This window comes from Gopherus evgoodei, chromosome 8, assembly GCF_007399415.2.
Source record: "Gopherus evgoodei ecotype Sinaloan lineage chromosome 8, rGopEvg1_v1.p, whole genome shotgun sequence".
Classification (NCBI taxonomy): domain Eukaryota; kingdom Metazoa; phylum Chordata; order Testudines; family Testudinidae; genus Gopherus; species Gopherus evgoodei.
In genome coordinates this window covers 18,810,130-19,098,487 of record NC_044329.1, presented here as the reverse complement: position 1 = coordinate 19,098,487, position 288,358 = coordinate 18,810,130, and the positions used below count along the sequence as shown (strand labels likewise).

Below are 288,358 nucleotides of genomic sequence, written 5' to 3'. Positions count from 1 at the left end.
CATCAGAATGTAACCAAGATTTTTTTTTCCTAATTAAAAAAAGAGCTGGAGTTCAATTTGGCAAGGTGCCCCTAGCCTGTTTGCCGGAAGTTGGGAATGGATCACTCGATGATTATCTGCGCTAGTCATTCCGTCTGGAGTACCTAAATTGGCCACTATCAGAGAACAGGTTACTGAGCTAGAGGGACCTTTGGTCAGACCCAGTATAGGTGGTCTCTTGTTCACTCATCTAGGATATGGCAACCTCAGGTTCTAGTCCCTAGTCTGCCTGATTCCTTGGTAGGATCATGGCTATTCTGGGGTGGTTAGTCTCAAGGGTGCCTCATTATTTTTGCTGATACAGACTAACATGGCTACCACTCTGAAACCTGTCAATGGTGCCTGTGGCAGCTGTTCCACTTTGAATAAATAATTAAATATTCACAAGGCTAGGGAGAGAGTGACTCTATAGCCTGGTAGCTAAGATATGTGCTTAGCATGTGGGAGTCCCAAGTTCCCTCCTTCTGTCCCCTTTTTTCTGATTCAGAGCAGGGACTCATAGCTAGGCTCCCATATGAGAGTGGCCCTTCCATTGGGCTAGTGGCTTGTTGGGGCTGGGCAATCTCTCTCTCTCTCATTTTGACCAGGAATTCCATTGGACCTAAGGAAGTTTACTCAAAACTGATATTTTTTCACAAGTTCTGCATTTGGCAAATCTGCATTTTCCAGTGAAAAACAATTTCATCAAACATTTCCTGACCCTCCCTAATGAGCATATGACTGATCAAACTTTAAGGAGGTTCATGTTTGAAGCCAAACCTTGATCTGAACTCCAGGGCCATGACCTATCTCTAATAATGATCAGTAGTATTATGGTTAAACAAGGTTTTTCTCCTCCCTAGTCCATCTTCCTTTTCTATTTGACTCCATTGCACGGTCATCTTACTGCCCATCCATATTTGTATGGCAAAGACCTTGCAGGCTGCAAACACCAATAACGACTTTGCCGCAGGACCAAACAGAATGATGTGATGCTGAGCTGAGCAGACATGAGTGGCCATTATTCCAACATGAATCCTGAAATACTAGCCAAGGGAATGCAGACACTGGAGAATACATTCCTTTTGATAATGGGGATGGCTAAAGCACAGGACTGGGCTGGGCACCAGGAAACCTGGGGAAACCCTCACTCTGCCACTGATTCTTTCTTTGCCTCTGGACATGTTACTTCACTTCTGTGCCTTAGTTTCCCCATCTATCAGATAGTGAGGTTTAATGCATTCATACTTTGACACTTAGAAGGGCAACAGTGAAAAATAAAAAGTCTCTTTCCTTAGGCTTGTTCACCATGAGAATATTAATCCTTGATGGCACGTGCTGGAGTTGTTGCGCCTTGTATTGTTCATGTCACAAGTAATATCTGTTACTGGCAACACAGTAACTCCAAAACACCGATATGACAAAGCTTCTAACTTCAAAGCACAATTGACACTTCAAAATGCGTCTCCTCCCACAAATTCCCAGGGCATGGCGTTCTCCTGAGATTCCACATACTTCATCTGCTCCAGTACACAAATTGGGCTTGTCAGGCTTTTGCTGCGATTTTCATTCCAAAGAGGAGAATCAGTCCCTTTCATGCTCCTACTGAGGGCAGCAGCGTAGTGATGCTTTCACTGCATTTGTTGTCAGAGAGACCAAATATTATTCTGTCTTTTGGGGAAGCCCATAATCCCATAGGCGGAAGGGCAGTGCAAACAGCATGCACCACAATAGAGCCCTTGTAGAGACTTGCCAGGGAAAGTCTTAGAGGAGCAATGGAAAACACATTTTTAAAGTGCACAGATATAGTTACTCATGCAATTTACAATCTTTCCACCCTTTTATACTCAATTCCACAGCAAACCTAGATTAAGTATATTCTATAGCTACAGCAGATCCTGAGGCAAGAATGTCCTGTTTACTTAAGCTGTTATTTTTTCCCATAAACCACTGGGAACTGGATCTTTAAAGTAAAAATGGTGTCTTTGTATAAAGATAACAAAATACATTAAATGGATCCAACCTGAACTATTCAGATCTGGGCCCAAATCCAAATTTCCACAAAGCTCAAAGGCATGTATTTCTAGCCCATCATAAAATACTTTTAAAATAAAGAATGGAACAAAAAGGTGACCTATGCACTTATCTTTGCCCTTGTTTATAATACCAGACCACAAGGGCACTCAACATCAAAAGGCAACAAATTTAGAATGGAATGAAAGGGAACCTTTATGCATATAATGTACAGTAGGACCTGTGGAACTCACAGCTATATGATTTTCCGGCCAAAAATGTAGTAATTGTTTTTAAAAGTACTATATGTGACATTTCTTATATGTGAGAAATGGATCTGAGCCACAGATTTAAGATGTGGTATCGGGAGCCAGATTTCAAATATTCCTAAAATATAAGAATGGGTGGGGTTATTCAGATCTGGGCCCATTCAAAGTTAACTGTTAAATTTGAATCTTGATCCTGGTGTGGGCTCTTCAAGGATATTCAAAGGTGTTTGGATCTAAGACTGCCTCTTCTTTATACATACATGAATAAGAATAGCCTTTGCAGCCAGGATATAGTATATTAATACTTTTGGTTCAGAGTATGAACTGATCACCAAATGTGGACAGAAATAAGTTCCCCCCATTGTACAGGTTATTTATTTATCTATCATCCAAACGTGTACTTTGTTCTAAAGAGTTTACATTTTAAGTGCCTAAACCCCCAATCCTTAATCTTGCAAGCAATCCTGCTGCAATGGATTACGCAGGTTAGGTGCAATATTGGGATATTGTAACCCTCTTCTGAAGCATCCATCTAGGAGTATTATTCAGTGACACGATACTGACCAGGATGGACCATTATTCTGTGTCAGCATAGCTAAACAGAGCATTGCTTTGTTCTGGTATGGTACTTTCTGTGTTCCAACTTGATGAAACTTGAAGCAACTCTCACTGAGAAGCATTGTTTTATCAAGAGCTTTTTGGAGTCATTTCTATGTAGTGAATATGAACACCTTGAATATTGGATGCATTGTGCTGCGGGCAGGAGCCAAAGGGCCGCATTCTGATTTCATGCCAGTTTCACATTTGGGTAACTCCACTGAGTTCATTGGAGTTATTTTTTATTTAATCTAATGTAAGTGAGACGAGAATTGGGCCCCTGATATTTTAAATGCATGTGATCTCCCTCTCTCCAAATCCTGGTGGACAAATATCTGCATAAGGGAAAGATCACAATAATCATTGTTACCCTTGCTGACAATTTTGGCAAGAAGATTTACGATTGGATGGGCCTGGAAAGTGAATGATCGTATAATCCCTCCACTTTATCCCTCCAGGTCACAGTAGAAACTCATTGGTGGTATACAGAGGCAGGATGTAAAGCAAACTCACACTGTTGTCCATGATGTACCTGTCTATGGAGAAAGAGAACCTCAGTCTACAGGACTGTAAATCTGGCCCCATTCCAGAGCACTGAATGTACTTTAAAAACATCTGAATATAAAAGAAACCAGAAAAGATAAGTTAAGAACTCTGAATTTTTAGAGATTCTGACTATGAAGCAACATGATGCTACCCTGATGATTACAGACTGCCTTGCTTTGCCAGTCTATTTCACTTAAAATCCAGCCATATGCTAAATTTATAAAAAGCAGCAGTTTTGGAACCTTGCCATGGATGCTGCAGAAGCACAGCGGACAAGTTCCTCCCCAGAGATCCAGTCAACAAGCTGCCAGTCAGTCATCATGCTACCACAGTAGTATGGGCTGCACAGAAGGCCTCAGCAGCGCCTTCCAAGAAAAGGCAGCAGACTCCAGATTCCAAGCCAACATTTACAGTGCCAAGGAACATCCAATCTGTTAGTTAAGTTATGGGCTAGGTTGTGCAGCTAACCAGACGCTTATCAGCCTATGATATCAATATACTTAAATGCATTTGCTCTTGTCATGTAGGATTGGTATGATAAAAACAGAAATATTTTTAGGGCAGAGTTCTCTTGCTCATGATCCACTCCCCGGCTGAGTGTAGCTATTATTCTAACTAAGGACCTGATTCTGAATGTTCATCAGTGTAAATAAGGAGTACGTCTACTGAAGTACAAAAAGTGACACTGATACAAAAATAACAGGAGTCAGATCAGAATCAAGTCCTAAAAATAGGCTTAAGCCCCAATATTTGCTATAGAGCCCAATTTTGAATTCCCCAAAGCTCGGAGGTGACAAGATCCAAAGATCTGCTTAGGGCCTTTACAGACACCGAGAACAACTATGAAATTCAGACCCAGTCAGGATCAGATTCTTAACCCTCTACTCGAGTTCAGAGATGTTTGGATTTAGGTATGTCCCTAATACTATTACAAGCAACAAGTCATTTCCAGGTCTTCTCCAGATACAGGAGGATTATAGCAAGGGTAAAGAAACCTGTAGCAAGCCTGAGAACAAGTCCTTAAATAGTTACGTTCTAGCCCAGTCACAACTAACCAAAGTGAATAGTGTGTCTGTCATGGATAGCGACAAGCAATATAAAGGGCTTGTGTAAAAAGAACCATAGTCACTCCTTATGTGTGATAAAAGGTTTCTCTGTGTTGCCTATCTGTAGAACTGATAAATGAAATTGTTTTCAATTGTTCACTTTATTAGTGTAACTTCTGTTCACCATTCACTACACTTGCCTATACTGTAACTTCTGTTCCATATTGTAATTCAACCCCCATTTTAAAACACTCACTCCATTTTGTAAAAGCTTCCTCCAACCTTCATTTTTGCAAACCCTGCTGTAATCTTATTAGTTTAGTTTAGATGTATGAATGAGGTATGTATGAATGATGGAATCAACCTCCAGCCCCAGCCTGTCCTGATGAGATAAAGTTCAAATAACAATGGCTGAAGACCTAGAGAACAGCCCTAAACAAAGTAAGAAGCATCCACCCTAAAAAAAAAAGGACAACAGAACAACAGAAGGAAGATCAAAGCCAGGTCCAAGGCTGAAAGTCACGCCTGCAATTGATGGGTGATCAATCTAAACCCAGAGGCAGCGTGACACAGCAAGACCTATAGACTTTGAATCCAAACTAAAAGCCTATAAAAAAGAAGGGTGAGATGAGAAACTCTGGGTAACATTCTGCTGCCAACATGGAAGAACATCGGTGCCTGCCCAACAGAGATCCAGCTCAGCCTTGTGCCCAGCTTTCCTGGCCAGTTAGCTGCCACAAGCTACAAACCCAAGCTGCAAAATCAAGCCATGAACTTAAGCTATCTTCAGGACTGGTAACTATGCAGCAGCTGCAGAACACCTGATGAATGTAGGTGTGTGTGTGTGAATGTGTGTATGTGTGTGTGTATAGGTATTAGGTATAGTGTGTGTGTGTGTGTGTGTGTGTGTGTGTGTGTGTATAGGTAATAGGTATAATGTGTGTGTATAAGAATTAAGATATTAGTTATTAGTCATAAATTGTTATCATAATAAATGTGGCATCTTTGCCTTGTCCCCTTTAATAAGATCCTGATGGTTTTTACTGGTCTAATATAATTGGTATAACATCTCCAGCTAACTTTGACTGCAATGGCTTTCCACTGTTTGGATGTTTATCTGAATATAATAAATGCCCTAAGGATTGTCAATGGGCCATCTGCTATTCATCTAGATTGGGCTGGAAGAACGTCCTTACACTGAAAATTAATGGATTTCCAAACCTTAGTAGCTTACTCGTGTTCAAATTAGAGAGTATCCATCAGTCTGTCTGTGAAAGTACTGATTGACACATGAAGAAATGGGTAAGAAAGAGGACTCTGTGAGAGAGTGGAGGCAAGACCCCGGCCCACATGCTACGTTCCAATAAGCTTAGGACATGAGAGGTGGAGCCTCCACCCCCAGTCCTCATTGGTGCTAGAAACATAGAAATCGCCTTCACTTCCAGAGGCAGGTTTCATTGTCACTCGACCATTTGTCCACATCCTCATACATGATAGTTGAGCAAAGCTGACCTCAAGTCTCAAAGTAGATGCTAGACCAGTTAGGAAACCCCTACTTGAGGTTGGTGAAGATGCTGTTGCACTAGTCCTCAACAGCAGAGCAGTTAAAACAAAAGTCAGTTCAGATCCTGGGTCTTGTTGGAACAATGATGCACTCAAAGGGCAAGAAGGTGCAGAGTCAATCACCCCAGGAGGTCTTAGATGGCGGCTTACGGAAGAGTATTGTCCTTCAAGCCATGAGGAAACCTGTGAAAGCTTTTCTAGCCACCCTGGAGATTCAGCAGCTGATATAGACAAAGAAGGAGCAAAGAGGAGCTGGTTGAAAAATGCAGTCAATTTTTCACCTAAAGTTCATGAAGCTTTCTTTAAAAATTTCAAAATGTTGACCACTCTACATGCTTGTCAAAAACAGTAAACCAAACGTTTTTCTTAAAGAATTTTTAAATATTTTTTTCAAAATAGTTTTAAAATTTGACCAGCTCTTACTGTTAAAAGAAATGCTTTGTCCTATTTTTAAAGTGAATTTCTCTGAATATTCATCTAGAACTGGACTCCTCACTTTTACCAGTTCATTAGTTATATTCAGTGTAATGCAACCACATAGCTAGATGAAGCCCTGGATTACACCATCATCTGACAGCATACTCCTGTGTGCAGGGTCTTGTCAGATACAGTCAAACTGAAGGGCTGGAGTTGTAAGGCATTTGCAACTTCCCCTCCAGTGATGGTCGAGCTTCCAGCTAGCACAGCCCTTGGGATGGGAGGATTGGACACTAACCAGTCTGGCAGATACAACAGGCCACTTTGCATGAACAATGAAATCCTCATAAGAACCAACGTGTACACTGGCATAACAGATGGGGGCTTTACAATTAACAATCAATAATCTAAGGATTAGATACTCTCTAATTACATAGATCCTTCAAACACATTACAGTCCTTATTGTTTCTGTGATACACTACATCCAAATGGAAGGTCCTGTGGCTCCACCACACTTCCTTAATACACAATGATTCACTGCTGTGACAGTTTGTTATGTGGCAATAATCCACAGATTAAGGACTCCCTGCATCTGCACTAATGTGGCTGTGTATCACATCTCCATGAAGGAGTCCATGTCCATGCCAGGACACAGCTGAAATCTCAGTGGAAGAACAGCAATGGTGCCAGTGCCACTGAAATCTTGTCTCGTTATCAAGGGAATCAGAATCTATTGCCTACTTGTGTGGGACTAATAGTACATGGTTTGCACATCTCTGACCTGGACTAAGCCCACTCGCTTCTGCCTCTGCTCCAGACCACAAATAGCCAAAGACCTTTTTGCTGGTAAAACGCCCAGTGCAGTTTATTTACAATATTAGTTTCTACTCCCCTTATATATTACATATCTTTCTAGTCTGAGGCAGCCTCCTGCAGCAAGCAGGAAAAAGTGAGCTTGCTTGCTCGCTTTCCTTCTCTCTTTCTGCTTCTTTTCCCATTTCCTTCCTGTGCCTTTTGTATTATCTGCCTAATGGCCTAATTAGCCTCTTAGATCTTGTCTACACTATCACTTACTTCAGTATAGCTTACATTGCTCAGTGGTGTGGATTATTCCTGAGCAACATAAATTACAGTGACCCTAAGTGCCAGTGTGGCCAGTGCTATGCTGGGGGAAGAACTTCTCCCACCAACACAGTTACAAGCTATGGAAGAAGTGGAGTTATTAAGCCAATGGGTAAGCTCTCTCCGGTCGGCACAGAGCGTCTTCACCAGACATGCTACAGCTGCACAGCTGCCTCAGTGCAGCTGCCCTGCTGTAGCACTTCTGGTGTAGACTGGTCCTTAGTTCTCTTCAACCCCTCAATTAGGCACAGCTCTTCTTAATAAACCACTCCAGAGTAATTAATTAGAGTTGCAATGACCAGAGTGCTGGCTCAACTGCTGTTGCCCGGCTCTCTGTCACAGTATGGAGCCAAGATGGCTTCAATGAAGCTAATAGTTTGTACATTTCCACTGAAAATCCAGTTGTCCTAAGCATCCATTAAGGATCTCCAAGGCAGACATAGAAGTCTGTAAACTAGTAAGGGCTACTGGTAAATATTGTGTTTGTTTATTGATATCATACCATTTATTTTAAAAATATCACTTGATGTATCTGTACATGTAGCTAATCTATGTAACTAATACGTTTCTGTTACAGTTAAATAAATAATAAAATTTGACTTGGTATTATACAATATGTTCTGAGGAGAAAGTCCAGGATATGCACCTTAACACACTCAAAACTGCCTTCACCAAATAAGGATACTCCACCAAAGAAGTAAACTGTATCATGGAAGGGACCACCCACGTATTCTCTTGGGATCTGTTTTAATCCATAAAACCGCCTCCAACTGCACACCCCTAGTTGTAACCATCTGATTCACACTGGAACCCAATCATCAAACAACTATAGTCATTACTCAGTTATCATCTGATTGTTGCTCAGCAGAGGTGAGAGAATAATTCATAAAGAATAGTTTAGATGACAAATTTTGCTTCTTTTACTGTTCATGAATTCTTCACATATGGATGTAGTCACTGTTTAAAATTAGTGTGAGTTTCTCCAACAAATAATTCTTGTCTTGCAGACTGTTCATGAACCATTCATTGCACATATTAGAAAATTGAAATTTGTGCAGGGTAGGTTAGTTACATAAATCACATGCATTTATTTCTGTTCCCTAACTGGAAACTTACATGATGAAATTTGAGCTGTTCAAGCCGCATATCTGAGATTTGCAATTCACATTTGAAGATTCACAGTCTTGTTAGTTACATCTAATATACAAAATCACTTTTGGTGACTATTTGAGCATTCAGACTTATATAAAAATGATACATAAAAAGACAAGTATTTGAAGTAGTAAAGTTCATTCTGCTGAGTATATGAGGAATGTAAATACAAATACATAACTGTTAGAAATTAAAAATAGGAACGAATGTTAATAAAAGTAATATTATGTGGTATTTGTCTACGTCTGTTCTATGTGAAGGGAGTTGGGGGGTCTCCAGCCAGTTCCCAATGGATAAACATCAATTAAGAAAATAACCAGCAAAATTGTCTCCACTGTCAGCCAAGGACTGTATGGGTTACCTATACTGCACTCCTCTCTTCCCCCCCTCCAAGATAGTCGCTGCAAGTCAGGGACAAAGCATATTGTTGGGATAGCATGTAGGACATGCTGTACCTGTTCTCTGGACTGAGAACATCAGCATTCAGGACTCTCAGCCCAGCACGAACACTAAATTTATACACGTTCATTGGTGCTGAAAGGACTCAAAGGGTATGTCTACACTGCAATTAAATACCTGCCACTGGCCTGTGCCAGCTGACTTGGGCTAAGGGGCTGCTTAATTGTGGTGTTGATGTTTAGGCTCATGCTGGAACCCGGGGTCTAGGACCTTGCAAGGTGGGAGGGTCCCAGAGCCTGAACATCTACATCACAAATAAACAGCCCCTAAATACAAGACCCACAAACTCTACTCAGCTGACCCTGGCTAGCTGCAGCCATGCTGCAGGTCTTTTATCTCAGTGTAGATGCACCCTAAGAGCAGTATATCATAAAACAAGGTGACTTGCATAAGAAATCTATGTTGCCTTGCTTCATCTGGTTTCCCTTAGATCCACAAAGCACAGCTGCTAAGTTATTGCATTCTTCTTTGATGTCTTACATGAAATCATATTATTAAGTCCAGAGACACAGCTGACTGTTCTCGGCTTCCTGGTTAGCATTTCCTGGTCACCATAGCAAGTACCATAAATAGTCTTGTTAGCCTCCAAGAACTGGCCTGCTCATAATCTTAACAATTTTCCCTCTCCAGATGGAAGAGAAAGCTTCCCTTCATAAAACAAGTGGCTTCTTCCTTGAGTTATTGTTGAGACAATTTAAACTGCCTTTGGACACTGACTCCTTGGGTGTTCTAAAACTTAGATTAAAGTCAGGAGAAGAAAGACAGGAGTGACGGTTCTGATGAAGAAAGTAGAAGCAGAAAGATTTTGCCTGTATTGGAAAGTTTCCATATAATCTAAGGTATGAACTTAAACTGAAATCGTTATACCAGAATAAAAGTATCCACATGGTATGTTATACTAGTATGAATACCTGTATAACTACACTGGTATAATTGGTAAAACTTTCCTGTGTAGACAAGGCCCAAGTTACACATCTGATTGTAGGGTTGCCAGGTGTCTGGTTTTCGACTGGAACACCTGGTCAAAAAGGGACCCTGGTGGCTCCAGTTGATACCGCCGACAGGGCTGTTAAATGTCCGGTAGGCGTTGCAGCAGGGGCCTGAGGTTAAGGCAGGCTCCCTGCCTGACCTAGCTCCACACAGCTCCCAGAAGCAACTGCCAGATCCTTGCAGTCCCTAGGCACATGGATGGCCAGGGAGGCTCCATGTGCTGCTCCTTCCCCGAGGGCCAGCCCCGCAGCTCCCATTGGCTGGGAACCGCGACCAATGGGAGCTGCAGGGGCGCCCCCTTTGGACATGAGGACAATGCGCAGAGCCTCCTTGGCTGCCCATTGCCTCTAGGAACTGCAGGGACCTGGCGGCCGCTTCCTGGGAGCCACGGTAAGCGCCACCAGGACCCAGTACCCCCTCCAGCCCTCTGCCCCACCTGGAGCCCCCTCCTACACTCCAAACCTCTCATCCCCGGCCACACCTCAGAGTCCATACTCCCATCTGGAGCCCATACCATCTCCCTCACTGCGAACCCCTCTGCCCCAGCCCAAAGCCCCCTTCTGCACCCCAAGCCCCTCATCCCCAGCCCCAGAGAGATTAATTTTTTTGAGTTAATCACGTGAGTTAACTGCGATTAATTGACAGCCCTAAAAATGATTATCAGAGGGGTAGCCGTGTTAGTCTGGATCTGTAAAAGCAGCAAAGAGTCCTTGTAGACTAACAGATGTATTGGAGCACGAGCTTTCGTGCAGGGGGGGCTCCAGGCACCAGCACGCCAAGCACGTGCCTGGGGCGGCAAGCCATGGGGGGCGCTCTGCCGGTCGACGCGAGGGCGGCAAGCAGGCTGTCTTCGGTGGCATGCCTGCGGAGGGTCTGCTGGTCCCGCGGCTTCAGTGGATCTCCCGCAGGCACGCCGCCGAAGGCAGCCTGCCTGCAGTGCTTGGGGCAGCAAAATACCGAGAGCCACCCCTGCTTTCGTGGGTCAATACCGACTTCGTCAGATGTGAAATACCCACTTCGTCGGATGACATGCTTCCAATGAAGTGGGTATTCACCCACAAAAGCTCATGCTCTAGTACATCTGTTAGTCTATAGGGTGCCACAGGACTCTTTGCTGCTAAAAATAATTGAATGTTCAAAACTGTGTTCATCTTGACAAGCCCAGTTAAGCCCCATTTAAAAATGCATAAAGTAATTATTTATTTTATTTTGATTCATATGTTATTGATTTACCCCCAAAAAATAAGAGAACAAGAAAGAGAATGGGATGGGAGGGGAGGGGAAGGAGAGGAAGGAACAGGGGCATGGGAGGAAAAAGAGAATGACATCTTGGCTTCCATCTGGCCTTTAGAGTGTAGTGCTAGGAGTCAAATAATTATATTTGTAGAAATCTCCCAAATTAGTGTTTTTGATTACGTTTTTTTGGCAAAAATTCAATTTTTTTATTAAAAGATAAACATATAAAAGCTGAAATTTTCCTATTTCCTCAAAAGACACTGGATTTTCCAGAGAGCTATAGATTTTGTTGAAACTTTATGACAACTGAAAAATGTTGATATTTTGACATTTTTGTACACTTTAAAATTTCAAAAAAATAAAGCAATAAAAATGGCAAAAAAAAAAAATCCCATGAAATTGTATTGAGTTTTCAACACTTTTTTTCCCTTAACTGTTCTCTTAACTCCTATGCTACAGCAAAGGAATCAAGTTAATGATGAGCCAGTTAACTCAAAGCCTTCTTAATTCAAAACATGAAACAAGAATGTAAAATGAGTCTAGGCCATGGCTACACTGGCGCTTTACAGCGCTGCAACTTTTGCGCTCAGGGGTGTGAAAAAAAAAACCCCGAGCGCTGCAAGATACAGCGCTGTAAAGCCTTAGTGTAAACAGTGCTGCAGCGCTGGGAGCACGGCTCCCAGCGCTGCAAGCTACACCCGTAGAGGATGTGGAGTACGTGCAGCGCTGGGAGAGCTCTCTCCCAGTGCTAGAGCTGCGACCACACTCGAAACTTCAAAGCGCTGCCACGGCAGCGCTGCCGCGGCAGCGCTTTGAAGTGCAAGTGTAGCCATACACCCTTATTAACCTCCTATCCCCTGTAATAGACAGGACAGGGCATCCTCTCATGCCAATAACATCTGGAGCCCTTGCAGTCTCTCTGATTTTCCAGCTGCCATCAAACTAACAATGATCTCCTAAATAGCTCACAGATTAGCCTGTAGCAGAGGAAATGACTTCATTACCACCATGCACACAAATTCCCTTCCTGCGGCCAGAACACACAGTGATGAGCTAACTGCTCTAGTACTTCTTTAAGCTACAAATGCACAGTCAGGGACTTACTCACAAAACACATAAATTCCAGTGAGTTCTTCTCTGGTGCAAGAGGCCAGTGGAATAGGACACAGAACTCCTGTGCCTCTACATTCTTTGCATAAAAAATAGAATTTCTTCGGCTATATCTTAGTCCGGCCCAATTTGTCCTTTCCAGTTGCTCCTGTCCCAACTTCTTCAGCTTCTTTCATTATTATTATTAATTTGTATTACTGTAATGCCTACGACCCCTAGTCATGGATCAGAATGCCTTTGTGCTAGGTGTTCTGCAAACACAGAACAAAAAGATGATACCTGCTCCAGAGAGTTTACAGTCTAAACTCTAATCATCTATGGAAACATGGGCCTACCTCTAGCTTCTGGATCCAAACACTCTGCCATCTCCAAGCACTGCGGAAGTTCAACTCCAAACTTTGTGGCTTAGGCACATCTGTAGTTCTGTGAAGAATCCCCCAAGTATCATTTACTGAATGCTTTGCAAGGACTGGCCTGCTGCATACATTTGGGAAAGGATTCAGAAAACACTGCATAGCAGTTGGGCAGTATGCTTTCTTCATTTCACTCTCTTCCTTCCTGTCACCTAATCAAATATCTCCAGTGCTAAATTAATGGTACATACTTAACAGATTGCATGCCTTCTTATTTATACCTTTTCAGCAGAAACTGGCCTCAAAATGAAAACTTGGATTGAAACATCACCAAACATTGCATCCAACTCTAACTCCAAAATCCTATCTCAGGCCCCTCTCCAGTTTTTGGAGGGGCTGTAATATCTCTATGTTTTCTACTAGTTTCCTCTACTATCTCAATGTTTTTAGTATTTTGTTCTTAAGTTTAGCCTACATATTCTGAACTATCCCTTCGCTGCCCATGGTCAAGGTTGAAACACACTGTCAACCAGTGGTGTGTATGGAAAGCTTGTATCTTTCTCTGAATTTTCTAGCTCTGCCCAGTCCCAGACACACAATACTGGATTATATGGGGCACTGGTCTGTTATGTGGCAATTCCTATGTTCCTAAACATAGGACTTCAGTTTCCAGAACTTTCAGAAACTAACCAGGTTCCATCTACTCTAAATTCTCCTGAGTATTTGAGCGAGAAATTTTTATTATTGTCCTCAGAGGAAATACTAACATCAATACAGTAAGTAATCCTCAGAAATGCTCTGCACAACAAGGGCTCATTGCAGGAATTTGGGTCAGTAGGTGAAAGATTTTGAAATTTTTGTGTAACTTTTTTGAAGGGCAGGCAAATTTTCCTCAATAGGCCACAGTTCAGCAAGGTATTTAGCATCTGCCTAACCTTAAGTATTTGAATAATCTCATTTGTGTTAGTGGACGTGCTCACAGACTTCAAGTGAGGTACGCTCTTAAGCACCTTGCTAAATCAGTACCTTAATTAGATTTTCTGAAAAGTGACCCAAATAAGAAGTCTTATGGGAGGCCAGCATGGGAATTCCATATCAGTTAAGCTAGAAATCAGGGTAATAATATACATACATACACCCCTCTCTCAGAGAGCTGGAAGGGGACCCTTAAAGGTAATTTAGTCTAGCCCCCTGCCTTTACTAGCAGAACCAAGTACTGATTTTTGCCCCACATCTCTAAGGGTCCCCCTTAAGAATTAAACTCACAACCTATGGTTTAACAGGTCAGTGCTCAAACCACTGAGCTATCCCTCCCTCAACATTAAGTCTGACTAAGAAGTGATATATCCTATCTAGATTATAACAAGTCACAGTCCATAACAACCAGAGAATAATTCCAGTGGTTAATAACCAAGGCTGGTCCAACACATGGTTATGTAAATATTTGAATGTAGGATGCAGACAAACACATAATAGCTTTAGTGGAGCCTGTATTCATCAGTTGAGAACACTTGAAGAGGCACTGGCTTTAAGAGAACTATACCAACAGGTTACTAAATCCTTTCAGTTTAGCAGCACATCTGGTCATTAGCAACTGCTGAATCCCAGATGCATTGATGGTTCATAATATAAACAAATAGCAAAACTAACTCAATAATGACCATATAACAGGGCTACATCCACTTCTATTTATTTATAATGCCCTAATTGAGTTATGGGCTGAGATGCATTTTGGTCCAGGAGCTTCCAGACAGAGGTGGTTTTTGTTTTCACAAGGCTTCCAGTCTTGGACCCACCACAGAAGTTCAATAATATTAACATAATACAAAATGCACATAGAAAGATACAAGTACTGATCTGCTTTGCAAGATTTGATGTGAGCAGACTGTAGCCTCAGAATAAGCTATGAAGAATGATGCAAAAGATCTGAAAGCAGGGTTGTCATAACTATAAAGGGAAGGGTAACAGTCCTCCCGTGTACAATACTATAAAATCCCTCCTGGCCAGAGACACCTTTTACCTGTAAAGGGTTAAGAAGCTCAGGTAACCTGGCTGACACCTGACCCGAAGGACCAATAAGGGGACAAGATACTTTCAAATCTTGGTGAGGGGAAGGCTTTTGTTTATGTGCTCTTTGTTTTGGGGGTTGTTTGCTCTTGGGACTAAGAGAGACTAGACATCAATCCATGCTCTCCAAATCTTTCTGAACAAGTCTCTCATATTTCAAACTTGTAAGTAACAGCCAGGCAAGATGTGTTAGTTTTATCTTTGTTTCCTCAACTTGTAAATGTTCCTTTTGCTAGAGGGTTTACTTCCGTTTGCTGTAACTTTGAAACTAAGGCTAGAGGGGGTTCCTCTGGGCTCTTTGAATCTGATTACCCTGCAAAGTTATTTTCCATCTTGATTTTACAGAGATGATTTTTACCTTTCTTTCTTTAATTAAAAGCCTCCTTTTTAAGAACCTGATTGATTTTTCCTTGTTTTAAGATCCAAGAGGGTTGGATCTGGACTCACCAGGAACTGGTGGGGGGGAAGGAGGAGGAATGGTTAATTTCTCCTTGTTTTAAGATCCAAGGGTTTGGATCAGTGTTCACCCGGAAATTGGTGGAGAAGTCTCTCAAGGCTCAGGGAAGGGTTATAGTACTTGGGAGGGAGATATTCTTGGGGGGAGGTAGACAGAGTTTCCCAAACGACTCATAAATAATTGGGTGGTGGCAGCAAAACCAGATCTAAGCTGGTAGTTAAACTTAGAGGTTTTCATGCAGGTCCCCACATCTGTACCTTAGAGTTCAGAGTGGAGAAGGAACCTTGACAAGAGTGCCACTCCACTACAGACCCTTTGCTAACTTTGCAAAAATATAACTGCCAATGGCCAAATTTTTCCAACTGGGCTGCCTAAAGTTAGACACCTAATCCCTATCCAGGCACCTAAATAAAATGGGGTGGCTTTTCGAGTACAGAAACACACACACATAACTCCATTAAAATCAAGGGGCCTGAAGGAAAATCAGGCCATTTTTATGTAGGTGCCTAAACAGGGGTTTAAATGCCTAACTTCAGACACCCCAGTGTGAACATTTGGCCAGAGGTAACATTGGTTGCATACACCTCTTAGGCCTCGATCCTGCAAGCACACACGCACATGCTTAACTTAAAGCATAGGCATACTCCTATTGATGTCAGTGAGAGTGCCTATGTGCTTAAACATATGCATAAGTGTTTGCAAGATCAGAGCCTTAGTCTCATAATTCTCTGAGCCACAACCACATCCCCCATTCCAGCAGCTTTTTGAACCAGACCTCTACCACACCTACTGCCACAACCTCCACTCTTACAGGACTACCTCCTGCTGAGGCCATGGAGAACTAATCCAGCTCTCTGTATCTCCACTTCCTGCTGACCCATCTTTGCAAAGTGCTTTGAGATCCTTAGATGGAAGGCACTACTGAAGTGTATGTTATTATCACTGTAAAAGTTTCTAGATATAGATACAAATAAACTGCAGTAACCAATGAGGGGTGTCATAAACGGATAGTTAAGGGTTAATGTCTCTTTTACCTGTAAAGGGTTAACAAACAGTGAACCTGAAACACCTGACCAGAGGACCAATCAGGAAACAAGATACTTTCACATCTCAGTGGAGGGAAGCCTTTGTTTGTGTTTTTTTGGGTTTTGCTTTGTTCTCTCGGGTTCCTGAAAGGGACCAGACGTGCAGCCAGGTTTCTTGGCAATCTCCCTGCTACAGTCTCTTATATATTCAGAATAGTGAGTATTAAGTAAAAAAGGCAGTTATAGTCTTTTGATTGTTTTATGTATTTGCAAATGTGAATTTTGCTGGACGGATTTTGATTGGTATTTGTGCTGGGGGGAGACTTCTTTCTAGTGTTTATAAGCTGAAAGACCCTGTAATATTCCATCTTGATTTTACAGAGATTTCTTACTTTTTTCTTTCTTTTATTAAAAGGTTTTCTTTTTAAAAGATTGGTTTAATTTTTTTCCCTTTTTAAGGCTCAAAGGAACTGAGTCTGTACTCACCAGGGAATTGGTGGGAGAAGGGAAGGAGGAGTGGGGGAGGAAAGGTGAATTTCCTCTGTGTTTTAGATTCACGGAGCTTGAATCTGTCTATCTCTCCAGGATAGCCCAGGAAGGGAAAGCCTGGGAGGGGGACAGAAGGGGGAGAAAAAACCTGATTTCTCTGTGTTGTGATTCAAGGAGTTTGAATCACGGTGATCTGCTAGTGTACCTAGGGTGGGAAAGATCTGGGAGGAAGAAAGGAGGGGGAAGGGAAATGGTTTATTCCCCTTTGTTGTGAGACTCAAGGAATTTGGGTCTTGGGGTCCCCAGAGTGCCCCAAAGAGTGCCCCAAAACACTATATTTTTGGGTAGTGGCAGCCTATCAGATCTAAGCTGGTAATTAAGCTTAGAGGAATTCATGCTGGTACCCCATCTTTTGGACTCTAAGGTTCAGATGGGGGAATTATACCATGACAAGGGGAAATACAGAAAATGTACATGGTCATTTAATGTGGTTTTGGTATAATATCACATGCTTTTAAAATGGGCCACAAGGAGAGCAATGATTAGTTATCTGAGATGGAATTCATATGTCTCTGAGATGTTATGATTTCCAGGATTAAAGTTCCCAAAGCTCTTCTCCAAAATCCCATCTTTCAGGGTCAAAACATTCTTTCAAACAACACTGTTGTTTTTAGACATAACTGGAAAGCATCGGTGTTTGCTTTCTTTATAACTATGGGGAATACAGATTTAACGAAGGAGATGAAAATCTTTGGAACATGTTGTTTAAGCTCCTAGGAATGGCAATATCTGCCAAATATTTATATTAAAAAAACCAACAACCTACAATAGTTAAATAGTTTGGATTCCTTTGTATATTACAGGGGAGAATCTTAAAACAACCAGCTCTCCTAAAATTCCTCTCTAAGCCTAAGGTTAACAGGCCAGCACACTTGCAGTTGTTTTACAGACATGGGTTGTGAAAAAGAATTCAGATATTCTAGCTTGGCAAGAAAGAAAAGTCTCTGTTCCACATTCTCCACATTCTGAATATAGAATCGCCGAAACATCCTAAATTCACTATGGTATCTCCACCAGGCTTCTAAGGAGTTGCCCTACCATGGGATGAAGGATTTGAATGGTTGAATGATTGACTCTCTAGTTCTAGGACCTGTAGAAGCGCACACACAGACACACACACAAAGAGATGGAAACGGACACACTGGCACCTATATATATATATATATGGTCATACATATGAGAAATAGTAAAAAGGCCAAAGAAAAACACAACTAGATACAAAGACCATTCCTGAAGCTTTTTACTCAGCTCTTGGCCAAGCAAATCTGAAACTGAAATCAATGGGCATTTTATGAGAGTAAGGACATTAGGGCTTCAGGACTGGTATGTACCTATCCCTAGTTACCACCAAGAGGTGTAAGCAATACTAGATCAAATATAAATGAAACAGTGATTTTAGCTTCATGTGATCGTGGTTCAGAAGACAGGGTTGCAAAATCAGATTCTTAATCATTCAAAATTATGGTTCTGATTCTTTTTGAAGAACTGCATGACTTATCGAATATCATATTACAAAGAACGATATGTCTGACTTCACCACTTCCAGGGTGCAGGCTGATTTCCAGCTTAGACAGAGGCAGGTACGATATGCTCACTTTGATTCCAGGATGGAGCTGAATGTTCGATTGTCCCTGCAGCCTAAGTGCAAATCTTGTAAGTTTTTCACTGCAGCTTTCATTGCTGCTGTCAATCTTACTGCTCTGGGCAAGGTTAAGTTCCCTTCAGCCACCATTCATCTTTGAATTCTCTCTCTGTTAATACAACAAATGAATCTGTCCTGCAGCATATTTTCTAAGGACATTTCCTAATTAGCAATATTAAGTTAATCTTTTTAGTACTCCCACATATATAAATAGAGTTTCATCTTGGGTCCTCATCCTACTATACAAGTTGGAAACATGCTACAGTAATCCTTGGCTTTGGCGCGTAATGCTCTGTTAAGATCATTTTCAGGTCTTCTAAACTTTTATGTCCTGGTTTCTGAGGGCTAGTCTACACTAGAAGTGCTACATCGGCATAGCTGCACTGATGCAGCTATGATGCTTTAGCGCATCCGGTGAAAACACTCTATGCCAACAGGAGAGAGCTCCCCCATCAGTATAATTACTCCAGTTCTACAAGAAGTAGAAGCTATGTTGGTAGGAGAGTGTCTCCTGCTGACATAGTGCTGGTGAGGACAGGGCTTAGGTCACTGTCACTTGCGTCACTCGGGGGGTGGCTTTTTCACACCTCTGAGTGACGTAAGTTATATGGACAGAAGCAGTAGTGTAGACCTGCCCTGAGATAGTAATAAGCTCCTTAAGAAGGCATGGATATTACTGGATATTACTGTCACTCTTTGTCCTTATCCATAATCTCATTTGCAAGAAAGTAGTGGCTGACAATCCTCATTTTCTTCATTAAACTTCTCAATTTTCCCATAAATTAACATTCTTATGTTTTCCTCACCAATTTTGTGAAGGGATCGCTCAGTGCAACAAGCATATGTCTACTCACAGGATTGCAAACTGAGAACCTGCTGCTTTATTCCATGAGAAGAGTGTGTGTGTGTGCATAGGGGGGATTCCCACTAACTAAACAGGTTAACCCCTCGATAATCACTTTACTACATGAACCAGAATTCTAGATCCACAACACCCCTCGCCTTACCACATATTTTCAAAGTCCAGATCCAGCTACACATTTGAAATTTGCAAGTTGCACACACTCTGTAATGAGCCCAAATCAAAATCCCAGCTCAGAACCCTTCCAATTTGGATATGGATCTAACCTTCACAGCAAGGGCTTGTCTCTTTATATCAGATCCCACACACAGGAACATTTCCAGAGAAATGGTGCTCAGCATAATGGTATTTTGTGGTGACCCGTGCAATCCACTACTAAATGGGGCCAGTTTTGTGGCATGGTAAATTAGGTTAGTTCCCTTCATGCAGCTTGCAGATGATAGTATAAAGATAAGCTATTTGGTTTAGGGATAAAAGCAGCTGTGATGACAATGTCAGGGAGGAATATATGAGGAGGCCCTTCAGCTGGAGAAGAAGGAAGGTATGGAGAGAGGCATGTAGTTTTAGGAGAGCACACAAAGGCAGCAAGAGCCTTTGTTTGTTATCTGATAAGGTAAGGGGATATGGAGATTCTGGAGGACCAGAGCCTGCCCTATGATTAACTCTACCTTACTGTAAGCTGAATTACCAGTACTGAAATTCATACTGATTCTCCTCAGCCTCCCACATGTGGGAGGAGGTTTGGCAGTCCATGGCTCTCACTGGCAGTGGTTCGCTGTCCCAGGCCAATGGAGGTGGCGGGAAGCTGCGGCAAGCACACCCTTGCCCGCGCCACTTCCCGCCGCCCCCATTGGCCTGGGACGGCAAACAACGGCCAGTGGGAGCTGCGGTCGGCCAAACCTGCCAACGCGGCAGGTAAACAAACTGGCCCGGCCCGCCAGGGTGCTTACCCTGGCGAGCCACGTACCAGAGGTTGCCGACCCCTGCACTAGTGCCATGTGGGAGTACACTGCAACTATTCTGATCTGAAGAACATTTTATACCCACTTGGCACCAGAGTAAATGACGGAATGGGAAGCTGCGGAGCATCAGGCCCACTAAACACAATCAACATCACCACTCATAGGTGGATAGGAAAGCGCATGTGGTGCCAGGCTCCAGGTGACATAAGCTCCCTATCTCTTCAAGGAAACCTGGTGTCATCTGAGGATGATTAGAGATAAAATGCTGGAGTGGATATTGCATCACAGGCGAAGCAATGAGTGACAGTTCCACTGAACAGAGACTGGTGAAAAGAAAAAAGAGAGACATCTGCCCGAAAATAATAATATATTGCTTCTTTCTGGCCCCTAAAACAACAGATCCTAGGCGTATGAGCATATGTGTATGTCCGACTTCTTTTCTAATGTACTGTGCAGATCTTATTTTCATACGCATTGGGCCAGATCTTTAGCCACTGTGAATGGCACAAAGCAGCTGGAAAGCTTTCGTAAAGAAACAGCTGAGGATTTCCCTGGCATGTGGGAATCCCCTGGTGGTATAAAGCTGGCAGAGCCTGCTCTAGTCCACCTGCTCCCAACACACATTGTTGATACTGGACTCACTTACCCTGGAGAAAATCTGCAGTGGCTCCATTGAATTCAGTAGAGTTAGTCCAGGTTTACTCCGCTGCCATTGAGACTAGAATTTGACCCTGTGACAGAGGCCTGAGTTTTGTGTGGGAAGTAGAAGGAACTGGGGGAACAAAATCCTTCCAGAAGGGACTCAAAAAGAAGAGACTGGGCAAGGCATGCTCTCACGAGGGGGGGTTTTGGCATCAGAGAGACACTATTTCCTGTGTTCCCCGAAAAGCAGACTCCACAAGTTGGATGGACGTGAGTTCACTTCTTTCCACTATCTGTCTGGCAGGTAAGGTAAGGCGAAGTCCTGATTTGAATGTCTCTGAAGGGATGACTGTCATAAACAGATTGTTAAGGGTTAATGTCTCTTGTACCTGTAAAGGGTTACAAGCAGGGAACGGGACACCTGACCAGAAGACCAATCAGAAGACAAGATACTTTTAAATTTGGGTGGAGGGAAGCTTTTGTGTGTGTTCTTTGTCCGTTGTGGGTTCTTCTCTCGGAGGCTCTGACAGAGACCAGACATTACTACAGGTTCTCTAAGTTTCTTTAAAATAGTAAGTAAAAACAGGTGGTTTAGGTTTTTGATTGTTTTTACTCTATTTGCAATTGTGGATCTGGCTGGTTAACTTTTATATGTGTAGTTGCTGGGAATATTCTGATTTGTATTGGTATTGGGGGAAAAGTCTCTTTCTGGTGTCTGTAAGCTATAGGACCCTGTAATATTTACATCTTGAAGTTACAGAGATAATTCTTTACTTTTTCCTCCTTTTATTAAAATATTTCTTTTTTTTAGAGAACCTGATTGATTTTTTCCCCCTTGTTTCCCTTGTGTTATTCCAGGGGATTGGGATAACTCACCAGGATGGGTGTGGGGGGGAGACAGGAGGGGGAGAGATAGAATCTCTCTTTGTTTTCCTTGAATCTGTTTGCCTCTTTGTGGAAGGGGAGGGAGATGCTTCTCTGTATGGTGATTTAGAGGTTAGATCAGTATCTCTCATGATAGCCCAGGGAGGGAAATTCTGAGAGGGGGAAAGGTGGGGGGAATGGTTTATTTCTCCTTGTTTTAAGAACCCAAGGGATCTGGGTTCTTGGGGTCCCCAGGGAAGGTTGGGGAGGTCAGAGTGCCCCAAAACACTATATTTTTGGATGGTGGCAGTGCTATCAAGCTAAGCTAGTAATTAAGCTTAGAGGATTCAGGAGCTAGTATCTCATTTTCTGAACTCTAAGGTTCAGATCTGAGAGGGAATGCTATGATAATGACCCACTGAGCTACATCCTTAGCACTCCTTTGGTGACCATTTCAAAAGAAGAAGCCAATGGAAAGAGAGTACAGAATAAATAAAAACATTAACAGAAGTACGAGGACAAATTTAACACAGAGCTGCTGCTTGCTGTGAATGGATCAGCTGGATGAACTCTTGTTTTTCAGCTTTATTTCTTTGCTTTTTATACTGTGTAAAATCTTTCAGACTTTTGTGCCCAGCATCGAGTGGTACAACACAAAGAGAGGACCCTAGATGCCCAGGAACCTTGAGCTCATTCACTTCTTCCCTGTGTGCTTTCTCACTGCATCTCAGAGCCTCCTTCCTGTGCTTCACTGATGAAGTCAGACAGCTTTCATCCACTGGTATAATCAGAAGCCAGTGAATGCTACCATAAAACAGAGTGGGGCTGATTGTGAGTTCACTCACTCACTCACTCATGCCCGTCACCCCAATCGGGGTATGGGCCGCCAACAACAGATCTCCAGAGTCCTCTATCCTGGGCCATTCGTACTAACTGGTTCCAGGTATAGCCCATTTTTTTGCTATCAGCTTGAAGGTCACATCGCCAGGTGTCTCTTGGACGGCCTCTTTTCCACTTGCTGCAACCTGCACCGTCTTTCCTGACTCGTACATGGTCCTCACATTCCATGTGCCTATGGTAATCCTCCTGGTTGCAAGAAGGGTAATCAGCTTAGTGGCTTCCTCACGGCTTTTACCACCCAGCGTCATGCATCTTTGAATTGAAGACCCTTCTTTTTCCAGGGTAAAAGTCTGTGTTGTCTCTATTTTTGGCATTTCTGTATCAGGTTGATTTTTTTTTTACGGGGTGGAGTTGCTAGCCCCACGCCCAACCTTCCTCCTTTATCCTGACTTGGGACAGGCAGATGGCCCTAAAGGACCTCTCTGGTGGAGTTATTGTGAGTTCATGTACACCAATTTTACGCTGGTGTAATTGCAGTGGGACAGATTCTGATCTCACTTTCTCTGGTATAAATCTGGAGTGATTCCTTGGAAAGGAATGAGCTAAATGAATGGGTCTTCCAAAGGGTTATTCCAGATTTACCCTAGTGAAAGTGAAATCAGATTCTTCCCTAAACTCTTATTTCATTCCAGTAGGTAAATAAGATCAGAATCTCCCCGCCAGGTCAGCAGAGCTATAAGATTGTCACTCTTCAACCCAGGCTGCATTCTGATTATGTATTGTTTTGACCATAAATAGTTAAGCTGCAGAATGGAAGTAAAACATCGGCTGAGGTAAGTCTTACAACTCAGCATGAATTTTAAAAGTCAGCTCCTCTAGAAATAGCATCTTCCAACCTGGTTCAGCCACAAGAGAAACAGAGGGCTAGTCACTGAGGGACTTCGTTAAGAAGCCATTAGGAAATGGTGGTAGCAGGAGTAAAAAACCACCACTATCCAATCAGAGTAAATCCAGCACTTGTTCTTTGGTTCTTTGTGTCCTGCTAACGAAATTAGGGCCATTGTTTTGTCAGACTACAGAACTGTCACCATTCTCAGGTAGAGATCACACCTATTAAACAGGGCAAATTGTTGTCCTGGTGCCTCAAAAGGAGACTGTCATTTCATTCTGGGAATCATCATCATTAGCTTCTGCAAGAGGGAGGCCCTTCTCCTGTGTTGTAATCTGCACAGCTGGACTCCTACTCCAGCACACATCCCACTGCAGGATTGGGACCCGAGACTGTAAACTCCCCAGGGCAGAGACAAGTCGTTTCTGTGGAGCACCAACTACATTTGTGAGTTTTCAAAAAACAAAAGCAGGAAATGATTTGGTTAAAGTGTAAAAGTCCACTTACATTTCCCAGTATCTACCTTTCTTTTAATAAAACCCCTTTTAAAATTTCAAAGTAAGGTTTTAAGTGAATTTAGTTTGGGGTGAAAAGTGTCAAAGGACCAGGATTTGAGAACTAGGTCTTGTATTTAATCAAGATGCAAATATAACATGGGCAGAAGCATGGCCGGTGCAACCTATTAGGCAACCTAGGCAGTCGCCGAGGGCACTAGGATTTGGGGGGTGGCATTTTCTTTGGTGGCGACCGCAGCAGCCAGATCTTCGGCTGCCCCGGTCACCGCCGACATTTAGGCAGAGGGAGCTGGGGCAGAGGGGCGCAGGGAGGGCCGCCTGTAGCAAGTGGGGGGGGCATGCAGGGGAACTCCCCGCCCCAGCTCAGCTTAGGTGCCACAAGCCTGGGAGGTGGGAGAAGTGAAGCAGCAACGGCCTGCTTGGGGAGGAGGCAGAGCAGGGGTGAGCTGCGAGGGGAGCTGCTGCACGGCTCCCTGGGCCGAGGGGGGAATTGCCATGTGGGGGGTCCTCAGGGTGGAGGGGGGATGGGGAGCTACTGCGGGGGAGGTGCCTCAGGACGGAGGGGGGCGTGGGGAGCTGCCGCAGGGCTCAGGGAGGGGGTTGAGCAGAGGTGAGCTGGGTTGGGGAGCTGTCACATGGCTCCCCGGGGGGAGGAGCTGCCACTGGGGGGGTGTGCCTCAGGGTGGAAGTTTCACCTAGGGCGTGAAACATCCTTGCACCAGCCCTGGGCAGAAGCAGTGACAACTGCCTCAGCACTGCACTCCTACAGCATTGTACCTCTGACTTGATCTGAAGGGACCATTCCTAAGAGCAAGTCTCCTCCAGGATTCAATAAATAACTGTCCCTTTTGGTCAGACTGACAAGAAAGGTGCCAAATGCAATGGTGGGCTCTCATATGAATACTTGCCCTCTAAGAACTGGACTAAGACCTATGGGCTCATTCCACACATTCCACCTACCAACCATCAGCATGAACAGATGTTGTTTAGGGTTTGTCTACACTGAAAACTCATGTTGGCATAGCAGTGTCTCTCACGGTGTGAAAAATCCACACCCCTCAGGGACATAGTTATGTGGACCTAACCCCCAGTGTAGACAATGCTAGGTTGATGGAAGAATTCTTCCATTCACCTGCCTACCACCTCTCAGGGAGGTGGATAAACTACAATGACAGGAGAGCCCCTCCCATCGCTGTCGTGACTGTCTACACTGAAGCCCTACAGAGGTGCAGCTGCAGCTCTGCAATTGTGCTATGTAGAGTTTTAGGTGGAGCTATGCCCTTACTGATCAAAGTTGGAGGCAGCATGTAAGTACTCCTGGATCCTTTTCTCAGCTCTGCCAGTGACTCATCATGTGACCTTGGACAAGTCACTTAGGGTATTGAGAAGTTTTCAACTAGCAATAATCACGCCTCGGATTAGCTATGATACTACCACTGCACAAAAAATCTACACTGCCATTAAACACCTGTGGCTGACCCAGACTGACTCGGGCTTGCAGAACTCAAGCTCAGGGCCAGTTTAATTGTCACATAGACAGCTGCAAACAGAGCTCTGGGATCCTCTCACCTCACAGGGTCCTAGAGCCTGAGCTCCAGCATGAGCCTGTATATCTACAAGACAATTAAACAGCCCCTTAGCCCAAGCCCCACACACCCCAGTCAGCTGGCATAGACCAACCACATGTTTTTAATTGCAGTGTAGACATAGTTTTAGCCACACTGACCCACTTCGTCAGAGCTATTTGGGCAACTAATTCCCATCTACAACAATGCGAATTAGTTACCTAAATACCTTTGAGGAACTGGCCCAGTGTGTCCTAGTTTCCAAATCCATAAAAAGGAAATAATACCTGCCACATCTGGGTCTTGTGAAGCTTAAAAAAACAACAAATGCAAAGGACTTCAAGATCTTCAGATGAGAGATACTCAGTAAATGAGTACAAATTATTTTTCTAGGGTCTTATAGTCATTACTGAGCTGGTGAGAGTTGAACCAGTGATATAAAGGTGAAAGCATTAGTATGTTATTACTAAGCCCTTCAGCCAGCTAGCTACCTGAAACAAAACACTATAGTAAAATTCTGTAGCACTTTCCACTGATCAGAGATTAACATTTCTGAGATTTAAGGCTCTAAAAGGAGAATCACTTTTGCTTTTTTCTCTTTTTCTTCTGCTTTTCTTAATGCATAAATCTCTCAAAGACTCTGCTTTAATTTAAAATAACAGCAGCAAAAAAGTTTTCTTTTCATGTCTGATGACTCTGTTCTGCAGTGTTTTATCTCAGCAAACAGCAATTTCAGCCAGTACTTAGGTTCATTCTCTGGCCAACCAAGTATAAACATCTCGTGTTTGCTTTTCTTTTTGCTTTCATATGGATGCAAGACAAAACCAGAGTACTAAGTATATGATTCCCTTGCAGGGTTTGGAAAGAGACTGAAGTACCTTAATTCTTGCCAGTTTGGATTCAGTAGTGAGTTTTAAAGCTGGGACAGGCTTTGCTTTTATTACCTCTGGTTGTATTGAATCCTTTACATCCCAGTCCTAAGGTAAGGGCCTCACATTGCATGTCACCTAGGGTTTTATATTGGTAATAATGCTGACACAACATGTTTTGAAAGTTCTAACTCAAGAGTTTGACATTTTTAAGAGCCCTGTGCTCATCTGAGGATAGCAGTGGACAAAGCTCTCCATACTAGCTTTGTGGGGTTTTGTAGCCATGAAAAACAAAAATTTGCATAGGGCTCGCAAGTTCATTGGAGCATTACATTTTGACACTACATGCAAAACTCAACTCACACAATGGTGGATAGGGTGCACTAGGGCTTGCTGACAAAATATTCCTCTGACGTGAACTCACAAATCCTATGAAAATCTTAGGTTTCTTTTAAAAACCAACCAGCCCTAAAATCAAGATGGAGACTTTTGTTTATGCCCCTGTGCCAAGTCCTGCCATGTCTTTGTTGCAGGGACCATTCCAAAAGGAAAAGTGGTGTAGCTGCGGCATTCCTATGCCAAGGCAATCCCTTGCAGCTAGGACACCTCTTGAAATAGTGGGCAACTAGTAAGAGCAGCATTTAAACTTCTCTATCTTTATCAGCTCCAGGATCAGGAGCCAGGAAGAGCCTTAAAGCCATCTTTGCTCCACTGTCTTCCATTCCTGACCAATACCAAGCATAGCTCGGACACAGCTCAGGACCTAACCCTAAGTCATTAGTAAAAACAAATAACCTGTAAAGAATATTTTGACCCTCATATACATAGTCAGACTGATGCAGGCATTGTCTTGCCCCCTTACAGTTTCTGCCTCACGGAATGCACACATATTATTGGTGCATCAGCTAATGTGATGTGACAGGGCCCAAATTTCTCATTTCCTTTTAATTTTCTTTCCCTCGCCCTGTAGTTTGTTCCACTAAGACAGAGAAAGGCTTATGGCCTGAGAAGTGGTGACTAGAGACGTAAAAGGCAATTGCCATAAGTGGCCTGCTATAGGGAATATTGCAGCTTGCTATTATCATTTAATTTGAAAAAGCAAATTAAAATAGAGGGCTGGGCATTTTGTTCGTTCCTGATACACTGCACAGTACTAGTGAGCAGTCATCATTGGAAATCATGGCCTTCACATTGCTATGTAGTGTTCCAGAGGTGTTGACTGAGCTCCTCCGCTGAGTTATCGCAGAGTTGAGACACAAGCTTAGATAACAGTATGGCAAATCAACATGTCACAATATAGTCCCTGATGGGGCAAGACTGGTTGTCTAGAGACAGCATAATATGTGTCATATGGATAAGTTCCAGTCTTGGGATAGAATGCTTACTGGCTGGGCCAGTGTGTAGCTGGCCCGTTTAGGAGGAGTGATTCACACTTGAGCTGTCCTTTTTGCTGGCTCTTGAAACAGCTGTCACCGACTCTCCTGAGCAGAACAGGGGTTTGATTATAATATGAAGCCTAAGAGAAAGAATGGAATAAAAAAATGGAGAATCCTGGAGGAACCCGCCCTTCAAAAAAGTTAATAATTTTCATAAATTAGTAATAAATTAATAGTTCAAGTTAATAATAACTCATCTTTACAAGTAATTACTTAAAGCTTACACCTCTCTGGCAAGGAAGGTAATTATAATTAATCCCATTTTAGAGATTGAGAAACTGAGGCACAGAGCGTTTGAGAGAATTGCACAAATTCACACAGTGGGTCAGCAGTAGAGCTAAAAATGCAGCCCAGTGATGAATTCAGGCCCCACTAAAGTCTACGGGAGTTTTGCCATAGACTCAAAAGATTCAGGATTTCACCTAAGTCCTGACTCCCAGTCCTATGCTTTAACCATTAAACACTCCCATATCCCATCCTTTATATGTGATTGAAATTCACCAGCACACTTTCTGTGGAATGCACTATGCAATCTGTTATGGCTTTGTCCTATATCAAACCCAGATTGCGAGGAACACTGCTTTCTCCTGCTACAAGAGTTTCCCTGATAACATGAACTCCTTTTAAGGCATAGGGCATTCACTGAAAGGAAGTGATATTGTATTGACATTCAAGAACTCTTCTGAGTCACTCCATTCAATAAAGAACTGGCTCTAATCTGCCGATTGTTCTGAAGAGAGTTGTTACTATGACAAGCCTGCTTGCTGCATGTGCTATGCCTACCGCTACCCATTCATTTATGTTTTCAATTAAAGTTAATCATAAAAATGCTGAGCATCGGGGAACAGCAGTGTGGACTGTTGCTCCTCTCCAATGGGATGGCTTTTCTCAGCTGCTGTCAGTGACTTCACATGTCCTGAAAACTAAGCCAGGCTGGAAGACTCCATGGCAGGCAGACTGTTGTCATTATTCCACCTTGAAGTTTATACTACTGCAATGCAGGCAAACAGTGGATTAATCTCTGTTGGCACAATGGGTACTGAGTTGTTAAGGAAGTGTAGTCTGGCTTTGCATGTTATCAGATAACATCCCTTTTATTTATTTCACATCCCAGTAATTTCTCATTTGAATTACTGGCAAATTAACAAGGAATCTTGTTCACTGCAGACACAGATTCTAACCCCATTGTGACATGTATCCTTCTATTTTATAGAAAATGGTTTTTCTCTAAACTATTTGGAAGTGAATTTAATGCAGGATTTACAGCCTGATCCTACATTCCTTTCACACCCTATATACCTGTTGAACTTTTAGTGGTAGTTTTCCCAGTGCCTGAGGAATGTAAGACTGGGCCAAAAATGCACACCAAAGGGAGTGGCATCGCAACCATCAACATGCTGCCCTGCATTAGTTCATTCATTGGCCACTCTGTTGAGACTGCCAGAGAGGGTGCCATTTGGGATTTTATTATGTAGATTGCCCATTGAGTCTACATAGGCCAGCAACTGGTAATGACTTCTGGATCACACTTGATATTAAGGCTCCATTTATAAACAATTTATAAAGGGTTACTATGTTATTAGCTAATGTGTTAAAAATGGATAATTGTTATAGATTATAGAATTCAACAGGTTGCTGATAACCATGTAAAGCACCCTATAACATGTGCTGCTTGTATCTGTAGCATGTTTATAAATACTTATTAATATTTTTATCCTTGATAAACTATTTGTTCGTGAAACCTTAATATATAGTCAATCACACTTTTGATTGTTACAGACTTGGGATGAATTCAAACCAAAAACCCAGGGGCGAAAGGTCCTGTAATCCATTACTAATCCTGAGTCATCTGGACCTTCTAGTTAATGTGACATAAAATGGTATTATTACAGACGGTGAATAACACTAGTGAAAAAAACTCTTAAAAACTAGCAAAATTAGAATTTAAAATGATTTTAGCTGTGTTGAATGAAATCAGTGTGACCCTAGGTTTTATAAACAGGTTTTAGTAGAGATCAAGGAGCATGAGCTTATCCTGCAAAATTTCAGGCGTATACTGAATGGAATGGAATGTTCCTAGATTGAAACAAGGCCATTTGCACCTTTCCCGCAGGAAATAAGACCTTATCAGTTTTGAATAACACAGTGTTTCATGGGTAAGTGGAAAAGAGCAAAGAGCTAGTTCTGAAAGCACTGAAACAGAAGCTCTTCTGTAGCTTGAAAGTTTGTCTCTTTCACCAACAGAAGTTCGTCCAATAAAAAATATTACCTCACCTTCCTTGTCTCTAGTGTTATTTAGATCATTTGAGGGTGTCCACCAGTACTTACTGAGTCCAGGACTAAATCCAGAGAGGGAAAGTTGTACACTTAGTTCCTGAGACTAGCTGGGGGAGGAAAGTTTAGTCCAGCCAAATTTAATACACAGAGGATCCAGTCCTACATCTTCAGCCACTTGCCTCACCTTGTGCCGGAGATTGCACCTGGCCACAGACTAAATATTAAAAGCCTGCCTGACGTAACAGTTAAGATTTTCCAGCTAATAATCCTTTAAAACATACAGAGCTGTAATCTGAAAGCCCTTGCAGCCTACATGAGAAATTAAAAAAACAGACTAACAACTTTTAAGTTTTAACATCTCATTTGAGTAATACAGTAAGGAACTTTTACATAAGTGGAGCTTGTTATTTCTGTTTACTACAATGAAAGCTGTAAATGAATGAAATGTAAAATGCTTCATAAAATGAATTTTGGTGGCATTGCAAGGCAATGTATGAAGCATAAAAGTGCACTCTGTTGTGATATAATCTGATTTCTTGCTCTCAGTGAATAGTAATAAAAGTAGAATTTAGTTAACACCATGGGCAAAGTCTTGAGTTCTCTATCTTAGGCTATACCGAATGCCAAATAACTTGGGCTTTTTTTATAGGAAAAATCAGCCTTCTGATTAAGCTTTACAAAAGTTTAGAGACTTTCTTCAGTTTGAATTCCAAGTGACTAACACCTCTCCATTATGACCCCTTAGCTTTATAAATTACTATTTGGCACTTAGAGTTAGTCCAGAATTTCCTGTTACAAAGATTTTCTGACATAAACTGCAGTTTCCACAAAATCAAAATTTTCCAAAATTTTGATTTTGCTGAAAATTTTTGACTGGGAAAATTAAAATTAAATATTTGGTAGGTTTGATCTGACACAGATTATTTCATTTGTTTTTAACTGACCCAAAGAGTTTTGTTTTGAATCAGCTCAAAAAAACAATTAAACTGCATTTACTTCACACATTATCTTATAGGAGTTGTAGTTCAGGTCCATATTTTCTCTTACGGGCTGGGCTCCCTGGAGACCAACAGCTCCAAGTAATGTGCTGATTTCCATTTGACTGAGCTCTGAGGAGTTACGTGCCTCTCAGTGCATTGTGGGAGATTTAGTCTAACCAGGAAGCCTGGCTCATAAAAGAGAAAGGGGGCCACAATATGAGTTCCGTAAGGCAATGCACCAGAGACTGGATGTTTTTCAAAAACATGCTCCAGGAATTATTTTGAGGAAGTTCTATGTCCTATATTATACAGGAGGTCAGACTAGATCAGGGATCGGCAACCTTTGGCACGCAGCTCGCCAGGGTAAGCCCTCTGGGGGGCCAGGCTGCTTTGTTTACTTGCTGCATCCACAGGTTCAGCCAACTGCGTCTCCCACTGGCCGTGGCTCACCATCTCAGGACAATGAGGGTGGTGGGAAGCAGCACGGATCGCGGGATGTGCTGGCTGCCGCTTCCCGCCACCATTGGCCTGGGATGGCGAACTGTGGCCAGTGGGAGCCGCAACTGGCCAAACCTGTGGACACAGCAGGTAAACAAACTGGCCCGGCCCGCCAGAGGGCTTACCCTGGCGAGCCACGTGCCAAAGGTTGCCAACCCCTGAACTAGATGCTGACAATGTCCATTTTTTGCCTTTAAATCTATATCTATTACATGTTTCAACATTTCCAAATGGAAAATTCTTCAAAATTTCCATTCCATAGAAAATTTCAACATTTCATACAGTTTGGGAACTGTCATAGTATAATTCCCAAATCTGAACCTTAGCGTCTAAAATATGGGTACTAGCATGAATTCCCCTAAGCTTAATTACCAGCTTAGATTCTGTAGCGCTGCCACCAATCAGGAATTTCAGGGCCTGATACCCTCTGGTCTCCCCAAAGCCTTCTCTAGGGACCCCCAAGACCCAGATTCCTTGAGTCTCAAAACAAAGGGGAATAAACCATTTCCCTTCCCCCTCCTTTCTTTCTCCCAGCTCCTTCCCACCCTGGGTACACTAGGAGACCACCATGATTCAATTCCTTGAATCCCCACCCGAAAGGAATGTTCCCTTCCCCCTCCCTTCTTCCCCGGAGAGAGATACAGAGATAAACGCAGAGAGTAGGTTTTTCTTCCCTCCTCCCTTTCCTTTCTCCCACCACTTCCCTGGTGAGTGCAGACTTCCTTCCCTGGAGTCTTACAAAAGATAACCCAAAAAAATCAATTAGGTTCTAAAAAAACAGGAAAACTTTAATAAAGAAGGAAAAAACATAAAAATTGTCTCTGTAATCAAGATGGTAAATATACAGGGTTTTTTAGCTTATAGACAATAGAAAGAAGCTTTCTCCAGCAGAAACACAATTTAAGCTACTTCCAACAAGTACACATCTGCAAATAAAGAAAAAACAAGTTAAAGGACTATGACCACCTTTGTACTTACTTACTATTCTGAATAGATAAGAGACTGTAGCAGGGAGATTGGCAGAAACCTGGTTGCACCTGCAGTCCCATCCAGGACCCCGAGAGAATAACGTACAAACCCAAAACCCACAAACAAAGGCTTCCCTCCACCCAGATTTGAAAGTATCTTGTTTCCTGATTGGTCCTCTGGTCAGGTGTTTGGGTCCCTGTTTGTTAACCCTTTATAGGTAAAAGAGACATTAACCCTTAACTATCTGTTTATGACAGGAACAAATGTTAAAATGACAGAATTTCCCATGGAAAAGAAGAAGAGTCATTGCTCCATTTCTGAAACACCAATAGAGTTTTCTTGGAACAACCTGTCAAAGGTCTAACTTACTGCCCATCAAGGCTGTATAATCTATGCAAATGTGTCAGCATTAAATATTCAAAGAGTACAATATGATAAAATAGAATTTAAGAAAAAAATGTTAGATGTGGCTAGCTCAGCAACATTTTGCAACATAAGCCAACATGCTAACAACTCACATTCCCATGTGGTTTTGACACTAGATACTGAATAAGGCATTTGACACAGTTGAATGGGAGTTTTTACGATTCTCCAGCATAAATCTGGAATAACTCCAAAAATCTTCCTCCAATGTAAAAAATTGTGATTTTTTTTTTGAACTGTTGAATGGCTGGCAGTAGAAAATTGAAATTTGGCATGGAAATACTCCTCACTGAGACTGCCTTTAAGCATTCCACTGGTTTTGATTTGAATGAATCATAAATATTTGAAAATCATGTGCTATACATATGCAATAGATTTTAGGTACATTTCTAACTATTTGCATAAAGTGCACAGATGTTGAATCAAATTCATCAAAGTCATGAGATAGCTCAATCCAGCAATCCTCAATTATGCAAATTGTTCTAACTCATGGGAACAATCCCACTGCAGGACTGGGGCCTCTGAACTGGAATCTGAAAAGCAAGGGAGATGCCTCTACTTTCTTCTCAAATCTAGTGTTCTCACCCCAAGATAAGTCTTTGTAATACCATATGGACTCTTTTAAAGTATTTTCAAACAAAACTTTAAAATGACATAAATTTGGCATATACCAATGCATGTGGTATCTGACTACAATAATGTACATAATATATTGACTCAGTTATTGAACTCTGTTAAGAAAGTAATAAATACTGATTCAGACTGAGGCAACCATCCTATAGCCTAGTGGTCCTTAATCTTTTTTCCCACTGTCATGGTATATTTCCCCACTCTGAACCTTAGCGTCCAAAAGATGGGGTACCAGCATGAATTCTTCTAAGCTTAATTACCAGCTTAGAATCTGTAGCGCTGCCACCAACTAGGAATTCCAGTGCCTGGTACACTCTGGTCCCCCCAAAACCTTGCCTGGGGTCCCCCAAGATCCAGACCCTCTGGATCTTAACACAAGGAAAGTAAACCCTTTCCCTCACCGTTGCCTCTCCCAGGCTTCCCCTCCCTGGGTTACCCTGGAAGATCACTGTGATTCAAACTCCTTGAATCTTAAACAGAGAGGAAAATGCACCTTCCCCCCTCCTTCTCTTTCCCCCTCTCAGACTCTCCCTGAGAGACAGTAATCCTAACACAGAGAGAAATTAGCCTCTCTCTCCCCCTTCCCTCCTTTCTCGCCACCAATTCCCTGGTGAATCCAGACTCCGTCCCCTGGGGTCTCACACCAGAATAAAAAAACAATCAGGTTCTTAAACAAGAAACTTTTAATTAAAGAAAGAAAAAAGGTAAAAATTATCTTTATAAATTTAAGATCAAATATGTTACAGGGTCTTTCAGCTATAGACACTGGAAATACCCTCCCAGCCTAAGTATTCAAGTACAAATTAAAATCCTTTCAGCAAAATATAAATTTGAACTCCTCCCAGCCAAATACACATTTGCAAATAAAGAAAACAACCATAAGCCTAACTCGCTTTACCTACCTAGTACTTACTATTCTAAACTTATAAGAGCCTGTATCGGAGAGATTGGAGAGAAACCTGGTTGCACGTCTGGTCCCTCTGAGCCCCCAGAGTGAACAACAACCAAAATCTAACAGCACACACACAAACTTCCCTCCCTCAAGATTTGAAAGTATCCTGTCCCCTAACTGGTCCTCTGGTCAGGTGACAGCCTGACTCACTGAACTTGTTAACCCTTTACAGGCAAAAGAGATATGAAGTACTTCTGTTCCATTAACTCTTAACTATCCGTTTATGACACTCACCTAACAGCAAAGAGTCCTGTGGCACCTTATAGACTAACAGACGTTTTGGAGCATGAACTTTCGTGGGTGAATACCCACTTCGTCGGATGCATGCATGTGGAAATTTCCACTACATGCATCTGACGAAGTGGGTGTTCACCCACGAAAGTTCATGTTCCAAAACGTCTGTTAATCTATAAGGTGCCACAGGACTCTTTGTTGCTTTTACAGATCCAGACTAACACGGCTACCCCTCTGATACTTTCCCACCTAGAAATCAGACACTGCTTACACCCCTCACAGCTGTGTTAATCCCAGTGAATTTGTTTCAAATATGTGTCCTAATGCTATAAAATAGCCTGAATTATGTTGCTGTACTACCAAATGACTCTGGCCATAATTTGAAGAAACTGACAGATATGGGTGACAGCTAGCAAAGAAGTTGTTCCAAAGGCCCATTTGATTTTCCATTAAAATTTTTGAATAAAAACAGTTCATTTTCACAAAAAAAAAGTTTTGAGAAATTTGATGAAAACAACAAAACTATTTTTTTTTCAGTTTTGAAAATGGGAACATTTGCAGGTACTGGATGTTGAAATTTCAGTTTGACGAAAAATTCCAAAGTTGATGTTTTTTCCCCACAAATTTCCATTTAATTTAAAAAGCCTTTTTTTTTTTTTTTTTTTGCCTAAAAAAAGTTAGAGGAGAATTTTTTACCACCTTTAGTTGGCAATCTCATCAAAAAGGCAGAAGGTTGGATGGACCATGGAGAACGAACTTCTCTTGTTATCTCAAAAAGAGGTTCCTTCAAGTCAGAAATGAAGTCTGGAGCATGCTGGAGAAAGCTTACACTGCTGCTTTTGCATGGACAAGGAGAGGGTTACTGTTTCTTGGGTTTTTACTCCATTGCCTTTTCTGAGCATAACATTTCTTAAGCGAGTAAAGCTAATCATGAAGCTAAGCCAAAGGTCAGCACACACTGGAAATGAAGCCCCCCCATATCCTTTAGTATTTGAGTTGAAGAGTTTTATTATTGGTTATTCAGAAGAGAACTGGTATGTATATAGCAAAGATGGTAGAGTCTCCTATTGGAATCAAACTGTTAATCATCTCATAATGATAATCCTAAAAATAACCATCTCATGTCTGCATTATAAGGGCCTGTGAATAGTCCCACTGAAGTCAATGATGAAACTCCTGTGTGTCAAAGCTTCAAAATTATCAGCCAGATCCTTAGCTACAAAGAATAGCCCCATTGAAGGCAGTGAAGTGATGCTGATTTACACTAGTTAAGGATCTGGCAGTGAAGTGATGCTGATTTACACTAGTTAAGGATCTGGCAAAAGGCCTTTAAGTAAGTGGCATTCCCACATTGCTCCTAACACAGGACAGATGGACCCACATATAGCCTGGATAGGGTCGAAATTTACCCCGTTCCAGGGATTTGCTTTACTTTTAACTTAAATAGCAGCAAACAGACTTCTTAGCTGCTTGTTGGTTGGTTGGTTGGTTGGTTTGGGGTTTTTTTTACAGCTCCCTACAGAACTCCTGTCTCTCTCCCCAGTTCTGACTTCTAAGACACACAAAACCCCTGCTGAAGGTCCTCCTAGTCTGGCTGCTAGAGTGAGGCAGCAGAACAGTTCTGTTGATCTATGCAGTTTCCTAGAACCTGACATCCTCCAGTTGCATATAATAATAATACGGTGAGGGATGTATCACTGCAAAGAAGTTTCCAAATTAGAATTGGATGAAATTATTCTATTTTTTATTATGGTTAATAGTTACACAGACAGGTAGGTTGCAGTTTTCCATGGCATTTTTTAGAAAGAGTCCCATACTAGTTATGGAAGAGAGATAGTTCTTCCTCCTATCCACCCCCAATTTATTTTTATTGCATTTTCAAATAAACTGCTGTAGCAAATGATCTATGAAGCCAGATGTATAACAATCATGCTAACAAGGTTATGCCATCATTATGTTCCTTCCATGCACAATTACAAAGGTCTGCTGTCTCCAGGCCTACAGGAATACCAGGGTAAAACCATTTTACATTGATCTGGCGGCAAGGAAAACATCCTCACTCAGGACATGACTTTCAGGAGCTCAGGCTTGGGGGACTGGGTGAGGGAGGGGTCAAATCTCAACTAATGTCAACAGCCTATTTCCCTTAAATAATACAAGCTTCTTTGAGTCAAATGATCACTGTGAAAAAACAGTTATGGTGCCTGTAAAGTGCATCCATGTAACTTCCTAACCCAGTGGTGGGCAACCCGCAGCTCCCATTGGCCAGGAACGGTGAACCGCAGCCACTGGGAGTTGCAGGGGGCCATGTCTGTGGATGATCAATGTCCACAAAATGTCTCACAGCCCACAATCAGCTTACCTTAACGTGCCGCAGGTTACCCACCACTGTCCTAACCCCTCTAAAGAAGGGAGTAACTGCAGAAAGACACTTAAAACTCAAAAATAAAGAGTTACATGTCACAGGCATGACTTTCTACCTGCCAAAACCTTTATATTTCTCATTTTGATGTAAAGGACAAGCTCAGCCGATGTTTTGTGGTAACAGGGAGACAGGAAATGCTAGGGTGGATCCAAATATTGCAAGCCAGCGTGAAACAACTTAGAAATAGCTAAAGCCAAGGATATGAAAATCATGGGATCATTGTAAAAATGAATCCTATGACAGCAGTTAGAAAAGGTCAGGCCTTAGTCACACAGCAGCTACTATTGGTAAGCTAAAGTTATTGTGTGTTGTCCATTGCAGCCACTGAAGTCAAAGGCAAAACTGTCATTGACTTCAGTTGCAGTTAAATGAGGCTCTTAGAGTATAAGATCTTTTGGCAGGGAAGGTCTACTATTTTCTATTTCGTATAGCCTGAGGACATTTTTGCCACAGCATAAGTGCTGAGTATTAGAAGAATAATAGTCAAAGGAATGACAATTATGGAACCTATATCCAGTGCCTGGGACTTCGAGGGAGTTTGGTTTGATGTGCAGTTCCAATCAGTATAACAAGCCTGAACTGGAATTCAAATATCCCCAAACTCTGGTTCAAAACAGATTTGGATCCAGTTCTGGATCCAAACTTCTCAGGTTCAGGGCACCTCAGGCTGTTCTGTAATAACAATATACTATAATGAGCACACCACTAGCAGGGTCTACTGCTGAAATCCATAGCATTAACTAACCTAATTTACAAATCAAGGGCCAGATCCTGCAGACTCACAATACGTGGGTAATACTTTTCACAGGAATAATTCATACTCATGCAGGAACTCCCTTTAACAGCAAAGTCTTGCAGAATTGAACCTTAATAACTGAGCAAGATATTACATTAAAAAAAAAAAAAAAGCACACCCAGCACAGTGTTCTACAGTAATGAACCAAAGCCTTGTAGTAACATCATTGAGGAACAGAGTTTGGGTCATTGCTTTCAAATACTGTAGCATTATTAACATCAAAGAACATTCATGCAGAAAATAATTTAGAGGATGATTGAGTCAGAATACATGCTGATATGATTCAGTGCAATAGTTACCAGCTAGCGGGTTCCACTACAGTGCTTTGCGCAGGTGTTGAATGACATAACAAAGATAAGCACTTATCTCTACACTGGCAAGCTGCTTCTGGCAGAGCTTCCCTAGTACTGAAGAGAAGAGACCTCTAACAGGTTCTGAGCCCCACTTTGACCAGCTCTGAAAGAGTATCAGACATAGCAAGGATGGTAAAAAGAAATGAGACATTCCTGATATAAACACAGGAACTAGATGAAAGCTCCTTGGAGCAGGGACCATTTTTCCATTCTGTGTGTACGATAGCTAGCCGTATTTGGCACATCTACAACAATATAAATAAACGATAATGGGCCTGCTCCTGCTCCCACTGAAGTCAATTCAGATTTTGGAGCCTGCAGTGAACGTGATCAGTGCAGTGTCTTTTTAGATGTCAGATCATATTGTAATCATTACAGTGGGGAAGTATTTCCTCCTCACTCATGCCTCTACAGCACAGCTGGAGAAGCAGCCTTTCCCATAGTTTATTGTCCTATCTCTTAGTAGCTTCTTCAATGCATATTTTCACACATTCCCAGAACGGGAGCCAAGGTGCTTCAAGTTCCTCTTAGAAAACCATGCCACTTTCTTGTGGGAGAGTTACTTCATGGCCCAGCTGCCTCACTTCCTTCTCCTCGCCAGAACAATTCAAAAATTACCATGAAAAAAAAAATGTTGCCTTGTAGTCGTTTAAATGGCCCTTGGGAGATGTGCACCTGCAAAGTGTCATACATATACATGTATGTAGTTTGTGATATGCAGTTGTGATATACACCTTATGCTCAGCATGGTAAGCTAATGCTTGTACCCACATTCCTTCCCCCTTGGGTACACACAACCCAGGGAAGAGTTTGTTGTGGGGAGGAGCAAGGGGAAGAGTCTGCGACTTGCTGAAGCCATGATGCTGTGGAAGGGAGCAATTTAGTGGACATTTTATTGAAAACCACTCCTCTTGTTAGAACCAGAAATATAGCAGTTTGAGCCGCAAGATATGTAGTTGATACAGGACTCGATTAATAATGAATTAAGGAGGGTAATAAAATTAATGCCAATCAACATGGGGGGAAACTATATTTTGTCAAAATAACTTTTTTTTTAATAAGATTTGGTGGCTAAAGATAATAATGATAATGTAATATACCTAAGACTTCAAAAGATATTTGACTTAATACCACACAACATTTTGATTAAGAAACTAGAATGATACAAAACCAACGTGATGCATACTAAAATGAATTAAAAACTGGCTAATTAATAGGTCTCTAAAGGTGGTTGTAAACAGGGAATTATCATCAAGTAAGTGTATTTTTAATGGGATTCCACAAGGTTAGGTTCTTGGCGTTACGTTATTTAATATTTTTACCAATGACCTTTATCGATTATTTTTTAAAAACTACAACATAAAATCATTACTGATGAAGTTTGTAAGTGACACAGACTGGAGAAGTAGTAAATAATGAAGACAACAGCAACTGTGACTCATCTTTGTCCCCTTCCTCCAGCAGCTGAGATCCCACCAGCTGTGACTCATCTTTAATTGGACTTGGCCCACCCTCCAGGTTCAACAAGGTGCCATAATTCAACTCTCCAGATCTAGGTAATTCTTTCAGAACCAGCATGGCACAGTGATGCTGTGGCTAAGAGGGCTTAATAGGAGCGCATCAAATAGAAGCAGGGAACTTATATTACCTTTGTACTTGGTGGTGCAATTGCCACTGGAATATTGTGTCCAGGTCTAGTATCCACACTTCAAAAAGGATGTTGATAAACTGGAGAAAGGTCAAAAAAGAACCACGAGAATGAGTAAAGGACTGAAAAACGTTTTGTAGTGAGAAACTCCAGGAGCACAATCCATTTAGCTTATCAAAGAGAAATATAAGGGGTGACTTGATCACAGTATAACAGAGAAAATCATCTCAATAAAGAACTACAGATGTTCTCATAGGTCATAAAATGACCCCTCCCTTTATAAAATCCAGCTATGGAGCTCAGCACTATAGTTTAATGGAGTGCTTTTGTTTCTCGGTACAGAAATGTGCTTCTACTTTAAAACAAGAACAAGGGCTGATATGCATTTCATTTTGTTAATGAGACAATGGAAAAGAAAATCAGCTCCTAACCTCCAGGTGCACTTAGCAATTTCCAATAGACAAGAGACCATGGTAATGGAAAGAGGAAGGTAATGATTTGGAAATATCTTTTTTTAAAACTCCATTCCATTTTTTTTATAGATGATTTCATTTCAATAGAGCATTTGGGAAAAAGGGCTACCAAAAAAATGTTTGTTGATTGATAGTGCACAGTTTAATGAATCGGCTAATCATCCAACAGCGTGAAACATTGAAAAATGGATTAGACAAAATATTAGAAAATATACAGCAGGTTCAGGGAACGAGTCTGTCTTGGCAGGCAGATGGACTAGATGACCTAATAAAACTTCTTTCTGAATAACTTTTAGTTTGTATGATTCACTAAGCAGCTGTATCCCCCTTTCAAATAGTTATTTAAAAGATTGCACTCTAAAAACAGAGTGACCTTTTCAGCATATTGGTTAGTAATCATTATGACTCAGTGATTTCCCTAACTAGGTACTAACTGCTGCTCTGACAGCAGAGGACAAGACCAACAAAGGGGCTCAGTGTGCAAAATTAGAAAATGTTCACACCAGGCAGGGTGACTATGTCCTATCTCATTAACTAATCCTGCATCAGAAAGGGATTTGCCTAAAGGGCATTTCTAAGAAGGCTGCACCTCATCCCCTCATTCATAATTATCGCTATTAGCCCTGTAACACAACTGGTGGCTAGTTTCCTTCTTTGAGTGTCTGGCTTAATGAAAATATTACTCTTACAGTTAAAAGGGCTACTTATTATCAATAATAAAATCATATATATGCATGTCAATACAGGGGATAATTTCCCATAAAATAATGTTGTTCCCTGCATTTATTTGTTTCAATGGATGACAAAAATGGCCCAACTAGCGGGCTGAGACCTAGACTCCTGTCCACTAGGACAAAGGCACTATTGTTCTAGGACCAAGCAATTGTTCAATTATTGGACTAAGAAACTATACTCTAGGACTAAGTTGCTTAGATTGTATGACCTTATGAACTCAAAGGGTACGTCTTCACTACCCGCCGTATCGGCGGGTTACAATAGATTGCTCGGGGATCGATATATCGTGTCGCTTATATCGATTCCGTAACTCCACCAACCCGAACGGAGTTGCGGAATCGACAGGGGGAGCCGTGGACATCGATCCCGCGCTGTGAAGACGGTGAGTAATTCGATCTTAGATACTTTGACTTCAGCTACGTTATTCACGTAGCTGAAGTTGCGTATCTAAGATTGATTTTCCCTCGTAGTGTAGACCAGCCCAAAGACAACTGAGATCACCTGAGTTGTCCTTCTTTGTCATGTCAAGATTCATTTGGGCTCAAGTTGGGAACAAGGCTTTTTCAGAGGAATTCCCTCCCTGTAGAAACTGGTAAGTATCTCCCCATGGCTGTTTTCAAAACATGTTGGGAATGGTCATAGATGACACAGGGGAGATAGGTTTGTGGTAGGGCTTTGTAGCCTGGCCACTGTGCCTGGCTCATGATTTTAACTATCCATTTCTGGCAATGAGCATGTAATACATGATTTAAATAAAATTAAATATATTTAATTAATTAATATGGTAATTTTACAATTGTGTAATTAAAAGCCTTTAACCAGGTCTGGAGTATGCATATACAGCATTTTAAACAGCGCTTTCTGCTGGGCTCAATAAAATGTGCCATGATGCACATATAATACTAAATATTATTCTTAATCAACTTTAATTTCCATGGCATCCTCTAATTAAAGGCCTCAGGGCATCTATTATCAATGTAACAGAAATACATCTTAAAAGTGAATGGCAACTTGAGCTAATCCTAAAGAAGATATAGAAACAAAACCAAGAATTGTCCCCCATATCCTATTGAGCAATACACAAGAGACATGTTTTGATGCCCTTTCTCTGACTGAATAGCACCTTACTCCATGGATGTCTCAGTGACTTCAGTGAGCTCATTCATAGAGTAAGGTACTACTCAACATATGTAAGAACATTAGAATCTGGACTAGATAGTTTTTAATTAATGTATGTACAAGAGTGAAAATGTGTCTGGCTCTGTTAAGACTCATAACATGAGCCTCACCACCCAGGGCTGAAGCTGAAGCCTGAGCAATGTAGCTTCGTGGGGGCCCATGGGGCATGGATCCCCAGGCAATTGCCCTGCTTGCTACCCCCCCAACACCAGCCCTGGCTTTTATATGCAGAAAACCAACTACTGTGGCACAGGTGGGCCATGGAGTTTTTATAGCATGTTGGGGGGAGGGGAGGGTTCAGAAAGAAAAAGGTTGCGAACCCCTTATGTGGACCACAGTGCCTTCCAAGGTCATGTGCTTGTTATGTCTATTAGCTATAAAGCAAACTCCTGAAGTTCTCCATGTTGCTTCCCAGGACCAATTCTTCATTCTCAGTCATGTGCAGACTTTTAGGCACTGTTGCTGTCACCATATCTATAATGTGATGGATAGCACAATATGTGCAAAACCACCACAGAACGCTTTTCCCAAGGAGCTGTTCCTGCCATCAAAAGAGCATGTATATGTTTAACCAAGCTGCATGGATTAAAGAGACATGGGTAACCTTCCACAGAGTTACAAAGCTAGGTGCGGCTTCATTTCAAAAGTAGCTACGATCAGGAGACAAATAAGACCAAATTCAACCTTCTATGGGGCTGTACTAGTGTAACTGAGGGTAGAATTGTGCTGATAGTGCGTTCTACTGAGTGATAAATGTGAACCTGAGAGCATAGCTCACCTAAACTCACCAAAATCCTTTGGCTTCATATTTGTTTTTAGCATCTCTTTGATCCTGTAGTATTTTGGATTTTCCCTAGCGATTTCACCCTGGGCTCTTGCATTACTGATCATGCAGGCACTATGGTTTTGCCGAGTTTTCCAGTAGCCTGTTCAACACTAGGAACTAAGAACATTCCCCCTCCTCCCCCACACTCTCCTAAGCATTTGTTGGAGCTGCAGACATCTGCATCAGGAAATGGCTATGCATTCAGTGAGCTCCTGACACCCCTGCTGGAACACAAGCCAGAGGGCTGTGTTATAAATTGCACTTCCATTAATGGGAACCGAACCACTGCACCTTAACATGTGTTCATACTCTAAGGAGGACAGGCCCTGTTTGTCCAGGGAAAGGTGTTATCAGGGAGGAAGGTGGATAACATAGGGAAGGATGCACAAGGGATGTGTTGAATCAACATTCCTCCCTGGCCCATTCTTAGGACTGTGTCATCAGTCCTGGGTCCTCCTCGAGGTGTATGTTTTGCTACTAAGGATCCTACGTCCTGGTCCTTGAGACCTGGGTCTGAATCAAGCCCTGAATTTATAGAGATAAAACTACTGCATGGTTTTTATGATGAAAAATTGGAGAAATGATAACTGGAAACACATATAGGTATAATTCTCAGTATGTCTGAAATCAGGGCAGCCCAGAGGAGGAGACAAGTGGGGCAATTTGCCCCGGGCCCCCATGAGAGTTTTTCAGGGCCCCTGGAGTGGGGTTCTTCACTCGTTCCCGGGCCTCCGGAGCTTCTTCCACTCCGGGTCTTCGATAGCAATTCGGCGGCAGGGTACTTCTGCCCCGGGACCCGTCGTCGAAGTGCCCCAAAGACCCGCGGTAGGGGGTCCTTACGCTCTGGGACCCGTCGCTGAAGTGCTGGGTCTTTGGCGGCAATTCAGTGGCGGGGATCCCACACCACCGAAGACCCCAGGCTCCCTGAATCCTCTGGGCGGCCCTGCCTGAAGTCAGTTGATCTGACATGAAGCCCTGGTACTGTGTATAGATATTAACATACCTGATGAAGTGATCACTGATCAGAAAAATAATGAAAAAAAAACAAACAAACCTACTATGATCACAATTGCTACAGTCTGACAGACTTGGCAGGTTATTGCTTTAATCTGTTAAATACTCTCCTGAAATATGTAAACTCCAATTCTGGCCATACAACTGTCCTTAAGGTCTATGCTTTTAAACAAAAGCCACAATGTGATTATCAAAATGCAATGTAAACAAGCATGTATGTGCCCATGCACAAGTGAGATAGTATGAATGGGCCTGACGGTGCGTTTATGAGCTTGTGTCTATGTGTAATTGTAGAGTGAATATGAGTCTATTGTAAGTATCTATTTAGCTGACGAGTTTAAAAGTGTTTTTATGTGCATGACTACGCCAGCGTATGTGTGACTATGGAATAGTATGACCAAGTGACTTGTGAGTGCGCAGGTATGATCATTATCTGGGTGAGTGCTTGTGAATGAGTGTACAAATGCACAGGACCACTTAATGAGTGTGCAAATGAGTGCTTATGCACAGCCCACTCAGTATGAAAACTAGTGGATTGCCCTAATCAAGGCCAGATTCTGCCACCTTAGGGGATAGAACACTGGATTGGGACTAAGGTCTGCCATTGGCCTTGCTGGGTGACATTTGGCAAATCACTTCACCTCATTGTGCCTCAGCTTTCAATCTGTAAAATGATGATAATGATACAGACCTCCTTTGTAAAGTGCTTTGAGATCTATGGATGAAAAGTTCAGTGTAAGATCTAAGTATTATTCCACACAGTGAGTATAGTCTATGAGTAGTGCCAATATTCATTCCAGTGAGGAATGTACATTAGCATTTCCTAGAGAGCAGGGGTGGGCTCTACTAGTATTCATCAGCAGAGATCTGCTAGAGCCTAATTTTAAAGCCCAACCTGGACCTGACCTGAGAGTACTGAGTCATTTTCATGACTGACCAGACCCAAACCCAACACCTTCCCCCTACTTCCTTGGAGCTCGGCCTAGTGGGACCTTCCCATTCCCCATGCCTGAGATCTGTCTCAAGGCGCCTCCTACCAGTGGGATCAGCATGGCGGTGGCCATCACCTGGCAGTGCTGAGTGTCCTTGGAGTGGGAAATCATCAGTACACTCATTCTGCCGCACACACGGAGTGCAGCAAGGTGGCAGTGACCACAGCCACCGCCCCGCTGACCCTGGCCTATGGACAGGAGGCAGTGACCAGAAACCATACCTGTAGTCGAGTTTGGGTCAGGTCTCTACTCACCAGTGTTAACGTTCAAGAAGGGAGAATCTGCACTAGCAATCTGTCACACAGGGTGCAGAGCTGGGCACTAGCATTCCCACTCACAGTGGTGGGGCAGTCCTCTAGCAATCCCCCGCAGCCACGCTGAGAAGGGGGGCTGTGCACTAGCACCGCCAGGGAACACAGCTGCCCACAAGCCCCCACACTCAGTGAGTGGGGCTGTACCCCTAACAGTGCAACCTAGGGGCACTAGCATTCACACTGAAAACCAGAGAACTGTCCTCTCAGTGAAATCACAGGACCCAGCCCCATTCCCCACGTGCATCCATGCTTCTTAATACGTGTGTTGTGTGCACAGAGGGCGGGTGCCCGCCCCGGGAGATCCGAGGGAGCGTGCAGCCCCTTGCTCCGTGCGAGGGAGTGTGTGCACAGAGCTGCTCTTTGCCAGAGCGAGCGCGGGGGAGTGCAAGTGCTCAGCCCTCCGCCCTGAGGGGCAGCACTTGTGAGCACTAGTGCCCGGCCTGCCTGCCGAGCGGGAGCCCCGGCCAGTGCTAGTGCCCAGAGCGCGCGAGGGGCCCGGCCGTAAGTGCTGTTGCCCAGCCCCGTGCCCAGCCCGCCAGGAGCGGCTCTGTCTGCCCGCGCCCTGCCCAGCCCCCTGCTGAGCCCGCGTGTCCCGCTCCCCGCCCGGGCGGAGGCGCCGCAGCAACAGCGCCCCCCCCCCTGCGGCCCCCCCGCTCCGCGCGCGCCGCTTGCTGCTGCCCCTGCCTCAGGACGCGGCGCTCGGCTCCCCGCTCCGGATCCCGGCCATGGCCTCGGGCGGCGGCGGCGGCCGGCGGGGCCGGGAGGAGGACGAGCTGCCCGTGTACCTGGCGCGGCCGGGCACCACGGCCCAGGTCCCCCGGCAGAAGTACGGCGGCATGTTCTGCAGCGTGGAGGGCGCCTTCGAGAGCAAGACGCTGGACTTCGGGGCCCTGAGCGTGGGGCAGCGCGGAGCCCGGGCCAACCGGCAACCGCAGCCGGCGGCGCCCGAGCCCGAGCCCCCGCGGGAGCCCCCAGCCGCCGCCGCCGCCGGGGTGGAGATCCGGAGCGGCTCGGACAAGGAGCGGCTGCAGAACCTCGGCCCCGAGCCGGACAAGGTAAAGGGGGGGGGCACAGGGGCTGTGGGGGGGGGGCACCCCGGAGCCAGCATGGAGGGGCCAGCTTGGGAGATGTGAAATGCTGAGTGTGAGGTGACCTCCCTGGGCTGGGTCCGCCCCTCTCTGCCGTGAAGGTGCCAGCAGCCATCGGGCGTCCGAAAGGCCGGGCATGGGGAGTGCTGCAGGCATCACGCGGCTGGCGCTGAGCTCTCCCTCCCGTCCCACAGCGGTGTCTCTGCCTGGAGCCTCTGACATTGCAATGCTGGGCTGCGAGGGCTGCAGGCATCACGGAGATGCAGGGAAGAGAGGCAGGACTCCATCCTCGTTACAGAAACGCTTCTATAAACACGCGAATGACCCTTTGCTAATTGTTAGCTAAAGGCACTTGATGGCTTTCATGCGATCTTAACTAAAGAGTGTGTGTTACATGCTGCAGTTATCCTGCCGGAATGAACTGTTGCTTAGAGTTGCTGCAAAGTGTTAAAACTTTTTACTTTTACTGAAAGACATACTCCCGTACTTGGCCCAAAATTTTACAGCTTACTCGAGTTACTGCAGGGCTTGGGTTCATTGCTGTAGTTACTATAATATTTTTAAAATAATAAAGAAAAGAAGCCATAGTTTACTTTTTAGCACAAGCTAAGCAGATCAGCTCTCCATTTGCTCTTTTCAGAAACTTCTGGCTTTTAAAAGACTGACAGAAGTTAAACACTGTTTTGTTTTGTGTTTCTGCTGGAGTCTTTATAGTTCTTGGAAGTCAGAAGGTTCAGAGTTCATAAAAGATGCTCAGACTGGGAGCTAAGAAGAGCAGTAGATAAATACTGTCGCTCATCAGACATTTGTTCCTCTCCAGGTCTTGATTGCAGAGACCAAATGGATACAGTATAATTATTATGCACCAATATGATGAATAATAATTGGCAATGGAAATCTCTTACTCAGAGGAACTGCAGACAGTGCATACTGTAACTTTAGTCTTTTTCATAGACTCTGTGGTTAACCAAGAGGAGGATCTACAGCATTCTCCTGTGTTTCTTTAAAGAGAGAGAGAAAGAAAAGCCTTTTCCTGTCAGTTTGTACCCTAAAAAGCTCCTGTCTAAGAAACAGGATGTCAGCATTTCTTGGAGTTACTGACTTAAAAGGTCCATTGAGTTACTAAGGATGGTAAAGCTGCACATCAGAAGAAAAGCTGCCAACTTTTACCAGGGCTGGTCATGAAAGGAAATCTCTTTCTTTTTCAAAAGGGATTACATTCAAATCTAAGCTTGAGTGTTGTCTAAACCAAAAGAGCTTCATTCTTCTCACTTGTACTGGTGTAACTGAGGAGTAATTCCACTCAAACTAGTGATGTAACACTGGTGTAAAAGAGCTGTCAATGAGATTGGCATCAGGCCCAAGGTTTCCAGACTGGGTCTAAACTCAAATATTGCCCTATATAGTATTAAATAGAAGTTCCCCTGGGCTCAGCAACATAGAGATTTTGTCAGAGTTTGAAAAATGTTCACTTCCTTGGCTTTGATCCTATTTACACCAATGTAAATTGGCAGTAAGATCACTGAACTTCAACAGTTCAACTTCACTAACTTCAATGGGTTTACTGATAATTTACACTTGATGCAAGTGTTATCACAATCAGGCTCCTCTTTTGTAAAGTGATTTGATCATGATACATGATTATTATTCCTGTAGGTCAGTGACAACACTTGGGTGAATCTTTTAATAAATTATTATATTAGTCAGAAGTGTTTCCCTTTTTATATTCTGGGCTAGGCCAGTCTGTAAGGATTCTTTGCAACATGGGCAGAAAAAGTGAAGTGTACTTTTAAAGAAAATGGGAAAAATTAATTTTGCTGCACAATAAATCTTTAAGAATTAAAAGTACAATTGGTATCTGTGAATTTTACATATGCTCAAGTTTGAACATGGATTGCCAGGCTTGATGTATGTTAAATACATTTGTGAATCAGAGAACTTAAGGTGACCAAAGTCTGACTGGGAAGTGAAAAGTTCCCCAACAAAATGAAAGGAGGGGCCTAGCCCTCCCCACAGCCCTAGCTGTTGGGGAGGTGCTGGGCCTCCTTTCAGGGGCACTATCCTGCTGATTGACTCAATTGTTCATATAAATCTCTTCCTAGCAAGTATTCAATACATTTGAACCACCTCTTCCTTTTTGCTGGAAAGGAGCATTTATCTCTTCTTCCTTTCCTGCAGAGAGTGCGTTCTGAGATAATCTCCAGTAATCTATCCCGAGTCCTTTAGCCTTTATTTTTTGGTTCCTCTGTTTCTTCCACTCTGTCTGCTGCAGCTGCTGCTCATAGCTTTATCAAGGGAAGAATAAAATTAACATTATTCTTGTCAGTTTCACAGTTGCCAATAAGATTCTGAATAGTGACAGTGAAACTGGCCAGTGTATTGTTATTTTCAATCTGCTGCTGCTCTGGGAAACTCTGAGCAGCAGTGGAGATACTGAAGCAGCCTGTCTGCAGACTTTTCTCTATTGTTTTCTTTATTAATATAGAAACAAAGATTCTGAAGAGCCACACTGTCCCTCAGGGTCTTGTCTAGGTCCTTGTCCCCAGGGATTTCCCACCCTCTCCAGCTGGCTCCTGCTCACAGCCGGTTTCTTCTTCTCAGGTGTTCTACCTGGCAGGCACACACAGTCAAGTCCCTTCCCTAAGCCTGGGTCTCTCCTGTCCGCATCTCTGCCTAAGGAGTCAGGACACCTTGTATACAGTTTCCTGTGGAGCACATGACTAGGAGCCAGCATGCAACCTACAACTACAGCTCCCACTTTTAAAGGGCACCAGTCGCAACATGGCCCCAGTCCTGTCTTCGGAGCCACAAGTGGTTGCTTGTGTGGAGCTCATTTCAGGATCAGGGCCTAAAATGGTTATTTCTCAGTACAAATTGATTTTTTTCTTATAATGATTTTACATGTAAGAAATCAGACAGAGAGAGGTTAAATGACTTGCTCAAGGCCATATAGGAAATCACCGACAGAATTGGGATTACAGAAGTTCTCAGTTCCTAGGCCTGGACACAACACACTAGGGCAAATTGCTTCTCCTAATCAGGGCCAGATAAAGAATTTTGGGGCTCTCCGCACTATGGAAATTGGGGGCCCCTGAAAAGAACTGCAAGCTGTCAGTTTTGTTTTGTTTTGTTTTATTTTTCCGGGTTGGGGGAGAGGACAGAGATGGGGACCCTGTGCAAGTGCACTGCTTTTAATGCTTGTTTCTCACTTATGTTTAGTTGTTATGAACAGATTCTTGGAAGCACAATGTCAACAAATTGCTGCTTTTCTTAACAACACACCATGAGAGCAGCTATGTTAAGCATTAGTAATACCACCACTTCAGTAGTGAAATAACTGCATTAGAACTGCATCATGAAATTACATGTTACTGCATATTACCTGTCTGTTACAGTTCTGGCTCCCAGGTAAATGTTTAACAAGAGGAACTCCTCTTCCTTCCCCATCACTTTGTAATAAAGTGTAGCTGAACCACAGGTCCTGAGAAATCTGCCACATTAAATTGCTGTTGTTATACTGTTGCCTACTTCATGAGCAATCCAAGCCAGAGAGGTGTGTTTAAGGCATATTATAAATATAGTGACCACACTCCTTGATGCAGGGACATGCCTCCATGGTCGAGCATGCAGAGCCCTCATAGAACATCTGTAGAATATAATGGGACTTGGGGAAGCCCGGATCAGGTCCATGGTTCCCCTCTTGGCTGAGAATTTTCAGATGTACATGCAGCTCGAAGGCCGCTGTTGGCTTTTTGTTTTCGATTGACAATAACTTTGAGCACACATTTTGCCCAACACTGGTCCTTATAAATAATGTCCCTTGAGATCAGAGCCTCCATAGTTTGTTCCAAGTTCAGCCATGCTTTTCAGCTAATAGAATTGTAATAAGCCACTTAATTTACCACAACAAAGTGAAATAGCATCTCTCTCTAACCCCTGTCTTTTCTGACAACGCTCTCTGAAATTATGTCCTGGTGATGCTCGCTGGGATTATTACCTTGTAAACTGGACTCTGCTTTAGCCAAAGGAAATAACAGTGATGCATCATATCCAGCCCTCACAAGGTACACTACTTCATTATTGACTTTCAGTTTTGCCTCTGCAGAGGCAGAGTTGCACTGGGGACGACAGGAAGGAGGGAAGAAGGAATGGAGAGATGCAATCGGAAGTGACATTCCATTTGTATGGCAGTGTGCTTCCCCCCTGCTCATGGGTTTTTAGGGGAGTCAACTCTTTCTTGTATCTCTTTCTTACCCAACACTGTGGCTCCACTAGTTTCTGTTCCCTGCTGTTAGAAGAAGTAGACAAGAAACATTTGGCCCAATTATATTTATTCCAGGATTCTCATCCCATCCTGCTACACGGTTCTGCAGTGAAGTCGTCATTTCCTTGGCAAGTGGTTGTAATGGCCATAAATGCAGGATAACAACTTCACTGCAGCCTCAGGCAGGAAGATCACTGAGGCTGCAAGGGAGAAGGCTCTCACTCAGGGGTAGGCAACCTATGGCAAACGTGCCAAAGGCGGCACGCTAGCTGACTTTCAGTGGCACTCACACTGCCCGGGTCCTGGCCACCAGTCCAGGGGGCTCTGCGTTTTAATTTAATTTTAAATTAAGCTTCTTAAACATTTTAAAAACCTTATTTACTTTACATACAACAATAGTTTAGTTATGTATTATAGACGTATAGAAAGAGACCTTCTAAAAACATTAAAATGTATCACCGGCACGCGAAACCTTAAATTAGAGTGAATAAATGAAGACTCGGCACACCACTTCTGAAAGGTTGCCGACCCCTGCTCTAACTCTGTAGTAGGGGCTAACAAATACTACCAACAAAGTAAAGTCTTGCTGTAATTATTCCTTTTAGAGAATCCAGTTGTGTGCCAGCACACATGTTTAATATGTGATAAAATCCCAAACTCAACTATAAGATAGAACCTAAGAGAGGAGGTAGCTTGAAAGAAAATGATTTTTTTTCTTTTTCTTTTGTCACAAGTATTTTATAAGTTCAGTTTCAAGTGTTTGTATTTCCAGTGTCAATAATTTACAAGAAGAATCACTGAGACCACAGCAGATTTTTACCTGTTGATTTAGCATCATAATCATGACATTTTTGCACTTACATATGGAGCTGGACAAAATTGTTAGACCAAAACTTTTTCTGGTGAAAAATGCAGATTTGCATACACTGAAACATTTTGTGAATTCATGTTGGTTTGGATGACTTGTTCATGTAGAAAAAACACAGAAAATTCTGTAAAAAGTTGAAATATTTTTTCAGCATTTTCTAGATGAAATTTTTCTGTTCAAAATGACTTCATTTTGAGATTTCCTTCAATTGTATTTTTTAAAAAATACAGAAACATAAAAAAGCTTGAAACCAAACCAAAACATTGTTTTATTTGACCCCAAACACATTTTTTTCTGACTTTAATTAATTGAAAAATTCCAAAAAATGAATTTTTGGTTTGACCTGAAATGAATTATTGTCTATGATTTTTCATAATTGCCAGTGAACTGAAAAATCTGTTATTTGCACATCTCTACTAATATAGCACCTTTTATTGGGGGATCTCAAAGCACTTTAATACCATTAATTAAATTAAACCCTGGCAACACCCTATACAGTAGGGAGTATTATTTTCTTCATTTTACAGAGGAGGTTGGGTTACAATATTATGAGAAATTGGTAGTCCTTTAGAGAAACCAGTTAGGGTCTTGTCAGCCTGAAGATAATGAGAGCAGAATCAGGCCCTTTCTCCTGCAGGAAGGTCATAGAAAAGGTTGCCTGTGTGACAGTAAAATCTAGGGCTTTGGAGCTTTACTCCAGCTCCAGGCAAACCCTGCAGCTCCACAGCTCCAGGCTCTGCTCCAAAGCCCTGGTAAAATCTGTCTTGTTAAATCATAAATTTTGATTGCAAAACAAAAGTTAATTTTCTGATTTTGCTGCAAACAGCCTGTGTTTGATTGCAGGATTCTCTGAGGCACATTCTAAAGAGAGCTAAAATCTGAAGCACAGTTATCAAAAACCAGTGCTTAAGCTATACATGCCAGGGTGCAAGTTCTTTCCAACAGTCCTATGTCCAGGATGAACACAAAGGCTGGTAAATCTCTCTCACTGGGCACTCAGATACCATAATGATGAGCCTGGTATAAATACTAGGGCTGATAGGAAATTTTTCATCAAAAATATATTGGTGGAAACTTGGATTTTAACTAAACAAAGTTTTTCTCAAAAAGTGTCTGATTTGCATAGAAAATTTTCTTTTCTCATCAAAAAAGTGAGATGCCCCAAAACCAAAACAGTTCAGCAGAAAACTGAAATATTTTGATTTTGATAGCTGCTGTGACACCTCATGAGAGTTGTAGTTCGCTCCCTCATGTCACCATTCTCCATTATGGACTGAGCTCCCTACTTGAACTACTTCTCCCAAGATACACCAGGGCCAGGAACTCCCATGATGCAACCATCTTCACTCACCCAAGCTGGTGGGGACCATTGTGCATCATAGGAGATGTAGTCCAATGTGGGAGCCCAGCGCCTAAACTATACCTCTCACACGGCATCACATCAGTATTTCTGAGTTGAACTATTTCATTTTCAGACAGTATGTGGTAGTTTTTGATTTTTTGCTGAAAAGTCAAGCATCTCTATGGAAAATTATATGAAAACATTTTTTTTCATTTTTGTCAACATTTTCAATGGGAAAAAAGCCAATTTTCTAACTAACTTTAATAAATACCTAGATTGGTCCAGGCAACCTGACACTCAGCAAATATAACTTTATCCTTGGTCCTCTTTATTTCACTAGTCATGGATGCCTCCTTGAAGGACTGGATCTGGCTGCCATAAGTAAGTGTAGGAAGGATTCTTTATTGCCGCTGGTGGTTTTTTTTTTTTAGATGATGTGACCCAAACTGAGCACAATGTTCTGGGTGAGGCCAACCCCTTAATTTATAGGCATTATATTTTTTGTATTATTCTCTATGCCCAGGAGATAGTCTAGCACCCCACTTGCCTTTGTGCGCAGACTTCTTCAAGGACTTGTATTCACAATGACCTGGTGATCTTTTTACTTAGAGCTTATAACTAATGCAGGGCTCAGCCTGACACATTAATTGTAGGCTGAACAACCATAGGGATGTCTGTGCAGACAGGCTTGGATGCAGCTTTAACCATACTATCAACAAGACAATGTAGAGGATACAGCTGCCATGTTACACCAGCAGTCTTACACTCACTTGGATGGTTTCTTGCACACAGTTCCTCACATATTCTCACTTTTTCTACAACTCAGATCTTTTCTGTGTCTTGTGAAGAGTTCTCTTCTCAATCTTATACGTAGGACATAGCAATTTTGGGGAGAATAATCCCATAGGGAGAGGCTGAGGACAGAGAAAGAATTGTCCATTTCCAATAACACCAGTTCCAGCTACGGAGTTAAAAGAATAGGAATAGCAAATGAGGTGACATTTATTTTCAAACAACAATTCCAATTGTAACAACATTTGTGTAGATTATTATAAAGTGCACCAATGTGCACATACATTATATGTGTGGCTGCTGCTTGAAGAAAGTTCTCCACGTTCTGCCAACAGTAGTTTACACACAGGGGCGGCTCTAGGCATCAGTACGCCAAGCGCGTGCTCGCGGCAGGGCGGCAAAATGCCTAGAGCTGCCCCTGTTTACACACCAGCCTGTGATTGTTCCTCTCTTGGCCTTGAAGCAGGTGTGATCTGAGTAAGTAGTTGGATGGAAGTTATCAGAAACCCAGCTACATCCAGAAGTGGCTTCTGTGAATTAATAGGTCTGCTGTTTCCTCTGAGTCAGTACTGAATCAGTATCCCAGGATGATGTTAGGGGGGGCTGTGCTGCTGCCAAGATGCTTGGTATTGGGTGAGCTGATAAACAAGGACTGACTCCTGACCATTCAAGATCTCGTGGTACATTTCAGCGATGATAATAATGGACGCCTAGCTCTTACGCAGTTCTTTTCATCAGAATTCAAAGCACTTTCCATAGGAGGTAGAACATAAGAACAGCTATCCTGGGTCAGACCAAAGGTCCATCTAGCCCAGTATCCTGTCTTCTGACAGTGGCCAATGCCAAGTGTCCCAGAGGGAATGAACAGAACAGGTAATCATCAAGTGTTCTATTCTTTATTGGTATCATTATCTCCTTTGTACAGATGGGGAAAGTGAGGCTGAGATTAAGTGACTCACCCAAAGACAATCAGCAGGGTAGTGGCAGAGCTGTGCCTAGAACTGAGGTCTCCTGAGTCCTAGTCCAGTGCTCTTTCCACTAGGAATTAGTCTTGGTGTCTGATGTTTGGGCTAAAGTCCAAATCAGATTAATTCACTCTTCCCACCTATATTCTCACTTGTAGTCTGAACTGGATAAATCATAATTCAGTTCCTGATCTTAATCATTGTGTTGTGTTGACACTGGTATCATTCCACTGCAGAGACAGTTGCATCTCTGAAAGAGTCCATCATCCCCCAATATATTGGTGTACATTACACAGTTTGTAAAGTATCTTGAAGTGCAATCCTTAGAGCTGAAAGATCAGATCCATGTAGGAACTTGGTGATTCATGATTTAGAACTTCACAGCAGCAGTAGATAAACTAAAATTCTCCTGCTCCAAAATTGCAGGCCCTAGCCACTTGAGCTAGAGGTGAGTCATGGTTAACAGTATAGGGTTATGACACATAGTTGAGCAATTCTGATTTCATCAAGTAGAGGACAGTGGTGCACATACATTTTGTTACTGAAAAATAATTGCTTGTAGTCAAAAGTATTTGCAAATGCTTGTTAAAGACAGGCTTTGAACTAAAACCCAGAATACTCTGAATACTCCAGAACTTTGTGGGTATTTGAAATCCAAACCCATTTATACATTCTGCCATCTCCCGTATTTATATCTTCCTTGATAAACATATACACATTTCTTGCTGTTTGTACTGATTTCACCAACTATAAAAAACCTGCAATTGACTATGCCCTTGCCCTGCAGTTACAAAGAAAGTGTCTGCAATTGTTGTCTCAGAGATTAGAATCAAGTGCAAACTATGGAGCTGGATTTCAAGCATCACAAAGTTTTGGGTGTATGTACATGAGTGCCTGAATATAAGACTTTGTTTTGGGTCCTGCTGTGATTTTATTGTATTCCCCTGGTTGTCCTAGAAGCAGCACAAGCATGAAGGCTCTTTATTTCTTCCAAAGAAGAGGCAGCTAGAAATACATGTTCTTTCAATTACATTTCCCCCAATAACAATGGTTTTAATTTAGGAGGAGAAGGCAGGGAGGGAGATATTCTGTGGAACTGTAAAAAGTTCCATGAAACCCAAAACATGACAAACAAATTCAACACCCGGGGAGGTGATCACTTTACAGAGGGCAGGAAGGGCATGGGTGCAAAGGAATGGTCTGCAAATGGATGGATTTTCAGTTGCTAGATGTGTCCCATGTGTCCATTAGGTTAAACATGAAGCAAATGTTTTTGGATGGGCAAATAGTGCTTCTTGACCTATAGCCTGGTCACAGAAATCTGCAAAGCTGCTTCAGGAACCAGCTACCACCCAGTTCAAGATTCCTCATCTGTGGGATCAGGATGATATCATCTTTCAGAAAAGCAGATGCATCCAAGGTTGGCCTTAGTTTTTGCTAAACATCCACTGAGGCAACCAGTCAATCTCTAAGCAAAACCATTCCACTATTTCAGTTTCATTGTGCCCAGATGGTTGAGGAATGAACTGAAGAGTCCCTTCTTAAGGCTGACTCCCTCCACTGCTGCATTTGGGATTCCCAGTCCCGGGCGTTTTTAATTAGAGATTGGAAAAATCCCACACATCCCATAGTTTCTTACTGAGCCCATTAATCTATAATCTATCACACAACACCGGGGAGCATTAGAAACAGCAAGAGGCAAGTGCGGGGAGAGCTGTTGGCAGGAGAGACTGGATGGGTTCTGATGTGACAGCTCTCTGCGCCCGCTGTCATTTTGCTTTACTAAAGGAAGATGGGATGTGTTGGGAAGCTGCAGTGCAAATCTCACAATGGAACCTTTCCCATGTACAAGGGGCAGTTCCTTAGGCTCATCTCTGGCCTCTCTCTCGCTGGGCTTACTGCTTGCAGGTGAAGTTACTGCACATGCAATATCATTCAGACAGACACCAGGATTGTCAAACTGCTTGGAGCATCAGGGATAGCACTTATGGCCCAGCGCGGGCTACCTAGTGAGCTTTCTGAGCAGCTCTCCTGATGCAACGAGTAGAGGGAACTCTCCTGTTTGTGGATAGCTGATACAGTCTGGCAGTGCTGGGGAGGGCTTACGTTCCCCCTGCACACTTGGTTTTGCTGGCAGGTAGGCATCTGTCAAGAGCCAGGCCTTGTTACAAGATATAGAGGAGCCCTAGTTAGTGGCTCAGGATCTTCCTTGCCCCATTGACTAACAACACTTCTCTCCTCTTGCAGAGTCAGTCCTATAATGGCTGCCTTCCTACCTATCCCATGTCAGCTCCACTCAGTCTGTCTCTTTCCACAAGGCAGTGTTTGGAGTGGTGTTCTGGCCTGTTTTCTGGGACAGTAAGAGTATGATTCCTTCTCCACAATGTCCATGTTCCTGTACAGCCTCCTATAAGAACATAAGAACGGCTGTACCGGGTCAGACCAAAGGTCCATCTAGCCCAGTATCTGTCTACCGACAATGACCAATGCCAGGTGCCCCAGAGGGAGTGAAGCTAACAGGCAATGATCAAGTGATCTCTCTCCTGCCATCCATCTCCATCCTCTGATGAACAAAGGCTAGGGACACCATTCTTTACCCTTCCTGGCTAATAGCTATTTATGGACTTAGCCACCATGAATTTATCCAGTTCCCTTTTAAACATTGAGGCAATGCAAATCCCACAACTGCAGGGCCTCTGATCAACAGTATTCCACTCTCCTCTCCGCACTGATACATGTGCTGCAGCCTGCAGGCAGGGCACTGATTAGATGTGTCACAGAGGCAGACCCAGCCTTGCAGAAGCAGAACTGAGTGTTTCATGGCCCTACACTGAGGATTCACAGATTGAGCATTGATTGGAGGATCACATGCAGCTTAGGTGAGCTGAGAGGAGAGTAAGAGCAAGACAGAATGGAGGGAACCAGCCCTCCATTAACTGTAAAGTCAGCTCCAGTCTGCCTCCAGTAGAGGTCAGTGTTGCACACAGAGACACCACCAAGTTGATTGCGTGGGGTGGGGGTTTGGTTTCCTGGAGAACTGGCCTTGGAGTTTGGCTCTTGTGTTTTTCCCATAAATGGAATTTCCCCTTTACTGTTTGGTCTCAATCCCACACCACCAAGAGAATCAGCTCCTCGAATACACCCCAAACCTCTTTGGAACCCACAGAGAGTTTCTGTGGCAGTTGCTATCCCCCCTGCATAATCACATCAGATCTAACAGGCGATGTTGAGATCTCCACTCACATACCCCATTCAGAAATATAACAGAGTTGGAAGGGATTTAATTTAGGGGAAGAGGCGAACACAAAAGGGGCATGGAGTGAGAAAACAGATTATAATATATGTTAGCACGTATAATTTCTAGCTCTCAACACTTACAAAGGTGCCATTATTGCCCATTTTACAGAAGGCTAAACTGAGGCATGGCTAGCTAAGGAAATTCCCCAAAATCACAGCAAGTAAGTGGCAGAGTCAGAATGGAACCCAATCTCCTGATTCCTAGTTCCAGGCACTACCCACTGTACAATGCTGCCATGACATTTTCTTTTGACTGGGACAAACACAAAACATAAAAAGGAAACATCCCTAATATTGCCTAGACTAGAATGGGGTGTCCTAGCTCCTGGGAGAAACTCCTGGCCCTTTGCTCCAACCCCACTGCCATGCTAAATTTCCATGTACCGTGGAAGTCTGTTGTCTTTCACATAATTTTAGTGTGGTTTGATTTACCTCAAGCGAAGGTCAGGAGAGGTGTGTGCAGAGCCTCAGGAAATCTTACTGGAAAAGTTGGATCATATTGGTTTGAATACGAGCACTGTGACATTGGCTTGGATATGTGCCTAAGTGAGAACTGGCTGAAAAGAATAATGACAACATGGTGATGTATTGAGCTGGGGGAGGTGTTCAGTGGGAAACTGCAGGCATCAGTGCTAGAGGCAGTTTTGTTTTAAACTGTTATTAATGAGCTGGAAGAAAGATAAATAGTACATTAATTACATTAGCAGATGACAGCAAACTGGGATGTGTTATGAACACCAGGGAAAAGAGGACAGTGATACAGAGGGATATAGAGAAGTGAAAAATATGGTCAAGAAACAGCAAAATGAGATTCAACTTGGAAAAATGCAAGGACAATGGGGGGAAATAATCCAAAATACAGATGTTGTGTATGTAGAAGACACTAATGCCAAGAAAATCCTATGGGTGATGGTGGAGAGCAAACTGCTTACAACCTTCCACAGTGATGTGGTATGCAAAAAGTCCAGTGAGAGTTTGGGCTTCAAGCCAAGGTGGGGATATGGTTTTCCTTTTGGTATGGCACTTTTGGGACTAAACCTACAACATGCATTCAATTGTAAGTGCTTCATTACCAAAGAGATATTGACAAATTGCAGAGAATTCCAAGAAGAGCAGCAAATGTGATTAAAGGGTTAGATATATTGATCTGAGAAAAGATTAAAAGAATGTAATGGGACAAATGTATCCCTGATGTCACTCCACACGTTTCAGTGGCGTGATAACACGCATGAATTCGTCTCAGTAGGTGGAGTGGACATAAATTGAGACATAAAAAGAAATAATTATCAGCATGATGGAAAAGATTTGTTTGGGCGTGGCAGATACAAGAAGATATAACAGAGTAGCAGAGTGAAACAGAATCCATGAAAATGTGGTCTGAGCTGGGAGTCAGTTTTTCTCCTTCCATACCCTGTTATAAATCAGGAACAACCCCACTGAAGTCAATGGAGTTCCAATGTGTAAGCGATTGAAGAATCAAGCCCTGAATAGGAGGGTTAATAGCTTAACAATGAAGTTGAGCTGTGGAATCATCTCCTAAAGAAAGAGGAGCAAACCTGATTGCCTGGGACAGACTAGTGCAGGGATTGGCAACCTTTGGCACACGGCTTGCCAGGGTAAGCACCCTGGCGGGTTGGGCCGGTTTGTTTACCTGCCGCGTCTGCAGGTTTGGCTGATCGTGGCTCCCACTGGCCGTGGTTCGCTGCTCCAGGCCAATGGAGATGGTGGGAAGCGGCGCGGGCCGAGAGATATGCTGGCCGCCGCTTCCCACCACCCCCATTGGCCTAGAGCAGCGAACCATGGCCAGTAGGAGCCATGATCAGCCGAACCCGCGGACGCAGCAGGTAAACAAACTAACCTGGCCTGCCAGGGTGCTTACGCTGGCAAGCCGCGTGCCAAAGGTTGCCGATCCCTGAACTAGACAAAGCACTTGAGAATACAGGTGTTTCCATCAAATCATGCCTGGGGGGATGTCAGTATGTATTTTGAAGTCTGAAGATAAAATGTTGTCCTGTCTGCCCTCCATTGCAGTTGGTTTATAAGAGAAGAGATTCTTCAGCCAGTGACAAGAGACTCCAATGCACGTATCAGAGGGCTAAAGGGAGACCTTACTGGTGTAAAATATTGAAGGAGACTGGCAAATTTTTCTTTAGAGTCTTATGCTATGCCCGTCAGCATGGCAAAGGGCTGCATATCTGAGCAGTCAGTGCACTGATGGATAGTATCAGATGAGAGAACGTGAAATTAAACTGTGCTTCATCTGCTTTGTAAAGGGTGATGCCGAATAGCATTGACTTATTCCTTTTTTAATTTTATGGGTGGGTTTGGTGTTTTTGTGGCAAGCTAAAAATGCTGGTTAGAGCCAGAAATGCTGCAAGGTGGTGCACTGCAAGCTTCGCACCTATAGTTCTGCCAATGCATCTCACTCCTGACCAGCAGCATTGCTCCTATTCTTATCCAGGGCCCACAGAACAACTTTGTTATCGCCACTCAGGCCTGACAACCCACCTGCTCTGCTAATTAGGGTGACCACACAGCAAGTGTGAAAAATCGGGACGAGGGGGGGGGGTAATAGGAGCTTATATAAGAAAAAGACCCAAAAATCAGGACTGTCCCTATAAAATCGGGACATCTGGTCACCCTACTGCCAATGCACCCCTCCACTGTTCCACCCTGGGCTCCGCTTGAGCAGAAATGTCTGATCATTACGAATTGTATCAAAGCACAAAAGGGTTTTGTGATGCAGACAAACACACAATAGGAATGGTATAAGACCTGGCAAACTCATTTCACTTATGGCCTAGCCAAGATTTTGCAGCTAAGTTTCCAGAAGTGAAAAGTCTAAGGCAGGAATCTATCTAGCCCCTGTACAGAATCAGCCTGACAAGGAAGGCTTAGTTCTTAACAGAATGCCATGTTCCTGCTCTGCAGCCTCAGAAGCACACTGTCTGACTTCTCAACCTGCGTGTCCTGAGTATGCGTTGCTAAGGGTGATGGCCTGTTGTGGATCTGGACAGAGTTTCTCCGCTGTTACCCCTTTCTAAGAGATGGGAGATGGAGCCTGTTAAACTTCCTCAGCTAGGAGCAGTTACTATGGATGGATGGAGGAAATGGGAGGAAGAAACAAAAACCAAACATCCAGGCTCCCTTCCTGGAGATAGGGCTGAGAGGCTGGAAAATATAACTGGAGAGCTTGGCTCTTAAGGCCAGGCTGGCTTGCTGCTGCGAGTCAGTGTCCAGCAGTGACTTTCCTATCCTTCAGTTGGGAAATAGCCATGATCCTTTTACACAGATAGATTTGCATCCAATAACATGTGTTTCCATTTAGCTGAAGGGGGAAAAAATATGACGCTGAGCAGAAAACTCAGCCTCTCTTTACATTCTCCACTGTGCGTGTAATTAAGGGGGAATGGACAGATGCCTCTGCTTTATGAGTTTAGTGTCACCCTTTAGCCCTGTGAGGGAGTTGAGCTATTGTAGTAGAAATCCAGAAGCACCCGTATTAGCCGAATGATACCCCATGTTTAGTTTGTTTAGTCATAGCAGCTGGCAGGACACCAGTCAGAAGTGAGCTGAGATCCGTCAGGCCCCTTATTGCACCACTTGCCTTACCAAAACATTAAGGGATTTTGCAACCTGTCCATCTATTGTGCCTCTAATTCTGATCATGGCTAAAGGCTGCAGAGAGAGATGTAAAAGCTCCAGAATGCATCTGGATGTGCTGAAAGGTATCATAGTGGGGGAATGTGGTGGTCGGCTTATGCCCTGGAACATCGGTAACCCAGTACTGCCAATTCTAAGCATTCAAAGAGCACGTGTCAGGCCCTAAAATCATGAGATTGGAATAAAAATAATGAGATTTTAAAAAATAATAAATGTTGAGTTCTATTTATTTGCCTTCTGGTTTCAGAACTTTTAAGGTTCATGTTTTCCAGTTTTTATTCATAATCTTGAACACTAGAAACGTACTTGTTTGTTTCTTTGTTAAATGAATGCTGAGGAGGTCCTCACGCAGTCACGTGACTCCAAGAGCTGCGGCTTTAAGGAAAAATATGGTGAGACCCTTATGAAATCACAAAAGTTCACAATACTAGGAATTGCCATCCCACCTGGGAAAGGCTTTTTCATACTCTGGATTAGCAGAGCTACACCTACCAATCTTCTCAGTGCAAGAAATACCTAGGAGGTGCTACTTGCTGAGCAGAATCAATCATTGAAATGTCTCCTTCCAGCACCATCTCTGACATACAACCCTCCCCCACTCCTCACAAGCGCACTTGCGTGTGCGCACACACACACAGAGTCCCATAGTACATGTACTGTCCTGGTCCTCCCACACCCACCTTCTGCTGTCCCATTGTACCAGCCCTGCTACATCCATCAACCCAACTCCTGCACTTTCAGCTGTACTCCTGCTCCCCTACCCATGTCTTGCGTCTGTGGAATCTTTCTCCTTCCCATCCCCTCAAGATCCTTGTTCCCCACACTTAACTCCTGATCCCGTGTATCACCAGCCCAGCTCCTGCTGCCCTAGCTTCTGCGCTCATGTAACCTTCTTCCAGCTCTTTTTATTACTACTGCCACCCTGGCCCGCCTCTGAAGTCTGCCTCTTTTACCACCCCCCTGAATGGCTGGAGGAAGCAAGCATCCATTGCAGCTCTTGATGGCTGGCTGGAGCCAATGCAGACTGCAGCCCTAGTTCTGAGCCAGTGCTTGCTTTCTCCCATCAGCTACTTCAGCTTCGTGACTGGTGCTAGGGGTAGTACATACTGATAAGACCCCTGGACCTGACCTGGAATACCGGTCTCAGAAGTAAGGGGATGAAACAGGAAACAACTGCTCCCTCCACATCTGCTGCAGATGGCTCAGAAAAAACAAGAGTATCAGGACTAGGGGTTGCTGTACTCAGCAGTAGAAAACGTAACAGCTTCCTCTAACTAGAGAAGGAAGGCAGATAGCATTACTGGCCAAAAATATAGTGAAAGAGCAGGCAAGTGAAGAATCAGCGCTGACCTCAGGGACGTCCCCGCAGAGCTATCTCAAATTGGAGAGCCTCTGGCAAGGTGCACGTTGGCAGAGTCTGCACCAAACGGGAGGAACCATCAGCAGTATTGAGTTGGCGCAGAGAACACAGGGCCTGGGCTGATTTTTGTCACAAACAAAACAAACAAACTCAGTGCTAGTGACATACATGGAATGCTTGGAAGAGGATGGGGGGTGAAAGGGGTCTGTACAGGCCCAGAAAGAACTGCCAGCAGCACATGCTAATGCAGGGGAAGTGTTTGGAGGGCGACAGCCAGAACAAGCTAATGGATTGGGCTTAGCATATAGGCCAGTGTTGCCATCTTTCATGGTCTTTGGTACTTTTCATAAAGCCTCAGCTAATGGAGTCATGTGATTACCTGAGAATTTCAGCTTAAAGAGTCATTCTCTTGTCCTTGGGTTTTTAGAGAAAAGTTTGAACGTAGGACATGAGCATTTCCTAAAGGCTCAGAAACCAGAAGGCAAAGAAGAACCCCAAAGGTTTTTATGCCAATCTTATGGTTTTTATGCCAATCTTATGGTTTTTGAGGCCTGACTCCTAGCATGCTGCATGCTAGTGGGAGGCATGGGGGGGTCCGAGCAGTGCAACAACCCTTCAGAAATGATCCAAAACAGAATGGAGAACTTTAGTGGACAAGATTGAGAAATCTATGTAAACTGTAATCTTCCTCAGAGCGCTGAGCTAACAGGACCTAGTGAAAAGCCTGGCTGTGAACATAAAACAATAAGGAAGCAATGGATGAACTGAATTTGGCATTAAATTTGCTAGTCGCATGGCAGAATTTTGATCCACTGATGATTTAACATGCAAGGAGCTCTAGTTTTTGGATGATGGTTTTTGGGGAATCAAAGCAGTCCACTGGCTAGAAGACTTTACAATCAAATGTTCACAAGTACCTCGCTAATTTGGGGTGCCCACCGCAAAGCACCCTATGGGGAGATTTGCAAAGGTACAAATAGCAGTTAGGCACCTGATCCCATTGATGGAGACCCGTGGACCAAAAATCTGCCCCCTACGGCCTAATTTACAGTGGCGTGGAGCACATACAACTCCAGCTGAAATAGGTGGGAGCTACAGCAGTTCAGCACCTTTGAAAATCAGGTCCTTGAATATCTTGGGCAGGCACCCAAAATTAATGAGGCATTATGAAAACATTGGCTCAGAACATACTTACTGCCAAAGTTGTTACATTTAACTTGTTGCATTTAAAAAAGACTTGCAAGGAAAAGGATACGGGCTTGTGCCCTGCTTTGTGATAGATGGGGACTTATTTTCCCAGAAGCAATTTTTTATTTTGCCTGGGATTTGTTTTTTGTATTGAAAAGTCTTGTCTTGTCTGCCTTGGGTTAACTCTGGTGGTTGGAGAATTGGTAGGGGAGTGGGGCCACAGTAGAGTGGGGCCAGGAGGATGAAACTGGAATATATTTTTCTGGGGTAGAAAGCAAGCAGAAGAAAGTTGTCGGGAGGGTTTTGCGATACCCTTTTCAGGTGACATTGTATGTTGTGGAGAGGCCAACAAAGTGGCACAAGGCCAATTTTTTGGCAATCCAAAAAAGTAGCACTGGTATCATTGTAATCTGTATCTTACTGTCACTGCTGATTCTGTTCTTATTCCTTACGCTGTGTCTTTTGTAAGCTATTTGCTATGATTATATATTATCCTGCAGCGAGTTCTGTGTTTTAACAATATGTTGTATCATTTTTTAAAGTGTTTCTTGTGATCTATTTTAAAGGAATTATCTTTCAGTTTAGCTAAGGCTACTTGTTTTCTAGTATTATGGGGAAAATCCTTCTCATGTCCAGCATAAGTCAGTTTGGCAGAATTCATTTTTTTATTTTTTGATAATTGACAGATACTTATAATGTTTATTTAAGTATTTTCTTAGATTTTTATTTATTTAAACTTTCACATTTGCAGAAACTTGAGAGGGGGTGAGAATTATTTAATGACAGTAGATGTTGCAATTCAAAAACTTAAAAGCTTTATAAAACATTAAAACACAAATTGTCAACATCACCTGTCAAAATATACAAAGTAAATGTCCTTAAATCAACAAATCATGCCTGTTTTTACAATTCCTTTGCTAGTCCATTCATAGCAAACCTAATTAATAAGTCTAAGTCATGAGACTTTGACTCTAATAAGTTATCAAGGAGCATGTTTCTTTCTTTGCGTGTCTGTAAATTTCGACTATCATCGATGGAAATATTTTTTTGTCAGTTTGTGAGTATGGTGACATAATTGATGTTTACTAACATTTACTGATAAAAATCTAATCCTTCCAAGCCTCGGTATAAATGAGTCCTGTCTCCTCTTTACTATGAAGGGTACTACAGAGGAGAGGGGAACTGAGAGACAGTTGGGGTTTGTGGTTGGGCCTAGGGACTGAGCCTGGGGAAACTGCTAGGTATTGACTAAAATAGAACAAGGGGCATGGGGAGGGAGAATTGTAGTGATGTCTTTACTCATTCACTAGTGCAGTGGTTTCATTGAGGGATCATGTGATAGCAACTTTATCTTTTGATTGGACAAGAGGTATCCTGGGTAGTCTAATTTTAAATGTGTAGGGATAGTGTGCATGCTCAAGCCCAGCTATTTAAAATGTAGGGTCTGATCCTGAGGGCCTGTGATCCCACAGCTATTAGTGAGAATTGTGAGTTCAGCTCCTCTCTGATTCAGGTCCAGTCACTACTGAATGGAATATTCCAGAAATAAGCCTTTAGTAAGAGTGAACCTGGGCTGTCTAATGGCACCACCATGTGGGGGTCATAAGATCAAATCCCATGGCGGGGGGACACGGGTTGGCAGCACTGCAGTCAGTATGCTCAACCTCTGGGGGAGTGGGAGATAGGGGTTCTCTCACTCTGCTCTCTAGTGACACCCACTGCCAGATGCATCAGCGTCTCCAGCTGAATACTGGTGATGCTTTGACATAGGGTGGGGTGGCTATTAAGGGTGTGAGAACTGAGTGATCCTAGAGGGGTCTCAGGAAGGGGAGGGAACAGCAGGTCCCCTCAAACTAAAGGAAATGTCAATATACGATCTTAGATTTTTCCATTTTTTGCCTGCCATGCTGACTGTGTCCTCCAGCTTCCTGCCCTTCCCTGAATCCCTGTGCTGGCTCTGGAGCCACTTCTGCATCAAATTCAAACTCTTAAATGCCATGCCACCTCTCCAATCTCTCCTCAACACCCTCCTGCAGGAAGGGTGTCTTTGCAGGAGGAACTCAGTCTTCTTCAATGGAATTTACCCCACAGGGCCAACCTGCTGCAGGGAAGCTGGGATTTGAATGCTGCAGCATTAGAAAAAATGAATAATACTAATTAGTAGGATGCATTAGTGATAGTTGTTCTCTTGTACTAATTTGGGTTGTGCTTGTGTTCCACCTGCATAGCCAAGCCCTTTCCAATGGGGACTTAGAGCAGGTCCCTACAACTGCAGGTTAATGTCAGCCCCCTGCTGTGATTAGACGCTGTGTCATGTCTGACAAGCTGGCCACCTGCTCTGGCAGAGGAGTGGGAATTCTGCTTCCTCTGAGCGTCTGCAGCGTCTCGCCATAAGCTGCTCCCCTGGGAATTTTGATGGATGTCCTCGGCTCGGTTTTAATCTTTAAACTGGATTGCCTTCTCTGTGGCTTGCCAGGCAAACAGCATATAGAAAAAAGAATCGGGAGGCGGGGGGAGGAAAAGGAAGCCAGGGAGCTTGAGGGGGAGGGGGAAAGGCAGGAATCATTAATATACATAGTCACTTATAAAATCAAGGCATATGTTCAGATCTACTGCACTGTCCTTGTTGCAAACTTGTTTTTAAAGGGAGGGGCTGGAGAAAGAGATGATGATTATTCTCCAAAGCCAGCAAGGGTGAAATTTCTCATCCAGAAGGTACTGAAATTAACAGTATCACTGAACAGTGAGAATGGCTTTCCGGAGCCCTAATGGTGACTTGTGTAAGTTGCTGCACCGGCTGGTGCCAGCTACCACTGCCTGCAAGAGCCGCTGAGGCGACAGAGCCATCCTTCTCACCCTTACCAGGCATTGTTCAACACAGAGCCCCAATCCTGAGAGAGATGACGAGCACTCCCCAACTGCCAGGGAAGTCAACAGGAGACAAGGGCACTTGGCACCTTGTAGGACTGAGCCCTACGTGAATTAAGCCTTTAAGCAGTGTTAGCTCATTCACACACAAGCTTGTTCCAGTTGTCACGTTCAGTTTCACCCTCATTTGTCTCTGGTGCAGGGAAAAAATATTCACAGTCAGGGATGATGGAGGGGGGAGGGTGACAGTTGTACTAGGTCCCCACCATCAGAGGCCTCCCCCAAAAACATCTGTAGCATCTGCGTAAATAAAGTGAAATGGACAGGGGTGGGGCCTCAACAAACGATGTACCAGAGCCCCAAATTTCTCTTGATGGATCTGTTCACTCCCATGTCCCTCTGTCCTCCCTGACAGTGCAGTGGATAAGCCCTTGCTTTTAGCAATTATCAAGTCTGTTATTTACTCCTGGGGGAATTCTGTGCCACTGCACATGCACAGAATTTATGCTCCACACAGATTTCTTTGCTTCTCCGTAGAAAAATGACTTTCTGATGGAGAAGCAAAGGGAAGCCACAAGAGTGGTCATGCAGCCCTCCCCAGCGGTATGTTTTGGGTGCCCAGGGCAGGCGCAGAGAGGTAAATCACTGTGGGGCAGGAGGCAGGACTGGAAAAGACCAGTGGCTCCTACCCCATGCTGGACTCAGCGGCTAACCTGGGCTGGGGAGGATGGGACTTCCTCTTCCCCTGCACAGCATCCAGGGCTGGGTCAAACCCACCTCCAGATTTCTCCCCAGCTGCAGGAAGTTCTGTGAACTCCCCGCCCCTGCTTCCTGCACCCATTGCTCCTCAGCTGCAGGGGGAGGGATCCCTGTACAAGGGAACTGTTCCCCCATGCGCCCAACCCCCATGCATTCAGACTTCCTCATACCTAGATCCTCCCACCAAGCCTCACCCACCCACACTCAGAACCCCCTCGATGAACCCCACTCCCTCTGCACCTGGACCACCCCAATGAGCCATCCACACCCAGATCCCCACGCCACTGACCCCCAACCAGTTGCACCTGGATCCCCAACCCACTGAGCCCCACTCCCCCAGCATCTGGACAGAGTCCCCCACACCCAGAACTCCCTGCTGAACTATATCCCCCCCCCATACCCAGATGTCCCCCGCAGAGTCCCAACCATCTTCACCTGGAGCCCCCTGCAGAGTCCAATTACCATTGTACCCAACCCCCCCCAACAAACCCCATGCATCCAGATCCCCTCCACACCCGCATCCCCCACTGAGCCTCCCACACCCAGATTGCCCCACACAGAACCCTCCCAACCCACACCTGAATCTACCCACACTAAACCCCTCCACACTTGGATCCTGCCTTGCTGAGCCTGCCTGCCCACACCTGGTGCACCTGGCATGGAGGGGCAGGCCTGGTCCTTGCACTGTGTCATGGTTGGGTGCAGCCTCACTGCTGAGTCTGTGTCCCAGGAGGGGAAGTGGGGGAGGGGGGCTGCACAGTGATCTCTTACCTCTGTGCAGTCAGTGGCCTGTGTTCCCCAATGCAATGCTGGAGGCTCCACATTTCTTTGACAAATAAAATTTGCAGAGTTTAAAAATACTGTGTGCAGAATTTTAATTTTTTTTTGTGCCAAATTTTAAATTTTTTGGAGCAGAATGCCCTCAGGAGTAGTTATTGCAGAGGAATGAATTTGGCAGTCAGGCAAAATCAACTTATATCTCCTGGCCTGAAAAATGCATTAATCCAGTTGGAGTTTAGCAGAGGTAAAGCCCTTGTGCTTTTAAATGGGTGATATTTCCTTTAAAACAGTAAATCCAACATAAGAGGAGAGGTTGCTCAAAGTATTACATTGGTTGCTCTTTCTCCTTGTTTTCACTACCAAAGCAAATACAAGTGTATTCCAGTCAGGAGAAAACTGTCCACCGAGGAAAACATTGGTCATTTTCCCCCTTTCCTGCCTACACTGCCCCTTCTTTCTTTTGGCAGAGTTCATGTGCATCGAGCATGAATGGCTGCTTCTCAAATTCCTCCCCATTCGCATTTGCTCTGGAGTCTGATCTGTAAAGGTTGTGATGCCTGTACATACTGTATGTTGCCTCTGGGAGATGGTGTGGAAGCCAGCCTGATCATTAGGCAGTCGTGTTATGAAGGCGGGACAAAAACGTCTCTCTCCCCCTTTCATACACTTCGTCAGGATCAGGCCCTAAATTTCAAAATGGCAGCAGAGAGATCTGAGGTTAGCTGCTGGCTTCAGTGGTCCCTAAATGATCAAAAACATTGGTGGGAACTGCTAATCATTTAGAGCTGGATTGTCCCCTCTGCTTCCACAAGCAGTTCCACAGAAATTCCTGACCCTGTGGATCTCTGCTGGGGGCTTCAAAAGAAGAGGCTTCACAGTTCTTTTGCATCAACCCTCGTCTCCAAGGTTTATGGATATTGGGGCTCCCGGAGGTGCTGGGAGCAGGGCACCAGCTGTTCCCCAGGGACCAGCTCTAGCAACCCCATGGATATCTCAGCAGAGATCCAATTGGGAACAAATGCGTCTTGAAGCAGCATTTATCCTTGCAGTGCTCTCCTTCTAAGGACTCCACTGCATGGCATTGAGGGGGCTCTGCCAATGGGAGCCTGTCTCCTGGCGGAGAGGTGGGAATAATTTTAAAGAATATGCATACAGCAAAAACGGAATGATGGGGAATATGCTCGTCTTTAGAGCAGCTGGCTGAGAGTTAGGTCTGACTCCTGGGTTCTATTTGTTGCTGTGCCACTGACTTGTTCTGTGTCCGCTTAAGTTCCCTGTGCCTTAGTGTTTGTAAGGATTCAAGGGTGCAGGTCTAGAGCCCATGGCTGTGTAGGTCCTGGATCTCTGACGCTCCCTTGTCACCACCAAGACATGGGCAAAGCAGCATCTCACATCCTAAATCTGGAAGCTCTGGCCCCACAGGAAGTTCTATTGGAGCACCCAAGACCTGTAGCACCCGCTCCTTAAGCCAGGAAGTGAGATGGGTGGGCTCTCTGAGCAACTGTGCAGCTTTCTACTGTGGTGACATTGGACCTCGCTCTTGCCTGCTTCCTGCAGTCCTAATCCCACCGAGTTCCTGATTCCTGTTGTGCTCCTGATGTGCTCGTCATTCCTAACTCCCATCTGGTTCTTGCTCATGCCTGATCCTGGCCTCTCTCCGGTTCCTGCCCTTTCACTTTGCTTCTGACCATCAGCTTCTAATCCTGACTCCGAAAATTTCTGACTCTGGCTCAATCCTTGGCTCTGGCATTTGGTACCTGAACCTGACTCAGATCCTCAGCTTCAATTCCTGGTCCTGACTCTGGCTAAACCCCAGTTGACACTGGCTCTGTCCCCTGCTTCTGTTCTCTGACGTGGACATTGGCTCTGACCACTAGACCTGACACCTGCTCTGACCACTGGGAAAGACCACCTGTGTCCTTCCTCCTAACAGGGCTGGCAAGAAAACAGAAATTCCATTTCACAAAACGTTTAGAGGTTTTGCAATGCGTCATTTCATTTTGATCTGAAATGACATGGAAACCTTTACAATTTTTTTGTGAAAAAACATGAGAGAAAGAGAGAGACACCCCCAGGGCACTCCTCTAGGATATTGGAGACCCAGGTTCAGGTCCCTGCTCCTGAGTCTCCTGCATCTCAGGTGAGAACCTTAATCACCGGGCTATTGGCTAAACTGGGGTGGAGGTGGGGGTATCTCTTCCCTGTCCCTGATGTCCAGAAATTGCATGCTGGACCAGAGGAAAATTTAATCAAAACCAATATGTTTCAGAAAAAAGAAAATCCGTTTCAGTGATTTTTCCAATCTCTACTCAGTGTACCTACCTGTCTAATACCTGCAGTTACTGGAATGGGTTGTGACTGACTTCTGAGCATAAAGTATACTAGATCAGAGTTGGGGTTTGTTTAGATTATAAACTCTTTGAGACAGAGGCTGTCTTTTGCTGTGTACTGATTGAGACCTTCGGGCATTGCCATTCTATTAACAATAGCAAAGGTTGTTCTCTGAGTGTCTAATGTGAATTAGATTTTTTAAAAGAAATTTTAAACTATAAAGATATCATAGTATTTATCAAAATCACTTGAGAGGGACACAGTTGACTTAAAATTACATTCTGCCTGAATATTTATTACATTGTACAAGTAAGTGCAAAGATGAAAGAGATTACAGGGAAAAAACCCTTCATTCTTTTCATATTGTTTACCCTGTGCACCATATTACAGCACTTTGTGCCTGTTGTTTGTGTGGGTGTCAAACATTTACAGGGAGAGAAAAAATATTGAAAATATGGAAACTTGCTAGTACAGCCACAATACTCCTCCACAGGATCTTAACATGGTAAACGAGGCTGCAGATACAGGTTAGGCCAGGGAGGCTGTTACAGAGATCTCTCTGATCATTTGTATGCCAATACCTAGAATGCTTTTTGGATGCACTCAGCTATTTTATAGTGGTTCCAGCTTTGAAAACAAAACAAAAGATGAGAGGGGGTAGGGTGGAGGGTGATGCCTATCTATGCAATGTATGTTCTATTCTCTGAGCTTTGAGCCTGAAATTTGCACTGGGCTTTCCCCACTTTTAGCTGTGTGGAAACTAATGGATGAAACACCCAGATGACACCTCTCTCTCACTCTCTCTTTAGATACCGCCTCATGTCATCAGGTGACATGAGCTATAGGAAATTGTCCTACACATCCGGAGCACTAGCAAAGGCAAGAATTATGCATTTGGCCAGACAGAGAGAAAAATTTTGGCTAGCTTTTGTTGGGATCATGAGCCCAGGATAGCTTATCTCAGATGTTTACCCTAGTGGTTGAATGCACAAACTGAATATTTTTCCAGTTGCACAGAGTTAAACCAGCCATCTTCCTTGGGGCAGGACTGCCTTTTTGTTCTGTGTTCGTACAGTGCCTAGCACAATGGGACTTCTAGCCACTACCATAATACAAATATTAAATAATAATAATAATAATTAATAATAATGAATAAACCAAGATCCTGCAGCCAGCTGGGAAAGTGTAAATGCTTTTGGTTCTGCCAGCTCTTGTGATATTTAGGTTTTTACATAAAGTCCCAGCTTCTGGAGGTGGGTGAATTTGAGAATCTCAGCTTTTGGAGTATTTTTAGACAAAGTACGTTTTTAGCCCTTGTGGCTTCACAGAAAATTTTGCAAATGTGACCCCAGCACACTCTAAAAACTGAAATTAAGTAAAAAGAACCCACATTTATTATTTTTTTAAATCTCAGGATTTTTAAGCCTACCTGAGGATTTTTAGAGGTCTGACTCATGAGTTTTGAATGTTTACAGTTGACAATACCTGTCTTGTGCTTGCATATATACAGTATACATAGGGAGGAGATGTGCTCAGCAGTGGGTTTTGAAATGCCTAGACTCTTTAGAGAACACTGAGTTTAAACCCTGGAGGGCTGGTTGATCTCTTTGTACTTGCTGATCATGGTTCTCATCATGTAAATAGGGTTAAGCTAGTTGTTCACTGTCTCTGTTCTCTTAGAATCTGTATACAGAATCTTTATTTGTTTTTACTTGCTCATCCCTTAGGGCGGGGGTTTCAAACTGGGGGTCGGGACCCCTCAGGGGGCTGAGAGGTTATTACGGGTTGGGGGGGTTGCAAACTGCCAGCCTCGACCCCAAACCCCACTTTGCCTCCAGCATTTATAATGGTGTTAAATATATAAAAAAGTGTTTTAAATGTATAAGTGGAGTTGCACTCAGAGGCTTGCTATGTGAAAGGGCTCACCAGTACAAAAGTTTGAGAACCACTGCCCTAGGGTTACACCTGGCTGGTATTTGACTGGCCTGCCTGGTTTTTCTATAGATTTGCAGAAAAATAATTTAATCTGCCCATGTTTTATGTGGGTCTAAAGATTTGCATTATCACCACAAGACACTGGGATATCTAATGTTAAAGTTTCTGTGCCTGGCTAAAGATGCTGCAGTGTTCCCGCTTCCACAGTTTAAGCGAAAACAGACCAAAACTGCTGAAAATACAATACTGTCTGCCCACCAACACTCAAGTGCACGGTGGGCAGTGTGAGATTGGGTTTGAGTCACATGAGAGTGAGGAGACCTGCAATGTTATCAATCTTATCTCTATGTGTTATCTGTCTAGATACTAGAAGTGGCCCTTGAAGAGAGTGGGTTGCCAGTTGCCTTGTGGTTGGAGTTGCAGTGGGCTTGCCTTGTGCTGGGAGCAGGTGCGGGGTTTTTTTTGCATTTTGAAGTTGATAACCTTACCATCCCCATGGTGGCTAGGCAAAAAATGAAGTGCAACAAAGTTTTTATAGGTCTGATCCTCTAAGCCTTCACCATTGCAATCAGTACAGTCAGAGTTCACCCCACAGAGAGCTTGCCAATATGGAACTGTCTGCAGTAGCCCCCACAAAAAGCCCTACAGCCTTTCCCTGTGCTGATCCAACCAATCATAACAAATATCCCAGTGACTGGCTAGGGCAGGGGTTCTCAAACTTCATTGCAATGTGACCCACTTCTGACAACGAAAATTACTTCATGACCCCAGATGGGGGGACCGAAGCCTGAGCCTGCCCAAGCCCCACTACCCTGCAGAGGGAGGAGGGCCAAAGCCTGAGCCCCATTGCTCCTGGTAGGGGGCCAAAGCTGAAGCTCAAGGGCTTCAGCCCCAGGCCAGGGACCAGCAACCTGAGTCCTGCTTCGGCCTGGGGGCCTAGGCTTCAGCCTCGGGCCCTAGCAAGTCTAAGCCAGCCCTGGCGACCTCAAAGGGGGTCGGGACCCAGTTTGAGAACTGCTGGGCTAGGTGTGATAAGCTGCACAGGTGGAACCTGAATTCTACAGGTGGAACCCTCCACAGGAAATGCCCTGCCTTGGGCAGCCCTCAGAGCACGGAGCTAGGGACTGTCAGCAAAGGGGAAAAATTTCAGGTATGATCCAAAGCCTGTTGAAGGTACAGTAGAACCTCAGAGTTTTGAACACGAGAGGTATGAACTGACCAGTGAAGCACACACCTCATTTGCAACTGAAAGTACACAATCAAGCAGCAGCCGAGACCAAAAAAAAAAAAAAGCAAATACAGGACAGTACTGTGTTAAATATAAAAGCAGCATTTTTCTTCTGCATAGTAAAGTTTCAAAGCTATATTAAGGTAATGTTCAGTTGTAAGCTTTTGAAAGAACAACTATAATGTTTCATTCAGCATTACGAAAAACCTCCATTCTGGAGATGTTCGTAACTCTGAGGGCTTGTCTACATCACAAAGTTGCAGCGCTGGTGAGGGGGTTACAGCGCTGCAACTTAGGAGGTGTACACATCTGCAGGGCATCACCAGCGCTGCAACTCCCTGTTTGCAGCGCTGGCCGTACTCCCGTTTTGTCTCGGGTGTAGAGGATCCAGCGCTGGTGATCCAGCGCTGGTAATCAAGTGTAGACACTTACCAGCGCTTTTCTTGACCTCCGTGGAATAAGCAGGTATCCCAGCATACCTGAGGAAGCCTCTGGTAATCAAGCTGGTCTCCTTCCCCGGTTTGCTCTCGCGTTCCCCGAACCCCGAGCAAGCAGGTCTCCTTCCCTGCGGTTTGCAGGGGGGTTCGGGGAACGCGAGAGCAAACCCCGGCGAAGCTGGTCTCCTTCCCCGGTTTGCTCTCGCATTCCCCGAACAAGCAGGTCTCCTTCCCTGCGGTTTGCAGAGTGGTTCGGGGAACGCGAGAGCAAACCGCGGCGAAGCTGGTCTCCTTCCCCGGTTTGCTCTCGCGTTCCCCGAACCCCTGTGCAAGCAGGTCTCCTTCCCTGCGGTTTGCAGGGGGGTTCGGGGAACGCGAGAGCAAACCGCGGCGAAGCTGGTCTCCTTCCCCGGTTTGCTCTCGCGTTCCCCGAACAAGCAGGTCTCCTTCCCTGCGGTTTGCAGGGGGGTTCGGGGAACGCGAGAGCAAACCGCGGCGAAGTTGGTCTCCTTCCCCGGTTTGCTCTCGCGTTCCCCGAACCCCCTTGAAGCCGCCCAACAGCGCTGTAGTATGGCCACATCTAACACCACTTGCAGCGCTGGTTGCTGTAAGTGTGGCCACTCTGCAGCGCTGGCCCTATACAGCTGTACTAATACAGCTGTAACAACCAGCGCTGCAAAATTTTAGATGTAGACATACCCTGAGGCTCTACTGTAAATGTGAGCCTTTCCATTGGCTTCAGTGGGCTTCGGACCAGGCCCTTAGGGAGTGTCTACACTGCAGCTGGGAGCGAGCCTGGCTCCACAGATTTGCGCTAAGGGGGCTTGCACTAAAAATAGCTGTGTAGAATTTGCTGTTCAGGCTGGAGATCCAGAATTGCGATGTCTACACAGCTATTTGTAGCCAGCTAGCATGCAAGCCCCATAGGGTGAGTCCACAGAAACAGGCTGCGAGGCTCGCTTTCAGATTCTGTGAAGACATGCCCTAATGTTCACTTAATAAATATATATTTGGGATGGCGCCTAAAGGACGGGATTAAATGCACAAGGGACAGAGATACTGGGGAGGAGGCTCTAGGCACCAGCAAAAATCAAGCACATGCATGGGGGGTGGCACAATTTGAGGGGAGGCATTCTGGACACTTTTTTTTTTTTTGCTTTGACAACGCTCCCTGAGGTTTTTTGGTTTTTTTTGCTTCGGGCAGCAAAAAGCCTAGAGCTGGCCCTGCCCACATCCTATAGATGCACACAGGGCCGGCTTTAGGCCGATTCGCCTGATTCCCTGGAATCAGGCCCTGCACCAGCGCCTTTTTAATTTTTACTCACCTGGCAGTGCTCCAGGTCTTCGTTGACATTTTGGCGGCAGGCCCTTCACTCGCTCCGGGTCTTCAGTGGCATTTTGGCGGTGGGTCCCTGAGTGCCGCCAAAGACCCAGAGTGAGTGAAGCACCTGCTGCCAAAGTGCCGCCGAAGACCCACAGTGCTGCCAGGAGAGTACGAATCAGGCCCCGCACTTGCTAAAGCTGTCCCTGGATGCACAGGCTTGTTAACAAATTGGGACAAAACAATTCCTGCTGCATTAATATCAAGGACATATGCCCCCCTCTTCTACATACCTTAATTTAGCATTGCAAATGGATTCAAATCCTGTGCATGGAGAGTCAAGGACCAGCAGAGAGGGTGCAGCCAGCCATCTGCTAATGGAACACAAGGGATTTTGCTAGGTCTAGGTGAGAGGGAAAGATGCAGCTTCCTCTGCAAAGGGAGGGGTGAGCATAACAGATGAGAATCCAGCCGCTACCGCTGCTCTTTGGTCTGTTTTATGCGTTGGTGTTTAGGGATTAGCGGGCTAGTTCTTTCTCTCTTTGCAGCTTCATCCCTGGGGATTTTGTGTGGACCCACCCTTCTGCCCCCGCCCTCCTTTGCAGCTCCGGGCTCAGGCCTCTCGCTGCTCCCCCTGGCGGGCGCCGCGCCTCACCGCAGCAGCTGCGCAAAGTGGGTGAGGCAAATGAAACAAGCAGAGAGAGGGAAACAAATCAATAGAGGGAGAGACTCAGGGAGGGAGGAGCCGCTTGATCAGCCATTCGTGTCTCACAGGGTCCCAGCTGGCACGGGGAAAAAGGGGTGTGTGTGAGGACTGACTATTGTGTAAAACAAGGGGGGGGGAGACAGAAGGAGAAAGAAAAGGGGGGAGAGGAAGGGGGGGACACGAAGCATCATTTGTTCCACCTGATCTTGGGCAAAGCACCGGTCTAGACAGACGCCAGCTTGCAAAAGGGGCTCAGGTTGGAGGGTAGGAGCCGGCTCTGTCCCTGCGGCAGGAGATCACCATGTCCTACCAAGGCAAGAAGAACATCCCCAGGATAACAGTGAGTGCCTTACTCCTCTTCACCCTACGCCTCCCCTGTTCCTCCTCTTGTATGTTTTGTATCAGCCCCGCACTGCTTCCCTCCCTGTCCCCGTATTGCTCGAAAGGATCCTGTGCAAAATGTGATCTTTACTTGTTGGGTATTCTTGGGGCAGTAAATCTTGCAGCTTGCAAAGAGTTGGGGAGAGAATTTTAAACCCTGCATTTTTTTATCGGGGGCAAACGATTTTCCTTGGTGTGAAACCCATTTGCGGTGCCCACCACTTCCCGTTGGTTGGACTAAATGCAGTTGTCATGCATGGCACAAACCGATGGTCGCTTTGCAAACTATGGTGCAGTCGACTCACCCCTGCGATTAGCAAAAGGGATTGTGCGTTTGTGCCTGGTTGTGCATCTGTGTGCGGTGGATTAACTGACGTTCAGTTTAATGGAACTTGTGTATGTCCCCCTTCTCACCCACCCACTCACTGCATAGCAGCAAGAGGCTTTTGCAGTGTTTTCCTTCCTCTTCGGACAGCCGTTGTCTTTTTGGACGAGGAACAAAATGAGCTGGGGGGAAATTGACCTTTCAATTCAGAGACTGGGCTGGATTTTTAAGTAAGGAAACAATTTGATCGCTATCTTGTGATTATGTCACTCCTTATCTTGAGCAGAGACAGGCTTTTCCCTCCTGCTCTTTTGCAGTTTCTTTTCATTACTGCATATATGGGTGCATCATGTGCTTTGCTGGTGCAAATGAGGTGAAAATAGGAACTGATTCATCTGCAGAAGCGAAAGTCAGGATTTAAAAATAAGGAAAGTCGCCAAACTGATCAAGAATAAAAGCAGCAATTTCCCCCCTCCTTTGCAACTAAACAGATGCACTACAAATCTTTTGTGTTGGGGGAGATGGGGTAGGTGTCAGATGGGCAAGGTGGGAGGAAAAATGCAATGAAATGTAATAATCAGACTCAGTAGCTGCATCCCTCTTGCTGTGCCCTGTAAGTGCCTTTCCAGTGTATAAATATCCCACCCTGATTTATTGTCTATGCAATGAAATGCATTGTGGTAAGGGTACTCTCTTGGTCTCCAGTAGGCCTTGGCTGGGGTTTATTGTTACTGGCTTAAATGCATGCAAGGAGTGCAGCTGTGCTTTGTCTCCAGTGAATTTAATTAAACCTTTGTGGTATGGGGGGTGTATTGGGGAAATGGGAGGTTACTCCATCTTTGTAAGGCAGACAAAGGAAGCATAAGCAAATGGAAAAAAAAGTCTTTGCAGATGCCTGGCCTTTAAATATACTTGTTTAAATAATTAATTCTCTAAACTACCTTTTTATTTGTTCATAAATTACATTGATTCAGAACATTTTATTGATCAGAGCCTTTTGTTTTGTTAGCCTACCTGAGAGATCCTTGGATTTAGAACATCTTCTTTATCTGTGTTGGTGTTCGTATATAAATTTTAATGACGTCTATGGCATGTGAGCAAGCACATTTTAGTACCTTTGAGCTTCTCAAAGGAGCAAGTCTTTATCGCTGCAAGCTTGTAAATTTCACTGGGAGAAACCCAACAATTTCACTAAGGTGTTATAGTCTCCAAAGCAGTTCCACTGAAAGGTACAGTTATAAACACAGTGACAGAATCGCATAGCATCAAGCCTCTCTATCTTTTTAAATGCCATCTATTATGAAACCTGTCCAGGGCTGCAGGGGATAATGATATGGAGACTTCATATAGAGATGATATCTGCTTGATACTCATAGCAGTATAGACTACGATTCCTGAGTGTTACAGAATAATTTAGATTATTTAATGTATTAAAACACTTTTGGTGTGTGTGTAAATGTCTTTGTATGTAATCTAATTCTTATTGTCTTCAAAGGGTTTTAAAAATCAATGCAATTAAGAGGTATGTATATTAGGCAAGTTCAAAACAACAGAGTGTGTTTTACAGTCACAGTAGCTTTTTTTCATCCAGAGACTGCAAGGTATTATCTAAATGTAAAACATTATCAGCTAAATTACTCGATATATACTGCTCCTTTATCTGCTGCATCAGGTGCAGCAGTTTCACTGTCTGAAGCTCTATGCAGTAGCACAGGGTGACCACACCTACTCTCAGAGTGCCTTCATCATGCCACTTCTCAGGAAAGAGAAAGAGGCTTGGACGACATGTTTTCTCTGAAGCCACAGGAAGCCTTCTGCATGGGTGTCCTGTCAACACTTCCAGATGCTGGGCTTTCTATGGGATTTTTCATGTTCTAATCTATCCTGCTACTTCCTCTTTGGGACACAGCCTCTATCTCTGTTGTGGGGTCATTTGTTTCTGGACTACAGGAAAATGGGAGGCTGTGTGCATGTTCTTCCTGTGAAGGTGATCCTGGGCTATACAGCTAGCCACCTCATTGATATTTTGTTTTCCTCCTGAATTGTGTATAACTCTGCTTTCCTACTGGGAGTGATTCAGGCTGTAAGATGAAAGAGGAGAATTCTATTTGAGAACTAAAATATTTTCTTTAACATCCAAATGCAAACAAAATCCTGTCTGAAAGATATTAAAAAGAACATGGCACAGAGGGAATTTGTCTTCAATTTAAAACAACTCTTTGCTCTTTTTCTGCAACCTTTTATATGAGGATCTCAGACTACTTTACATATGCTGGGCCTGCTCTTCCTGAATTCAATAGGAATTTTTGCTACTGAAAACAGGGTCTCACTCATTATTAATCTCACAGTGCCACATTTTTCTTTCCAATAAATCCTTACATCAAACTACTGAAGCTTTAAAGGCTATGGTCAATTGTGATTGCACCATTTGACTTTCTTTTCCTAGTAACCCTCTTGGCCACTTTTAAAGCTTTGCAATTACTGCAGTATTTTTGCTCTCCAGTACTCTGCTTTTCTGTCCTCTCTTGAAAGCCAATCCCAGCCTTTATTTGGGGTGGAAGGGAGTGAGGCACTATCTCTGAAGTTCTTGATTTCAGATGTCCTTGTACCAGGGAAAGTTCCTTGAGCTCTAAGGGTATGGCTACATTTGGAATTTCAAAGCGCTGCCCCGGCAGCGCTTTGAAGTGTGAGTGTAGTCAGAGCGGCAGCGCTGGGAGAGAGCTCTCCCAGCGCTGCATGTAAACCACATCCCTTACGGGTGTAGCGTGCAACGCTGGGAGTCGCGCTCCCAGCGCTGCTGCCCTGATTACACTGACGCTTTACAGCGCTGTATCTTGCAGCGCTCAGGGGGATGTTTTTTCACACCCCAGTTGCAGCGCTGTAAAGTGTGAGTGTAGCCAAGGCCTAGTAGAGGAAGCAATGAAGGAATGAATGTAGGCACATTTCTTATCTCTGGTTGGGAGTTCCACTCTCAACTGCTTCTGTTCTCAGGGAGAAATGAGCTTGTTCAATCATTCCATTAGCTGATGAGGGCTGCGGCCCACTATAGTCATGGTCACTGCTGCATATCATCTTTCAATAACTTTATAAGTTCCTTTTTTTTTAAGAATCCAAATTTGTCTCACCAGGGTGCATAGCAGCATCTATGGGTAAGTGGTCACCAGTGGAGTTACACATCTTATCAGAATAGAATTTGATGCTGTGTAACACCATTTGGAAATGAAGTAGCCCAAAGTATCTTCTATCATTACAGTTAAGATCACATGAATGCTGTGGCTATGAAGGCAAATGCAGCTGTTGGTCAGTACTCCAAGGTAGCTCACTTGGAGTCTTGGGCATGAGAAATGTGGTCTGTTGAGAGAGAGAATAATGTGCATAGCACAGTATCTCTCAAGAATGCAGTGGCTTGAGCTGTTCCCTCACTAATCACTAGCAACGGGCAGGAGGAAACTTGGTTTAGTGGCTTTTGTCCTGAAGGATGTGTTGGGATTTAGAGGCTATACAGTGCCTCGGAATTAGAAGCACTGGGAAATCAAAGGGATCTAGTTGTGGGACTCTGTGTACTTCCTCAGCCCTTTGGTTCCTCCCCCATGTCAAACAGCAAAATTGCAGCATAAACTGTCCCTTGGATTGACCATCTTATTATTGTTAGCGACTGTATAATTTTCTAGGAGGCCCAGAATTTTCCTGGTGAATCTGTTTCCAAGGGCTACTGGTGATAGGCAAGGAATCCAGTGCAATGGAGGAGTCAAGCGTTTGAGTGGTAGATGGTCAGTGAAGTGTATGTACAGTATTTATCTGCATGGGCTGGAAGGACTGCATAGAAATGGATTGTCGAGATGATAGAGATGGCTAAAGCGTGATACACATTGAAGGGGGACCACAGGGAGACCTGGAGCAGTTGATTTGGTTGGGCCCAGAATGTCTGTTGTATAGGATATGGGGACAAACACGGAGCAGCTGGAGAGGTATCAGATAATTCTTGGCTCATCCAGAAATATTACTTACTGTGTCAGGACTGTAAGTGCTGCAGCTTATACAGTGCCATAGAAGTTGAGGGCACTTTAGTGAATCATAAATGACATCCCTGCCATGAGGAGCTTATAGTTCATGTCAGTAACAAATCTTGGACCCCAGGTCAGGAGACAGTAATCTCAGCCCCTGAATTTCTATGAGCAGAGATGCTCCTGGTCACCTCCTTCCCCCATATTATCTTTAGATATTAGAGAAAGATAATTCACTCCTCTTTCCCTTAGGAGGTAGGTAAGCATTATTATCCCCATTTTGCTGAGTGAGAAACTGAGACCTAGAGAGGTGAAGTGACTTGTCTGAAATCATGCAGTAAGTATTTAGCAGAGTGATGGATAGAATCCAGATGTCGTGATTCTCAGTCTTGTGCTTTGACTGCTAGTTCCATCCTCCTCTCCAGATAGCATAGATTGGGGTTCTCAAACTTTTTCGTACTATGGACCAGGTTGTACTAGATAGCTTGTCTTGTGGCCAGTCCCATTCCATTCACAACTGCAAGTACCACCTGTCCCCCCATTCATGATTGCTTTAACACCTTTTATGGCAACTGCAACAATTGCATATGTGGAAAACCTGTGTTTAGCCTCTTTATTGTGATTTAGCATGCGAAACAAGCAAAAGGGCCACACCATGTGACCAGCCAGCTCTTTGCAGACTGCCAGCCGCTATGATTTACCCTATACCACCCATGTCCGGTAGAAAATAGCATGAGAATTATTGAGGTAGATAGGTATTTACCACCCCTACAGTTCCAAATCATGGCACTCATTGGGCTCTTGTATAAGTAGGAGGGGACAAAACTGGGATTCACTGGTATGAGAGGGGGACATCAAACCACTGGTGCAAGAACATCTTAGTTACCATTGTTGCTTTAATGAGAGGAGAATTTAAAGCCACACATCTGCTTCCATGGAATGCTTACCAATACTTTTGTGTCTTGTACACAGGGTGAGTGCTGCCATATCTGTCTAAAGGTAACATGCCTTTCTGAAATTGCTTCCTCTGGTCCATACAGCATCATGCTGTGAAGCATTACTTGCATACCCAATATTTTGGAACATCAGCTGAGTATGGACATGATAGAATGTAACTATTTTAAAAAAATAATGTATTACCTCAGTCAAAAATGCCAATGTCAAGAATGCAGGAAAAGGATAAAGGAATTGAGGAGTGAGATGTTTACTGTCTCACTAAGGATTTTGGCAAAGTTGCATTAGGAGGAAACTTTGAGCCAAGCTTAGATCCAACCAGGGTTGGGTGCATAGTCTGTGCCTGCAAAAGAAATGCACTTGGAACTTGTTGTGCAAAGCTTGTTATAGGATTAGTTTTCAGAGATTCTGTCACTGACTTTCAGTGGGATGTATGAGTGTGCAGCAGCTCCCGAAAATTAGGCCACATACTTGTGCCTGCAATCAGGTAGTGAGATGTGCAACAGTCTGTGACAAGAGGGCTGTGCCACTGACAAAATGACCTGCAGAGCCCTTACATCTGAGGATCTAATGGTGCCTTACAAATAGCAAGTCTTTCAACACCTCTCCACAGATCTATCCGTATCCCCATTTCACAGGGTACTAAACTAAGGTTACAGAGCGGAGAAGTGCATTTTTGTCCCAAGTCTAGCAGAGCCTGAAAGAGAGCCCAGGAATCCAGACTCTTGGTCTCTTCCATGTAACCCCATGACCATACTCTCTCCACAGTTCTTTGCATGTTGCAGATAAATGTCCCTTGGCCAACAATGGTTGGTGCTGCAGCCTGACGCTGGCTGGCATGGAGACTCGGTGGGTGTGGAAAAGCACAAATGAGCTTTGGCAGGGCGAACAGTGTCTTTATTGTAATCCGAGGCTGCTCTGAATGAACATGCTGCAGAAGCCCAGCCATTACTCAGGCCCATTTCCTCAAAAGTGTTTCAGTTTCTCCTCCTCCCCCCTACAAGTCCCCTTACATCTGGACATCTAAACAGATTCCAGAGCCCATAGACGTGAGGTCATTTCTAATGGATAGGAGGTAATGCAGATCTTCCTCTTTCTCATTTATATGGGGAGAGTGTCTGGCTCCAGCGCCCAGGACGAACCCCAGATAAAGCTGTATCCTTTTAATTGAGGCCTCATTCATCCTCTAGCATATAATATACAAATAAAGTCATTAGGGTCATTAGCAGTTATTAGCAATGAGCAGCCCTTCACATCTGCAACAAAATGGCCATTTAAATAAAAAAAAAAGTATCGTTCCTCAGATTATGTCATCATTTTATCCACTAATATTATAATAAAATCCCCCCTTAATGGCTTTAAGTTTTTTCATACCCTTATTTATGTAGCAGTCATTTGTCTCTCTTTATATTTTCAAGTCAGTGGAGTGAGGCATGTAGGAATCATTTTTCTTCCACCTGCAACTGCCTTGTCTTCCCCTCTCACTGATTGACTGTCCTTTCCCTTTCTAGAAGGAATGAATCCCAGGGGCCTGCTGGGAAAACAAGTCAGATTAAATTTATAAGGACATGGTTAAGATAAAAATCACAGATCCAGTCCTGCAATCTGATCTTGGCAGGCTTATCCTTATGTCATTGCAATGAAGTCCTCTAAGTGAGTGGGGTTCTGCATAGGTCTGCCTGTGTGGATCTGATTTCAGGATTGGGACAAGTGTTTGGGATTTTTTTTTTTTTAAATAATGTCCTTTCCTGTGTCATTTGCCCAGGTCCTTATTCTTCTGACACTTAGGAGTGAACATTTGGTAGGTTTGGTAGCAAGTGTTAGCAGGATTGACCCTTAGGTTGCAAATCTTGAGTTTTAAAATTCTAGTTCTTTCCCCACTTAACATTATTGTGTTTTGTAGGGATTCTTTTGTTACTGCTTAAAAAAGAAATGTTCAAAACTGGAGCCCAGACAGCTCAAGAGAATGATGCTGTCAGATGGTTGTTTTTAGTTCTTATTTTTCATTTACTGTCCTTTGTTTGAAGCGAAGATTAAACACTCTGTCCCTTTCCCATAACCCACATACTACTTACATGAGATGAATGTGTCCAGCAAGCACGTCAGTTCATGTAGCATATTTGTGCTGCAGTGATAAACTACCTGCACAGATTAAGAGAACAAGTAACTCTGCTTCTGCTCCTGTTGAAGTCATTGGGAGCATTGTTAATGGGCTCTGGAGCAGCTAATTGTGTGGTGTTAGTGAACTGCTGCAGGAGTAAGGGGGTGAGGATGGGGTGGTATTTTTGTATCTCACACACAAATGGTGGCCACCAAGCTTTTATTCAGTTTCTTAGCAGTGGACCTGACATTTATATTTCCCCATCAGATTCTAAATATAGATTAATCTTTGGCCCCAGCGAATCTGGACAGAGCCCCTTTTAGCTGGACAGGATAAACTCTGATAAGTTACTTGCCACAAAACTGAGTCTTGATGCTAACCAGATCTGTTAGTTTTAAATGATACATTCTCCTCTGGAGGAGGACTCATTAAGATGATGCCCCTAATCCGAATGAGAGGTATTTATTTTTATTTTTTATTGTTGGTTTTAAGGGTATGGATGAGAGAAGAGCAACTATACACTTAAGAATATGAAGTTCATGTAATAGATTTATTATCAGAGCAGGTTAGCAACTGCAAGTTCTCTGGAACAGAGACTGTGTCTGATGCTGACTCTTCTAAATCGTCACCCACATTTATTACAATGCTGTGTAAATGCTGTCATGCATTACAGAGTCACATCTCCACTTAGTTCTTAGCTCTGTGGTAGACCCATTGGCTTATCCCCTTCCCTGGCCTTGTCTCAATGTTCCGCTTGTCTTTCAGAAGACAGCACTTACAGCCAGATTGTCGCAAGAGCTCAGAATCGCAGTTGGAGACACGCTTTCAAAAGATCCCGTAGCACTTTGGCCGCTGAGCTATCTGGGAAATCTGGCTCTTAGCATCACAGCTCTGAGTGCTGCTGGGGGCAGAGCACTTTTGAGAACCTGGCCCTTAGTGTCTGTGACTGATCCAGTTGTCTGTGTTGGGGTGTCCCATTTTTGTCTGTCCTAAGACTTTTCCAGTTGCGGTTTCTCTCTTTTCAGTTGTGTCTCACTCGCTTCTTTCTCTTATTTTCTCTCTGGTACCCAGCACTATAGGATGAGTGCATTAGGCACAGTACCACCCATCCAGATTGTCATTGTCACCATAAAACATTGATGCCTTATTTATTTTGGGTGCCATTGGGCAGGTGGTGTCAAATATGTTTTTATTTTTTGAAAGAATCCATTCTAAAGAGGCTTCAGTCTGCAAGACCTGCTGTACGTGAGCTCTGTATGACGAGGTGCTGACAGGCCTGCTCTGTGCTTATAAGGAGTGTGTGCTGTTAATCTGTGTTTGCATTCACTATTTGGGGGAGGAAAGATGATGACCAAAAAGTCTTTAAGTTCAGAACCATTTGATGATTTTTTCTCTGGGCTTGGTAACAGCAGTAGCTGCATCCTACAGCCTAGCAATATTGTCTAGCATAGAGGTTGATGGCTATAAGGAATGTGTGGATAAAGAAGACAGCTAAGGAAATCTGATGAGTTCAAGGAAGAAGAGGGTGAAAAGATAGGCATGTTTTCCGGTAAAGTCAAAGTAACCTCAGCTTGGGCTAGTACATTGATACATATACATGTATATATGGAGCTTTGACACTTATGCATTGTCAAAATATTCTGGTTAGACAGGCGAATAAGTAGAGATAAGCATGATTCAAAACCTCTGATCCAAACACCCTTTGAATGCTGGTAAAGTTTGGATCTGGATTCAAAATGTATTACCCTTCGGCCCTGGTCTGTAATTTCTCCAGGGTGCAGATGTGAGGCATAGTGATGTTAAGCAGCTTGCCTGCGGCCACACAGAGAGCCAGTGTCAGAGCCTGGATTCAAACTCCAGAGTCCTTGCCTGGCAGTCTGGGTCTCAGACCGCAGCTTGAGCACTACGGGCAATGAGAGAGGGAACACCGCAAAACAAAATAAGCTGAATGTATTTAATGACATTGAATATCTAGGAAGACCTAGGAAATCATTATTTCAACCTAAACCATTAGAAGCAGGGAAAGCCCTAGATTCTGCCTGTGCCTGTTGAGCAATTCATCAGTGTTTGGCTTATTTTATGTAAAATGCAAAATCTTTCCAAGTGCTTAGAACTGAAAGGCATAGGGCTTGTCTACATCAGAAAGTTGCAGCGCTGGTGAGGGAGTTACAGCGCTGCAACTTTGAACCTGTACACATCTGCAGGGCATCACCAGCGCTGCAACTCCCTGTTTGCAGCGCTGGCCGTACTCCCGTTTTGTCTCGGGTGTAGAGGATCCAGCGCTGGTGATCCAGCGCTGGTAATCCAATGTAGACACTTACCAGCGCTTTTCTTGACCTCCGTGGAAGGAGGAAGCCTCTGGTAATCAAGCTGGTCTCCTTCCCCGGCTTGCTCTCGCGTTCCCGGAACCCCGAGCAAGCAGGTCTCCTTCCCTGCGGTTTGCAGGGTGGTTCGGGGAACGCGAGAGCAAACCGCGGCGAAGCTGGTCTCCTTTCCCGGTTTGCTCTCGCGTTCCCGGAACCCCGAGCAAGCAGGTCTCCTTCCCTGCGGTTTGCAGGGTGGTTCGGGGAACGCGAGAGCAAACTGCGGCGAAGCTGGTCTCCTTCCCCGGTTTGCTCTCGCGTTCCCTGAACCCCGCTTGAAGCCGCCCAACAGCGCTGCAGTGTGGCCACATCTAACACCACTTGCAGCGCTGGTTGCTGTAAGTGTGGCCACTGCAGCGCTGGCCCTATACAGCTGTACTAATACAGCTGTAACAACCAGCGCTGCAAAATTTTAGATGTAGACATGGCCATAGTAATCTGACCTCTCACCTGCTCACTCAAAGGAACCACCCCCCTGCATCTTGCTCAGACTCCTGTAAACATGGTGGAAACTGAAGAGCAGTTTAGACACAGAGCCCCTCAAAACACACGCTGGCTGGGTTGAATTAGGATGTTGCGTAATTTGGTGGTTATCTGCCTAAAGCCACAATCCCCAATGCTGGCTGCCTGCTTGAAAGTATAAGGTCAGCTATGGAGTGGGCTGCCTCCACAAATAGATGACGAACAATTGCCTGCAATTTTGAATTTCCCTCTGACACATTCCAAAGCCCAGATCCCTTGTCTCTGGGGACTGCAGCTTGGCCACCTTTCAGATTTGATTGAAGGATTTTTCTTCCTCTTGCTAATTATAGAGAACAGGTGATACCTGGATGCCCTTGAGCTCTTTCTAAGCAGCTATATACTTACCTAATCTCCGTCTTCTTACCCTGCATTATTACCACGGGTCTTTGTTTTCAGTTTTTATTTTGTTTATAATTTCCTGGGAATGTATTGGTGTTTATTACAAAAATAATTAGGTGAAAACTGCTGCCAAAAATTAGCATCAACATTTTTTTTAATATTGGAGGACAGAAGAAAAAGCAACAAATAGAGAATTGTAAGAGTCTGGAAAGTAAAAGCAGTTTGATGCTGTGCTTTATTTCATGAACTGAATCTTAACAGTACATACACATATGCGCCTGCATGTGTGTGCATATCTGTATCTTCCATGACGTTGCCTTCCTTTAGTAGGCAGCTTCACACTTACACTTAGACTGATTTATTATTGATATAAACTCATCTGCTTGATGTAATTAATTGGATTTTCTTAACATAATCAGGATTTTCATGTACTTGAGTGGTCCAAATTTGGGATGAAAGTTGGTAAAAACCAAATAATAGCTGTCATAAAACCTGGGATTTTTTCAGTAAAAACCAGAAATGAAGGACCTTAGTTATAACCTTCTGCTCTTCCATAGCCACCTGCCTCTTAACCACCAGAACTGAACATGTATTTGGGGAATAGAAGAGGGAAGAGAGTTCTTCAGAGAACTGCCTATAGTGGAGGGGGCCACTTAATATTTTTTCAAATAGTGACCATGCCACCTTGTGTTTTGCTTCTCTCCTCACTTGCCTGTAATCAGTTTAGCTGGCTTCCACTCACAGCTGAGGTTTCCTTAGGATGACTATGGGAAGTTGCATTTGGTTTGCAGGCCAGAGAAGGCTGGTCCATATCATGTTGTGCTTTTTATTTTAACCTATATTAGTGACGTTATGCAACTCCAGGAGGGTGGAGCTACCAGGTATGCTGTGCTAAGCACAGAGTAACTTCTTGCCAGCAGCAGCTGTTGAAATGAGGGTTCAGTATCCTTCAGAAAACCCTACCAAAGCTGAACAACGGTTAGCATGTGTGCTCAATACACAGGCATGTGCTCTGCGTGCTCAGCACACATCTCCGTTCATGGGACTGACCCAAAGCCTGTACAATCCAGCTGAAAGACTCCCATTGACTTCACTGGGGCTCAGGCTGTGTGTGCGCTCGCAGCTAAGCCACAGCACTTAGGATGGGAATGGGAGTTTTGTCCAAGTAAGCTCTGCAGATTCAGGACCTCAGAGCCTGTGATACTCTCAGCTACAGCAAATCTTAACAGCATCGTGATGTGTATGTATTAAGTGATGGCATCTGGATGCCGATCAATCAGTATTTTTTTTTGTCCTGTCTTTTAGGAAATTCAGCTTTAGACAGGATATAAACAGTCACCAGCATTCGTTGCTGATTTGGGTAGGTACATGGGTGTGCTTGGCATTTAGGTAAAGAAGGAATGTTCCTACAATCTAGAATAGACCTGGAACATTTAAAAAAAAGAAGGAACAACGGGCCATAACAGATAATGCAAGGAGAGAAACCATAGGGCTTGTCTACATGAATGACTAGTTCGTGGCAAGCTGGGGTGTGATTCTACCCTGCATCTGCCTGCCATGGTCTAACCCTCCGTGTGTACCCTACTGACACATGTTTACAGGTTGTTAGAGCACTTTGAGCTAGTCCTGTTTTCAGAGGACTGGATCAGAGTGCTTAAACAAGCTGTTAGCACACATCAGCAAGGTGCCTGTCGGCAATTAGTCTGCGACAGGCTAGTATGGGATAGATTCACACCCCAGCTTGCTGAAGGGTTGTTAGCCCTCCAGGATTGTCCTGGAATCTCCAGGAATTAAAGATTAATTTTCTTTAATTAAAGATTGTCGAGTGATGAAACCTCCAGAAATATGTCCAGCCAAAATTGGCAACCCTAGCTTGTTTGTGTAGTCAAGTTGTTAGTGTATGCAAGGAGGGGAGAACTGTTCTGGAGGGGTCAGGAGGAAGGACACCAGATTTTTTTTTCCAATTGATTATTTATTTTTGCATGTTTTTGTTGGCAATTAAAATGAGTAATTTTTAAAACTATTTTATTTCTTTAATAACTTTAATTATTCCAGATTCTCTGAACTTCTTCTAGCCAAGCAGTTCTGAGCAGTAGCTCAGGCTTCCCAAACTCCTACATAAGGTGGGAGGTGCCGGGGGTGTGCTGATGTACGCTCTTCCACTGCATTATGTGCATCCCTGTGCACCAAGCTGGTGGGGACTGAAATGTAGGAGGCAGAGTTTGGGTGGGAATTTCTTTGCCATGCCAGTGTCTGCCAGAGCCTTGGGGCCCTAGGGACAGACATTCATTTTTTCTGCAGTTAGTATAAATTCTAAACCCATTAGATCAGGTTTAAGTTCTGCTTTTCCACTGGTTACTATACCCAGTCATTAACTGCTAGGACTGTACAGATTACAATACAAGCAGAACAGCAGCATGGAACTCAGGACTCAGCAGAGATGGGAAATAAACATTTAGTTAATGTATGTTTATAATAACAGTAGTAGTCTCCATGTTGGGCTTTCCTGACGCTATTCACCAAAACCAGTGTTGGTTACTAAATATTTAGTTGGTGTATCCACAGATTACTGAGTGTTTGCAGAGGTGAGGGAAGCCGTAATATCCTCACTATATAGATGAGGATACTGACACACCAAGTCAGGTTGTGAGTTTCTCAAGGTTGCAGAGAGAGTCAGTAACAGCCGGTCTCCTGACTGCAGCCCAGTGCTGTAACCACTGCCTTACCTCCTGCTGCTGTTGAAGAGAGGTCACATAGTCATTCGATTGCCCTCTCAGTTCTGCTGCATTTCCATCTTTTGTTTAGACCCTTTAGACGCTCCCATTGGGCCAGCCTGTACAGCTATTTATATAACCTGCGACCACACCCCAGCTCCCAAAATTCTCTCTCTAGCAGGTGAACCTTTTAAAATGCCTAGTTCTGCTGTCTAAACTTTGTCAACCGTGAAAAGGAGCAGGGGAGGCTGTATCTCTCTGCAAGGCCATTTTGGTGTAGGGGGCTGGTACACTTTCAGTCTGCGTCTGTTTGAGCTTGCATGGGGGATGTGAGTTCATGGCCTATTTTAATGCTGCATATTTGGGGTGCAGAGAGGGGTGAGGCTATTTCAGCTGCTGGTAATTAAGGATTTAGGCAATACGATAATGGAGAGCCTTTGTGTGGTAAAACCTTGGCTAATTTCCAAGCCTTTTCTCTCCGGGACCTAGAGTGAAGGTGCAGTCAGTGTTCACAGCGTTGTTCATTAAAACCCTTCCCCACCCTGTTTCTTTGTCTTGTTTGCAGTGATTGAGAATGTACAAACAATCCACTCTCAGGTGCTTTGGCTGTTGCATGCAGAAGAGACCCCTAGGAGGATATTTCTCTCATTTTACGCTAGGTCGCCAATTGCAATCACTATGGTGATCTTTCCAGAGTTCATTAACTTAAGAAGAGTTTGGGGGTGGGGAGATATGAGGAGGACAGTCTGAACTTGCTGTAGAAGGAAGGGCTGTGAGTGAGAGTTCAGAATGACCGTGGCTGGTGGGAGCAGATGGAATCTTCAGTCAGTATTGGTTGGCGGCTCTTATACTAAAACACTACTTCCGTATCAATGGAAATAGAGGAATATGCTGCTGTTGGTACTGAGTGGAGTTGAGAATATAATAAGGGAGAGATGGGTTTTGAAAAGTGGTAGGGCAGATAAAAACATTGCCAGGGTTGGAGATTAGTTTAAAAAAAAAAACCCTGATGATTGAAGGGGACTGTTTAGATCCCATGTATCTTTTGAGAAGACTAAATCCTGTATGGCATCCCCAGAAAAAAACCTTTAGAAGTTATCCACGTTGCTTGTCCCTGGAGCTGGGCTGGTTAGACTCAACTGTAGTTAGTTAAGGTTGGTGGTTGATCCTTATCTCAAATGTCAAAGGTTGGCCAGAGTATTAGCTTTTGAGGTTTGTGGTCTTGAGAGCTACTTACGCTTCCTGTACGACCCATTAATATTTTGTTTTTTCGAAGGTCTTTCCTTACCACTGTTGTGGACATACTTCCCCTGAAGAAAGAAACTAATGCCACCAAGCCAAAAGGAACCCTTGTATAATGTCAGGTCACATGAGCTTGTGTTGCCAACATGCACAGCATCCTTTCCGGTGGAGATGGAAGTGGAAATGTAGGCCACGGGCTATGCAAGCCGGTGTCCATGGGGAAAGACTCTTCCATTTGAGCTAAAACAACTGCCAAGTTAGCCCATGCCAAAGGCTGTTTTCTCATATATCTACCATCTAGATATATTACTAGCCAGACCAGTCTTGTGTCAATAATCCACAAACAGTAGGAGGATCTTGTGTGCTTTCCGTTGACTTGGCTAACTCTCCAGGGACAATCCCAACTGTTCCAATGAACACAGTAGTTTCAGTCCAACTCTCTCATGTGCTGCCATTGGACTTGTTACCACCTTGATTGCACAAGCATCACCATCCCATGTAAAATTCTGGCGGTTTCATACATTTGTCTTTTTTCCCCTATCTCGAGTAGCATTTAAAATAACGCAAAGTGAATTCAGTGTTTATGTATATCGAAATAACATGTAGCCATGGTTGAAAAGGGCCTCAAACGTGTTTGCAAAATTTGTGCACACAACCATTTTTGTGAGTAAAAGCCAAAGGGATATATATGTAAATACACTTGGGGAAGCCTTGGGGAAATTTGCTGTAAAAGGCCTAATTCAGATCCCTGAAATGACAAGGATTTCCAATGTAAGTTTTGACTCACACTGTTATTTACCTGGATTTTGCTGCTTAAAATGGTAGCCACAGTTCTTCCATCAATATACACTGGAATACAGAGGCACAAAAGCTGTTGCTTTGATGCTGTGACATGTTAGATTTTCATTACAGCTTTGGTATAGTAACAACCTCAGCTTTGCTATAGCTACAGTCTCATTATGGTATTTAAGAGCAAAAGAGTTGCCATACTGGGTCAGACCAGTGGTCCATCTGGCCCAGTATCCTATCACTGGCAGTGGCCAGTACCAGAACTTCAGAGGCAGTGCACAGCCCAGGGAAATTTTGAGGAGATTCTCCCCTGTCTTCCCCTCTCTGTTTCTAGCAGTCAGAGGTTTAGGGTTGCCTGACTATCTTGGCTAATAGCCATTGATGGACCTGTACCCCATGAACTTACCTAGTTCTTGTTGAACCCAATTATACTTTTGGCCATCAGAACATCCCATGGCAATGAGTTTCATCGATTAATTGTGCATTGTGTGAAAATGTATTTCCTCTTGTTTATATTAAATCTGCTGCCTATTCATTTTGTTGGGTGACCCCTGGTTTCTGTATTGTGGGACAGGGAAAATAACCCTTCCATCCCATGGAGAGATGAGGCTCAAGGCAGGTCTACACTACAGCCCAGACTGACGCTCTGAGATTGATCCACCAATGGTTGATTTAGCGGGTCTAGTGAAGACCCGCCAGATCGACTGCAGATCGCATTCCAGTTGATCCCTGTACTCTACCCCCAACGAGAAGAATAAGGTAAGTCGATGGGAGAGTTTCTCCCCTCGACCCCCTGTGGTGTAGACCCAGCAGTAACTCGACCTAAGGTACGTTGACTCCAGTTATGTTATTCATGTAGCTGGAGTTGTGTAGCATAGGTTGACTTACCACAGTAGTTTAGACATAGCTTCAGTTGTGAGTGAATTAATCAAGGTAAATGTGCTGGATGACCAAAGGCCTCCATTGTTTGCACAACTATGTGTTCACATAATCAGACTTTGTGTGTGTGTGAATCTACCTTTTTATTTTCTGACTTCTAAAATAAAGTCATTCCCAGAACACATCTGTTCAACTCTGCAATGGTTCACGATGACCTCTGAATTAATACCCTGATGGGTCTTTAGTGATTATAACATGGATACTCCTCCACTCTTCTGTAGACACACATGTGATATACCTTCAGAGAAGTCTTATGCCACTTGTAACAGGAAACAATAGTGTTGATGAATCAATGGATGGGGAATGGAACACATAGCCTTGCCCCTCCAAGGTCACTTTTTAAAATCCAGTTTAAGTCAATACAGTGACCAAGCATCATTGCCACAGAAGGGCTGCTTGGAGGTTTATATGTAGGGTGACCATATTTCCTATGCTGAATATGAGACACCTGGTAAAATTACACTTATTCAAGTGAGTTCAACAGCAATCAATCAGAACTATGCCATACAAACATTCAAATTAACATCAAGTGTAGTGAGCCCTATTAAAAAGAAATACTGTGTAGCTGGATTCTTTTTGTTTACCTTCTTGTCTTTAAGGCTTATGGGTTCACGCTGGGAGGGTTGGCACTCCCATCCCCCCCCACACACTCCTGTACACCTCTCTCACACGGGGGATGACCGACCTACCTGACCCTCCCTGCCCGCTGCACTCTGTCCTCCATGTCTGGCTGGGCCCCGGGACGGACCTGCCTCTTCCACGTCTTCCTGGGGCAACACATGCAGGTGGGACAGGGACTGATGCAGGGTCACATGCCGCACTCCCCAGATTGTGGCCAGTAGCAGCCTTTTGACACTGTGTGAGAGGGAAGGGATGGGAGCTGCTTTGCAGGCGGGGGCAGGAGGACAGCATGTTAGCTGCTGTATAGTGTCAAAAGGCAGCTAACACCTCCAGGCTGCTACTGGCCATAACCCAGCCACCTCCAGCTACAGCACAGGCAGGAAGAGGTTAAGGCCTAAGGATGATTGTGCACTGGGGCCCAGGGAACCTGACTGCAGGGGCTTCAGCGAACCAGGCCAGAGAGGTCGCTCAGCGGGGAGGGTGCCTAAGGGATGGAGCAGCCCCACGCTCCCAAGGGTGGGAGGTGAAGCTGTGACCAGGGGCTGGTGGTCTGCACAGTGCTGGGAGCAGGATGCACCCTGCTGCAGGGGGGGAGGGGGGAGAGAGCAGGGAGAGGACATAAAGGCCCAAAGGATGGGCAGCGGAGGCAACACATAACTGGCTGCTGCCTGGAGCCTGCCTGCATCCACGAGCCACTGCCGCGTGCAGCCAGCACCAGCCAGAAATGGGATGGGAGTGAAGCCTTGCTGGCCAAGAGCTGGTGCATCTTTGCCCCACCACCAGCCTTGCACATCCACCCCCATTTTCGGCCACTGGACCCTCCCACCCCCATTCACCGCTGGTGGGCAGGCGGCTGGCGAGTAGGGATCTGATCAGCAGCAGGACTCACCAGTACTGATTGGGAGTGGGAGGGACAGACAGAAAATATGAGACAGTTTGTCCATTTTAAAAAGCAGGAGGGCTTAAATATGGGACTGTCCCTTTAAAAACAGGACATCTAGTCACCCTACTTATGTGGAATGTGAAATGGGTGTGGTAGACTCTACTCCCATTTCCACTGGACACACATACCCACATCACAGAAACCACCAGCACAGCTGGCACTTCTAGTCAGTCTTGAAGTGTTAACAGAAGCCCAGGATTGAATGAGTTACAGAGACTGAGCTACTGCTCTGTCCTCTGCAGAGGCACTATGAGGGGGAGGAGACAGTGCTGAATCCCTTCTATAGGTACTGTAAATAGTGCAGAACTTTCACATCCAGGGCTTGTACCTTGTACCTTATCTTGTAACTTTCACTAGCACTGAATTTTACTTGCATATTAGAGGGAAAAACTAGAGATAAATGTAACTTTTTGAAAGGGTGATTTTTTTTCCCTTGTGCAATAGCTTGATTATGCTAGAGAGAGAAACCTTTCATCCTTGAGCTTTGGGGTTTATTTCACAATCTTGATAACTTTCTAATCTTTGTTTAATAATATACAAATATCCCAAGAAATGGTAATGTGTTTCTTATTACTTTATGCCAATTATTGACACAGAGCCTGATCTAAAGCCCAGTGAAATTCAGTGGAAAGACTCCCATTGATTTTGTTGGGCATTAGATCAGTCCAGTACTTCAGCACTGCTGCTGAATTTACATTAGATATTGGTATATGGTATGGACAGTATATGCATATTTATTATTTGCATGCTATGTTTAGGAAGCATTGAGTTCTTTCTCAACAATTGAATATGTGCTTTGTGTAACTCATCTGTTACGTCCTATATGTTAAGGTGAAGTAATGCCAAAGGCCATGTCTACATCTAAAATTTTGCAGCGCTGGTTGTTACAGCTGTATTAGTACAGCTGTATAGGGCCAGCGCTGCAGAGTGGCCACACTTACAGCAACCAGCGCTGCAAGTGGTGTTAGATGTGGCCACACTGCAGCGCTGTTGGGCGGCTTCAAGGGGGGTTCGGGGAACGCGAGAGCAAACCGGGAAAGGAGACCAGCTTTGCCGCGGTTTGCTCTCGCGTTCCCCGAACCACCCTGCAAACCGCAGGGAAGGAGACCTGCTTGCTCGGGGTTCGGGGAACGAGAGAGCAAACCGGGGAAGGAGACCAGCTTCGCCGCGGTTTGCTCTCGCATTCTCCGAACCACCCTGCAAACCTCAGGGAAGGAGACCTGCTTGCTCGGGGTTCGGGGAACGAGAGAGCAAACCGGGAAAGGAGACCAGCTTCGCTGTGGTTTGCTCTCGCGTTCCCCGAACCACCCTGCAAACCGCAGGGAAGGAGACCTGCTTGTTCGGGGAACGCGAGAGCAAACCGGGGAAGGAGACCAGCTTCGCCGCGGTTTGCTCTCGCGTTCCCCGAACCACCCTGCAAACCGCAGGGAAGGAGACCTGCTTGTTCGGGGAACGCGAGAGCAAACCGGGGAAGGAGACCAGCTTCGCCGCGGTTTGCTCTCGCGTTCCCCGAACCACCCAGCAAACCTCAGGGAAGGAGACCTGCTTGCTCGGGGGTTCGGGGAACGCGAGAGCAAGCCAGGGAAGGAGACCAGCTTGATTACCAGAGGCTTCCTCAGGTATGCTGGGATACCTGCTTATTCCACGGAGGTCAAGAAAAGCGCTGGTAAGTGTCTATACTTGATTACCAGCGCTGGATCACCAGCGCTGGATCCTCTACACCCGAGACAAAACGGGAGTACGGCCAGCGCTGCAAACAGGGAGTTGCAGCGCTGGTGGTGCCCTGCAGATGTGTACACCTCCTAAGTTGCAGCGCTGCAACTCCCTCACCAGCGCTGCAACTTTCTGATGTAGACAAGCCCAAAGACTCGAAAATTCAGGTTGTATTAAACTATTTGCCACTCTTCTATTTCTGAAAACCTGTTTTATACAGAAATAGCTTAATACAACCTGAATTTTTGAGTCTTTGGCATTACTTCTCCTCAGCACATCGCTAACAGTCAGAATTTATTACCTAAACTAATTCACACTGCATATGTTATATAGAAGATAATATATGTGCTAAGCACAGCTGTATTGCAGTAAGAAGGCTCCTTGCCGTGATAAGTATATATTTTTCTAACACTCATGACTGCTTTATTTCTCCATCCACAGAGTGATCGTCTTCTTATTAAAGGAGGCAGAATAGTCAATGATGACCAGTCGTTCTGTGCTGACATTTACATGGAGGATGGTCTCATAAAGTATGTACCGGATTCCCGTATTATCTTATCTTCTTTGTTAGAGGCAGGAGTCTATTTTCCTCTTGACTGGAGGAATTGTGGGTCTGTGGGCTATTGTATGCCAGTCCAGGTTGGGTGGATTCTGTAGTTTGCTTACCCACCTGGAGAGACACTGAATTCCACCCCCTTACTCGGTGGAGTGTGTGTGTGTGTGTGTGTGATCCCATGACATGTTCGCACAGTAACCCCAGTGAATAAATTTCAGTTAAACCGATAAGTTATGACACAGTATCCGTTGATGACACAGTATCCATTGTATGCTGAGATGATATCTAACTGCAGTGGGAACAGGAATTATCTTTTAGCTTTGTCCAGTATCCAGCAGGATTATGTCACAAGAATGACACTTTCCCTAATTATACAAGATCCCATTTGTTAGAGCTAAAGAGGATGGATCTGTGCTTTTGAGAACCTACGTCTTTAAAATTCTCAGAGATTTCAGGCAAAACTGTGAATCTCATCTTTTCATCTGGCTTCTGGGTGTGTTATGGAGCACAATAATGACTCCACTGTTTAAAGGCTGAAATTGTTCTAATGTGTAAAGTATATGAAATGGGACTAAATCCCAGTTTGGTGGATTGCAAGCCCTAGGATAGTTCATTGCAAGGGAACTTAAACACTTCCAAAAAAACATGCCTTGCCCTGTGATACAAAGAAAATATTCAGCCTTCCCTTGATGGAAATGTATTTTTTAAAACCTACAGTAGGAAAATAATTTTTAAGTGGCATTTTTTCATGTCTGTTTTAAGCCTGAAGGCAAAGGCAGCCTATTAACCACTGGTTTGGTGCCGTAAGGAGTCATGGAAAGAAGTAGTGTTTACCGAGAATATTCAGTACTGGTGTGCAAGAGGTGTTCTAGGCTGGCTGACACTGAAATGCAGGGAGCAGGGATATAGTCCTATTTTACTTCCCTTCCAGATATACCAAAGAGATTGAAAGTTCCCTGATGAGGCCAGCCAGTCTTTTATCCTAGTTTATAGGGGCAGAGTGAGAAGAGGATTGGTGAATATAGGACTTATAGGGGCAGGGGCTGCAGTGTTTGGGAGCAGGAATGGATGTGCAAAGGGTAGTGAGATGCATATGTGGGGCTTATAGAGGAGGGAGTACTAAGGTGTAGGTGCACTAGTTTATAGGAGAAAAGAGAGAGAGGTGCCTGTGGGGAGGAGGATTTTATACTTTGGGTGCATCTAGGGAGGGAAATGTTATTTGGATATATGATATGGAGTTCCAGGATTGTAGGATTAGAAGTGAAGGAGCATTTTAGGTTCTAGGTACATATATAGTTGAGGGTTTTTAGATACACAGAGTCTTAGAGGGGACTTTTAGTGAACTGAGATTTTAGTTGCCTTGCCCACAATGCAGTACTGCAGTTAGCAAAGGTGTCCTTCCTCTCCAAGAAGGACAGGGCCTAATGGGAATCTCCCTGAGTGGGAAGGCATCTTCCCTAATTTCACTGAAGCACGGTGAACACACTGGGCTTGAAAACTACACTTGAGTTCACAAAAGCTGCAGCCAGCGATGTCTGTAAGAGAGGCCTTTGTTTACTTTAGGGACCTTGTGATGTGAGTGGAATGGCAAAACCCTCCAAACCCAGGGCTGGCCCAGCAACTGTATCATTGCTCTTAGGAGTTCTCATGCTTTGTAAGAAGTAAGCCTTAGACTTGAGCCTTAAGGGGTGGGAGTGGGGGAGTGAATATATTTACTGGGGGAAGGGCTGGCATTTAGGGATTTTGAAACCATTCACCCCTTCTAGCCCTTCCCAGTCACTCATACATTAAAGGGTCCTGTTGAATGAACTCTTTGTGTGGTGGTTTCTGCAGAGCTTGTTCACATTGGTTTAGGTTCTTGCTGTCTTCTGTGTTTAGATTGTCTCAAGTCCGCTGCTGTCTTGTACTGATAGAGGGTTTTCCCTACTTTTGGTAGGTTATTGGTAGAATACTTTGTGGTCAAGTTTCATATGTGTATGGCTCACCATTCTGATTACTATCTCATCAGGCAAATTGGAGACAATCTAATCGTCCCTGGAGGAGTTAAAACCATAGAAGCCAATGGGAAGATGGTGATCCCTGGAGGAATCGATGTCCACACTCACTTGCAGATGCCATACAAGGGGATGACTGCTGTGGATGACTTCTTCCAGGGAACGAAAGCAGCTCTGGCTGGCGGAACCACCATGATCAGTAAGTCCATTGGGCGGTTCCTTTTGTGTTGACTCCACAGAGGCTTTGAAAAAGGACTGCTGCATTCAGCATTCTACCATGGCAAAAGACTAGCTTGTTTACTGTCTTGGCTTCCGTAGTTCCTGAGAAGGGGTGTGTGTTGTGGTTGGAGTTTGGGGTTTTTTTGGCAGAGGAAGCTTGGGCGAGAGTGACAATGGAAAGGGGGTATTGTTATGCAGAAAGAAGGGTGAGGGATGAATTAGGAGAAGGCAGCTGTTGGGATTTGGGGAGAAATGTGTGGGAGCTATGTGGGCATAGGGGAAAGGAGCTGGGCAGCTGGAGGAGACCCTAGCAGGAGCTGTGGGAAAAGGACTGGTGTCAAAGAGGGGTAATGGGGAGCTTCAATAGATATGGGGGAGACCCAAGGAAAATAGGAAAGAATGGTTGAATAGAAGCAGAACTGTAGCAGGATCTAGGTCAGAGGTGGGCAAACTACGGCGCACGGGCCACATCCAGCCCGTGGGACCATTCTGCCCAGCCCCTGAGCTCCTGGCCCAGGAGGCTAGCCGTCGGCCCCTCCCCCGCTGTCCTCCTCCTCCGCACCCTCAGCTCACTGTGCTGTGGGCGCAGTGCTCTGGGCTGCGAGCTCCTGGAGTAGTGCAGCTGCAGATCCCGGCCTGACCCGGTGCTCTGTGCTGCGCGGTTCATGGCTGGCTGCAGCCAGGTGGTGCGGCTGTAGTGCCGCCAGCCACCAGTTCTCCAGGCAGCGTGGTAAAGGGGCAGGGAGAGGGGGAGGGGGGCTGGATAGAGGGCAGGGGAGTTAGGGGGGTGGTCAAGCGCTGGCGGTGTGGATGGGGTGGGTGCAGTCAAAGGCAGGGGACCAGGGGAGGTTGAATGGGGGTGGGGGTTCCGAGGGCGGTCAGGGAGAAGGGAGGGTGGATGGTGCAGGGGTCACGAGTGGTCATCAGGAATGGGAGGAGGGATTCGATGGGGCAGCAGGGGGCAGTCAAGGGTTCCGGGGGCGGTCAGGGGACAGGGAGAAGGGGGGGTGGATGGCGCAGGGGTCCCGGGGAGGCAGTCAGGAAGGAGGGGAGAGATTGGATGGGGTGGTGGGGGACAGTTAGGGAGAAGAGGTGGTTAGATGGGGCAGTGGTCTGGGGAGGCAGTCAAGAAGGAAGACGGGGGTTGGATCGGGGGGCAGTTGGGGCAAGGGGTCCAGAGAGCAGGAGGGGTAGATGGGGCCGGGGTCCTGGGTAAGGGGGCATCAGGAAGTGAGAAGCAGCGGGGGGGGTTAGATGGGGGGAGTCAGATGGGGGTGGGGGCGAGGCCATGCCTGGCTGTTTGGGGAGGCATAGCCTCCCCTAACTGGCCCTCCATCTAATTTCTGAAACCCGATGCGGCCTTCAGGCCAAAAAGTTTGCCCACCCTGATCTAGGTGGACTAGGAGATGCCAATAGAAAACTTGCCACCGGTGCAGCTAAGATCAGCAAATTGTCTGCATTCATGCCCATGCAGCCAGAAGTAGTAACCTGCTATATAATAGGGGGAGAAACACATCTCTTTCTGTCTCTCCACGACAAAATTGTCTCTTGCCATGCAATCCCACCTCTTGGCCTGTCTCACTGACATCTCCAATTAAAAAGAGGTTTAGAATGGAAAATGGAACCAAGCCTGAACACTAGCATTTGCTACCAGCAGACAGGGTCATCAGAATGTTTGCTAGAGTTTAGCAGTAGTAGTATTTTTAATCTATCAGAATTGATTGGGGAGGTTTGTGAAGATAAATTTCCTTAATCAATGGACAAAATATACCTTTGGGTATTGAAATGTGAGGCTTATTAGTGCCTCGACGCTACCTTGCTCAGAAGAGGCTCACTTGAGTGCCACAGAATCACTTCTGCCCTCGATTACCAATAAACCACAGCACCTAACATCTGGCTCCTCAGACTCTCCTAGAGGATTGATGAGTGTGCAGTGCTTTGAAGAATGTGGGGTTAAAATCTGCTGTGTTAACAGGTATGCAGCACCAGTGACTTCAGTGAGATTGCATTTGTGTAGCTGAGAGCAGAATTCGGCCCATAATACACATTCTAAATGCTGAGTTTTACTTTTGTTGACCCTCATCCTGATTTCTCTTAAGTGTCACATATTAGCCAGGTTAATATTTAGGTGCCCTATTGCAGCTGGGTAAGACATCTACAATAAAAACCCAAATCACGTGAAACTTCCTGCTTTGAAGTTTTGTTACCATCTTGCAACTGAGCCCAGTGTTTTTGAAAGATCACCATGGTGCATGAATCTTCTGAGTGATCCCTGGTCCAGCTTGGAGCAGACATGGGTAGGGTTATCATTTCAGTCCAACAGTAGGTGAAATAAGCACTTACTCCTGTTTTCGTGCTGTTTTGTTTGAGGTTCACTTACATCAGGGAGGTAAATTCATTTGAACCCAGAACTCAGGTGAGGGTCATTTAAACCTGCTGAAACTCAGGAGAGGGTCAGGGAACTGGGGTGGGTCAAAACCTAAGGAGTTGTTCATCCAAATCCACATCATGAGGTTGCACAGCGCCAAGGTCTCTGGGCAACTTAACAGAGAACACAAACAAACACAATATTCTTCACAATAGGGCAGCATGCCCAGATGAACTCCAGCATAGGGACAGAATGATACCCCAGTATCCCATGCTGTCTAAAGAAATAAACAGCACTAATGAAAAAGGAATCAGAATGCGTGATTCTTGCCCTCAAGGATGCTATAGATGTGCTCTGGTTTATAACTTGGGTTTAACTTGGTTTATAACTTGGTCATAGCTGTCTGTGCTTTGGATAACTTCTTAGGGTGTAAGAAACATCATTGATCCAACTGCTGAAAGTTTGGGTTTTCTTTCTTCTCTCCTTCCCCTGGTGGCCAGTGGAATAATGGTCTTGGTGGCAGCATCTGTTTTGTAAAATGGACTGCCGCAGCAGATTACGTCAGGGGCAATAAAAGGTGCATTAGGACTGCGTCTTAGCAGGAGATTAAGTTTTAATGGGGTGGAAATAGGGGTGGGGAAGGAGGAGGGTCCTACTGCTTCCGGCTGATTTCTCAGCAGAAGCCTGTAAAAGCCCTTGGTGTGATGCCAAAGGCTGTTAAGTCAAGGCTCAGTGCATTTCCTGTCTGACAAATGCACTTCGGATGTGTCTGAGAAAATGACGGAGGGGGAAGCTCTGAAGACCTGCTTGCTGTTTTCATTTCCCTTTGTGCTGTGTGGGAGCTCGGGAAAGCAGTTTGGACCCATCAGGGTATTTTGGTTTAATCTGGTTGGGATGTGGGAGGGCAGTAAGGCACTCAGGTAGCAGAGACCTGAGGCAGATTAAGAGAAGGACCCAGTAAAGGATGCAGTGAGAAGCCAGAAGTCACTGGGTCGCTGAGCACATGAGGAACCAATGGGATGGTGGCCACATGGCTGGGGAGAAAGAGCCCTTCTTTCACACCCTCAGTTCTGCTTGCCTCTCTTGTCATATCCAGTTGACCACGTGATCCCTGAGCCAGAGGGCAGCCTGACAGAAGCCTATGAGAAGTGGCGAGAGTGGGCTGATGGGAAGACCTGCTGTGACTACTCCCTGCATGTGGACATCACCCACTGGAATGACAGTGTCAAACAGGAAGTACAGATGCTCATCAAAGAAAAAGGTTTGTGAAGAGATGGGAAGGGCCTCCTTTCCTTTGCCCTTTATTCCTCAAGTCTCTTACCCTAATCTCCTTTTTCCAACGAATGCTCCCATCACCCGCAGCTTGGTGACTCAGTTAGCACAAAGGCCCTGATCTGCAAAGTTGTTTAGGTGCCTAATGCTCATGGAAGTCATGAAAATTAGATGCCCAGTATCTTTGAGGATCTGGGCCATTGTGTGTGTGGCATAGGAAAGAGCATGAATGTGATTAAATCACTGAGATTCAAGACTCCCGGGTTCTGTCCATGCCTTTGCAACCGATTCACTCTGAGTTTAGGCAACACTCTGTTTCTTGGTTTTTCACATCTGTAAAATAGGAAGATAATACTTTGTGTGGGGAGGGAAGTTATGAGAGTTATTTTATTTATCTTTATAAAGCACCATGAGATCCTCAGATCATAGTCCATGTGTCATTACAACACATCAGAGTCGTTGGGTTTTTTGAACAGGGCTCACAAAGGGCGTGAGAGACTCACGTGCTTTTGAAAATCTCACCCTTAAATGACTTAGGCACAGAATTTCCACTGAAAGTCCCAACATGAAAGTACAATAACAGCATCTATGCTTATGCTAGTCAGTGGGGAAATCAGCTGTGCATGCATCCGTCAGTCTGCTGTCTCATGCACATTCTTCACATATCCTTCCAGACCAGTGGTCTTGTCTGTGGCTTTGAGTACGCTCCCTCCACCATCTTTATTAGACCTTTTTAGACAGTGCTAAAGGAGTTAAAATGAGTGGCAGGTACAGTTTTGGAGAACTGCCTTCTGCTAGCCCCTTGTTTTCTAACATCTCTTGGGATCCTCTGTAGCCGTAGATGGAGAATTAGAATGTCCTGAAAATAAACAAACAAGAAGAAAACCAGAAAACTGTCTGCTTCGCCTCTAGCTACTGCCAAAGGCTCCCATTCCATTAGGTCTGTGTAATTATCACATGCCTTGTGAATGTATAAGGGGGGGAGAACTGGAATGGAATCATTTCTCTTCTTTTCCCCTCTTCTCCACCTAGGAGTTAACTCCTTCATGGTTTACATGGCCTACAAGGATTTGTACCAGATGTCAAACACAGAGGTAAGAGCTACATTACTGCTTTGTGTGCAATCATTGTTGGGCCCCTTTTATTTCGTTAGAACAGTAGCTGGAAAGAAAGCAGTGTACTGAGTGATCAGAGCAGGGCAAGGATGATCATGATTCAGGTTGCCAAATTTTACAGTGCGGCTTGCAGCCACATTTGGTTTTAATCCGGAGACATGGCCCCTGGAGTCTATTTCTATCAATCCCGAAATGCAGTGTTTCAGTTTACTGTCAGCAGCTTGCTGGGGTGCGTAGTCTTTGCATACTGCACCTCCATTTTAAAGATGTGATGATGTGGCTGGGAGGACAAGAGACTGTAGATACAAGTTCTAAAGGTTTGGTGAAATCTGTGAATGCTTCAGTGGATGGCAGAGAGGCATTCTGAAAGGGGCGACATGGCACGTTCACACACCAAGCCCTGTTCTGACTGTGAATGAGGTCTGTGAATGAGGTGCTGACAGCAAATTCTTTCTCTCGAACCCTCCATTGTTCTTACCTGAAGGCCTGTCTAGTTTTCGGTCAAAAGATAGAGTGTGGGAATTTTTTAAAGGTCAAACACAGACCAAGTGAAATGGTTGAGTAGTAATAATGTTTCCTCTTTCACTCTGTTTCAGCTGTATGAGATATTTAGCTGCCTGGGAGATCTAGGTGCAATAGCTCAAGTTCATGCTGAAAATGGGGATATCATTGAACAGGTAAATGCTATTCTATCTACATTGCCACTGAAAAGTGTGGTATAGACAGAAAGATTTTGATGCTGTACAAAAGTACCTAAGCAGGTTAGGTGCTTAACTCCCATTTGAAAGTCAGTCCCACTAGATACCTATCTGAGTCTTCAGGTTCCTAAATACCTTTGTAAATCTGGTTCCTAGAGACCAACCTAGTCAGGGCCCCATTGTGCTAGGGACTGTACAAATATATACTAAATGACCCAAAAAGATTACTGTCTAGGACAGTGGCTCTCAAACTTTTGTACTGGTGATCCCTTTAACATAGCAAGTCTCTGAGTGTGACCCCCCCCTTATAAATTAAAAACACTTTTTTAATATATATTTAACACTATTATAAATGCTGGAGGCAAAGCAGGGTTTGGGGTCGAGGTTGACAGTTTGCGACCCCCCATGTAATAACCTCGCAACCTCCTGAGGGGTCCTGACCCCCAGTTTGAGACCCCCTGGTCTAGGATATATATATTACATAAGGGAGACTGCCATGTCAGACACTGTGGAACATTTAGGCTTTGTAATAAATAAATAAATAATCCATCCATCATTGTACTATAAAACTGAAGAACAATGAGAGTGTTTCCATGAAAATTCCCCTGGTAATAATTTTCTTAACAAATAGCCATTTCCCTGCAGTGTTGGCAGTCCAGCTTTAAAAACTAACTAATCAGTTTTTGTTGTTCAAACTAAATGAAATTAAACAGTGAAAAGTGAGATTTTTGCATTATTCTTTCACTTAATCTGAAGCAATAATTTATAGAATAGATGAGGTTTTTGTTTGGTTTTAAATTGGTTTTTTGTTTTGTTTTTAATTTTGGCCTGTCAGTGCCATTTTATGACAAAATTTTGCAGGATTTCATGCTCGGAATAAAAATTCTTTTTTGGTTAAACATGGGCTGGAATACTTGTTGAAATTAGTGGGCAGTATTTTTAAAACTAGCTAAAGGAATTGCTTCCTTATGCAATGTAGACTTGCAGTCTGGGGAATTTATCAAGCAAAATGGAATAGCTGGGTTTAAAAAGAGGACTGGATAATTATTTGACTGTTAAAAACTTTTTCAGCTATGTAAAATAATGTATTGATAGAGGTGGGATAATGAAAACTTGTGCTATGGGGTAGGGAGGTGTTCCCCCTGTATAGAATTGCCCAATTGGCAGGATACATTATGGAGGATTTATCTTCTCCTGAAGTGATAGCTGTTGGCCTCTGTAGGAGGAATAGACTAATGGTTTGATACAGTACAGCAGTTCCTATCTGATTAAAGTGTGGTTCTTGATAAGACTCCATGGCATCAGCCAATTTATGTGCTTTTGTGGGTTTTGTTTTGTTTTTTTACTTTTTATTCTCATGTACTTTGGAAACTGAAGTTATTCTTCCCATGCCCCCAAACGTATCTTCAGATTTAGGCCCAGGAAGCTTAACATGAAGGTTGTAACATGAAGGTTTTCCAAATAGTGTTACCTCTGAAGCTGTGTTATCAGTGGGTACCAGCCTGTCACCCTGGTGGTGAATGATGCAAAATCACCATTCCCGAGCCTCATTTTCAGCAGCACTGGGGCTAATGCTGCAGAGAATTTATTCATTTGCTCTGTGTAATTTGATACCCTGGACTGTAGTCTGCCGCCTCCTCCCATTAAAAGAAGTGAGAAGTGAGTTTCTCAGAAATGCTTTGATACCTTTGCACCTGAGGAAGAAAGCCGGATGGCACTTGGAAGGGAATTTGCTGGCCATGCTTCCCAGAGTCTGCTGCTTTTAGAATATTATAGGGCTTCTTCATTGGAACCAAATGTGCCTGGGAAAATGGCTTCTACCTGGGCTCTTCCTATATGGAAGCTGCTTTCCTCTCTATAGACTCCTTTGTGCTAGAGTGTTGGGTGGAGGTTGTTTGATTTTTCCAGACATGTTGTGGCCTGCAATAGAAAAGCAAACCCCTATCAGTAAAAGATTAATATTTTCCAACTGGATGAGCTTCTCGTGTTTTATATTGACTTCTCTGGGTTGAAGTGGGCTCTGTTATTGTTTAAGAGCAGAAATAAAGGTACACAGTACCCTGTGCATGTCACTCTGATGTAGAAACAAGACTAATTTATCTTCCTTGCTAAAACCCAGGAGTCAGTAGAAGACATTTGCGTTCAGTGTTAGAGAAATTGATACGCAGTGAATCAGAAATTATCTTAATGGAACAGAACAGTCCATTGAGTCCAGTATGTTCACTCTAACAGCAGCCAATGCTGAAAGCTGCAGCAGAAGGAAAAGACCTTCACAATGTGCAAGGCCAGTTATGCTATAATATGGTGTGCAAAATACCAGAGCCATATGGGAAGGGGGAATTTCTGCCCAATACAAAGAAGTAATCAGCTTGTGGAGCTGAATTCATAGGATATGAGGGGACAGGTAATGGGGAAAATACTGTTCTGATCTGAAATGGATGAATTGCACTATTATAGTGCATTGTAGTTGGTGTTGTGGATACAGAGAATAGTACCTTTGTGATTTTGAAGAACCAGGGACAGATTTGTTCAGTTTTACTCTGTAGCACATCCTCAGTTTCTTCTTCGAGTGCTTGCTCATATCCATTCCAATTAGGTGTGTGCGCGCCGTGTGCATGTCCATCGGAAGATTTTTACCCTAGCAACGATCGGTGGGTCGGCTGGGCGCCCCCTGGTGTGGCGCCGCTATGGCACCGAATATATACCCCTGCCGACCCGTCCCCTCCTCAGTTCCTTCTTACCGCCTGTGTTGGTCGTTGGAACAGTGGAGCGCAGCTTAGCTGATCTCCACCTCCCTAGCTTTTCACTCGTTCTAATACTTATTGTGTATATAGTTTATTCTCTGTAGTTCTAGTTAATAGATTTTTGTAAACGTAGTTAGTGTATATAGTTCAGAGGGTTGGGGATTAGCCCTTTCCCATTCCCAGTGCCCAGGCCCATGCCTGGCTCACCGGGTTTCAAACCGTGCTCGGCCTGCTGCCAGCTGATGCCCACGGGAGACCCCCATGACACCTGCCTCAAGTGCTTGGGGGAATCTCACCTTGCAGACAAGTGCCGGATCTGCAAATCGTTCAAGCCGCGGACGAAAAAGGAGTGGGACTTTTGCCTTAAGCAGCTCCTAATGGAGGCAGCCCTCACTTCTCCACCTTCAGCACCGGCTGCCAGACAGTCCGCACCGGGGAGAAGTGCCTCATCGGCACCAGAGAGCGCCGGCACCGCGAAGACAGCTCGGCACCAGCTGTCACCGGCCCAGAAACAAGCCCGGCACCACTCCCTCTCCCCGCGTGCCAAGAAGTTTAAAGCTCCTGTGGCCCCACTATCTGCACCGCAGTCTGAGCAGCAATCTAAGTCGAGCCGCCTGGTGCCACTAACTACCGCGGCACCGACAATCTCCGCACTGTTGATTCCGGCCGTGCAAGAGCTGTCGAGTCTGGTGCATGACAGCTCCCTGGCACATGCCTCGGTAGAGCTTCTCGTTCCCACTACGCCAGAGACATTTGCTACTGCGAGGGAACTTATTGCATTAACGGAGCCCGCCCTACCTCAACCCCCGGCACCACCAATGCGGGTTATTCAATCAACAGGCAAGCCTGCCATGGTAAGACCACCTTCCCTCGGCACCTCAGGCAGACAGCACTCAAGATCGAGGTCCCGCCAACGTTCTCGATCTCGTCATCGCTCCAGATCCAGGCGCCACTCGCAGTCCCGGTATCGATCTCCTCCTCGGTACCGGTTGCACTCGCGGCACCACTCGAGGTCCCGCTCACCGGACCGATACTCCAGGCACTGGTCCAGCTCCCGGCACCGTTCGCACAGCAGCCGCTCTCATCATAGGGCATCAAGATCCCAGTCAACCTCCTGGCACCGCGCCGGTCGCAGGTCCCGATCACACTCTCGGTACCAGTATGGATCCCAGTACCGCTCTCCGGTGCGGCACGAAATACGGTACCCTAGAGACAGGGCTTATCCTCAAACGGCCTCTGCTCCGCCCTGGCCATCGAGGCACGCGTCTGAGTCATCGCACGCTGATAGTGCCGCCTATCCCGATTCAGAGACACACAGCTGGGTTCTCCATGAGGCTCAAGGTCCAGACCAAGATCCTCATCAGTGGTCCTTTTGGACGCCTTGGGCATATCACCAGGCCCAAGGCGAACCCACGGTACCATCATGTTCCGCCCCGTCAGAGGCCACTGTTAGCCGCCCCCCTCCAGCGGGTACAGGTCACTCTCCTCAGGCACCGGACCCTCACGTACCTCCGGACCAAGAGTCCCTACAGGAACCACTCGTACCGGGTCTGTCATCCTCCTCTTCACCCGACGAGGCAGTGGCCAGTACATCCTCCTCGGGCCCGCCACCTATCAACCTCCGAGCTCACCAGGACCTTCTGAGGCGAGTCGCCTTAAATATCAGTCTCCAGGTGGAGGAGGTCCCGGAGGTTGAAGACCCGGTGATAGACATACTGTCAGCGGGTGCCTGAACCCGCGTAGCTTTGCCATTTATACGCTCCATCTAAGCCAAAGCGGACACAATCTGGCAGTCCCCGGCGTCTATCCCTCCTACGGCCAGACGGATGGAAAGAAAGTATATGGTACCCTCCAAAGGGTACGAATACCTATATACCCACTTTCCTCCATGCTCCCTGGTGGTTCAATCTATCAATGAGCGAGAGCGCCATGGCCAGTAAGCCCCCGCCCCAAAATTGTGGGAGGCTAGATGGATGGACCTGTTGGGACGTAAAGTCTACTCCGCAGGGGACCTCCAACTCAGGGTGGCAAACCAACAGGCCCTGCTCAGTAGATATAATTATAACACCTGGCAGTCGATGGGTAAGTTCACTGAGCTGGTCCCACTAGACTCCTGCCAGGAATTCCAAGCCCTTCTCAAGGAAGGAAAGAAAGTGGCGCGGACATCCCTGCAGGCCTCCCTCGACGTTGCGGATTCGGCGGCCAGAACCGTGGCCTCGGGAATTACGATGAGGAGGATCCCATGGTTGCAAGTGTCAGTTCTGCCTCCTGAACTGCAACACACCATCCAGGACCTGCGGTTTGAAGACCAGGGCCTTTTCTCCCAGAAAACGGACCCTAGGCTACAGAGTCTTAAGGACAATCAGGTGATCATGCATTCCCTTGGGATGCACACCCCACAAACCTAACGGAGGTCCTTTCGTAGCCAACCTCAGCGCCCTTACCCCCCGCCCAGACCGTGACAAGACTTTGGCAGAAGGCGTAGTCATGAGAACCGCAGACAACAATCTGAGTCCCAAGGTGGACACAATACCGGTCCCGCCAAACCAGCGACGGGCCCGAAAGCGAACTTTTGAAGGTGCGCTCGAGAGCAGAGCACCAGTCCTTCCCCAGGATCCCCTTCAGTTTTCCAACTGCCTTTCCTCCTTCCTCCCTGCGTGGTCCCAATTAACCTCGGATCGTTGGGTCCTATGCACTGTGGAATTTGGATACCACCTCCAATTTATTTCGACCCCTCCCTCTCACCCCCCCCCGTCCCTCTTCAGGGATCCCTCTCACGAGCAATTCCTCTGGCAAGAGGTTCGCACGCTCCTCTCGATCAGAGCTATAGAGGAGGTACTAGAGGAATTAAGGGACGGGATTTTACTCCCGATATTTCCTAATCCCCAAAGCAAAAGGAGGTCTTTGACCCATCCTGGACCTGCGAGGATTCAACATGTTTTTAAAGAAGTTGAAGTTCCGCATGGTATCCCTGGGGACCATTATCCCTTCCTTGGATCCCAGAGACTGGTATGCTGCTCTCGACATGAAGGACGCATATTTCCACATCGTTATATTTATCCCCTGCACAGACGGTACCTACGGTTTACGGTGCACCACCAACATTTCCAATTTGCCGTCCTTCCATTTGGCCTCTCTACGGCCCCTTGCCCTCAAAGTGCATGGCAGTCATGGCCGCCTTCCTCCGTCGTTGGCGAATACATGTGTTTCCTTACCTAGACGACTGGCTTATTCGAGTGACCTCCAAGGCCCTGGTCACCCTGCACATAGCCATCATCACGGACCTATTCGAGAGACTGGGCCTGATGATCAATCTAGAGAAGTCTACTCTCGTGCCCACTCAAAGAATAGAATTCATTGGAGCCATTCTAGACTCCAAACTCGCAAAAGCCTGCCTGCCACAGCCCCGGTTTCAGGCACTAGTCTCTGTTATAAAAAGCCTCCAAACCTTTCCAGCGACCTCGGCTCACACCTGTCTGAGCCTCCTCGGTCACATGGCCCCATGTACCTTTGTAACCAAGCACGCAAAACTACGCATGCGTCCCCTTCAAACCTGGCTTGCCTCAGTGTACCATCCAGGCAGAGATACCATAGACATGGTGGTCACCATTCCTCAGAGCATCTTAGACTCCCTCAACTGGTGGCCAGCACCCTCCCTGGTTTGTGCAGGACTGCCGTTCCATCTGAGGCAGCCCTTGGTGTCCCTAACGACGGACGCATCGTCTCGGCTGGGGGGCTCATCTAGACCATCGTCGCACGCAAGGCCTCTGGTCATCTCAAGAGCTAGCGTTGCACATAAACATCCGGGAGCTGAGAGCAATCCGCCTGGCGTGCCAGACGTTCCTACAACATCCGCAAGGTCGTTTGTTTCAGTGCTTACCACAACACAACGGCCATGCACTACATAAACAAGCAGGGAGGGACTCGATCCTCCCCCCTTTGTCAGGAGGCGATCGAATTGTGGGAATTTTGCATAGCCCACTCGATAGACCTTGTAGCGTCGTTCCTCCCAGGAGTCCGGAACACCCTGGCAGACCATCTCAGCAGATCTTTTTGGTCTCACGAGTGTTCGTTTCACCCGGACGTTCTACATTCCATCTTCCAGAAGTGGGGCTTTCCCCACATAGACCTCTTCACTTCCCGCGACAACAGGAAGTGCCAGAAGTTCTGTTCCTTCCAAGGTCTCGCCCCGGGCTCGATACTGGACGCCTTCCTAATCTCATGGAAGAACCAGCTGCTGTACGCCTTTCCACCCTTCCCACTGGTGCACAGGGTTCTCTTAAAGCTCCGCAGGGACAGGGCTCGCCTGATCCTGGTCGCCCCTGCGTGGCCCCGACAGCACTGGTACACCACGTTGCTGGACCACTGGATAGCCAACCCAATCCCTCTGCCCCTGCATCAGGATCTTATAACACAGGACCACGGCAGGCTTCACTACCCAGACCTGCAATCCCTCCATCTCACAGCGTGGCTCCTGCGTGGTTAACCCAGTCGGAGTTACGTTGCTCTGCCCCAGTGCAAGAAGTACTCCTGGATAGCAGAAAACCTTCCACCCAGTCTATGTACTTGGCCAAGTGGAAGCGATTTTCTTGCTGGTGTCAAACACTAAATGTAACACCCACGGAGGTTCCCATTCCCACTATATTGGACTACCTCTAGTATCTTAAACAGCAAGGCCTTGCTATCTCATCAGTGTGAGTGCACTTGGCGGCTATTTCTACTTTCCACCCCAGAGAAGGTACTTACTCTGTCTTCTCCCACCCTATGGTCTCGAGGTTCCTCAAAGGTTTGGAGCGTCTATACCCTCTAGTACGACGCCCCGCCCCTTCCTGGGACCTCAACTTAGTCCTGACGAGACTTAAGACTCCTCCATTCGAGCCATTGGTGACCTGCTCGCTCCTGTATTTGTCATGGAAAACAGCCTTCCTTGTGGCCATCACATCAGCTAGGAGAGTCTCTTAGCTTCGGGCTCTGATGGTGGACCCACCATACACAGTGTTCCACAAAGACAAGGTGCAGTTACATCCACATCCGGCGTTCCTCCCTAAAGTAGTCTCGGCCTTCCGTCTCAACCAGGACATATTCCTCCCAGTCTTCTTTCCCAAACCGCATACATCTCGTAGAGAACAGCAGTTGCATTCCCTCGACGTCCGTCCGTAGGCACTCACCTTCTACATTGACCGAATGAGACCCTTCCGCAAAACACCCCAACTTTTTGTGGCAGTGGCAGATCGGATGAACGGCCTACTCGTCTCTTCTCAGAGAATTTCGTCATGGGTAACGGCATGCATCCGTACTTGCTATGATCTAGCTCGTGTCTCTCCGGGACATATTACCGCTCATTCTACCAGGGCTCAGGCCTCATCGGCCGCCTTCCTAGCTCGAGTACCCATCCAGGAGATATGTCGAGCAGCTATGTGGTCTTCAGTACATACCTTCACTTCCCATTATGCCCTGGTGCAACAATCCAGAGAGGACGCAGCTTTCGGCTCTGCGGTTCTACACGCTGCAGTATCTCACTCTGACCCCACCGCCTAGGTAAGGCTTGGGATTCACCTAACTGGAATGGATATGAGCAAGCACTCAAAGAAAAAAAGACGGTTACTCACCTTTGTAACTGTTGCTCTTCGAGATGTGTTGCTCATATCCATTCCAAAACCTGCCCTCCTTCCCCACTGTCGGAGTAGCCCTCAAGAAGGAACTGAGGAGCGGACGGGTCGGCAGGGGTATATATTTAGTGCCATAGCGGTGCCACGCCAGGGGGCACCCAGCCGACCCACCGAGTGTTGCTAGGGTAAAAATCTTCGGACGGACGTGCATGCGGCGCACACACACGTAATTGGAATGGATATGAGCAACACATCTCGAAGAACAACAGTTACAAAGGTGAGTAACCATCTTTTCTTCTTTCTCCTTTCTTTGGAGGGGGTGAATTAGGAGGAAAATCTCCAAACTAAGCTCTGAAGAACCCTGCAGACTGCAAGAATCAATTTCTCTTCCCAGATATAAAGATCCCCAAAGTTAGTCAATGTCTGTTTTCATAAGAAAATGGAGAGATCAAAGAATCATTGTTGACTAGGAGTATTTGCTACCTCAGTCCCACCCTAACCACCTAAAGCTGTGTGCAAGGTTTACTGGTGTTGTGCAGCCTTGAAAATTACTTCTGCCTTCCAAGCTAATTGATTCAAAATGTCACAAACTGGTGACTGATCCAGAATGCGATTAGATTAGGCTGTAAAAGTGAGGATGCTGGTCAGTGATTCTGCTTCTGTTCCTAGGAGGAAGGTTAGGGGACTTTCCCCAACCCCAGCCCCTCTATTCTGGGTCATGATCTATTTTCTCTCTACTGTCCTAAGGTCACCCGTGTTTCGTATGAGTTTGATCCGCATAAGAGAGTGGAGAGCGGGTACATAGAGCAGAGTAAGGGGGATGCACCATGCAGTGGAAACTGAAACGGGGATGTGGAATATGGTCCTTATTGTTGGTGAAGATTGAGAAAGGAAAAGAACATTACTGAGTCATTATTTTGTCAGGTCTTTGTGTTGTGGCTGAGAAGGTAGGTGTAGGAGGCAAAAATACATGGCAATTATCTATATGGCAATTTACCTCTTCAAATGTTGTGTAGATATTAACTGTCACTGCTGGAATCCCACCTTTACTATTCATCTAGATGTGATTTATTTATTTTTTAGAGCCAACAGCATGCTCAGGGCTCTGTTAGAGACAAAAATTAGGACAATCAGTGCCCCAAAGAGCTTAAAAGCTGAAAGACATTTACAGGATAATATTTCAAAATGCAACAGATTTGCGCCTTGCAGTAACATTTGCATTCAGAATGCCTGACCCATTCATGACATGGTCAATTTTTGAGGGTGTCTGACAGATTGGAAGCCAGGTAAAGGGTTTGGGGAAGCCTCTCCCAAGCTCTGTTTCCCCCATGTAACATATTGCAAGCCCCTATCGGCTGATGATAACACACTGATAAGGATGTCAGTTAGGATCGATCTTCCACTGAGTTGAACAATTTGTGAATGCCAAGGATCAGGCATAGCATTAAATTAATGTACATGCCTGTCTGATTGTACTGTATGTGGCTGCGGTCCTCGTTATAGCAGTAAAATGTGTTGCCGATTGTGTGGTAGGGGGAAAGCAACCATACATTTTAAAACATTTTCATATAGGGCCAGATTCTGCTCTCATTGACACCTGTGAACTGTACTGATGTTAATGGAGCTGCATAGGTGTGACAGAGAAGGGAATTTGGCCTACAATGGATTTCTTTTAGTTTTCATGATCTCTTCCTCAATAGTGCTTGGATGTCTTTGGGAATACCAAAGGCAGAGTAAATTAGACACATGCCTTCCCCTGAATTGTATTTGTTGTTTTTCACCTGTGCTACAATTATATCAGACCTGTTAATTCTGAATTATCACTTGAAAGGAAGATTCTTACTCTCAACATATGTATTTACCTATCTTCCCCATTGTATTCTCTGTGTGTCGTGGTAGTCTTGTGAACCACCTGCAGCAAATCCACAGAGATCTGCTCTGCTGTTTGATAATCTAAATCCTTACGAAATGCTGAGCATGGTGGCATTTGTTTTTTTGACATAACTGTCAGATCAAATTCAGAGTCTCTAAACTTCTCTGTGTCTTTTCATTCTTCTAGGAACAAACCAGGATGCTGGAGATGGGAATAACTGGCCCAGAGGGCCATGTGCTGAGTAGACCAGAGGAGGTAAAAGACAAATGAAAAAAAGATAAAACAGTGCACCATCCTTGTTACACTGAGGCTCTTCCCCCATGAGGTTTCAGCCATACTTAACATATTGGTGTCTAACAGTTCTATTTTATCTATACTGGCAGTTCAGCCATACTCATCAGTCCAGGGGAGGGGCCTTTGGTGATAAAACCATGTTCAATAATGATTCAGTTTCCTAGCATAGATAGGAGTTCATGGGTCTTCCTGAAATGCAGTAGCCATAGGAAATCAGTGCTGTCAGGCTGCAGTTAGTGCTACTTCTGATGCGTTCACATTTGGTAGGTGATTCCAGTGGTGAAAGAAGCCTGGGATCAGAGAATCAGTGCACTGAAAATGAGAATATCTTTATTGACTCTCATATTGTAAAGGAAAATAATGCGGACTGTACCTCCAGCTTCTCCCTCATCTGATCTCTACTTAAGGTCTAGAATGTGTTAAAATAAGACACACAAAGCCTCTGGTGGTGGGAATGGGGGATTTCCCGATTGTGAATCGCTGTCAAGACATTTAACTGGATTATGTCTACTCTTTTTATTTGCCCATTAATCTGAGGTCAGTCTAATTTTAGATTATTTTATAAATGTCAGATTGTGGTAGCTGTGTGCTCAGAACTGTTTTTAACTTTCTACAACACATGGAAGCAATAGAGAGAAAATATAACTGAAATCTGCTGCAGTCACAGGGAGGAAAGGGGAGTAGATGTGTACTTCAGACCTAGGTTCAGAAATAAAATAAATCTACTTAAATTAATGGTATACCAACGAGGTTTATATAGTATATAGTTTATTCTCTTTGAGATGTGGGACATTAAAATGTCTCCTCCAGAGAAAAAGACCCAATGTTAACTGTATCGGAAGAGATCCTCAGCTGGTGTAAATTGACATGTTGCAGTGACTTCAGTGGAGCCAGGCTGATGTACACCATCTGGGGATCTGGCCCATTATTTGTTTTCAGAAGGCAAATATTGTGGTTTTCATTGTCCAAGGCTGGTTAAGGGTTATGGAATGTTTTGTTCTTGAAGGGTGATTGGCTGGAAAAATGACTCTAAAAATAGCACTGGAAGGCATAACATTCCATCCAGCTGGCTCCAGAGCTCATTGGTTCAGCAAATACACATTCATACTTTTTTTTTCTATTTAATTATTATTTACTATTTGTCCTGTGGCAGGGCCTAAGAGCCCGAGCCCTGAATGATGACCCCATTGTGCTAGGCATTATACAAACACAGAACAAATTGCTGCCTCATCAAACTCAATCTGGGACCTGAAAGTCAGTTAGGGTTCTTCCTGCCTCCTCCATCCTTGCCAGGCACAAAGATTCCTCAGTGAGAACATAGAGCAAATGGAAGCAGTAAAGAATCCCCCTGGCTACAAGTAACCCCAGCACAGCTGTACAGGGTGTGCAGCACTAAGGAGTGAAAACTCTCTTTTCAAGTGAGATTTGGATCCCTACAGGGAACAGAGATGTTGGGCAATGAGCTGCCATTTGTACACCATCACTTGAATTACTATAATTACACTTTAAATGGGAGGGAAAGTTTGGCCACTGAATTCTAAATGCTTACATATCTCCCAGTTGTTTGGAGGCAGTTCTCTTCCATTGCCTGTGGCCTAACTGCCACTATCAGCTGAAAATCATATTGTTGAACACTTCCTATGCTTTCTATTTCCGCCTCCCAAATCCACAAAGTTTGGAAGCACAGGGTACTTGCTCTCCAATGTCCACGTGATATGTGTCTCTCAGGTGCCTCCACTGTTTCAGTGGTACAGAGCCACACGGACAATCTCATCCTTTCTGTCACAGAGCTGTCTGCGTGGGATTACACACTAACCACCAACGTGGTCTCCTCACCGTGAGTCCAGATGGCACGTGTGACCTGAACTCACTCAGCATAACCCATCTGGTCCTGAATAGTTGCAGCCATATGGCAGATGTGCCACCTTGGTGGCTCTTAGGAATTGAGTGGGGTGGTTAATGCTATAGAACCCTGCAAAAATCAGGAGATTTTGGGGAGAATGAGGGATACAGTTAGAACTGAGTAAGTCATTTTAAAAAAAACCCAGTACCAATGAGTATCTGGTATGCCAGGGGTTTAACTGCATGGCTTCCCTTGACCTAAATGGGAACCATGAAGCTAAATATTCCTCTCCTCGCTGCTTTGAAGGTTTAGTTCTCAAGGTCTTTCCCTTGCTGTCTTCATCCTGGGAACAAATGCACGGAAATACTTCATGCATCCAGACCCACTGGGGAAGGGTTGAGTATTCGGCTGAGGCTAGCATAACCAAATGGATGTTCAGAGCACATCCAATCTTCCAGCCAGATGATACAGAAGGAGAAATAGCACCCTTAGTATCATTTTGCAAGATGGAGGGGAAGAGGGAGTAGGTGATGAAGCTGATTGTATACCTAGAAAATATATACGTAGACCAAGTTATACTTGTTTGCAAGCACAGCTCCTCTGTGACAGGATTTCAGGTATCTCTGCTCTTAGAGCTCCATTTAGCACCTTCAAACATGTTAACATGCAGAAGTACAACCTCATGACCAGCTAGTAAGCATTTGTTAGGCTGGAAATAAAAATAGACACAAGGGTTCTCGGAACAAATTTCCCTTGCTGTCTGACCCATAATACACACTTCAAGTGCTCTAGACCCATGGCATGTGGCTATGGTCTGTGAAAGCATCCTATGGTTCTGGAACCATTGCTCCTAGGAATAAGTAACTGGGGGACTCCTTGGAGCTAGAATACTAGGCTGAGGGCAAGTAACATTCAACAAAACTTGTATGTTGAAAAGTCAACCTGTGGATGACAAAACATTAGTGTTGTTACTTGTCCTGTGTCATTGCAGTTTTGAAGGGTCAGTCTAGAGTGCGACAAGCTGTGTGTGTGGCATGTTCACCATATTCACTAGTGAGGGGAATGGAGTTGAAATGTAAGGGTGTCATGTCAGTGATCATTTGATACTGTACAGTGAACTGCTCCAAAATGTCATCCCCATGGTTTGCAATATCCAAAGTTAAGAGTATTTCGCAATGGCTGAGGTTGACCTATCTCTGCATAAGGACTTACACACACTTAGGATACGTCTTCATTACCACCCGTATCGGCAGGTAGCAATCGATTTATCGGGGATCGATATATCGCGTCTCATCTAGACACGATATATCGATCCCCGAATGCGCTCCTGTCGACTCCGGAATTCCACCAACATGAACGGCGGTAGCGGAGTCGACAGGGGGAGCTGCGGACATTGATCCCGTGCCGTGAGGACAGTAGATAACTTGATCTAAGATACTTCAGCTACGTTATTCACGTAGCCGAAGTTGCGTATCTTAGATCAATCCCCCTTCCCTAGTGTAGACCAGCCCTTAGAAGCTTGTATACTGTATAATATTTTCTTCCACACATTTTTCATTCTGTGCCCCCAAGGACGATTTTAGCACCCAGAAGAAACATTTTTGTTGAATCCAGTAACCATAAGGACAATAGCGTAACGGGTTTGTGTGCATTGCTCAGTTTTCCAGTTGTGGGAGAAATCAGGTTTGCAGAAATGGATGATTCAGCAAGAAGTGCTAGCTGCAGAAGGCAGCCTCTAGTTCCCCAGGGGAATTTGCATTATATGCTTATTGGTACCCTGCCTTTTTAAGGTTTGGGGTTTCCTTTTTTGTAAATTTTTTTTTTAATACTGAAGCCTTAAGCCAAACCGTTAACCAAGATCTTGGAAGGCTTTTTGGAATGAAGTCAGGCTGAATGGAGGATGATGTAATTCTTCATGCTGAAGTACTGAAAATTCACCCTGTTACAACAGCAAACAAGATATAAAAGTCAAGGGCTGATAATCTTGGAGGCTGAAGTGGCAGAGTAATAGCACAAACCCCCAGTAGCAGAGTAGCAGCACAAACAGACTCGGACAGGGGCAGAACTACCTGGAAAATAACCAGCTGCGAATTGCCCATACAGACAGCCAAGCTTTAATATTAAAATAAATGCATGGTGAAGCCTGTGGTAGCAGCTCAGCCCTGTGGAGAGGGAACTGAACTGGAAGCCAGGAATCATGATCCTGCTGCTGATTTGCTGTGTGACCTTGAGCAAGTCAGGTAGCCCGTCTCTGCTTCAGTTTCCACTTTTGTAAAATGAGGATAATGATGCTTACTCCCTACAGGAATCTCTTTCAGTTATATGGATAAGAAACACCATAATAAGTGCTAAATATTATTAAAGGCTGAGAAGCTGGTGAATTTGGGTGGTGAGCAGCAAAAGATCTGGATCTAGATTATGCGCAAGCTGGGGTTTACGACTCAAAGCTGGGAATCTGATTCTGTAGCACTCAGATTTGTCAAGCTTTTTTTGCAAGATTTCAGTCCCAAATGATCTATCTCATTCTGATCTTGTTATTTATCATTTGCATTGTGGTAGTAGGAGTACGGCTGTGGACCAGGGCCCTATTGTGTTAGGTGTGGTACAAACACAGAACAAAAAAGACGGTCAGTATCCCTAAGATCTTACACTTTGAGCATGAGATAAAAGACAGAAGGTGGATACAGAGTGACCAGCTGGGGAGCACAAGGAAACAATGAGACAGAATTGGTCATCTTCATAGGCAGTTGTCCCCATTATATGAAGACCTTGGAATTTCCTGTTGAAACCCAATGGGAGAGGGATGGTCTGATGGTGAGGTTAAGAGAGAGGGCACCCATGACCAGTGAAATGATACAGCATGGTGGGCATCACCACATCGTGGAGTGGTTGGTGACTCCTCCTCCTTGTGTGTTATTTGCAACCTTTGTGTCGCTGCTGTGTTCCAGCTGGAGGCAGAAGCCGTCTTCCGTGCCATCACCATTGCTAGCCAGACCAACTGCCCTCTGTATGTGACCAAAGTGATGAGCAAGAGTGCTGCTGACATCATCTCACAAGCCAGGAAAAAAGGTGAGTGGCTGCTGTCTCAGATCACCCTCCTTGCCCCCTGTGTGTAGCTGGAACACCTTCTGCAGAGGGCCTCTGTGTCTTTCTGTTTGTTGCGAGCAAGGAGACATGTCCCTTGAGCCATGTCACCCAGCCACTGTGAGGTTTTTCATGACTTGTTAAGTGAGGATATCCTGGAGTCCTCATGCCCCTTATGTGAAACTGAGTTTAGCAGGAAACAATTGGGATAGAAAAAAATTGACTGCATCCCTGCTTACTTACATCCAGCCTGCCCATGGTCTTGAACCAGGCCTCTCACCATGGTCTCTGTGCAGTTAGCTGGCCAGCTGCTTCTGTAGAGTGTGCATATGAGTGAGAGACCAAGTTTGACTCAGAACTTGAAATCCATCATGGGGTTGATCTCTGGCTTGCATGGTTTTCTGGCTAATATGGGGATAGTTTGATGCGTGGCCCTGTGTCCCAGGCCCATCTGGAGCTGACTCTGGTTGCGTGCCAGCTGCTAGCACATCAGGGATGGAGGGTTTGGTTTAAATACCAGAGTTTATCTCTGACCACAAAATGCTCTCTCTGCCAAGCAGAGGCATATCATCCATGTGCAAGTGATTTGCGTTGCTAAAAATATCCCCTGCCTGCCTTTTGATGTGCCGGCGCTTTCAATGGGTGTCTGTATTGAGGTTTCAGATGTGCCTTTGAGATGTGTGGGGAGCCCCATCTGGCAGGCTGGATGCTCCTGGCAGATAGAGGTGACTCCCTGCACCGCATACGGGTACATACACACGTGCATTAGTTACCTCACCATTCCCTGTTTTTCCCTAGAGATGTTAAATAAAATATCTGTCAAACCTATTGTCCTTCTGTCCAAGTCCAGCACCCACATCTCACCTTCCTCACCACTGCCTTTGACAGGGAATAGAGAGAGACCCACAGACACACGCACCTGAAAATCTTGGCTCGCTTGAGCCAACCCCTCACGCTAGCAGGCAGATCTCCATGGGTCTGATCTGTCTGGGGCCTTTACACAGGTTTAGAGAGGTTATCAGTGTGATGAAACTGAATCTGTGGAGTGCAGAGGTGGCCAGAGCTTTGATGGTGTTTGGTAAATATTTACCTGTCTGAAATGGGCAGAGAGGGAGGAGTGGGAGCGAGAGAACATGAGGCAGATGAAACTGAACAGACTCTGAGAGGTCTGACCCTTCACCCGGTGTGTCAAGCTGCACTGTGTATATTTGACTAAGGTTGGAAGCTCGCATTGGGAGATCTGTTCTGGACAGAGCACCCTGCTGCCAGCCATTGGGATTCCTGACTCCTGTCAGGTATTTCTAGGGTGCCAATCACTCAGGTAGCCGTGTGGCTGTTGTTCTTGGGGCTAGATCTGAAGGCAACAGGCACAAAGGGAATGCATCTGGCAAGCTGGATTCCTACACTTGTGCTGTTACTCGCTGAGTGGTGCCAGTGTGTTCGATACAAATGAGGGGAAAATGCAGCCTCTGCTCCAAAGAGCTGAAAATATGCAGATGAAGTTGGGACTCAGTAATCCTCAGTAGCATGATCTGTGCTGTCTCAGTGGGTGTTCCCGGCATCGCTTGCCTTCTGAGTTCTTTCCTTTCTCCTCACTGACCCCACTGGGATTTCACCCCAGCAACTTGAGACCCCAGGTCCTTGAGTGGCAGGACCGGGATCATGCCTGGAAGCTGTGCCACAGGCAAAGACTGGACACTGCTTGTTCTCCGTGCCCTCGTACGTTCCCACTTGGAATCACATCCAATCTGATCCACGCAAGCAAATATCCTAAATCAAAATAGATAAACCAAGTGATCTGTCCACTGAAGGGCCAATTCCAGAAGCACTGGGGAAATGAGAATGCCCCCATGCTCAGCTAAAACACACACTGAGATCCATCTGTATCTCTTCTCTGCAGGGAATGTGGTGTTTGGTGAGCCTATCACAGCCAGTCTTGGCACGGATGGCACACACTATTGGAGCAAGAATTGGGCTAAGGCTGCTGCATTTGTGACCTCTCCACCTTTGAGTCCAGACCCAACAACCCCCGACTACATCAACTCCTTACTGGCCAGGTGGGTGATTTGCAGGGGGAGAAAACCTCTCTTTTCCCCATAAGAATTGCACTGAAGAAATTGCTGGGGCTGTGCCAGTGCAGTTCCATCTCAGGAACCTGAGACTGTTGTGGATCGGGGTTGTGTAGGGGGACCTTGACTCTGGATGAGTCAGTGACTGAGGGGGATGTGGACTTAGCAGCGAGGCACAGCAGGAAGAGTGGAAGCACTGGACTATTTGTTGGGTTATAAGCTGCAAAAACCCTGCAAAACCAGGGTTGATATTTGAAATGCCCCAAAGTTCTGGGGTATCTGGATCCAGGGGGTTAACAATTCTAAGAGTAAAAGAGAAAGGCTTACCTTACGGGATGCAGAATGTACTGCCGGATTCTCCAATTCCTGCCGTGTTGAAAATACTGAGCAAATAATAATGATCCAAGTCCTCTCGTTTTTACATGGGCCCTGTTGTAAAGAACACTTTACATGAAGGATGGTGCCAAAATCATCTACTTGGAGGGACTGCTGCTGCTACAACACAGTGCCCACAGACACTGTTGTTTGCTACCCAGATCTGTCCATCATGTAGGAAGTTAAAGGCTTAACCCCAGTGTTTGTACATTTAACTATATACATGGTGGCTGGTCCTTCCTAGCCGGTGGAGGATATTTACCATTCAAAGCAATGGTATTGACTCCTGTGTTAACTGAAGTTAACTTGGACTGGATAAGCATCGGCTGCAGAACAGGAATGAGGTGTGTAGATAGAGGTGTGTGTTGGCACAAAACTGGGTTAACAGGAGACTGCAGGCCAGGATTGAGCTGCAGTGCTAACATTGTGTGGAAGGGCATGTCTGGAATAATGGGGTGCTGCCACAGTTCAGGAGCAGAAGTGGCGACGTTGTGCTGTCTGGGCAGCTCCAAGACTGGGTTAGCAGGATGTGCCCAAGGTCAGCACTGAGGTGCACTGGCAGAGCTGCGTTGAGGTCCCAGAAATGAAATAGCTGCAGATCAATATTTAAGGTACATTAGCTGAGTGGGTTGTGGGAAAGTGTGCAGAGTCCATTGTATAGACTTATCAACCCCTTCCTTCACAACAGCATCACATTTACCTGACGCCGACCAAAAGGAGAAAAGTATGAAGAGCTTGGGACCCAAATGTTTCTGTCCCAAACTGCACTGATTTCCTCCTATGTGCAGCCCCTTATATTCTTCCATAGGATTCTTCAACCAGAGATCAAAGGAAGCTCTTCCCCGATCCCAGCTGGTCTCTTTGGCTTGTTTTCTTGTCCTGGTATAAAGCTGATGGCATTTATGAAGCTTGTTTTGTCGTCTGGTTGGATTTCTGTCTGGGCAGTAGGTCAGACATATGGCAGAAATTGTGAAGGGGAGATAGAGATTATCAATGGATTAGAATTGAGGTTCCTAGGCCCAGACCAAGGGCACAAGGCTCAGCGTATTTGTGTCTCTGCTTTTCAGATTCACGCCCAGTCCATCTGGAAACTCAGCAATCCCTGTACTTTTCCTCCTTATCATTAGACATAGCTTTGAGGATTGTTTCCTCCCACCTCCTCCCCCAACCCACCAGGATGACTTCATAATTATCTTGCATCCTCTCTGCTCCCTCAATACCCGGCAGCCAGGAAGTTTCCAGAGAACTCAATGTGGTTGCTGGTTCGGTCAGTGGATCTGCTTGCTGCTGCCCTCTGGTGTCTTCACACATGAATATACCAGACTAGAGCACGCAGCTCAGTCCCTGCAAGCTCTTCAGGGGTGCTGTTTAAACAGGCTTAGGGACATGGAATCTAATAATAATGAAGCTTCTCTGAACAGCTGAGATGAAATGGGCTTGAAGCAAGCCCCCTGGCTTGGTTACTTTTGCTGGAGATGTCACGTGTGCAGCGATATGGCACATTTACAAGAATGGAGGTGATCTTGGCATGTCCAAGAGGGGGCACTTTTGTGCCTGCTGCCCCAGACTCCAGAGACAAGGGGGTAGGGCCTAGGATGAGGCTGTTTATGGCAGCCAGACAGACTTGGCTCCTCCAGTGAGGTCTGTGCCCCAGTAGGGTGCTGATGATCCGCTAAGGGGGTGAGCATCTTTCAGAGGTGCTTCTTTCAGATGTGCCATAAAACTAAGCTCCTGGCCACTTGTGGATATTAAAGGTCCCATGGCACTTTCCCCATGGGATGGGCTACTAACCTCAGTGTCCTGCCCACATTTCAGTTTAATTGCAATGTCTGAGCTCAGTTTTCCATCCTGTCGGTTACAAGCCACCCAGTGTGGCTTCGGCCCTCTGCAGCTGGTGTGCTCGGGCCAAAAGACTCTGCAGTGCCCCAGAGGCTGGTCCATTGAGTGGCTTCGGTTGTGGCTACATAGGAAGATGCAAGGATATCCCCAAAGTAGAAGGGTCATAGGAACAGGAGTTGGGGAAAGGAAGGAAACAAAATCAGGGGCTGCTCATGCATAGAGGTCACCCCTGATTCTCCTCTCCATTTAGACTGGAGCAGATCGTGCCTGAGGCCAACAAATGTCTTACATTAACCCTTTTGTCCCCACCCAACCAGTGGTGACCTGCAGCTTTCGGGGAGTGCTCACTGCACATTCAGCACCGCACAGAAGGCGATTGGGAAGGACAACTTCACAGGAATCCCAGAAGGGACCAATGGCATCGAGGAGCGGATGTCCGTCATCTGGGACAAGGCAGTGGTAAGAAACGGATTGGGGTCAGGGGAGGGTAACTCATCCAGGCTCCCCAGAGGAGGGGATATGGTCCTGCGCGTGGTGACATCTTTCTCAATGACAGGTTTACATAAGCCAAGCAGGCAGGAATGAGAGAGGGAATTGTGTGGGGAGTGGAGCACATTCAGGGTGAGAAGCCAGGACCTGTGAAGCATGCAGCACTGCTGAGAGGTGGTGTGACCTAATGGATAGAGCATTGGACTAGAATCAGGGAGAGGGTTCTAGTCCTGTCTTGGTCAGTAGCCTGCTGGCTGACTTTGGTCAAGGCACTGCACCTCAGTTTTCCCCATCTGTAAAATGGAGATAATGCTACTGACCTCCTTTTATAAAGGGCTTTGAGAATGTCTGATAAAAAGCTCTGTATAAGAGCTGAATATTACTGTTATCTGTGTAAAGGAAACATAGTCAAGGTTTGTTAGACTTCAGGTTTCACCTACCTCGTTTGTTCCCCTTATAACAGTTTTCAAAAGCCAGGTAATTTTTAACGCAGGGATTTTCCTTTCTAAACAAATTCCAGTGGGTGGGTTTCCCCTTCGGATTCAGTGGCTGACCGTTAGTAAATCCTACCAGCTTTAAAGGGAAGTGGGCATTTTAGTCTGGGCTTGTTACATTTCTGTTCTCACAGCTCTCACAAGGGGCATACTGTTTCCCTGGAAACCATCCTCTCCCTCCCCATGAGATCCTACTGAGCTGTGGAGCTATGAATGCAACTAGGGTGAAGACCCACCCGTTTTATATCTGAACAGGCCACAGGGAAGATGGACGAAAACCAGTTTGTGGCAGTGACAAGCACCAATGCTGCCAAGATCTTCAACATGTATCCACGGAAAGGGAGAATAGCGGTGGGGTCAGACAGCGACCTGGTCATATGGGATCCTGATGCAGTGAAGATTGTCTCAGCTAAAAGCCACCAGTCGGTAAGTCAGCTGCTGGCCTGGGGAGTGTTGGGAGGTGGTTGGCATAACTGGCAGGCATGATGGGTTAGCTGCTCTGTACTGCCAAGTAGGAGACTTGGATGTAAGAAAGTAACTCAGTCCTGGATTGCAATTAGACCACTCAGGCCCTGGCTCTAGGAGATGGGCTGTGCTTGTCCTGAATGCTGAGTGGCACCACCTCTTGCTCCTTTAGTTCTGAGCCTGAATACAGCATCGAACGCCCCTCTGTCCTGACCTGCAATTCCCCTAGTTACTATTCCAGGCCCACATGGCTCTACTGATGCACCTCTATGCTCACCTGAATAAAAAGGGAAGATGCTAGTTCTGAGCTCTAGTCCTTAGCCACGGTCCTTGTTCGCACCCCCTGCTATTTCAGTCTTTGGCCGTACACAGTGTGGGTGTTGGTTAGTAACAGAGTCTGGACATCATCTCAGTTGGCCAGGCTCTGGTTCAGAATGCCGGGGATCACAGGGATGAAATATCGGGACACAAGGGGGACAGAGCAAAAAAAAAAAGCAGTTTCATGGGGGGTGCGCCGCGGGATCACACACAGTGCCCCGGCCACATGCGCTGCCCTCCCCGCGGAGCCTCCAGGCCCACCCCGAGCACATGTGGCACGTCCCGCCACCGGCGGGAACCTGCCCCGCGCCTGTCCCGCTCAGCTGCGCTCCAGTGGTTCCTTCCTGGCCGGGCCACTAGAGCACAGCCAAGTGGGAGAGGCGCGGGGCTCCCCAGCAACGACAGGGAATTTTATTGGTTCAGGGGACCCCGACCGGCTCCTTGCCCGTGTCCGCTGGTCACCCCGCCTGGGACAAGTCTTGCCCCCACAGCCTCTCTCCACCGCGTGTCTCCAGTGGTCCACGTCCCTGGGCCGCACTGTGTGCCCAGGCTGCTGCACAGGGGCGTCTCCTCCCCAGGCCCGGCTTGGGATCCAATGAGGCAGTGCGGGGGCAGGGCTGGGGGCAGGGATTTGGGGAGGGATCCAATGGGGGAAGGAGGAGGCGAAATCGGGGCAGGGGGGGCCTGAGAGCCCCTCCAGGCTCCGCCTGTGCGCCAGAGCGGAGGGCAAAATTGTTTGTTTGTCCTGCATCCCGACCAAACATTGGTTGGGACGCAGGACAAACAAGCAAATATCGGGACAATCCCGATAAAATCGGGATGTCTGGTTTCCCTAGTTCATGCTCCTTTTGCCCTTCCCCACGTGCTGCAGGCAGCTGAATACAACATCTTTGAAGGAATGGAGTTGCGTGGGGCTCCGCTGGTTGTCATATGCCAGGGGAAGATCATGCTGGAGGATGGCAACTTGCATGTGACACAGGGAGCTGGGCGCTTCATTCCCTGCAGTCCTTTCCCAGACTATGTCTACAAGCGCATTAAAGCCAGGAGGAAGGTAAGGAGTTGAGGAGACCCAGAACACAGGAGAATGAGTCCCACAGGTGTGGGAAAACACTGCAGCTGCCTTAGGGGCTTAGCGTGTGCACATGCTGTACTCCCATCGCTGTAATGGTACCACCAGTGGACCTACAAGCCTGAGTAGTCCTCTTCCCCAGTAGTGGACTCTCCTGCTTTGGTCACTGTGCACCTTGAGTGCTGCCCGGTTAGTGTGTTTCAAACCAGAAATCAATGGGAGCTAGGCACCCGAACACCTTTTGAGGAACTGGGCCCTGGTGCCTCATCAAAGGGTGTAGACCTGCATGTTTGGTATATGCCATCAGCAGAGGTGGGATGTTGGGCTGTTTGCACACGTTGCTGTACATGGTGGGAAGGGCAGTCTGGAGGGAACTGAAGCAAGCAAAGGTGACGAGGCTGGGGAGTGGGCAAACACCTTTCTCCCCATCGGGGGGCAGTAATCCACAGTGAAGGATTCGCCTGTTGCGCTGGGCTCAGGGCTTTTTTACAGATGGAAACTGAGGCTAAGGGATTTGCCCCGGTTACACAGGAAGTCTGTGAGGGAGCAGGATTGCGGGCATCTGTGCTGGTGGTCTGGTGCATGGCTAGCCCTGTGAGGTGGGTGAGAGCATTGCAGACAGTAGCAGCGGGCATGGTGGCCATGAATCAGATTAGGGCTGTGGAGGATGGAGGGGCTCCTGGTGCTGTTCAGGAAATCTCGGTTTCCCAGTGCAAGTGTTCTCAGTAACTAAGAGAAGCAGCATCATTGCTTCCCGTGCCCTCTCTCTTGACAACAGATGGCCGAGATGCACGCCGTGCCCAGAGGAATGTATGACGGGCCCGTGTTCGATTTGACAGCCACGCCTAAAGGCGGTACTCCTGCAGGCTCCACCAGGGGATCCCCCACCCGACAGACGCCTCCCGTCAGGAATCTTCATCAGTCTGGATTCAGTCTGTCAGGTGAGTGTGCGCTGTAAAGTGCTGCATACCCAGGGACCAAAGAACCCAGTGACACCAGGTCCCAGAGGGCTGGGCACAGAGTGGGACTGGGATTAGATTTTATACGAACAGTTGTGGTGATGACTTGGGGAGAGCTGCCCCTGCCAGTCTGTGGGGCTCACTGCATGGAGGGGTCCTTAAATGGGGGATGACTGGAACTTGCCCAAGCACCTTTTCCCCTGCAGACTTAAAAGGGGATTAAATGCCAGAGACCTGCTGCTGCCTCCTAGTCCCTCACTCCCTGACAGCGCAGCTCCAGTGGGGAGGCTCCATAGAGAGGTAAGTGCAGCTGCTGGGGCACTGAGGTGCTGTTGGACTGAAAAGAGGAACAGGGAAGTAAAGAGGAAACAGGGCAGGTCTCCTAAGAGCAATCTTCCCCCAGTGAGGCGTGTGGAGACCTTCTCAGAGACCACAGGCCTCTTGACTGGTTGGCCTGTGAGCCACAACCCTCTAATTTCCCTTTCTCCCCTCCCTTTGTTTGTGGTCATGTCCTAATTTCAGGTACCCAGGTCGACGAAGGTGTTCGTTCAGCAAGCAAGCGCATTGTAGCACCCCCCGGAGGCCGCTCCAATATAACCTCCCTGAGTTAAGCACCCAAGCAGGGAAGGAAACACCAATATTCAAGGGGGAAAATGGTACATTGGTATTTAAGAAGGAAAAGCAATTTAAAACCGTTCAGAGCTGAAGAATCAATAAGCCTCAAGCCTTATGTTTCACAAACGCTATTTGCTACCTAGCTTTAAAAATATTGCTTTGGTTTCTGTTTATGCATAGCCTTAATTTTTTTCTTTTTCATTTTTACATGCATGCAAATCTGACAGGTCACTAAGTTAAGAGTCTGTAATGTACGTGTTGAGTGCTTGTGTGATGCCGCGTCGTACGGAGGGGGTGGAGAAAGCTGGGATGACCGTGACATGAACGAACTAGCTAAGCAGGTTACTCAGAAGGAATCGGCGTGGGGGTGGGGAGGGTGGGGTGGAAGGGTTGTGGGGAGGGATTGTGGGAGGTGGATAGGGTAAGGTGGGTCTGTGTGTTGTGTCAGTGTTCATCTGTTTCCACTCAATGCTGGTCAGACATGGCTGCCTCCGTCTTGTGTTGCGAGGCCCATCAGAGTCATCTCTGTAACAGCTCTGTTGTATCGCCTCATGTAAGACTTTATTACTTTGTACATTTTATTAAAAAACAGAAAGCAACTGTTCCTTCCAAACAACTCGCTGCACCAGTTTGTTTTTTCTCCACAGCCATAAAAGGGGAAACTCTGTTGGCCCCCGATTCCCATGGGGTGTGTGCGTATGGATTGGGAGGTGAGGGGGTTGTGGAAAAGTCCATGCCAATACTCTAGCGCCTCCTGAGACAACCTTATCCTTGTTTGGTCCTCCCCCTGCTCCCACTTTACTCTCTTAAGACGCAGCATTGATGCTCCTGTCTCGTTTTGAAGACTTTGCCATGAACCCTGCATGACGCGTTAGACACATTTATAGGCACTACTGGAAGGCGCTTATTGCAAGTGACCGTAATGCTTCCCCTTTCACAACGGGGAGCCTGAGCCATGGCCAGTGCCTCCTGCCGCCCTCTTCAGCAAACAGACAAGAAGCTCCTGGATCCTGCTGAACATTAGCAGGTGGATTGAACAGGAGTTCTTGGGGCACCTTAGAGACTAACACATTTATTTGAGCACAAGCTTTTGTGGGCTACAGCCCACTTCATCAGATGCATAGACTGGAACATATAGTAAGGAGATAAATATACATACAGAACATGAAAAGGTGGAAGTAGCCATATCAGCTCTAAGAGGCTAATGAATTAAGATGAGCCATTATCAGCAGAACAAAAACTTTTGTAGTGATAATCAAGATGGCCCATTTCAGACAGGTGTGAGGATACTTAACTTGGGGAAATAGATTCAATCTGTGTAATGACTCAGCCATCCCCAGTCTCTATACAAGCCTACATTAATGGCATCTAGTTTGCATGTTAATTCAAGTTGAGCAGTTTCTCACTGGAGTCTGTGCATTGTGTTTTATATTTTCAATACTAACTTGTCCCCACAAGGTGGTGCTGGGATATCAGAAATGAAGAGCTGCAGGTTACTTAGCTCCTCAGCTGCTTTCCTGTATTTGGAAGGGGGCGAGAAATCCAATGGAGAGTGACTCTGAAAAGTGATGGTTTCAGGTTTTTTAAAGATACCATAATGAGATCCATTTCTTGGCAGTCTCAGAGAGGCCAGGAGCCAGCTGGATTTGAACACTGAACTATCCTGTCCTGTTTAGAAATGGCCCCTCCAGAACAGGTTGGTAGTGAGATGTGGGAGAAGCCTGTCTTGCTACTGCCCAAGCCAGGGATAAACAGAGGACTTCAGTCTCTACCTCCAGGGCTGCCAAGCTGACACCTATTGCAAACACTCAAAATGGACTAAGTTCAAACTTTGTGGTGTTTGCCAGCCTGTCTCCACCATCCCACTGCAGAGCTGGGTCAGTTGCAGCAGGTTAGACCTCTCCCACTGCCTGGTAACCATGCAGATACCAATGTTGGGAGAAAGAAGAATCAACTCAACTTGAATACATTTCTAGGCTCAAATTTTCAAAAATGACCACTGACTTTGAGTTCTTTGGTTTTGGGTGCTCAACTTTAAACATCGTGCGCTTGATATTTCAGATGAATGAGCTCCAGTTGGAATCAATGGGAGTTATATATAGATACACAACACTTCTAAAAAGCCAGGCTCTGGCTACCATCTTTCACATTGGGCAACAAGAACTGAGACATTCAAAATCAAGGACTCACTTGGAAAACTTAACTGCTACTGTTTGGGGCAATGAAAATTCCAGTTCCCATTTCTCTCTCATAATAAACTCTGTCATCTGAACTATAAAGAGTCCAGGGAGAATTAAGAACAATGCAGTATTTCCAACCATAAGCATTCCAAAATCATGAACCAGGCCCCCCAAAATTATGAGACTGACTTAATATTTTTTTAAAAATTGGTTCTTGTTTTATGGTTGCTGAACCTTTTACGTGGCACCTGCTTTATGTTTTCAAGTTTCCTCTACAGCTCTAAGGGCTAGAAATTGTATTTATTTTTAAATGAAAACTGACGGTGTTATGTATTCACATGATTTCAGCAGCTGGGTCTTAAAAAAAAAACTGAGAAATTGGCAACATTGTAAAATATTCAGCTCCCCACAATGTAAGTGACAGTAGCTATTGAAGTGGCTCAGATGTTGAGTCAAAATGTAAAACCTTCAAGGGTTGGTTTGGGGTTTTTTTAGGATGTGTAAAGAAAAATATCACTGAGATTTTCTTAGTACTAACAGAAACTGGGCTCTTCTGGAAGAAAAGGAAAAGGAGGATGGCCCAGAGGGATGGACAAATCATCAGTGAAATGATCTCACTCATCCGCCTTGAGGCTCTGCAGCTGTTCACATAGTTGTACTTTTTGGAGACCATGTATAAAAGTTGTATTCATTTGGCTGATAGTTGCGAATGTGCCAGCATCCACAGGGCTGAAGAAATAGCAAGTTACCTTTAATGTGTGCTTGTCTGTCCCTTGCATCTAAAGTGAATTAGATGCTATATCAAATTATGTGTTGGGTGAGCTTTCAACACTAAATTCAAGCTGCAATTAGATTTTTCAGCTCGTGGGAGCTGCCTGGTTTTGTTAACGTCCACACAGGGTGCACAGTGCTTCCGGGTCGCCGTCTGCAGATCCCTCTGCTGATCTTTTCATTGGTCAACAGAAAGCCTGCAGGCCAGTTTGAGGAGTGGGAGTCAGCTAGCTGATTAGGATGTGTAGATGGGTAAGATGAATCCCAACCCTCTCAGTGCAAAATCCAGGAGCCTCATCTAGAATGAGGGTAGAAGCAGTACTAAAAGGCTGACAGAGACCTCAGCAATCCACCTACTGTATCTACAACATGTATTTCAGACTCCACACTGGCTCCCCTTCACATGCCTTCCTTATCCTGGAGAAAGGCCACTGGGGTGGGGCCTGAGGAACTCTGAGATCCTCCCTTACTTCTGAAAGGATGACCTGCCCTCAGCAGAAACAATGGAACTAATATGAGGAGAGCGATGCTTTCTTGAGATTGGGCCACTGAAACTTGGAATGGTCACGAGCAAAGTCGCCATGAAATGTGAAACATGCCTACGGGTCAAAGGCTTTCTGGAATTTTATAATACATTACAGAAGGGGGAAAAAACTCCTTCCACTTCATGTCTTGGAATCAATGGGTGAGGGGAAGCTCTTGTTGGTATTTGGTATGGTGCTCAAACACTGCTGTATTACAGGTGATAAAAATATCTAGACAGCTGATACTATGTGCTGAAGGCAGAAATCATTCATGACAGACTAATTTACTCAAAACCCCACCAGAGACTGCAGGAACACTGGGATTATGATTTAATTATTTAGCATCATCAATGTGCATGGCCCATTGCAAAACAAAGCAGCTCCTTTCTGGTGCCAGAGCAGTGACCAGCAATACAGTATTAGCTCTGGTTGGGGCTAACACCTGTAGTGAAAGAGATGAATGCAGCCAATTGTGTGAGAACCAAGCATTCCTTTCAACAATGAGATCAAACTCAAGCTGATCCCACTGTCAGGGATAAAAAGTGGGCAGCTGGGTTGAGAGAGACATTTATTCCTATCACTCAGGTTGCATGAGACTTTTGGCAGCTGTGGGCTGAATCAGTGAATGCTTGTTCTGCCCAAAAGTCCTTGGAGTACTCGGCTATGGGGCATTTAGAATGTTCTCCTTTGTTAGGAGACTCCCACTGTCAAAGAACAGATTTGACAAAACACTGGGGGTGGGCGTAAGCACAAACTGACCTGTGTTTGGTAGTAAGGTGAGACAGTGTGTCTGTAGCAAGAAGGCTCAGAATACCAGGGTGCTACATAAAACAAGCAGCTAGGTGTACTGGCATTCGAGTCCTAGCTCTCAAACAGTCTTCCTGTGGAGGTCCTTATATGGGCACCCCTCTGAGGTAGGTGTATCCCTGTTTTACAAATGACTAACCGATCCACTGAGAAATGAAGCAGTCTGGGCTAGGTCTCACTGGAAGTTTGGGAGAGCCAGGAATTGAATCGAGCTCCTGAAGCCCAGCCAGTTTCTGTAAGCAAAAGATCAGCACTCCACGCCATACTTTGCTTCAGTTTCCCTATCTGTAAAAGGGTGTCAGGACCTCTGTGATGGGGTGTTGTAAGGATTCATTACTTAGTGCTTACCTTAAAGTACTAGTACTGAGATTGCTCAGAGCAACGGACTGGGAGCCAAGACTGTTGTGAGTTTTAATTACTCTGAGCAATCTCAGTATTAGTACTTTAAGGTAAGGACTAAGTAATGGATCCACATTCAACCATTAATAATTCAATGTGGTTGGGGGAGGGCACTTGATCCCCCTGTAATTCCATCAGTCAGTCCAAATTGGGTCAAAGGAAGGACTTGATTGAAAACCCAATGCTGTGTCTGAGCATGTTATTGGGTAGGATGTCTGTGAGGGACAGGTGTCTGTTGATGCCATCCAACCATTGTGTTTTAGGTTTTCTGGGGGTCTTCTCCATCCTACTTTCATTGGGTCAACGCTAAAGATGATTCCACGAGGAAGGGGATAAGGAATTTGGACAAGGTGACCATACCACCTCAGAGAGAGCACTGGGTGACCATATGAGAGAGTGGAAGCTGCTTAGCTAGGAAACAGCTAGCTTCATTTGACTTCAATTCATACCATTGGCTGTTTTCAATCATTCGGCGATGATACATTTTGAATGGTATCCAACTTCTTGTGAAGGAAAGAGGGCCATGGCTAGTGCACAGTGGGGTGGGCTTCTCTTAGAATCTCATATCGGAAGGATCTAGTGGGAATGGCCCCACCCTCACAGTGGGGTATTTTTGAGTTTGCTTTATTTCCTCCTATTTCATAAATCTAGTGTCTGCTAAAAGCAGTGATGTGCTCAAGCCTCAGCATTCAGATCAGTGTTTCATTCCTCCCCCTAAAGTTCCCCTGTTACAAAGATGGGGACTAACTTCAGGCTACAGTGCTGCATTCAGATGCCAAGCACATCCACAGTTCAGAGACATTCAGATCTGGAGTTTGGGTTTGGAGGTCCAACCTCAGAAAGAGATTGTGCACTGGTGCCATAACTGCTGCTACTTCTAGTGCTGCATACACAGATCACTCTCCCTAGGGCCCAGCAGCCCCCCGCCCCCCAAGTTGCTGCTATGGGAGAGCTGTGCATGAAATGTATCTGACAAAGTAGTCTATTCACAGAGCCATGCTGCAGCCTCAGTGAGCTACTGGCTTCTAATCCTTTGCTGATCCTCAAAGCAAAACAGAGCTGAATCACTGCCACCTACCTGGGACTATTTTATTTCAAGAGACTAACGTTTTCTATTCGCTCACTCTGTTGACAGCTACGTCAACTCAGCTTCAAGCATGCTCACAGGGCCTGGAGAGAGGCCTCTGAGCACTCCTTGGAGCAGCTGCTTGCTAATGCATAAGGATAAACTGCATCCTCCAAAACCAAACAACATAGCCATTGTTTAATCAACAGAATGGCTTACTCATAATACTAATAAATTGTTTGCATCTGTAAGAAGGCATCCATCCTGCCCCAGGTGGTCTAAACGTGGAAAGCAAGGATGGCTCTTTCCCTGAGTTTTCTGAATGTATCAGCGAATGGAACCAAGGCCTACTTCAAGGTTGCAGTATGCAGATGCTGTTCTCGGAAGAATTTTTAAAATAGCTTTGCAAAGGAGAAAAGCACATTTAAAATAAAAGTCAAGGCGATTCCACTGTTCTGAGCCAACTGGGAAACTCACACTTTGGCTTGAAATACAAGTGACCTCAGAAACAACACTGGCTTTTGATTGTCTGGGAAGGAGTCTCATACCTTGTTTTTATTCAGACAGGGAGAGAAAGGAAGTCGCAGGGGGATACAAAGAACAGCTTTGGGCAGATGGGAGACAGTTTAACACAGTGAAAGTAAGACAGAAGCAAAACAAGAAGGTGAGAACTCAGGGTCCTAATGCTTTACAAAGATAGCATCATTCACAGTATTACTATAAACCAGGTGCTTTGGCCAGTCTCAGCCTTGGTGTAAGCTGGTGCAGTTACCACTGGGTATTGTGGCTGCTTAGACCAGGGCTGAATTTGGTCCATAACGTTCATGTCTAACACCTTAGTGAAAGGGACATTGAGACTACAAAGTTGATGTTCTATCACACTTAAAGATGCATAACCAAAATTTACCTCTGGTGTAAGGGGCCACGACCCCATTGGACTCAACGGAATTTCATCTGCTTATGTCAGTGGTGAACTTAGTCTGTAGTATGTGCTAGTGAAGCATCCACCCTAGCATGTTATCCAGCAATACAGAGCTACTACCTCTTCTGACCCAAACAAGTAGGTTTCCCTACCAGTCACCATTGTTCTCATGTTCTTAGCCATTGCTGAGCCAGCCCTACCCAGTAGCATAAGGTCAGGGAAGCTAGGGAATTTCATCACTCAGAGACTGCAAAACAAACATAAGAAACCATTATTGCCTTTTCCCCATATTGAGGAACTAGATCATTTCCCTACCACAGATTAAAGAAATATTAGAAAGAGACCCTGCTGGAAACAAAGATCTGCCTGGCAGCTGAGAGCAGCCCCTTCTGCTTCTAACAATTAGAGGTGAGTCTAAGCTATGAGGCTCATGTCAAAATCTACACTTCCAAAGAGTTTAGGTTTGTGATTCTGCTGCCGGCTCATCTCTAATATTCATTCTATGTGACAGACCTAATTATGCATTAAATACCCTTCTGTTGCTTTCCACTGGCAATCAACTGATCCCTAGCCCAGATTTACACTAGGCAATACCCAAATATTGTGCCAGCAGGCATCCTGCCCCACAAGGATAAGCTCCTCCTTCCTGCATTCAGGGTCTCTTCTGAAAAAGGGGCCACATCTTTTGGTCAAATTCCTGCAACCATCTCTGGCAGAGGAGGATCTGACTCTTGTTTATTTTGGCAGGTTATTTGCAGGGGCAGTCCTAAAGACCTCTCCCTGGCCCCCTGTATCCACCTGACTTAAGGTAGAGGGAGGAAAAGAAAGGTGCATAAATTTATGGCTTAGACGCCCTGTGCTGGGGTATGTGCATTGTCCTTTTATCAGTGGATAATTCTATTCACCAAGCTTCATGAATGTGTAGGTGTGCAACGAACCCTTGGGGAACACACCAGGGCAGAGGCTAAGTGAGCTCAAAGGTTGTTGTTCTGGCTGTCTTCTTCTTCTGGGTCTTTGGTTTGTGCCAGTGTTATATTCTCTTGGATTTCATTGTGGTGTCTCCTCATCCTTAAAATAAATAAATAAATAAATGAAGAGTGAAAACCCCAGGGAGAAAGCCAGCATGAGGCAGCTATGCCTGTTTCACTGCCAGCTCGGTGTGTATTTTATCAGTCAATTCTTAACCCATACACAAGCTTGATTTCAGCAGATTTCTCCTCTAGTGAGTGCTACAGCATTTCAGCTAACTACATTATCTCTGCTAGCACAGTGCAACAGCCATGCTTGCTGAGCCCTTGTCTTGAGCACACCCTTATGAGCACTCTTCCCCACCTATTTTCTGAGTACACCCTAACATATTCTCTCCCCTGTTCCTGGATGGGCCAAGTCTGGCAATTTCACAGTTAGCGCTCTCTTCGTCCCCCCAAAAGGAGGCTCTACTTCAGGGGGATAATTACAAACTTTGGGCCCACTCCAGCAATCCTTGCTCACATGAACAATACTTACTTACAGAAGTAGACTCCGATTTTCATGGGTTCTACCTGTATGAGCAAGTGTTACAGGCATGTACTCTTAAAATCATATGAATTTGCATGGAATATCATAGGATTGGTATGTTAATTTCATCTAATGTTCAGTGCACTTCAATGGAATTTATTCCAACTTCACTTCTTGTTCACTTAAAATATACTAACTAGGCTCTAGATTCAGCTCTGGAGCAGATGATGAGTGGTTCTGAGTGTTTTGAGGCAGTCTCCACTCGGGTTTATGAAGCTGGAGCACACTTCTGGGTATTTGGTTTTCTTTTATTGAATTACTGGTTCTCTCCTCCTCAGCCTGTCCCCTGTTTGGAGATGTTTGTATGATTCAACATAAATGGCTGCAGAATAAATTCCATTAAAAACATCAGGGAACATCCCATGCAATCAAGGACAATTCATTAGGAATTTAAGGCAGTATGGGTTCCAGTTCAGTACTGTGGGCCTTACCCTTTATCTCTTGAGTAAAAATGCCACTCTGTTCCCCTTCAGATCCTGGATTAAACAACATTCACTAACATCTGCTCCTCTCCACTGCTATTTCAACTGTTTTTTAAAAATTATAATAGACCCCTATAGAGGTTTGGGCCGATGGAGAGCTAGTCGGGCTGATAGTCTTACCAACACACTGAAAATCCTGTCAGAGTGGTCCACTTCTCCTAAATCACTACTTACTTTTCTCTGTTGAAAACAATGAAGTCTCTTTGCAGTGACTCCAGGTGCTTCTGAAGACGGCAGCCCTTCCATGTTGAAATAGGAAAAAAAACAGAGGTGAGGACAGTTAGAGTTCACAACTGACACAGGACAGTATCTGAGGTGTTCCCATCCATTAGGCATAAATGGGGTTACCCTTACAAGTAGAAGAATGGCAATCAGGGCAATGTAGTATATTCAACAGTGCTTATTCCATCACAGAAGGTCTCCAATTTTGAGAAAGGATTCATAGAAGAACTCAGTTTACCACAGCTATACAAAGCATGGGATGTGACCCAGAAGTTTTAGCACCACATACGAGTGAGAGCAGCAAACATGTGGATGCAGGGTATTACAACTTGAGAATTATTGTGCAGGCTGCCTCTTCTCACTCGTGCTAGGCAAATATAAAAGTTAGTTAAGTGTAAATTGCTTGAGTTAATGCTGTGGTAAACCCAAAGTGCCTTACAGAATGTATAGTGGGAACCCTCCATCCATTTCTGAAATACCTCCCACACACTTTTAGGGAAGGGAAATAAGATGCATGATTGAACTGTACAAGCGAAACCACACAACAGCTTTGGCCAGGAAATTGGGAAGAATTATTTCAGCAGTTGATTTTACAGGAGGCATTTGAAGTTGGCAGAAGATTAAATCCCCGAACTAGAATTTCCCCAAGTCTCAAATGTGCCATTGGTATCTTTCATAATGATAAGCGACCGAGGCCTCCGTTTTACCTCTCATCTGAAAGAGAGAATTTGCGGAGTGGGAGCTGAAAATGTATAGAAAGCCCTACCTTATTCTCTCTCCTCTTTCATTAGATAAAGAGAGGTGGAAGGAGGAGCAGTCTTGCGTCTAAAGCACAGAATTAGAGGGCTTGCATTATTGTGATTGCCATTTAATCACAGGGCATTAGGCACCTTACAAAATACACAGAGACATTTTTCCCTGCCCTGAAGTGCTGACAGCTTAAGGGTCGGCAGGGCACAACATGTGAGAGCTACAAGCAGCAGGTGAGGGACAAGGAGCAATGGAAATAGATTCATGCAGTTAGTTATGTGCAGGCCTTGTTTCAAAACAGTTCTGTTCCTAGCTCTGGCTTGTGATTTCCCCATCTGTAAAGTGGGGAGAATGATACCCACTCCCCAGGTGTGCTGGGAGGTTTCATTAATGCGATCAAGTGCTTTCGGCACCTAGGATGGATGGCAAAGCGTTAGTATGGAAAGCCAGATTTCCTTCTGCTGTGGCCAGGTGACGAGTTCTGTCGAGAGCCTGCCTCATTTGGGCTCAGTGAAGCTTGATGGAAGAGGTGGGCAAGCCTCAGTCCAGGATCAGTGTCACACCTACGCCAGTCTATCACTGTCTATCAGCAGCCACACACAGACTAGAAACAACAAGGGGGGGGGAAAAAGCCTGCCTGAAGGCCAATAAAACATTCATGAGCCCTAACTCTGACTGGCAAGATCGGTTCTGATAGCTCTGCAGTTTGGCTGCTGCATTCACCTCAGAGACAGCGTTTCACTAGGTCACCTGACACCACCTGCATTCCAGTCACCGGCGCAGGGTAAAAGGAAAAAAGTGACGAATGCCTTCTTTGAACCATTTGTACAAGTCAGACACTGAAACGATTCCTTAAAGAGACACAGCTCCAGCACTCCCTGAAGCCGTGAGCAACAGTGCACCTCTCCTTGCTATGTATGACACAGGCTCCGGTTTAATGCAACCCCCAGAATTCATAACTTTGCGTTTCACTTTTAATTTCCTCTGAGCATTATGATCGGCTGTTGCTTCCTTCATACAGCTGCAGTCCTCAGAGCCATCATTCACACACACAAAGTGGTAGTGATTTGAACAGTAGAGATATCTCGGATTTTGTCACTGCCTGCTGAGAATGAACTTAACCCTGAGGGTCTCCCTGAGAAAACTAGTGTCAGTAAACTCCTGACCTAAATGCACGAAGAAAACCAGTAAGCAGACATAAAATGCCCTGGAAAATCCTATAGCCATGGTCTACATCAGGGGTGAAAGTAAGGCAATACAGGCAGGTACAGCGTACTGGAAAAATATGGCTGCCAGTACAGGCCCGTACCACTGACTTTTGCCTTTTGTCCCCCTCCCCCCCCCAGCCTGGGTGGAAGAGGGGCAAAAAGGAGAAGCTGCTCCGGGGCGGGTGATTTAAAAGGGCATGGGGCTCCGGGCCCTTTAATTCGTGGCTGGAGCCCCAGGGGGCGTGGGCCAGGCAGTGCAGATGGACTGGCTGGGGAACGCTGACCCCCACCTCCGCCCCCTCTGCCCGCCCCTTCTGGGGGGAGAGAAGGAGAGAGGGGAGAGCCAGGCCTGTACCAGTAAGAGCTCAATTTTATTTTCACCCCGAGCTACATGGAGAATATTGTAACGTTTACCTTACACACAAGGGTTTCAACTACTATAAACTAAATTTATTTAAAGATGCTTCTGAGAGAACTGCCCAGACAGTACATTCCTTCTCAACCTCTGATCTCAAAGAGTCCTACCATCAAAAAGGAACAGGAGCCAAGAAGATGATTGCTGCAGACCCTTTCACCTCACACCTTCTACCTTTCAAGGTACTAAAAGAATGAGGCTACAGCAAGGGAAAGTGTGCGCAGGGGAACCTATACCTTTAAAAGGAGGAAACCAGTAGCGGGTTCGGAGGGAGGAAAGAAAGGCCTTTTATAGCAGGGAGGTGATATGCAGGCAAAGAGAGGAGAAGCAGACAGAGAGTCCTGACAGCAAAGAGAGATGGGTGCCAGAGATGAGAAGAGATGGGAAGGGTGCAGTGAAGACCAAAGCATGACCTACTATCAAATCCAGGGAGACCACTGATGTTTAATGACATGGGTTGTCTGTCAGTCAAACCAGCTTCCTTAGAAAACACTGTTTTATTTTGTTTCTTGAGAAATTTTACTTAAAAAACAACATGTTGTTGGAATAAACTTTCCAAATTCCTAGGTTTTTCTCAAAACACAACACATTCTACAGGGTTCTGCTGCCTCTTGGCTGCACTCAACCTGCTGGCAACATTCATTCTGCACAGCTGATTCAGAAGGGGGGGGGGGGGGGAGATCAGGCTGCTTTTGCTTCCACTGATGGAGTAATAAAAAGGACCAGTTTTGTAAATGAAAGAGCTCTTATCCCAGCCAATGATAAAATACTTAAGATGCTAAGAGATTCAGCTGACCTTTAAAATAACTTAATTTTTTAAAAATCCAATTCTATTTACTTAGAGGATCTTTATCATAGAAGAGGGATGAGGGAGATTTCAGCTTTAACAAAGCCCTATGGCACCTATGCAGGGGAGAAATTCCAGCCACACAGAAGCTGATGGGAGTTTTGACATTGACTTCAGTGGGGTCTGGATTTCACTCTAGGACTTTGTTAGGCTCCCTCCTAATGTTATCATGACCTGCCAACATGTTTTAAACACAACTGATTTTCCTAGTCTAAACATGGCCTTGGAAACACTTCACCTTTTAGATGACTGAACTGAAAGGGAGGACAGGCTCCTACCCCAAATTGGCCTTCAGCATCAGGGAAGAGGGACAGCTCAGTGGTTTGGGCATTGGCCTCTGAACCCAGGGTTGTGAATTCAATCCTTGAGAAGGCCACTTAGGAATAGGGGGCAAAAATCAGTACTTGGTCCTGCTAGTGAAGGCAGGAAGCTGGACTCAATGACCTTTTGAGGTCTCTCCCAGTTCTAGGAGATAGGTATATCTCCAATTATAATACAAATAAACTGGGTGGTGCATTGTGTGCCTTAAAAACTGGATTTCCACTTCCGGAGACATAGACTCAACGTCTGGTTTAGTTTGATCACAATTGAAAATGAGGTTGTGGGTGGTCTGATCCTAGCCCATAATGATGATTTGCCCACATTGAAAATCCTGTTGCATGCTTAGCATAATGGAGCCATGTTGGCTGCAGAGAGGCCAGGGTCTGGAATAGTGGGGGAGTCATAAGAGTTTGCTGGTACCTTGGAAGTGCTACTTGGGAGAAGCTTGCAAAACACCTTCCTGACTTGTGCCCAGGTGTGAGAAACTGGAGCGGCACCATTTCCTACCACTCTGACCCAGTCTTGCAGTAAATTATCTCCAGCAAAACATTAGCAGCAGCAAAGTCAGAAACTAGTCCTTCCAGTACTCCATTCCCTGAAATTCAAAGCCATCTGGGACTGTTTAAATCCCAACATTAGCCACCACGGGCAATTCCTCCTCTCCCCCAACTTTTTAAAAAGGAAATTAAATGCAAAATCTATGTTATGAAACATCAAAATTACATAACTAAGATAGAGATTTAGGAAAGAGATTTATGCACAAGTTAATGTTCATTTTACAAATCATGCTGTCCCTGGTGCATATTCTGTCACTAGTACAGAGAGGTTTTGTGACCAAAGCCATCCCAACAGCAACAATCAGACTATTTACATGTTTGCATTTTGCTGCCTCCATGAAATATCAAGCGGGTTTTTGTGCAAAGAAAGGGATTTCCAAGACCGTAGGTACCAGCCTCTCTTTCGCTCTCACCTGTGAGGAATAGCTTTTGTTGGTATCTTTCTCCTTCTTAGCTAAGCGCTTCTTTTTCTTATGAAGAGGTTTGGACTCCAGGATCATTTCTTCAAGTTCGAAGGCTGGGTCACAATTCAGTCTCCCTTTCTATAGGGGAGAGAAAGGTCACCTGAGCTAAATCCACCCTGCCTTGAAGAGGCTCTTACAAACAGGAAAGAACCTGGGAAATAACTCGCTAATGAATAAACCAGTAACAATAATCTAGCCAGTGCTCCTGCTGAAACTTGTACATATTTTATCACCCCCCTCGGTTAGAAGGACACTGTCAAGGTCCAGTGCATCATTCTAAAAATTGCTTTCTCATTTATTCATTGTTGTTTATACTGATTCCTTGGATGCTTCAAAGAGAAATCTAGAGTATTCCTCTCCAGAATTGTCATTTTCTTCCTTAGGTATATATGCATTGGTTTGTTATCAAGGGTCATTTGTCAGGATAAGTGGCTGTTCTAAAGTGGCTAGAACCAAGTCATATGCATAACGCATATCTGAGAGTTCGGGGCTGTGCACATTTTTTTAAATTCTAGAATGATCCCAAGCACGGTTGCTCACAGCAGTTTGTTACTGTGGGATTGCTCATAAGCGCAGCGGATAGGCATGCTAGTTTGTTATTATAGGGTTGGTTACAAGCGCGGAATTCTCTGCACACAGGTTTGAAAACACAGGGTTCTTCTTCGAGTGATTGCTCACATCCATTCCAGTTAGGTGTGCGCACCGCGCGTGCACGTTCGTCGGAAACTTTTTACCTTAGCAACTCCAGTGGGCCGGCAGGTCGCCCCCTGGAGTGGCGCCGCCATGGCGCCCAATATATATCCCTGCCGGCCCGCCCGCTCCTCAGTTCCTTCTTACCGCCGTGTCGGTCGTTGGAACTGTGGAGCGCGGCATAGCTGTCCTCCACGTCCCTAGCTCTCCTAGTTCTCTATCGTTTATCTATCGTTCATCTCTAGTTCCATTATAGTTGTTAATTAGTTTGTTAAGCAGATAGTTAAGTTAAATAGTTGCTAAGTAGTTCTTTGCCGGGGGCTTAGCCCTTCCCGGCACCCGGCGCCAGGCTCATGCCTGTTTCGCCGGGCTTCAAGCAGTGTGCGGCCTGCAAGAAGCCCATGCCTACCAGCGATCCCCACGAAGCGTGCCTGAAGTGCCTCGGGGAATCGCACAGATCCGACAAGTGCCGCATCTGTAAGGCCTTTAAGCCGAGGACAAAGAAGGAGAGGGATCAAAGGCTCCGAACTCTCCTAATGGAGGCGGCACTTGACCCGACGGCTTCGCAGGCCGTGGTATTGGCACCGGCACCGGATCGCTCCGGCACCGAGAAGACTCCTCGGCACCGACCCTCTCCGGCACTGGAGTCAGAGCCAAGGCCGTCGAAGTCTGATACTCCGGCCAGGAAGACCCAGCTAGAGCGCCCGGCCTCGACATCGGCCGTGGCGCCGCCGGCACCATCAGCACCGTTGACTCCGGGCCCGGCGGGTCCGTTGAGTCCGGTACCGCCGAGCTCCCCCATGAGATCTGGGGTTGAGATAGTGGTCCCGTCCACACCGGAGACCTTCGCCTCGGCTCGGGACCTTATTGCCCTGACTGAGCCCACTCGGCTGCCACCCCCGGTACCTCCGGTGCGGGTCGTGTCCAGAGGCAAGCCCATGATATCGGCACCGCCCAGAGACAGTCGTTCACGATCCAGGTCCCGACGTCTTGGGCGCTCCAGATCCCGACGCCGCTCGCAGTCCCGGCACCGGTCGGCATCGAGACGGTCGCGGTCAGGCTCCAGTCGTCGACACCGGCACCACGATTCCAGGAGCGGGTCCCGACGCTACTCGCCGCACCGGTCGACCTCCCGGCACCGAGCTGGTGGCAGGTCCCGGTCTCGGTCGACCTCCCGGCACCGAGCTGGTGGCAGGTCCCGGTCGACCTCCCGGCACCGAGCTGGTGGCAGGTCCCGGCACCGAAGCGGCGCCCGGTACAGATCAGGATCCCGGCACCGTGACAGATCCCGGTCCCGATCCCGATCCCGGCACCGATATGACTCCCGGCACCGGTCCCCGGCACCGAGACGATCCTCCGTGCCGACCCGCGCAGACCCTTACCATCCAGGGTCGGCCCCACCATGGCCCTCGAGACAGCCGTCCGTATCTTCCCAGACGGACAGCGGGTATGCGCTGGGCACCGACAGGCAGGCGGCGCTGTTCGGTGATCCGCCGCTGCAGGACCAAGGCCCACAACAGTGGGGATTCTGGACACCCTGGGCATACCATCAGGCCCAGGGCCCCCAGCAGCTCCCTGCTAGACCGGCGACTGCGGAGCGTAGGGCCCCTGAAGCCTCGTTGTCTCGCCCCCCTCCCTCCCCGGAAGGGGAGGAAGGGTCCAAGCAGCAGGACTCCGCTGCGGCTCCGGAGGCAGAGGCGAGGGCTGAGGAAGACCCTCAGTTAGACACTCTCGTGCCTGGGGTCTCATCTTCCTCCTCCCCGGATGAGGCGGTGGCGGGTACCTCCTCCAACAGTCCCCCCCCGCTGGATCTCAGGGCGCACCAAGACCTCCTCAGGCGCTTGGCTCAAAATCTGAGTCTGCAGGCAGAGGAGGTCTCGGAGATAGAGGATCCAATTGTAACCATCCTCTCTTCTGATGCTCCCACCAGGGTCGCCCTGCCCTTCATACGGACCATCCAGGCCAACGCCAATACCATCTGGCAGTCCCCGGCCTCCATCCCTCCGACAGCGAAAGGAGTCGAGAGGAAGTACATGGCCCCTTCTAGGGGATACGAATATCTCCATGTACACCCGACTCCGGGTTCACTGGTGGTGCAATCAGTGAACGATAGGGAGCATCACGGCCAGGAGGCTCCAGCCCCCAAATCCAGAGAAGCCAGGCGGGTGGACCTCCTTGGCCGTAAGGTGTATTCGGCTGGGGCGCTGCAGCTCAGGGTCTCCAACCAGCAGGCCCTGCTGAGCAGATATGCCTTTAATTCCTGGGTGGCAGTGGACAAATTTAAGGAGCTGCTGCCACAGGATGCTCGCCAAGAGTTTACGGCCATCCTGGACGAAGGCAAGAAGGTCGCACGCACGGCCTTACAAGCCTCCTTGGACGCTGCGGACTCGGCTGCCCGTACCCTCGCGTCAGGAGTTACGATGCGTCGCATCTCCTGGCTGCAGGTTTCCGGACTTCCGCCGGAGCTCCAGCATACCATACAGGACCTTCCTTTCGAAGGCCAGGGCCTGTTTTCTGATAAGACAGACCCCAGACTCAAGAGTCTAAAAGACAACCGGGTTATTATGCGGTCCCTCGGGATGCACACCCCCGTGACGCAGCGTAGACCCTTTAGGTCGCAACAACAGCAGCAACGTAGGCCGTTTTCCCAGTTCCGCCAGCGGCAGGACCTTTACAGGCGCCGCGGCAGGAACGGAAGGCGCAGACAGTCGGGGAACCAAGGGGGGCAGAACCAAGGCTCCTCAAAACCCCCGCCTGGTCCTAAGCCTTCATTTTGAAGGTGCGCCCGAGGGCGCGGTAACAGTTTCCCCTATGGATCCTTCCCCCCCGTTTTCCAACCGCCTTTCGTTTTTCCTCCCGGCGTGGTCCCAAATAACATCGGACCGCTGGGTCTTAAGCATGGTGCAGACGGGATACTGCCTGCAGTTTGTTTCATTTCCTCCTTCCCGCCCTCCTTCCTCGTCCCTCTTCAGGGACCCCTCTCACGAGCAATTCCTTCGGCAGGAGGTGCAGACGCTCCTCAGCAAAGGAGCTATAGAGGCGGTTCCGGAAAACGAGAAAGGCAAGGGGTTTTATTCCCGCTACTTTCTGATCCCCAAGGCCAAGGGGGGCCTCAGGCCTATCCTCGACCTGCGAGAACTCAACAAATACCTCGTGAAGTTGAAGTTCCGCATGGTATCCCTGGGGACCATTATTCCATCCCTGGATCCGGGAGACTGGTACGCCGCCCTCGACATGCAGGACGCGTATTTCCACATTGCCATTTGGCCACGCCACAGACGCTTTCTCCGCTTCGTTGTGGGGGCTCTTCATTATCAGTTTGCAGTCCTCCCATTCGGCCTGTCCACGGCCCCGAGGGTGTTTACGAAATGCATGGCAGTTGTCGTGGCGCATCTTCGGCGCAACCGTGTCCACGTGTTCCCTTATCTGGACGACTGGTTGATTCGGGGCACGTCGGAACAGCAAGTCAACAGCCATGTCCGCGTGATCACCGGCATGTTTGCAAGTCTGGGCCTCTTGATAAACACAGACAAGTCCACCCTGAGGCCCACGCAGAAGGTGGAATTTATCGGGGCCGTCCTGGACGCCACTGTGGGCAGGGCCTCCCTGCCTCTGCAACGGTTTCAGACCATGGCGGTGATCGTTCAACGTTTGCGGTCAGCCCCATTGACGTCAGTGAGGACATGTCTAACCCTGTTAGGCCACATGGCGGCGTGCACCTTTGTGACCGACTACGCTCGGCTCCACATGAGGCCTCTCCAGCTGTGGCTTATCAGTCATTACAGGCCGGCAAGGCAACCGTTAGACATGTTAGTCACAATCCCCCAGAAGGTCTTAGATTCTCTCGCCTGATGGTTAGACCAGTCCGTATTATGTGCGGGTCTTCCCTTCCACCCCTCTCAGCCCTCGGTATCCCTGACAACGGATGCCTCAGATCTAGGCTGGGGGGCCCACCTAGGGGCCCTGCGGACACAGGGCCTGTGGTCCCAGGAGGAGGTGGGGCTACACATCAACATGCGGGAGTTGAGAGCGGTCCGCCTTGCTTGTCAAGCGTTCTGTCATCAGCTTCAGGGTCGTTGTGTCGCCGTGTTCACGGACAACACGACGACCATGTACTATATCAACAAGCAGGGCGGCACCAGGTCCTCCTCCCTGTGCCACGAGGCGATACGACTCTGGGACTTTTGCGTAGCCCACTCCATTCACCTCAGGGCTTCCTTCCTCCCTGGAGTACGGAACACGCTGGCGGATCGATTGAGCAGATCCTTCCTGTCACACGAGTGGTCCCTTCGCCCGGACGTCGCTCTCTCCATTTTCCGGAGGTGGGGTTATCCCCGGGTAGACCTCTTCGCGTCCAAGGGGAACAGGAAGTGCCAAGCATTCTGCTCCTTTCAGGGCAGGGAGCCGGGGTCGATAGCGGATGCCTTCCTCATCCAGTGGTCGACCCACCTGTACTATGCGTTTCCCCCGTTCCCTCTGGTCCACAAGCTCCTCCTGAAGGTGCGCAGAGACAGGGCTCTCGTGATCATGGTGGCCCCGGCATGGCCCAGGCAGCACTGGTACACCATGCTGCTGGACTTGGCCATAGCCGACCCAGTTCCCCTGCCCCTTCATCCGGACCTGATTACCCAGGACCACGGGACTCTCTGTCACCCAGATCTGCAGTCGCTGCACCTAGCGGCGTGGCTCCTGCGTGGCTGACTGGTTCCGAGCTGCGCTGCTCCACGCCTGTGAGAGAGGTGCTCTTGAGCAGCAGGAAACCGTCCACAAGAGCCACATATTCGGCGAAATGGAAGCGCTTCTCCTGTTGGTGCGTAGAGAGAAATCTCCGCCCTATGGAAGTTTCGATAACCGAAATCTTAGACTACGTTTGGTCCCTCAAAGGGCAAGGTCTGGCCTTATCATCGTTGCGAGTCCACCTAGCAGCTATCTCCACCTTTCACCCGGGTGCGGACGGTCGCTCCGTTTTTTCTCACCCGACGGTGTCGAGATTCCTGAAAGGGCTGGAACGTTTATTCCCTAACGTCCGTCCCCCTGCTCCAACCTGGGATCTTAACCTGGTGTTGTCCCGGCTCATGGGGGCCCCCTTTGAGCCGTTAGCTACTTGCTCCCTGCTCTACCTCTCTTGGAAAACTGCCTTTCTAGTGGCTATCACCTCAGCTAGACGGGTGTCGGAGCTCCGAGCTCTTGTGGTAGACCCCCCATATACGGTCTTCCACAAGGACAAGGTGCAGCTGAGACCACACCCTGCTTTTCTGCCCAAGGTGGTCTCAGCCTTCCACGTCAACCAAGAGATTTTCCTTCCGGTTTTTTTTCCCAAAACCTCACTCCTCAGGCAGGGAGCAGCAGCTCCACTCGCTGGATGTCCGTAGGGCTCTCGCGTTCTACATAGAGAGGACTAAGCCCTTCCGAAAATCCCCCCAGCTTTTCGTGGCGGTAGCAGATCGTATGAAAGGGCTTCCTATCTCCTCCCAGAGGGTATCCTCTTGGGTTACGTCCTGTATCAGGACCTGTTATGACTTGGCCCATGTCCCTACGGGCCGTGTGACTGCGCATTCTACCAGGGCGCAGGCGTCGTCGCTGGCTTTCCTCGCCCGCGTGCCCATCCAGGAAATCTGTCGGGCAGCGACCTGGTCATCGGTCCACACCTTTGCTTCCCACTACGCCCTGGTCCAGCAGTCGAGGGAGGATGCGGCCTTCGGAACTGCAGTGCTCCGTGCCGCGACTTCTCACTCCGACCCCACCGCCTAGGTATGGCTTGGGAGTCACCTAACTGGAATGGATGTGAGCAATCACTCGAAGAAGAAAAGACGGTTACTCACCTTTGTAACTGTTGTTCTTCGAGATGTGTTGCTCACATCCATTCCACACCCGCCCTCCTTCCCCACTGTCGGAGTAGCCGGCAAGAAGGAACTGAGGAGCGGGCGGGCCGGCAGGGATATATATTGGGCGCCATGGCGGCGCCACTCCAGGGGGCGACCTGCCGGCCCACTGGAGTTGCTAGGGTAAAAAGTTTCCGACGAACGTGCACGCGCGGCGCGCACACCTAACTGGAATGGATGTGAGCAACACATCTCGAAGAACAACAGTTACAAAGGTGAGTAACCGTCTTTTTCTTGTAAGTGCATTAGAGCACTTCTTCTAATACATAGAGAGAGAATTAATGAGGACATTACAAACTCTAACAATACTACAAATTGTGAGCATCCAACATTGGTAATTATCCCTTTAACAGTCTTAATCACAAAATGAAAATTCTCTCCTGATTTTCCCTTGCCTTGCAGCTCGTGTACTAATATATACCTGTGCAAAGTGTATGCAAAAGTATATTACTTTTCTGATCTAGTGCAAAGTAGTGGAGAATCAGGTGCAGTGTATAGGAGGTTACTCTGATTGTGTAGACACCCTAAATGATGGTTTTTTTTTAAAAATTGTCTTACAGTGGGAATGAATCCTGGCATTATCCTCTTCTGGAGGACTGCATCCCAGTTAATATCAGCCAGATACGGAAAGTCCTGGATATTTTTCAGCTGAGCAAAACGTTCCTCAGGATTTGGCTCAAGCAACTGGCAATGGGAATTAAACACAATAGTTTAGACACCAGGCCATAGGATGCCAATCAGGAGAAAAAGGGTGTATATATATATATATATATATATCAATCACATGGGTGTGAATCTATATCTGTCTATATGTATATGGTGCCTTTTTAAAATGTACCAATTTTGCCTTAGCTCATTACTGATCCCATGATATTCACCCTATTCTCTTTATTCAGTGAATACCTAGGGAATGCTTCAAATACTACAGTAGTAATGCTATGTAGTTACAAAGGAAATTGAAAAGTTCTGAAGAGCAACAATCTGTGTTTATATAGGAATATATACACATGCACACCCTCAAGCCTATCGTTGATACTACGAATATCAATGTTATTTGCTATCTATCAATGTGTAGGAAAAGGACAGAATTTAGGCTACATTGTTATTGACTACAGACCACACAATAAAGTGGGTATGGAGGAAGGGGAATGGGCAGAGTTCTTCTCCTGCTCCTGAACACAGCAGCTGGCCGAGTTGAGTTGGTTTGGGTGGTGATGTAATTTGTTATGCTGTAGGCCAATGGCAAATGATTTCCTCCATTCCCAGATCACCAGGGTAGCAAGGAGGGAGTGGTGCCTCAAAGAGTGCTACTCTTGGTTTGGCAGTTTATGCACCACCCAGTCTCTTAAGAGTGGTGCCGAACCAGCACAATGTAGCCCCTTGTCTACATCACTGACCCTAACTCTGTCCACTCTTTCCCCCCTCTTCTTAGTTAAGATTCTATTCTCCATTAGCTTTCGGGCAGTCGTAACTGACTGCAGTGCCTAGATGGGCAGAGTTAACCTTAACCGTCCAGTTGAGAGTATACTATAAGAGTTAAACAGCCTGACTGTGGCTCCAGGTGTCCACCCACCTGTACAAGCAGGAAGAGTCACCAGCACCACTCCAGAGGGCTGTGTTAGCAACCTGGCATTTCAGATCAGTACACATTAGCGCAGGGTCTTTTTTTAATTTTGGTCAGAAGCTAAGTAGTTTAATCTGTGCTGGCCTGAATTTCACAGCACAGAGATCTCAGTCCATTCTCTGGTCCCACATATCACCCAGTCCAGGGTGCAACACACAGACTCCAGCATCAGAGCCAAAGTAATCTCATTGCTAATGACTCTTCAACTGGGCTGCATACTTGGCTACAGCTCAAGATTTTCCTTTAGTAACGACTCAGTGAGTTCTTTCTTATTAGCAAGTTAAGCGGCGCATCCACCAAGATGTCACCAGATGTCCTTGAGTGTGAACAAGTCATCCAAAGTGCTCTGTTTTGATAGGTTCTTTTCTTTCACAGGGAAACTCAGAAAAATGGAACATGTTCTAAAATGTTTCCCTCCCTCTCTCCAGTTTAAATAAAATTCCTGAGGGACCAGCTTCATCTTCACTTTCTCGGTATTTGGATCTGATTTCTCACTCCACTTCCCCATCAAACTCTACTGAAAATGTATGTGTATTTGGCATTTTATTCTCCTGTCTCCAACACAACAGTGAAATTGGAAACTGCAGATCAAAAAGGCATCTTTCCAAAGGAGACACATCTAATCACAGCGTAGAAAACTCAGTTAACACCAGGGAGGCAGAGGGACTGGCTAGAGTGCTAATAAGGGGGTATAATTAAGAGAAATGAGATGCAAAAAAAAATGCAGGGTATGGATATTAAGAAAAGTTTTAATTGTGAGCTCTATTAGGCTGTATCATAGTCTTCCAAGGACACCGGTGGAATCACAATGGATAGTGCTCTATATTGTTAGGAAGCAACTGGCAGGCTTAATATTTATTTAACGGAGGTATGAAGATGGTTCCTATTACTATTGTATCTAGGCATCCCACAACCTTCAGTGGATTTATCCTCACAACACACCCCTGTGAGGTAGACAAGGACTATTTACCCCCACATTAGAGATGGGGAACTGAGGCAAAGAGAGATTAAATGACTTGCCTAAAGTAATTTGTGATGGAGCAGGAAACTGAACTCAGGACTCTCAATTTCCAGGTTAATACCCTACCCACTGAACCATTCTCCCTTTCTAACATCTATGAGTCTATGAAACCATGGCAGTGGTCCTACTTGTCTTCACATTTCTCAATGAATCCAGTGGGGATTTTTCATACTAGCTATAATACAAGTTAGCAATTGAATTGTGTCTTTCAAGTTCTGTGGTTCAAGATTGCAAGACGTTCTGGTAGCACATTCTAAAATAACCCCATAAAAACACTTCCTCAAATGTAATGAATAAGCTGACAACTTGAAACACCATTTTAGCGTTAGTGCTTGCAAACCGAGTGAGAATGATATAAAGTGGAGGTGCAAAATCTATATACTGTCAGAGTGTGAATGATATGCAGGCTGAGAGTAAACATCACTCACAATTCATTTTCACCATTCCAAGTACTGTGCTTAAACACAAAATGCAAGTAATGTGGGTTTGTTACTAATGATCAAACGCATTGCACCTTAATATGAAATTCACTGGAGATATTTGAATGGGACAAAACTTAACATCCCAGTTGGCCTCACATATAATAAATATTGCTCCTAAACCAGATGCAAAGGGGCACATGGACATTTAAATAAATTGTGACACTGCATTATTAATTCAAGAGGTAGCCTGTGGGATTTACAGCATGTCGTGGTTCAGGAGAAAACTTCCAGCAAAGGTAAAAATATATAGAAATACCAAGGATGTCTGCGTAAAGATCCCTGTGTCGCTGTTTGGCCTGGTTAAACTCAAGCTCAGGTATTAACTATTCCTCTTTCCTAAATTCTCTCATTTCATTTTAATTAAATGGATATTTTTCAATCTTCCTCCTAAAAACACTGCTGTGCTGCATTTCCAGTGAAGAATTGTTCCCATGGCTCTAGCCTAGTCCATGTCTATTTCAGTGGTAGGGATAACTGTACCCAGAGTCTTTGGGAAGAAAAATGGTCATAAATGCTAGGGATTCTTTTACTATTCACACGTAGGGCTAGTCTGAAAAAAATACCAAAAAAAAATTATTTCTCACAATATTTCAAAATGTTGACGGACCCATTTAGCAGGGTTCAAAATGGACTAGTTACCCTTTTCCATGGTATTTTCTGCTAAGACTGTTATTCAAATGGTTTCCAAAATCCTTATCAAATGTTTTGTCTCCTGAAAACCTGCCTTCAGTAAGAAATTGTGGGTTTAGGTTAACAAACAGTTTTTATAACAATTTTGAAAACAATGTTGATAAAAATGTCAGTGAAAATCGAGAAAAACGGTTTCAGAAAATGATATGGGAAATGGAACAAAGGGAGAATATCAGCATTTTTTGTGAAAAGTTTGCATTTTGGAAAAAATGTTTTTTTCAACAAAATAGAAAGCTTTGTGTGAAAAATTTTGACCATCTCTATTCTCTATCTCTTTCTCTAATTCCCCACGGTGATTTCAGAGGGACAAAGGAGGCTCCTGGGCCAGTCTGAAGGACGCTGATCCTGCATATATCCTGAGAAAATGGCAACACCAATGCAAGCTTCCCTGTTACTGGGCCCTCAATGTACCCTGACCTGGAGGTAACACTCAGTAAGGCTTCCAGCTAGTGATTATATCAGTGTGGATATCTTTAGTCATTTTAAAGAGGGCACCAAGAGCCACAAGAAGGTCACTAACTCTGGACCTGACCTGGACAGGATTTGCAGTGGAAGCCTAAGGATTAATCCAAGGGCCAGTGAGCACAATGCACTCTTAGATGTGAATATATCCATTCCCCTGAGTTATCCCGTCTCCCCACCTGCTCTCACCTTTTTGACTAGCGATACCATTTCCTTAGACCAAGCAGCAGGATACATTACAGTAGCTGTCCTGAACACGTGAGCAATTTCGTTTGGCGATGTGTTGGAGCGAATGTGATAGGGCCTCTGTGAAAAACACAAGGAAACCATTTCATTAAAAAAAAAAAAAGTCTTTTGGAAATCTTCCTAGGGCAAAGTCTCCAAACAGAGTCTCTTTGTGCCATTCTCCAAGCCCCCCCATTGCTGCTCTAGATTGAACCATTGAAAGTCAGTCACTGCAGAGGCTAACTCAATTGAAGTAAATAAATTACTAGAGGACTGAATAATAACAAATAATAATAATGAGACACTTGAACAGCAAGATGAATATGAGGGAAAAGCAAAGGGTAGAGCTGTCACCCAGCCGGTATTTCCTTGGCAAAGCCAGAATTTGAACTTAAAAAGACCATTAAAGTGAAATTAATTTACTGGTACTACAAAGGCCAGTACTTTCTCAACATTCTCTGTTAAATGTAAATGGTATTTTCTGTTCATTTTTCAAGTGTGAGAAAATTTTGACAAGGTAGAGGCTAGTGGTTTTTCTCTCTGCTTCTTCTTTCCTTTGGAAAGATAACATCAACAAAGGGGAAAAAAGAACAATATGAAAAAGAACACCTCATAGCAGAGGTAGCTGAACAGAGTTTCACAGGTATGGCTCAGGATGCAGAAGGGCTGTTCATTTATGCATTGTGAATGTCCTAGAGCTAGGAGTGAATAGACCCTTCACTTTCATTTTAGATGCCAGCCTGAATTCTGGCCAGAGATCTTTAGGATATATATGCAAAGTGGAGAGGATGTTGCACCTTTTAACATCTTTGACATATCACTGCATTTGGAGCATGCTAAGTCCAAATTTTCCAGAAAAAAAATGTGCAACCAAGCAGGCAAAGCACAATCACAGTAACAATGCATGTAGACTAATTGCACATCTGACTGGTGCGTGCAACTACGTGCAGCTCAACATTTAACTTGAAATTAATAAGGGAAGTTTGTGTATACAAGGGAAGGATTGCTGTATAACTTTGTTTTTGAAGTTTTTTTAATTCCCAGATTTTTATTAAAATATGTTGGCAATAAGCGTTCATTTAAAAAATAGATGTGAGCAGATACAAATTAATATGTGGAAACAGATGCATTATACTGAATATTTGCAAACAATGTGGGGCAACTCAAGTCTTCCTATAAAAGTTTATCACATTACACTGTGGTCACCACTAGTGTCATCAATTTGCTGTGCTATTATGTTTGAATATACTGCAATATTTTCTACACCTAGATTTGGAAATAACACAAAGTCAAAAGCCTTGGAAAAGTAAGTGCAACAGTGTCACAATCCATTTTCTTTTCTAATGATAAAGTAAGTTTTTATGATTTACATTTTCAAAAGTGATTAGAGATTTTGGTTTTGAGTGCTCGGCTGCAGGAAGGCTGCACTGCACATCTGAGAACCACATCCTTTTATCCTGTCCAAGCTGGGGCCCAAAACTTGAGCCACCCAAAATTCACTTTAAAATTTAGATAACTTTATAAATATATAAAAATTAAAATACATTCTGCCCACACAGCTCCTTAAAAGATAAAAAGTGCTATATGCTGGAAATGTAAATATTTTTGAAGAGTATTTTTTTAATCTCACAAACTGTTATGTAATCTTCTTGCTTGGAAAATACAGTTTATTTCATGCTAAGCAACTTTCCATGTTGCCCACCTATTTTTACAAAATTGTTTAAAAGGACTTATCTAAGATGCACCAAACTCTGCAAGTAAGTTACAGCCAAAGACTGAGGCATGACAGGGCATGAATAGTGTTGTATTAATAATTCACACACAGTGGTTCATGTTTGCTCAGACTGCAGAGCCTTAATGCAATAGTAAAATGATTTTTAAAAAAAATGTTTCTTGCATGTTCTGAGCTCAGATTAAGTTCTATTGCAGTCCCTGCTTTTGGAATTCTTATCCATCAATTAGATGGCTCAGTTTTTACTGCCTAACTTATGTTAACTGACAGGGCATTGGACACTCCAAGAACCTGTCACCCTGAGTTATTCTGCACTGCAGTGGTTTCTTTTTGAATTCTTATGAGTCCATCATAAGAATATCTTGATGAAGATTTGATTCCTGCTGCCTGTTTTAAAACAGATTTTAAAGCCCAGATTCCTACTCGTCTTTTTTTCATCCCTGTTAAAAAGCACTTATTTCAATACAGTATTGAAAACAGTAAAGAGAGAAAACAAAACAAAACAAAAAAACCCCACAACAAATAATAATGAATGCAGCTGTATGTACAATACCCGGCCTCTAAGTAGCTCATAGGCAGTAATTCCTAAAGACCACCAGTCAACAGCAAAGGAATAGCCTGTAGGTTTTGTTGAGTTAAACATCTCAGGTGCTGAAAAATACAGAAAAATTTGTTTGCTTTATTTCAGAGTCTCAAACAGTAATCATTGACTATTTTCAGCAGTATATGATGTTTCAGTCCTAAGGTGTGAAAAGCATTCCAGACTGTTCTAGTTACCGTCTATCTGTAGTTCTCAAACTTTTGTCCTGGTGACCCCTTTCACATAGGAAGCCTCTGAGCGTAACCCCCCTTATAAATTAAAAACACTTTTTTATACATTTAACACTATTATAAATGCTGGAGGCAAAGTGGGGTTTGGGGTGGAGGCTGCCAGCTCGCGACCCTCCATGTAATACAATACCCTTGCGACCCCTTGAGGGGTCCCACCCCCCAGTTTGAGAACCTCTGCCATATATTTAATTTGTTCCCCTTTGCCCAGTCCTTCACTTGATTATTTCTGGGTTTTTAACAAGCAATGACAGTAACAGGCAGGTTGGGATTCCCATCACCTAAATACGGTTCTTTTCCCCATTCTGCCACTGCTATGCTCATTAACCTTGGGAAACTCATGGTGGGAGGCTAAGTTAAATGCTGATGTTTATACAATGCTTTGGGGTCATTACATGACAAGGTCTATATAATGTGTCACTGCTACTATTTGTAGTTTAACTGGGATGGTTACTTGAGGCCAATTCCTATCCATTAGGAAATTACTGCACTTTGGTGTGGAACCAGCATATGACTCATTTAATAGTTTGACAACTTTTCGTATATGCCTACACTGAGAACTGAACACAGACTGATATTTAGACTTTGCAGTCTAATGATATGGACAGTATGATCAGGATTAGTGTGAAGTATTCTGTCGTTGACTTGCTCTGTGATCCTAGACAAGACCTTTAGCGCCTCTCTGCCTCAGTTTTCCCCATATGGGAAATAGGACTATTACTATTTTCTCACCCTAAAGGGGTGTTGTGAGATTACATCCATTAATGGATGTAAGAGTTTTGAAAGCCTTGGATGGAGAAATACAAAGTATTATTTAAACACTTAATGTATAATAAATAAATAAATAAATAAATAAATAATTTGATGTTACAAAGTGTTTGTATGTCTCCTAAGAATTATGCCATTCATAGGGTTAAACAAGTTTTCTATTACATAACTGACAAGGGGGTGGCAATTCAATCTATTTTAGATTCTTATATAGCCTCTATCACCATAATATTTGATCACGCCACACTTTTTAATATATTTGTCCCCACAACACACCAAGCCCCGGTGAGGCAAGGCAGCGCTATTATCCCCATTTCACATATGGGGAACTGAGGCATAAAGAGGCTCTGTCTTCTCCAAGCAAGTCTGTGTCAGAGCAGGGAACTGAACTCTGCTCTATCAAGTCTAAGGCTAATATTGACCCACCTATCCTCTCTTTTTATCCTGCAGGAAATGTCCTCAGTCTCAAGTTAGAGCTGTCTCAACCTTTTTTATTTGAGAGGTCAGCTAATTTCCTCCTTCATATCCTCTTTCCTTTATCTGAATCCAATTACACTTTCTGTCTAGCAGAACTTAAGAGGGTAAATTGCAAACACTGCATTTGGGAGATACAAACGTGGACCTAATGCTAGCTAGCAGGGAGTGACTTCTAGATGGGCGTGGGCCCAACAGCCATTGCTTTTATAGTAGAAAGCTGATAGCCTGACAGGAAGTAGGGCAGGGTTAGAAGATGACCTGACCTTATTCGCGCCATGTGAAAGATTAAGGAAAATGCAATGATATTTTTAGGGGGTGGAGGGTGAGGATCAGTGTCAAAGGAATAAAACAAAACAGAGGAGGAAATCTGGTGCAGGGGATTGTTTGTATGTTTCTTTTTATACTACAGGGTTGAGTCAGGTGATCTGAAGGGTGAAAGGTCAGCTGTTAGGCTAATAAAAGGAGCCTCCCATGGAGGGAAGGAATAATTATGATGGGATGGTAGTAGTAAGGGGAAAACCTTAGATAATGCTTTAACTTTCCTGTACAGACCATCTCTGCTGTGTGAGGTGAGGGTCCTTGTGCTATCTGCAGTCAAATGCTTTTATGATTGTTATGGTTGGTTAGATTCATAGCCTATTTTACAGATGGACACTTCTTAACTTTAAATAAGGAACCTCTCAGTTCAAACTGCTCTAGTTCTGGCACCTTCTTTCATCAGCCATTTCCTGTGCACTGTTGGTCAGATTTTCCACTTACTTACAGTAAGGTTACCCTAGTCAGTGTAACCCCCCCCTGACTTCCTCCATACAAAGTAGGATTGCCAACAGTCCCTTATTACATGGGATGTCCCTTATTTTCATCTCTGTACAACAAAATTGGGAGTTGCTGAGTACTACAAAAAATAGCAAGCAAAATCTCCAGTGAATGTAGGTGAGTGCTGCTTAGGATTATTATTTATTGATGACGACAACAACAACGATGATGATATTGGGAAGAGGGGTGGGGCAAGGGTGCTAAGAAAACAGTCCCTTAATTTTGAAATGTTGGCAACCCTATGTAAAAGTGAGGTCAAAATCAGACTCCTCTTGTCTCTGACTAGCCAGGTATTTTACTGGTTTGGCAGCTAAAGAGGTATAAGTAAGAATTTTCTGCATTAGTGGAAGTGGAAAATCAATAGATGAAACTTCTCCAGCAGCAAGAATAGTAAGTAAGCTCTGTCTGAAAAACAGACTGGGTATTTTTGCTCCATACACCAAACTTGAGTGGGTGGGTAAATAAAGGGAATTTGGAAGGAGGTTTATAGATGCAGCCTTTTTAGTGACAGCTGGAATATCGGAGAAAAAATGTGTAATACTCTGTGTGATATGGTACATTCCAAAGACATAAAAGTTTGCTCTGAATAGCATGAAGATGAAGAAAGAAACCGTATCTGCGGCAGTGATAGTTTAGTTTAGCAATATCCAGACATGAAACTGACTCCTATCAGAGGCAGGGAATACTGCCCCGCGGGGCCCCCCCCCCAGCCCTGGACGCTGCATTTTAAATATTCAGTTTGGCTTAAATGAATGAACTGATGCTAGCGTGTGCCTCCACTGCAGTAAAACCACATATTGCAGATACCATTATTGTATAAACATCATAGGTATCCAGGAAACGAAGACTAGAACACTGCTCCCTTCAACCTCAACCACTGAGGGTGCTTCTGCTTGATCTAAAGTAGCTCCTATAGTTGGTGGTAGTAGCAGCAAGTCTGTTATCACTTCAGGGGTTCTCAACTTTTTTTTTTTTTTCCTGAGGCCCCACCCAGCAAACTATAAAACCACCATGGCCTTCCTGTGTCACAACTGACCTTCTGCATATAAAAGCCAGGGTCGGCATTAGGGGGTAGCAAACAGGGCAACTGCTTGGGGCCTCGTACCACAAGAAGCTAAACTGCTCAGGTTTCGGCTTCAGCCCCAGATGGTGGGGCTCAGGGCCTTGGGCTTCATTCCCATGCATTGGGGCTTCAACTTTCTGCCCTGGGCCACAGTGAGTCTGATGCTGGCCCTGCTTGCAGGATCCCCTGAAACCTGCTCATGGCCCCCCAGGGGGCCCCAGACCCCTGGTTGAGAACCACTGATCTACTTTGTGGTCCCACTACTAGACAGCAACATTCCTCACTCATACACAGTAGCCCTGCTACTTTACTTAGCTTGGGACCAAATTGGTGCCTTGTGCTCTCTAGAGGGCATAATGCAATATTTGTGTACTTTGGTTCTTTCTCCTAACCAAGGACAGAAGAAAAAAAATGGTGTCCTACTCCCTTTGTCACCATGATAACCGAGCCTGCTACCAGCCCACTGAGAACCCAAAGATTTGCACTGTATTTTCCTAGCAAGAGCATAACACTTAACACATGGAAGTGCAGAAGGTCAGTGCACAAATGTGCTGCGCACTTGGGAACTGACTCATCCTGCTGACCCTTATCTCCCTCAGGCTTATTTTCAAGCTTTTTCCCTTGTGCACCTCAGTTTCTAGACTGCAGCTGGGCTGATTGTTTGTTTGGTACAGATGGGCACAAATCCATATCAACAGGGTAAATAATTTAAAAGGGGAATCTTCAAAATGAGATTGAAAACCATTCTCATTACTTTCCTGCCCATTGTGGCTGTGATGTTTGCATCTATCCAATGCTCCTTATATATGTGTGGTGCATTTTTATCTTCCTGTCTATATACCACTGTGCAGCCACACTGGTTTTCCTCTGTCCTTTTAATGTTACATTTGCAAAGGAATGCAATATTAAACAGAGGATATTGGGCTAGTGGTAAAGCATCTGGATTAGCACCTAGGACTCCTGGAGCCTGATTCATCCCTTCATTACATGGGTTTATATGCCAATGTAATTTGCAGCGTGAGGCCCTGCATTCTTTCCCCTGGCATGCTATTTGATCTATGCAGCTCATGCAAGTTCTACAGGGCAAATTCTGCTTGCCATTACAGCTGGTCTAACTCCAGAGTAACACTATGAACTTCAGTGTAGTTAGTTCAGACTGAGACCCCACTCATGAGAGTTGCCTCTGAGCAGCTTCTGCAAGGTACTCAGTCCATGCTCAACTCACAGTTGATGTTCAGCCCTTTGCAGGATTGAGTCATTACAGCAGTGTAACAGACAGCCTAATACAGCTCTGTGCCTCAGTTTATCCATCTATGAAATGAGGAAGATCATGCATATAGTACCTACCTCATAGATGTGATATGAAGCTTAACTAACATTTGTACAATGCTTAGAGCCTCAAAAAAAAAAATTATTTAACACTCATCTGACCTGGGCACAAGGAACTTGAACAAGGCTTTGTAGCATGACAATAGTGTAACTGAAATTGGTGCCTCTATTAGGCCTCTCCTGGCTCCTCACCTGTTTTGTTAGTTTATCACTTTATGGATCCCAATTCTAAATCAGTATGAGAAAGTATTTCACAGATAGGAGACACAAAACTTTGGGCAAAAAGAATCTTCTTTCTTCCATCTGTGGCTTGTCTCACTTAAAACCACAGCATTCCTACCTGGCAGGAGTGGAAAGAAATAAAAGTTTCTGAAAGGATTTAATTTCTACCCTCATATATGCCTTGAATTAAGGGCAGGTATTAAACAAAGAATGGCCATTTAAGCAGCCCAGATCTTTATGAATTCTTACCCATATATGGCTTTGTGCCTGCGATCGTGGTGACCTGCATCCCTTTAGTCAGTATCGTGGCAATGTTGAAATCTGTGATGTGCACATGTCCTGAAAGAAAAATTGGAGTTAGTAAATAATTCTTTTCTATTTTGTGTTGGATTCTGGTGCTGCCAGTAGATTTTTAAACCCAGATCTAATCTGCTTTATACATTATTAAATGGTATAAAGATTTGGAGTGGAAAGGGGACTTCATAGGCAACATAACCTTCTTCATAACATTTCTTTCAGCATTCAGCGCAAAACATTTTTTTAAAAAAGGAAACAAAATACTTTTTCTGCTAGTTAACTGTAAGGCTCACCCCTCCAATTGGCTATAAATGGCTCATGGAAGCCGCTAATTGCTGCAGTCTGGACAATAAGGTATATACTTTCTTTGGGACCAGGGCTGCCTTTTTTCTTGTTCTCTGTTTGTATAGTGTTTAGCACAATGGGGTCCTGGACCATGACCGGGACTCCCATGTGCTACCACAATACAAGGAAGTAAATAAATAAATAATACTGGGAACCTGCTAAGAATCCAAGCAATAACAAAATGTACTATGTCACCAATTCATTTCCTTTCTGGAAGAGCAAGACACTGATGACAAAGTAGATGAGGTCCAGACTAATAATACCTTAGCAGAGGGGATTATTAACATGTCTATGGGAACAGCATAAGGGAAACAGACGTTCCAATTTTCTGATATCCTGTTTGATACACATCACTGTAGAACTTCTCACAGCAGCACCTAACACACCTCTATAGATATGCAGAACTTTAATAGTACATTAACCAGTTGTATACAGGATATAAGAAACTATGAAAATCGCAACAAGTAGGTAGAAACATACAGGCTAGAAGCTAGAATATAAAAGAGAAAACAGCATTTTTCTGAGCACTGAAACCAAAGGAACTATCCAGTGAACCACAAGAGCAAATTTATGCCTAAAAGGTCCAAATCACACTTAAGCCCTGCAATTCATTTATATTTCATAGAGTAATTCATTAAGATCATGGTATTAGTGTTATAGATGACTGAATTATCACTTATCAAGAAATAAGTCCTTGATAATCAACTCATGATTAAATAATCTTATCATCCCATTCAACTAACCAGGATCCTTCTTGGAGACACGGAAGGTGCCTCTATAGAAGGGGATCCAGCTCATTGGGAATGTAACTCATTGGGAACCTAATTCTTCCAAGTGAGCCCAAGGCCCCCAAAACTTTGGCAAACAGGAGGAGCACAAGGCTCTCATTCATAATTGGGGTAAACTGCAAGTACATGACTCCAATCGGTTTAATAGCTGGAATATTAGATTACCGTAACGTGCACTGCATGACGTTCCTGATTAAGACCACTCAAAACTAAAGCTAGGGCAGAATGTGGCAGCCCACTTCTTAAGCAGTTCACATGGGAAGCACCTTCGACTGTGAAATTATTCATGCTTTTACAAATCTAATCTAAATAAATATAGTCTCTTAATAGTTAATAGGAATGGATTTTACTCCTTGATGCATATAGGTAACACCCACAAATGGAAGATTTGAGCACACATTTCCCTTTACCATCTCCCCTTTAGGTTTTTGTCTTGGATCATTATAAATAAAAGACTTGGTTCAAGGTAAATTCATTTCTTGGCATGTTTAGTATACAGGGGTAACCGGGTGGAGTACAGTGGCCTGTGAAGTGCAGCTCAGACTAGAGAATCTGGTAGTCTCTTCTGGCCTTGATTCTATTCATCTTGTTATGTTACAATATGGCTGTGGCAGTACAGGCTCAGAATACCATTATCCACTCAAAGACACCCATAAAGATGTTTTGCGCTATCAAGAGAGAACATAATTCAGACCTTGTTACAGCAATACTGATTCCAACTATCTTAGTGACCTTCAACTCGCATGGCCAGAATTGTAGCTCATTTCTAAGGTCTTCAGCACATTCCAAGAGAGAACGTTCATTTAAAGTTCCACTGCTTTCAGGTGTTTGAGCACTGACCTTCTAGCCTAGCTAAAATCTTGCCCATTTATAACTTCATGCTTTTAATGTCTTGCCATCTTACTCCAGGACATAGCTAGATCTGCACCAAATGTTTCTGTATTGATGAAACCTTAGCAGCAAAATTGGGACGTTTGGCAAGGGAAGTTTGTTAAATGTGGAGAAATCCACTCGGGGGTAGGGGTGGGGGAGAGGAACCACGCTGGAAAATATTTCCCAAGTTTTTATCCTCTTTGATAATTTGCGAGTTTCATTGCTACCTGTCTGTAAATAACCATAGTCATCCCCTTCAAAATATAAAAGTAATTTGGTTGGGGGGGAGCAGTAATTTCTGGAGGGATGGGAAGGCAGGTGGTTGGTTGTAACTGTCTTGTTCCTGAGTGTTCATTAGGGCTATACACAAATATGAGTCCCTTCCCAAAGGTAAAGAAAGTTATAGGTGACTGAGCTCAAGGGCTGGTGAGCAGACCACAGGGACCTGCAGGTTAAAGGGAGAGAATCACCAACTTCTATCTTAGGTAAGTAAACTAGACCACTCCTCAAATGGAGAGAGAATATTTTTTTCATAAGGGGTGGATGGGCCACTCAGTGAGGGCAGCTGTACTTGGCCCAAAGAGGCAGATCCACATAGCTCTTTGATAAGAAACAATTCATATGTTAAAATTATTATGTTGATTATCTTTGATCCATCATATTAAAACTGGTGTCAGGGTAATTTGTTATTTCTGAGAAAACTCATTCTGTACCGACTTGAATCTTTTTATCTCAACATTCTAAACTTGACAACATTGGCTTTAAAGATACAGACTTCCCAGCAGAAGGCATGCAAAGTTTGTCGCATAAAATTTCAGGCAGCCTGACACAAGGGTTTTGCCACTTGCCAAGAACGTGTTTGCCTGGCTTTTCCTCTTCTTTTGTTCCCACCTACCACATCTTCTCTCTTTGATGCATACATTTTCTTTCAGGCACTATGTACACTACTGCTTCCTGGCTAAATTCAGAACCACAATTATGGAGCAGGCAAATCAATCTGGCACCTTTCTGCAGTGATGCTTCAATCCAAAGGAGGGCACTTTTAAGGTAATATTGCTCCCCAAAATGGCAACAAAAACACATATGCAAACCTAAATGCCAACATGGCATAAGGAAGGCAGGGGCATTAAGGGTGAAATCACAGCAACCACCTAGAACCTGAGTATTTGGGCTCTGTATGCATGGAGCACATGGAAGTTAGGGAGGTGAAATCCACAGCATCTGCTGAGTCCTGGATTAGCAGGCACAGTCCCTCTGTACCTGTCGAAGGTGGTGTTGGGGCCACTGGATCAGCATAAATACAGCTTTGTAACTTCTCCTGTGCACCCCTCTTCCCCTCCAGCCTTCCCCCAATGTGGCCTTTCATGGCACTCTATGTGGAGCCTGAGCCAAGACCCTTCCTGTAGCAGTGACAGTCAGGAGCCGCTCGGCAGGCAGACCTCCCATGCAGAGTGGTGCGAACACCCACCATAAGGCCCTCTGCACTGCAGTGAATTTCACCTTTTGAACCCCTGTGGGCTGCATGGGCACAACCCTGCAAGGTGCTGAGGGCTGCCAGTGAATGGGTGCCCTCAATTCCCACTGAGTTCAAGCATCTCCTGAAAGGTGCTGAGCCTCTCAGTCCCCCAAGACTTCAGTGGGAATGCAGAGTGCCAAGCTTGACAGGAAACAGTGTCTTTATCAGGAACAGCAAGCTTCATAGAGAGGTTCTGTGCATGTTATGATGTTTCACAGACTCCTCAGCCTTTTTTCTGAAACAGGAGAGCATTGCTGAATTGCTTCTCCTTCCTTTACCACTGAGATCAAGCCCACACTTGTAAGAACCTCCACCTCTGCTCACTGAGTTATTAAGGGCTCATGAAATCAAATCGCATTGCTAGGCTTTATTTCAGCTGTTAAAGCCATATACGTAAAATATGATCAGCTTTTCTGGGAAAGCAAGAACAGAGACTCTACTAATGAGTTGCTGGCCTGAATGATGCAAGGGGGTTTTATGTGCCTCTCCATAATCCTGGCTAAATATTTCTTGTGAAGCAAGAACAGGGTTATTGATACAGGTACTCTGTGGCTAAATTAAAAACCAAAACTAGGGCCTACAAGACTTTTCCAAAATCATGTAGTGATCAAGATATAAAGCTCTATACAAAAATCTCACAGAAACACACAGGTAGAGAGAAAATAAAATAGAATAAAGTCCAGACCACTAATCAATATAACTTAGAAATTTAAAAGGGTCAAGCTCACAAAGCTGAAAACAATTAGGAGCCAAATCAGCTGGGAGGAAGAATTTACTCAGAAAAATGTGAGTGACAATTGGGAACTGTTTAAGAACACTTTAATAGACGCCCCAAAAGCTACGATCGAGGAAGAAGGCCATATTATTTAAAAAAAAAAAAAAACTTGGTTTAGAGGGGAAGTGAAAGCAGCTATAAAAAATTAATATATAACAAATGGATGAAAGGGAAAACTGATAGTAATTAATATAAATTAGAAGGTAGAAACTATAGAAAATTGATAAGGGAAGCAAAGAGACGAGAAGAACTTTATAGCCAGCAGAGTTAAGGACGATAAGAAGGTTTTTAAAATATATTGGGAACAAAAAGAATCCCAACAATGGAACTGGTCTTTTACTAGATGGAGGAAAAAGAATTTATCAATAGCAATGGAGGGAGAGAAGGACAGAGCCCCTCTATGGGATGACCAGACAGCAAATGTGAAAAATCAGGACAGGGCGTGGGGAGGAATAGGAGCCTATATAAGAAAAAGACCGAAAAATCGGGACTGTCCCTATAAAATCGGGACTGTCCCTATAAAATCAGGACATCTGATCACCCTAGCCCCTCTCCCTCCTTGCCCCTGAGCAGCCAACTGGGGATAGTACTTGACCCCGCCCCCCATGAGTCGCCTCTGCACTGTGATGATCCTATAGGATTGAATGAACTCAGGATCAATTGGGGTCAGCAGACCTGGCACAGGTGCACTGGCCTTGCTCCCCACAAGTTCCCCACAGTTCCTAAACTGGAGCGAACAAGTCCTCAGTCCATGCCATTTCAGATCCTGTGCAGTGTGGCCCACACCACACTCCATACCCTCCCCAGGGCACAGTCAATATAGATTGCCCTTTAGTGTTCAGGATTGAACCAGAAGGCCATCTTCCTCCAAACCTACCCTCCATCGCAATCTCCATTTGGGAACCTGTCTCCTTTCCCTTCCCTAATAGCAGAGCTTCCCCTATCAGGTGCTGTTTCCAAGACCCTGTATCACCCACCCTTTCATCACAGTGAGAGTTTCCCCCTTCACTCCCCCCGCCCCCTCCGGTTGTAAGGGCATTTCTCTTTGGTAGGCTCTAAGATTCTTCCCACAAGACCCCTCTAATCTCATTTTCTAACAGACACCCCTCCGTTCCTTCTTCTGATTACACCCATGGGTAGTCCACCCCATCTCCTCAGTCAGACACCTCCTTCACGGGTTTCTTCTTTCATCCAACTTCCATAGTCCTCAAGGGTCCATAGTTCCTTACACTTCCCAGAAAAATCATGATGGGGAGACCATGTCTGCATGTTTTGGAGCTCTTGTCAAACTCTGTCCTATTGATCACTAGCAGTAGCTCAGCTGAGGCATCCACTTCCCTTACAGATGTCATCTTCAGTTGCTCTAATGTTGCTGCCTCTTGTTGCAGGACCGCCATCACTGTCCACATTTCCTACCACATTTACTCAGTCTGGTACCACTTTGTCACAAGTCCAGGCCCCATATTGTGCCTCAGTTTCCTATTTTGGCTACATAAATCAGACTTTATCTGCATCAGACTTTACCTTCAATAACCCCATGTTCAGGGTGGAGGTGAGAAGGGTTATTCATCAATAAACTAACAAAGAAATTGTCCCAGGCTCCTCACTGAAGTCATTGGCTTCTTACCTCCTTTCTTCAGTAAATCACCAGCAGTCCTGCTTGCCTCCCAGACTCAGCTGCTCCACCCCTGCCCATGCTGGGGTTCAGTTTCTATCCCGCTACTCCTCCTTGGACAGCTAATTTCTTAGTTACTTGTTCCTTCTCCAGAGTGTCTCTTGGTCTTTTCATCTTCCTATTCCATTCCCAGAAGCCAGGCTCTCACTGTAGCTCTCTCTGGTCTAGAGGCAGTCTCTAGCTCTCTTCCTGGAGCTTCCTGACAGAAGCTCCCCACTTTCTCCCATCTCCAGGGACTCTCCCAGTTCTCTGGGGGCTCTTACTGTCAACTCTAAGCCCCCATTCAAGGCTTGTCCCCACAGAGGCCTAGTCCACCTCCTGTGTGTTCCTCCAGCTTGTCACAGAGATTTTCTAGAGAGAGCTTCCCCCATCTGCTGGGCAACTTTCTCTTTATAGCACTCTAGCAGTCTCCCTCTAACTCAGTTGGTCTATTTCTAATTAGCTGGGGGGGGTACCACTTGTTTGCTCCCAGGTATTCCCCACAGAGTTGTCATGGGCCTGTTAGGCCATGATCCTTCCTGAAGGCCCACTGGCACCATGATACTGCCATAAATGTTGCTTTCAATGTTTACAGAAACATGAGTGTAAGGGATATTTGGTGCTACTGTCCCTTTGCTTGTATCTTGCAGGCATATGATATTTGCTTTCATGCCAGACAGCATGTCAGCCTTGTCTGCAGGGAATTCCTCCACACTGGAGGTGAGGATTTTAAGTACCATCTTTGGCTGAGACCCTAGGAAAGGTCATTTATATTAACATCTATGTCTATATCGTCTACTGAAATCTTAGTGTGTTGTCCAATTTGGTCTCTCCCATGGTCTGTTGCAATGGGAGATTAACAGGGTCATGAGTCAGAAACAGCAGCTAATCAAGTTAGACATTTCAAAATCAGCAAGTTCACATAACTTCCATCCAAGAGTTTTCAAATTGCCTGCTGAGGAACTGGCTGGACCATTAATGTTGATTTTCAATAAATCTTGGAACACCGGGGAAATTCTAGAAAGCAGGAAGGAAGATAGTGTTGTGCTAATATTTAAAAAGGGTAAACTGGATGGCCCAGGTATTATAGGCCTGTCAGTCTGACATCAAACTTGGGCCAGGTCATGGAGTGGTTGACATGGTATTTGATTAATAAAGAATTAATGGAGGGTTAGGTAATTAACACTAATCAACATGGGTTTATGGAAAATAGAGCCTGCCAAACTAACTTAATTTTTTTTAATGAGATTAGAAGTTTGGTTGATAAAGTTAATAGTGTTCATGTACTTAGACTTCTGTACAGTGTTTTATGGAGTACCACAAGATATTTTGTTTAAAAAACTAGATGATATAAAATTAACATGGCACACATTACATGGATTAAAGCTTGCTACTGACAGATCTCAAGGTGCAATTATAAATGGGGAATCATCCCTGAGTGGGTGGATTACAAGCAGGCTCCCACCAGGCTCAGTTCTTCGCCCTACGCTATTTAACACTTTTATCAATGACCTGGAAGAAAACATAAAATCATCACTGGCAAAGTGTGCAGATAGCACAAACATTGTGGGAGTGGTAAATAATAAAGAGGACAGGTCACTAATACAGAGTGATCTAGACTGTTTTGGTAAACTGGGTGCAAGCAAACAATATGTGTTTTTAATACAACTAAATGTAAATGATAATAGGCTCCTCTGTCTAGCAGAGAAAGGTATAATATGATCCAATTGCTAGAAACTGAAACTAGAGTTCAAACTGGAAATAAGGTATAATTAAAAAAAAATAGAGTAATTAACCATTGCAATTAATTAATTGTGGTAGGTTCTCCATCACTGACCATTTTAAAATCAAGTCTGGACATTTTTTCTAAAAAAAATCTGCTCTAGGAATTATTTTGGGGAAGTTCTATGGCCTGTGTTTTTATACAAGAGGTCAGACTAGATGATCGCAACAGTCCCTTCTGGACTTAGAATCTATGAAAATAGAAAATAATCAGAGCTTCAACAGAGGGAGGTGAAGATGAGTATCCAATATGAAGTCCTAAATGGGCAACATTGAGAAAATTTAATTGTACAGTGCTTAGACTGTAAGCCCCTTGGGAAGAGACTGTCTCTTTGTGATGTTTGTGAACAGCACCTGGCACTAGGAACCTCAATTAGGATACCTCTAGGCACTACTGTAATACAAATAGATTAGACACGAAAGGTAGGTAAATCTTATTCCAAACAGTGTCTGAGTATAAAGGCCATGGTTAATATATCCAGCTTCATCGGGAGAGGACAATGCTGAATAACTCCAAAAAAGTCACTTTCTGGAGTTTCAGCAGTTTCACATTCCACGGACAGCCTCCCTGGCCTGAAACTGGGAAACATGGTTCTCTGCACTGATTGCTATAAATGCTTATATGCTAAGAGAACTATTAGGGCTACACCCCGCTCAGTGACCGAGTGCCCTGTAGGTAGGGTTAGTGCTGACAGAAGCACAGACTTCCTTCTGGATGCTGTGAGGCTTCAGTCTGGCTTGATTTTGATGGGAGAAAGCAAAGCCTGAGGAGCCATTGTCCCTCTGGCCTGCCACCTGCACTGCTGGAAGAACATGACTGAAATGTCAGATTGCATCTATCAGCCACCGACTAATTAGCAGACAGACATGTGTTGCCTTTACCAATTCAAAAGCCTTCCAAAATCAGCCAGACCCACCCTGCTCACTCCAAAGAGAAAACCCCAGCACTGAATCCTTGGAGAGCACTTGAAGGAGGAGCTGCATAGAGACAAGACAAATGCTTGGTTCTTTTCACATCCTTGTGTCAGCTTTCATTCTCTCTGCCACTTTCCTCTCCTCTTTGCAGGAAATCACATTAATATACATGAATTATAGATGCTATTATTATTATTCAGACTTTGATATTCTGAGCCAAAATCTATGCTCCTCTGGATGCATCATTTATTTGAAGGGATTAATTTAAACACATCCCAAGTTTCCAAAAAATTTTTAACCTCTCAAGAGCTCAGATTGATTGGAATACTAAGCTGGAAGCAGGGTTCTGAAAGCCAAAAATGTTGCAGGGTCACCTGACATAATAATCTATGTATGTTCAATCCTCAATATTTGCAGCTGGGGATGTAGCTACAGTCTAATATTTGATAGGAAAGCAGCCTGTTCATTCCATCCATGGCTGTTGCTGGGAATGTAAGAGTTAAGAAACCCCAAGAGTGTGAACAGGATGTTTTAAGTCTAAAACTAAAAGTTCTAATTAGTCTTCATGGCGTGCCAGCCCAGTCACCTTGGATAGTTACAGGTAAATCCCAGACTGATGTTACTAGGAAGGATTCTGGTTACATGCTAGGATCTACTGATTTTATATATGAGATAGGATGAACTAGTAAAATTCACTACCAACCCATGTGAGAAGCAGAAACTCTTGGCTGCAGCAGAGGAAACAGAAGTGAGCAGAGGCACTTCTGTCTGTTTTGTTAGTACAGTAAAACTAAGCAAATCCTTTTAAATAATAATTATGATTCCTGCAAATTTACATTAATTGGATCCTTTCACATTCTCAGATGAACTGCGGTTTCTTAATCCAAGAGATATGTGCAATTATCACCTTAGGCTTGGAATGATTATTAATGATCACCAGTTGCTGAAAGAGGCTTCTTTCTAGGGTTCAATTCAACTCTCATTGAAGTCCATTGACCTGAGTAGGAGATGAATTGGCCCTTCTAGGGACTACACCTAGGCCCTTCTAGGGCCTATGCCATTTAAGCTCCAATGTAGGTCGTTGGTTGGAACTTCAGTGGTACACAGAGCTTCACCCAGCTCTCTGCACTGGGCTGAATTTCATCTCCAATGCTAACAAGCCCTTGCAGATATGAACCAACTTACAGTAGTTGCAAATATATTATGTATGTACATTCAGTTTATTCAAGTCAATGCAATAAAAATTCTTTTAACGTGTAATGTGATAATAGGTATTTTCACTGATCAGGAATAAGTAAAATCAACAAAGGAAAGTCCTATCTACAAAGACAAAATGATGATTACAGAATACTCAGGGCTTTCTTGGCCCAGTTAAAGGTCAAAATCAATAAAAATGTCTGTGCCCTTTATAACCCAAGCACTAATCTCTTTCAATGTGGAAGTAGAGCTTAATTGTTGAAATATATTTCACACATGTACAGTTTGGCCAAAGGCCTGCATTGCACTGAATGGATGCTCAAAGCTAGACAGATGGCAAGCAGAATCTAAATGAATACACTTAAGGCCAGATTTTTTTAAAAGTATTTAGATGCCTAAAGAAGTAGTTAGGTGACTAGTAGGACTTTCAGAAGCACCTATTTGCATCATTAAGCACTTAAATGCCTTTCAAAATCTGATCCTTACGCCTAAGGGAAGAACCAAAACAACAAAAAATAGAACATCTGTGAACAGACGACAGCTTTCTCTGTACCTATATAGTGTAGGCATAAACCCGGCAAAGTAACATGAGATGGAAGTGTAGTCTGCAGCTCCAACCCAAAGGGGAAGAGCCACTGGAAAACGAGCATAATCTCCCAGTCTAAATATAGATGCAGATGCTGCAAGAACAATTACTCAGGGGAAAACAAAAATGTGAACTGTAGGTAAAAAGCTTTTTGCATGCATGAATAGAATTATGCACCTCTACTGCCATGGCAAAGCAAACACAGGGAGAGAAACCACAGAGCAGAAAGTCAGAAGGACACTGGATTTAAGGGCACAACTCCAGATAAGAACACACTGAAACAAATCCATCATCAACCTGAACCAATTAAAATTTCAGACTGAACTAGAGATGGGGCCAAAAAAACAGCCCCATTTGCACAGGCATTAAGGAAGTTCGCAGTTATCTTGATACCAAGCAGAATACAATCCCAGATCCAAGCACCACTTTGTACTGGGAAATATTTAACATAGTTTTGGATCTGAATTTAGCGCTCAGGCCTCTCTGTAATTTGACCCTGTAAAACCCAATCCTGCGAGGTGGTGAACACTTTTAATGGCCACCAATTTCATCAGGAGAGGTGGGAACTCAGAAGCTTACCCACAGAAAGAAGGAAAAACCCCAATGAGCTGGGCTGCATATGACAACAAGAGGAACATGAGAACAAAGGCACCATTTAGGGTCGAATGCCATCTATGACTGACACCTACTGGGTCAGACTGTCAAAATACTCCATCCCTCTTACAATTGGGGATAACAGCATAGGCTCCTCAGAAGTGAACTTCACCTCCTACATACAAGCAAATGGACAGAAACAGATGTTCTAGTGGTCTGACAGCTAGTGAAGACTAAAGGAAACAAATATCTCCAAAAGATGTCCCTCAGCAGCCTCAACGCCGAGATAAAATGTTGATTGTTCATATATTTTAATACCAGAAGGAACAATTACATCATCTAGTCTGACCTCCTGTATAACACAGGCCAGAGAACTTCATCCAGTTACTCTTGTATTAAGCTAAAATATGTCTTCTGGAAAGGCATCCAAGTCTTGATTTGAAGGCATCAAGAGACAAAGAATTCACCCTTCCCTTACTAGTTTGCTGCACTGAAGCATTCTTAGATATTGCCAACAGGTGACCACTGTGCTGTCTGATGAATCCAAATGGATGGATTGGAATTGGGGGCAGAGAAAGAGCGAGAATAGGGCCCATTTATTTATTTACATCTGCGTCTGAGGAGGCAGAAGGAAGTCCCTGAGTGAGACAGGAAGAGATGTGTATTTGTAAAGAACGGCAGGGAAAGCTTTTCTGACAGTTCTTAAATAAATAATTATCCAGCACTTTGAAATTAGAGGTCATATGCAAAATGAGTATAGACTGGGGACAGGTGGTGATGCCAGGCAAAGCTAGTTACAAGCTAAAACAACGGCAGTTCTGTAGGAATTTCAGCATCTGCTCTCAAACCCATCAAGCCTGCAAAGTGATAATGACTTTCATATATTCTATGCTCTCTGCAACAGCTTTTTCCTATACAAGTAGCTTACTGCAAGAGCTAATAAAGATTTCTCACAAATGAGCCAGTTACAAGGATTTTCAGGAGATATTTGACATTTTAAAAGCAGATAAATATCAGACAAATTTTCAGTGGGAGTTTTGCCAGAGTAAAAAAAAAGTGTAGAGAGTAATACAGGAGTTCATCTGAAGTTTTGCCTGAGAAAGACTTAAGTAAAGATTCCAGGATTAAAATCTATATCTACATTATAAACAAAAAAACTACATTAAAAGAACATTAAGGTTGCAGAGTTAAGCACTCAAAAGTTAGGAAATGACAGAATTAAGGTTGCTTGTGCAACCCCTCATTCCCTCTGTGTGTGTCTACATTATGATAGAGTCTATTATTACATGATCTGGTATGAAAAATGTCAGTCCAAATGGTTGAAGTTTGACAAAGTTATAAGCAGCTGACAACAGGGTCTTCTAAGGAGAAATGTTGGGCAATCAACTCTAGGCAGCGCTAATTGTATCACCGAGAATAATGACTTCTAGAAGTGTCACTGAATTACAGTAACTGGAAGTATTTAAGAATAGACTAGGTAAATTATGGGGCATTAATGTAGAAGAGAGCAATATAGAAGTTCAACAACATAGGACTGTATAGCACCGGAAGATTACATAATGGTGCTTTACAGAAAGCAGGTGAAGACAAACAAAATACAAAAGACGGTTCCTGTCCCACACTGCTTACAATCTAACACAGACAGTACAACACATTGCATAATACAAGGCTCCAAATCCAGGCTGGAAGGTGCCCATTTCAAGTCACCTGCTCTGTGCTGCTTTGTGCACGCATATGTTCCAGTTATCGCAAAACAACCAGCACTTACCATGCTCATCCAGTAAAATGTTGTCTGGCTTCATGTCCCTAGAAGTGACAGAGAAGGGAAAAAGGGATGTCAGCATAGAATGGTGACACATAACATGACTGTACAAGCCTAGGGAAAGGTTTGTGTGAGATATATTATTATAATTTATACAACACCCATGTTTGCTGGCATTTTACAGACAGGAGTAAGAGGCCTGGTATACCAGAGACCTTGTGGGGTGGGATTATCCTGTATTTCTTCCTCTGTGAGCCAGTGATCCTTAATTTCGACATAATTAGATTAATGATGATAAAGAAGGGAAGGGAGGATTAGAGTTCCTATGATATGACCATGTGGCTGCTTTGGTTTGCAGTGTCTGGTTCTTGACAGTTCAGCTAAATGTTAGTGGTTCTTTTTTCTATTAGCTTTGTTTTGATCAGAAGTAGTATTTGTTAGGCCCTGGTCCAGTCCTGCTCTCAGAATGGACACCAGTCTATTCATAGGCGCCAACTATGCTCTGGGGCTGGAGCATCCCGAGGGAAAAATGGTGAGTGCTCTGCACCCACCAGCAGCCAAGCTCCCCGCCCCAGCTCACTTCACCTCCGCCTCCTCCCCTGAGTGCACTGCATCCCCGCTTCTCCTCCCAGCGCTTGCCACTGCAAAACAGCTATTTCGCAGCATAACAAGTTGTGGGAGGGAGGGGGGAAAGAAGGCAGGGCCAGGGCAGGGATTGGGGAAGGAGTCCAATAGGGGCAGGGAAGGGGTGGAGCTGGGGTGGGGACTTTGGGGAAGGGGTTGGAATGGAGTCGGGGCAGCGCTGGGGAAGGGTCAAGCAACCACCAACACCAGGAGAAGTTGGCGCCTCTTAGTCTGTTGTAAGGGGATCCAACTGCTGCTAAGCTTCCTGGGTCTGGCCACTGACTGGTCACTATTCCTAGCTCTGGGTCTCTCAGGTGCACTCTCCAGATGCAGACCCCATGTCTGCCACATTCTTGGACAGTGGGACCTTACAGTCCAGCCACCTAAACCCTGGAACTACTGCCAAGCCGTCCAGATCCTTCTACTTGCTTCAACAGATTTATCACAAAGTCCACTGGTTGTGGAAGCTCTTTTGTTTTCCTAGTTTCACTCTTCAGGAACAGTGTGTAGGAAAGCCAGGAACACAGGCTTAGCATAGCAATTTCTTAAACACATAACACTTTACTCTTTAAAAGCATGAGACAGTTACAGATCCTTGGAAACCAAGAAACTCCTGAACAAACCCTCCTAATCTGATTTCACCCCGTTTTGTAAATCCCAGGTTTGTTCCCACCTGCCTTCACTCCTCTTGGGTCTTCTGGTCCTGGAGATGAAAAGGCCCCTTTTGTTTAGAGAAGCATCCCTTTTTAAAACAGACCCTGTCCCTCAGCTCCCCCAGTCATTCGCTTAGACCTGGGTGGGGGAATTCCAGCCCCTTTTCTTCTCCCCAAACAAGTTTCTGTGAAGAGAGTCCTTTTAAAATCAATGGTCCTGCCCACGGCAAATCCATTGTTTCATCAGGGCAGAGCCATTCAGTGCTAATAATCCCTGACGTCTCTGCTACAGAATCATAGAAATGTAGGGATGGAAGGGACCTCAAAAAGTCATCAAGTCCAGCCCGCTGCATGGAGGCAGGACCAAGAAAATTAGACCATCCTTAACAGATGTTTGTCCACTTGTTCTTAAAAACTTCCAATGACTGAGATTGCACAACCTCCCTCAGAAGCCTAATCAAAGGTTAACTACCCTTATAGTTAGAAAGTTTTCTCAATATCTAACCTAAATTTCCCTTGCTTCAGATTAAGCCCATTACTTCTTGTCCTATTTTCATGAGACACAGAGAAATACTGATCCTCTTCATAACAGCCCTTAAATATCTGAAGACTTACCAGCTCCCGCCTAGGTTTTCCTTTTTCAAGACTAAATATGCCCAGTTTTTTTTAACCTTTCCTCACAGGTCACATTTTCTCAACCTTCTATCATTTTTGTGGCTCTCCTTTGGATGTTCCAATTTTTCCACATCTTTCCTAATGTGTGGCACTCAGAACTGAACACAATTCTCCCACTGTGGCCTCACCAGTGCCAAACAGAGGGGGCAGGGCCGGCATCAGTGCAGCAAGCAGGTGCTTGGGGCGGCCAACGGAAAGGGGCGGCATGTCCAGGTCTTTGGTGGCAATTCGGTGGCAAGTCCCTCTCAGAGGGAAGGACATGCTGCCGAATTGCCGCTGAAGAATGAAGCGGCGGCGGTAAAGCTGCCGCCGATCACGCTCCCTCCCTCGCCACTTGCAGTGGCAAAATGCTGGAGCTGGCCCTGAGTGGGAGACAATTACCTTCCAGGTCCTACATACGACACTCCTTTTAATACACCCCAGAATGATATTAGCCTCTTGTGCAACTGCATCACATTGTTGACTCATATTCAATTTGTGATCCACTACAACCCTCAGATCTTTTTCAGCAGTACTATCACCTAGCCATTTATTCCCCATTTTGTAGCTGTGCATTTGATTTTTCCATCCTGTTTTACTCTTGTCTTTATTGAATTTCATCTTATTGATTTCAGACTGATTCACAAATTTGTCATGGTCATTTTGAATTCTAATTCTGCCCTCCAAAGTGCTTGCAACTCCTCCCAGCTTGCTGTCACCACAAATTTTCCACTCCAATACCCAGGCTTTCCAGACATAATTTCCTCACTAAATGTCAAGTTCTTGCTACCAAATGGATAGTCTAATTCACAATGATTGTTACAATTACAAATAGCGTTCATGAAACTAAACAGAATTAATAATTGGACAGACCTATTCCCCAATGTGTCACAGTACTGTACTAAGAAATGTTCAATCACATCACAGAATCATATTTTGGAACAAAAAAAAGCAGAAGCTTCCCCCCTTCTGTCAGGTGCACTCATAGGAAGACTCTAAAAGTGTAAAAACACTGTTTACTTCAGAATGCTCCGATTGGCATAAAGCAGACCCAAACAGGAGACACACATCAAGCAGAGTCGGGATGTACAGCTTTCTGTTTCACATTCAGTTTTCACATGGCGGTTTTCATATCTGAAACCAATGCCCTCTTGCTTAAAAATAACCACTCTTCATGGCAGATGCATGTTTTATTTGTTGGATATCTTGGCGAGGTTTCAAAACGAGTAACTAAGCTGCTGCAAAACTTTCTCAGTGACATCTTAAATTATTTTTTTCACTATGAAATTTTCATTATGAATTTGAAAATTGGTGTAAAAATTGCACTGGTTTGCTTAAAAGTGTCCCCCTTTAAAATGACCCATTCCAAACAAAAATTAGATCATTCAAATCAAAAGGTGAATTCAAAACCTGACATCCCAAAATCAACATTTTTCCATGTTTCGATGTAAAAATAACCCTTTGAATTTCACAAACTAAAAAACAGAGTGCAAAATTGCCTGAAATGTAAGAACAAGTGTTTCCTTGTAAAATTTTGCCATGAAATGTTCACCAGTTTTGCAGAGTTCTACGCTGTTCAACAGGTTTCAGTCCGGTGATAATTTAGACACTAGCAGCCCATAAACTCAAACCAGTTACTCTTCTCTGGCCAAACAGTACCCACCAAGAGCTTGCAAGAGAAAACACTGCAGTATGACAGTGTGGTTATTCAGGAAGACATACATTTGTTCAAAATTTTCAAATGATGAAATGAAAAATATGAAACATTTAAAAACAGACATTTGGCAGACATTTAAAAAACTGAGCTACAGAGGGCAACGCTGGTTAGAAAACGCACTGGAATAGTTTCTTCTTTCATCCATCACATTTTAGAAGTGAGTGATTAGTTATGGAAGTTCATTTTGGTTTAATATGAATTATATTCAATCATAAGGAATATACACCCTAAACGTAGCTAATTTTTGTAATATATATTTTTGAGGAGGAAAAAAAGAATGGCCCAAACCAAAACCCTGGATATCACAAGTCCAAACTTTCAGTGAAAATTTGAATCTGAGCTCAGTGCTCTAGGCCCAAATCTGAAAAAGGGACAGATAACAAGAGAAAATATGTGCCACCTGGAATTAGTTTCACACTCCATCCCTCTCCATGGATAAAAATCACCTGTTTAGACGCCGAGAACAGGGCATATGCATCACTTACATTCCATTTAATCTCCCAAAACAAGGCTTAAATCGGACAAAGGATTTATACTGGCCCTCTACACAGGGGTGAATTTCATCCCATAAGGCGGAGAATACAGCTAATCACTAAGCCTGGAATATTCTTGACAACACTAAGCAGTGAATAAAATCAACAGCAGCTATACTTTCAGAGAAGAAAGAGAGGAGAACAGAAGCAGCACCTGATAACAAGGGAAAAGTAAGAAGGTAACACAGTGGTCCATGCACTTTACAATGTTTAAAAAAGGACTGTGTTTATCCTCATGAAACTGGGTTAATTACTTCTATAATCATAAGAGTTTTCGTAATTGTTTCAAAGCCTGAATTTTCCAGCTGTGTTATGGCTTTTTCGATTGCCCAGGAGGTTGATTATTCATAAATATGTTTATCAAGAGGAATGGCCAAAAGAGAATTCCCAGCCAGATGGTGTAAGAGTTTCCCAGAAGCAGGGCAATAATTGCTAGTAACCATGTGGTATTCTCTAATATGGTGTCTATGAAAATTGCAAAGCAAAAAATGATTTTTACTCCACAGAAAAGGATTAATCAAATTTCAAGATGTGCTTAATGGCTCTTGAAGATCAATGTAAATTTCTTCAAGTAGTGGTTTATTTCATTGCTTTTAATTTTATGAAACCAATGTAATTATAGTTGCCGAAGGGTGAAATAACCTAAATCTACACTGATAAAAGACAGTTACCTTTTCCAGTGCTCTTCGAGAGGTGTTGCTCATGTCCATTCCATATTAGATGTGTGTGCTCACCACATGCACCAGTGCTGGAAGTTTTTCCCTTAGCAGTATCCGTAGGGGACCAGTTCTGGCACCCTCTGGAGTGGCGCCCATATGGTGCAGTATAAGGGGCGCCACTGGCTCCCCACACCCCCAGTTTCCTTGCCAGAAACTCCAACAGTGGGGAAGGAAGGCGGGTCGTGGAATGGACATGAGCAACACACCTCAAAGAAGACCAGTTACAGAAAAGGTAACTGTCTTTTCTTCTTCGAGTGCTTGCTCATGTTCATTCCATATTAGGTGATCCCAAAGCAGTACCCCTGGAGGTGGGTAGGAGTTAATGGACGTATAGTTTGCAATAGAGCTCTGCCGAACCCAGCATCATTCCTGGCCTGCTGAGTGATGGCATAATGAGACATGAACGAGTGGACAGAGGACGGCATTGCAGCTCTACAGATGTCCTGGATAGGGATGTGCGCCAGGAAGGCTGCCCAAGACACCTGCACTCTCGTTGAGTGGGCTCTGACGATCAGCGGTGGCACAACCCCCGCCAGGTTGTAACAGGTCCTTACGCACAAGGTGATCCAACTGGAAATCTTCTGCGCGGACACTGGAAGGCCTTTCATGTCTGCCATAGTGACAAAGAGCTGAGTTGATTTATGCAAAGGCTCGGTACATTCAAAGTAAAAAAACCAAGGTGCTCCGGATGCCCAGGGCGTGAAGATGCCTTTCTTCACTGGTCCTGTGTGGGAGGAAGATGTCTTGGTTCATATGGAAGGCAGATACCACCTTTGGCAGGAAGGCCAGGTGGGGCCGCAGCTGAAACTTGTCTTTGTAGAAGACCATGTATGGCAGTTCTGAGGTCAAGGCTTTAATCTCAGACACTGTCTCACCAATGTCACTGTCACCAGGAACGCAGCCTTCCATGACAGGTGGGAAAGGGAGCAGGAGCCCAGTGGCTCAAAGGGAAAGCCGGTGATCTAGAGAGAACCAAGTTAAGATCCCTCTGCAGGACAGGAGTCTGTACCTGTGGGAAGAGTCTCTCGAGCCCTCTCAAGAATCTGACTGTCATATCATGGGAAAACACCATCTGTCCTTGGATCGGCAGGTGAAAAGCAGACATGGCCACGAGATGGACTCCAATGGAAGAGTGTGCCAGGCCCTGGATCCTCAAATGGAGCAGGTAGTCTAGACAGGACAGCCATTATGGAAGAATGTGAGGGAGAGATGCCGCATTTGGATGCCCAGTGGGAAAACCTCGTCACTTAGCCAAGTAAGTCAGTCTGGTTGATGGTTTCCTGCTTCCCAGGAGGACGTGTTGGACCTCTTCCTGTGGTCCTGTGACGACAAGTCTGGTCGGTTGGGCAGGGGCCAGGGAGGAACCGCTGCCAGGTTCATGAGCATGCCGAACCAATGCTGGTATCATGATAACCTGAGCCTTGTCTCTCTTGATCTTGGCCAGGACCCTGCTGATGAGTGGAATCAGAGGGAACATGTACATCAGGCTCCCTGACCGTAACAGGAGGAAGACATTGGAGAGGGAGTCTTTGTCCAGACCTTGCTGAGAACAAAACCGGTGGCATTTCCTGTTCTGTCTGGTCCACTTGGAGAGTTCCTCACTTTTGGAAGATCATGCAGGCTATCTCTGGATGGAGCGACCACTCATGACGAGAGGAGACCACTGATGACCTGGTCCGCCAGCGTATTCTTGATGCCAGGAAGGTGAGAAGCTTCCAGGTGGATTTTGCGACTGATGCAGAAGTCCCATAGACGGAGCACCTCCTGACAGAGAGACAACGAGCATGCTCTCCCTTGCCCCTTGGCCTTTGGGATTAAAAAGTACTGGGAATAGAACTCCTTGTTCCTATACTCGAGAGGAATTTCCTCCACCACACCCAGCTGCAGTAACCTGTTTACCTCCTGCGTGAGGAAATTCCCCTGAGAGGGGTCCCTGAAGAGGGATGGAGAAGGCAGGTGGGGGGAGTATAAAGGAACTGGAGAGTATAACCCTGCTTCACTGTGCTGAGGACCCAAAAGTCTGAGGTTATAGCCATCCAGGGAGGGAGGAAAGGAAAAGGCGGTTGGAGAACACTGGAACAGATGGATCCAGGGAATAGTCTGGTAGGTTGCCCTTGGCCGCACCCTCAAAATGACCGTTTGGCCCCTTACTTGATTTGAGTCAAGCACGACCAGGCAGAGGGTGGAGGCAAGTGGCTCACACAGCGCTTGTAGCCTTGGCTCATTTGTGGGACTGGTACTGCTAAGTCTGGCTCCCCTGGCCCTGGCCCTGGCCCTGAGGCTGCCCCTTGGTTTGAACCGCTTACATGCCGGGGCTGGGATGTAGAGACCCAGGGTTTTCAGGGTCGTGCAGAAGTCCTTGAGGCCATGCAACTTCCTGTCCATTTGCTCCGCAAATAGGGCTCGGCCGTCGAAGGGCAAGTCCTGCATTGACTGCTGGGCCTCGGAGGACAACCCAGAGAGGAGCAGCAGAAGGCTTGCCGTATGGAGATAGTGGAAGCCATGGTGCGAGCAGCAGCATCAGCAGCGTCTGACGAAACCTGGAGGGCTGCCCTGGCCACGGTCATGCCCTCATCAAGGATCACTCAGAACTCATTCTTGGAAGCCTTGGGCAGTGACCCTTTGAACTTAGCCATGGCTTCCCACCTATTAAAGTCGTATCGGCCAAGGAGGGCTTGGTGATTGGCCACTCTCAGCTGAAGGCTGGAAGACGAATAAATCTTATGTCAAAAAAGATCCGGCCTCCTCGAGTCTTTATTTTTGGGGTGGCCCCGGGTTGTCCTTGCCTCTCCCTGTGGTTAACTGCCTCGACCACAAGGGAATTGAGGGCAGGGTGGGAGTATAAGTACTCATGCCCCTTGGCTGGCACTAAGTACTGGCACTCAGCCCTTTTGGAGATGGGGGGCAAAGAGAAGGGAGTCTGCCACAGGGCATTAGTGATTTTGGAATCCCCTTCAGGAAGGGGTAGAGCCACCCTGGCGGGAGCCAAGGACCAGAGAACATCAAACAGAGAGTTCGAGGGCTCTTCCAATTCCTCTGCCTGAAGCTCCAGGTTGGAAGTGACCCTCTTCAAAAGTTCCTGGTATGCTATGGCGTCATCCTGAGGCATAAGTGCCGACTCCATGGGTGCACCAGGGCTGGAGTCGGTGCTCTGCACCCACTGGCAGCCAAGCTCTCTGCCCGCCCCCACGTCACTCCTCTTCCACCTCCTCCCAGCGCGCTGCATCTCCACTTCTCCCTCCCTCCCAGTGCTTGTCGCCACGGAACAGCTGTAGCAAGCTCTGGGAGGAGGGGGGAGAGCAGCAGGAACGTAGCACGCTCAGGGGAGCAGGCAGAGAAGAGGCATGGCCAGGACTGAAGAAGGAGTTGAACAGGTATAGGGAGGGGGCAGAGTTGGGGCAGTGACTTTGGGGTAGGGGTTGGAATGGGGCAGGAGGGGGCAGAGGCGGGGCAATGACTTTGGGGAAGGGGTTGGAATGGGGGCAAGAGGGGGTGGGGCAGGGGTGGAGTCAGGGCGGGGCCGGGGGCAGACAGGGGGGTCAAGCACCCATTGGTGCCAGAAGAAGTAGGCACCTATGTCCTGAGGAACTGGGTGAGGGGGCCCATGACAGCCTCATCTGGCGATGACTAGGACGGTGCCGGTGCCACAGGAACCTCCATTTCCACTGGTGGTACAGCAGTTTGCACCCGGGGTATTGCTGGAGCCAGTGTGGGCGGCTCGAGAGCGTCAGGATCTCCTGAGTTGATTGAAAGGCTTTGGATGTTGACAGCACCTGAAGCTGGCTGGGGCCCGCACCGCTATCCAGAGTCGCAGGCAAAGTATGGGATGGATTGGACCACTTGACTTGAGCTGCGGCCCGACTTCCGGAAGGAGACTTTGAGTTGCCGGGCACGGGTTTTGGCTCACCCCCTTTCCTTTAGGGGAGGTAGGAGATCTTCCCTCACAGTCCTTTTCGGCTTCTGACTGGAGCCGCAGAGGTTGACCAGTGCCGGCTTGTGGATGGCGCCAGCGGAGCACTGCGCACAGAGGCTGCAGTGCTCAGTGCAGAGTCGGACCTCTGCTCCGGTGCTGGGTGAGTGCCGACTACATTAGGAGGGCTTTTTAGATGGATATCGCGCTCCTTCTTCATCCTAGGTTTAAAGGACTCGCAGATTCGGCACTTGTCGCTTATATGCCCTTTGCCTAGCACCTTAGGCATCTGGTATGTGGATTGCTGATGGACATAGGCTGTTTGCAATGATCGCAGGGCTTAAACCCTGGCGACTGTGGCATGCACTTCCCCCAACTGAGTCCTGTTCAGGACTAACGAAGAATCTGAGAACTACTACTAAGGGTAACTAATAAACTACTAACTATACATAGGTTTTCAAAGTTTGTAAGAACAGAGAACAAAAAGCTAGCAGGATCAGCAGACGTTCTAGCACGGTCACTGGTGGCAAGAAGGAACTGAGGGTCAGCGGAGCCAGCAGTGCCCCTTATATCGCGCCAGGCATTACCTTCTGTAAATGTAAACAGACTTGTTTCTGTTAGCGACTGGCTGCACAAGAAGTTGGACTGAGTGGACTTGTAGGCTCTAAAGTTTTACACTGTATTATTTTTGAATGCAGTTATTTTTGTACATAACTCTACTTCTGTAGGGTCAACCTTCATGAAAAGAGATTGCACTACAGTACTTGTATTAAGTGAATTGAAAATACTATTTCTTTTATTTTTACAGTGCAAATATTTATAATAAAAATAAATATGAAGTGTAGACTTTGCATTCTGCGTTGTAATTGAAATCAATATATTTGAAAATGTAGAAAAAATCCAAAATATTTAGTAAATTTCAATTTGTAGTCTATTGTTTAATGGTGCAATTAAAACTGCAATTAATCACAATTAATTTTTTTGAGTTAATTGTGTGAGTTAACTGCGATTAATCGACAGACCTAGTTTACGTCCGTTACCAATCTTGGCCATATTAGTGAATGCATCCCACCTGAGGAAACTACAAAATCTGAAATCTAGTGGAGCTGATAACAAGAGAAATACCAGGAGGGAAGAAAAGAAAATGCACAAAACTCAATGTAAAGTTAAATTACAAAAGAATCTGAGAAGAAAATATCTGCACCTGTTGGAAGATGGTATTTCAGCAGGAAAAAAAAACATTTGAGAAGTCAACATTGCATAGTCTGAGCAAAAATAAGGTCCTTAGTAAAGGTTGGTTTGCCAGTGAAAAATACACAGGCTGCTGTAATATGTGGATTTCTTTTTTAATTTGCTTCCATTCAAAACAAAACAAATCATTACAGAAGTGCCCCTACAGAAGTGATCTCTTAACACAATTTATTTAACATCTTTGTTTTTAAAAAATGCATTCCATATGATGGGGTTTTGTTTTGTCAATGGGAAAAACTATTTCCGTAATAAGTGAAGAAAGGGAACACTCCCTACTGCAAGAGAAAACGCACAACTGATATTCCTGCTGTAAGCACTTGATTGACTTTACAAGACATTACCTGGTTTTAATAAGCTAATTACACCACATCCCTCACTTGCTCTGGGACTGAGCCATTCACCTTGAAATTTAATACAGCATATGGAAATCTCGAAGAACACCATTCAACCACAATGAAACTAACCCTTTAACTGTGGAGTGCTTTCAACCAGGCCCACGGTTTCAATGAGAACAATCTACAGGGCTAGGATTTAGCCTTTTAAAAATGTAATCTATTAAAAAAAAAAGTATGGTTCACAGAGTCATCTTTATCTGGAAAAAAAGAAAATGTATATAATGTGTATAATCATAATACTAATCATTTGCACTGGCACAGCATCTTTCATCCGAGCAACTCACAATGATTCACAAACACCAATTGACTACCTGGTACTCCCTGTGAGATGGGTAAGAGATATATAAAGTTCACTTCACCATCACTGAAATACCACTTCTGGGTTCGAATGTAGCAGGTGGGTTTTTTCTTTTATTAAACAATGCAACGGTGCACAGTACCTACTAAACCACAGTTTAAAACGTAAATGCTGGGTTGCCAAAAGTGTGGATTCTTGGTAAATGAAAATTTTAATAACCACTGCTATCATGTTTTCAATAATGTTGTTTATTATATACTGTATATACTCATTCATAAGCCGAATATTTTTGGTTAAAAAGTGACGCATCAAAGAACGGGGCTCGGCTCATACATGGGTCTACACCAAAATTTGATGATTTTAAACTCTATGGAATCATTGAATTGAATATCTAATACACTGTTATTTTGTTTACCTGGAGTGTCTGGGGGCATGGAGCCCCTCAGCTCCCTGTGGCCGCAGTTCACCGGTCCCAGCTACTGGAAGCTGAGGGGCTCCATGCCTGTGAACTCTCCAGATAAACAGAACGTCCCAACCCATCAGCGGCTTACCTTGACAGGCCGGAAGTCAAAGTTTCCCAACTCCTGAAATCTAGTGTTGGCTTATGAAAGGCTCATACAGTTTTTGCTATTTTTACCTATCCATTCTGGGGGGTTGGTTTATAAACGAATGGGCTAATGAATGAGTATAGACGGTAATTTGATTTTTTCTTTTTAAAAAATCACAAAAAAAGAGAAAAAAGGGTCCTTTTCTAACCCTTTGAAATGAAAACACCTTCAAAATTTTGAAATATTTAATTAAAATAGTTTTTCTTTTTTTGACCAGCTTTACTTAGGGTTAAATATAATGTATTACCATTGGGTCCAGTTCTGATCTCACTCACTCTACTTTGCAATCTGTGGGGTCTCACCAATGACAGTGAGGTCAGAATCAGTCCCTAATGTCTACACATTAATTAATATTTTCCACTTTCCTTAAAAATACATGCACCAACATTTCAAGCCATCAGTCTTTGTCTTTGCTGCCTCGGCACAGCTTTGCTCGTACAAAGTAAACAATTATCTGCACATCTCCTGAGGTTCCCAATTACAGATGTGGTACTCCTCTGCTCAGTCACTCTATCAATTTAATGCCATCCCCTCGGGGTACAGTGATAATTATACGACCTGCAAAATCTTCCAATTGGCCAAGTATGTTTCATTGTCTTACATGTACCTCGAACAGCCCCAGCTGCAGCTCCGACTGCATGTCACACACCTTAAGGGTGGTTTCTGCTTCTTGTGAATGTTTCTGGAGCAAGGAGGCTGTTTTTTTCAGGGCTTAGTGCATTTGTTCTAAGGCATTAAGGAGCCCCGGCTCAACTGAACTATTGCTTAGCTGAATGGCCCCTCCAAGCCCACTGGAGATGCTGTGGTCATGCCACTGGAATTCTGACTGTAATGTAACTTTCAATTGCAAGTGCAGAAATGGACAGTAAAGGAAGGCAAATGGAAATGTTCTTCTAATTTAGGGTCACATCTTGCCCTAAACCTTGGGAGCTACACAGGACACATATTTGTTAGAGCCTCGTATTATTTGAAAAGTCATCCTGTGCTGGCCCAGGTGGGGAAACATGGGCTGGAATGTACACTGGTTTTCCTTTAAAAAGAGGCAGAGAGTGCCTCTGGGTAGCAGAAAGTTCTACAGCACACGTGCTGGGATGCAGACCATGCCCCAAGATGGCTGACCATGACATATAATCTTCGATCTGTAAATGGCGCATGTTTGCTCTGAAGACACTTGAAAAGAATAAATATGGAACTTGAGATGGTATTTCCTGCAGTCACTTTTCTGACTGCAGGCTAGTTCTTACCTACTGTAAACCCAAGTCAGATGTTGGCACATCGCTGCAATTTATAGGAAAAGCCTGAAGCAAATAAATCAAACACTTGTTGGACTTTAGTCTTCGCAAGTTTCCAATTACGTTAGATTAAGGTCTGTTTTATGTGAGGGTTTCTTCCTTTTACAATGCACATTTAGGGATTAGATCTGTGTATTCCTAAACAGTCTTACTGGAAAGACAAAATGACATATTGCACTCTGCAGTCTATTTGAAAAAACATGTGTGGAAACTGTTAATGGGAAGAGATACATAGTTTTGCTGCATATGTTTTCTGTCCCAGAGTATATCCTCTCTGCTAGAGGTCTGATGAAGGGTAGTAAGCAAATAACTCCCCATAGGCAAGCAACTCCTACTTAGTGCATGTATATGTGCAGTGTTTAGCCATCCTCTAGTGAACTGTGGCTTTTCAGAGAGATGGAATGATAAACAACGCCAGACTGGTTTGGTTTTGTTTTTTTCTATTGCCATTAGAAGGCGGGTTGAGTCCTGATAGCAGCTGTTGATATAAGTTAATCATAAAAATGGCCATAGAGGGTCCCATGAAAGTTGGACTGCTGTGGTTCTTTTGTGCAGGGCAGCACACAGGGTGATGCGAACCCCTCAAGAGAAGCACAGCCCAGCTTTGTCAGCTTGGGAGAGCAGTGCAGGAGTGAGCCAAGAATCCTCTGGCCCCTAACCCTACAGTGGGAAACATGTATGGGAGCAGAGGGTTGCTTCTTGCTTTCTCCCATGCTAACACCTGTGTATGGGAGGAGCTCTCTGAAAAAAGCCACAAGGCCACTACATTGTCCTCTTTTAAATCTCTCCTTAAAACATCCCATGCCTGGATGTACAACACTCAACAGTGGTTAAATCAAGGGGGATGGTGTGACCATTGCTTATCACACAAATCACGAACTCTCTCTTTGTTGCCTGGTGCTCCCTCCTCTTTGTTGAATCAAACCTGTCACTTTTTGGTTTATACTGTAAACTCTTTCGGACAGGACCATCTTCTTGGTATAATGTGTTCAGTCCCTAGCACTTGACTGGGGCCTCTAGGAACTACCACAGAGAAATAAATTAATAACATCAACAATTTTAGCACAACGTCAAGCTGAAAGTTAGGATTTCTCCCCACTACTCCCTTATGCATATACCCAGCCAGGCTACTCAAGCCAAACATTGGCCTGAGGCTTTGGCCCTTAGTGTCTAGTACAAATGCCAGTACTAGTACTGTGTGTCAATACTAGCACAGTGCCTGGTACTACCTGCCTCAGCGGATGAGGGAACTGATGGGGCCAGTGGTAAGGGAGGGAGATAGTGAGGAGGGGGTGCATTCCCCAGCTCCCAGAATTGGAATGGCAGCCATGTGGAGCATCTTCTGGCTCTATGGGCAATACACAAGTTGTGCACCTCCCCTGGTTAATGTTTAATAAAAGTTGCGGGCTGCCACTAAATCCATCCATGAGTCTGTCCTGATCTCGCCGCTGTGTCCGCACCAAAGAAACCTTATCCCCTACTTGACAATGTATAATTCATACTCATCCATTATTTGGTGGCTGGTGAGCAGGTGCAGGGTAGAGACACTAACCCAATACCCTCATTACCACTCTACAGTTTTGTTTCCCAGAGCAAGGTGGAGTCTGTGGGTAAGTGAGTTTGAAAGGGGCGGCAGAACTGTGCCTGGTTGCAGAGAGATATACGCATCACAAAGCAAAAATCCAGGCATGTGTTAAAACAAAAGAAAAAAAGAAAAATTAAAACTACTGAGAAAATAGGAGCTCTAACATGCCAGTGCCAGTCTCAAGCTGCAAGAAGAGCTGAACTTTTCAACAGGGCTGGGATTCTTCTTAATTGAGGGGTGAATTATTCCTATGAGAATACTGAAAGTCAGGCCTTTTGCTGTTTGTCACATTTGTAAAACATCAGACTCAAAGCTATTTTAAGCTTCACTGTCTCCTGTGTAGGATGTTCCTTCCCTGTCTAGTGACACTGGCTCATTTTAACATTCATTAATATATTGGGTTTTGTTTTTTTTTTACTATATTGTGTTCTTAATCATATTGTATTCTAAATTTTGTGCAGTGCCTTCTTTCTACAGCTTCACACATCAGAGTTCCTTGCTGAGCTGATTTCATGGAATTATTATTATATAAATCTTATTGTAGTAATTTTTAAATTCATTCTCTTCCCTTTTTATATTCCTTAGCTGTGTTCTCTATTAACAGATATCTATTCCAAAGGCCTCTAGTGTATTTGTTTGTATACATACCGTAGAAGAAGCAGGAGGTAACAACACTTTGATGCAACCAATTTATCCATTTAAAGCCAAATCCTACAGTCCTCACTCAGACAAAATTCCACTGGATTAATTGGTTTTTTGCCTGAGTAAAGACTGAAAATCTTTAGTGGATTTCTACTGAAACTGTCATTGGAATAACACACTACACCAGAAACTCATGTGCTACCAAGGCCAATCAAAAGAATCAGTAGGCACCTGCTGGTCATTTGAAAACAACACACAAGCAGTGAGATTCCACTGAATGGAACATACGATCAGTGTTGCAGGCCTCTTGCCATAATAGAAGATCATGTGGAAGAATAAGGGGAACCTATGCCTCTAGATAGGTAAGTCCGAAACTGACTGCAAAGAGTTACAAAGAGATCTCATAAACTGGGTGATTCTGCTTCAAAATGGTAGATGAAATTCAATGTTGATATGTGCAAAGTAATGCACATTGGAAAAAATAATCCCAACTGTACATACAAAACAATGGGGTATAAATTAGCTGTTACCATTGAAGAAAGAGATCTTGGAGTCACTGTGGATAGTTCTCTGAAAACATTTCCTCAACGTGCAGCAGCAATCAAAAAAGGCTACTGGATTATTAGGAACCACCAGGAAAGTAACAGATAATAAGATCGAAAATATCATAATGCCACTATAAATCCATGGTACGCCCACATCTTGCATTCTGCATGTAGTTCTGGTCACCCCATCCAAAAAAAAGATATATTTGAATTGGAAAAGGTACAGTGATGGGCAAAAAATTGATGAGGGGTATTGAACAGCTTCTATATAAAAAGAAATTAAAAAGACTGGGACTTATCAGCTAAGAAGAGAGACGACTAAGCAGGGATATGATAGAAGTTTATAAAATCATGAATGTTGTGGAGAAAGTGAATAAGGAAGTGTTATTTACTGTATGACATAACACAAGCACCAGGGGTTACCCAATGAAATTAATAGACAGCAGGGTAAAAACTAACATAAGGATGTACTTCTTCACACAATACAGTCAACCTGTGGAACACGTTGCCAGGGGATGCTGTGAAGGCCAAAAGTATGACTGGGTTCAAAGAGGAATTAGATAAGTTCATGGAGGACAGGCCCATCAATAGCTATTAGTCCAGGTGGCCAGGAATGCAACCCCATGCTCTGGGTTTCCTACACCTCTGATTGATAGAAGCTGGGACTGGACAATGGGATTGATCACTCGATAATTACCTTGTTCTGTGCATTCCCTCTGAAGCATCCGGCACTGGCCACTGTTAGAAGACTGGATACTGGGCTAGATGGATGATTGGTGACCCAGTGACCCAGTATGGACGTTTTTATGTAAGATATCACTAGGGTGGTCTATCCCTGTATTAAAGTTATTGAAAGCTCCGAGGAAAACAGAGTACCACGGGCTGGAATTAGTGATTCAGTAGATGTGTTTTTTCCTCTCAGTCGGTACCGAACCAATGTCCTAACATGATATTAGGCAGCCGTATGTTGATGAAAATGGCATCTTTGAGACAAATTGTAAAAACAACCTCTGGTTAACTTGTGGCTATTAAAGATTCCATGGCACTTTCTCAAGGGTAGGGTGCTAACCGAGATCCTAGCTACATTTTATTTTAGGTCATTTTCACCTCTCTCGGTAGTTCTATGCCTCCCCCCTCCACCAATCACTGTAGCATCTAAGCAGCTACATAAGCTCCCAAAGCAATTGTAACTGGACAGGGTGTGTCCTTTACTTCCTGACTTAAATTGCTGCATGTTATTTGCTGTGCACTGAAAAACAAATCGTGGCTGTGCTTCTTCCCTGTGGTGGCTGCATTTCAATGTAGAATGACTTGAACCCTGTGTACAGTTTGTATATCAGATTATTAGGTTTGTAAAGATATTTGTAATCATTCAGGATGAGAGGTAATAGAAATATGATATTATTACAAACTGAAACAGAAAAAAAATCTCTGCTGATATAAATGGCCATAGCTCCATTGATTTAAATGGAGTTTCATCCATTATTACCAGCAGAGAATATAGTCATGATGTACAAATGCAGCATATTGGCCAATTCCTATTATTCACCCTCTGGCATCTCATTTATTGTATTTTTATAACTAGTTGTCTAATTAAGCTGTATCATTGTTCCAGAAGTTAAAAAAAATACCACCAGTAAGGTCTGCATTGGGAGCCTGACATTACTGCCTCTTTGAGCTAAAACATACCAAATATCAATCACAATGGGATTGTGATGAAAGGTGACCTATCACTTCTCCGTACTGCATAAACTATCTTTTAATTTCACATTAGTAATTCAGTCAAGAATAATTTTTTTTTAATCAGACTTTAAAAAACAAATATAAATTCTTCATTGGTAGTGTCCAGTTGTAATAATTAATTTCCATGAAATTATTCTTCAGAGGGATGGTTGCAATTAGGCCCTGAGGGCTGATTATAATTAGTTTTGTTATTCTTATGGGTATTTTTAAAATCAAGTAATCACTTCCTCCAAATTTTGAACATTCCCTGTCATCCAACATAGGTGAATAAAGCAAGCAAAGGAAAGGAATCGGAACAGGAGAAGTGGAAATTCAAGGTCACCTTCAAGATCATGTGTTATCAAAGTTCTACTTTTCCCTCTTGAGATAGATACCTTGCAGAGCAGGTGGTATCCTGTGAACCGCAGGGGCAGTTTCCTTCTGCCATATACTACTAGTCTGTATCCTACTGGAGCTACCATTCATGCTAACAGAAATACCACATAGACATAAGACAGCAGAAGGTCTTTCATTGGTTGGAGGAACTCAATTGTGCTTCATTTGGCCATGCACAAACTCCAGTGAGAAATTCCAACATTGAGAGAGGCATTTAATTCACATATAGGAGAAGGGGCATCTATTTCCATTCCTCTTCCTTCTGTTTCCTACAGAGAGTTAGCCCTGCTGCCTACAACTTCAAATGCAACAACAGAGGTCTCAGTAGAGGTGCCTTCTCTCCATTGCATTTCCTTCAACAGATAAGTTGACACTGAGGAGCTGGAGCTAATTAAATCTAGCAGTTATATCTTCTTGCAGGATGAGTGGAAAAATATTCTGTGGCATCTGCCCAAGGGAGGGAAATAGCATGCTCTCTGCATTAGAAATATTTAAAACCTTAAACTTCTCTAAGAAAAGATTTCAGGAAGCCACAAATGTGAGTTTTCTGCCCTGTCCCTAAGCTTCTCCTTCCCTTCCACATCAGTGAGGGACAAAACAGATGAGTACTGTTATATCCACTCTCGTCTGTCAGGAAAGGGGAGCCATCTGCAGTCTGTTACACAGAACATTTCCTCTTGCTTTGACGCTCTACCTCATCCTGATGCTCCACATCCTGGGCACCCTCCTCCCAGCCAAGGCAGCCTGGAAAAGACTTCCTTAATAGTCTGTCCATGCTCCTACAAGTTTCACTGTTGAATGATGTGAGGTGTTCCAAAGCTATGTATCCCACACTGACATGGGTGGAATAAAGCAGATGACTTAACATGACTTTTTCACTTCTAATTTCTATAGATATACATTGTCTCCAAAGTACTTCCCAAACCTGAGCGCTGGGAAAGACCTGAACTAAGAAAAGTTGGCCAAACTACAGTTCAAAACAATTAGTTTGTAAAAATGCAACTTGGACCCAGACATGGTCAAGTGGTTAGAACTTGAAACCTTTCTCAAGAGACCTGATTCTGCTACTGACTTCTGTAGGATACAGGGCAAGTTGCTTAACTTCACTAGGCTTCAGTTTCCCTTTGTGTTAAAAGGAGATAAAAATACTTCTTTGTAAGGCACTCTGAGGTTCTCTAGTAAAAGTCACCATACACGTGGCTAGGTATTATTATTTTCTGAACATGATCACTTTACCTTCCAACAATGATTTCCCTATCAAATTACCTCAGTTTACAAATTAAAACATTTTTCTTACAACTAACAGAGCAGGCTCCCCTGCTAACAGAAAATCAAGCTGTGTTATTTCTGTATATCAGCCATAAAGATTTATGAATCAGAATGTAGTGACTAACTTTGCAGCAATGTATGAGACAGAATGGAATGCACCTTGCTCTTAGTGGATGGAATAAAAAATGAGTAAAGTTGGCAGCTCTGACTTAGAGATATTCAGTAACAAGCTGATGTCTTTTTCTCATAGCTAAGGTTTAAAACCTCCACTGGTTCTGCCTCAACCATAAAGTAATGCATACCAAGACACAACAACAGAATGTCAACATCAACCCACCTTTGAAGCCCATGACTGACCTGTGGATGATGCGTCTGCTCTGGAGATAGTCCAGTGCCAATGCCAGCTCACAGATGAAGAGTTTCACAGTGTCTTCTTGAAATCGAACATTTTGCTGTAGATGATAACGCAGATCTCCTCCAAGAAGTAGATCCACCACCATGAACATGTCCTCCTCATCTTGGAATGAGTACCTGAGAGAGTAGAAACACCATGCTACAGCCAGTCTTGACTCGGGACAGGTAATATTCAAAAAAAGGGATCGAAAGTGCGTGCCCTCAACAGCCACATCTGAACAAAATTATTATAGGCTACTCCTTATATGGAGTTTTGCCACTCCCACTCACATGTTTGGACCATGCTGCGTTTTACAGACACATATGGTATGTGTGTACTGCCATTAGACACCTGTGGTTGACCCGTGCCAGCTGACTCAGGCTCACAGGGCTCAGGCTGCAGGACTGTTTCACTGCAGTGTCGACTTCTGGGCTCAGGCTGCAGCCCAGGCTCTAGAATCCTGTGAGGTGCAAGGGTCCCAGAGCCCAGAAGTCGACACTGCAGTGAAACAGCCCAGCAGCCCGAACCCGAGTCAGCTGGCACTGGCCAGCCGTGGTGTCTAACTGCAGTGTAGACATAGCCTATGGGCCCAATCCAGAATGGTGCTGAGCACCTCTTGCAATCCTGCTGAGCTGAGGGCATTCAGCATCACATGAGACTGGGTCCCTAATTTTTCAAATCAGATCAATGCCTGTGTTTGATACTGTAAGTAAGTTCATAGTATTAACACTAATCAGATTTGGGACAAATGTACTGATTACTGATGAAGACTTTGTCTCTCTATATAGCTATCTAAATCTCTATACATCTTTACACATCTTTATATATGTATTTTTGAAAAACAAATTGGTTCACAGCTGTCATTATTTCTAAATAAGGAAGTAATACTCAGGGTCAACAATCCAATGCTTATGAGCAACTGTAAAATAACAAATCAGCCTAGTGCTGGTGCATTCACAAATCCTGCTGACGATAGCTCATCTCAATTGATTAGACTCTTCCTGTTCTTACGCATACTTCATCTTTTCATGTTCTCTGTATGTATAAATATCTCCTGTCTGTGCGTTCCATTCTATGCATCCAAAGTAGTGAGCTGTAGCCCACGAAAGCTCATGCTGAAATAAATTTGTTAGTCTCTAAGGTGCCACAAGTACTCCTGTTCTTCTTGACAATACTGTTATTTTTCAAAGTGTGTTCTTTAATTCCAATACGTCGCAATGTATACCGGTGTTTGTAATTATGGCTGAATTACACACACTTCTATTTACATTTCTGTGGCAATTTCATGACTGGATTGATGTGGGCACATCTGTTTGGTAATCCAATTAACTACGCCCAGTGAGAGAGAAGAGCAGTGGTTCCTACTGTGCAGGTGCCCCTGAGTAAATAAATATAGAGAGTCCCACATCATCATATTGTGTACATACCTGAAAAACATAGACTAGCTACTTGCTACAGATGCTATCAAAAGGTGATAGTCTAAAGGGAACAACATGCCAATTTTTTTCTTAAACAGAAAGGGGCCATCTAATTTTAATAGGAAAAGGAGATGTCTGACCCTGGGAATGAAAGCCATCCCTGTTCTAGTACTGACTTTCCCTATAACCTTGAACAAGTCATCTACATTAGCTACCTGATTCCCCCATCCTTTCAATTACTATCTACTCATAGTGGTGTTTTAAGGACAATTAGTAGTTATAAAGTGCAGAGTAAAGTTGTGTCTGAAAAGTATTAAAAAGCCATTTTTCTAGATGAAAAGGTGTCTCAAACATTTAGGTTGAAAGATACTTTTTTACATAGTAAAAAGTAGGTATTTCATTTGGGTAAAGTTCTGTCTCTTTTAAAAGCAGTGGGAGTGAACAGTAATTGTTCTGCTTAGGATCAGGTCATGAGCCTATTGTCCTGACAGAAAGGAAATAAAGCTCAAATGCAAATATTCTGCATGTTTGACTGGACATAGTTAAATGCTTTGGGTAGTTTCAGGGTTATTTTCTCCAGTAGTGCCTTAGGGGCTCAGGAAATGAACTTATTTTTTTAAACAATTTGTGCTTTTCCATTTGGCAAACATGGATTCCCTGTTTTCACATGTCCCTTCCCATTTGCCTCTAAACTCTCAACCCCACCTCAGCCTCAGTTGTGCTTCCAAACCATGGCATTTGACATCAGCTTGACCTTATTTGTGTACTCTAGTTTGTGCAACAGCATCAACGCTGAAGTCAGCAGAACTGTTGTACTGCCCTTGTTAATGAACTGCGGCTCATCACATAACTATAGGAGTATAAATGCACAACACAGTGATTTTATACAGCTCCACAATCAACATCAAACTTTCCTTGAAAATATCAGCCTCCTAATTCCTAACATGGCCCATGTTAGCCAGAAACAGCAATTGCAGAGGAAATACTGCTCAGTCATTGTCCCTCGGGCTGAAGCATTTTTAGAGAATTTCATTAATAATCTCTAGCAAGTCTTGACTAAACATGCACACGCTGATATTTTTCAAAGTCTTATATAACGTGGGCAAATTTGGGCAAACTGGTACAGGGATGGCAAAAGGCACATCACTGCCACACCCTGCCAAATGTCAAGTCCCTGCTTCAAAGAAAGCATGCAGGCACTAGAGTTTCTCAGCTAAGCAGTTAAAAAAAATTTGAATGCACAAAACAGCATATTTGTCCCCCAATCTCATTGTCAGAAAAGGCTGGACCATTTTTCCTGAAGTTTTCCTAAAAACTTCAGCCTGAGGCAGACGTCCAGCATGGGGAATTTCAGCCCAAATTGTTGAAGTTTGGCAAAGTTAAAAGAACTGAAAACAGAGTTTTAGAATGAAGTGTCAGGCAACCTTAACTATGGGTATTGTTAGCTCTGCCTACAATACTGAGAGTCAAATGATGGCTCAAGTAATCAATACTTTCCAGACGCTGAGCAGTTAGTGCTCACAGCAGGCTCCTGAATATAGAGATGAAAAATGTCTGCTCTTATGCCAAGAGATTCCCCCAGGAAACAGCATAAGCAAATAGGATGCTAAATCAGGTTCTGTCTTTACTTAAAAGCAAAGCAGATTGCACAAGCTTCAGCAACCAAACCAGGTGGCAGAGTTGTGTACATCTTCAACTGGAAGGCTTAAATCACTGTAAAACTGTGAGTCACAAAAAGCTCTGTAACACACGAGTGCCTCTAAGAGTGGCGGATCACAGTCACTTTTTTTCTTTTAAAAGAAGGTGTTTTTAAGTGAATGTTGTGCCTGCAAGAAGTTGCAGCTGGACGAGACAGTCCTGTGTTGGGCCACAGAACACATACAGAACAGGCAGTAGCAGTGCAAACTTTCCTCACAGCCTGCCCAAAAGCTGTTTTGATGGCACTACCTCTGTGGAGAGGAGGTTTCAGTCTTTGGCTCTGCTGAGACTGCCAATGAGGATTCCAGTTAGGGCAGTTTTGTGGTGTATATATGTGTCCACTAGAACATGGCATTATTACTATGCCTGGAGTGTGACTCAGATTGGCTTTATGGAGGACTAAACAATTCTGTTGGGAAAAAGATCTGTAAGAGAGAAGACCAGTGAGCAATTCAGCTGGTGCTTCTCCATACAGGGTTCTTCAGTCTGTGCAACAGTACAGGACAACCTCAGTGTCTATGCTAAAAAAGAGAGCCAATGGCTCCTCAGTAACTAATCAGCCACAAAAGTCATCTTTCCACCTGCTAATATTGAAAGTATTTCAGGCAGCAGAGCCTCAGCCCGAGTTTATTTCGGTTGGGAAGTCGGATATTTCATTTGTGTGTGCCCGCATTAGGTAATCTCTCTCCAGTCCTCAACAAAGTCCTCAGTGTGTATGAAATAGGATCAAAACCTTCATATCTTGCCTCTCTGACAGCATTAGCTTAAAGAACATGGCCATTAGATCATAGGTGCGGGAACTAAGGGTGTTGCGGGTGCTGCCGTGCCCTCTGGCTTGAAGTGGTTTCTATCATATACAGGGTTTGCAGTTTGGTTCAGTGGCTATCAGCACCCCACTGCACAAATTGTTCCAGCACTCCCATATTAGATGGATCACAAGCATGTGCATTTCCTTTTTGCTATTCAGTACATAATCTGAGTTAGGTAAATCCTGCAGAATTTGGGTCGTATGGGCTGCAACACAGTGACTAATAAAACACAGATACATTATAATTTTTATGGTATGTGGGGAGTACTGGGCATTTCCTACAAACTGTGTTAGGATCCCCCAGAGCCACTAGCCATCAATAGAAGTATCTGTGTTTCTCTCATCAAGGAAGGGTTCTTCATCCCCTTCTGCTAACCGGGCTATTGCTACTGCCGCTACCTATGGGACACAAGTCCTTTAGCTCATGTGCTAGAGGCTCATGCTTTTAGATTAGTAGCTCCTGGGTTCAAACTCAGGTTTCAGCCCAGGGCGGGGGTATATATGTCCCTGTTCAGCGCAGCAGTCAGTAGGAGTAAGAACAGCAATATTTCAAAACATAGTCAAAGGAGAGGGAGCAAATTGATTTGGCAGAGGACAGCTCAGGGGTGTATCACGTAGTGGGGCTGGTCTGACTGAACAGCACGGCCTACATCCGCTGCATATTTGTGGAGCTGTGCAGTTGTTTTAGGTTCAGAGTAGAACCCTAAACTCACTCTTATTTTGGGAGGCTTGACCTACAAACCTTTCCTACAGTCTCATGCAGGATACAACAGGCATCTGTTCCCTCTTTCGAGTAGTCAGGAATTGCTGCCAGCAAATCTATATCCGCTAATAAAAAGTTTCTATTTATGAAATCCATTCGGGAGAACTTTATTTTATTCTGCACGTTATGCTCAGGAGGCATTAGGGAATAATACAAAAACCTGTAAACAGATCACTATATTCTGCTGATCACTATATCCTGGTGCACTTGTAACATGTCACCAATGCAGTTACTTTGATGGTGCTACGTAAAAAGTGGCAGTATAAGCCAGCATGTATGGACCCCAAATACTCCTACATCTTGGAAGCCTGAGGTGGGATAAGGGATGCCATTTCCCCAGATAATGGTGTCAAGCCCCAGCTGCTTGGTCTACTGGAAACGCAGCATGGGATTAGCAATCTGGCCTGAGCTCTGTACTGGCAGTGCACCTGCTTTTGGCATCACTCGGCCAGTTTATGGGCTACCCTGTCTCTTCCTATGTAGACCCAAAGAATCTACCAAAATCAGGAAGACGACACAGCATGAAGCCATAAGGTGGTGTACAAAGCTGCAGTAAAAAATCACAATTAACACAACAAATAGGGTCTGGAATGACTAATTCACATGCATTTTCTGAGACTGGTTCCCGAGAGTTTGTTAATAGTGTAGACCAGTTGCTCAGATAGGGGATGCAGATGTTACTTACTGCTCCAGTTTAAGTAGCTCCACTGGATGTCTTCATTTATCATGTAAGGTTTCCCAAGTATCCCACAAGACAACTCTATTGATCAGCTGTGGGCAGCACCTTTCTATTGGCTATTCATGCTGGCATCTCATCAATTTGATAGATATCAGCATCACCAAAATCAAGCAACCAAAATAATCCAGTGAAAAATGTAGTCCATGGATCAGAAGCAAAGTTTAGCTGTCACATTTTGGGGATGTGGCCACAAGGGCCACAAGAAATGAGAAACTCTGAGGTTTTGCTTTGGAGTGGTCTATGCATAAACATTACCCTTCATGTTGAGCTACTTGGGTTTGCATGGCTGAGTTCTGCTTTGAGTTCCCCATCCATCAAAATTATTACATTTCACCTGCTTTAGCACTGAAATGACATATCTCAGAGGATTTCAATAAGAAACCATAAATGAACTCAGAATCATTCCAAAGATTTGTGATCCTCAGTGGGGTTTGAGTTTTTAACTCAAAACTCCAAGTAACCAAGCAAGATTCCTATGGGTTTGGGTTTTGTTTTGAATGTTTTAACCCATTCGAAAATTACCTTTAGAGCTAATAAGTGTAATTACCCAGTATCCTGCAGGGACCTTCTGGTTATTTACCAATGGACTCTACTAAGCTGCTATGTAATTAAAGGAAAGTCACATGATATCTAAGCCCCTGACAACTGGAAATGTTACTGATGTCCTAATAAAATTATTGTCTTGCTTTAACAGTAGCAGAGCCTTATTTAAACCTTCGTTCCACTGTGCTATTGCAGGAAAACATGCTGAATCAAATGAAGATGGAGGGATTAAGATGTCTTTTATCACTGTGTTGATCAATCCCAGTGCTGATGGCTGGCAAACCACTGAAACAGTCTGTGTAGGCTGCATTGATCAAGTATGCTTAAAGGAAAGGGACTGTTTTATGTGCACATTTCCCAAAGAGAGATCTGAGTTTCTGCAATAAAATTTGAATTGTGGTGGATTTTTTTTCTGTCACTAAATCCACTGAACAACGGCTTTTATCTTTGCTGAATAGCATTAGTTCAGCAAATATCAATAAGGTTTTAAGGCTGGCTTTTGATGGCACAGAATAAACCACAAACTAGCAACCGGGAGGCAATGGGGAGCAAAGGGAGGGACAGGAGAGATGGAGACCAACATTGATCGAGATTAAGATTGATCTACCGAGGTACTTAGTGGGTGATGCATGCTTTTACCCTACTCTTTGATATTAGATTTCTGGTTATCTGCTGCCAAGAGAGAGCAAGTTTGAATAACATCCAGTCCTTTCACCAAGGTTATCAATCACATTAGCACAGGAAGTTAACGCACACTGCATTAAAAGCCAGCAATGTTTCTTTATTCCAGCCGTGGGGCTGGTGCTTGTTTAATAGCTTGAGAGGCCCAATCCTGCAGAGTTGAAATCAGTGGGTGTTATGGGTGCTCCACACTTCCCAGGATAAAGCTTCATTTATTGTAAACTGGTGCATTATAAATGCCACAGAGGAGACATACGGTGTCAATTTTCTAAAGACTATATTTAGCCTTTGTGACTCTCTAACCCATTTTATGCCCTTTGGCACAAAAGGTGACTGTTTCACAGCAAAAAGAAAGCTCAGGGCAAAATCTATTGCATTTGTACTTTGCCAGGCAAGACATGGCAGCCTCCACTGTCAGAGCAATAAAACTGGAAGGAGTGGGCACCTGCTGCTCAGGCCAGTGGATATCCATTCAACTAAATAGGAGCTGGAAGGGGGCCCATTATGGGAGCACCATTTGAATCTGAGTCCAATTGTATTTCCAGCTAGAAATGGAAGCTGTTGTTTTTATCAAGGAGCTGAGCCAAATAAAACTGGGTTATGGGCAGTCAGAGACACCCTGAAGAACAGCCATAAGAGAAACAAAAATACACATAAAAGAAACATGGCATTTTTTAAATAAACAGGGTTTTTTTAAAAAAAAAAACCTCCTAGGTTTTCAGAGTTGCTGAGCAGCCTCAGCTCCAACTGACATCGATAAGCCCCCTAAAAGGCAGGCTCCTAATAAATGGAAAAGGTATAAATAAAGTACTAATGACTTACCACAAATTAACCAGGAAGGGGTGTTCCAGGCCCTGCATAATCTGCAGCTCTTTGAACACATTTCTCACTTCATTACGCTCCACACACTTCTGTTTGTTCATGTATTTCATGGCATACATTTTCTTGGTGTCATTCTTCTGTACAATGCAGACCTAAGTGAGCAAACCAAGATGTTAGATTGGGCAGAGTCGCTAGGAGACATCTTGAAAGCAAGTTTGTGCAGGTAAAATGTGCTCTTATGAGCATCCTTGTTAACTTCAATGAGATTCATGTCCCCAGGTCACAGCCCCATGCACTATGATTTAACCATGCACATCACCTGTAAGTGCTGTATTTAGGGTGACCAGATGTTCCGATAAAATTGGGACTGTCCCGATTTTCAGGCATTTGTACCGCATCCCAATCGATGTTTGGTCGGGATGCAATTTGTCCCGATTTTGCACTCTTTTCTTTTGTTTTGTTCCGCCGGTGGAACTCTGCATTTTTTTCTGTTTTTTTTTTTTTGGTTTTTTTGCTCTCTCTCTCTGCTGGCAGGACTCTGGGACTCCAGGCTTTTTTTTTTTTTTTTTGCTGTGCTGGCAGGACTCCGTTTTGTTTTTTCCCCTCCCCACCTCTGCCAGCGGGACTCTGGGACTCCGTTTTTTTTTCCTCTTTATCTCTATCTCTCTGCCGGTGTGACTCCGTTTTTTTTCCTTTCTTTTTCCCCTCCTCTCTCTCTGCCAGCGGGACTCTAGGACTCTGTGGTTTTTTTTGTTTTTTTTGCTGTGCTGGCAGGACTCTTCTCCCCGCCCTCCCCACCAATAGGACTCTGGAACTCTGCACTTTTTTTTTGCTGTGCCGGCGGGACTTCCCCCCAATGTGTCCCGATATTTCTCTCTCTGCCAGCGGGACTCCATTTTTTCCTTTCTCTCCCCGCCCCACCAGTGGGACTCCGGGACTCCGTTTTTTTTTTTTCCTCTCTCTGCCGGCAGGACTCAGGGAATCCGCACTTTTTTTTTTTTTTTTGCTGTGCCAGCGGGACTTCCCCTCCAATGTGTCCAGATATTTTCTTCATCCCATCTGGTCACCCTAGCTGCATTCATATTCGTGCTAAGAAGAATCATAGTTAGAGTACAGAGTTTGTCAAAGCAAAGTTGGGTATTGCAGGTTTATCAAGTAACTGACTAATTCTGCTTTTTCCCCATAATTATCCATCGTTCATGTGCTGCATGCTGCTCCCTGCGCCTCCCTTTCGCCAAGCTGGACTGTAGGGTAGGAGCTGAGGGCATTTACCGAGACAGCCTCACTCCCTGCAGGCAGGACTTGTGAGTACTAGTGGGACATCATCTCCTATCTATAAGGATCAGCACAATTTTTCCAGTGTAGCACAGCTGATCCATCAAACCTCTGGGCTTTTGGCATCTTCCAGACATGGGTTTTGTCATAGATATCACCATACTGAAAAAAACCCACAATCCTAACACGATATTTAGATCCCCAAAGTGGGATTCCAAACACAGATGTTTCTCTGCTCCCTGCAGTGCTGCTCTCAGAGAATCATAGTGCTTTGTCAAGGATACACCAGGATGCTCAAGTGGGCATCTCCATTGCTGGGGGAGTCTTCATTCAGAGGATGTTTACCCAGCTAACATAGTGAAAGTTAGCTGGCTGGGTTTATCATTAACTGCAATTTAAGATCTTGTAATAGAATTTGGGAATTCCAAATGGATGACAAGTCAAACTTAGAGACTCTTCCTGGATTATTAGGACTTGAAGTTCAGGTCAAATCTCATCAACAAGCAATATTCCATTATTCTGCAATAAACTCTCAAATTTAAGCTTCTCTGATGTGCCCGGTACATGGCTAGCTACAGTCTCTGTTGTGCATACAGCAGTTTTACTCTCGAGGAGCTTACCTTTCCAAAGCTGCCTTTCCCAATGGCTCGCAAAATTTCAAAGTGGTCAAAGGTCACTGCAGGAAACAACAAATGTTCATAAGTTCAATGTTTGAGCTGAAATTTGATTTTGTAATTCCCTCCCCACCCCGAACTGAGACTGTTAATAAAATGAAGGATTTCCAAGGGATATTCTCCTCGGTTGCTGATGGACAGTTGGGGCACCACCCACAGTAGTTACGCTATTCATGTTATTTCCCATTTGGCTGTAAAAGCAAGTTCCTGGGGCAGTAAATGTCCATTTTCAATGGCATATAGGCAGGAAACCATCAAACAAATGTTTTCACATCTCCTCAGCTATTGAGCTATGGGAGTCTGATCTTGCTCCCACTGAAGTCAACTGCAAAACATCCGCTGTGTCCACTTCATCAAAGATCTATGCGCTTTGATGGCGTGAAATAAGCACCACCTGTCTCAGGAGCCTAGGTACAGACAGTACTTCTTGGCTTAGATTAATTCTGTTAAACGACTAATAAAAACCACCAACCCAAAAGCTGAGAACTCTTCTGTCACCCAGAAACATAGTTTGGTCTCTGCACAGTGCAGGAAAGCTCAGCCCCGTCCATGCAGCTTTACGGAATGTGAACTGTAATCCAAAGAAGGAAATCATTTCATTCTCCATTGGGACCTCTGAACAGAGATGGGTTCCTGGGATATGCTCTCCCCTCTGTGAATGCTAGGCAGGTGACTCTCATTCACACTAACTGGAATGATCTGTCATATCAAGCGCCTGTGATCAACAGTGTGCTAGGCTATGTCCCAGCAGAAGCAAGAAAGAGATTTGCAGATGAACAGCAGATCAAAGCAAAGAGGTAGATTAACTGTTCTGGATTCAAACCCGTCACCCATGGTCTTCAATTGGAAATTGAGGGTGATCAGCAGGCAAGACAAGGCACCATAACTGTAATTTCTAAGTTGCAGAGTTTGACTCAGCTAGTGCTAGGTCAAGACCCGTATGAAGCAACACCCCGAGATCCCACAGCACCATACCATACAGCCATTAGTTAGAAAAGATCCTAATGGGGAATCCATTCCTTATACCAGCCACTGCTTTAAAGGCACTTAAACCTCACTGGGTGGCTGATTTGAGGCATCAAATCAAAGCTACTGGTAGATCTCTAATATCACATTAGCCTTAATTACTGTGACTCCAGAATCATCAGGCACCACCGAAGTGATGGGCCTGAAATCACAGAGTTAATTTGTCTTGTCCATTGCTTTATTTCCAGTCAATTAGTGAGTGAATGGGAGGGGACCATGTGTCTGACCTGCTTTGCTGAAAACCCGTTCTGAGTGGAACAATACAGGCCAGCGAGAATGTCCGTGATGGATTGAAAGTGACAGAGAGCGAGATGCCATATCTCTTCGTGCCAGCTTGTTCCTGTCTTACAGTTGCACCACTAGCTGGGCAGCAGGTTGCATTCTAAACTGCTCGCTGCTTTAATAATAAAACTTCAGCACTGGGGTCAGACAATGACATTTTTTAAAAAGGGTTATTCTCAGGGCATGTTATAAAGAGAGTGAGTTTTGCTGGGTTGACAGCCCTTAGAGGCCAATGTTTAAACCCTAAACAAGGACAACATAGGCAGCAGCGCAAGCTTTCCCCACACAGCTCTATCAACATGTCCCTTTCCTAGAGGCTGAGAGGACAGTTTAGTCTCCATGCCCCATTTAATCAACGGCCTCACTGCTGAGATTGACAGCAAGGGGGCCAATTAGCATCAGGTGTAGTGGGCCTGCCAGCAAAAGCACCTGTTGTGATGGTGGACGTTTTATTAATTACTTTAGAAGACAACTGGCTCCATAGTCCCCAGCACAGTGCTCTGGGAGCGTACGTATGGAGGCTTGACCATGAGCAAGGAATTGGAGAGGCAGTTGGTCCATGCAGCCTCTTATATTCCCAGTTCAGAGTTAATCAGTAGAGGGAGAGATAAAGACATAGGCATGAACCTCTGAACACTGAAGAGTCTTCTAGTTTCATGCGCATGGAGCATCACCTCACACACAGTGAGTACATACAGGGACCAGCACTCCACAAAGAGTTGTGTTCTGCAGCCAACTTAAAGAGATCAAACCAGTATGATTCTCATCATTTACCGGGCACACTTAATGTGCTCTACAAGAAACAGTCCACACCTGAAAGGTTTTCAGTCTAAATACATATTGCCATTTCATAGTCTGAAGGCTTTTCTCCTCTATAATGGCTACTCCACCTGAATTCCATTTTGAATTTTAAGTGAAATCAAAGTGAAAGAGCTTGCTTTAAAAACCAAAATAAATTGACACGTGGGTTACAACTAACGTACATCTGGCCCAGAGAGGTTAAGTTTCATGGACTGCTTACAATAGGATTTGTCCTAAGGGAGTTAGGAGTCCAGCTCCCTAAGGCCCCTTTGAAAAATCACTGCCTAGATGTCTCATCAGAGCTAGAGAGGAGCACAAAACAAAACCCTATATCCCAGAGTCAATTTGGGAAGACAGAGTGGGGGTATTCTCAGGCTCCTCCCACAATCAAGTCTCCACCTACCCCAAATTCAGAGGATTTATAGCAGGTTTAAGTGCGACCAAGAAAGCCATCCCGGGCTCCCTAGGTGCCCAGGTTCACCATACTGATGACACCCTCTAATCCTTTCATTCTCCAGCCCCAGGTTCCAACCACACCTCTCATGTGAAAACTCCTTCCTGGCAGATTCCATGATGTGCTACTGGCAGGGGTGGCTCCAGGCCCCAGCACACCAAGCACGTGCTTGGGGTGGCAAGCCGCGGGGGGGCACTCTGCCGGTCACCACGGGGGCAGCAGGCAGGGTGCCTTTGGCGGCTTGCCTGTGGGAGGTCCGCTGGTCCTGCGGCTTCGGCAGGACCAGTGGACCCTCCTCAGGCAAGCGCTGAACGCAGCCTGCCTGCCGTGCTTGGGGCGGCAACATGCCTAGAGCCGCCCCTGGCTACTGGCACTGGCTTCTGAGGCTCAGAAAGAGATTCTAAGTTACCCTCCCTTAGTCTGAAGGCTAAATAAGTGTAGTGAGTTTGGAAATCTCGTTTTCACGGCGCCACTGGTGTGTGAGCACCTTCTGCTTAACTCTTACTAAACTCTCTCCTTCTTTGTATCTTAGACCAAAGGCTCCTTGGAAAGCCCAGCTGTCCTCTCATTGCCATCTGCTGCCATGTTCATTAGCTGAACTGAGTTGCACAGAAACCAAGAGCCATTTGTCCCCAAAGCATTTTATCAGGAGAGATTTTCAGCAAGAATGTTGTTGTAAATCACTCTTCCTCAGCAACAGACACATTCTCCCACACACAGGATAACAGCCAGAAATGCATTCATTTTCTCCAGGATACACTGACTCGGACTTGAAACAAGGGCATCTCACTATGGTAACAGGACAGACACAGACTGACATGAAGCTACAGCTTCGCTGTACACAACAGTACAAAGAACTCAGAATGTCATCAAAATTTAAGTCCCAGCTTAACCTCATACTTTTAAAACATTGGTCATATAGAAACTAACACGGCAATAATGTACATTCGGCCTCTTTCAACATAAACATGTTACATAGAATTCACCATACAAGGTCAGACATTAGGTCTGGTATTGGCCTCCAGCACTGTTCAATACTCCAGAGAAAGGGTAAAAACATCCATAACAATCTGGCCAGAAGTGTAAAACTAGAAGTGTTGGTGGCGGTAAATTTCTTCTTCTCTCAAGAGACTGAATGTACTTACCCCTAATGGGTATCTACACAGAGAACAATCCATAAGGTAGAGGAACAAATAGGTCTTTTTCATTGATACTGCTTATTCTTCTAGGGTATCTTGATCTAACTGAACACTTCTTTTGTTGCATGCTCAATAGAAATGGATCTAAATCAAACACTTTGACCCAAACACATGCAGGCTTTGGAAACTTCTATGGATTACAGCGGAATTCCCCAGCCTATGTTACACAGGAGGATAGACTCAGTAATGAATTAGCCACTGGGCCAATGGGGCCCGTGCCCAGGAGCCCCAGCCAACTGGGGGGTCCCAGAAAAATGGGCACCCATGCGTTCTGAGCCTCTCTGACTGCCTGGTGCTCCTGCTGAGGAGTGGGGGAAGCCTCTGCCCCCACAACCCACTCCCCAGCAGGAGCGCCAGGCGGGTGGAGTGGGGCAAGCCCCCATGCCCCCATTCAGCAGGAATGCTGGGATGGGGGGTGGGGCAACCCTTTGTGCCTTGACCCCATTTCCCCAGCAGGAGCACCGCGAGTGGTGGTGGGGGGTGAGACTGCAGGCGAAGGGGTGAGGAGTGGCCCCCACTTGCTCTGGCCCAGGGTCCCACAAAACCATAATCCACTGCTGGATAGACTACATGATCATACAGGTTCCTTCCGTCCTTAAAATCTAAAAATCTAAACCAGAAGCCAGTTTTCACAAACTTGCACTCTCCAGCTCCATTTTTTGTATTAAGGTCTTTACTAACACTTTTAACACAGAGGATACAGCTAACCCAGCTGAGTGAACGCTAAGTAACATGACATTCTGATTTGAAGAACATTTCATTAGGGATGATCATTGTTTCTTATCTACCTTTCTAGCCTCTAACAATGGGCTAATCCAAAAATCTTAGGTGCAAACACTAGCAACCAAAGTCTGGAATTAAATCTGGAGCCTTGTCTGCATAATCAAGAATCTTAATTAATTTTAGATGCCATCAGATAAGAAACTATTTCAATCATTCTCAAGTCGGAGACAGAATTCATATTACAATTAGGCTTGGCAGAAGTTGATATTTATTTTTTGCAATGCCACAATATCAATTTTGATTTTAAGCATTTTTAAGCAATTTCAATTTTCACACATGTGGAAATTAAGGGGGCGGGGGGAGTAGGGTAAGGTCAGTGCTGACAGCGGGGCTGCAGGCAGCTCCTTGCCCCGTTAAGGGCTCTGAGACACCCAGGCACAAGGTGCAGAGGAGGCTATGGCCTTGGCCCACCAGAGCAGAGACCCCTGGCCAGGGCTGCAAAGAGAAGTACAAGGACCCAGGTGCAGGGAAGACCAGACCGCTGTGGAATGGCTTCTGCTGGGGGATGGCCCCTATACTCCCAGCAGGTGAGTGAATGACTGGGTCTGTGATAGCAGAGCTGCACATGGCTCTCTGCACAGCTGCGGGGCCAGTGACATAGGAGCCCTGCAGGTGCAAGGTGCAGGGGATGCTGCACTTGCCAAAAATTTTCTATGGATTCTTTTTTCATTATTTCTGTGTGTCAGGTAAAATGGACATTTAGCAATAACTAACAATTTAAACTGACTCCCGCCAAGCCTGGTTATAACATAATGTCTGACAAACGGACTATGTTTGAGACAAGGAGCAGTGTGTACACTGCTATAGCTTTAAAGTGTCTGCTGAAGCATGTGCAGGAAATGCCACTTTAATGCCAGAGGGGGTGGTATTTCATATCTGAACCCAGAGTCCAGGACCAATGTTTAGATAAAATATGTGCAAACTAACAAAGCATAAGAAATGTCCTCATGAAGGACACCTCACTCCTCAAAAGCCTCGTTAAAACCCATCTGTTAAGCAGCAGTCAAGGACATAAAGATACTTATCGCCCATTCCAGTACAGCTAGAGAAGCAAAAACATATGGTATATAATGACTTCCATTCCTTCCATCAAAATATATTCCGGATTCCCATTAATGGGAGTTTTGTGCATGCACCAATGGGAGAATAGACTTAAGCTGTATATTTAGAGTACAGTATATACACATACACCTCTCATTATGTGCATTTTATAATATGAATACTGCATTCCTTTGGAAAGTTCCTCCAATTCCTGGCTACTGGCATGAATCCAGCCCAAAGTCATAGGTAATAGAAGGTTGTTACCATCTGATGGCTGTTGGTGGCCTTCATAGAATGACTTGGATCAGATTAACCCTAGTTCCTACTGGAAAGAGGTTCACATCACAAAAAGCACCCCTACAACTGGAAATAACCACCTATGTTTTCAAAGTTTTAGCAGAAAGGCCAAGGAATGGGTGGGCTTGGAAACAGGGAAGGATTTTCTGTTCCGAGTTCAGTAAAATTCCCATCAACTTCATTTGGAACAGAAATTAAGCCAATGCTGAGTCCTTTTGGAAATCCCACTCTGAACTTTCTTTTTCACACCACCAAGTCAGGACTGAGGCACATTGGCAAGGTAGCGTGTTCCCATATTGCCTATGCCGTACTGGATGAGGAGAGGATTTAGCATCTCATTCTGCAAGGTACCAAACTACCTCAGCCAGAGCAGAGGGAGATCAGCACCTCACAGGAAACGCTTTGGAGGATGGGCCCTCAGTCTCTAGGTCTGTCAATCGGACACCATTTGCTATCGCTTACCTGACCGTTTTTCCCTGCCTTTTCTTTGTGAATGAAACCCCAGCAGAGAGAAGCCATTAAGGAATTCTGGTTACTCATTAGGAATTATCAGAATAGAAAATCCTCCCAGCGTTAATCAAGTTATTTACAGAATGCCCTTCCCAGCACAACAGATCCCTGGGTGCTGTTAAAAGCAATATAAAAACCCATGAGGATATTACGATAACAAAATGGTACGGGTTGCTGGAGTGAGTAAAAGTCATGCACAATAGTGGTTTGCCACTGTGGCTTGACAGTGGGACCCTATGTACTGTACAACAGACCCAGGTAAGGAATGATCACATTATTTCTCGTCAGCTGAGCAGTGAGTGTGCTTGGTGCAGTACAGAAAGTGATGAGACTGTAGAGTCAGATTCAGATCTGTTTGTTACATATGTATCATCTTTATATTACATTAGCCCAGGAGGCTTGGTCAGGATCAGGATCTTGTTATGTGAGGGGCTATACAAATCCAAACACAAGAAACGGGTGCCTTCCTCCAAGCAAGTCCAGAAATATGTACTGCAAAGGCTTGCTGCTAATTGATGACCAACCAACATGGAACCTGCCAGGCTACTGAGCACATAAAACGAATTTCCTAGTAAAGTCTTTCAAACTATCATTTTAACTTATTAACAGGGCTCACCAGCACCTTCTTTTTTTAAATATCTTGGCATCTGCCACTGGGTATTAATTGACATTGATCACTGATGTTGTCAGGCTAGCAGTACCAAGGGATACATTATTAATGATATTGAGGCCAATGTACAGAATGAGCCATTTCTAGAGATAGAAACAAACAGACAGGTTTCTTCTGAATGAGTCCATTAGTTAAACAACACAAAACACAAACAAATCAAACCCTCTTCCCTCCACCCCTTCCACTAGCTCAGTAAAAAATGACCTTGTTTTAAAAGAACGCCAACCAGAAACCTTTCAAATATTTGACTCTTTTTCATTTGCCTCTACAGCTAGTTGATGCTTCTGGAAAGATGATGATCCAGGAATATGATATTTGTCCAACATACCAATAGTGCCTGATTTCAGGTCAAAGTATGGAACACTCCACTCTCCAATAGTGACTGAACAGTAGTTAATGAACTTTACGATGGGTTCCCTATGTTATAAAACAGTCTCCCAGCGAAATCCTTTCCTCTCTAGCTCTCTGCTGACTTCTTGTCCAGTCTCACCAACATGCCTTTCCAAATCTCCCCAGGGACTATGGGAGTGATCAATCTAGGAACCAGTAATTATCCATCCATCTGTGACGGGTTGCCCCTTCTTTCAGGATGCCACCTGATGTATTGGGGTACCACCAGCCTGGGCTCCCTCAGTGTCCTGCTAAGCCAGGCCCTCAAGCCTCCTCTAGCAGACACACATGTAGGAACATGCCCAGCTGCAGAAAGACACAGAGATCAGCTCTGTGTGGGAAGACTCAGCTCGGGAACTGCCCAGCACTCAAGTACACGCCCCCTCTGGAGTATAAACCCAAAATGGTATTGTCTTGCACCCCACAGCAATCTGTACAGTGCAAGCTCATGAAAATTGCCCCCTCCCTCAATGTGGAGGTAGATATGCACAGCGTTTTGCTCTCCAGTTATGGAATTGCACAAACAGGTTTATGAAACTGCATTCGGTGTACCTATTTTTTGGTTCAGCCATGCCTTGGACTGAACATTTAGCAAGCGATTTTCAAAATTAGGTGCATGAAAAGATGCTTGCATAATTGTGCACCTTATTTGTGCTGGCAATGAATATGTCAGGTACCTGCTTGAACATACAGCCAGCAGCACATCGAAGGGTCCATCTGCATACTCAGTTTCTTGATCTATGTCTGCAGTAAGAACCACTGCATAGCCCGCTTAGCCATGCAATTCCACACGCATTTTAATGAGATGTGCGTATTATTGCAAACAATGACATGGGCATTCAAGTTTTGTGGCCCACCAGATTTTCCATGCATCAGCTGGAAGTTTATGGCAGGTGAGTACTTAATGGAAGGGGGGGGATCTGAGGACCAGTTTATGGCAAGGATTCTCAGTCCCTGGCCCATGAAACACTTACTGCTTGTCCACAGAGATTTGGCAGGTATGTGATGCTGGCTTTCATTGTTTGCAGCTGCTACTTTCGCATTAAAGAGTCCCAAAGCATATATTCAATGCTTTCCTAATATCACTTGTCCATGTCAGTAAAGGCCATAGCTAGCACCAGGATTGCTAGACGCAGTGCGTAAGATCAGATATGAGAGGGGTGGTGTCCATGAGACGCTGTCTGTATTAAGGCAAAGGCCACACTATGAAGGAGTTTGAGAACCTCTGTGTTATAAGAATCACTTTCCTACAGTTGTGATAGACAAAATCACTAAGAGCTAGATTCTGCCACTCTTACTCATGCTGAGTAGTACATTACTCCAGAAACAGACTCACTGAAATCAAAGGAACTACTCACAGAGTAATGTACTACTCTGTTGTGTAAGGGTGGCAGAGTCTGTCCCTAAATAAGTAGATAAATACATCTGATAGGCAAGTCTTTGGATTTAAGTACTTGCCAAGAATAACTCATCATGCAATTGACATTCAGGGTCTTTCAACTCCTCTCCTGTTAACCGAGCCCAACAACATTGGCGGGAGAATATATCTGAGCAGATAATTACCTGATGTGCAGATGCAATTAGGGCCCAATACCGGGAGATGCTGAGTTCCTCCTAGCAGTTGCTCAGCACCTTCAGCTCCTATTGACTTCAAGAAGTATTTTTTTTTATAGTGTCCAAAAGTTGCAGAAACAGAAACACACAGTGCCTGCCAAGAAGGGCTTACAACACAAAAGTGGTGATACATAAGGTTAACAAACAGCACAGAGAGGATGGGAGGAGGTAGAACAAAGGTTATAGCAATAAGGCAATCCAAAGCCCCTTAGAAGTCTATCATTGGCTTCAGTAGGCTGAAGATCAGGTCCTCAGTGAGACTTAGTGAAAATAACTAAGAAAAATAACTTCTTTTAAAGAACACTATCAAGCATGAATTACCCTGACAACTAGTAGCTCTGATACTCTATTCATTTAAAGATAGTTTTGAATGCTTATTTTATATAAACATTAGACTTATGGGATTCATGCAGACTTTCAAACAACTATCTGCACTTGGCACTGAGTATGACCATTATTATCTATTTGTATTGTAGTAGTGCCCCTAGACCTCAATGAGGATCAGGACCCCATTGTCCTAAGCACTGCACAAATGGAATGGAAGAGATTGTCCCTCCCCACAAAGAGCTTATAATCATACAAGAACAGATTTAATTGGAAAATGTAATAAAAGACACTGCCCAGCACAAAACATCCAACCTATTTTACTGGGGGGGAAATAAAAGCACAGGTTTTTACAATCAGCTGTTTAGGACAGACCATCCCATATAGGGATAATGATTTTTAAAAAGTGTCAATGCCACAGTTCCTATTAGAGTCCACATCTAGGGGAGGAATTTTAAGTACACTTTAAGAGAGGCAGTGAGATGCCCTGGACATGACAGCTGGTTAGGAGACAGGAAAGGCATCTGGGCTCTATTTCAGAATCTGCCATTGGCTCATTATGGACTTGCACTTGCTGAAGTCAATGGAATCTTTGTCACTACTCCAGTGTGCACCGGATCAGACATTATGTGAATCTGGGCAAAACATTTATCTTCTCTGTGCTTCACTTTTTCTGACTGTATAATGGAAATAATACCACATATAAAGTGCTTTGAGAGCTTTGGGTGAATGGTTATGCATGTGCACACTTATGATGATGATGATAATGCTGTGCAGGTTGTAACATGATCCGAATCTGCCTGCAAACACTATAAAGTTATTTTTTAAGTTACGCTCCTCAAGTTACACCATAGCATTAGTACTTTTGATTTGCCATTCCAGTGTAAATTAAAGCTATGAAAGCTTCCCTGTTCAGGAAAGCATTTAATCACATGATTAACTTTAAGCAAGTGCTTCAATCTCATTGATTTCAATGGGACTTAAACACATATTTTAAATGCTTTCCTGAATACACATACTTAAGTGTTTTCCTGAATTGGGGCCTATGCAGGGAAATCCTTTGCTTTCTGCCATGTCTCCCACCAACCAGTGTTTATGAATAGTTCTAATGTGATGAGAAGTCTCCTTGTCACCAACAATCTCCCAGCCATGCCACTTCAAGGAAGGACATGGGAAAAGTGAAAATCAGTCACCTATACTGCTGAGTCACTGCTGGCAGCTATTTATGACAGAGGCCAATACTGAGCGTTCAAATGTACAGCAACAAGAGGTGCAACCTCCAGGAGAATCTCAAAATGGAGTTTGTTTTCCATCATTTTTTCCAATTACTTTAATGCAAAATAACCAACAGAAGTTTAATAATAATCAGGGAGTGAGGCCAGCAGCCAATTTAGCCCAAGTGCAAGCTAGTGTTGTCCATGTACTTACTCAACATTTATTATGAGGCCAGCAATCCAGTAAGCAATAGAAGTGGTGTATCAGATTTCATAACATTTGGAGGACATCATCATAAATCCATTCCCTGAGTGAGCTCAGAGAGTGAAATCCTGTCTTAGAGCACCGTAAACAGAAGGTAGGGGAATGGCCTGGTAAGAGCCATGAACTGGAGCTGCAGACTCAGGGAAGGTTGGCTCAGGATAGTGGAGGGAATACGGTGCTGTGTGTAATTGCTCTTGCTTTAAAAAGGAACAGCGTGTGTCAGCACCTGGGGTGCCTTGTGCACTGCAACAAACACACTTAGGAGCTGGTGAGGTCCCTAGGCAGCTCTATGTCTCATAGACTTTAGACTTTAGGGTCAGAAGAGACCAATATGATCATCTAGTCTGACCTCCTGCACAAAGCAGGCCACAGAACCCTACCCATCCACTTCTATAACAAACCCCTAACCTATGTCCGAGTTATTGAAGTCTTCAAATTGTGGTTTGAAGACCTCAAGCTGCAGAGAATCCACCAGCAAGTGATCCATGCCCCATGCTGCAGAGGAACGCGAAAAACTTCTAGGGCTTCTGCCAATCTGCCCCGGTGGAAAATTCCTTCTCGATCCCAAATATGGCGATCAGCTAAACCCTGAGCATGTGGGCAAGACTCACCAGCCAGCATTCAGGAAAGAATTCTCTGCAGTAACTCAGATCCCATCCCATCACAGACCATTGGGCATATTTATCTGCTGATAATCAAAGATCAATTGCCAAAATTAAGCTATCCCATCATACCATCCCTTCCATAAACTTATCAAGCTTAGTCTTAAAGCCAGATATGTCTTTTGCCCCCACTACTCCCCTTGGAAGGCTGTTCCAGAACTTCACTCCTCTAATGGTTAGAAACCTTCGTCTAATTTCAAGTCTAAACTTCCTAGTGTCCAGTTTATACCCATTTGTTCTTGTGTCTACATAGGTACTAAGCTTAAATAATTCCTCTCCCTCCCTAATATTAATCCCTCTGATATATTTATAAAGAGCAAGCATATCCCCCTCAGCCAAGCTCTTTGAGTCTCCTTTCATAAGGCAGGTTTTCCATTCCTCGGATCATCCTAGTAGCCCGTCTCTGAACCTGTTCCAGTTTGAATTCATTCTTCTTAAACATGGGAGACCAGAACTGCACACAGTATTCCAGATGAGGTCTCACCAGTGCCTTATATAATGGTACTAACACCTCCTTATCTTTGCTGGAAATACCTTGCCTGATGCATCCTAAAACTGCATTAGCTTTTTTAACGGCCATATCACATTGGCGGCTCATAGTCATCCTGTGATCAGCCAATACTCCAAGGTCCTTCTCCTCCTCTGTTGCTTCCAACTGATGTGTCCCCAATGTATATCTAAAATTCTTATTATTAATCCCTAAGTGCATGACCTTGCACTTTTCACTATTAAATTTCATCCTGTTACTATTACTCCAATTTACAAGGTCATCCAGATCTTCCTGTATGATATCCCGGTCCTTCTCTGTGTTAGCAATGCCCCCCAGCTTTGTGTCATCCGCAAACTTTATTAGCACATTCCTGCCTTTTGTGCCAAGGTCAGTAATAAAAAGGTTAAATAAGATTGGTCCCAAAACTGATCCTTGAGGAACTTCACTAGTAACCTCCTTCCAGCCTGACAGTTCACCTTTCAGTATGACCCGCTGGAGTCTCCCCTTTAACCAGTTCCTTATCCACCTATTGATCCCCATCTTTTCCAATTTAACTAATAGTTCCCCATGTGGAACCGTGTCAAATGCCTTACTGAAATCGAGGTAAATTAGATCTACTGCATTTCCTTTGTCTAAATAATCTGTCACCTTCTCAAAGAAGGAGATCAGGTTGGTTTGGCACGATCTACCTTTAGTAAAACCATGTTGTAACTTGTCCCAATTACCATTGACCTCAATGTCCTTAACTACTTTCTCCTTCAAAATTTTTTCCAAGACTTTACATACTACAGATGTCAAACTAACAGGCCTATAGTTACTCGGATCACTTTTTTTCCCTTTCTTAAAGATAGGAACTATGTTAGCAATTCTTCAGTCGTACGGTACAACCCCTGAGTTTAGTGATTCATTAAAAATTCTTGCTAACGGGCTTGCAATTTCATGCACCAGTTCCTTTAATATTCTTGGATGAAGATTATCTGGGCCCTCCGATTTTGTCCCATTAAGCTGTTCAAGTTTGGCTTCTACCTCAGATGTGGTAATATCCACCTCTATATCCTCATTCCCGTTTGTCATCCTTCCATTATCCCTAAGCTCCTCATTAGCCTTATTAAAGATTGAGGCAAAGTACTTATTTAGATATCGGGCCATGCCTAGGTTATCCTTAACCTCCTTTCCATCCTCAGTGTTTAGCGGTCCCACTTCTTCTTTCTTTGTTTTCTTCTTATTTATATGGCTATAGAACCTTTTACTATTGGTTTTAATTCCCTTTGCAAGGTCCAACTCTACATGGCTTTTAGCCTTTCTCACTTTATCCCTACATGTTCTGACCTCACTAAGGTAGCTTTCCTTGCTAATCCCACCCTTCTTCCACTCCTTGTAGGCTTTCTGCTTTTTCTTAATCACCTCTCTGAGATGCTTGCTCATCCAGCTTGGTCTACAACTCCTGCCTATGGTTTTTTCCCCTTTCTTGGGATGCAGGCTTCTGACAGTTTCTGCAGCTGCGACTTAAAGTAATTCCAGGCCTCCTCCGCATTTAGATCCACAAGTTCTTCAGTCCAATCCACTTCCCTAACTAATTTCCTTAATTCTTTAAAGTTAGCTCTTGAGAAGTCAAAAACCCTAGTCCCAGATCTATTTTTGTTTATCCTTCCATCTAGTTTGAACTGAATTAGTTCATGATCACTCGAACCAAGGTTGTCCCCTACAACTATTTCTTCTATGAGGTCCTCACTACTCACCAAAACCAAATCTAAAATGGCATCCCCTTTTGTTGGTTCTTCAACTATTTGGTGAAGAAATCCATCTGCTATCACATCCAGAAAAATCTGAGCCCTACTATTCTTGCTAGCACTTGTCCTCCAGTCTATATCTGGGAAGTTAAAGTCTCCCATGATCGCACATTTCCCATTAGTGTTTACTTCATTAAAAACATTGAAGAGGTCTCTATCCATATCCTAATCAGATCCCAGCGGTCTGTAGCACACCCCAAGCACTATCTCAGGGGAGGCTCTAATAGCTTTCTTTCCCAGTGTGATTTTTGCCCAGACAGACTCTGTCTTGTCCATTCCATCACTTCTTATTTCTTTACAGTTAACCTTCTCATTGATGTACAATGCTACTCCACCACCTTTGCCTTTATTTCTGTCTTTCCTAAACAGCACATAGCCTTCAATACCTGTACTCCAGTCATGACTACTATTCCACCATGTTTCTGTTATCCCTATAATATCCGGTTTCACTTCCTGAACCAGTAACTCTAGTTCCTCCATTTTGTTACCTAGGCTCCTCACCTTGAGTCCAGGGCGCGTTAGCTGGTGTACAACCAACGTTCCTCTCCTAGTGCTCTCCAGAGAGCCGGGCAGCCATTCTGCCCTGCTCTTGTGCAGCAAGGCAGGCCAGCATTCCCCAGCTCCCCATTTCCATACTGTGGCAGGGTGAAAGAGCTGGAAAGGACTAAGGACTGCTTGCCTGACACGCAGTTCGGCAGGGGACTAAAGGAAGGGCTGTATTCTTTTCAGGGAGGTGAAAAGAGACACTCAAAGCGCTGTAGTGGCCAGGGCTGTTTTGTGTATTTGGTGTTTGAATAGTAGATTGTGCTCTGAGGCACAGGCCTGAAATAGACTTGGGGGTGGCACTTGTTTCTGCTTGGGCTCCAGCACAAACCCCTGCTCCCTATTTTTCAGGCTAACTAAGGAATGCCAATCTCAGCTTACAGTACAGCCTATCAACATCATTCCTGATAACCAGGAAAGGGAGTTCTGGCTGTAGGAGCTCCCTTCACCTGAGGCATGCTACCCCCATAACACTTCCATCCTTTGCCAGCCTCCACAGAGCTCCAACCCAGGTCCATGGGGTTACAGAGCAAGAGCCTTACCCGCTGCACCACCACACTGTGAAGGCAGATAAGGGAATTGCAGCAACAGCCCTGCAACCAGATGCTGTACCTGTTGACTCAGTGGGATCAGATGACTAGCAGCAGGCTGCTGGCTGGACAAAGCTTCCTGTTCCTTCTCTAACCCTGGTCTGAGCAACTGAGCAACTAGTAAACAAAATTGTTCCAACCATTCCAGTATTTTTAACATTTAATAATTTAACATTAAAAAATATGAAAAGGCTATTGTGAGTGTTATCGAAAAGGCACTTCAAAGATTTCATTTTGCAACTGATAAATATCAAATATATTTCATAAGGTGTTGAACCAAACTCAAAACTTACTGTGAAAGTCAAAGTTTCCCAGGATAAACTGAGCATTTTAATGATTAAATACTGTTATCTTTCAGTATTTGACCAGTATTATATTTATCTGTCTACGATAGTAGCTTATATGATGTGCCACCTGTATTTTATGTATTGTATTTATGTATTGTATTCATGCAGCCATGTGGAAGCATATATGGTAGTTAATAAACAGACTCTCGCCGTGCATCAGGAAATAAGTTTATGGAGCAATATTTGAAAGATTGCATCTATAATCATGGCAGCACCAAGACAACTATCTCTCAGAGCTAATATTGTGATAATGCATGCTCATTATCATGGTTCTGTAATATCAACCCCGAGCTCTAGTTTCATGGTAACAACTAGTATGGTGGCCTGGAAGGGCAAAGTTATCAAGAACCTCCAACGATGATACTGGCTGACACCACTGAAGCAGCTTTCCCACCAAGCCCAAAGCAGGCAGGGAAACGCCCAGCCCTTAAGTTGTTTTCCCACCACCCTTAAATCCAGCACTCCTCATGTGACTGGGGTGATTGCCAACCCCCCAAGAAGCTCTCTTACCATTTCCAAAATCCAGCAGTTCTCACCCTCAGATCACCAGGGGATTCACCTGGCACTTCTCAAACCATTGGCTCCCCGGGGGAGGGTCACTCTTCGAACCCCGCCCTCAGGTGGGCATTATAAACCGTTTGGTAGTTGGGAAAGGCAAGTGAAGTAATAGCTGGTGTGTGCAGTTAGAAGGCATGAATGACCTTTGCTTAACCAGTAAATTTGGGTGACCAGCGATTACATAATAGGGACTGTTCTGTGGATCTCAGAGTCATATTTCACTCGATGTTTTGTTCATGATTAAACTTATCTATCCCATTGAAAATTGAGGTTATTGACAGCCTGATAATTAAAGAGCCTGAACTGGAGGAAGGTGGAAGAGAAGACCTTTCTTCCCAAAAGGCTGAGTCTCTTATACCCCTTATCAGAGGAAGTGGCCTTTGAGTGCTCTTGCTTGGGCCGCTTTGTAGCCACCTGCACCACCAAGGAGTTTGGCCGAGAGTGAGAAAACAAGAACTGTTCCCCCTGGGATGGGACAAAGCAGCACTTCTTAGGCCTCTTAGGAGTGGGAGCACAAGAAGCAGGGGTGTGCCAGATGGCCTTTGCTAGGACCATGATGGCCTTGTTGATGGGGAAGGACACTCTGGGACAGGAGGGTTGCAGAATGTCTAGTAAGCTGTGGTGAGGCTCCCGAGTTTCCTCTAGCTGGATTTGTAGCTCTGCCACTACTGTGTGCATAAGCTCTTGGTATTTTTTAAAGTCATCCAGCAGAGACGGAGAAGATGGAGAGGCTGCCTCATCCAGTGACAATGATGAGATTGATCCTGGAACCACTGGAACTGTCAGATCCTCCTTCCTCCTCCAAATACTCCAATGGGGCTGGTTGCATACGGCCACGCAATGGTAAACAGAATTTGTGCACCGAGCCTGGGTGTCTGGGGTAGGGTTCCCATTATCCCCAATATACTGATATTGATAAAATCGCTCCACTAATAGAGGGGGGACCCCACAGCACAGGGTACCACCTGTGTCTATTTGGAGGTTGGAACCCTCATCTTCTTCTAGGGCTTCTGTCTGGGGCCACCTCTCCTCAGTGCCACAAAGAATCCTGTGGCACTTCTGACCAATCTGAAGCAAAGGCCGGATCCCTGATCACCAGCAGGATCAACAGTATGAGGACTGTACTTCAAGGTTGGTGGGTGAAATGGGGGAATGATTCTGTTTCCTTGTGACAGACTCCTCCTCTGGTGTAACAACATCCCAGAATATACATGGACCCAATATGATCTGTGAATGTGGATGGGGAGGGTAAATAAGTCTTCCGGGGAGATGTATGTCTCTGACTGTCCAGGAGTATGAAGAGAGTCCACTGGTGGACCATGGCAGTCAGTTCCCCCCGGGACCATGTTGCTATTGTACAGCCTCAGTACCTGAAGTGAATGGAAGCACTAGGAGCTGTCTATCCTAAGTCTTCACCACCAGAGCCGGTTTTGGAACTGTTCAATACATACCCTTGTACACCTCCTTCTCTTGCTGAAAAGATTTAGTTGGGCCTAAGACCTTAGCACCCAGGTGCGCTGGGTTTCCCGAGCCTGACAGGGTCAGGGAAGGATCCCTTCTTTTCAGGGCAATCTTAGGCATAGAAAACTTGTCCTTATGTCTATGAGAGTGCCTCTTTCTCTCCTCTGAAGCCATCTCTTTAGGCTTAACAGAATTAGCCTCCATTCCTGAGCTCATACTCAGAGGGTACTGCCTGCTTGTTGAGGCTAATGTATAGGGGAGGGTCCCCAGCCCATATCTGACTGGGCTTCATTGCCTTATTCTGTGAAGTGTTTTCTGAGTCTCATTTCCTGACCCTCATGAGTTCTTGGGGGAGGAGACAGATGCTGCATTTGGCAGAAATGTGAGCATAACCCAGGCAGTAAAGACAGCACTGATGTTAGTCACTCATAGAAAAGGTGTGAGAGCAGGAAACACATTTTTTGAACCCCAGCATTTTCGGCATAATGCCAGATTTCTTGGGGGAAAAGTCCCTGGGCAGGGGAAAAAATGCTATCTATGCTATGCTATACTACAAAAACTACTAAAAAATTAACTCCACAGAATTCTTACAGGAATGACACAGCAAAATGGAGCTGAGTACACTGAAGATTCCAACCCAGACCATGCGGTGGTAAGAAAGAACTTGAGAGATGTTGGCCCACACCACCCTTTATGCCCAGGGGTGGAAGCACAAGGAGAGCTGCAGTGCAGGTGCAGGACAACAGACACTGCTTGCAAGAAAGTGCAGTGCCTGGTGCACATGCGTATCCCACATGTGGAATACACATGGGGACCATCTGTTCTTTTAAACAGAACAGTAAAAAAGTGCTCTTACCCTCTTCATTTTCATCGAAGACCAGTGGCTTGCTGGAGGTGTTTGCGCCCATGGTGAATTTTGCCCAAAGTTCTCTTGTGCAGTTACATCACCAGCCTGGGACACATGGCGCTGAAGTTACCATTAGCATCTAGCGCTCTCTCAGAAGATCTGTGGAACTTGTTATGTGCAGGTCCTGGGGAAAGAGAAAAGAAGCATCTCGTCGTCATTGTCACAGAGGAAGGAACACTGCAAACTGGTCACCACACATTTGCCAGGCTGTTAACGTATGGTTTCAAAACCAAGTGAGTCTAAGAAAGGAGGAGAAGAACACCATTATTATTTTTAATCAGCAGCCCCTCACAACTAATCAAAATTAGGGCCCCATTGTGCTAAGCATTATACAAACCCAGAGGAGCAGACATCAAGGATCCAACTGTGCGTCCCTTATACTGCCGAGTTCTCACTCCCATGAGTAGTTCCATTGACTTCAGCTGGTCTTCTCACAAGGGTAGATGCTCATCACTATGAATGAGGGTTGCACAACTGGGCCCCAAACCAAAGGTAATCTTGCTTATAAACCTGAAGAAACATGTTTGTGCCATACGCCCCATGTACCTCAAATTTCCACTGACTACAGTAGGATTTGACAGTGCACTGGGAATGCAGGATCAGGCTCCTCAGTCTCTTTAACATGATATTATTCTAAGTCTGCTGGCTGCGTATGTTACTATGCGAGGAAGGTAAGCTGTAACAGTGGGTTCCTACATATAAAAAATGCAAGATCCTTGCCTATATATAGAGTATCAGAGGGGTAGCCGTGTTAGTTTGGAGCTGTAAAAGCAGCAAAGAGTCCAGTGGCACCTTATAGACTAACAGACGTATTGGAGCATGAGCTTTCGTGGGTGAATACCCACTTCGTCAGATGCATATAGAGTGTTTATTGAAAATTCAGTCTAATAGCATGTTTGAAAGAGAATGAAATAAAGAACTTTAAGACACAGGAAAGACTGGGTGGGGCTAAAAACAATGCCAGAAATAATCACTGTGCATTTTTAGGGCTGGGAGTAATGTGAGTAGGGAATCAGAATCTGGCCCTCAGTAAATTTGCTTCAGCCATGCCTCAGGTATTTGCTTCCCACATACCTTCATGCAATCAAGTTTTACTACGTAAAAGTTCATGGGAACTGAATTTCAAAGTCACGCGTTTTAAGTTACCAGGGTGAGAAGACAAACTGGAAGTAATGACATTCTCAATTCAACCACAGGAAGAGAAATAAAACCATGTCACCTGTCTGACCAGTAGCGTGACCAGATCTCCCGATTTTTGGGTCTTTTTCTTATATAGGCTCCTATTACCCCAAACCCCTGTCCCGATTTGCTGTCTGGTCACCCTACTGACCAGTCCCAACTAACCAACACAGCTCAGACAGTAAATACTCATAGCTGTCTGTGATCAAGCCAGAGAGTTAAAAGAACCTTCTAAAATAATAGAATTCCTTCAATTAAAGAATAAATTAGAGGAAATTGCAAATCAGCTCATGGCAAATGATATACTCAGTTTAGGAATTACATAAGGTTACATATTTTCTTTACCAGTAATAAATCCACTGTAAAATTTGATTTTCAATTACAGTGGGCATGGATATCTATTACCGACTAATTATGAATGTCAAATAAATTTACCATGGGCATGGTCATCCATTACTGACTGTTTATGAATGCCAAAGAAATTATTCTTTCAACTTCCTTCACGGTAATATTTTAACTTATTCGTATTTATCTTTTGTAGCTCCAATTCCATTATGTCTGTTACCTAAGGGTGTGAGTGTGCGGAAGGAGGTTACTAGAAGATGCTATCTTAATAAATAATACCACTTTAAATCTTCATAGAACCTCATACCCTGACCTCAACATTCTTTGCAAATATTAATTGTTCATCATAAATCTCTCTATGAGGTATGACAGGTAAGTTTTTTACAGATGGGGAAACAAAGGCACAGAGCATTTAGGTCATATGCCTAAAAATCACATAGCAAACTAGATGCAGGGCCAGGAACAAAACCCAGGAGTCCTGAGTCTCAGACCCTCTACTATAATCATTAGGAACGCAATTCATTATTCTTTTGGTAGCCAGAATTCCCACACCAGACAATGAAAGTTCCAGGGGTGATGGGATGGGCCACATTAAAAATGAGAGAACAGTGTACAGGTCCATCCATGGGTGGGAGGCTTCAACCTTACAGGGGAGGCTTTGCAGGCAATTCAGATTTTTCTGTGACCATTTAAGGGTAGAATGCAAACTAATTAAAAAAAATGGGAACTATCCCCTGTAAGCAGAACTAACAGGTTGATTCAGCAAGCGACAGGATTTAAAATAAAAGTGGCAAAACTCTCTGTATTGCAACATAAAAAAGGAAGGATCATTAAAAACACAATACACAGAGGTCAAAGGAAAGATTATGGATATGAACCTGAAGTCCTTACTCACTCAAAACTTCCATGGCAGGCCAATGGGACTTGTATCTGAATAAGAACTGCTGGATCAGATGCTAAAATGGTTAACATTTTATTCATGTGGTCTTCTTTGGACAGATGAAAATCACTATGAAGTTAGAAAGGAAGTCATGTGGGAATAGAATGGGGGTGGAGGGAAACAGATGGGGCAGCAAAATGGCTTGGTTGCAAACGCTGCTTAAAATAAAAAAAGATTAAGTTGGCCAAATGCCCACCGTAGAATGAAACGCATACAAGGCCAAATGGAATGTGGAACTCTGGAAAATGTGACATCTTCATTATCCAGGGATCATGGCAGAAAACTAAGCAGAGCCAGACAGCGCTGTGGTGCAGGAGCAGACCCAACAAGGTGGGAAGAGGGTGCTGATCATATGCAGCTTGGAAAGTAGACTACAGAACAGAATGCTACAGCAAACAGGGAAAGAGAAACACAGAGGAGGTTTCTTTCCAAGACTGGCTTCATGAGTGGGCTTGATTGTGGCAGAGCATCTTGTTTTATTCATCTTCAATCAATAAATATTTGATACACAGAAAGAAGGGCAACCAGCTCCTATGACCTTGATCCATGTGGTTTTTCTTCTCTGACTAAGCTTATGACTCCCTTCTAACTGAGAGTTCTCTCTCACATAAACAAATATGCTAGCTCACCTCTCACCATCCCATCCTCTTTCCTGCACGCTTCCATTTTCCCTGCAGCTTCACACTCTAGCTTCTTCTCGCTAACTTTTGTTTTTGTTTCCAAAGCTTAGAAATGCAATAGCACAAACTCACAGCCAGCCTCAGACCTGAGTCAGGAAAGGTTAATGCTAAGAATGTGCTGAAGTCCCTTTGAAGTCAAAAGTTAAGCACATGTTTAAGGCTCTCCCGACTTGAGAGCTGAATAAAATGGGCCCAGGCCACTCAGTTTGGTTTGGGATTTCTAACACTCTGAAGCTCAGGGTGGGAGATGTCAGTTCTAGGGGATGGACTCAGCTCAGTCTATAGAAACTGGCAATTTGTGCAATTCAGACCTGGATTTGCAATTGGATTCCAACCCACTCCTCCCCTTTGTAGCAGGAGATTTGATTTGGGTTCATCTTTGACCTTAAAGCCAGATTCTCATAACCTCACTCATGTCAAAGAGTGCTTTACTCCATGAGTAATCTCACTGGCTTCCACAGGATGACTTGCCAAGAAAGGTACCATTTAATGTCAGTAAGGGTAACAAAATCTGGCTGTTAATAATACTTCTTCTAAAATACATTTTATTTCCCTTTCTGAAGTAAAATTATTACAGCACAGGACAAGCATTCATCACTGATCCTGTATTACTATAATCTAACCACCATCAGCAATTTAGGAGAGGCTGATCCTGTGAGGTGCTGAATACCAGTAAGAGAGGCTCAGCATCCTTACTTCCCCATGATGTTAACAGGAGTTGAGAGCACTCAGTACCTAACAGGGGATGCCCGCACCACGTAGAATCAGGCCCACAATGCATCCCATCTCCAGAATCAGAGGGTAGCCGTGTTAGTCTGGATCTGTAAAAGCAGCAAAGAATCCTGTGGCACCTTATAGACTAACAGATGTTTTGGAGCATGAGCTTTCGTGGGTGAATACCCACTTCCTCAGATGCACTCCATCTCCAGAGCACTTTATAAGCTCAAGCTAATGGCAATTCATCTGAACCGCTACAATTGAGCTCTCGCTCAGAGCTCACTTTCACTAGCAAAGAGTGAGAAAGTTTGCTTTTTACAAAAGGCTAAAAATGATGCAAACTATTAAAAAAACCCTGAACCCCAAGTGCTCATTTCACAGGGTTGAAAACATCTCCAATAATAAAACAAATCAGAGCCTGATTTCTGCTGCTGCCTTTAAACTGAACAGGCTGAGGACTCACTCCAGACCTTTAACATAACCCCAAGGGCAATTCTTTTCCAGCTACAGAACTTACTCTCTGAGCAAACAAGAACACATCAGAAGGATGCTTTGCTCTTACTACAGCAAAAGGCTGCAGCGAGGATAGGTACTTCACGTCTATTAATAAACTCAAAACACAGCCTGTACAACAGTATGTTGTGACAATGGCCATAAAACAGGATCCCATCATGGTGTCTTCAAATTATAGCAAAGTCATCAGCAACTGTTAGGGTCGGTTGCCATATCCTTTATGAGTCCTTGTTGTACTGGAGTTCACAGCTTTTTTATTTACATCTTGGCAATACCTCGACACAGGACCTATCCAGAGGGACACAGGTCATGATTTCAGTTAAGCTGGCTTCAGAGAGGTTGTCTGGGGTAAAATGGGAGACTTGGCTATAATTTGTTTAAAATAAGCCATCCTGTGAGACGATAGTCCTTCTGCACTTTTTGTTGTTTTCCATTTTAAATTCGCCAAGCACCACTTAAGGGTGAAAATTGGCCACTGGTCTTTCCCTAGAGCTAGCGCTATGTTAATACTTTAGGTTAGCATTAGCCTTCATAATCGAATCATTCACCGTTCCATTAACAGAATGGCAAAGGCTCTACTGACTATGCACCCTATGCCTTGTTAAGAGTAGCACTGGTCATCAGCAGGTTTATAGGGATGGGAAGCCCTCACTTAGATGGGGGGTGGGAGGATTGACATCAAAACACCTGCAGGCTCAGTGTCCTGTCTCCTTTGTTTTCTTAAAGACCAGCTATTTTATCTGCAGCCATTAAAAGAAAAGGCACAGCTATTTAACAATTGCCTCAACGGGTTTAATCTCACAGTGCAAGCAGCACATTCTTTACAATGGAGCCAGAGCCCCGCAGGATTAAGAACAGGTTTAGAGATGTATCTGAATAATAACAGTCAGACTAGCTAGAACAGTCATTCACAAAAGGTTATAAACATACACATCCACCAGAACATAAGCCAACCACTGTGCATGAGGGTAGAAGAAAACTTCCCCAGGGGTACATTATCATTTAATTACCAAATGGGTTTGGTTTTTTTACATGTTCCTCTGAAGCATCCGGCACTGGACACTAGCACAGCAGGGATACAGGACTACATGGACCACTGACTACTCTAAATTTCTTCCCCAAAGAAATCACACAGTATTCTGAGCCCCCTTGCAAACACTCACAGAGAAGAAAGTTCAGAAGGGAACAGACTTTACTTTGAATCACCTTTGCTTCTGATCCTGAGCCGTTGTTCCTTTAGCATTCTTCCTTTGCAGCTTCCACGCTTTCAGACATCTGCCCTATTCCAGAAAGTGACTAAGTTATTGCCCGCAAAATGTAAACATTCAAAGCACTAGCCAACTATTACAGTCATCCTCCAGCCGGAGGACTTAAAATCATGCTGAAAGCAGATCAGTAAGGGGATGGTGCAGTTACTAGTCGGAGATCTTAGGGAGTCAAACAAAAGAAACCACCTACCTTGCGAGAGAGGAGAAAGCAGCAAAGAGACTGAAATAGTAGCCAGGAGTAGGGCAGCAACAACCTGAAGCTGCAGCTCAGGAAAAATAGCAGCTGTGGGCACTGCACAGCTATGCAGTTTGGATAGATGGGGGGAAGGGTTGGAGCCAAGTTTTCTTTCTGGGGAGTCTCGGTTTGAGGCAAGTGGACTTGGGATCCAAGCCTATTGCAGGGAAGTTTCCTTTTGCAGATTGCAGGAGGAGCCTGCAGCAGTCACAAGAGGTGAAATACACCAGAGAGCAGGAGAGAACGACATGCAAATGCATGCACACACTGACACAAGGGAGGAAGTAAGGTGGGAGGGGGGAGAGTGGAATAAATGGGGAGTGTTATTAGTGAGGTAAGGCAAAGTGATAGCTCTAGGATGTGGCAAACCTCTGCAACTGTAGTTAATGCTGATGAGATTGGCACCGGTTCTCCAACTGCAGAAGCACTGAAGGCACATTGTGTCGCTTAAACACAACAAATCAGCACTTTTCAGAGATCCCGTAATAAAACATTTCACAGGTCAAGGGCAAAGACAATCTTTTCCTGTCACTCTGCTACTTCTAGGCAGGGTTCCCCCACCTCCAGCTTGTGATGGAAACAGGACTGTCTTTGCGTGGAACAGTGCTTTAGAAAATTATTTTTTAGAAATATAAGTGAGGTTATACATTCTGCTACTGATTTAAAATCACATGGGGGGAGGGGCGGTCAGGATCAGTGACCTAGGCTGAATTCCCTGCCCCATGCACTCTTTACAAAACAGGCAATTGCCCCCTGCTTTCCTCTCTGCAGAAAGGGCTCGATCCTGCAAGGTGCTGAGCACCATAGGTTCAACCCAGCAAAGCTCTTAAACACATGCTTAACTTCAAGGATGTGGGTAATCCCCATTGCCTTCAATGGGATGATTTATAAATATACAGTTAAGCAGATGCTTAACTGCTTTGCTGGATCACAGCCAAAGTATTCAGCACCATGCAGGATAAAGCACAATTTACCCATCTTTTTCCTAACTGTCCAGCTAAACCCCTATGTTAAAGATTCCAGTCAAGAAGCAGACACACCATGGTGCTTCCAATACTAATGAATACAAATAATAAATTGCTGCACTAATAGTATAGTGCCTTCGCCTCACAGAAGAAGTGCTGAGTTGCCTTCCTATCCATGTGTCTTTGAAGCGAGCTGAGAATGCCTGTCTGCTATGGCTGTTGTAATGTCTCCTAGGTACTTATATGGCCCTCATCATCCTGGTATCTGAGCATCTCACAACCTTTAATATAGTTTCCTCACAACACCCCCACGAGGTAGGGCAGTGCTATTATCCCCATCTTACAAATGGGAACAGAGGCACAGAAAGGCAAAGTGGCTTGCCCAAGGTCACACAGACATCTCTGGCAGAGCAGGGAATTAAACCTAGGTTTCTGGTTAATGCCCTAGCCATTGGCTTATCCTTCCTCTCAGGGGTCAGATTGCATGTGCTGATACAGTCTCAAATCCAACTCAATCCAAGAAAGCTCCACCCACTACTGATGCCAAAATGAGATCCCACTCACGGCACATGGTGCAGATTTTTTCACAACTGGAAGCATCATGCCTCCCCACTTTACACAACTGTGCAATGGGGGGAAAAGGAGTAAGAGACTGCACATGGGCAGGCCAAAACTGCAGCCCCCTGCACTCCTGTTACCACTTTGTCCCTTCTCCACTCACCAGGGGCAGCTCACCACCAACAGAGCAGGGAGAAAGGAATAGAAGGTGGAACTGTGACTCTACTCCCCTGCAAATTCTCACCCTAACTGTTGGCTTAGGCAGTTTGCAGAGATTCTTGAGGACAAGTTGCACTTAAACCCCCATATATACCTTTCACAGGCTAGAAATTCCTCTAGCCGGTGTTCAATCCTTCTCCCCCAGTTCAATCCTTGTTTCTCAGGTGTTTCCAGGCATTTCCTTTGGCTGGGAAGTCAGTGAAGAAACACAATGATGTCACTTCCCTGCCTTAAATAGCTTTTGCATATGGCGGGAACCCTCTGTCTCCAACTTTTTAGTTCCCACATTTTTCAGTGGAAAAACATTGGTATTCTATGATGGAGTCCAGTACCGGGTGACTTGGTCACATGCCTCTGTAGGGCCATAGAAGCTGTTTGTACTGTCCTCAGGAAGACTCCCTGGTGGGATATTAGCATCTTCTAAGACCGGTTCTCCCTAATGACCCTTTCCAGCCAACCACCTAGACTGATTATATTCTGTCTAGTGGGTGTTCCCCAGGTATAAACACATTTGTAATAGATGCATAGACAATATTCCTAACATCAGATACCAAAATGATACATGCATACAAATAGGACAACTATATTCAGTGACTCATAACCTTTTCAATGATATCTTACATAAAATACATCATAGTTATGTCTTAATCGTATCATAATAATATTACTATGAAGAATATGGGGCATCAGGATGGAGTCTTGTTTGTTCTCGTAAATCCAAAATAAATAAATATTGATCCAGGTTTGTTCACTGCAGCTCTTGTGGTCTCGTAAAACAACATTAACCAACTATTAAAACAAGGCCACTGGCCAGGCCTGCAGCCAGAACACCAGAAAAGGCAGCTCTCCTCATATATTTCCACAATCCCATGCGACCTTTGCCAGCCCAGCCTATGTGGGCAGCAGGAACGTGTACCAGGTACAGCTCTGTTCACTAGGGAATAGGACTGTCATGGGCGGGCTGGCCCTTTCAGGCAAGCTGGGCTCGGCCTTGCCCATGACCTAGAAACCAACCCTCAGCTTCTCTCATGAGCTGATAACTAAGAGCTAATTAGTGACCCCAGCTGCGTGTAATGGGGCTTAATTAGAAACTGAACCCAATTAGTCATGCTCCCCACCAAGGGTGTGATTGATTAACTGCCTCCTGGCCGGAAGCGGTGGGGCTAGACTTTAAATAGAGCTGAGAAGCAAGCAGAGAGGAGACACTGAAGGGAGGGAAAAGCAGAGTGCCCCTCTGGAAAGAGACAGGCTGATACCCACAGGAAGCAGAGTAGGTTCCTGTGCGAGGAGCCAGGAGCTGGGACCTATGAGGGGAAGAAAAGCCCAGATGGGCCAGAAGAGCTGGCAGTTATGAGAAGCACTACAGCAGGGTATCTATCAGTAAAGCTATCAGAATCCCTGGGGAAGGGAGGCTGCAGAGGAATCCAGCTGGAGAAGGAACAGAGGTTCTTCTTCGAGTGATTGCTCATATCCATTCCAGTTAGGTGTACGCGCCGCGCGTGCACATTAGTCGGAAAACTTTTACCCTAGCAACTCAGTGGGCCGGCAGGTCGCCCCCTAGAGTGGCGCCACCATGGCGCTTGATATATACTCCTGCCGGCCCACCCGCTCCTCAGTTCCTTCTTACCGCCCGTGTCGGTCGTTGGAACAGTGGAGCGCGGCTTAGCTGACCTCCACTTCCCTAGCTACTCGTATTTCTCGTATATAGTTATGCAGTTATAACCTTTTTATATATATATTTGTATAGTTATACGTGTTTCTTTGCTAACATGATTAGTTTAGTTAGCGGGGTTCAGGAAGTAGCCCCTTCCATGAGCCCAGTGCCGGAGCCCATGCATGGCTCACCGGATTTTAAAATGGGCCCGGCCTGCCAGAAGCCGCGGCCGAAGGGAGACCTACATGACTCCTGTTTGAAGTGCCTCAGGGAATCACACTTGACAGCTAAGTGCCCCATTTGCAAGGCTTTTAAGCCGAGAACAAAAAGGCGCGGGACTTTCACTTAACCCTCCACCTTGGGTGCCGAGCGATGTTCAAGCGGCGGGCAGAAGCGCCTCCTCGGCACCGGACCCCGCCGGTACTACCAAGGCCTTTCGGCACCGGCCGTCGCCGGCATCGATGTCGACTCGGCACCGCTCCCTTCTTCCGAGGTCGAGAAAGCCTACGATTCCTGCTGGTGCCTGGCGGCTCCCCGGCACGCGCCGTGGTTGAGCCCCCTGCTCCCGCTGCTTCCGTGCCACCTGCATCGCAGCCAGAGAGCTCGCCTAAGTTGCATTACCCGGCACCGACACCTGCAGAGGCACCGATGACATCGGCACCGTCGATTCCAGTCCCCCAGGGCCACTGAATCCGGTGCCTGGCAGCTCCCCGGCTCGCGCCGTGGTAGAGCTTACTGCTCCTGCTGCTTCTGTGCCAACTGCACCGCAGCTAGAGAGCTCGTCTAAGATGGTTCGCCCGGCACCGACGACGTCGGCACCGTCGATCCCGGTCCCACGAGGGCCGTAGAATCCGGTGCCTGACGGCTCCCCGGCACGCGCCGTGGTTGAGCTACTGCTCCTGCTGCTTCCGTGCCAGCAGCACCGCAGCCAGAGAGCTCGTCTAAGTCGGATCGCCCGGCGCCGACACCTGCTACGGCACCGATGACGTCGACACCGGTCCCACAAGGGCCGTAGAATCCGGTGCCTGATGGCTCCCCGGCACGCGCCGTGGTTGAGCTACTGCTCCTGCTGCTTCCGTGCCAGCGGCACCGCAGCCAGAGGGCTCGTATAAGTCGGATCGCCCGGCACAGACACCTGCTGCGGCACCGATGACGTCGGCACCGTCGATCCCGGTCCCACAAGGGCCGTAGAATCCGGTGCCTGACGGCTCCCCGGCACGCGCCGTGGTTGAGCTACTGCTCCTGCTGCTTCCGTGCCAACAGCACCGCAGCCAGAGAGCTCGTCTAAGTCGGATCGCCCGGCACCGACACCTGCTGCGGCACCGATGACGTCGGCACCGTCGATCCCGGTCCCACAAGGGCCGTAGAATCCGGTGCCTGACGGCTCCCCGGCACGCGCCGTGGTTGAGCTACTGCTCCGGCTGCTTCCGTGCCAACGGCACCGCAGCCAGAGGGCTAGTCTAAGTCGGATTCCCCTGCACCGACGCCTCTCAGGCACCGACAACATCGGCACCGTCGATTCCAGTCCCACAAGGGCTATCGAATCCGGTGCCCGACGGCTCCCCGGCACGCGCCGTGGTTGAGCGTATTACTCCCGCTGCTTCCGTGCTGACGGCACCGCAGCCAGACAGCTTATCTAACTCGGATCGCCCGGCACCGACACCTACCGAAGCTCTGATGACCTCGGTACCGTGGATCCCGGTCCCACGAGGGCCGTCGAATCCGGTGCCTGACAGCTCCCCAGTATGCACTGTGGTTGAGCCTGCTGTTCCCTTCACGCCGGAGACGTTACCAACGGCGAGGGCTCTCAGTGCCATGACAGAGTCAATGCTGCCTGACCCCGGCACCGCCGGTGCGGGTAATACAGTCTCTTCAGGTGACTGTCCTCTGTCAGCACAGCAGAGCGGCACCGTTCATGATCACGGTCCCGCAGACACTCCAAGTCCTGTCGGCACGCCGGACACCACTGGCAGTCCCGGTGCTGTTTTCCTCGGTACTGGTCGCACTCGCTGCACCGGTCGGTATCCCGTTCGCCGACCCGCTATCGGCACCGTTCCGACTCCTGGCACCGGGGCAGGTACCTTGACTCCTGTAGCCTTCTCCGAGCCTCGAGATCTCGGTCGACCTCCCGACACCGTTCTGGTTGCGGGTCTGGATCTCGTTCCAGGTACCGATACGCCTCCCGATGCCGGTCCCCGGTGCCGAGTTGGGCAAGGTCCGAATGAGTCAGAGACTCTGCCTGTGCCTTCTTTTAGTACCTCTATGGCCGCCCGGACACGCATCCGTGTCATCCCATATGCGCAGATTTTATGCTCAGGACCACGATCCTGAGATGATGGCCAGCGGGCGCCAGCCCCGAAGCAGAAAGAGGCTTGGCGAATGAACCTGCTTGGCCGCCAGGTGTACTCTGCAGGGGCCCTGCAGCTCTGGGTAGCAAAGCAACAAGCCTTGCTTAGCTGCGATAATTATAGCACCTGGGTGAAGGAGTTTCTCCCTCAAAACTCCCACCTGGAGTTCGCTGCCGTCTTGGAGGACGGGGGAAAGAAGGTTCCCAGAGCGTCCCTCCAGGCCTCGTTGGACGCAGCAGACTCTGCGGCCAGCACTCTGGCCTTGGGTGTCGCCATGAGGTGCATTTCATGGCTTCAGGTTTTAAACCTCCGGCCGGAGCTGCAGTATGCCATTCAGGATTTACCCTTTGTTGGTAAAGGCATCTTCGCGGCAGAGACAGCCCCAGACTGCGAAGTCTGATGGACAATAGGGTCCTAATGCGTCTCAGCATGTATACGCCAGCGTCCAAACGCAGGCCTTTCTGGCCCCAGCCGCCATACTCTGTGCCTAGCCAGAGGCAGAACTCTGGCAAACGGCAAGGCCAAGGTGGTCGCAGACGAACGTCAGGACCCCTAAAGAGCCAAAGTCAAGGTCCCTCGCAATTACCACTGGGACCAAAGACGGACCTTCCAAGGTTCGCCTGAGGGCGGTGTACCAGTCGCAGGACGGGATCCCGATCCCGCTTTCTCCTGGCATGGCCCCAGTTACTTTCAGATCGCTGGGTCCTGCGCACGATGGAGCATAGGTACCACCTTTAATTTGCTCCAGCCCTGTCCCCCTTCAGCGGACGAAAGGGGTAGGGGTTTTACTCCCGTTATGCCCTAGTCCCCCACTCGAACACAGGTCTCAGACCTTCCTGGTCCTGCACGGACTCAACCGGTTTAGGATAAGGTTGGAGTTCTGCATGGTATCCCTGGGAACCATTATTCCATCCTTGCCTCCTGGGGGCTACTGTGCCGCCCTGGATATGAAGGACGCGTACTTTCGCAATGCCATCTTCCCTCCGCACGGGAGATGCCTCCGCTCTATAGCCGACTGTCAATACTCCCGGTTTACGGCCATAGTCGCCGCCTACCGTCGCTGATGTCGGATATGCGTTTTTCCGTATCTGGACGATTCGCTTATCCGAGGAGACTCTGAGACACAAACCACTCAGCGCGTGGGCATCGTCACGGTCTTATTCACAGGTCAAGGCCTGCTGTTTACTATAGAGCAATCCACTCTGGTTCCCACGCAGAGGTTGGGCTTCCTAGGGGCTATCCTGGTCTCCTACCTAGCCGGAGCCTGCTTATCACAACTGCGATTTTAGGCGATGGCAACAATCATCTGAGGTCTGAAGGCTTTCCCAACGACCTCAGCTCGTTCTTGTCTCAGTCTCCTGGGTCCATGGTTGCCCGCAAGTTTGTAACCAAACACGCCAAGCTCCGCCTCCGTCCTCTCCAAGTCCGGCCCACCTCGGCGTACCGCTTGGACAGGGAGCCAATGGTCATGGTAGTCACCGTTCCCTCGAACGCCTTAGGCTCCCTAGAGTGGTGGCTAACTCCCTCCTTGGTGTGGACAGGGATGCGGTTTCATCCGCCCCAGCCCTCACTGCCCCTGACGGCGGACGCCTCATCTCTCTGCTCGAGTGCTCATGGTCACCTCCGAGCTTAAGGCCTTTGGTCTTCTAGGGAGCTGGCATTCCTCATCAATGCCCCAAAAATGAGAGTAGTCCGCCTGGCATGCCAGGGGTTCCAGCGGCAGCTGCGAGGCCGTTGTATCTCGGTGTTTACAGCCAACACAACGGCCAGGTGCTTCATAAGTATTCAGGGGGGACATAGTCCTCCCCCCCTTTTTTGTCAGGAGGCCATCCATTTCCGGGTCTTTTGCATGGCCCACTCGATGGAGCTGGCGACGTCCTTTCTCCCAGGCGTTCGGAACGTCTTAACTCTTTGACTCAGCAGATCTTTCCTGCCTTACGAGGGATCACTCTGCCCCATGTGAGGCGTCCCGCTTTCCGGAAGTGGAGATGTTTCCTCACACAGACCTGTTCGCTCACCGCGAGAGCAGGAAATGCCAGGTGTTCTGCTCCTTCCAAGGTCTCTCCTCGGAATCGATCTTGGACGCATTCCTGATGCCGTGGAAAGGCCAACTGCATTATGCCTTCCCACTGTTCCCACTGGTTCATTAGGTCCTGCTCAAACTCCGCAGGGGCAGAGCGCGCATCATCATGATCACTCCAGAATGGTCCAGGCAGCACTGACATACCACGTTGCTCGGCCTGTCAGCCCAGACCTCATCACTCAGGGCAACGACAGGCTTCGTCGCTCGGACCTGCAGCCTCTTCGCCTCACGGTGGCTGCTGCGTACCTGAGTCGGGGTGACAGGCAGCCTTCCACCTGGTCAACGTACCGGGCCAGGTGGAAGCGTTTCTTTTACAGCTGCAATTCGCTCGATCTTGCTCCTGCTGAGGTCTCGATCCCCTCTATTTGGCCTGCCTCTGGCCTTCAGTGGCAAGACCTGGCGGTATCAGCGCTGAGGATACACTCAGCAGCCATCTCTACCTTCCAGCAGGCTAAGATGGACGTTCAGTGTTCTCACGCTCTATGGGTTCGAGGTCCCTCAAGGGCTTGGAGCGCTTGCACCATCGGGTGCGCCGCCCAGCCCCGACCTGGGACCTCAACCTAGTCTTGGCCAGACGGGTCTCTGAGATCAGAGCTCTTACGGGGGTTCCGCCGTACACTAGGTTTCACAAAGACAAGGTGCAGTTATGACCGCACCCGGCTTTCCTCCCTAAGGTGGTTTTGGCCTTTCATGTTACCCACAGCTCAACGCAATGGGCACAACCGTTGCACTCCTTGGACATCTGTGGAGTGCTCGCATTATATTGTGCTGACAGAACCATTTCCTAAGGTGCCCCAGCTCTGTCCCGGTAGCGGGCCAAAGGAAGGGCTTGCTTGTTTTCCTCTCAGAGGATCTCATCTGGGGTGATGGCGGACATCCCCACTTGTTATGATTTGGCTCATATTTCCCCAAGCCACATCACCGTGCATTCTACCAGGGCTCAGGCTTCATCTGCCGCCTTGCTGGCTCGTGTTTCTAACCACGAGATCTGTCGCGAAGCTCCATTGGTCCTCGGTCCATACCTTTGCTTCGCAGTATGCCCTGGTTCAGCAGTCAAGAGAGGCTGTAGCCTCTGGCTCAGCAGTTTTATTCTGCCACATTTCACTCCGACCCCACCGCCTTTGTAAGGCTTGGGATTCACCTAACTGGAATGGATATGAGCAATCACTCGAAGAAGAAAAGACGGTTACTCACCTTTGTAACTGTTGTTCTTCGAGATGTGTTGCTCATATCCATTCCACACCCGCCCTCCTTCCCCACTGTCGGAGTAGCCGGCAAGAAGGAACTGAGGAGCGGGTGGGCCGGCAGGAGTATATATCAAGCGCCATGGTGGCGCCACTCTAGGGGGCGACCTGCCGGCCCACTGAGTTGCTAGGGTAAAAGTTTTCCGACGAATGTGCACGCGCGGCACGTACACCTAACTGGAATGGATATGAGCAGCACATCTCGAAGAACAACAGTTACAAAGGTGAGTAACCGTCTTATATTGGAGGAGCCTGAGGGACAGAAGAACTACTAGTTTGGAGTATTTGATTTTGGACTTGGCCGTGGAGCTGGACCTTTAGTTAACCCTAGAAGGGGACTGAACAGTGCATGACATGGCCAGAGGGCTGAGCCCCAGCAGACGTTGGAAGGGAGTTCAGAGAAGAGACCAGCAGAGCAGGTGGCTGTCAGAGAATATTGGAGGCCAAGTCCCCTGCAATGATGTGTCTGAGCACACAAGGGTGCCCCAGAGATAAGGATGCCTGTCTGCAGGGATACCCTAGACTCATCCCATTGTGTTCAAAGGCTCCAAAGTAGAGGTAAAGTAAAATTTTGAAAACTGCTTCAGGGTATGTCTAACCTGCAGCTGGGAGTGAGCCACCCAGCCCAGACAGACACACATCGGTGGGGCTTGAGCTAGCATGCTAAAAGTACCTGTGTAGATGCTGCAGCCCAGGGTTTCTAGGAGACCAGGTGGGCTTAAGAGCCAGAGCAGCAGCCTGAGCGGCTATGTCTCAACCGCTATCTTCAGCATGCTAGCATGAGCCCTGACCGCCCAAGTCTGTCTACCTGGGCTCGGAGGCGTGTTCCTGCTGCAGTGTAGACATACCCTAAGGGACTCAGGAGCCAAAACGTCCACATCACTTTTGAAATTTGGGACTTAGACACCTGAGTATTAGGTGCTCTTGGAAATCTTTCCCCCTGATTGAAACCGAGGGTCTCCTATTGCACAAAAACATTAATAAAATATGTATTCTTATTTCTTATTGGAAAAAAATGAAAATTCAAGTTTCTCTGAGGGGCTTTACCCCAAAGTAGTTAACTCAATGTACTAGACAATCCTGTCTGGAGGAACAAATCAGTTGGAACAGAACCCACGACTTTCTGCGCCAAAAGACTAGCCCCAGCACAGCAGAGGTCAAGCAGTTACTTAACTCACTGTTACCATCAAGCACCCTCTGCTGACAGTGTGTCAGGGGTGTGGTGGGTTGGGTTTAAGGCATGGACAGGCCAGGGTAATGATCTGTATCCTCCATTATCCTCAGTGATCCTCCTATCCTACCCCACTCCCCCACCACACATTTGTCTAGCTTGGCTATTTGGCCAGGCAGTGGAGACAGGCTCTGGTCTTTTATGTGCAGCAGATAGTCAGAACTGACCCCTAATCCTGTCACAGCCTGGGCTCTGGTAAAGGAGGTGCTGATGAAAGAGGCCCCTCAGTAGGTGTTTTATAATGGCACTGCTACCCATACTGCCTCAGTCACAGTCCTGGCCCTGCCCAAACTCCCACTGACCTCAAAATACAAACCAAACGGTACTTGGAAAACGTGCCCAAAAAGTGGTAAGAAAATGCAGGCAGAAACAATAACATCTGACCCACAGTAACACCTACAGGCCCATCGTGCTTGGCACTGTGCCAATGACAGTCCCTGCCCCAAAGAGCTTACTGCCTCTATAGATAAAGCAAAGACATCAAGAAGTGAAGTGACTTGCTTAAGGCCCCGCAGCAGGTCAGTGGCAGAGCTGGGAATGGAACCCAGGTCCCCTAGAGCAGCAATGCCCATAGCCATTAGACCATGTTGCCTCTATTTAAAACTCCCTACAAAGAGGAAGCAATACTGTAAGGAAGGGAACAGTACTAATGAGAACACCAACCACTAAACAGAAAATAGAGATTTGCTTTTAGGTTCTTACCTTATTTCAAAGAATTTAAAGGCAGGAGCGATGCTGAAGCCTTTCTGGAGATCTCTCGTGCCCCCTAGTGGAGACAAGGCAGTGATGGTAATGAAATAAATATCAGAAAACTTTATTTTTAAAATAATTTCTATGTCTTACTCCTGTATTTTGATCAGTTATTTAAAAACCAGATCAACATTGTATTCCACATGATCACTTTCCTTCTCCCTGGAGGAAATGCTGGACACAAGGAGCAGAGTCCAGAGGGAAGAGAGAGCAAAAACAAGGTCTTGACCCCCATGGTCATTAAAGATCTCATGACTCTTTTGCAACAGGTAGGGGTATTAACTTCAGTGTCTTGCTCAAATCAGGCAACTATCCCATGTCAAACCATCTCTGTAGATTCAGTGGGATACAGTATCCATCACCTCCTGCCCTAATTGCTTGCATAAGGGTTGATCCATGCTGTTAAACAGCTGGCACATTTAGCTGAAAGGTGGCTGTTATAATGATTAGCGAAATGAATCCTGCAGACCCTGGGTAGGGCTGAACATTCAGGATCATGCTGCTGCTACAGAGCAGTGGTTCTCAAACTAGGGCCACCGCTTGTTCAGGGAAAGCCCCTGGCGGGCCAGACCAGTTTGTTTACCTGCCACGTTCGCAGGTTAGGCAGATCACGGCTCCCACAGGCTGCGGTTCACCGCTCCAGGCCAATGGAGAAAGGGTGGCCAGCACATCCCTCGGCTCACGCCACTTCCTGCAGCCCCCATTGGCCTGGAGCGGCGAACTGCAGCCTGTGATGGGATGTTAGATAGGGTGAGATCTGAGTTACTACAAAGAATTATTTCCTGAGTGTCTGGCTGGTGAGTTTTGCCCACATGCTCAGGGGTTTAGCTGATCACCTTATTTGGAGTCGGGAAGGAATTTTCTTCCAGAGCAGATTGGCAGAGGCCCTGGGGGGTGGGAGTTCGCCTTCCTCTCCAGCATGGGACATGGGTCACTTGCTGGAGAATTCTCTGCACCTTGAAGTCTTTAAACTACGATTTGAGGACTTCAGTAGCTCAGACGTAGGTTAGGGGTTTGTTACAGGAGTGGATGGGTGAGATTCTGTGGCCTGCGCTGTGCAGGTCAGACTAGACCAGAAGTCCGCAACCTATGGCACGTGTGCCAAAGACGGCATGCTAGCCCATTTTTAATGGCAGGCAGCAGCGTGTCATTAAAAATCCTGCCCAGCCCATCCCGGCCCTCTCTTCTCCGCCTTCCACCCCCTCCCCCACAGAGGCAGGGGACAAGGGGCAGAAGCTTGGTCCTGCTGGCTCCCCTGCCTCTTCCTGTAGTGTGCTGGGTTCCTGCCCCTCCTTCACCTCTCCGTCCCTCCTTCCCTGCCAGCTGATCAGCTGATGGCCCTTGCGAGGGAGGGGGTCAGGAAGGAGCAGAGTCAGCACGCTCACTGCCCCAAGCAGAGAAGAAGCGGGAGCAGAGCCTTGGGGAAGAGGGGTGGTGGAATGGGGGAATATTCCCTCCAACCCCCTGCCCTGGCCCTCCCACACACCCCAGGCCTCTGCCCTAACCCCTCTTCACACACACCCAGCCCTCGGCCCTGAGCCCCACAGCCCTGCACCCCCCCAGGCCCCTGCCCTGAGCCCTGTACCCCCTCATACACACCCAGACCTCCGCCTGACTCCTTCATACCCCCCACAACCCCAGCCCTGACTCTGGCACCCCCACACATACCCAGCCCCCCCACACTCCATACACCCCCCACATCCTGACTCTTGCACCCCCCACATCCCCATCCCCACCCTGAGTATCAAACAGGAGCTCCTGCACCCACTCCCACATTCCTACCTGCACCCCTCGCACCAAATGGGAGCTGCCCAAGTAAGTGCTCCACACCCAAACCTCCTGCCCCAACCCTGACCCACTCCCTCATTCTAGCCCCTGGCCAGACCCTTCTCCCCCAGCTCTGTGCTCAGCGCACTCCCACCCTCAGCTCAGCGCAGAGAAAGGAAGAGAATGGGCCAGAACCAAGGAGAAGGTAGGTACCCACTGTATGTGGGCAGGGCCAGGACCCCAGACCAGCAGCGGGCTGAGCGTGTCCGGCACCCGGAATCCCGGCTGGCAGGAGACAGCAGATGTAACCCCTGAGCGGCAGTGGGCTGAGCGGCTCAGCCCACTGACGGTCTGGGGTCCCAGCCGCTGGCCCTGCACAGCCCGCTGCCGGTATGGGGTTCTGGCTGTCAGACCCTTGCCAGCCGGGGTCCCAGCCGCAGGCCCAGCTCAGCCCGCTGCCGGCCTAAGTGAACAGCACCCCAAACCAGCAGTGGACTGAGCAGGCTGGCGGTGTAAGATCAACATTTTAATTTAATTTTAAATAAAGTTTCTTAAACATTTTGAAAACCTTGTTTATTTTACAATTCAACACTAGTTTAGTTATATAATATATATAGACTAAGAGAGAGACCTTCTAAAAACATTAAAATGTATTACCAGCAGCCGAAACCTTAAATTAAAGTGAATAAATGAAGACTCGGCACACCGCTTCTGAAAGATTGCCGACCCCTGCACAAGACGATCCTAATGGTCCCTTCTGACCTTAAAGTCTATGATTTTCAGGACTGGCCCCAAAATTAAGTTGCTGTGTTTTAAAAAAATTCAAATGCTGTAAAACAAGACGATCCTGGAATTCCAGGTCTTGCAAGACTGAACCCATTTAGCACAATTGTTGGGTCATGGATGTTTAATGTGCTATTTCTTCCAAATGCCTGGGTTTTTTTAAGCGTATTGCTGAAAACCTGCCAATCCTTCCTACTGCCCTAAAGGCCTGATTTTTCAGACATGCTCATCATTTTTAATTTCCAATGAAGCTGGAGTTTGGAATGCTCCCTAGCAGGGCCAGCTCCAGGTTTTTTGCTGCCCCGAGCAAAACTAAAACAAAACAAAAAAGGGGCTGGAGTGCCATGCTGCCCCTTGAAAAGTGCCACCTCAAGCATATGCTTGGGACGGTAGTGGCTAGAGCCAGCCCTGCTCCCCACCTCTGACATGAAGAGCATAAAGATAGATTTACCTAACCAATTTTAAGAACATTAACCTGTGTCTAGATGAGTCCTTCATTTAGCCCCTCTTAATGCTCCTCCCTGAGCAACAAAGACAATGGTTACCCACCTTCAAGTGGTTGTTTGTGACCATTCCAAGCAGGTGTGTGTGCACCGCGTGGGTATTGGAATGGACATGAACAACACATCTTGAAGAACAACAGTTACTAAAAGGTGGGTAACTGTTTTTTCTTCTTCGAGTGGTTGTTCATGTCCATTCCAAGCAGGTGACTCACAAGCCTGAACCTAGGTGGTAGGGTCGGAGTTCACTGATGATTGGACTGCTGCACGACCAAAGGCTGCATCATCCCTAGGTTGGTGCGTGATGGCATAGTGCTACATGAACGTGTGGACAGAGGACCACGTGGCCACTCTACAAATCTCCTGAGTCGGGACCTAAGCCAGAAATGCCGCAGAGCAGGCCTGCGCCCTCGTGGAGTGGGCCGTGACCAGAGGGACAGGGGTCCTAGCTATGCAGTAGCATTCCTGGATGCAGGTCGCGATCCATGAAGAGATTCGCTGAGAGGAGACTGGGAGCCCTTTCATCCTATCCGCCACCGCGATGAAGAGCTGAGTCGAGCGTCTGAACGGCTTGGTACGCTCGATGTAAAAGGCTAAGGCCCTGCGGACATCCAGGGAATGTAACCTCCACTCCTCACTGGAAGAGTGTTGTTTCGGGTAAAACACCAGGAAAAAGATATCTTGTCCCATGTGGAACAGAGAGACGACCTTGGGGAGGAAGGCCAGGTGAGGTCTAAGTTGGACCTTGTCCTTATAAAAGATAGTGTACAGGGGCTTGGATGTTAACGCCCTGAATTCCGACACCCTCCTGGCTGAGGTGATCGCCACCAGGAAGGCGTCTTATACGACAAGTACAACAGGGAGCACGAAGCCAGGGGCTCAAAGGGAGGTCCCGAGAGGGCAGAGAGGACCAGATTCAGGTCCCAGGCGGGAGCTGGCTGACAAACATGCGGAAATAGCCTGTCCATACCCTTGAGGAAACACCCAACCAGTGGATTTGCAAACACCGAGGTACCCCCCTCTCCCGGATGGAAAGCCAAGATGGGCACCAAGTGAACACGAATCGAGAAGAGGGACAGGCTCAGTTGTCTGAGGTGGAGCAAATAGTCTAGGATAATAGGGATTGGGACCCCCAGAGGATTGGGACCTTGCTGACCCAACCATATGGAGAAGCGCGTCCATTTGGCCAGGTAGGTGGCCCTGGTTGATGGTTTCCTACTACCGAGCAGCACTTGTCTGACCTGCTGGGAACACCGCATCTCCACCGGCTTCAGCCATGGAGGCATCTAGGCTGTGAAGTGGAGAGATTCCAGGTTCGGGCGGCGGAGGGAGCCCTGGTTCTGCATGATCAGGTCCGGAAGCAGGGGCAGCATCAGGGGCGACTGAACGGACATGTGCAGGAGTGACGTGTACCAATGTTGGCGCGGCCACGCCGGAGCTATCAGGATTACCCGTGCGTGGTCCCTGCAGATCTTCAAAATCACCTTGTGTATCAGGGGGTTTGGAGGAAAGGCGTAGAGCAGACTGACCCCCCAAGACTGGCGGAAGGCGTCCGACAGAGACCCCGGACTGTGGCCCAGGAGGGAGCAGAACCGTCGGCACTTCTTGTTTTCCCTCGAGGCGAACAGGTCTAACCGGGGAAAGCCCCGGAGCTGGAAGATTGAGCGTACCACGTCCCGTCGGAGGGACCGCTCGTGAACCCGGAACGAGCGGCTGAGGGTATCCGCCAGGCCATTCTGCTCCCCCGGAAGATAGAATGCTGTCAGGTGGGTAGCACTGTGGATGCAGAAATCCCACAACGTGAGGGCTTCCCCGTACAGGGGAGAGGAGTGTGCACCCCACTATTTGTTGATATAAAAGACTGCCAATGTGTTGTCCGAGAGGACTGAAACACATCTGCCCGCCAGGTGGGACCGGAAGGTCAAACAAGCCAGGTGAACCACTCTCAGCTCTCTGACACTGATATGCAACTCAAGGTCCTCCAGTGACCACAAACCCTGCGTCCTGAGATTCCCCAGGTGCACTCCCCAACCCCGATCCGAGGCATCCGTTACCAGAGAGAGGGAGGGTCGAGGGGCGGCGAAAGGGACGTCCCTGCACACTTTCTGCAGGTTAAGCCACCACCGTAGCGAGCTCAGCACCCAGTGGGGAATGGACACCACTGAGTCCAAGGGGTCCCTGGCCAGGCAGTATACTGTGGCTAACTAGGACTGTAGTGGGCAAAGCCGGAGTCTGGCATGATTTACCACATAGGTGCACGCCACCATGTGACCCAACAGCCGGAGGCAGGTCTGCGCCGTGGTAATCGGGGCACTTTGCAGACCAAGGATGAGCTCGGAAATCGCATGGAACCTGGATTCTGGAAGGAACGCTCTGGCGTGGGTGGAGTCCAGAACTGCCTCTATGAACTCTATTCGTTGCGTAGGAGACAGGAGGAGGCCGAGATTGAGAAAGGTTCTCCTGATGAACAACACCTGAGCCTCCACCTGCTCCTTGGTGTGGCCCTTTATGAGCCAATCGTCCAGGTAGGGGAATACCTGGATGCCCCGCCTGCGCAGGAAGGTCGCCACAACTGTCATGCACTTCGTGAAGATCCTTGGAGCAGCTGACAAGCCAAACGGGAGCACCGTGAACTGCAGATGGGTGTCAGCCACGATGAACCTGAGGTACCGACGGTGTCGGGGAATTATGGCGATGTGGAAATAAGTGTCCTTTAAGTCGAGGGCTGCATACCAATCTCCTGGATCCAGGGAGGGAATGGCCTTTGCTCCTGAGCTCTCAAGGGATTTCGTCCACCGCCTCCATGAGGGACTTCACTACTTGAATTAGAAATTGCTCATGAGATGGGTCCCTGAAGAGGGACGGGGAGGGGGGCTGGTGGGGCGGGAGGGAAGAAAACTGGATAGAATATCCCCTCCCTACCATGCGGAGCATCCAGCTGTCCGACATGATTTGAGACTAGGCACGGCAGAAGGGGGACAGACATGACCCAAAGGTAGGGGTAGAAGGATCCAGAGTCTCGATAGGTAGGTCACCCTCGACCGTACCATCAAACAGGGGGCCTGGGCCCTGATGACAGCCTCGATTGACCGGACGCCTGGCCGGAGGGGTGGCACTGGTGACGCCTCCTGCCATTTCTGCTCCACCTGCACCCTAGCTCATGGTGAGTCTGAGGCTGGTAGGGGCATGGGGCTGCCTGCGGCCTAAACTGCCTGCGCTGGGTCGCAGGGGTATGCAAGCCCAGCAAGCGAAGTGTGGCCCTCGAGTCCTTTAGACTATGGAGACGCTTGTCCGTTTTTTCAGAAAACAGCATCTGCTCCTCGAAGGGGAGGTCCTCAATGGTCTGCTGGACCTCATAGGGAAGGCCTGAGACCTGGAGATAGGCTCCCCGCCTCATGACCAGGCCTGTGGCCAGGGTGCGCGAGGCTGAGTCTGCCGCATCTAGGGCCGCCTGGAGAGAGGCTCGGGAGATCAGTTTCCCCTCCTCCACCAGGGCCAAAAACTCTGACCTCGAGTCCTGGGGAAGGAGCTCCGTAAACTTCGACATGGCTGAACACGTGTTATGACCATATCGGCTTACCATCGCCTGTTGGATGGAAATACGGAGTTGTAGGCCTGCCGTAGAGTATACCTTTCTACCAAAGAGGTTGAGTCTTTTGGCGACCCTGCTCTTTGATGTTGACCCCTGAAATCCTTGACGCTCCCTTTGGTTGACTGTGTCCACCACCAGGGAGTCTGGGGGGTGGTGAGTGTACAAGTGTTCATGCCCCTTAGAGGGGATGAAATAACGTCGCTCCATTCTCTTGGCAGTAGGGGCCAGTGAGGCTGGCGTCTGCCATAAGGTGCGGGACGTATCCGCTATGGTCTTGATTAACGGAAGAGCCACCCTGTATGGCCCTGAGGGAGCCAGGATGTCTACTACCGGATCCGCGTCCACTTTGATTTCCTCAGCCTGGATTGCGACGCTCTGAGCTGCTCGCCAGAGCAGTTGTTGGAGGATCCGAGCATCGTCCCGGGCCGGTGCCACAGTCATGCCTGAGACCACTTTGTCCAGGGAGGAAGACGAGGAAATTACTTGGATCGGCCCTTCCTCAGGTGCATGTAGCCCTTTGGGGTTCTGCGGCACACGGTACTGTGGCTGCAGGGCCAGTTCCGATTCTAAATGTGGCACCGCGACCGGTACCGGGGTCACCAGTGAGCAGCGTGGCGTATCAACAGGCGTGCCTGTTGAGCCTGAACTGTAGTCGCTGCCGGTGCCGCTGCCTGGCTAGGAGGTGCTGAACTTGAATATGGCACACCCCTGCCCAGAAATGGTGCCAGTGGAGGAGGCAACTGTGTCAGGGTCACCGATGCCAAAGAGACTGAGGCTGACCTTGATCAAGGACCAAATGCCTGGCCTACTGACTGGTGGTAGGCCTAGGGGGTCTAAAACAGCCACTGTGAGGGCGGATGCCATTGCTGCTGCCACTGTGGGTAAAGCTGATGTCTCACACCAGAAACCAATCTCCTGCTCCGTGACCAGCTGAAGCGGTAGGAGTCTGCCTCTGAGACTGAAGTCTCTGAGTACGAGGACCTGGGGGGGGGGGGGTAGCACCCGGTGCCATTGGAGAGAGGTGCTGAGGCGGCGGGGAGCCTCTTATCTGGTCCGGTGCCGCCAAAGCGGCACGGTGCGGGGAGAGAGGCGACGGTATGGCCGGCATGCCCCTTGATTGTACTGGGGGACAGGCCATGGTAGGCAACTCCCTACTACAGTGCGGGGAGGCTAGTGCCGGGAGTCCCATCAAGACTGAGGCCGCCTCTAATGCCTCCGGTGTTGAGGGGAGGCGCAAGTCTCCGCTGAGGTCCAGGGATCTAGGCCGGTCCAGACTCAACCGCCCTCTCTGCGGTGCGGGAGTCGATGGAGCAGCCGAGGGCTGTAGCCCAGCCTGTCCGCTTCCACCCGCGGACGGCATCGGCCTCTGAGGGTCCTGGTGGGGTGACCGTTCCCTCACCGGCTTCCTCTTCTTAGTGGGCACCAGAAACGGTGAGCGGTGCCGCACTGAGACCAACTTCCTATGACTCGACTCCGTTTGGTGCCGGGTTTTAGATGACTTGGGCTGGGCCCTAAGTCCTGATGCCGGTGCCGGGGCACTCCGCACCGAGGAAGACGTGCTGGGCACCGCATCGGCCGGTTCTGGGTCCAAGCGTGGCCACACAGCAGCCTCCATCAGGAGGACTCTAAGTCTTTGAGCTCTGTCTTTGAGAGTTCTTGGGCGGAAGCCCCTGCAGATAGAGCACCGGTCCTTTCGGTGGCCCTCTCCGAGGCACCTCAAACAAGCAGAGTGTGGGTCACTCTTGGGCATGAATTTCCCGCAGTCTTTGCAGAGTTTAAACCCAGGGGACCCAGGTATGCCCCAACGGGTGACGAAAACGTGGGGGGGGGACTTCCCAACTACCAAGAACTATATACAAATGACCTAAGTAAACTAACTATATACTAACTAACATAGACTATACACAAGGCTAGGACACTAACTTGCTACGCAAGAGAAGTTCCAGCTAGCCGTCACTAGCGGTAAGAAGGAACTGAGGGGGTGGAGGGTCGGCAGGCCCCTTTATAGGGCGCCGTAGTGGCGCCACTCCAGCAGGCACCAGGGCCAATCGTACGGACGCTGCTAGGGAAAAATTTTCCGGCTGGCATGCACGCGGCGCGCACGCACCTGCTTGGAATGGACATGAACAACCACTCGAAGAAGCAGAGGTGCCATCTTCCTGAGTTCCTGAGGGGTGCTTGACACGCCCCCTCTGCTGTAGGCCCCACCCCCACCTCACCCCTTCCACCAAGATTCCACTTCCAACCCTTCCTGCCCTCCTTCTGCCCCTCCCGCCACCTCTTCCTGCCCCAGCTCTTCTCCCCTCCCCCCAGCACCTCTGGCACACCACTGAACAGCTGATTGTGATGGGCAGGAGAGCTGTGGGGGATGGGGGGAGCTGATCCTTGGGGCTGCCAGTGAGTGCTGAGAATCCACTATTTTTTCTCATGGGTGCTCCAACCCCGGAGCACCCCCAGAGTCGGCACCTATGAACAAAGGTCCTATCCTATGTTGCTTTTTTTATTCTTCCACTCCTGGAGATCTCATCCCGTCTCCTTTCAGAAATTGCCAATGCTATTCTCTCACTGGCCACAAGGGGTCAATGTTGTCCAAAGCTATATTGTCACTGGGGCTAACCCTGTGCTGCCTGAAGAATAAGACAAGATCCAGGAGTTGATTCTAATGCTCCCCGACTCCCAGCCACACCTCTCCTCAACACACACCTGGTATCTCAATCAAGTAGTAGTATTGTCACATAGTGTGCTGACTGATCACTCCAATGTCTGCTACTTGTGTTTTAAACCTACCAGGATGGGCCATCTCCAAACTCTTTTTCTTTGCTGGTCCCACAGAGCTCAACTTTGGTGAGCTTCAGACAGCAGCAGATCTGCTTGCAAATGCCTCTGATTGATCCTCATGGGTATGTTATTCCACAGCAGGGAGCGAGGTCCTTCAGTGGGTCATCCTCAGCTGGTGTAACTCCACTGATTCCAATGGAGATATATCCATTTACTCCAGCCCAGCATTTTGGAAAAAAAAAAAAGTTTATCTGCTGCTGAGTGATCTGGGCTATTAGATGCTCGTTTATTAATAAACAATGCAGAAAAAACAGTGGGATAATCTATTCTCTCTCTGAAGAACCCTCAAAGTCACAATACATGAGATTTGTTTAAAAACTGAATCATGAAGGAAGTTTCCCTCTCTGAGGCCATGGCTACACTGGCGCTTTACAGCGCTGCAACTTTTTCGCTCAGGGGTGTGAAACCCCCCCCCCCCCGAGCGCTGCAAGATACAGCGCTGTAAAGTGTCAGTGTAAACAGTGCCGCAGCGCTGGGAGCGCGGCTCCCAGCGCTGCAAGCTAAACCCCATGAGGATGTGGAGTACATGCAGCGCTGGGAGAGCTCTCTCTCAGCACTGGTGCTGCAACTACACTCACACTTCAAAGCGCTGCCGCGGCAGTCATAAACAGATAGCTAAGGGTTAATGTCTCTTTCACCTGTAAAGGGTTAACAAACAGTGACCTGCAACACCTGACCAGAGGACCAATCAGGAGACAAGATACTTTAAAATCTCGGTGGAGGGAAGCCTTTGTTTGTTTTTTTGGGTTTTGCGTTGTTCTCTCTGGGATTTGAGAGTGACCGGACGTACTACAGGCTCTAATTTTCTATTCAAGTAGTAAGTGCAAGTAGAAAGGCAGTTTAGTCTTTTTAATTGGTTTTCTTTATTTGCAAATGTGTATCTGGCTGATAGAGTTCTAATGTGTATTTGGCTGAAAGTATTTTAAATTGTATTTCTGCTGGAGGAGGCTTTTTCTCCAGTTTCTATAAGCTGATAGACCCTGTAACTTTTACCATCTAAATTACAGAGACACCTTTTACTTTTTCTTTCTTTTTATTAAAAGGTTTGTTTTTTAAGACCTGTTTGATTTTTTCCCCCTTGTTGAGGCTCAAGGGAATTGAGTCTGTACTTAACAGGGAAGGAGAAGGGAGGGGAGAAGGGTGGAATCCCTTTGTTTTAGATTCACGGAGCTTGAATCTGTCTATCTCTCCAGGATAACCCAGGGAGGGGGAGAGAAGGGGGGGGGAACCAACCTGATTTCTCTGTGTTGTGATTCAAGGAGTTTGAATCACGGTGATCTCCTAGGGTAACCCAGGGAGGGAAAGCCTAGGAGAGGCACTGGTGAGGGAAAGAGTTTACTTTCCTTGTGTTAAGATTCAAGGGGTCTGGGTCTTGGGGGTCCCCAGGGAAGGTTTTGGGGGGACCAGAGTTTATCAGGCACTCCAAGTCCTGATTGGTGGCAGCTTATCAGATCTAAGTTGGTAATTAAGCTTAGAGGAATTCATGCTAGTACCCCAATTTTTTGGATTCTAAGGTTCAGATTGGGGATAGAATACTATGACAGCAGCGTTTTGAAGTTTCGAGTGTAGCCATACCCTGAGACTACAGGGCTGAGTTTGAAAAGATATAACGGAGACATTGTCTTCAGCAGATCATGTGAAATGCTGCCAATGTCAAAAACTAACACTCCAGTCTTTGGTCTGAATAAAAGCTTTTCAAGCTTTTGGCAGTGAGTTTCACTGACCAGGGCTGTTTTGAATATAAACAATTTTAAATTGTGGTTGGTTGGTTGATTTTTTGTTGAGATTATTACAATACATTTATACCAAATTGTTAAAAAAGGGCGCAATTCTGTGACTTGATTCCTACTGAAGCCAATAGGGCTTGGGAGCTGAGGCCATCTTGTGGGATTGAGCTTTGTCAGAAACAAAAATATAAGAGCAGCCATACTGGGTCCATCTAGCCCAGTATCCTGTCTTCCGATAGTGACCAGTGCCAGGTGCCCCAGAGGGAATGAACAGAACAGGTCATCATCAAGTGATCCATCCCCTGTCGCCCATTCCCAGCTTCTGGCAAACAGAGGCTAGGGACACCATCCCTGCCCATCCTGGCTAATACCCATTGATGGACCTATCCTCCATGAACTTATCTAGTTCTTTTTTTAACCCTGTTATAGTATTGGCCTTCACAACATCCTCTGGCAAAGAGTTCCACAGACTGACTATGCGCTGTGTGAAAAAATACTTCGTTTGTTTCAAACCTGTTGCCTATTCATTTTTGAAAAAAAACACTGAGCTTTGAAACCCTGGCTCCAGTGAACTCACTGCAAGTTTTGCTTGCCTCTGACAACAAAAGGGCCAAGATTTCACCAAAAGTGTCTCATTTTCCAGGCTGCCAGGCTGCTGTGTTCACAGACTTGATCCAGGGCCCAGTCTTGCAGATCCTACTCATGTAAATAAAGCTCTGCACAAATGAAGTCCTGTATTAACATTCATGAAGAAACCAGAGGCTCAGGGGACAAGACGACTTTTACACTTCTAGCCTCTAGGAAACCATATTCCTACTTTCCTTTCACCATTTATACAGCTCAATCTGTACCCTTTGAAAAACTATGCAGATTTCTTTTCTGGGTACTTAAATAGAGAATGAAAGACTAGAAGAAAGGCATTTAAGCATTCCCACTGACATGAAAAAGACATTGCTTTAGTGCTGAACCAACTCCTGCTGACTGTAGCATGGATCTTAGGCCTCTAGTTAGATAGTACTCTGCACAGATCTATTTTTGCACATAAATGTCCCCTTTAAGATGGGAAAGCTGCACTTTCAAAATGAATAATCATCCGAATGCTCTTCCTCGAAACAGCATGGGACAGACTCCCATGCTGGCCTGTATTTCTGATTGGACTTTTTTTTTTAAAAAAAAGATCCATTTTCCACAAAGTTTTATGCATCTCACCTTCCATTACAGTTTAGGAATTTTCCTTTTGATTTCACTCAGGATATTCCATTGTGCAGTGTCCTCAATGCACGCAAATGTAACATCTCTACTGTCCAGGAATTCTAGCAGAAAACTCTTCACTTGTTTTTGGAAGCCTTGGCAGAAAGAGGTAGATGCTCCCCTACTCTTCTTCTTCCATACTTGACTCTTTATGCATTATACATGCAAGGTGTTCTCAGAAGTATATATAGAGATGCTATCGAAGTAGCGCTAATGGGCTGAGTGACATTTTGTCAGTGCTATGGATACCAATGAGCTGATATATGGATTTAGGCTTGTTTGGACTTTTCAGTTAATTAATGTTTGAGAGGTGGAAACTGTAGATGTCCAGTAGCTTTATTTTACACGATGCACAGTCATATTAACTTGGTCATGCTCTGGGGTTCAGATCAGCAAAATATTAAATAGGTAATTATACAACAGAACACCGAGATCCCTTAGGAAAATATCCTTACATAAGCATGAGGTTTTGTCCTCGGTATCACCTTGTTTCTATGATAATGGTCAGAATATCCTTGAATCTGACCATTGTGCTCACTTTCCTACTATTATATTAAACAATTTCAGTCTCTCTGCTGCTTTGGCTCGATGGTTTTGTCAGTCTCTGTTACTTATGCAGAGTGGGGCTGATTCTCCTCTCACGCTGCTGGTAGTCAGAAGTAATACCGCTAATATCATCAGAATTACAGCTGCATAAAACTGGTGCGGGAGGGGAACTGGCACCAGTGTATTTAAAACAGTCTTGAAGCCCTGAGTCAGGAAAAACTTCCGCTCATATCAGTGAGTTCTTCCTGATTAAGGGACTTCAGCTTTTGACCCATACTGCATAAATAATACAAGGGCTCAAATTCTGCTCAGAACCATGTTCATCATTGAGTTAAAGGTTTGTAACTGATAGAAGAATTTGGTTCACAAATACTAAGTACTGTTCCACTGACCAAGTGTGTTTAATGCTGAGGACCAGGTCCTTAGCTGTGTAAACTGGAGAAGTGAAGCACCAAGACACACAGAGAAGAATTCAGTGGAGCTATATCACCTGCCCTGAATCTGGCCTTATAGTATTTGATAATATGATGCAGAAGGCTGAATGTATTAGAGTCCATTAACCCCTTCTTGCAGCTTTAAAAACCCCAAACAGCAAGCAAAGCCATGTTTCCTGTTTGAGAGTTTATTGAACTGCTTAAAGATGAAATAACACAGATGAAAATTTCTCTGAAAGAAATGCAAGGTGATTTAAGGAAATGTATTTGACTAGTCATGTTCTAGGGATGTTCTGCTTTGCTGAAAGTAGTGCTGTGTCATCTGACAGATCCTGCTTATGACAGACTAAAGTCATTAGAGAGGGTGGGAGCTCAGAGAAAGATTTAAACACCAAAAAAATCAAGACATTCAACAAATTTCAGGTTAAATATTTCCCTATCTGTTATAGTGCTCTATCTCCTGTTTCCCCTACTTCAAACCTCTTCCTGAAAGCCAAATCTTCAATCCACAGAGGATGGGATGAGACTGCCTTCAGAGTCCACAAACACTACATCCTAATTCAAGGGGTTGCTCCTTTCAGACTTGAGGGCCTTTTTGTCCCAGGAAGCCAAGTTCTCCATCTCCACTTTATTTCTCTGCTCTTTCCCATCAGTCTTTTCTACCAGCACTTGTCTTCTCCACCGGGCCGCTTTAAATGTAACAAACATACTCACGACAACTACAAAAATTGAAACTAAAAGGGACGAGGTCAATGTTGTCCACCACTTATATGTGGAATCCAGCGCTCCAGGAACTGCCAAAACAAACAGGGAAAAAGAGCAAAGATGCTAAACCTAGGACATGGTTCTGGACCAATTCTGCACCGGTTTCCCCTACTCCCCTCCAGCCCAACAGGCTATAATGGCATTACTCAGGATCTAAGTCAGCACAGAATATAGCCCCATTGATTGGGCCTGAATTTGTAAATTAGTGGCCCAGATTGTAGGATGATGTGAGGCAGCTTTGTGCCAAACTGCTGATGCACTTGGGTCTTACCTAAAGCTGGCGTAGCAGACCATGCATGCAAAGATCACCCCAAACTTCTGATGGCGTAAGAGCAGCATATCTGGTCCTACACAGCTCATCTCCATTGTACAAAGTGCGGCCAAAGGATCCCTACAACTCACTGATCCCAGCTTCTTTGGAATGTTGGCAGTCGGTGTAATAGATGTTAGGATGCTGAGTCAGCAGACAAAGATACATCTACAGTGCACTCAGAGGGGTGAATGCATCTTGAGTAGGTAAACCTGCACTAGCTTTAATCTAGCTAGCACAGCTCAAAATAGCAGGGAAGGTGTGGTGGCACTGGCACAGACTATCAACACTAGAACACACCCACGGTTCTCAGTGAGCTTGTTTAGCCTGCCTACTGCTTCTTTTTAGCCACAATCGCTAGGTTAGTGTTGGCACATCTACACAAGTGTGATCCCACCTCCACCTGCACTGCAGAGATGCCCCCAGTCCAGGATCAGGGGTGCATTGTGGCCGGTGTGTCTTGTAAAACACATCGGGACTCCTCTCTATACCAACCCAAGACCCTGGCTGGGTGCAGGCAGTTCCTGCAGAGGGAGAGGAATCCTGCTCAGGGCGTGGAGCAGCAGATGAGCTTTGGAAAGCTGCACCTCAGGCACCCCTCTGATATGTCACTGTACACAGCGCAGCACGAGGAGGGCTGTTAAAAACACTGTGAATCATACGCAGGGTATGCTCTCACCTGGGGCTCCCTTGCAGATCCACGAAGCCCGTTCAGAGCAGGCAAAGGAAATGAAGGTTCCAGATATGGGTTCAATCTGCACACACAAATCTTGAACTGCTTTGAAACCCCTGCAAAGCAAAACAAAGCAATGGAACTCACTTTTACATGAGTCTGCATTTCCAACTCATGAGCGAAAGTCAATGCAAACACACATCTCATCTGTATTCCCATGCCGCTCCTCAGAGAGGGGGGAAGAAAAGGGTAAAAGATGAAGGAGGTAGAGTTGAGGTATTGGGAAGAGGTTCCGGGGGAAGATGGCTAGAATGTGTTTACTGTCACTTTTTAACCCATGGACTAGGCCTAGAGCACTTTTAATAGGCACAATTAGAAAGAAATCTAAATCAATCACTACCCTTAGTTAGTTAATTAAATACATTAGCTGTCATGGCCTTGATCATGCCCGCAGGTTCACACTTGTATCAGCTTCATCAAAATTTTACTTCCTGTGCTTGCACAGGAAAGTGCAGAAAATGATTTCTCCAAAATCTTCTGACAATCAAAATCCCCCAAGATTTCAAGGTACAAAGGTCATGTGTGAAAAACAAGACAGCTGTATTAAATCCCCATCATTCACCAATGACTGCACTCAGAATAGCCACCATCATCACTTTGTATAAAAAGACAGGACAGATCCTTAGCTGGTATAAGTTGACAGAGCTCCATATGGCCCTATAACTGTCTGAAATGCTTGAACAGAGACTATGAGATCATTTTCACTCATTTGTTACCGTACTGTCCTTTCCCAGCCGAATACTGTAAGCATCTCAAGACAAATGCATCCAGAGAGGTGTCAATATGAAGGATTTCCTTTTCCAAAAGCAGCTGGCACCTTAGACCATAACTGCAATTTGCACAGAACTTTCAGTCCACTCTGATCAAAATATTCAATAATGCCTTGTGGAAAAGACACAATAATCAAGGTATGCTTAGTCAGGTCAAAAGGCAATTAGTAATCTCACCTCATCATGGGAGATCATTCTGCAGCCGTGTTTCCTGATGGGATCTTTTATAAGGTATTTGCTCAATCCACAGCAATAAAACCCAATAACACAGTTGCAGTTTGATACATTGCTTAGTATCTCACAGACCCAGCAACCACGAAACTAATACCTTGGACCTCAAAATATTGCTTTAGGAAGGTGTGTATTCATGCCAGCTACACTGAAAGGCAGAGTACAGAGCCTAAATTTTGGGACAAACTGCATAAGGACTGCAGAACTGAGCCCTCAAAGAATAGAGATTTATTTCTCTTTATAGGGTGAATATATTTAAATATCTGAAATATGGCCAAGACAAACTCCCCCACAATCTTACCACCCTTAAATAAAGGAAAGGTGAACAGAAGGAGAAATGGGAACCGTTTATTTTACCAACGAGGCGCTGCTCTATCTCCATCAGGCATGATCCAGGAGTTTGACTGGAGTTTATAGCTCAGGCTGCCAAGCCAGCTTTTTCTAGTGATGACTTTAGCTATCCATCTCTGCAAAGAATTAGCAGAAGCAGCGTTTGGGACATACATTGTGGCTAAAATATATACATAAATGCAATTGTTAACCATCAAACACAGCCTCATTTCTTTGGATGAATGGTATATAAGTGCACACATTTCCAGCTGAGGATTTGGCCCATTACTCTTGGATTCTCTTTTTAACTGGTATTGAGAACTAGCTTAACATATTAAGGACCCAGTTCTGCTCCTATTGAAATCAAGTAGAATTTTTCTATTAGTTTAAATGGGAGCAGGTTTAACTATGTGTAGCTGTTCACTAGTGTTCAAAGCAAACATTAGTTACAAGTACATAATGAAGTATTATACCTGGTATCTATTGTTAAAAGGGTGCTGTCAAGCAGCTGAGGGCCAATTCTGACTTACTTTACAATGGCTCTAGTTGGGTACGAATGTTCTCCAGATCCCAGCACTATCTAACTTCTGTCTATAGTGCCATCCCCACACTATCATCTAACCACTACCAGATAACTGCATGGTGAGGTTTCTAGTGGACTTCACAATGTCTTCTGCTCTCCCTGACTTGGTTCTATCTCCAGGGCCAAACTTTTTGCAAAAATCCACCATTCGGTTGTTGAGAAATTGAAGACAAATTAAAAAATAACCACTCCTGATGTAGGACCTACATAGCTAAATCTTGGTATCCCTGTTTAGTTTTCATTCTGTCCCTACTCAGGCAAAACTCCCATTGACATCAAGTTACCTGAATAAGGACTCATAGACTCATAGACTCTAGGACTGGAAGGGACCTCGAGAGGTCATCGAGTCCAGTTCCCTGCCCTCATGGCAGGACCAAATACTGTCTAGACCATCCCTACTAGACATTTATCTAACCTACTCTTAAATATCTCCAGAGATGGAGATTCCACAACTTCCCTAGGCAATCTATTCCAGTGTTTAACTACCCTGACAGTTAGGAACTTTTTCCTAATGTCCAACCTAAATCTCCTTTGCTGCAGTTTAAGCCCATTGCTTCTTGTTCTATCATTGGAGGCTAAAGGTGAACAAGTTTTCTCCCTCCTCCTGATGACACCCTTTTAGATACCTGAAAACTGCTATCATGTCCCCTCTCAGTCTTCTCTTTTCCAAACTAAACAAACCCAATTCCTTCAGCCTTCCTTCAGACGGTCCTTCATAGGCGGGGTTTCCTTCTAAAAATTATTTACCGCCAAAGGCAAAGAGGATAAGAGATGTTGCTAAAGTGAAAGCCTTACTTAATATGTCACATTCCAAATGCTGTAACTGGGTTTTCCTTCTTTTTCTGGATCTTTAATAAAAGGTTTAAAAGATGTGTAATGGTGTGTTTGCCATGGCACTAAACAGGCTGAGGTCTCTGTATGCCAACCCCCAAACCGTGTTCAAAACTGTTTAATGTTGGACAGTTACAAGCTCTTCTATTAACTCCTTGAGTATTCTAGGATGCATTTCATCAGGCCCTGGTGACTTGCAGGCATCTAACTTTTCTAAGTGATTTTTTACTTGCTCTTTTTTTATTTTATCTTCTAAACCTACCCTCTTCCCGTAAGCATTCACTATACTAGACCTCTAGCTTTAGCTCAGTATTATTATTATTTACATTACGCAAGCACATAGGAGATCCCGTCATGAAGTAGGACTCCATTGTGCTTAGGCACTGTCCAAACAGAACAAGAAGATGGTCTCTGATCCAGAAAGCTTACAATTTAAGTACAGTTTGTGATCTGTTACTTCATATCCACCCAGCTGGCTGATGGATTACAAGATAACTAGCAAACCCTATCTCCAGAAATCCTGGCATCACCGAACTATGGATGGGGGTGCTCCCTTAAGTGAATAAGAAATGGAAGCTGATGTTGGTACACAAATAAATGAGTCAAAGAACAAGGATCATGTTGGCATGTGATCCATAAAATACATAAAAGAAAAACTAATCAGTGTTTTTAAGAAGATAAAAGGGATCCAATAAGTTGAGATTAATATTATTTCAATGTTTCAGACACAATGGAATGCAGAGCAATACAAATTTAAAGACTAGTGAAAACCTCAACAGCACCTCTTCATTAACTATTAACAATCTGATACTCATATGACTGACCTGTTCTTCCGTGTTGTTTAATTTTATCAGTTGTGCCCCTTGGAACCGACTGCACATGAACTCTGCTTCACTCTTATTCAGCACCCCATATGGAGGAACATAGTAACAATTTCCATTCCAGTACTTCCAAGAGGCAAAACAGAACTTGCTTGTAAGGCCTTTTTGAAACATGCAGACACACAAATTAAAGGTGCAACACACACTATGCACTATTAGGCAAGAAAAGATATTATATAGTTGTTTGCAACTTAAAGACATATTGCACATGATTTCCTATATAATTGTAGTATGCTATGTGCATGTAGCATACCATAATACAGGACAAAGCATATTTTAGTAGCCCGTTAGTTGTGGTTTGCTTTAGTCACACTGGTGTTTTATTAGCAGGCCACTAAACGGTGCCTTTTTGTATCTTGTTAGATAGTAGTTGACTCTTTAAAAATATTTAAAACAATTGCTGATGTTAATTTATGGAGGCATTTTTCCATTCTAAGAAATCATGCAAAGTAGAAAGGTAAGAGGGAACAGGAAAGAAAAAAAACAACCCTTTTTCCTATTATTTTTCCTCCTTTGCCAATCCTGTGATATCACAGCCATTACAAGGGACCTTAAAGAGACTGTGTCAACTTAACAGTCAATTTAAAAAAAATGCTAAGAGTAGTTTCAGGTACAAACGCTGTCCTTGCTTCTAACCCCCCCCCCCGATAAATTTAGTGGCTTTACAATAACACATTACTATGGTCTACATTTTTTTCTCTTCCTTGTCATTGTGTGAAACCCCCATTATTAAGAGTGGAATCTCCCAGAGCTAAGGAAAGAGGGAGACTGAATGTAAATAAAGTGCTGTCAAATGGATAAAACCTGACAAAACATAGAAAAAATCACAGACATTTGTTTTCCTACTCCCTCTATAGTAAATGTCGGCATTACCCATTACAATTATATATATATATTATTTTAAAGCAGTGTGATTTCATACCCTGGGATGATATCAGTAAAGCCATATGTGGTTTTTAAAGAAAGGCACACAGTACACCGTTGATAACTTATTTTGCACCCAGAGCGCCAGTCTTTAGGCGCTTCAACAAAAATTAGGCAGTCAACACTTTTACTGAAAATGGTTCACATTGAAGAAAGCGCTGAGGCACATGCTTAACTCCATCACTATTCAGAAAAGCATCTGAACAAATGCATAATATTAACTTTAAGCATGTAAAAGTCTCATTAACATACTCACATGCTTTCCCAAATAGATATGCTTTCTTGAGTCAGAGCCAATAAGGGTCTGATCCAAAGCTCATTCAAGTCAATAGGAGTCTGAACACCATTCCCCACTCCCACCCACACACTGATCATAAACACCTAAATCCTGCTAAATGGACTCCACCAAACAGACTCTCTCAATGTCAACAGAACCTATTCATATAATGTCCACATCAAAATGTCCAACATCAGCAGGAAAAAAGCCTGATTTTTCCTCAGCTGCAGTACTTACGGTATTCACAGAGTTCTAATTTCTTCCTTTCTTGACATGTTACTATACCATCACACAGCCCTGTGAGTCTATTGCACACGGTACGATTGAGACAGGTGGGACATTTCTTTTGACAATAGGCACCATAGTGTCCTTTACTGCAAGCTGAAAGTAATTAAAAAAACCACACCTCTAAATTTAGCTTCCATTTTTGGCATATCTTGAAAATTTAAATCATTTTTTTAAAAAGAAAAATAAGGACAAAATGCCAAGTTACCTTGAAATATAATATAGTAAACTTGCTTGATATATTAAACTTTAAACTTATACTGTCAACACGCTTTATAGGAATTATTTTATTTTTTTCCATTTCAGTTACAAACTTCCAAGGAATACAGAAAAATAAAACAAACAACTAAAAAGTAATCAGCAACGCCTTCATTTCTTTTTCCATGCACAAATTTACAATGCTATAGCATTATCTTTTTCTTAATATATAGTACTAACAAGAAGACAATTACCACTCCTCAAGTACACTGCATCCTGTCTGTTTTTGCTGAAGATCAGTTCTTTACCAGTGACTGGTATGTAACGCTTTCCCCAGTAGGTGACTCCAGAGCAATCTGCTTTTAAAATACAGGCTGACAGAGCAAACTCCAAGGATGAATATGTATCTCCCCCTAAAGGCTTAGTAAGCAGCCTTCTGGAATATTTCCAAAACATGCTGTCACCTGAAAGATTTTTAGAAAAGCATCCATAATTTTCCTTTGCATTTTACAGATTGAATCCTTGTACTACACTTTCCTTCACTGGGCAAGATGGGGGTGCCGAGGAACAGCAAGAAATAGCACTCACATTTTCTGCATATGGAAAGTTGTTAGTTGCTTTAAAGACTTCATCTAAAAAACTGACACACAGTAAACCAGAGGTAGTCACTAGGACCACAAGCCCAGTCTGGACTACCAGATGCTTCTGAACAAACCCCAAAATATTTTTATTTACTTAGCATTATTGTTATTATTTCTATTATTATTTTCTCTGGAATCTGGATCTTGACTATACCTTGACCAAGAAATGTGGACCTTGACAAGAAATAATTGACTATCTCTGCAGTAAACCCATGGATCTCCATTTACTTACCTGATAACAATGAAGGGCTGAGGTCCCTAGGTGTCTAGGTTCCTAGGTGGCTAGGGGTTTCAAACCTGAGGCTGAGGGTACTATTTGACACTAATTCCTGCTCTCGTTTCTTTGTTCTTTTGTAACAAATATCTTAATGGCAATATAAACATATGGAAAAGAATGAGAGGGGCACATTGGGTGACCTGATGGATCAGCTGAACATCTGGGAACCAAGAACACACACGTTGCTAATCTGTTATTTCCATATATGTATCCAGCTTTCACACCAATGAACAGTCAATCCACACAAAATCTCGACCCCTCCGAGCTTATGTCCAGATAGGAACCAGGATAATATTCTACCAATAATAACCTGAGAAACAGTCACACTTGTAATAAAATAAATGAGTTACCCAAGATGGCCACACAATCTTACATGCACATGGTGCTGTAGGTTGTGTAACAGTGATTAACAATGTGATCAATGCAAACTCAAGCAGATCTGTCATTCTATCTAGTAGAGAGCAGTGTTAACATATGCACCCTGAAGAAAGGAAGACAGGCACACATATAACAGTACAATTCAAATAAGTGCAATTCACTGTCTAGGACTACTGAACAATTTTAATATGCTATTCTGCAATTTCATTTTGCCGTTTCCATGCCCCCATTCCCACCTCCACATTTCTTGGGTTCACAAAAACAAAAATTTAGCTGCAAAAATCACACCAATTGTTTTGCGTGTTTTTGAAAGAGAAACAACGTTGCTCAAAAATGGGCACAAATTTTGAACATTTAAAATTACACTGTGAATCTCACATGCTCCTCCATCAGCTCAGAGACCTGCTGAACTACAGCAGCTGACAATGGTCTTCCTGAGCAGTGCAAAGCACTGTTTTATAATTAGATGCAGCTTGTCTGCTGGATCACACGCAGTCACTGAAAACCATTTTTCAAAGCCAGCCACACCTGTTGACTTTTTACATTTCTAGCTTGGGAAAAAAACAGGTTATTTGGCATCATTCCCTTTAACAACCTAAATCCAGACTGAAGTGACCTTGTCTGTCTAGTTCGTGTTCTGTTCATAGGACTGGATACATTAAATTCTCCTAGACTGCTGTCATGTTTCTCCTTTTGGTAAATAAATCAAATGCAAGACTATTAAATTTAATATAAACTGATGCTATTAGCCTCTTGTTTGCTCCAGACTCAGCATTCTCATTTAAATGTGGCAAGATCTGTAAAATAAAGGCAGTCGGGGACTGACTTAAACAAGTCTGACATTTCCTTGAATCCAACACTTCAAGTTCAGAGGCTTTTCTGTAAAATATAATTACCAGAGCATGATCTTTGCTTTTCTGTTTTGTGTGTGCGGATGATAAGAACTGCAAATCAGATGCCGCTTGACAATTCTGAATAGGAAGAGTTGGCTAAAAGCCTGACCCCTAGCTGGAGTTCAAGGCACCTTCAGAAGCCTAGTATTACTTAGTACTAGGCTTTGGTATCAACTTAGGCCTGGTCTACACTACGTGTTTAAACCGATTTTAGCAGCGTTAAACCGATTTAATGCAGCACCCGTCCACACTACGAGGTCCTTTATATCGATATAAAGGGCTCTTTAAATCGGTTTCTGTACTCCTCCCCAAAGAGAGGAGTAGCACTAAAATCGGTATTACCATATTGGATTAGGGTTAGCGTGGCCACAAATCGACGGTATTGGCCTCTGGGCGGTATCCCACAGTGCACCACTGTGACCACTCTGGACAGCAATCCGAACTTGGATGCACTGGCCAGGTAAACAGGAAAAGCCCCACGAACTTTTGAATTGCATTTCCTGTTTGCCCAGCGTGGAGCTCTGATCAGCACAGGTGGTGATGCAGTCCCAAATCCAAAAAGAGCTCCAGCATGGACCGTACGGGAGATACTGGATCTGATCGCTGTATGGGGAGACGAATCTGTTCTATCAGAGCTCCGTTACAGAAGACGAAATGCCAAAGCGTTTGAAAAAAATCTCCAGGCTACACAGTGCTGTGTGACAAGCATAATGGAAAGCCAAAGAATCAAATGGATGCTCATGGAGGAAGGGAGGGGGTACTGAGGACTCCAGCTATCCCACAGTCCACAGCAGTCACCGAAAAATATTTGCATTCTTGGCTGAGCTCCCAATGCCTGTAGGTTCAAACACATTGTCTGGCGTGGTTCAGGGTATGGCTCGTCAATTTACCCCCTTCCCCTCCAAGTGAAAGAAAAGGGGAAAAAATCGTTTCTTGACTTTTTTTAATGTCACCCTATGTGTACTGAATGCTGCTAGTAGACGCGATGCTGCGGCAGTAAAGAGCAGTATCTGCTCCTCTTCCCTCCCCAGTGGCAGATGGTACAATATGCTTGATTGCTGCAGTACCATCATCTGCCCGTGAGTGCTCCTGGCTGGCCTCAGGTGAGGCCAGCCGGGGGCGCCTGGGTAAAAATAGGAATGACTCCCAGTCATTCCCAGTAGATGGTACAGAATGGCTGGTAACTGTCCTCATCATAGCAACTGGGGGCTGAGCTTCAATCAGCCCCCTCCTTTTCATGTGTAAAGAAAAGATTCTGTACTGCCTGGACTATCATAGCAGCAGGAGGCTGGGCTCCTGTCCCCCGCCACAGTTTAATGTCCTGCCTGGACTATCATAGCAACTGGAGGCTGCCTCCCCCCCATTTTATCTCACTAGCAAGTCACTGTTTCTTATTCCTGCATTCTTTATAACTTCATGACACAAATGGGGGGGGGCACTGCAACGGTAGCCCAGGAAGATTGGGGGAGGAGGGAAGCAACGGGTGGGGCTGTTGCACGGGCACCCCCTGTGAATGGCATGCAGCTCATCATTTTTGCAGGATCTGACATGGAGCAGCTGTGCTCTCTGGTTCACTGGTTCTCTAGTACACTTGCCCCATATTCTAGGCAGGACTGACTCTATTTTTAGATACCATAGAGAAGGGATTGACTCAGGAAGTCATTCCCATTTTTGCCTTTGCGCCCGCGGCCGATCTCAGCCAGGGGCACCCATGATAGCAGCAGACTGTACAGAATGACAGATAACCATCATCTTATTGCCAATTTACAATGGCAGCAGCCGGTACAGAACAACTGATAACCGTCTCTGCTATCATGTAAAAGCAAATGAATGCTGCTGTGTAGCACTGCAGTATCGCCTCTCTCAGCGGCATCCAGTACACATACGGTAACAGTAAAAAAAAGCTGAACGGGCTCCATGGTTGCCATGCTATGACGTCTGCCAGACCAATCCAGGGAAAAAGGGCACAAAATGATTGTCTGCCGTTGCTTTCCCGGAGGAAGGAATGAGTGATGACACTTACCCAGAACCACCCGCGACAATGATTTTTTTCCCCATCAGGCACTGGGATCTCAACCCAGAAATCCAAGGGGCAGGGGAGACTGCGGGAACTATGGGATAGCTACGGAATAGCTACCCACAGTGCAATGCTCCAGAAATCGAAGCTAGCCTCGGACCATGGACGCACACCACCGAATTAATGTGCTTAGTGTGGCCATGTGCACTCAACTTTATATAACCTGTTTTACAAAACCAGTTTATGTAAAATCGGAATAATCCCGTAGTGTAGACGTACCCTTAGTGTTAGATTGTGACTAGAACTGGGCAAAATTTTTTGGCGAATCAGAAATTCACCAAAGAAAATCCATTTTTCAGGACACTAAAACAAGTTGCACATTTAAGTTGAATTTGAATAGTTTCGACTGAAAAAAATGGCAGAAAAAAGTTGCATCTCTTAAAACCGGGTGAGCCCGGAATTGTCTCCAATGATTTTTCCCGCAACTGAGGTGGGAAATGTGAAGAAAAATGTATAAATTGGTTAAAAGAAAACTCTATTTCTACTGCTAATCTAAGAAACTAAAACTGAAGGGAAAGAAAAATAAAACTTTTTTTTAAAAATAAATGGCTCTGTAAAGTCTAATCAAACTATCTAAGCTAAAACTACTACGTAAACTATTTTCTTTTCTAGAGATTTTCAAAGAGGCGGCACTGCGTCTGCAGCTGAAGACAGTAGCGAGGGAACTGAGGGGGTCGAGTTGTGCACATGCTACAAGAGGCGCCAATGACACCGTTTGAGAGAGCTGCTGCGCGCGCGCCCCAACCGAGTACTGCTACCTAAAATATCCAATCTCCGGCACAAGGACACACCAACACCTAAACTGGAGCACTCACAGAGACACTATGCGAGAAGAAACCATAACTTGGCCCTGGTCTACACTGGGACGTGGGGGTGGGGTGATCTAAGTTAAGCAACTTCAGCTACGTAAATAAAGTAACTGAAGTCAACATAGATTGACTTACTGTGGTGTCTTCACTGCAGTGAGTCAACTGCTGCCGCTCCCCCGTTAACTCTGCTAGTGCCTCTTGCGGTGCTGGAGTACAGGAGTCAATGGGAAAGGGCTCGGGGGTCGATTTATCATGTCTAGACTAGAAGCGACAAATTGATCCCCACTGGATCGATCACTGCCCGCCAATCCGGCAGGTAGTCTAGACATACCCTTAGTTTCAGTCCAAAATTACCTGAATTTGATTTCGGTTAAACCACCAAACCAACATTAGCAATTATTTGCTCAACTCTAATTGTGACTAGACCCACACAGTCATGTGGAGGAGTAAGGATATCCACCACTACTGTTTAGTGGTTTGAGTTAGTACTACCCAGGTCTTAGTATTCAGTGCTCTGGGGAGCTGTCCGATTGCATGGGGGAGGAGGGAGTTAGCTGCACCCTGAAAGGGACTGTAGTACATTTCTCCTCCTCCACTGCACTGACAGGGTGCCCTGGAAAGAACTGCTTCTCTGCAGAATGCTGCTTCCCAGGGAGCTTCTAGTGGCAGTGCAACTATGCATCAGGGCTGAGCATAAAACATGCAGTCTGGCCCTTCACAAGAAGGTTGTTCATACTGAGTCACCAACTTCATGTCCTTGACTTTTGGTTTTGTTTCTGTAAAGAGATTTCCTATCTTCAGAACTGACCCAGGCTGACACCACTTAGCTTGTAAGGGATGTGCCATTCACAGCGCTAGATGGCTAGGGCCACAGGCAGGTTTTACGAACAATAGCTAAACTGATCCATTTCACTTTTGGCCCAATTCTGTCACCCTTACTGACACTGCCAAGTATCTACTCTGTGAGCAGTTCAACCTTTGTAAATAGCAGAATCAGGCCCTATATATTTGCCATACACAGATGTGAACCTATAAAATATATGGTATAGCAACATACTTCAGCCAGGGCTTTTTGTCCTGGAAGAGTAAGATGAACACCTCCCGAATGGTTAGCCCACGGAATTCTCTCTTACCTTCCCTTCTTTCACAAACCCAAAAAGCCAGAGAAGAACAGTTAACTTGGTTCAAACTCCCATTCACATTCAGCTGAGCACAACTATCTGGAGCAGTACTCTTGGTGGGGCTTACCCTGAACAATCAAAAGCACATAGCAGAGGATGTTAAAGATCACATCAGATGAAAGAGAGCCAGGGTTTTGGCACTAAGAAAAATAAATGATTTCAGAAATACTGTAGTTATATTAAACCTCATGAAAAGACGCATAACAAATCCTGCGAGCTAAATTTTCAGTCAGTCATTTGAGTGCTCAAAGCAGCAAGTAGGGCCCAAATGTCCATTTTATGCACTCACATACAGGATTTAGAGACTTGCCTTAGATATGTGTATCCTCTATAGGCCTTTTTAGCCTTCCACTTCTCTCTCCTGAGTGATACTCACTCAATGTTTTTTCTTCTTATTTCAGTTTCCAAGATATCTTTCTTACTTCCCAATGACTCCAAGCACATTTTCCCCAGGATGTTTCTATATTCCTTATCCTTTTCACTCTGTCATATTAGACCCACTTTTGCAGCTCCCTCTAGCTTAGCCCTTAGTCTCCAAACTACTCTCTAGATACCAAACTCCATATACATTTTGGGATCCAGAAAGCAGAGCATTAACCAAGACACAAGGTCAATATGAAAGCTGTGATGGCTATGGACTCCTCATACAGATAAGCAGGCAAAGACCCAAGATCAAGGCTAGAGGCAGTTTCCATATTGTGAAGCTGATTTCCAGTGGAGGTGGCTATCAGTGGTGGACAGTGATCCATGTCACAAAAATACATCCTTGCAACCAGCCATTCCTGGTAGCCTCAGGACAGAGAAAAAAGACACTGTGGCCCAAGTTGTCTGGAGTTGTCCTGCCCCGGAGGTAGCTCCCCATATTTCAGATGGAGAGATGGTGCAGGATGCTCCAGGAGGCGGTGCAGGAAGGGAAAAGGGGGCAAGAGTATGGTCCCCAATTAAGCCATGGTCCCTAAGCATAGGGATGGCAATTGGCCCCTGTGTGGAAGGAAGGCTCCTGGTCCTGAATTATCATGGAAACTACATTATCTCTTACATCTAGAGATGGTCCCTCCATGGTCCCTGCTGCTGCCGCTACTGGGTCTACTCTGTGGATGAAGTGAGGAACTCCTTTCATAAGTGACATGTGCAGAAAACCACTTCACAAGGAAGCCAGTAGAAATTTCAGGCTGGAGGGTGATTTCGAAAGGCACAAACGGCTTTTAGGCAACCAGCTCTCACTGAAAGTCATTGGTGGTCAGGAACTTAAATGGCATATGTGCCTTTGCAAACCTCCCTGCAGATCCCCAGCTGGTGTAAACTGGCATAGTTTCATTTAAGTCAATAGAGTTACGACAATTTACATCAGCTGAGGATCTGGCTCTTGGGGTGAAAAGTGTTTTAAAAACCCCATTAGATGTGTAGTCTGTTTAACCCCCATATTTATGAAATCAGCATGGTAGCCTTACATGACACGCTGGTTCTTCCTGCTTGATTTCTCCACATCGCTTTGCAAGGCACCCAACGAGAAAATCCAAACAGGTTTCCATAACACTGAGGTTATCCAGGCCTGCAAGTTAGAAGAACATTTATGTTAGAGAACTAAGGTGTATAAAGAAGGACATGCCCATTGACAGGTAAATGGCAGATGTTTATTTTATGGATCCTAGGGCAGGATTTCCAGTCGTAAACATTTGTCCTGGTACTAGTACTGGTATCCAATTATGCAAACCACCCAAACAGCTCCTGACTTTGAGAGGGGTTCAAAATCAAAGGTCAAATCAAGATCTTAATTTGGCAAATAGCTTTTAGCTATGTAACACACTGAACACCTCTGTAGAGAAAGACTTTGCAGAAAAGAGGTGGGTACCGCGAAGAGGTGATATGACAGCAGTGACATCACTTTAATAAAATTTACAACAGCAGTTGGTTAAAAGATTTTTTTAGGAAAACTGAGAAGGCTGTAGACAAGTCATTCACTAATCTTTTTGTACTGAAGCCTTTTCACACTATGCTTGGTTTATTATGTGCTTTTTGCATGTGCTGCACAATAATGTGTTTTACAGCTGAAAAGCATGACCCTGGCAATTAGACCAAGTATGTAGAATATTGAGAACTGATGATTCAGGAATTTGCTGTCTGAAACACAAAAAGCCTGTTTAAAAGAGTTACGAGAGTCCAAGGGTGGGAGAGTGAGTGCTACTTGTGAGGAGATTTTGCTCTCTTACAGCATACAACAGAAACATTTTCTAGGTGTATTACATTACTGTGCTGCAGAAGCACCATAAAAAGAGCCACTGCCAGCACAGTACAGCATTATCTTTTATATAGCTATTAGCTGATGTGCTCATGCTGTGATGGTCAGAGACAGGAGAGTGTAGGACACTGGGATGGTAAGAGTCAGATTTTTTTATTAGCTTGCCCCATAAGGCTAAGTAACTGGGTTGGATATACACACCTGACCCAATACTTGAACTTGTAGCGTTTGGGTCTCAAACTGACTGTGTGTATTGACTGGTTTCTCTCTGTTACACTGTTGTAAGTCAGGAGTAACTGTAATGATGTGCATGGTGTAAAACTATTTAAGTGAGATCTGGCTCAGTGTCTTTCCACCAGTAGATGCAGTTTTTAAAAGCCATTTGCTGCTGAATGGCCCCACCATAACAGACTGGTATGTGCAGTCAGGCTAAACGCTAAAGCCCCATCAGTACTTATGTTCCAGCCAGGCACTGGGCCGTACGCAAGGCGTAACAGGGAGGAATCATCCTTTAAGGCATGGTAAGTGTTGTGGCTGTGTTCTGTAGAACTGTTTTGGAGTTAAAACTGAGAAACCTCACTTTTCACAGATATGTTAAAAAGAACATCAGTGTTTGGATTGCAATTAGTAAAGCAGGATTTTTCTTATGTTTCAATGCACAAAGCTGTTTTCTGAAATTCACCGAACAGTAATATTTTTCTCCTGCAGAGTCATCCAACATGAAATTGTAACAATATTTTCACAAGTTCGCACACCCCAATCATCAGTAAAGACTTACTCACTGAAGCTCAACTAGCAGAATACAGCTCAGTTGGCAGCTCTTGTTGTAATGGAGCTAGAGTAAATTATATCTGCTGTGCTAACAGCTATGAAAGCCTGGCTATCCCTGTAAACCAGGCATCTATAACTTTGAAGACACATAGGGAGCTGCTCTCTGAAGTTGCAAGGTGACATTTGTCCATCAATAACCACCTTTTCAACACCGCAGAAACTGGAACACTTTACCTTTTCTTCTGCACTATCTAAAAATAGTAGGTCAGTGCCATTATAGGCAGTGCAGTAATTCTTAGCTTCCAGCCAGGTCAAACTATTAGTTTCTTCCATATAATAACAGCTGCCATTCCAGTACCACCAACCAGGGTCCTCCGGGCATTTCATATTGATCACTCCTGAGGAACAAACAGCTACATTTTAAACAACCGGAACACTCATAAAATCTCACTTTTGGAAACAGTAGCCTCAGACCTTTGTTAAAGAAGTGCCATTATTCAACACAGTGAAATCTGGCTTTAGTGACCATTGCTGACTCCAATGAAATTAACTGCTTCTTCACATAAAAGCTTAAATGTTCTCACTATGTGCCTATTCCCAAAACTCACAGAGGTTAATGCAAGTCTTTCCATTGGCTTCAAATGAACTCTGGATCAGGCACTGTATTTGGGAATGCTGTGGGGTGGTCTCTCAAGACTAGAAGTTGCCTATAAAGTGAATATCCCTTTGACAAATGTCAATTTGCTGAAACCAGTACAGCTTTCAGTGAACCAATATTTTCACATTACAGTAAAAGCTTTTTTATCCGGCCTGCTGGGGGAATGGGAGGTGCTGGTTAGTCAAAAATTCTAGTTAACTACTTTACCAATTTTCAAAGAGTTAGAATACAATAAAATGAATAAACATGCCTATTCTCGCCCTTTTCAAGATGTGTACAAATATCTATTTTCTGTTTTAATGTCAACATAACCCTTACGCTTCTCTCCTTTGCTTTTCGCTGGTATTTTGGATGCCATAATGATAGGATGGCATTGATACTTTTTGATAAACACAGGACAATACACTGAGTAATAAACCAACCGATCACAATGGTGGATACAAACAGAAAGATCAGTGTTGGGCTCTTCTCGGCTAACTCGAGCATAGTCTGACTACTCTCAGAAACACTTGGGTTCCGAATAGCTTCGGCATTGATTTTGGTTAGCTTTGGCATCGGTCCCAGTTACTAGATTGAAGATTTCTATTGGGAGATATCAGAAATGCCGATTTCTAGAGCTTTCCGACTGGTAAAGTGCCGGATAACACAGCTTTTACTGCATATTGCTATGCACTGCAAAAGTACAGTACAAAAAGAGAAGGAATTGTACCATCTAATGGTTAGAGCCACGGTCTGGATGCTATTCCTGGCTTTACCACTTCTTCTTTGTGAGACACCAACCTTGTGTCTCTCTTAATCTTTGCATGCTTCTGTTTCCCATTGTATAACATGAGGATATTACTACTTATCTCAGGGACATGGTTAGGGTTAATTGATGAGCATAAAGTGTTTTCAGACCCGCTGATGAGAGGCTGCACACAAGTACAAAGGATTATTATTTAGAACATACTGAAGCCAAGAACACAAGTTGCAAAGTCGCATGACATTCAACTGCTATGTTGTTTATATACCATTCACAGGGGTTGGAACGCTGCCAATCAGAGCAAGTCTTGGTGCACAGTGAGGCATGAAACCCAGCAATGAAAGAAGGCTTTAGACACATTTTCTCCTGGGTTTGTCTACTGCTTTCTCTAACAGAAACTGCAAAATTACTCAATGACCGGCACAATGATTAATAATCTTAGGGAATCACAAATATTATGGGGATAGCTGAGCAGACGACTTTTGATAGCATACATGGCCAACCTGCTGATAACCAAAACAATAGTGAAACCAAGGAATTTTCTGCTATGTCTTCTGCTCAGCACTGCCTTTTTGGATTTTACATCATGATGATGGGAGTGAGAGTAAAAGCAGTAAGCTCTGTTACTCTGCCAGCTACTTTCCTTTCTCCACTGTGGTATTACTAGGTTGTGTATCATGTACCTTTTTGGCACTGCTGTGCCACGTATTCCTGAGAACACTGTAAATTCTCTGCACATTCTCCAGTGAAGGGGCTGCAGTTTTCAATTCTATTGCAGGTGCAACTGCCCTGGCATTCAGGACCATAGTGCCCTGGGAGACAAGCTGCAAAAACAGACAGTGAATAGAGACTTAGAAATTACAATGGAGGCAAGAATCCAAATCAAACCAATTAGTGCCTCTACCATGACAATGCGCACAGACTTTATTTACAGTGAAAGGATACAAATTATCATTGAAACCACACCATAGTACACAAGGGAATCCGGTGTAAAACTCCTACAGCTCATAGCAATAATAAGCAGAAGAGACAGGATACGGAGACCAGGGTACCTCACTCAATGTGTACCTAGAATAGTTATTTCCAGGCTATTTATTTCATATCTCAAGGTATGCAATGCCCTATCTAATGGGATAACACTAAACCCAACTTCTGGCTAGTAAAACATGGTTACAGCAGCAGATTAAAGGGAAACAATCAAGGCTAGAAAATCTTGCTGTTATAGACATATGTGATCATTTTTGTGCATGTGTATGCTACCCCAACAAACCCTCTCCATTCCATGCACCTGTTTCAATTTGGCGGACAGGGAAAGGTCCAGAATCCTGCTCTCTGCCTGCGCAAGCAATGCCACTGTGTTCATAAGAACTGCAAAACTCACTCAATTGACTTGGCTTTCCAAATGGTTGTAAACAATCACTGAATTCGACAGAATTACTCAGGCGGAAGGAGAACTTTACATTCCAGGACATTCTTAATTTTGTTTGAATTTACAGCAGTGACAGGTATTAATGCTGCTGTAATTGTCTAGTGCAGCGGTTCTCAAACTGCAGGCCGGGGTTACAAGGGTCACAAGGGCTGGCATTAGACTTGCTGGGACCCGGGGCCAAAGCCCAAGCTGCAGCACCCAGAGCCAAAGCTGAAGCCTGAGCCCCACCACCCGGGACTGAAGCCCTTGGGTGGCAGGGCTCAGACTTCACATCTTACCCCTCCCCCCGACACACACACAGGGTGGCAGAGCTCGGGCAGGCTCAGGCTTCAGTCCCTCCCCTACCCCCCACTCCTCCTCAGGATCAAGAAGTAATTTTTGTTGTCAGAAGGGGGTCGCAGATGTGCAATGAAGTTAGAGAACCCTGGTCTAGTGACATGGGCTGGGTAACTCTTCTCAAGGCAAGCTATAAAAATTTGCAGCTAAATTATTCACTTCCAATACTGTGGTCCTCAAGAGGGCTATTGCAAAAAGAAGCTCTTCTGAGATCCGAGAAGGAGCACACAGTTAATGCACATCACCTACAAGGGACATGTTTCAATACTCTGGCATACGTGATTTCAAATATGCGGTGCTTTCATCTCCAAGGGCTCCAACGATGAGTAGAATTCGGGTTGCAAATATAGTTCTGTACTCCCCTTTGATCATCCCAACTCCATTGCAAATGCTTCGTTGAAATCTACAGAGCTGTAGAGCTTCCCATAACGACCGCTGTGTGGAATTTGAAGTGTAAGTGCCAGCCAGGTAATAGCCTCGGAACTCCCGGAAATCCACAATTCCTAGAACATAAACATTATGTGTTTGGAATAGGGACTTTTTCTTTTAAACAATCTTATTTAACTTTTTAAAAGATAGAAAGTCCACATGTGTCAGCTGGAAGCCTAAAAATGAAATCACAACAGGGTTAATATACTGACATGCCACTTGAAGCAAAGATCATTTCTACTCTAAACCAGGGAATGACTCCTATCTACAATGGCATTAAACACAATATCTGCTCTTAGTTACAATGGTATAAATCCAGAGTAACTCAACTGACTTCAGTTGATTTATAATAGTGTAACTGAGAACAAGATTTGACCCTAGCCTAGAATAATGTAAGTAAATGGATTCCCCCGTGTGTTCTGTATGATCTTCTTTGAAACTGTAGCTATCAGGAATAGTGAGATCTCGGACAGTGACAACTGTTCAGGCCAGATTGCGCCTGGCCCCCATGTGCATGCACAAGCAGAAGAGAGATGCCTTCTTTCCCATTTATATGCCCGGTGCAAGGACCAGGACTAATTGCAGTCCTTGTGCTTGACATGCAATGGCTATCCCATCCTAGCATCATGTAACTCGACAACTCACAATCATGTTCAAACACGATTAAATCTTGTAATGCAGACAAGTACTGAGAAGCCTTTGTTCATTCCTAACGTAAGCCAGCTGCATATATATACAGATTACCTTCTTCTTTTCTCTTGCAAATCCACAGGGCTTTCCGAAAGCAGCTGAAAGCTGTCAAAGAGCCTTCGGGAGCATTAAGCTGCACACAGCACTTAGCACCTATGGCCCACTTGCTTACAGACAACCTCAAGAAAACAAAAGTATATAAGGTTACAAGGTTTTCCCACCAGTCTACACTTTATCCTTAAAAGCACCATAGCCAGGTTTAGTCTTACTGTTTCCTTTGTGCTGCTATTGTGTGTTTTTAGTCATAAATGTGCCCTTAAAACATTATCATGCTCCATCTTTTCTCTTGCCCTATTATGCTAGCATATCGCAGAGTTCTCAGATGAACACTCTGAAATACTGGTGTCAGAAGAAACCTGCAGTGCTAGATACCTTGAGTTATCTTTGATTTGTTTCACAAAGGGCTGGTTTGTAACCTTACTGCTCACACTTGTGGGTAGTTACTCACATGAGTAATCTGGATGAGGTCAATCGGCTGGCTGGGTTTTCAAAAGCTCCTATGGGAGATAGACACCAAAGTACCACATTCAGAGTAGCACCTATCTCCCATCAATGCTTTTAAAAAACCCACCCAAATGGAACGAGGAGTCCTTGTGGCACCTTAGAGACTAACAAATTTATTTGGGCATAAGCTTTTGTGGGCTAGAACCCACTTCATCAGATGCATGGAGTGGAAAATACAGGAGCAGGTATAAATACATGAAAAAATGGGACTTGTGTGAAGTTAGTCTAATGAGACAATTCAATTAACAGCAGGATGCCAAGGGAGGAAAAAAGGACAGATACCTGTTCTGTAACTGGCGTTATTCAAGATGTGTTGCTCATGTCTTTTCCACAGTAGGTGTGCGTGCTCACAACGTGCACCAGTGCCGGAAGTTTTTCCCTTAGCAGTACCCGTACCGGGGGAGCACCACAGTGACCTCTGGAGTGGCACCTGTATATCACGCTATAAGGGGGACCGCGTGCTTCCCCACCCTTGGGTCCGTCTTGCTGGACAACTCCGACAGAGGGGAAGGAGGGCGGGGTGTGGAACAGACTTGAGCAACACATCTCAAAGAACACCAGTTACAGAACAGGTAACTCCTTTCTTCTTCAAGTGATTGCTCATGTGTATTCCACAGTAGGTGATTCCAAGCCATATCTGTTGGAAGTGGGTAGGAGTTCATGATAGGCTGGGACAGAGTACTGCCCTGCTGAACCCAGTGTCATCCCTAGACTGGGAGACAATCGCATCATGCGAAGTAAACGTGTGAACAGAGGCCCAAGAGGACACTCTACAAATGTCTAGGATAGGGACATGGGCTACGTAGGCAGCTGATGAGGCCTGTGCCCTCGTAGTGTGTGCCCTGACGATCGGTTTCGGGGGAACCCCTGCCAGATATAGCACATGCATATGCACGAGGTGATTCAGCGGGAAAGATGCTGGCTGGAGATAGATTGCCCTTTCACCCACTTTTCCGAGGCAACAAAAAGTTGGGAAGATTTCCAGAACGGCTTGGTCAGATCCAGATAAAAGGCCAGCACTCTACGTACATCGAGCGCATGGAGGCGGCGTTCCTCATTGGAGGAATGGGGCTTAGGGAAGGTCACGGGAGGAAGAAAGACCGGGTGTGGGTGGAGCTGGACTCTGTTCCTGAGGTAGACTATATAGGGGGATTCTGACATCAAGGCCCTGAGTTCCGAGACACATCAGGCCAATGTGATTGCTACAAGGAAGGCTACCTTCCATGAGAGGTGAGACCATGAACACGTGGCCAGGGGCTCAAAGGGAGGACCCGTGAGTCGGGACAAAACTAGGTTCGGGTCCCACTGCAGCACAGGAGGTCTAGTGTATGGGAATGAACAGTCAAGGAAACGGGAGGTCATATGGTGGGAAAAGACCAAGTACCCTTGCACCGGCGGGTTGAAGGCTGATATGGCCGCCAGGTGTACCCTGACGGAGGCAGGTGCCAGTCCCTGGGTCCCAAGGGACAGGAGGTAGTCCAGGATAAGCTGGAGAGGCGCGGAGGATCCGCTCACTCACCCACTTGGAGAACCTCAACCACTTCGCCATGTACGTCCAGCGTGTGGACAGTTTCCTACTTTCCAGGAGGACCCACCTTATCTGTTCCGAACATCTGCCTTCCTCCTCGTCTAGCCACGGAACAACCACGCTGTCAGGTGGAGCACTGATAGATTGGGATGGAGAAGGCAGACACCATCCTGGGAGAGGAAGTCCAGGCGGAGCGACAGAGTCCTCAGGGGGGCTGTCAAGGGGTGGAGGAGGGTCCCGTACCAGTGTTGGCAGGCCCACATTAGGGCTATGAGGATGACTTTCGCTGTGTCTGCTTTTCCTTTCTGCAGGACTTTGTCGATAAGAGGGAACGGCGGGAAAGCATAAAGGAGCTGGCTCGACTGCAGGAGGAATGCATCAGATATCGTGCCCCTCTCCACTCCTCCCCTGAAGCAGAACTGGGGGCAACATTGGTTTTGGTGGGTTGCAAAGAGGTCAATCTGGAGAACTCCCCACTCTCGGAAGAGCCGGTGAGTGACCTCTGAGTGGAGCAACCACTCGTACTAGGGGGAGAACACCCTGCTGAGGCGATCTGCTTGTGTATTGCGGTAGCCTGGGAGGTGTACGGTTCTCAGGGAGATATCATGGGCTATACAGAACTCCTATAGGCTCAGGGCTTCCCGGCAGAGGGCTAGAGAGCGAGTACCGCCTTGCCTGTTGATGTAGTACATGGCTGTGGTGTTGCCGGTGACGTTGAGGACCCTGACCACCTTGCCATACACGCCAACCGTACTGCCTTGAGCTCCTTGACATTTATGTGAAGGGACAAGTCCGGGATCGACTGCATCCCTTGGGTTTGCACGTTCCCTGTGTGGGCTCCCCAACCCAGGTCTAACGCATCCGTCACCAGGTCCATAGACGGGTCACCAGGTCCATAGACGGGGTGGCCTCCTGAAAGGGAATCCCTTGCAGCATGTTGCTTGGGTAAAACCACCATTGAAGGGAAGCCAGAATTGGGGATGGAACCGTGAGGACCTTGTTTAGCCCGTCCCGGGCCTGTGAGAATTAGGAGGCTAACCAGAGTTGGAGGGGCCTCATTCAGAAGCTGGCGTGGCAGACCACATACGTACATGCCACCATCTGACCGAGAATTTGAAGGCACGCCCTTGCCATTGTTACTGGGAAAGCTGAGACTGAGGTGATGAGACCTCTTAGGGCCTCAAACCTGTCCAGGAGAAAAGAGGCTGCGGCCCTCGAGGAGTCCAGCAGCGCCCCAATGAACTCTATGCGCTGAACTGGAACTAAGGTTGATTTGGCCTCGTTCACCACCAGGCTGAGACCGGCGCACGTCGAGAGGAGCAGCTCCACATGAGTCTGCACCTCGGAACGAGAGTCGTCCTTGAGAAGCCCGTCATCCAGGTATGGGAAGATCAGTACCCCCTCCCACCTGAGGTAGGCAGCTACCACACGCATACAGTTCGTGAAAACTCTGGGTGCAGTGGATAGGCCAAATGGGAGGACCACAAACTGGTAGTGGCCCATTAGGAAGCGGGGCAAGCGCCTGTGCCCTCGAAAATATGGATGTGGAAGTACACATCCTGGAGGTCCAGGGCCGCATACCAGTCACCGGGTCCAGGGAGTGGATAATAGAGGCCAAGGATACCATGTGGAACTTGGAGTGGGCTAGAAAACTCCAAAAACGAGGCCCCTTGCCACTGACTCAGTTGAGGGCCTGGTGGCAGTAGCTGTCCAGGCTGAGCCGCGCAGGTCGAGGTTACCGTCGAGCACACGGTCTCATGGGAACAGTATGAGTGGCAGTGCCTGCGATGCCGCCTCCCTTGGGACCTGGACCTCAAAGTCGAGGAACAGTACCTGCACGAAGAGCTGCTTCAGTACCTATGCTGGCGGCGGGAGCTCCGGTGCCCCGGTGCCAAGGCATCACAAGAGGAATCTCGAGCGCGACATCTAGTTGAACTGGAACGAGAACGATGATGCCTATCCTGTCAAGACCGGCTACGGTAGTTGTGTTGCAAAGGGAAACGTTCCCAGCGCCTCTCTCAATACCTGTGCTAGCTGACAGGTGGCATAGAGAGTCCTCGAGACTCCCGTCCAGGTGGTGAGGATGGTCTGGTCGATGTCAAGGGAGGGCATGAGCTGCCGGATGACCAGTCGCTGTGCACCGAACGGTGCAGGGAGTGGTCCTCACAGTGAGAACTGGGACTGCAGGTGAGGTTTGGTGGGCACCCAAAGGAGGTTTGCCCCCTTGACCGGGGACCTGTCACCAGTTGCGCATGTGGAACAAGGAGACTCATAACGTCTTTCGCAGCCTGCATCGCCTCCGGCATCAACAGCATCCATACCAGTGAAGAAGTGCATGCAGACGGTGCCAGGCTGCTCCACTCAACATGAGTTGGAGGCCTTGAGCCTGGGGTGGGGCTGTGGGCTGCCCGACGTGGGACCAGCCTCCCCTCTTTCCTTGTCTCGGCGCCGCTGCAAGGTAGGGCCCTTTCCCTGCTTCTTGGAGGGAGAATGGTCCCGGCTAGTAAAGGGTGCCTCGCTACGTACCAATGGTGCGGCAGCAGGAGCCGCATCCACTCAGCATGCCAGAGTTGGGGCCAACGCCAATTCCATCAAGAGAGCACAGAGTCTAATGTCTCTCTCCTTCTTGGTCCGTGGCTTGAATGACCTACAGATCTTACAATGTTCGCTGATGTGAGTCTCACCCAAACAGCGGAAACACTCAGTATGTGGGTCACTCCTAGTCACAGAACAGTGACAGGAGTTGCTGGGGCACGGGGCATGCCCCGAGCCCACTCTAACACTGAAGTAACAATCCATGAACAGTACCGCTAAGCAGAGCTGGAGCACAAAGTTCCAACTACCTTCACTGGTGTCAAGAAGGAACTGAGGGTGAGGGGAGCGCACGGTCCGCCTTATAGCATGATAGACAGGCGCCACTCCAGGGGTCGCCGCGGTGCTCCCCCAGTACGGGTACTGCTAAGGGAAAAACTTCCGGCACCGGTGCACGTGTCAAGCACACACACCTACTGTGGAATACACATGAGCAATCACTCGAACAATGACTTTTGTAGTACTGTTGAGAGTGGCCCATTTCAAATAGTTGACAAAGAGGTGTGAGTAACAGTAGGGAGAAATTAGTATGGGAGGAATTAGGTTCAGCTTTTGTAATGACCCAAACACTCTCAATCTTTATTCAGGCCACTCTTGTTGTTTTTGCTGATACAGACTAACACGGCTACTTCTCTGAAACCTGCCACAAAATGGGCTACTCCTGCGAGTAGCTGTTCATCAGTGTTAGCAAGGAGAGGAGAGTCAAAATTTGACCCCTAATATTGTTTAACACATTTCTCTATATGTATAACCCAATCCTACTATCAGGTCTGTGCATGCGTCTGAGGGCAGAGTTGGTCTCAAAAGATTTTAACATTTCCACAGATACGAATCTGCTTTTCTAGGCTGATTTTTTGTTTCCTCCTCTGCCATACGTTTTTATTGTATCAGTTGAGAAGCAGTGCACTATATGGAATTAACGCTATGGATGACAGAGCTGCCAGAAGCAGGAATGGCTCTACCAGAAAGATACAACAGGAATCACTTTGGGGTGCCAAAAATCAGGGCAGGAATAAATCCAGTAATTCTTTGTCTAGAAGGCTGTGAGTTGGTAGGAGATGGGCATTTGCCAGTTTGCTTAAGATATCATAACTCCTAGAGCCACCCCTCATCAGAAAGTTTATCCAAATACATTTTGCATTTGAAATATAATTAAATGTAATATGCACATACAAACTTTGACTGAAATACATATTAAACATTTCTGTGACCCAAGGAATATCTTTCCTGACAGATCACATGCACCTAAATTTTACCCGAGGGTTGTCTTGTTGACTTGCCAGAAGTCCACCATCCATCACTCACAATTACAGAAGTTTGTCTAAAATAGCAGATCACAGATTTCTCATATTCAACACAGGAGTGTGGTTTGCTGAGACTAAAGGTCCTTAGTGGAAATTCTATTAGACTTTGGTGTTCTAATTCTGGTCCTTCTTGCCTTCTACAGGTCTCTGTTCTATTTTAAATGAAGGACAAGTAGGACTAGTAGTGCTGTTCCCAAATTTAGTTGGCTAACTACAGCCAGTTGGCCATTTTCAGTTAGAATTTTCATTAGGGTTCCTAGTGCAGCTGGCTTGAGCAGATCATGATGAAGCACTGCCTGCTCCTGTATCCTCCCCTTGGACCACAACTCCATGTCAAAAGATGAGGATGGCTGTACTGAAGAGAGCAATAGGGGGGACTGGCCTGATGAATGCACTTCGGATGCCTCTGTAACACAAATTCTAGTTCACAGTTGCTTACTCAACTCACCATCTTGAGGCTGCAAATGGGAATTGACTGTTCGACCACTGCAAGACTGCACAGAATCTAAACCCATAAAGGCCAGTCCAGAATGATGCTTTGGGAAGTTTAGATACCAGCCATTCCTATAAATAACCAAACTGTGATTCAATACAGTAGCAGAGGGAACTTTTCTTTTGGAAAATCCTGAACAGTGATGACAATGTGCTGCAAGATGACTTTCTTCTCCCCACCCCCTTCTCCTCCCCTCAACAGTCATTTTGATGTTCAAAACAATATAGTTTAGTAGTAGTTTACTGTTTTTGGTAGCTGAGAAGCAAAGACTCACTTAATACACAAGGACTTTACTCTGTTTGGTTCATGTTTAATATCAAAAAGGGATGGACAATAACATTAATATTTCACCTGATGATTTTATTTTGAAGATGGAGATTTTTTATGTAAGACTTTAGTTGTAAAAACAGAGGTGTTGCAGCCTTACATTTAAACAGGAATCCTTTGGGATGAAAGCTACCAAGTGTTTGACAATCTGTACGAATTTTAATTCAGCCACCTCTAAGGACAGAACTGCAATATTCATTCCGCATCAGCAAAAATGACACAGCAGCATTTTAGAAAGAGTAGTGAAAAATATCTTCTCTATTTGAAAAGGCAGAGGAATTTAGGTAGGTAGGTAAAATGGTGATGATGGACCCAATTTCTATTTTCTAGTAAAATGCCATGGGATTTGGCCCAAAATATTGATCTGAACAAACAGGTTTGTTTGTTTGTTTGTTTTACAAAATCTAAGATTGTTCTTAAAAATTGTGATGAAAAGAATGTGAAAGAAAAATAAAACATTCTCCTGCAAGGTTTGCAATGGAAAATGGTACAGTATTGTGCTAGTGTATGAGAACCGGAATGTGCAACTGATTAAAAAATTGCTTTGAATAAAGGTGAAACTGGCTAGCCTATTTTCACTGAGAGAACTGCAAAAGCAAATTTTTAAAGTAAACTGGATGCTTAAAATTCTCTCACATTTGCAATATTAGCAGTAGCCAGGGCTACTCTGCCTCATTGGAAAGATGGAATGTCAAGCAGAAAACTGATCCTAATACCAGGATTCAGCACTGACTCTACTCAGAGACTCCCCAACCTTCAGCTTTCAGACTCGGAACACAGTACCATCTTTAGCCTGGTGACTGTTAAGCTGTGCTGACATAATGCCACTGTGTGATTTTGCAGGATAAGGCACTAAAGAATTTATCTTCTAGATGGATTTATTCTGGAACACAGCGGAATTTGGAGATAAGAGGACAGATTCACCCCAGATGGCAGCCCCCATTCCTGGAGGGTGAGATTTACCTCAGGAAAGACCAGGCAGTCCAGGAAAGACCACTGCCTTCTGCAGGGTTTCTAACAACAAAAGTTTTAAGTTACAACCACAGCTCCAGAGGAGCTGAGCAAAATCGTTACATCTGTCGGGTACCCTTAGCCACGTCTCTCCAACCAGCGTCATTCACTCTCTAGACTGGTTTTAGACTCCATGGGGAAGCAGGAGTTGTGGGCAGTTTATACCATGGTATACCTCCGGTGGGTGCACTTTTCACCACCAGCGATCTGTAGGCTAGGTTCCAACAACAAAATCTAGGCGTGAGTAGAGCCCATCGTGCTTTCAGGTGGCTCTTATTTAACGCAAAGTGTTGCTGTAATGATAGAGAGGAAGGATAGTCTGCTGGTTAGGGCACATGCATGTGATGTAGGGAACTTGGTTCAAGTCCCTGCTCCTCCACAGACTTCCTGTGTGACCTTGGGTAAGATACTTAGCCACTCTGAGCCTCAGTTCTCTATCTGTAAAATGGAGATAAACAGCACTGCCCCGTCACACAGCAGTGTTGAGTGGATAAATACATTACAGACTGTAAGGTGCTCAGATATAGTGATAATGGGGGCCATATAAGTAACTAGGATAGTCAACATACAGTAAGATTTAATTACATTTAACCTCCACTCCCCCTGAATTATGTTATACTTGCTTTTAAAAAAATATCCCAATCTCTGAAAGCAGAGACTCTGCAGAACAGCAGCCTAGAATTATAAAAGACTCAGGCAGAGAATCACACAAGAAAATGCAAAACCTCTCCAAATCTGCAGCTGTAGGCACTCACAGCCCTTCCCCACACTCTAGATATAGACCCAAAGCCTTTGGGAAACTGAGATTTGCAAAGATAAGTACACACATTGTGCACATACCCTTCACTGACATTCTAGTATACCTTTTCCAAAGGACTTGTCAGCCACAGAAGATCTGCGTCCCTGTAACGCCTGCATAGGTCTCTTGCACGTAGCCAGCTTTGTCTCTTTGCTGTGTGGATATAGTAACAGCTGCCTTGCCAGTACTGCCACCCATCTTCAACTGGGCACGAGCCACCAAATATGGACCCTAAAAATCACAGCATACACATGCGTGGGGCTGGTTTCATCCCTGGTATAGCTCCACTAGCTAAATGGAAGGATCACTATGGTGTAGGATGTTTAAGACTGTTCGTATACAATCTGTTCAGTATAAGGATCTCTTAGACCTTTTAATATTTGTAGAATACTAGGAAGATCACATCAGACAAGACCTCCAGCCACAAAATCTGGATTCAAACACCCCATAGGTTCTGGGTATCAGATCTCTGGTTTTGTAACTATAACTGGGACCATTTCCAAAATTTGGATTTGGACAGGAGTTCAGATATCTAAACACCCTGAAGTTATGGGGTTTTGGTTTGAGTCCCAGCTCTAGGCTATTTTTATGGACTTATTCACTGGCCAACAGAAATATTTTAAATTATAATCAGCTGACTTAAATAAGTTTCTCAAAACTGCCTCAGAAAGTGGCAAGTTTCACTTTTCTTTCCAGCGGACAGTGAATAAAAACCAACCACATGGGATTTTCCTATTTGTTTAAAACTGTAAAGTTTCTTTTAAAATGGAATAGAGTTGAGACCTAGTTTGCAGAATTCCTCCACACAGCAAGGTCAGAAGGTCTAATCTGAAGGTCTGAACTAAACCTCCTGAATGCTAGGATGATATGAGTTATATATTGTGTCAGTCTAATGACTTTAATGGAGTTTCTCACCCCACTTACACTGGTGTAAATCTAGAGCATCAGCTTTGTGTTTAGAGGTGCTGCGAATGGTGATGACATAATACATGAATAAAGAGTCAAGACTGTGCACAAATAGGTCCTGTGTATAGTCACAGTTTTTCTCTTCTCTCCTATGGATGTTAAACAGGCTCACCTTTTCCACAGGGGATAGGACTATTCTCCTTACTGCAAAACACAGTGTCCCCACACAGCCCTGTGTATGGATTGCAGGCCATACCCTGCTGGCATGGTGGACATTTAAATTCGCACAGAAGCCCAAATCTTCCAGAGATGCAATCTGTGAAAAGTGAACAAGCTAAGGACAATAGAGATGAACAGCTGCCAAAATAAAAGTTTACTTTAGGAACTTACATACAAGCAGACACACACCCACGCTCATCAACCATTAGTAAAAATTAAGAGCGTGACTTCTGGGACCTTGGCTGGCGATTACAGCTTCTAATGCAAACCAACACAAGCAAGATGTCAGGTAAGGGGGGGAAAGAAAGCCATTCCCATGATAAATTATCGTGAAAATATTAGTTCCCACTCAGCTTTTTCCAAAATATCTGCCTTTAAGTGAAAGGGTAGCCCAGTGTACAAAAGTCTGGACCCAGAGCTTTGTCACAGCAATGACAAAGCTGCTTCTTGCTAATGTTTGAAAAAAACAGAGAGAGAGAGACATAAATGCTCATAGAAAAAATGGTTCAAGAGCATGGCACATGGCTAGCAGTTTCAAATGCAGAGTAGAAGAGGAAGGAAATGTTTAACACTTCTCAGTATTAGCTTACTCTGTATTAAAGCAGCGACAGCATTCAAAACCTTGATTTCTGGATCTTCCTCTGGTGTTTTGTGCTAGCTCATTTTATTTTATGCCTTTGGGAGCAGGCAGCCTGATTGCTCATCTAGATGAGCAGCATCCTTCTACATCTTTCACTTTTGTTAACAAAGATGAAGTGAGCCTTCAATTTTTCTGCTAGGCATGACTCACACCCTCTCCCTAAAATTCTGCAGCTATTTTACATTTGTCTTCTGTTTTCACGTCAATTTTTTTAAAAAACAACAATGAACAAAAAATGAAACCTCCATCTAGGATGGTGGCGGGGGGGGAGGGGGGAAGGGAAGTTAAGCTCTAAAACACTCGACATACCTGACTTGATAAAGGATTTCACACTACTGTTCCTGCTGTTATACAGTTCCATCCCACTTTGTAGAATGTAGTGCTCCCCCATTGCCACTATCCCAGTGCATGTCTGGAGCACTGAGCAGGTATCTGTAGCTTTCTTTAAGGTGTTATATATATTTGATGTTGGTACGTAAGGGGAGTACAAAGCTCTCCCCTTGTGCATTGTAAAGAGGTTGACATCTGCAAAAATTAACGGAAAAGAAATAAAATGGATGATGGTATAAAATTCAGAAAATATGGGATGGGCCATGGGATGGGATGGGCCATGGCAGGAAAGATAAACTGCAAACCTCAGAATAGCTCTTCCCCATGCATGTAGGATCAAATTCTGTGGTTCCCTGCACAGCATCAGAAGTCACCGAATGCATTATTATTATTTATTATTTGCACTGCAGTAGCATCTAGGAGCCCCAATTGTGGACTCGGACCCCCCTGTACCAAGAGCTGTACAAACACACAACACAGAAAGGGTCCCTGCCCCAAAGAGCTCACAGTCTAAGTACCATAAATGAGTGAGGAGGGCAATTCAGAAGATTCCACATCCCCCACATGGCACTGAACTCCGCAGCAGGAGGTGGTGAAGGGAAAGGTGTTAAATGGACAAGGAAAGTAACACAATGTACAGACCCATGGGACAGCAATAGAGGGTATAACAGGCCGGTGCTGCTGCTGTGACCAAAGGTCTGCAGCGTTCCCAAACGATAACCCCATCCTTCATTTAGATAGCTTCCTCTATCCCCAGAACTTTCTCCCCTACATTTCTATTGGCTTTCCCAAACAGATGCAACATTACTAAAATCCCACCTTCTCAGCCAGGTGATGCATCAGTAGTAAACCAGGGAACTAAGTTTCTTTAGGACTGTGAGCACGTGTATGTACATGAACACATAATTTAATCTGTTCCACAATTGTTACTTCATTCTATCCATATGGTGAATCACTTTGCTAAAGTGAGGGCAGGTCTGCCCTAGAAAAGGTTTGCTGGCCTAGCTATGCTGGCAAACCCTTCTAGTGTAGACACAGCTTATGCTCACAAAAAAGTGCTCTTGCTGCTATGCTGGTATAGCTGATACTGGTTCCCTGAACAAAACACAGTACTCCTCACTTAACATTGCAGTTATGTTCCTGAAAAATTCGACTTTAAGCAAAATGATGTTAATTTAATCCAATTTCCTCATAAGAATTAATGTAAATAAGGGGGTTAGGTTCGAGGGAATGTTTTTTTCATCAAAGACTGGTGTATATATATATATATCTATATATATCTATATATATATATATAGATATATATATACACACACACAGCACTACCTGGATATAATGCTGTCTTCGGGAGCCAAAAAATCTTACCGCGATTATATCTTATATTGAACTTGCTTTGATCCAGCGGAGTGCGCAGCCCTGCCGCCCCGGAGCACTGCTTTACCACATTATATCCAAATTCGTGTTATATCGGGTTGTGTTATATCGGGGTAGTGTATATACATATACACACACACACACACACAGAATATAAGCTTTAAACAAACAATTCAATACTGGTACACAGTGATGATAATTGTGAAGCTTGGTTGAGGTGGAGGAGTCAGAGGGTGGGACATTTCCCAGAGAATGCCTTACTGCTAAATGATGAACTAGCAATTGGATGAGCCCTTAAGGGTTAACTCTCACAGTCTACAAGGCAGCAGAAATGGAGGGATGGGAGAGAGCATCGCAGACAAAGACAGAGAGATGCATATTTTCCCTTTAAGTACACTGCCTTGTTAATTAGACCAGCTTGCTGAGACTGCAGCTGCTGCTGCCAGCAAGCTCCCTCTGTCCTGAGCCCTGTCGTGTGTCCCCCCTGCTCTATGGAAAATGGGATAAGCAAGGTGCAGGAGCAGGGGAGGAAGGGGGACACCCTGACATTAGACCTCCTCTTCTTCCTCTCCCGCCCCGCACAGCAAGCAGGAGTCTCAGGGAGCAGCTCCAAGGCAGAGGGCAGGAGCAGCACATGGCAGTGGGGAGAGGGACAGCTGCAATTGCTAGTCTGCTGAGCAGCTACTGCACAGGGAACTTAGGGGAGCAGGGAGCTGACGGGGGGCTGCCGGTCTACCCTGGTTCCAAGCCCCTACTAGCTAGCTGCAATGGGCTGCTCTTCCTGCGAGCAGTGGACAAAGCAGGCAACTGCCAAACAACGTTAAACGAGCATTGCACAACTTTAAACGAGCATGTTCCCTAATTGATCAGCAACGTAACAACGAAACAATGTTAACTGGGACAACTTTAAGTGAGGAGCTACTGTAGGCTATACTAGCAAGAATACTTTCATGCCAGTATAACTGCATCTACTGTAGGACTTTTCCCAATACAGAAATGTTGTTTAAAAAAAAAAATCACACCCCTATCCAATACTACTATGACAAAAGTTTCCAGGTTAGACTTGGCCTAAGTTGTATTGCTAAAGATCTCCATCGGGGGCCAAAAGGACATAGATGAACCTTAGCAAGTGAATTCCTTAGTGCTGGATTTTCAGAGGTATTGTTTAATTCAAGTCAATAGGAGATGCAAGTGTTCCATACTTCTGAAAAATCAGGTTCTTAAAGGGTTACGTTGCCAGAGAAAAATTAAGCAAAATGATGACCATAATTTACCATTTCACTGCTCCAGTTAAACACCAGATCACTCCACAGTGAATCAAACTAGCCTCCTCACTGCGTGCACAGTCTAGCCCTTAATTTTAAGATTATATAAAATAAACTTCCGGGGCCTAATGTTGGTCCAATTTTACCACAGTGTAACTCGACTGAGGTTTACTCCTACAGGTTTACTTCATACAGTATTACAATTCAGGGTCAGCTTGTGCATGGAGCGAGGAGGCCAATCTGAATGATTTCAATAGAGATATTCTGGCATTCAATTGCAGTACATTGAAATGGTGAATCAGGCCGATCTCTTTTCTTATCATGAACTCAGTGAAGTTACACTGGTACAGAATCGGACCAACGTACTGAGGAATCAGGCCTTACAAGTTTACTTCATACAATCTTAAAATTAAAGGCCAGACTGTGCAGAGAAAAGAGTGATAGATAAGCACTCCATCTCCATGTCCTCCTCAAGGTCCAGACACATTTTCCATTTTTCCTGGATCTTCCCCTTGGGCAGCACACCGCTTCTCACATTCTTAAACACAGATAACTGAGCCCTAAATTAGGATTCAAAGCCCCAGACATGATAAATTTACCTCCTTCTCTTTTGCATATCCACTTTCTCAGAGAAGAACAATCTGCTGGGGAAAGGTATTGCTTGAAGGCAACCACACAGTCTTCTTTAGTGAGTGTATGCCTCCTGTTACGTTTCGCGACCCTGCCAGGAGACGGAGAAAAGCCAAGTCGCAAAACCGAATGAGATCAACTACAGCATCTCCGGATTTGAGGGCGTGCGACGTGGCATTTTTATTTAAGGAAACTATAGCTACTAGTCATGGTACTGGTTTAGTACCCAAGATGTCCTCTACTGAGGATCTGTATTCAGCCCTGACTAGGATGGGCTTGATAGTTTTCTCTCTAACTGCTATTGTCCTATTTAAAACAACAGCATCTGTCAAAACTTGGTCTCACCATGCACTTTCAGCCTGAGCAGATGTGCCATCGACCCACATATATCTGAAGTCTTCTTTCTTATAGGTCAAACCTATCCAGCTGTTCTCCCCTTTAAACTGAATCCAAGCCTAGAATGCAAAAACAATCCATTCGATCATGTTATTAGACCTCTTTTATCCATTTTACACTTCATTCATCAACATGTACGATCCTTTGTCCTGTTACCGTATGGGACAGAGGGACTCAAACCATTTGATTCTTGATCATTTTTATTAAGTGTCTAGCTTTTTCCTTTTGTGTGGGTGAGCCCACTGAGCTCTCCCAGAGCTGCAGGTCCCACACTTCCCAGCCACCCTAGCTACAAAGCACAGAAGACGGGACATCCTCCTGAACTTGTCAATAGAGTTGCCTGTGGGATAATTGCAGCTGGTATAATTCAAGAGCCACCCTTAGAGCCACCTAGGGCCATTCTTTCCTCAGATGCACTGAGTGTGACTCAGCCTACTGAATCAGAAAGCACAATCATTCAGCAGGCAGCAGCTTATAATTATATAGATGGAAACAGAGCACACAGTGCATTCCCTATTGCATCTTCTAACTAAAGCAAAACAAAAATCCTCACACAGTTACGAAATCCCCCAATTTCAAATCTGTCAAATGAGAAACTAGACAGGGTACCTTTTCTGCACTGTTTGTAATTTTAGCAAGGTCTGTCTCCTTAAAGACCTGACATGCACTCCTGGCCTCAGTCCACTTTTTAGTTTTAGTATCTTCCACATAGTAACACGCCTTTCGAAAATAATGCCATCGAGGCCCCTGGGGGCACAACTGCCTGGAAACTGACCACCACAAATTGTTATGGTAACCGACTTTGGAAATAAAAGAGCCAACAGGACCTCAATAAATACAAGGATATGAACGTCCAAACTGTTGCTTTCTGTACCTTCGCTAGGAGAGCACCGTGGATCCTGAGACTGTAAGCTGCAAGTAACTCTGGCAGTGCCTACACAGTGTCCAGTAACACCGCTGCAAGGAAAACCATTGGTGCAGGGATGGCAAGTGGCTTGACAATCTGAGCCATAGTAGCCTGTCTGGCAGCCTCAAAGGAAGTTTCAGAGTTAAATGACAGAGTGCAGAGAATATGCAATCCCTCATCCATTTCCTCCATTTCAGAGAAAATAAAATGTCTTTTTAAAATTTATTCCATTTCAAAAATACTGTACAGGCTCATATCCAGTGATCTGGGCACCTACACCATAAACTAAAGTCACATATACATCAATAAAGGAATGCCCCAAAATACACCCACCTCAGCCCATTCCCACAACAGCCTTAACAAAGGGAAAAGATAACCTTTGCAATGAGTAGTTTTAGCTTTTGTTTAAATGTGGCACTATTTACACCACATCAGTGTCTCTCTATTCATTGGGTCATATTTATTTTTACTGTTCAGTCTCTGTTTCTATAGACATATAGGGCCTAGTTCCCATTTACACAGTTGGAAGACAGGAGTAACTCCTATGAAGTCATGGAATTACTCCATGTTTACACCAGGGTATCAGAGAAAAACTGATCCTTCTTTCTCCATTTCCTGTGTTTCTAAGAGCACTCTTTCTTCTTAGTTCTGAGGTCAGATTCTCAGCTGTTGAGCTACCTCCTATGTACCACTGCAGCAGCACAACGGAGATGGAGGGTTGTCTGACAGCAGTGGGGCGGCGAATTCTGGGGTGGCACGTAGCCAGCATTACTTTATGCACCCCCTCATCATATTGAGTGACCCAGAAATGTTGCAGAGTATGCTGCACTTAGGACCACGGGCCTGGCCTTATGGCACACATTAGAAAGCTCTGAAATTGATCTAACTTCTGCAGAAAGTCAAAAAGGACCCCAGATGCCCCAGTACTGCAGGGCAAAAATATAGCAAGAGCCACGTGTAACCCCCTCCCTTCACGTGGCTGGCAAAGTTCAAGTGTACCTGAAGATC

At 45.3% G+C, this 288,358-nt stretch overlaps 3 protein-coding genes and 1 non-coding gene across 8 annotated transcripts; 1 reads left to right on the top strand and 3 right to left on the bottom strand.

Moving 5' to 3' along the window:
- Positions 1 to 25,508: 25,508 nt before the first annotated feature.
- Positions 25,509 to 25,654, bottom strand: LOC115656977. Its single transcript, XR_004001846.1, has one exon. It is a non-coding gene; the product is annotated as a U4 spliceosomal RNA (small nuclear RNA).
- Positions 25,655 to 46,519: 20,865 nt separating this feature from the next.
- Positions 46,520 to 129,684, top strand: DPYSL3 (dihydropyrimidinase like 3). 2 transcript variants are annotated; one of them, XM_030573292.1, is made up of 14 exons: positions 46,520 to 46,849; positions 97,378 to 97,466; positions 99,501 to 99,685; positions 103,170 to 103,334; positions 104,378 to 104,439; positions 105,057 to 105,137; positions 115,571 to 115,639; positions 120,470 to 120,590; positions 122,506 to 122,662; positions 125,206 to 125,347; positions 126,127 to 126,297; positions 127,526 to 127,705; positions 128,502 to 128,664; positions 129,205 to 129,684. In XM_030573292.1, exons 1-14 carry the CDS (start codon positions 46,520 to 46,522, stop codon positions 129,291 to 129,293), a joined length of 2,004 nt encoding a protein of 667 aa, XP_030429152.1. In that variant the 3' UTR covers positions 129,294 to 129,684. The 2 variants fall into 2 exon arrangements, with proteins under 2 accessions (XP_030429152.1, XP_030429153.1); XM_030573293.1 differs by lacking the exon at positions 46,520 to 46,849 and adding an exon at positions 77,144 to 77,326 and having other exon boundaries at positions 129,205 to 129,683.
- A 5,897-nt stretch (positions 129,685 to 135,581) lies between these two features.
- STK32A (serine/threonine kinase 32A) lies at positions 135,582 to 227,220 on the bottom strand. 4 transcript variants are annotated; one of them, XM_030573900.1, is made up of 14 exons: positions 226,863 to 227,220; positions 226,601 to 226,684; positions 220,980 to 221,154; positions 202,759 to 202,814; positions 200,864 to 201,015; positions 193,355 to 193,528; positions 174,191 to 174,228; positions 161,350 to 161,439; positions 156,151 to 156,248; positions 153,830 to 153,946; positions 149,920 to 150,045; positions 142,739 to 142,867; positions 138,180 to 138,244; positions 135,582 to 137,034 (listed from the first exon to the last, which is right to left on the bottom strand). In XM_030573900.1, exons 3-14 carry the CDS (start codon positions 221,029 to 221,031, stop codon positions 136,941 to 136,943), a joined length of 1,191 nt encoding a protein of 396 aa, XP_030429760.1. In that variant the 5' UTR covers positions 221,032 to 221,154; positions 226,601 to 226,684; positions 226,863 to 227,220; the 3' UTR covers positions 135,582 to 136,940. The 4 variants fall into 4 exon arrangements, with proteins under 4 accessions (XP_030429760.1, XP_030429759.1, XP_030429762.1 ...); XM_030573899.1 differs by having other exon boundaries at positions 226,611 to 226,684; XM_030573902.1 differs by having other exon boundaries at positions 226,611 to 226,679.
- Positions 227,221 to 251,654: 24,434 nt separating this feature from the next.
- On the bottom strand, positions 251,655 to 287,117 carry LOC115656341. The gene is made up of 14 exons (XM_030572914.1): positions 287,053 to 287,117; positions 286,393 to 286,502; positions 286,017 to 286,138; positions 282,758 to 282,973; positions 281,762 to 281,905; positions 280,748 to 280,914; positions 278,502 to 278,617; positions 272,120 to 272,244; positions 271,225 to 271,449; positions 269,865 to 270,005; positions 266,223 to 266,323; positions 254,564 to 254,673; positions 253,152 to 253,261; positions 251,655 to 252,191 (listed from the first exon to the last, which is right to left on the bottom strand). The coding sequence occupies exons 2-14, from the start codon at positions 286,431 to 286,433 to the stop codon at positions 251,953 to 251,955; spliced, it is 1,857 nt and encodes a 618-aa protein (XP_030428774.1). The 5' UTR covers positions 286,434 to 286,502; positions 287,053 to 287,117; the 3' UTR covers positions 251,655 to 251,952.
- Between the last annotated feature and the right edge of the window lie 1,241 nt (positions 287,118 to 288,358).

What these genes read in the sequence shown, in the direction of transcription:
- DPYSL3 (XM_030573292.1), top strand. Translation starts at nt 46,520, where the DNA reads ATGGCCTCGGGCGGCGGCGGCGGCCGGCGGGGCCGGGAGGAGGACGAG. An exon ending in GATGCTCATCAAAGAAAAAG is followed by an intron (nt 103,335 to 104,377) that starts GTTTGTGAAGAG and finishes TTCTCCACCTAG; the next exon opens with GAGTTAACTCCTTCATGGTT. An exon ending in ATGGGGATATCATTGAACAG is followed by an intron (nt 105,138 to 115,570) that starts GTAAATGCTATT and finishes TCATTCTTCTAG; the next exon opens with GAACAAACCAGGATGCTGGA.
- STK32A (XM_030573900.1), bottom strand. Translation starts at nt 221,031, where the DNA reads ATGGGCGCAAACACCTCCAGCAAGCCACTGGTCTTCGATGAAAATGAA. An exon ending in CATTTTACTGGATGAGCATG is followed by an intron (nt 161,440 to 174,190) that starts GTAAGTGCTGGT and finishes TTTTTCTTTCAG; the next exon opens with GACATGTGCACATCACAGAT. An exon ending in ATTGTTTTCAACAGAGAAAA is followed by an intron (nt 137,035 to 138,179) that starts GTAAGTAGTGAT and finishes ATTTATTTTAAG; the next exon opens with GATGAGGAGACACCACAATG.
- LOC115656341 (XM_030572914.1), bottom strand. Translation starts at nt 286,433, where the DNA reads ATGTGGGTCGATGGCACATCTGCTCAGGCTGAAAGTGCATG. An exon ending in TCCTATCCCCTGTGGAAAAG is followed by an intron (nt 280,915 to 281,761) that starts GTGAGCCTGTTT and finishes TGTGATTTTTAG; the next exon opens with GGTCCATATTTGGTGGCTCG. An exon ending in GGCACAGCAGTGCCAAAAAG is followed by an intron (nt 266,324 to 269,864) that starts GTACATGATACA and finishes TCTAACTTGCAG; the next exon opens with GCCTGGATAACCTCAGTGTT.